Source organism: Anser brachyrhynchus (genome assembly GCF_964034855.1).
Source record: "Anser brachyrhynchus genome assembly, chromosome: 3".
In the NCBI taxonomy this organism is placed as follows: Eukaryota; Metazoa; Chordata; class Aves; order Anseriformes; family Anatidae; genus Anser; species Anser brachyrhynchus.
In genome coordinates this window covers 23,422,252-23,709,517 of record NC_137696.1, presented here as the reverse complement: position 1 = coordinate 23,709,517, position 287,266 = coordinate 23,422,252, and the positions used below count along the sequence as shown (strand labels likewise).

General features: G+C 43.0%; 10 protein-coding genes and 2 long non-coding RNA genes across 39 annotated transcripts in view; 4 read left to right on the top strand and 8 right to left on the bottom strand.

The window, feature by feature from the left end:
* The window catches only part of LOC308192364, a 47,273-nt gene extending 44,335 nt beyond the window's left edge, over positions 1-2,938 (bottom strand). Inside the window, exon 1 of the long non-coding RNA XR_013948754.1 lies at positions 2,227-2,938. This is a non-coding gene — a long non-coding RNA (uncharacterized lncRNA). The remainder of the gene's footprint in view (positions 1-2,226) is intronic.
* A 3,912-nt stretch (positions 2,939-6,850) lies between these two features.
* LOC308192362 (uncharacterized protein) lies at positions 6,851-31,981 on the bottom strand. 12 transcript variants are annotated; one of them, XM_080585862.1, is made up of 6 exons: positions 30,598-30,734; positions 28,896-28,982; positions 22,869-23,118; positions 21,868-21,987; positions 11,996-12,126; positions 6,851-8,636 (listed from the first exon to the last, which is right to left on the bottom strand). In XM_080585862.1, the coding sequence occupies exons 3-6, from the start codon at positions 22,965-22,967 to the stop codon at positions 8,561-8,563; spliced, it is 426 nt and encodes a 141-aa protein (XP_080441988.1). In that variant the 5' UTR covers positions 22,968-23,118; positions 28,896-28,982; positions 30,598-30,734; the 3' UTR covers positions 6,851-8,560. The 12 variants fall into 12 exon arrangements, 1 of the variants encoding a protein (XP_080441988.1); XR_013948743.1 differs by lacking the exons at positions 6,851-8,636; positions 11,996-12,126; positions 22,869-23,118 and adding exons at positions 13,503-14,298; positions 27,841-28,005 and having other exon boundaries at positions 21,868-21,982; positions 30,598-31,981; XR_013948746.1 differs by lacking the exons at positions 6,851-8,636; positions 11,996-12,126; positions 22,869-23,118 and adding exons at positions 18,402-19,894; positions 27,841-28,005 and having other exon boundaries at positions 21,868-21,982; positions 30,598-31,981.
* Positions 31,982-52,658: 20,677 nt separating this feature from the next.
* On the bottom strand, positions 52,659-145,632 carry RPS6KC1 (ribosomal protein S6 kinase C1). Of its 9 annotated transcripts, XM_080585854.1 has the most exons (17): positions 144,204-144,310; positions 137,523-137,558; positions 136,537-136,650; positions 132,958-133,078; positions 126,208-126,323; positions 123,895-123,988; positions 119,225-119,284; positions 118,035-118,397; positions 103,091-103,209; positions 95,434-95,526; positions 83,947-83,994; positions 82,224-82,356; positions 72,513-74,090; positions 72,152-72,241; positions 60,854-60,936; positions 59,927-60,022; positions 52,659-56,799 (listed from the first exon to the last, which is right to left on the bottom strand). In XM_080585854.1, the coding sequence occupies exons 3-17, from the start codon at positions 136,573-136,575 to the stop codon at positions 56,689-56,691; spliced, it is 3,144 nt and encodes a 1,047-aa protein (XP_080441980.1). In that variant the 5' UTR covers positions 136,576-136,650; positions 137,523-137,558; positions 144,204-144,310; the 3' UTR covers positions 52,659-56,688. The 9 variants fall into 9 exon arrangements, with proteins under 9 accessions (XP_080441980.1, XP_080441977.1, XP_080441982.1 ...); XM_080585851.1 differs by lacking the exon at positions 136,537-136,650 and having other exon boundaries at positions 144,204-144,413; XM_080585856.1 differs by lacking the exon at positions 136,537-136,650 and having other exon boundaries at positions 119,165-119,284; positions 144,204-144,338.
* Positions 145,633-149,145: 3,513 nt separating this feature from the next.
* On the top strand, positions 149,146-164,876 carry ANGEL2 (angel homolog 2). 3 transcript variants are annotated; one of them, XM_080585858.1, is made up of 9 exons: positions 149,146-149,277; positions 150,811-151,244; positions 152,889-153,142; positions 154,923-154,992; positions 156,710-157,131; positions 158,107-158,233; positions 158,900-158,960; positions 161,343-161,506; positions 164,385-164,876. In XM_080585858.1, the coding sequence occupies exons 2-9, from the start codon at positions 150,818-150,820 to the stop codon at positions 164,537-164,539; spliced, it is 1,680 nt and encodes a 559-aa protein (XP_080441984.1). In that variant the 5' UTR covers positions 149,146-149,277; positions 150,811-150,817; the 3' UTR covers positions 164,540-164,876. The 3 variants fall into 3 exon arrangements, with proteins under 3 accessions (XP_080441984.1, XP_080441985.1, XP_080441986.1); XM_080585859.1 differs by having other exon boundaries at positions 149,251-149,395; XM_080585860.1 differs by lacking the exon at positions 149,146-149,277 and adding an exon at positions 149,302-149,922.
* A 1,117-nt stretch (positions 164,877-165,993) lies between these two features.
* VASH2 (vasohibin 2) lies at positions 165,994-195,304 on the bottom strand. The gene is made up of 7 exons (XM_080585861.1): positions 194,927-195,304; positions 192,189-192,277; positions 189,931-189,987; positions 181,448-181,522; positions 173,411-173,792; positions 172,086-172,204; positions 165,994-168,500 (listed from the first exon to the last, which is right to left on the bottom strand). Exons 1-7 carry the CDS (start codon positions 195,227-195,229, stop codon positions 168,431-168,433), a joined length of 1,095 nt encoding a protein of 364 aa, XP_080441987.1. The 5' UTR covers positions 195,230-195,304; the 3' UTR covers positions 165,994-168,430.
* Positions 195,305-201,545: 6,241 nt separating this feature from the next.
* FLVCR1 (FLVCR choline and heme transporter 1) lies at positions 201,546-214,541 on the bottom strand. Its single transcript, XM_080585606.1, has 10 exons — positions 213,796-214,541; positions 211,454-211,598; positions 210,755-210,895; positions 210,383-210,450; positions 210,039-210,142; positions 208,750-208,860; positions 208,150-208,255; positions 207,827-207,938; positions 207,099-207,166; positions 201,546-206,201 (listed from the first exon to the last, which is right to left on the bottom strand). The coding sequence occupies exons 1-10, from the start codon at positions 214,396-214,398 to the stop codon at positions 206,136-206,138; spliced, it is 1,524 nt and encodes a 507-aa protein (XP_080441732.1). The 5' UTR covers positions 214,399-214,541; the 3' UTR covers positions 201,546-206,135.
* Positions 214,542-214,567: 26 nt separating this feature from the next.
* LOC308192249 lies at positions 214,568-215,366 on the top strand. Its single transcript, XR_013948674.1, has 2 exons — positions 214,568-214,778; positions 214,988-215,366. It is a non-coding gene; the product is annotated as an uncharacterized lncRNA (long non-coding RNA).
* Positions 215,367-218,042: 2,676 nt separating this feature from the next.
* LOC308192248 (putative deoxyribonuclease tatdn3-A) lies at positions 218,043-221,893 on the bottom strand. The gene is made up of 2 exons (XM_080585607.1): positions 220,899-221,893; positions 218,043-219,473 (listed from the first exon to the last, which is right to left on the bottom strand). Exons 1-2 carry the CDS (start codon positions 221,016-221,018, stop codon positions 219,330-219,332), a joined length of 264 nt encoding a protein of 87 aa, XP_080441733.1. The 5' UTR covers positions 221,019-221,893; the 3' UTR covers positions 218,043-219,329.
* Positions 221,894-230,930: 9,037 nt separating this feature from the next.
* TATDN3 (TatD DNase domain containing 3) lies at positions 230,931-235,351 on the bottom strand. 6 transcript variants are annotated; one of them, XM_080585022.1, is made up of 10 exons: positions 235,246-235,342; positions 235,142-235,174; positions 234,982-235,055; positions 234,614-234,698; positions 233,892-233,954; positions 233,694-233,803; positions 233,234-233,289; positions 232,906-233,018; positions 231,612-231,692; positions 230,931-231,294 (listed from the first exon to the last, which is right to left on the bottom strand). In XM_080585022.1, the coding sequence occupies exons 1-10, from the start codon at positions 235,300-235,302 to the stop codon at positions 231,151-231,153; spliced, it is 816 nt and encodes a 271-aa protein (XP_080441148.1). In that variant the 5' UTR covers positions 235,303-235,342; the 3' UTR covers positions 230,931-231,150. The 6 variants fall into 6 exon arrangements, with proteins under 6 accessions (XP_080441148.1, XP_080441149.1, XP_080441150.1 ...); XM_080585023.1 differs by having other exon boundaries at positions 231,612-231,689; XM_080585024.1 differs by having other exon boundaries at positions 232,906-233,006.
* An 8-nt stretch (positions 235,352-235,359) lies between these two features.
* NSL1 (NSL1 component of MIS12 kinetochore complex) lies at positions 235,360-247,522 on the top strand (the record flags this gene model as incomplete). The annotated part of the gene is made up of 6 exons (XM_080585028.1): positions 235,360-235,509; positions 235,805-235,886; positions 238,487-238,617; positions 242,311-242,365; positions 245,355-245,422; positions 246,012-247,522. 6 exons carry the CDS (start codon positions 235,360-235,362, stop codon positions 246,288-246,290), a joined length of 765 nt encoding a protein of 254 aa, XP_080441154.1. The 3' UTR covers positions 246,291-247,522.
* Positions 247,523-250,053: 2,531 nt separating this feature from the next.
* On the top strand, positions 250,054-253,780 carry BATF3 (basic leucine zipper ATF-like transcription factor 3). Of its 2 annotated transcripts, none has more exons than XM_080585030.1 (3): positions 250,054-250,506; positions 251,115-251,219; positions 253,132-253,780. In XM_080585030.1, exons 1-3 carry the CDS (start codon positions 250,471-250,473, stop codon positions 253,315-253,317), a joined length of 327 nt encoding a protein of 108 aa, XP_080441156.1. In that variant the 5' UTR covers positions 250,054-250,470; the 3' UTR covers positions 253,318-253,780. The 2 variants fall into 2 exon arrangements, with proteins under 2 accessions (XP_080441156.1, XP_080441155.1); XM_080585029.1 differs by lacking the exon at positions 250,054-250,506 and adding an exon at positions 250,734-250,929.
* Positions 253,781-280,826: 27,046 nt separating this feature from the next.
* ATF3 (activating transcription factor 3) overlaps positions 280,827-287,266 on the bottom strand; it is a 9,361-nt gene continuing 2,921 nt past the window's right edge. Inside the window, exons 2-4 of the mRNA XM_080587214.1 lie at positions 285,391-285,634; positions 284,739-284,846; positions 280,827-283,760 (exon numbers count right to left, since the gene is read on the bottom strand). Of these exons, the coding sequence (XP_080443340.1) occupies positions 283,563-283,760; positions 284,739-284,846; positions 285,391-285,630 (546 nt within the window). The 5' untranslated portion in view covers positions 285,631-285,634 and the 3' untranslated portion in view covers positions 280,827-283,562. The remainder of the gene's footprint in view (positions 283,761-284,738; positions 284,847-285,390; positions 285,635-287,266) is intronic.

The window sequence follows — 287,266 nt, the reverse complement described above, 5'->3', positions numbered from 1 at the left end:
AATTGCTCTTAGCTACAGTGACTGAGCCCAGAACATACCTAGCATCTGTCAAAAATGCCACCGGGTTTGTACAGCTACAGACAGCACCTTGCTGCGAGAAGAGTCCAAGGCGTGCTGACTTGAGGAAGCTGTGTCCTGCAGTCCTGTTCCATGCACTTCATGCTTCAGCCCACACCCCTAAAAGCCTCTGTAGCTGCACTCCCATCACCCCTCTTTCACTCTGTTTCCTCACTTACCCCAAGCCCCACATATCAGAGACCCCTTTGCAGCTCTCTCCAAGAAGGCTGACTGTAAGGTACCCATACGTCTTGCTCATGCAAAAACAGGGCATTTCAAAAATATTCGTACAGAAGCAATCTGGGACTATTCACAATATAGGTTTGAAGTACAGGCATAGGTATTGTCACATTTTTAAAACAGATTTATCTGGAAAATCATTGTAAGTACCTGAAGGTTTTGGTTGGCAGTAGCATTTGGGAGGTGTACATTAGCATTGTGGGAGCGTTCAGCCAAATCACAGAGACTGCAGATACATCACAGGAGAGAACAGGCTTGAATCTCAGCTGCAGGAAGAGAGCAACTAGGGATGGATGAGAGAATGCTTCCTACTGCAAGCAGCAGTGGAGTTCCCAAATGTATAGGGAGGAGCTGCCTAAAGTATTTCCACCATAAGACTTCAAGTCTAGTATTTTTGGCACCCTCCAGGGGCAGGATCCCCACTAAACTTTTTTCTTTTTTAAATAAATAATTTAAAAAAAAGATAGTTTGGCAAAGAACATAAGGAAGATTTAGCGTTTATATGTCAAAATCGTATTTCATGTCAGAGCAGGTCTGCTATCATTAGAGAAAAGGAACTCATTTTACAGAGGACAGTTCACAAGCCATGACAGTGTGTGTGGTAGAGAAAAAAAACACAAAAACAACAAAAAAGAGGCCTATTTTCAAGTTCAAAACATCATACAAAAGCAAGGTCATGTTTCCAGCAGTTTTGTTGGCATTGGGTTACATCCAGTCCCGACAATGGCATACAAGGCTTATCAGACATTAGAACGATACCTCACTTGATCTTGCGTGATAGAAAAGGCAAACCACATAAAGCAGGTGCTAGACAGCAGTGCAGCTTCCTCGCAGTTATCTGGTTCACAAACAGCAAACTCTTTAGCCCTATTATTGTTTCTCTCATTCGCCACATTCTAGCTCCAAAAGCCACTCTAGCTCTCTAAATTGTTAGCAGCTTTTATAGCCAAAGATAAGTATCCATCACTTTTAATTTTCATCGTTGCATCTGTTTTGTCATTTAGCTGCAGCAGGTTGTATTACAATGAGACAATTAATGAGGAAACGGATACAAACATTTTTATTTCAAATAGCAGCTCACGGACAAGATCTGGAGAACAGAACCAAGCCATATGATTAAGGAAAAAAAAAACTCCACACATATATACACACACACAAACCTAAAATGGGCACTGTGCCACTATCTGTGAACACCCTGGAAATACAGATATCTGTAGCAAGGAAGAAAGAGGTACGTTTTTCACATTTGCCTGGTTGTTGGTGGGTTTTTTTGTTTGTTTGTTTTCACAATTAATTTGGCCCTTTTTATTTCACATAAATGTCCAGCTCAAGTGTGGCACATCAACAAATAGGGCCATTTATCTTTCAGGGAAAAGCCAAACGCTGCATTTCCATTCAGAAAAGGCAGCATATATAAAATGTACTGCTAATAACAAAGGCTTTTAGAATGAAAAATAGTAATTTCTATTGCTCTCTCTAGGAGATTTGCTCTAAACACGGCTCATCTGTAATTATATTAGAACAGAAGTATTTTTTAGTATTATCATTACCTACAAACCTAAAAGCCCCCCAGAATATTTTACAGTTTCTGCTGGATGGGAGAGACCATGAGCACTACCCGCAGAAAGCAGAAGAGCCTTTCAGATGGCACCCCCCTCCCTGGCCCCTGCTTCAAAACAATACTTCAATTTGGAAGAATTACTTTAACTTCATTAATATTAGTATTATATTCACTTAGTTGTAAAGATTTTTCTAGGAAAACAAGAATATTCATAGAAATAGTCACATGTCACAACCATTCATCTAACAAACAAAACACAAAAAAAAAAAAAACCACAGATGAAGACTGTAATATTAGACTGAGATAAATAATCTAGCTGGAGACCTATTGGATTCTACACTTTCATGTCAATGAAACATTTGGCCTACCGATGTATTTTTGCCTACTCTGCCAGGCAGGGCTCAGGCTCTGCAGGAGAATACAGCCGTGGATCTCTGCAGGAAGAGAAGACCTTTTTTTTCCAAGTAAAATGTTCCCTAACTCTGCAAGGGAGGTTGGCAGTAGATCTCAAACTCTGGCCTGTCTTTTTAATACCCCTACAATAGCTCAGTTGGATTGAGACCAGCTGTTGGTGCATTACCATTTGTAAATGCTTAAAGCAACTACTCCTTGTTTTCTTGGCAACATGTACTGTGGAAGAAAAAAAAAAAAAAGAGAAAAAAAAAAGCACTTTCATTCAGACATTAAGAATTGCTGGATGCCAGCTTTGGCTTACACAAGCTATTGTTTGCACAGCTCTCTTCAACAAGTTTTCACCAAAAAAAAAAAAATCTTGTAGGGATAAATTGTGCCCCTAAAATTCTGCTTTGCACCATCCATTCAGCCTTCATTGGAAACAAGATTCCTTTTTTAACCCAACCATTTCAGGCCACAGGTCCTTCTGAGTTTCAATTTCTGCAACACCCCCACAAAATCACCCAGATTGTCTTAGGAATTATAATTATAACATCCTTACTCACTGTTTTAAAATAACAGTGATTTTTTGCCTGCTAATATAAGCATAAGAAAGAGATCTGAGCTGTCATTACCCATGTTCTAAAATCAGAGTTTCAGTATTGAAAGCTTAGGGGGAAAAAAAAAGAAAGAGCCCCGATTTGGTTGCCACGGCAAAAAGAGCCCAGTCATAGTAGAGAACATACACCAACATTTTAATTATTACTATTCGGATGAAAACAGCTCCAGTGACCTTTCGTTGCCTCATCCTTTCCAACCACCCCTACTAGAGCTTGGTGTACTGGAAGTGTCTAAGCACGAATGCTAGCATCTCGGTGGTTGCAGCTGCTAGTACAATAGGATTAATTTGCCATCTACCAACTCTAATGCCCTTCTGTTTCATCTTCTTTCCCCACCAGGGGCAGTGGTGACAGCATCTGTTCCACTGTTATTTTAGTGGCGCCTTTCGTGCTGTTATAGTTAAGGGTCTGTCAGCATTTCCATTACACACACGCACGCACGCATGCACGCATTTCTTGAGGGAAGGGGCAGCTCAAATCACTCTCTGGAAAAAAAAAAAAAAGAATATAAGAATATAAGAATACTTCAGGGGCAGAAAATGATATGAGAGTGTTAGAAGCAAGCATTTATATATTTTATTTTGTTATTTGAGAGAATAAATGAAGATACAAGAGGTTCCGAGTAAGCTGTTTTGCATTTATTAATGGAAAATAATGGTGAAAAATTTATATGGATTGTTGCATGGATTGACCTTACAGAAAGCAACCATGCTGAAAAGAAAACAGGAAGAAAAAAAAAAAAGAGGTAATTACTCCCTACCAAACACCCCCTTTAGTCAGTTTTTAGGTGACTAATATAGATGATAGGATATTACTTTAAAACTAATATAGATGATAGGATATTACTTTAAAACCATTCCAGACGAGATTCAATTAATGGGCCACTGATCGTGGCCGATCAACTCTAAATGCATCACAGGTGCCCCAGATCTCTAAGTTGGGAGGGATAACGGGGAGAGGAACATTGTTTTCTGCAGGCAGCCAAATACACCCAGAGGTCAGTAATGTCTCTGCTAGCTGAAGGGGTCTGGGAGCCCACCGGCGGGCACTCCCAGCCCTGCTGGCAGGTGGGGGATATGAGGAGCGATGCTCATTGCAGCCTGCGGGACGGGCTCGTTCCCCTCTCGCTTTGCAGCCTCTGTTGTCCGTGAGCGTGTCTGACTCATGAGCATCACTTTCTACCCAGTAGAGCGGATAGAAATAAGGCAAGTGCTGGGGCAATTAGAGAACAGGTTGGCTTATCTCAGCAATGAAAATCCTCTGGAAGAGCAACAGGTAGCGGGTTAACCAGCACAGGGCAGCTTGGCAGCCCCCACAGGTGTTTTGTCCCATCAAGCTATGCCAGCCTTTCCACGTGAAGTTGCTGTGTGCGTGCAGGTTTCCACCTGGTGCAAGAGAACTTTGAACCAGCGCAATTCACCTAAAATCTCAAAACAAAACCCCTCTCCCTTGGTTTTCTTCAATACCGCAGAAAGGTATGGCTTCTACCACAAGTGGAGGGAATTCCAGCTTTCCAGAAATCTCTCCTTATAGAAGGAAATTCATTGGCACTTGAGAGGGCCGGCACAGGCCTCTCTTAGCACCATGGTTCTCACCATAGGACTGACATAATCTGTACTGCCAGATGTGAGCTTTCTATGGGTAAATTCAAATTTGCCTCCAGTCTGACCAGCACACTGCCATTCACAATGCTTTCCGTAAATCTTATCCTCTTAAGCACTCTGAAATAATAGTGAGGCACTTGTCTTCTTGAAAAATGCACAAAGTAAACAAAGTAATTGGGGTTTTTAAACTCATAACACGATAGGAAAAAAAAAAATAGTTAAGCAATAAATTTGGAGACAAGGCTCCAAAGCCATACAAGTTTCTTTAGCCACGTTGATGGTAAGCACAGTCCACGCACTGTGGTGGGAAACATTAATAACATGCTGTTTCTTTTTCAAGTTACATTATCAAATACCTAGGTGTCCTTTGTCACATCACTTAACTGCTCTGCATTTCAGTATCCTCATCTGTGAAATGGAATAGGTAATTAAACACTCATGAATGCTTTGGGACTCTTTGGTGGAAAGAATTATTATGGTGTCTTATTACTGTGAGACAACATGCAATTGTCTCAGGTCTCTGTAACAGCTGAGCCTAAACGGTAAAGGAAAAAAAATCCAAAAGCTCAACTGAGATCTTCTGCCCTATGATCCGCAAGATGCAGCTACTACTTCAGTCTGTTTTCCATGCTGGGGAAACCTGAGGCTGATCACACTACAAAAATATTACCATGTTACAGTACTTTCAAAATTAGGTTGGGTCAGAAATGAGGAAGAGAAAGAAGAAATGAAGAAACATACCTCCCAGAAATATGACATTAATGAACTGTCAAAATTCTTTAAAAGATGACTGAAAAGAGGAAACAGAAAAAAAAATACAGCCTTCTCCTCGCAAAAAAAAAAAAAAGAAAGAAAAAAAAAAGCCTAAAACCAGCAGAAATCCACTCCCGTGGTGCAGACAATTTCCCCAAAGCCCATGGCAATGAAAAACATTTTATATTGCCCCAAAACATGCCAGCAGAGAGATCTGGGTGGCTACTGCCCACCTCGCAGCACTGCAAAAGCGAGTGCCCAATGGGTATCATTCTCCATTATCTCTCAAACCTTTGCCACCAGTGTACAGATAGAAGCGGTGGAAAAATGAAAAGTGTGTATATTGTAAGCGTTGGTTAAACAACCCCACAGTAATTCTTATTTGCTGGAGGTTTTAGAGAGCAGATGTAGGATTGGCAGGGGCTGGGAGCTGGCTATATTGTTCTAGCACATTTAGAGCCAACACGGAAAGAACACGGAAAGCTGCATTTTGGGGTGTGTGTGTGTGTGTGCATGCAGCGTGTGTGTACGTGCGTGTGTGTGTGTTTGCCTTTTGCCATCGACTCATCTAAGGTTTCTTGGATTCACACTGACACATACACACACAAAAAAACAACACTGGGTTGGTTCTCTTCCAAAAGAAATATGACTTATATCAGCTGCTGCATGAGAGTCTCTCAATTGCCACTACTAAGCTGCCTATTTTGCAGTAGCAAGTGGCCATGTGCTGTAACACACTGATTGCCTGCTTTGGTGGTATCGGTTGCTAGAATAAGGGCAAACAAATGGGGAACCAAATATAAAAAGCAGCCAGCAGCACTGAAGAAGCATTACAGCTGCCAGGCAATAACTTAGATAGTTACAGCTGCCATCACCTAGTTCACGCAAGCTTTTTAATATCTTTTGGCAGCGCTTGGTGTCACAGCACAAAAGGAAAGTTGGCACTTCCTAGCATACTTTGTTTGACATAACTGTAGGCAGAACCCAGCTGATACCTTCATCAATGTGTATGTGTTTGCTCTTAAGGTACGTTTTAGCAGATCAAACATTGTTTTTCTCTTTCTGTTGCACACACCACTGCTAAATCATAGGTTGGGAACCACACCAGATAAATGGGAAAGAGCTCAGTAAGCTGGAGCACACGGCCAGTCCCAGCAGCACCTCAGATAAGGAACACAAAAAAAAAATCCTTAAAAAAAAAAAGAAAAATATAGTACGGCAGGAGGGGCTGGGGAGGGAGGTTTAAAAAAATAAACATACTGCTTTGCCAAAATGTTCTCCTGCCTCGCCAGTAGCAGCAGCAGCCTCAGAGCCAGGCCAGATTCTCTCCTCCATTTACCGTACTTATAAAAAACCCACAAGCACAAACACATAGACCATCACATACACATAATTAAAGCATCGACATCCCTTACTGTGATTTACAATCCACACCACCAGAAGTACACAGGCGCTCCCAGGATTTCATCAATGTCTCATCTGGTGCTCTTGGCAAACCCAACCTCTTCCTTAGACACAGCGCATGCTGCACCTCATTCTCTCAGAAATGGGGATGCAGAGCTCTTCCCCTTATGTGAACCAGGGAAGACGAGCACTAAATGTGTCAGCGCCGTGTGATTTGCTGCTGTGGGGCCTCATTTTGCAGGAGATTAATAAAAGACTAGCCTGCAGCATTGACTCTTGAGACTGCCTTCTATCATCATGAGCCTTCTATGCAGCCCACAGATTTGGGTTGTAATATTGTACAAGGAACTGGACAGCCCCTGCATAATGATACCATTTCGCAGCACTTACAAGCACATATACAGAGAGAGAAGACTCTGCCCCCAGGAGCTTCCACTGGCTTCAAACAAAGCAAGCCAGTAAACCTCGACTTGAGATCATCCTGGGGTTCTAATAATGTATTGAGATAGTTTGTTTGTAATTCATCCCATAAAACAAATGCATCCGTCTCTTAGGCTTCTGGCACTTTCACAGGCATTAAAAAGCTTCAATATTGAGATGAACAGCTTTACAGGGTTTTTCAGGTGTATCACCACCAGGAAGGTCAGCGACTGAAGTGGCAGGAGGAAAAAAGGAGACAGCAAACATCACGATCTTCATTTTAAAACTGGGAAACTGAGGCACATGAAAGTGATGAGATCGCTCCAAGGCAGATCCGGGGCCAAGAAGTGAATGCAGATCTTCCTGGGTTCACGTTCAGTGCCTCAAACCAGAAGCCAAATTGCACCACTGAGCCCTGGGGTGAAGCAGGGCTCCCTGCAGGGAGCAGAAATGGATTCCTGGCCTGGGTGCCTAGGGCAGTGTGGGAGCTCGAGCTGAATGTGGGCAGCAGAATCCAACCCCAGGAGCACCACAGGGAGGTGCTTGCATGTCTCCCTCACACACGGTGCCTATAATTGACGTTCTTGAGGTAGGTCAGATATTGACAAATAAATGTAGAGTCATGTCAAGGTTCACATCAATCAGTCTGAATGATTTATTTGAAGCTGATCTAGGAGCAAACCGTTCTTAATGGCAGCACTCGGTACAAGGGGACTTAGTGTGGCCACAAATGGGTAAATTCCACGTGTTGGGCCTAGGTAGAAAAGGTGCCCCATGGGAAGGACAAGAAGATTTTGCTTTGGGACCCCAGGCAACACTTCTGCAGTAGCAGAAGAGGAAAGCTGATCCACAAAATGGCCATGTGTCTCCCCAGGATGGTTCAAGCTATGAATACATTTTGGAAGCTCCTAATATGCTGTATAAAGAAACAATCATTCATGTACACAACGCAAAAGGACAGCCCCAGATTTACAGCCACCCACCAAGGTAGAACAGGTGGCTGTAATGCAGTAAAAATGTATTGCAAGGAACTTGTCATGAATTTTAAAAACAAAGACGCCTACAGACATAATAAAATTGATGTGACATTCAGTTAAAGCTAAAGCTTTCACCTATCTTAAAATGACAATGCAGGGGAATTCAAGGAAAGGGACTGTTCCCATCATCACTCATACAAGGGTGTTTCACTCGGTCTGGGCGAGCAATCTCATGGATCTCAACAGGCCAACACAAAATGGCATGCCTTACACCTGCCACACAGGTAGGAAACCAGGACCAAAGACATCCAACAAAGTCAACCCCAGACAATCGCTGTCAAAAAGAAATGTTTCAAAGTCCTGGTAAAGAAATCCAAGTCCTTTCCTTCTTCTGCCACAGGATATGACGCCGTCTTTTCCTTGAGTATTTTAAACATTTCAGGGGAGCTGATTCCATCAAGAATTCCATCCAAGAATTGCTTCCTCTTTCCTTCATTACATTTTTAGTGGCAGCATACAAATTCGCAAATACTATAAATTCAAGTCACTTTTCAATAGTATGGGAGCAATAAAATAAACTGTCAGACTCCTCTGATAGTTCCAAAAGCTAAAGACAGAGAAGAAGGAAAATCTACAATTAAGCTTTGCAGGCAAGATAGATCCATCTCTATTAAAATGCAGATTAACAAGCTAGCCAGCCCGACAGCATTTTACCGTACCTTTTAACTGGAAATAATTAAATAAATAAGCAAGCTCAGGTGCAGTGGGACACTGAACAGAAAGAAACAGTGATAAAGAATGAAACAAGGATAAATCGTCAATTATGATAAACTGGTTTCCTTGGTAACTATATTTATAACTGTAATGACGTTGCTATTCTTTTAGTGATGAACAGAAAGGTTCGCTACAAAGTTATATAATTCGGGCATACAACCAGCATCTGTTCCATTGGTAAAGCTGAATCCATGTCCTAATGGAAGATGGCAAACCTCAAAAGATTTGTAAATGCTTTTGAACTGCATCTAAATGTTTGTAAACTTCCTCCGAAGGCGAGGTGCACTCACAGTGCTGAATTTGTACCCCCACATCTGTGCTTGGCTGTATGTAAGTACCTCACAATCTTTGTGCCTGGGATGATGCTCCAGCTCGGAGAGACGGTGGGTGTAGGCATGGAGGAGAGAAGGAGAAAAAAAGAAAAAAAAAAAAAGAGAAAACTTTGGGGGTGATATCTGAGTTGTTGAGCACATAAACACATGCTCTTTACCAAATGTACATTCACAGTTGCCATAAGTGTACATTGCATTCTCTCTGCTTCCAAAAATGATTTTGTCGGTAAGCAGCCCCTTGTTTTTGACAATGTGTTTGAATTTCCGTGATTGACATCTGAAAATCAGGTTTACCGATACCCGTCTCTGCCATTTTAACTGTTTGGGGGAGTGCATTGAAACCCAGGTATAAATTGTACTCCATCCTACAAAGGATCTCCCCGGGGACTCCCTTTAAAGAAGCAGCACTTAACTGAAAGGCAGGCACACCCCATCACCATGGGTCTCTGATCCTCAGAGCAGACCATGGGCTGGAGCCGCATCAGGCTTCCTCCCAGATTTTCCCCCAGTGAATGCCAAGATTTGGGGATGAGAGGGGGATTAAGCCCTCTGGGTTTCATCCAGACCTGCCATCAGGATGCAGCTGGATGGCACACGTGGGTCCCACAGTAAGACACGTTTGTTAGTGGCAGGATTGGGCCCCATCACTGACTATCCCCACAGGAGCTCAGGAGGGTGACAGAGCTGCTTCAGCATCACCTCTCCACACCCCTGTGCTCTGACATCCCCTGAGAGCAGGAGCTTATCACATACCCAGTTGTTCCCAGTCTGCCCATTTCTGCAATACCCTTAATCAGGTTCTTGGGCAAGCGGTGTTGTTACTGCCCCCCATTCACAAGGAACAGGGAAATGGAAACAGCAAAGCAAACCAAATCCTCTGGCAAAACAAAGTCAATGTTCAGTTTGCATTTGAAGCAAAGAATCCTCCTGATGAACTACACTATGGGCCGGGGGCTGCCTGTGTGTCTGATTGTGTGAAATACCAGCTTTCCCTGCCTGACTAGGCAGGCTTTTCAGTTACATGCTCAGTACTGATTAATGGGAGTACTACAGCTAGAGCACTATAATGTTCACAGATTTTACCCTCTGCTGTGTCTTTAGGCCATTGCCCCAAAGGCTTTCATGTTCCTAAAGCTGTCATTTAAAACATTTGTGAATCAGGATGTGTGGACAATGGAAGAAGCTGGTAGAGCCAGGGAGTGCAGATGTGAAATAATTTAATCAACAGCAATTTTTCCATTTACTTCAATGGGCTTTGGATCACCCGCCTCATGAGTGGAACATGTATTGAGGAGGAAGCAACCCGAGCCAGATGAAGAGCCAAGATACCAAAGTAACAGAGTTCCACCAAACAAGAGGATCCACAGCAGCTGCAGCTTGAGATGTATGATCCAAACGCGGACCTAGACTCAGCTAGCATATTGGGAAAAGGTTGTAAGAGAAAACTGAAAATAATCAAGGATTTAGATATTCAGAATACCCAGAGGACAGGGTCACATGAGTTACTACAAAGAAAATTTTTGTAGGAGGAAATGTTACATAAAGAAATAGTACTCAAAGAGCTTTGCAGAATATTCCCAAGGACAAAACGAAGGCACAAAAAAAAAAAAAAAAAGGTGAAAATCTCAGAACACAGAATTTATGACAAAAAAAAAGCCTGAAAGCTTTTTATTCCCTATATGGCATAAGTATCAGGCTATGATGCTCACTGTAATAGTTATATCACACTGTGGTGCTGAGATCATTGTGTGTAAGATGACAATGCTTGCCCTAATTGATGCCATTAAGTAATAAACTAATAATTGTACCTCAGATCATTGGCACTTCAGAAATGACCATTTCCAAGCACAAGCAGTGGTGCGTCCCTGGCACATAGCTTGGCACTGAAATGGTTAACACCATATATCGTATGTCAGTAATGAAAACTAGCACTCAAGCAACGAAATTCAAAGCTCAGGCTGACACACCATCGTTAACGCAGCCCTTTGTGCTCAGCTACCACGGGAGTCTTGGAGCAGCACATGGTGTTGTACCCCACACAATATGTGCTACTACAATACCGCATTCACAACACAATGAATTGAGGTCAAGTGAGTGACCTTAAAAAGAGCTTTCTTTTAATTCTTTAAAGAAACACCCCATGATATGTTGGAGCCCATTAAACAAAGCTGCAAGAAGATACAGTAAACTTTAATTAGCAGTGAAGGCAATAACCTCACTTTATACTTCATAATTTCTCCCACCATGTTTTATTACATGGAACAGTCATTTTAGTACCTTTGTACCTAAGGCAGCATCCGTGTGGTGTGGAAAGGGATGTGTTGTTGGATATTTATTGTAATGGGGCTTCATGTGGTTGGAGGTCAAAGTGTAGGACTTTCATTTGTACATCACTGCTCTACTATCTGCTCATGTCTCTGGGTAACCTGATGTTCAAACCTTTTGTAAGGCAATTGCTGAGGAGGTTGTTCTTATTGTTACAAGAACTTGGAGAAAGGATGCTGGGCCCTGGCTTCGGCGCAAGCCTACTGCGTGACATAGGGTAGTCCGCCAAAATTTTTCTCGCAGTAATCCCAGATGCTTCCATTTCTAGGGGACTCAAGCGCTGCTCCTACGGGCTGGTCTCAGAAAGCCTGAGAATCAGCAGCTCCTACTGGCTTCTCAGGAGCACCCAGAACCAACTTTGGAAAATCACAGATTTTCCTCCCCACGAATTACCAGCAATTTTGAAATATTGGCCTCTTACCTCTCTGCCTCTCAAAACATCCCATATTAAGTTGGGACCTACCTCTTAGAGCAGCTTGCAGGCTGCAAGGGACACCGTTAACTTTTCTTTGTCCTTTTCACGCTAGATATTTACCCAATAATGGGGCAGAATATCTGAACTCCTTGGACAGACAAGGACACCATCTGCATTTTACTGGTGGAAGACTCCAGTGCAAAGAGGTTCTGGACCAGATCCACAGCAGGGCTTGGACAGCTATACCCAGCCTGTGTGGAAAAGATATAATCCTCAGAACACCCAGGAGTCTTTTGGCACATCAGTCAGATGCATTACATATTCCCCAGTTTGTACAATTTTGCTTCCACGCATGCTTGGAAAATGCTGTCTTTAAAAGGCTCAATCACTCAGTGGTGATCAAGTATTTACACCCCAGCATGCATCCACACCTCCATCTATCTCAGAAGAACAGCCTGGTCTTGCAGGTACTTTTGGAATGCACCTACTGAAAGAGGCTCCATACAAAAACACCGTTGCTCTCTGTTTCCCATGAACCATGGCTAGAGGAGGAAGGCATGCCTAGCAGTAATGGCAGCACTTCATTCCCATCACATGCTTCACGGTCTTTGCCACAAAACCTCCCTTTCCCAAATGAGCACAGCTAACCACTGTGCTACAGAGTTGGACTATTCTTACATCCTTTTTCTGTCCCCGTTAATCTTGAACGTTATGACGAGAATTGCTTCAGGAAGAAGCATGAAGAATGTCCTCTTCCATCACCCTGACCAAGACTAGCTGATAGCTTGATGTGCAATCCTGTCAGAAAAGAGATGCAGGAATTAAGGTAGAAGAAAAGGAAAGTGAACTCGGATATCTTGGATGAACGTGCTAACCAGTAAAGTACCAGATAAAAGCACTGCTGCCTTCTTCTCAGTTGGTTCTTGAGAGAGAAGGCAGACACCAAGCTTCAGGAGAGATTTTGAGGCTGAAAATCCCAAGAAGAGAGAGGCAGCAAATAATGCTGACTAAAGAGTCTATGCCTGCAGGGAAACACCATGCAATGGTCTTCCACCAGTCAGCTTCCAAAGTCCACATGGATTTCATAACAAATCTATGTACCTAATTCCATGCTGCTAGTTTCACTGTGGGCATGAGGCCACTGATGGTAGGTGCTGTGACACCTGGTTTTGCAGCAGTCCACATTGTCATATCTCTACAGTGGGACCAAAAGAACGTGCTGAAACTAGTACAGAAAATGTGCTCGAGGGATGAGGGATCTGAACCCAGACTTCCCAGCACCATGGCTGAGACATAACTACTGGATCAATCTTTCCTTCCTTGAGCTTATTCCTATTTCCTGAACAAGTGGTTGAAAATAACAATTTTGCTCATGAGAGTGGGAAGTAACTAACTTGTTCTTCTCTAAATAAGTGTTTTCTTTCTGCATTTGATGGACTAGTTCCTGGTCCACTTAACACTCTCACTACATAACTATCTTTTTCAGGTGCTTTTCACACAAAAAGGAAAAGAAAACTACTTAAAGGCAAGAGGAGTTGGCAACCATAATATCCAAAGACACTGGAAGGCCTCTGAGGCAGGTCTAGGAACTGAACTTTTTTTAAATTCACATACTTATACTGACCAGATTTCAGGCTGATCATGCCACTTGACATTCATTTGTATTTTTAAATACATAAAGACTCCATTGAATCACAAAATGTTAGTATTACTTCTACTTCTTCAAAACATACACATTTGATGTATCCTGAAGTAAAAGTGTTCCCCATTCCCTTATGTCTGTCTGAACACTGCAACATATGCAGTATCAATGTCAAATAACATATCAACATTTCCACAGCTTTACCCATGCAGTTTAACACCTTATTCCAGGTGAGACTATTTGCTGAGAGGGTCAAAGAACCTCCACGCTGCACAGATACTCACCACACCTCATGTGAGTTTACTGATGTCTTGACCCTTGTGGAAGTGAAGAACTAGTCCTCTCCAGGTTAACATCAAACGTGTACAACACCTCTTGTGGATCTGAGCCTACAGTCACAGCCCCTTACGAGGTTAGCAGAACACAATCCTTATGAAATAACAACAGGAGGTGGATATACCTGTGCATTCCATACCATCCAATATCAACTTTATCAATAGCTGTGTCTAAACTGTCTGAAGGCCAGACTTTTCAGAATTCAAGTACAGACACGTGGTTCTGCACAGGAACACATTGGGAGCATCAGCCCACCGGTAGGCGTGCACACCCAGCTTGCAAAATATCCAGAGACATGATGCAGGTGGTTGGGAGCGGGACACAGAGGTTGCTGGACCTTTAGACCTTCTACAGGCTGTTTGCTCTTAGCAGAGCTAACATATCACTGAATCCACTCACAGGTCCACCCTGGTACAGAAGCTTGGTAACTTGCAGCCTTGGGTATCTGCTCGGGCCAAAAATAACATGTTTAGGACAGTACTGCAATGTATAAGAAAAGCAGAAAGAAGTTTTAAAAAATGTGCTGTCATCACTCCAGCTGGTGTTACTTAGCAGAAATACAATAACATACCACAAACTGTAATACATTCCCACCAGTCCTGCACTGAAAAGCAGAATGCCTCCCAGAGCACTATGCTTAATTAAAAGAAAGGCACAGTCAGCATTATAAGGGGGAGAGACCTTGAGGTCAGAGATGAAAATAAGAAACGTAACCTGTAGATGCTAATTGTTTCTATGTCTCACTTTGGTTTCAAACACTTCATTTTTAGAATTCCTCCAATTCTGCTGCAAGTCATGTAATTTAGACGGCTGCAAGTCATCCAAAGATTATAAACAGTAAGGGAGGAGAAAATATGGAAATGCGTTTGACGTTTCTTTGCCTTTTTTTTTTTTTTAATTCCTCCTGACAAAATATAATAGAAACCCTCAGAAACAAGATTGGTGAAATATTACTACTATTTTTATTTCAGTTCAGACCCAGCCCGGGCTGCAGTGTTGTTTGACTCCACCTGACAGAAACATTGCAAGCAGCGCTTCAAACAAAACTGGAAGATTTATATAATTTCTCTCCACCCAGTCCTTCAAGAGGAGGCATCCTCACCTTCCTTTCCTTAGAAAAAGTACAAGTCCTGAGCTTCTGGAAGGCTACACACCACAACGAGCACATCAACAGCATGTGGACCTACATTTAAAGCTAGTGCAGAACACAGGTGCTACCTGCTCTTAGCAGCATGCCCTCAGCGAACGCCGGGCAGGATGCTCTGCTCCAGCAAAGGCTGCTGAATTGCCTGGAGAAGTAGCTCTCGTTAGAGCACACCGCGGCAGTCTCACTTCATAGTGACAAATGCACAAAGAGTTGTCACCAGGTTTATATCAGAGAAAAGGGTACGATATAGACAACCCAACACAGACAGAACAGGAATGTTAACACGGAAGCAAACGAGAAAATTCAAGAGAATTGACAAAAGATGCATTAGTACTCCTTATTTTGAAGGTCTGGCAAGTAGGGGAGTAATGATTAATGGTAGTTTTACTTAACTGTTTTATTTTTCTCATTTTATGAAAGGCACCACAATTACTCACTAGATACCAAGCAGGGATCATACTTCAAAGCCTGTGTTGTGTGCCTCAATCTTTGTTGGAACCCCAACAGGCCAAGTACCCGCTCAGTACCATTATCTCACTGTCTGAAAAGTATCTGTACAACTATGCAAGAATTCCAAAAATACCAAACAAACTCCACTAGAAAAGGAGACCATCAATAATCCCCTTTCACACAACACCTTTATTCCTAGAAGTTATTAAAATATACTCATTTCGATTCACCCCTGATTCAATGCTGCCAAATTTAGTTGTGGCAAATTTACATCAGGTGTGATTTTTGTCCCCAGTACGTCATTCAAGAAAATGTCAATGCATCGAGGCTTACACACACCAAGAAAAGAAACAACCAATCAGCTTCAGAAGTTCCAGGGATGCCTTAATCTCTGTGTTTTCCCTGTGTTTTTATAGTATATTGTTGCGTATGAGTTACAAATGCGTGAAAACATTAAAGTTGAGCCAACTACAAAATAAGCTAATATCTTGTGTTTTCTGAAAAATGCAAGCCTAATTAGAGTTTAGGTAATTAAAGCTTTCACAGTTATAAAAAATACAATACATTCATTTATGCAAATCTGCCACTGAGTGTGATTTCAGTAAAATACCATGTAATGCGCGTAACGTCAGAATTTTGCTTACAATTGAAATGTCTGCAAAGCAAGTTCTCTTCCTAAATTTCAGGCACATGCACTGTAATTCTCTTGCATTATGGATTTAAAACTCAGATTGCTTTGTCTTCATTTAAAAATGATTAGCAGTTTACATCGGATTTATATGCTGGCATAGCCTTTGTATCACTGAACAACTACAAGCTGATTTACAAAAGCCCGGCTACACTATGTGTATAGCTATGTAACTACAAAGTAATATGTGATGGCAGGCATAACCAGCACACATAATTTATAATTATGTGATTAGCAATATAAGCCACTATTATTAATTAACGTTTAATGCTGACATTGTGCTTGGGGCTGTATAAACTACAAGTGCAAGGCAATTTCTGCCTTGGAGTGGCAAGGGGCTAAAATGACAGGCACCGTCTCCCAGTCCCACGGCTCCTGGGGAGCCGGGAGGAGAAAGCGCCCAGCGGGAGTCCTGCAGCCGGCCAGGCACAGGCTGCTGCAGCTGCCCACCCCTCCGAGATAGGGAAAAGCTAAGGACCCTTTCCTTTATCAGAGACAACAAAGCAGGCCCAAGTCTTACCAAATAAAGGGTCTTCAGCCTCTGTAGCCCTGGGGCAAAGCACAAGCAAATCCACTTAATACAAAGCGAGGTAGACCCATGACTTTCTCCTCAGCTCGCTGCATCTTTGGAGGCTTCACAGATGACTTTTGCTCCACTCTGTCACCCTGCAGAGTCGAGAACTGCTTTCCAGCATCTTTAGGGAGCCCTGACACAAAGCCTGACTGATCCTCCCAAGTCTTTAGAATACAAGGTCCCCCAACACCTTATCAGCAAGCTCTTGTGAAACAGCACCCAAGGCATGTCTGGGCAGAAAAACAGGAGTGAGAAAGGTGATTCAGAAGCATTCCCCTGAAAGTGAGGGGCCAAAACCAAAGAGTTAAATAATCAGGATACACAGAACCACAAGAGCAGACGCTAAGTGTTTGAGGGAGAGGAGACTTTCCAGATAGTGTGCATGTTTGAGTTTGATCATTTCTTTCTAATGCAACTTGAGAGGCTAACAGAAGCTGCATATAAAAGAGCTAGTGCTGGTTCACAGCACTCACAGGGTTGCTCTCTCAGTAGCCACATTTCCTTGAATATGCAGAAGGACTAGAGGTATGAAACTTCTTGCCCTGAAACCAGTATATCTCCAGGATTCCCTAACCAGGGAATAATTTATCCACTATCCACTTCCATATAAAGGGGAGCAGGGAGAATTTTTAACACCTGCCCTACGAATTAGCCAGGGGAAGTCTGCAGTAACTAAAATCGGTCTTAAAACTTTTTTTTTTTTTTTTGATAATTAGGCTTTGAAAAACACCTCTAACAGATACTGTCATTAGTTTTGAAAATCCTCTCCTTCTTTCATGCTCAGCAGTGTGAATGGGAAAAAATCCAACCTGGAAGTGTCCTTCATTATTATTTACATAGAGCCTTACCTGCTCTTTTGTTGATAAATCGAAAAGCTGTATTTGCAGCAAAATAATGATAATATACAGCTGCATGGACAGATTACGAAAAGCAAAGCAACCAGACAATTATTTACTGTGCTACTATAAGACAGGTACAAACTTTCTTTACATCAACAAGTTTTAAAACTGTCACACAGCTTTTAATTGCCATTAATAAGGTAGAGATAAAACCCTCTGGGTCCTAATCCCATCATCATGGTGTTGCAAGTTAATGATATGTTAGCCAGTGCTGTATATCACTAGCTTACAGAAGGGTCAGAAGGAACATTTCATCCTAGGCCATCAAGGCTGTATTCCATGGGTAACCTCTAACCTGCTGGGGCTGTCAATCAACAAGCTGTACGCATGAATACCATGCTTCTGGTCAGTCATCACCCATTATTAACAGTTCTTTTGGTTGTTACAACTAGACCGAGTTGTCAGATCTTTTCAGGATAGTGAAGGGTGATTTGCTATTGATCTTGGCTCTGAGAATTAGCGATCTACTGCATGGCTTTGGCTAGCTGGTGGCACTGCGAGTGGCAGAAGATTGTTTGGCTTGCTGTGAAGGACCTCAGAAGATTACAAGAATACAGGAACTGTAAGAAACCTACAAAATATTAAAGGGGCTATCAAGGAAACACAGCTTCAGATGGATTTAGCTGAGAGATGAACTGGGATCACAAAAGTCAGGTCGTAGAAAGTAGCTGGGCCCCAGTAATGAGCAGGACCTCTGAGAAGTATTGTCATACGGATAATAGAGATCTGCATCCAACCTACCACAAGATTCATTGGCACTTTGATCGGATCTATGTCTCCCGTATAGACAAGGGCAAACAAAGAATCCAAAGCAAAGGCCATTTTCCCCTGCTTGCTATTGAAGTCTTTTTATAGAAAAATACTCTGGAGGCCAGGAGCTCTATTGAATAGTTTTACATAGGAAATACGACTAGAAGAGTCCTCCCAGGTCATCCCCTGCTATGTCTGACACATCATATCTCATTGATATCACAACATCACAATCTCATTGATAAATTTCTCAAGTTTCTTCTTGAAACCAGGTAGTTTTCTTGCCCCCGTGACTCCTATTGGAAAGCTGCTTCCAAATTTCAGGTTATTAGAAATCTTTATCTAATTTCCAAAGAACATTTGTTCAGAATTGGTTCCTATCAACTGTTCCTATGGCATTCAGTATACTTCTGCTTTAATCAGTTCTCTCTCACCATTTACCCTGATGATATATTTACAGGGATCAATATACCCCTATTCAGTTTTAGTTTTGCTAAACTAAATACACAGTCCTTTATTTCCTGTTCCCTATCTCAATTCAGTAACACTTTTTCTGGATGCTGCCTCTTTCAGGATTTCACAGCATTGCAGACGGGGTGATGCTGGCAGGGACCTCTGGAGGCTGACGCAGGGACACCCAGAGCAGGCTGCCTAGGGCCGTGTCCAGTTGGATGTTGAACATCTCCAAGAAGGAGGCTACACAGCCTCTGGGCAGCCTGTGCCAGTGCTTCCATCACCGCACAGCACACAGAAGGGCTGCCTGGTGCTGAGGGCACCTCCTGTGCTCCGCTTTGTGCCCCTGGCCTCTTGTCCTGGCACTGGGCACCACTGAAAAGAACCTGCCTGCATCCTCTTTGCACCCTTCCTTCAGGTAGATATACATATATTTTGTTAAGATCCCCCCAAAGCCTTCTTTTCTCTAGGCTGAACAGTCCTACCTATCTCAGCCTGCCCACATAGGAGAGGTGCTCCAGTCCCTGACTCCTTTGTTGGACTCTCCAGTAGCACCACATCTCTCTTGTGCTGGGAGGCACACAACTGGATGCAATGCTCCAGCTGTGGTCTCACCAGTGCTGAGCAGAGAATAAGGATCACCTCCCTCGGCCTGCTAGCAATGCTTTGCTTAATGCAGTCTGGATACTATCAGCATTTTTTTATATTTTTTTTTTTGGCAGCAAGGGCACATTGCTGGCTTGCGTTCAACTCCGTGTCCACCAAGACCTCCAGGTCCTTTTCTGTCAAGCTACTTTCCAGCTGGGTGGCTCTCAGCATGTACTGGTGCCTGGGGTTGTTCCTCCCCAGGTGCAGCGCTCTGCACTTCTCCTTGTTGAACTTCATGAGGATCTCCCCAGTGCCTTGTACAAAAGTAGTCAGGAATCCCACATGTTTCCTGGATATGCTTCCCCTGATGCAACATCCAGGGGAACATCTCAGAGAATATTTCCCTTCCCTGCTGTTGCAGAGCTCCAGCAGTTGTCAGTCATTGTGAGATTCAGCAAAACACTTCTCTTTCACTTCCAGCTGATAAACCTCCTGCTCAGAGCAAAAAAAAACATCTGCATGACCTTGTGCTTTATTAGTACTTAATTTTATCCGTTTTCCACTTCTCCTGCTGTCAGGGTCAGTCCTCCTCTGAATTGCCAAGGCCTCTCAGCTTTCTGTCACTTACAAACTTTTTATTTGCACACTTCTGCTGTGGCCACAAATAAAAATGTTAAGATAGGTCATAAGACTGATCATTAATAAACTCTGCTAGTTACTGTTCTTGTACCTTGACAGTTCTTTCAACTCAGTTCTCAGAAATCCTCCTTTAACCTTTTCTTTACATTTCTTTTTAAAAATCATGCTCTCCCGACCAAATTATTTTCTTCCATGTAGCACTGCATTAAGTGTCTTACAGAAGTGTTGACAAATTAGAGCTACCACATTTCTCTTGGTCACAAACTCAGAGAAAGATATCATAAGAATCTGACATAATTTATCCTTGGTAACCTATATACTACAATATTTGCTAATTAATCGTTCTTCCAACAGATCTATGCAAAGTTCAGTGTCTGTGTGTTATAATGACAACAAAGGTCACCTCCACCCAGTCTCACTCCACTACAAATGAAAAGTTTAGAAAGTTACTGGAATTACTACAGTACAAAACACAAACAAGAAGATTTGAGACCTCATCTGCCTGGCGACATGAGTCACAGTGTAAACCCATAAGAGTAGGATTATTTATAACTATGTAAAGGATTAGCCACCTCAAAATTATGCCATTACCTATCCAGAATAAAAATAATTTGAAAGGTCCCACCAGCCTCTAACTGGTTTACAGTTTATGGCAGGCAGCTTCATTGGTCCCTGTTGTTGGGCTGAGAAAATATGGAACAGTTGTACAGAGCTACTTGCTCTGGAGTCTGCAAAGAGAATATAGCAAACTTTGATATGTTGTCCTATATTATCCTTGGCTTTGCCCCAGAATTATATTTTAGCATAGGTATCTTCATGGAAACGGAATTTTTGGAAGGAGATAGAATTGCCTTCATTGTTTCCTTAGCAAGCTTGCAGAACTCCCAGGTGCCAGCCCAGCTCTAATTACGACCTTGTTCTACAGAATAGTGACTTCAATATTACAGACATGCACAGAGCACATGCTGCTGTGGGCCCTTTCAGACAGCTACTTGTGATGTCTAATGGAAACATAATAATATGGACAAATTGCTGAAAATAACGTTCCTTTCTGAACTCCACTGCCTCACCAGGTCAATTTAATTACTCAGAGAAGATTAACAAAGTGAGAAAAGAGTAACATTGCTAGACCCCAAACCATGTGCCAGGTCCCTCTTGCAGAAGAAAGGATGATTTTGTGACTAAAACACAGCTGAGAGACTTATAGCGGGACTCTTGATGTTCTTTATGACATTGGACAAGTCACTTACCACTTCATGACTCGGCTTCCCCGCCTATAAAGTCTCCATCAAGAGAGTTCACAAAAACTATCATTTTGAGACCTATTAGAGACATACTGAGCTCTGTTAGAGCTTTTGAGGCACTTTTAGATCCTTAGTTGCTAGAAACTATCAATTCAATAAGCATATTTGAATTCAACAATTCTTTATTTCATCTGAGTCAGTAGGGCTGCTTCTCATACAAAGCTTTTAGTTTAGAAGTTGTTCTTATGGGTTTAGAGAGCCTGAATTTCAATCTTGTGGTAGCAGAAGGTAAGGATAGCAATGTGCATGGCACATGAAATATTGCCATATCCACTCGTCATTGGAAGCTGGTTGGTTTAGAAGATGAAGGTGAAAGCAGATACCCCAACCCCTGACAGAAGTAAATCGAAAGAAGTATTTGATAAGGATCAGGCATTTGTTCATAGGTCTAACATGATGAAATGCAGAGCCCAATTTTTACAAGAGCCAGTCACCTAACCCTCAGTACTGAGTCGCTCAAAGCTGCCTAAACAGTCTAAATCATCATCTTTACAGTTATACCATTTACTAAGCTTGTCAGACCTGGGCTTGCATGAGATCCAAGGGCAGCCACCAAAAATGCCATATGTAGCTTGCAGACACCTGCAGTATTCTTGACTGTCTTCCTGCTAGGTGTGCATAACTCCAGTTGTCTGGCCTTCTCTAGAGAAAGAGAACAAGAGGAAAGTTCATTGTCTCCCCGACAATTTGCAAGAATATCTGAATTAAAAATGGAAGTTTTGTCATTTGCATGGCAAAGAGAGCAGGGAAAGAGAGGAAGTATTGTTAGGTATTGGTAATGTAAAAACATAAGTATGCTGTTATTTATGTAATTAGTTATTGCTTTCATTATGGGTGCAGTCTTAATGGTTATAGTATTTATGTATAATTACCTTAATATTCACTGAAATTTCCAAGTAGCTCCCTAATTAACTGTCTCAAATATATAATTACATTGCATCTTTACGCAAGACTTGCCTAATTAATGTAGTTACACCACTTCTTTGTGAATGTGCATTATTAAATGCTCTTCGCATCATTCTTCTGACTTCTTGTAATTCACGCTTTACAAAAATTAAGACCCTGAATTAGAAACCTTCATGAGCAACCAGCTCCAAAAGCAAGCGCCAGATGATCTTTTCTTAACAAAAAAACAAATCTTACTAAGCCTCATTACCACTCCCTTTAACAAAAGCTTTCCATCTGGATCTGAAAGAAATCCCAGGTACCATTGTCTTTTAAGAGGGCATAGAAAACAAGTTATAGATGCGAAGAAGATTTTACTGCCATCAAGGGTCCAAACTCCCGGACTCCCTAACTCATCTGCTGACAAGCCCATCTGGCAAGGGAACCAGGTGACTGCATGATAGCACCCCAACCACTTGGCAATATCAGGTGGCATTTTCAAAATACAAAAGTAACATGAGGCTTAAGAAGACTGTCGGCAGTGAGACTATCCTCCAAAACCACATCAGCTGTGGTTTTAAATCAAGAGACACCCTTTCTGCCAATCCCCTCACTGACTTCTACACTTGCCACACTACCTGCTGCTCTGTAGTGTCCCACATGCCACAAGTTAGCAGCGTGTCACAACTTGGAGGTCTCGCTCTAGCCCGCAGCTCCTGGTCCATGGGGTTATCCATTAGCTCTGTGGGGAAAGGGCCTTATGCTACCATTGGTCAGCAGCACATGTGAAGTTGCAGGTACAGGTCTGTTACGGCTCTGAAGAATTGAATTGCATTTATAGACTGAATTCGTCTGATCCCCAGCATCCTGGAGTGCTCAGGTAGGAACCTGAGAAGAAAGGGAATAGGAAGAAATTCTGGGATCCTGCCTTGTGCAAAGACTTTTTCAGGGGTCCTTTATGCCAGTCTTCATCTGCCAAGAAGGGCATTATAAAGCTGCTGAAGGAACAGAAAGCTTAGGCCAGAGGCAGTTTCTCAGAACAGGAGGAGGTACACTGAAAAGTAGCAGAGCTAAAGAAACCTCATCAGAGCTCTTACTTAACAGAACAAATCTGAATTCACCAAAAGGCAAGGACAGGATTTCTCAGACTGTAGGCAGGCCGGATGCCAACGAGGAATTTGATTCTGCCATTTTGATAGGGCAGACGTCCCCACTACTGGACTCGGCAAATGCTGTGCCCGTACAGGCATGAGAAGCCTAACGGCGCACTCCAGCAGCACGCAACTCACTGCCCACATCTTCTTGATTTGCTCAAAGGTAGCATGTTTTTCACACCCCAGATTTTTTTGAAACAGTTGGGTATGCACCACAGACGTTTTCCAGAGATTAATCCACTGGTTAAATGGTTGCACCAAGAATTAGGATCTGGAGAAAATCTTGCCAAGTGTACGTGTAGACTCCAGAACGGTTTTAGCTGGTGACACCCATCCATGCGGCAAGTGAAGTAGGGGAAGAAACATTTCAAGGACATTCACTTAGCACACATTCACATGGAAAACTAAGGTGAAGATTCCTGACGGAACTGTAATGAAGACAGTCACTGTCTGTTCCAAACGGCCTGCTTTTTCACATTACTTATCCATTTCCAGTGTGAAATTTTGCTTGACACTTTAAACCTTTGGAGCCTGGGACCCAGGTTTATTTGTATTTACTATTGCAAAGTTTTCATCAACCAGCTGTCACAGATAAGCAATACAGACACGCAGAACTAAGGAGATCATCTCATTTCAGCTCCCATAGGAATCACTATATACTAGCACAAGGGTATATTGCATATAAACTATACCATATAAGAAAAGAACCTACCCCTGATAACTCTGCGTGGATACAGACAGAATTGCTTTGGTAGGCAAAGTAATTTGGCTTTGCTGAGCTTTACAATGCAAGCTGGCATCTTTAAGTGTAGAACTGTGCAGTTTGGCACCTAAATAAATAGCCTAACTTTCAGATGTGCCAAACATCAGAAAACCAGAACAAGGGCTACTGGGTACATCTTCAAATATCCTGCCCCACATCCATATTTTTGGGCCGTTTAATAACTGGATCGTGTTTTTCCACAGAAGGCCATAGCCCTAACCTGCCTATATCAAACAAATCTGTGCTCTAACAGGTTCAAGCACTGAACAAATATCAAATTCTTCATTGCTAGAAAATCACTGCTATTTTAAAAGAACCTCTTGCTTTTTTGAAATAAAAGATACCAACTCATATACTGGACGGATCCACTAATTAAGCACTTTGTACTGCAGTATTTCAGATAGATTTTTAACCTATCAGATGAACATGTTTCAACCAATGTGTGACATGTGCATGGAAAATACAGTATCATTCCAGCATGGGTTTTTTCCACTTCCATTTTTTTTCAAGTTTGTAGTACGCAAAGAGTTACTGAAATAGCCAGCCATACAACATCTGGGAGACAAAAAACACTCACAGGAAAATACAGCAGAAGGGGAAGATTCATGAAAACAGGAAACATTAAGAGGAGAGTGAAAATATGTCAAAACAAAGGAGGTAATAGACCATCAGGACGAATGAGTTCACCAATCGGCAGAAGTTCCTCAAGAGCCTTTGGAGACCAGCAAGGTGACGTATGCCCCTCCTGCCACAAAGGGACAGCAACCCTTTTATCCTCCATTTTGCACACACATGAAGTATGGTGGTCTGCCCACAGACGGGCTTGTTCCACACAGAAACATTAGCTCCATTTTCCAAGTCCCCTGCCTTACTCTGATAGGAATCATCAGCATTTAAAGAACACTGCTCATAGCAAATACAGATGCTTACAGCCACAGGTGCCAAGGGTGGGTGCTTAGACCTACTTAAAGCATCACTTGCAAATACGCACACTGCAGAGGACTTTTTGCTCCAGCTGTGACCATAGCCTTTTCACTAACACTTCCACAAAAAGCCTTTTACTTGCCTAAAGCTTTGCCAGTGCTCCTGTACTTCCAGGCATACTAGAGGATTCCTTTGCATCACTCACCTTCCCTCATATTTCTGCTCAAGAACAGTTTAGTCACCCAGGAATATCAGTAATAGTCTGAGATAGCTTCACAACAGAATAAAAACCGGCAAATACCTGAAGTGAGCAGCCCTCAGACGGAGCGCTGTTCACCCAGGCTGCTCAGGCAATGTTTCAGTGACATACCCAAGTGTAGAAATCAGGACATGGTGCAACATGAGGAGCTGTGAAAGCAAAGGCCATTCTGCAAGAGATTACACAGACTTCAAAGCCTGTCAAAGCAAAGGTCCTCCCTGCCTTTCTGAGGGGACCCTGAGATAGAGGGAGCCTTTGTAAAGACACCATCAGCTCTTGAGCCTCTATAACTTTAGAGAGAAAAGCAGCCAGGTATCGCCTGCACAAAGAGAAGTTCCTTGTGTGGATTTTCTCAGTCTTCTTATCACGAAACAATCTCGGAGGATTTTGACTGAGGAGATGAGGTATCACAATGCTTTGTAACAGACCATGCCCTGGCCTGTGACAAATGAAGGATCTGAGGACAATAAAAAAAAAAAAAAAATAACAGACTTCAGTGCAGCCTCACCCATTGGCTTTCCTTATCACTTGCACCAGACACGTGGGATCTCCCCATTTCACGGTGAATATTTTCCTCTGACACAAAGGCCCTTTAGATACACAACTGCTGACTTTCAAAGGACAGGTAAGCACTTAAATGCACTTGTGCCTTCAAAATCTCCCCCTAGTGACACAGCAGTAAAATTAAGTCTCCAAGACTTGCAATAAAATGCATTCACTGGTGCCCTATGAAACACCCTGAATAAAAATCAGGCTTTTGGGAACAAAAAGAGCACACGGGGCTGGGGCGCAATGCGCTTTTCCTACCACCTGGAGAGAGGAGTGGGGAAACCTCAGGGCCAAGGCCAAAGGGGGGCTTGTGCCCCACAGAGGGTCTGAGGGGAAGGCTGAGGAGGAAGAGGCAGCCACAGGAGGCTGTGCATGGAGGTTGTAGCCAAAATTTTCCATCAGGTTCAATCCCAAAAGTAAAGTTGCCTTCTGAAGGATACACTGTCTCCACAAATCCATATCAACACATGGCCTCTGGAAAAACTCTGCTGGAGGCAAGTGAAACTGAATCCTTGGGATGGCTGCCCCAAAGAGGAGAACGTGCATGGTTGTTAGATGCCGGCCTTGTCAAGAGGCGGGTAGCAGCACGTCTCCTCATCTCACGTGTCTCTGAAAGATGGGGTGGTCGGGGCGTTGCAGCTCTGATGGTGGAAAACAAGAGCTTGAGCTCTCCCTCTGGGGTTGTGAATGTGCTGCCATACCCATGAGTGTTTCGTTGTACTTTGAAAAAAACGTTAACACCTTTTACAAATTCCAATTTAGGCCTCAGAGGTGCCCGAAAAGTCTGCGTTGTACACTCTAGACCTAAACACCATCACAAAGTAAAGCAGCATAGCTGTGCATCTGTCAGGCTACAGAAGACATTGGCCCAGAACAGAAACAAATACAGACCCTAAAAGTTCATTGCAATCCAGCACCACATCGCATTACATACAGACCTGCCCACCGCTGAACCCAGACCCCACCATCACCAGGCAAGCAAGGAATAGCCCGTCTCTCCCAGCTGAAAGACCTAGAGCAGCTGCCCAGGCTCTCCTATAAATGCGCGCACAGCAACACGCACATCAGACCCAGCGATCAGAAAATACGAGTGACTGCTCCGACCCCGGCGAGTGCACAGTACTGTGGAGCAGCACTGTGCTCAGTGGGACACCCGCAAAGTGAATCCCTATCTCCACATCTCATTTTTAATAAGTTGATTTTAACCGTTACCTGAAAGGCAGCTCTTCCACAAAGTGTTGATCATTCACAACAACGAAATTGGGAAAGATAGAGGGGTTTGGGGAAACAAACAAACAAAAAAAAAGCCACTTAATTACATACAGTGCTGCATGACTTCACAGAGCAAAGCTTTTCTTTAAGATCTTAAGACCACCCACAAGCATAACACATGGCCTGGAACCTGAAGAGAATATCTGAACAGGGGTCTCAGCATAAGGATGGGAGGCGGGCAGTTTTGCTTGGGCATATGCAAATGTTTGTTTCTACAGGATCAAATAAAAATTAACTATTTGTTGTGTCTGGTTATCAGTTGTCTGAGCTGGGGGCTGCTTGGTAAAGCAGGGAGAAATAAACCTTTAAAACCTGTGACACGGGAGCATTATTTGTCTGTGTGAGGCTTTAGTCACGGTTCCTGGTGTTTTATGTATAGATGTTGTGCAAGAATAGGACAACAAGGGCTTTGTTCAACTTGATCATCTCATCAAACAGGGCTAAAAGAATAAAAGTTGGGATGCAAGACTAAATGGATATGATCTGAATGCATATTTGTGTTACATCTAATACAACCAGCATCATAGATGAACAAGATCAAATAAATGGTAAAACCTGACAAAGAGAAGAATAGATGGTGTGTGGAGCCATCTGTTTTGGAGGACACCCAAATCTGTCTGAATCAGGAAGGCCAAACTACCAGCTATTCTAAGATCCTCCATTCCAAGAGTGGCCTAATACGCAACTACACAATCAGCTTCTCTCACCATCACTTTGGCTGCAACTTTTTTGTGCAATTAAGTAATTTATTCCTTTCTTCATCCTCCTGATTCTAATGAATCCAAGCCACAAACAAGCCCCAGTTGCTCCTATTCAAGGAGTCTGATTGCATCTGGCAGTAATTGCTGAAAATCCTGAAGAGGAAACAGGGAAGGAAAGCATATTGTTTGTGGGGGTAATAGGTGAAGACCTGCCTCTCTTGACCTATAATACATTAGTGTCAGTGAACATTTGGCAGCCTTCAGATGATTAGCAATGAAGATGAATCAAGCAAAAAAAGAGGTAGAAATCTGCCTCATCTGAATCGCCAGAACTGCATAAATTTGCATGTTGATTAGCTGTTCTTTTGTCTGTGTTCCTAATTATTATGACACATTATGTCTTCATCATGCAAGATTCTGATCTGTCTTGTTCAAAATGCATGTAGAAAAAAGTGCTGTTTATTGATTCAACATGTAACTTTAATTTTTATGTTTGCTTTAATTAAATACATATTTGATTGCCTTTGACTGGTGTCTCAGATTTTTTTAACTCTTATTTACTTCATCCTGTTGACAAACAAACAGGTAACCTTTCTTTATTCTCAGATCACTTGCTGATTAAAATCCTCCCTACCCCCATCCTCTTCTTCACACACAACAACCTTTGCTTCCTCGTTAGAGCAAAGATTACCAAAAAAACAAGTCCTTCGGTAACAGATGAGTGGTGAAGCATGATATCTACAGGACTGAGCAGGATTGCAAGGACCTTAACGATGTTAACGGTAGCAAAGAAGTGCGTGTACTACAGGGTCAAGGTAATTTTCTTACACCATAAATTCATTAGCAATAAGACCAGTAAAGTGCCTGGAAATACAGACTTCTGATTCGCAGGATTAGTTACAACAGGCTAGATCCTACCCAGGAATTCTTCCATTGACTTTCACAGCAGCAGGATTAAACTGCAGAGTTCCTGGCCCCCGAGGCAGTGAAGTCCCCACTGTCCCACTAACTCATACGTGATTCCGACAGTCAGAGCACTTTACCTGCTTCTAGTAACTGGACAACTTGAAGTTGACTTTTCTTCCTACAAGGCTTGCTTGAGTGGCTACAGGCAGCCAAAAGAATCAAAACTAAATAAAAGAAAAAATAGGATGTAATTATTCATCACTGTGACCTAAAAGAAGTTTCCAGAAGTTTATTTGTAAAGAAAAATAAATAAAATTACATTTCATTGAAACATTTCATTCACTCCATAACAATATACTTTAATTTATATTTTATCTCTAGCATTTTTTTTATTTTAAATAAAATTGAAGTCATTTTGAAAATTAAACAATTCCTTAAAATGGAAAATCAATGCATTTCACTGTAGAGCATCTTGGAATGTTTAGAAATGTTGAAATGAAACATGAGGCTTTTTTGGCATTTTTCTACCTTTTTCCACAAATTGAACAATTCACTAAAAGCAGCACAAATTCATGATTCATTTTGTTTGACAGAAAACTGCATATTTAAACCAAGAACTCAGTTTCAGATTAAACATTTGACCCTCTCCTCTGCCTACTAATATTAGTTTACCTCCATTACATGGGGGCTTATTATGAAATCTGACCTGTTTGTAGTGGGGCAAACAATATTTCCCTGGAATTTTTGTTTCAGTAAAATAAACATAATCACTGCTGTAATTGGGAAAACTAAGCAGCTCACTGAACTTTGCAAATAATTTCTCAGATTGTGGGTCAAATATTAGTGTCTCAACTTTGACTGACTTCCTTTAAATATAAAAATTATGTGTTTGTGTGTGTTATTTTTTTTTCTAAAATCCACCCCTTCAAGGAAAGCAGTGAATAGCCTATTAAATTTTCTCAAACGGCAAAAGGAATATGCTAGTCAGTGTACAGAGATTAAGCAAAACTGTATTGAGAAAGATGCCTGAGGATGAAAAAAAAAAAAACACTGTATATTCAAGCAATTGATTTAGCTGTTATTTTTTACTGTTGTACCCCTGCCAAACCAAACGAGATTTGAAACAACAACGCCTGCCATTTTTCACTGTTAATGGCACATGATTGGCTGCAAGTGTAATCAGTTGCTTGGTACCCAATAATCATCTTGAAACACAGGTAAATGCAAATCCGTATTTGTAAGAATATAAACATGTAGCTACAGAATAACTACTGGAACATAACCACTTAAAGGCTTTGACACCAACCCACAAGGCAGGGAGGAAAAAGTTGTCGCATATTGAGGTTATTCATGGTCATTTTCCTTAAGTGCCAAGTGTGTCTGTCCCAGCCTAGTGGTACATGGTAACCTCCACCCTGCACCTCCATTGTAGTATCAACAGCCAGAAATAACCAAGGAGCCAAAAGGAAGCGCACGCGTGGACAATAAATAATAACAGGGAGATAAATGGAGGCAGCTAACAGACTCCCTCTTTTCTGAAATTCCCTTCCCAAAGCAGTTAGCACACGCTGGCCCATAGAGGCACAGGGTGGCTCTGGGCTCCCCAAGCCTCCACAGCACCAAGCACAGCTGGAGACAGCCAAGCGAGCTGCCAGCTGGGGCCAAGTGTGACAGAGAAGTAGGTCTCAATTGGTGTTGGTGATGTGGTGCTAGCCACCACGGCTCGCCTCTGCCCTGGCAGCACTGGCTGAGGACAGGACAGCCACGCAGTTAGTTACCAGCATCACCCTGGGGCCAGGACCACTGCCATGCGCTGCCACCACCAGCATCAGTACGTACATGCACTGCAAGCATCAGAGCAGACACCTGGTTTACATTCAGTGCAGAAGAGATCTGGCTGATGAACAGATGCAACGCCCTCTTCATGCTCCACAGCACCTCAGGAAGCATGGAAAAAGAACAAGAACAGCAAGGTTTGCCAGGGGTCCTCCATCTCTCCCTTCCCAGGAGCAGAGGACAGGGGAGGCTAGCAGCAAGGAGCTTGGTGAGCAGAACAGCATGTTTCCCCAGTACAGTCTCATTTCCTCCAGCAAAGGTGCCTACCCTTTCTGATGATTGCCATCCCCTCCCATAGTCCTTTCCTACAACTTAACCAAGAGGAGGGACCCAGCCCTTCCTCACACCTGGAAGTCAACCCAGCTGCACTACGTTATCCAAAGACCAAGTTCTATCTTCTGTAAAGGCTTCCCATTCCCTTCTCCTTATCCCACGAAAAAAGCAAGGGCTGTCTTTTACATCTGGCCAAACTTATCTTCATGTTGATTGCTCCAGAGTCCAACCCAGAAGGCTGAAGTCTTGCAAGAAGGGATCTGGGGACACCAACTGAGATTTACCAACACATTGGGAATTGACCGTCACCCAGCCTTGAGGAAATCCACACTAAAGACATGAGTTCTTCCCAACTAATACCCAACAGGCTTTCCAGCTCCCAAGAAAGCTCCTACAGCTCCTAGCCAAAGGGCAGCTTGGGCTAAATCTGCTAGAAGTGAATCTTCTAGATCCAGCACGGTCTGGACTCAAGCCAAGATGTGGAAGTGGAGCTATTCGAGTGGCATTGATGGATGAGGCCCTCCTGTCAGCAGGGAGAGGGCATCCATCCATCCTCATCCTCCTTGACTTCAGCACTAACCGTGAGATATTGCTGTCTTGTCTGACGGGTGGCAGAAGTCCAGGGTAATGTACTAAAATTATTTTGAGTCCTTCCTGCTGAGACACACCCCGTAACTACTGAAAAAGCATTATCTTCAGCACTACACTCCTCTCTCCTGTGGTCTTCTCATCTGCATTCTTTACAGCTCTTCCCTGTGTCTGCACAGAGCTGCTAGGTGACTTGACATGGATTGAATTGCCAGAAGCAGGCAGGTGAAATATGGCTGTATCTGTGTCTCGGTGTATATAAACACACTGCTACCACCAACATGGCAGTGGAAGAAAAGCAGCTAGTTAAATCCAAGCAAGACAGAGGTAAGACAGATGGGAGACAGGACAGCATTTTTAAGAGCTTGTCACTTGAGTGCAGTATGCCTGGCATGAGGTCGCATTTCCACAATTGGGGTGTTTGTTTCATAATTTAGGAGTGCTCTTGGATTTGCTACTGATGCTAAGTTTTCCTACAGAAACCTCTGCAAGCAACACTTCTATTCTCTTCCATTGGCTAGGAGACTCTTTCCCATCCTGGCAGGTGATGACCTTGTCTCGGTTATTCATGGCCATGTCACTTCTCAGCTGGACTATAGTCATTTGAAATATGCAAGCATGCAGCATTCATGCTTAGAAAACTTCATTTACTGCTGCAATGCATCTCTTCAGTGACAAAGGCATATCAAACCTGGCATTGGGCCTGGCACCAGCTTCCCATGGAATTCCTAATTGAGTTCATGGTCTTCATTCTTCTCATCCTCGTCACATCTAACAAGCTGTGTAAAGCTGCAGCGAAGGGGCCGTTTGACAGATTCGCTCCACTAGTCCTATGATGTCTCTGCAGAAAGAATCGAACACATCTGTCCAAAGCCTTCAGCCTGTGGATTGAACATCTTCAGGGAACGCAAACCTTCACCAAATTTCCCCTCTATCTTAAGGCATATTTCTCTGACTTGCATAAATAATAACACCAGAAACACAAAAACAAGGTGCTCCATTGCATCTACTTCTCCCTTGGGAGGAAGGTGAGAGAGGGAATCCCATCTGAAAGCCCTAACAAATTGTACAGGCTCCCTTCTTGTACAACTTTTCCACAATGCTTGTTCCCCTTGACAGATCCTCACTCCGCAGGTAGCACCAGTCTCACCAGCAGAGCCAAAACCTTGCCAGCATGGTATGATTGACTTGGCGTGGCCCTGGCACAAGTTGCTCCCTCCTGGGGCAAGGTGGCTGCCCACGGGGAGCTGACATGCAGGGCATACACTAGGGGCAGGGGTCCACACTGTCATGCCTGGGAGTTAACTTGAATCTGTCCGGACAGAAACCAAATGTGTTGCACCCAATTACTAAAGTGAGCTCATTGTATCTATTTTTATTGTATATGTTGCTCCTTTTCGAATAAGGAATTTGCAGGAATTCTATACCTTGCCAGCTCCTCAGCATGAATATTATTATAATTGTTTAAACTGTGAGTTTATACATTTTTCTCAGCATAGTAAACACAGTTTTAGAGGATGTTTGCAGGTCATATGGCCTTTAAAACCACATATTCTCTGGATTATGAACCTTAATCCAAATAAGACTTTTTTTTAATTGATTTTTTCAAGTGCTGCAGTATTTTTAAAGAAGCATTGTTCTAAATCTCATCTTCTGAGTCCTGCAATCACATCTCTGAGTCCTGCAATTTGAAAAGATCACAGCCAACGATGGTAAGATGGGAGGTCATGATACCAGGAAGAACATGGAAATTATTTACTATATAAAGACTATGAAATGTAATGAAGATCTGCATAAAGGATGAAAACACTTTACCCAAGAGCAGTGTTTGCTGAAATTCATACTGATTAAACTATTGTGGCAAGAGTCACTTGCTAGAGGCTTTCTTTCCCATAGCTAACTTAGAAGTCACTGATAATGGAGCTATTACTAAATATGTCTGTATCTATGGACTTGAGTGCTGTATTTCATCTTTATGTTGTTATTGTTTTGCTATAATTATTGTTTATCCTCAGGAAAGACTGAAGATTAGTTTATGCTCAGATTTCTGCTAATATAAAGATCAGTTAGAGGTATTTCTTTTCCCAGTATATTCAGACTAGTACAACTCCTTAATGTACATCAGAATACAAGTATTTACACTGTACGGCTCTATTTGCCTTGATTCTGTATTTGCAATAAGAAATTACTAAAATAAAGCATCATTATATCAGCAGAATTGCACCCATGCAGTGGGGATTTTGTTAATTTAACCAACCCTGCGTGGTCTAAGACAGATTAAGTAAAGCTTGCTTAAACTGACTAGAGGTACCTGTTTGTGACCTTCCTTGGGGAGAGGGATCACCAAAGCCACCACCATCTCCAGTGGTACAGGTCAATGCTGTGAACACTGAAGCAGCAACAGATACTCTTCAAACAGACCAAGCAAAAGAAGCTGGCGGAGAAGCTGGGAGGCACAACAGGTTTGGTCCAACCATGTATATTTTTCAACCCTAACAGCCTTACTAATGTTTAGTTGAGGGTTTTGATTTGGTTGGTTGGTTGGTTGGTTGGTTTTTTTTGAGCTCAGGTTAGTTGAAGCATTTTCAACTATTTTTATTAGTGTGACTCGCTGAAATTTCAAAATCGAATGAGGGGAGAAAACCTTTCTGCACAAAGGTGATGAGGCTGATGTTGAAACTTAAAAGCAGCAGTTGGCCATAAAATTTGCAAGACATGATCTACCCACTCACAAGAAAAAAACAGTGGGTTTTGGGGAACTGGCATTTCCTGACCTTACCATATTCCTGCATAAGGACCTCGCCCAGCTTTATCCTCTGCCAGCCTGCCGTAAACACTCCACCTCACACTTGCCTCATTTTTCAAAGCCTGGAAAAGATCTGAGAACACGTGGCTGCTTCATTCTCACTATAATCAATACTATTTTGTCCATGAGGCAAGGACAGCCCCCCAGAAGCACCTTGAACAGCCCGTGCCATGCCACCCCTGGCCCTGAGGTAAATGGTGGGGCCCTCACCTCCACCAGCGCCATGGCACAGCCTGGGGCTACCACCACACCATGGCTGTGTCCCCCGGCTTGTGGGTGCAAGCTGGCAGGTTCACCCATGCCCTCACTCCTTTTCTCAAGTTTTGTGAGGAAAAGGAAAAGTGCATACATGAAATTACCTCAGGAGCTGATGAACATAAATAGCATGGGGAGCTGTGTGGAAGTCGGCCGTTGTGGCTTAAAATGTGGCCTCTGGCGGGGGCCGTTAAATTGCTCTGGGGGACAGATCACAGACAGCAGTATATACTGACATGTGCCTGTCAAATTCCTTGAAAATGGAGGATTTGGGGGCGCTTCAGCTTCCCTCCCATGCTGGACACGGTATCCCTGACAGGAGGGTTACCTCAGCGGCTGCTGGGTGGGCAGGAGAAGTGCAGCGACAGCACTGCTGCTGCCATCGGCGGCTGGGCTGCCTCTGAGAGCAACGCCGCTTTTCGGCACAGATTATTGTTCCTCATATTCCTTTGTTTGCCGTTGTAATCTCCGTAGTCATTCTCGTTGATAAACAAACAAGTGAAAAGATGCAATGAGGTGTAAGAATAGATTTGCACAGGGCAGACAACTGAACATTTAATTTATTTACCTCTCCTAACAGATACCTGGGGTGACATTTATTAATAAACGGCATTATCAGGTGTCTGATATGTAGCTCACAGAAATTAATTACCCAGCCCATGGTAAAACCATAACAAGCCTGCAGTGCTGTAACATTTGTGCTAATTGAAAATGAGATAAGTGCTGTGGGTGCAATTTGCATTCAATGCAGTGTATTAATTATCTTCAGTTCTCTTCATGATAAATATACCTGACTGAACCACTCTGCTAATTTACTGGGTAATAGAGTCATAAGTGGATTCCCTTAGGTGACCAACTACCGGCACTGGGCTCTCCGCAACATCAAGGCCTTCATCTTTTCCAAGTGCTTACACTGGTTAGCAAGCACTATATGATTTTCTTGCAGACTGAGTTGAAAGTACACAGCAGCAAACTCTTTTTTGTGACCTCTCTGCTGCTAAATACAAAATTAGAAAACACCCCCCCACACACACCAGACTTTGTACTTCATAAAGCAAAACAGGACACATTTCATTTCCATTAACGACACGCCGCGAAGTTTGATGGCAGCTCCACGAGGAAAAGCCTTTCCCTCCATGCTCCTCATCCCCCCCCATCCGCTTCACAGCTATGTTGTCGTGGGATTTAATTACATTTCTGTGTGAAATATAAATTAATTGACTCTTGTAATACCCATAATGATCAGGAAAATTCAGATTTAAAGATACTGTGCAGTTCCAGTAGATTAAGGCACTAATTGTTCCGCTCTCACCGACTACGATTTATATGGGGATCAGATTACAAAACCAATATGTGCTCGAATTAAGGCTCTGTGGTACCGTACAATTAGGACTAACGTTTTTTGTAAATGGGCCCAATAACGCAAAAAGCACTTTGCTAATCCCAGTCTTTCTAATTCAGAGGTCATGCATTGTCTAAGGCAACCACTCGTACTGTAGGCAGCCACCGTCCTTTATTCACCCTCCTCCTCCGTGGCTTGGGTTTCTGAATTTGCCGCTAACCTTGGATGCGCTGTTACTAATTTCAGGGTAGGTGATGGCAACGCAAGGAGATCAGGGCCAGCGCTTTGCTGCGCTGCCCCTGGAGCAGCCCGGGCACGTTGTGACTGAGAGGTGATATCTGCCTCCGCCAGCTCCCCTTTGGTTTGCAGGCTGCGGATGGGGTCAGCTTTTGGGCTCGGCTGTCAAGTAAGCAGACATCCGGGGCAGCAGACGGATGGAGGTGACAGTCATGCTCGCAGTGAAGGGGACAGGAGGTGCTGAGCAAAAAACTCAGCCCTAGGAACAGTCATGGCCTGACTGCCTGCAGGCAGCTCTGCAGGCAGGAAAATGGGACGGCAGCAGAGCTCTGCTCCCCTTCATCACGCTACCCCACAGCTCCCCAGCTACTGAAGAGTGAGAAATACCAGTTCAATGCCAGAAGGATGAACTGGCTTTCTCAAAAGAGCATTTAAGTGCAAAAGAGCTGGAGAGAAGGTGCACTTCTGCCAGAGACCTGTTCACAAGTTCCCTTTTAAAACAGCAAAGGCTCTGCAAGCTCTTACCATGTCTGTTTCTAAACACATCAACTGCAAATAAAGGTTGGTTTCCCGAAATATTTTGCGTGGCTGCCCAAATACTCTTTTGCATCTGAAGTTTGCATGGCTCATTAAAAAAATAAAAAAATAAAAATAAAAATCAGTTTAATACAAAAGGAGAACTGTAACATTTTAGAGTGATTTTTAATGTGCTGATATGATCTGTGCTGGAGATCTGATCAGTGACATCTACAAAGGCATCAATTATATTTCCCCAGCAATTTTCTTGCTCTCTGGTGAGGAATTCTTTGGAAAGATAAAACCAAAGAAATCTTATGTCTTAGAAAACTATAGGGGGAAGGGGGCAGCTTAGCAGCATCTTCTGGTTCGGATGATAGCCAAAATCAGAACTCTTGTTTTCCTATTCCATGGGTGGAGGGAATGAAACCCTGGCTGTGCAGCAGCATTCCAGTTCTCCCAACCCGAAGCTCTCCTGAAAAATAGTTACTTCCCTACATGGACAGCGGGACATCCCTGATGTAGAGGGATATGGAGGTGTTCTGGGGTGGCTCCTCAGCCCATAGCAAGGGCAGGGTTATCCCACCCAAACCAGAGCCAAGTGTCCCCATTTACATCGGGAAACAGGCAAGCCTGGGACTTTATGCATTGCAGCCAACTTTACATTACTCTCCACCCCGTATATCCCCCGGCCCAGGTTGTGCTCCTCTCAGCTGTAATCCCCTGTGTAGGCTATAAATCCTTTTCCCAAAGAGGGAAAGAGACCAGTGTGGCAGGGGATACATGGAGCACATCCATGGTGCCTGAGGACCCCCAGTGCGGAGGACCAAGCCGCATCCCTAGGGAAAGGTGCTTCAGCCTCCACCTCTTGCCACCACACAGCCCACCAGCTGGGCAGCTGCCACGGGGTGCTGCAGGCATGTCAGCCTCCCCATTTCATGGGCAAGCAGGACAAAACACAACACAGACATGCGGCTTCCCTGGGGTGCCCAGCAGGCTGCAGCAAGGCAAAGCCTTGCTCTCCTGCACCCTGTTTTTCGCATCAATGTGCTAGGCCCCACTGCTTCTGCACACACATGGTGGCCAAAACACTCCCCTGCTCTTGCAGGAAAACCAGCGCTGCATAGACTGGGACGTGAGGTGCAAAGGAAAGAGGTGGGGTGAAAAACATGAACAAAAAAGTCTTAACTTTTTACATGAAGCACACATTTGCTAAATAGAATCCTAATGGCATTATTGTAGCTAAAAACGGAGACTTGAAAATGCTGTATACATTATTACACTCATTATCTACCAACTGCAAGAATGCTGTGCTAAAACTAACTCAAAACACCTCAGGTAAGGTAATTGCTACTAATGGATTTGAAGTGTGCAAAATTGAGCGTTATTACACAGACATCGCATTCTCGACTTGGTGAAGCTGTTGGATATTGTAGTTACCAGCTCACTCATCTCTCGATCAGGGAGAGATTTGAGGAAAAGGGCAAGCTCTCTTTCATTCCGCATTGGAAGAAAAATTCAACAACATGGTATTACAACAGCCTGTTTGCACCTCTGTGGCTAAGATGGGGTCAGTGCTTGCTTTATAAACCACTGCCTCAGAAAAACACCTACAAAAGTTTGCTACAGAAATAAATCTCTCAGGGAAAATCTGAGAGTAAACTTTGCATTTTGTTTATACTTGCAGGCCTGAAGGAAATAATGGGACAGGAGACTGCAAAATTAGATTTAAATAAGTAGCTGTGGGTCCACATGACATATTCTGATGCAAATTGAAGGCTGGATCTTCAAGATATCTGAAGCCACTATAAAGCTCTGCTGTCTAAAAGCATAAAACCATCCTTTTAAACCCCTTCCTATATAAGAGGATGTCTGCAGGTCAAAGACCATGAACCTGAACTTTGCCAAAGCCCAGGTGTGTTTGAAACGTTTGATTCACCTGTTTGTAAATCCCACAAACAAGTAGTATCTTTGCTTTCAGGGATAGTAGAATTTATTTTTTTAAATGAATTACTCTGGATGAAGATCCAAGATTCCAAACACCAATTTAATTCTTTGTAGCTCCATCACTAGCCTCCAGATTAACCTCAAAACAACTGATTCCCAGGATTGTTTCCCTCTTTCGTGAATGTTAAAAATACACTATACCAAAGCAAATGTTTTTTTAATCTTTGAGTTAGAATAAGTTTGTTTCTTATTTTAGTTATAACACCAAAGCTATGAATTGGCATTTGGATAAAATTATGTAAAGTATTGTCATTTCAGTTAACATGTAGAAAGAGTATTTGGCCAGTACCTAATAAGTTTCAGTTCTTTCTGATTATCGTGGAGGAAAGAAATTTAAAAGGCCATGTATGAACGGGATTAAAGCAGTCTCTATCCCACTAAAGAAAGCACAAAGAAATTTGAACTCACAGCTGCAGCTGACAGCAATGGGAGCTGTGCTTTGAACAGATAACAAGCTAAAGTCCTCTGAAAAATCAGAGCGTGCATCTCAGATTGGGAACTTAAAATTAGTGAATACTTTTGTACTTAATCTCTTTCTGCCTCAGTTCTTCATCATGAAATGGGGATAATACCACCACCCAATGCCTCACTGCAGTGCAGTGAAAATAAGTTCATTAATGTTTATGAAACATTCAGTTACCATAGCAATGAGTTCTATAGAAAAGCCCATGTGGAAATTAATATTTCTGTCTTCAGAGCAGGGTTTGAATAGAACACATTTAATAAGGCCCAGGGCCACACAATGAGGAGAAAAGAAAACAGTAAATAACTTGCCATTGAAAAATAAAAACAATAATCAAATCAAAATAGCTTGTTAAACAAAATCAATTTTTATAGAAAAATTTCATTTTGGTAAAAGTTATTTGGTAAAAAATCCAACATTTTTTTGCTGCTGACTTTCTCTTCTCTAATTTTCCACTTTTCCTAGCATGGGGATGAGGATTTTTTAAGGAGAGTTTGTTATGGAAAAAAAAAAAGGAAAAAAAATAGTGACATTTTTAGCTGTGTGCAAAATGTTTTGATTTGCTAATACATTTTCTGACAAAAAGTGTACAACATCCCCTTTGCCAAACTCCAGAGCGTCAAGATTACTGATACATTGTGATACTGATGCATACTGATACTGTTCCACATTTGTCCATAGGCAACCACTAAAACCAAATACAGATATTTTAAGGGAATTAATATCAGGAAGGTACTGAGGGAGGGCAAAGTCTTTAAGATATAGATCATGAAAAATCCTTTAGTCCATGCTCTCTGGAAGCAACAAATACAAGACAGATCCTCAAAATGGACACCACGTGTGTTGTTTTATGACATTTGCACTTTCAGAATTGATGTTTTGAAAACAGCAAAGTAAGCTTCTATGTATATTGAAAGCTGAAATTTTCAAACTGAAAAATAACCATTGCATAGCAAAAAAATTAATACATCCAAAAATTATCGAAGCGCCAAGATATGATTTGGGTGTCCAATTAGAAAGAAGACACTTAACAAATAAAAATATTTTACATATCAAGCAACAAAATAAAACAATGTGATAGACAAATTTAGCAGAGCAAGAAGTTGTTTACGGAAATCTTCAAGGTGTTTTCATAAACTGCATCTTTAAATCCCAGTGCTTGAATTCCACAGTCAGAAACTGACTGGAAACCTTTTGAAGTCTGGAAAAAAAGAAGCTCCCAAAGATTTCCAGGTCAGCTTCCTAAACAGTTCTGACCTGTTCCATCCAGCAGCTCTACTCATCATCCACTCATGAGTCAGTTTGCAGAGGGAGGGTGGTAGGGGTTTCAAATTTTGAACTGCTAAACCTGGTGTTTGGGCTGCTTTCCTATCAGCTGCTAGCTGGGGCTGTGATAGCACCGTGGCAGTCAACATGACTTATCTCTGAAGTCGAGTCACCGACATCTTGGTAACAAGCAAACCACAGGCAAAACCAAATGAGATGTTTTTCAGTCAAAAATGTGGCCTTTCCTTTAGGAGAGAACTTCTGCCAAAAAGCAAGAACTGAAAAGCAAAATCTGAATTCCGCATCAGAATACACCCACCTTTTGCTGAAAGTCATTCTTCAGGTCTTCCTCCCGCTTCTTTGCTTTAGTCCTTGCTCTTCTACACATTTCCACCATGGAGTATCTTATAGAAAAATAGCAGTAGCAACTTTTGTACAAGCTTTATTTTCATTTGGCAACCATGCAGCTTTCTGAAAAAAAAAAATTAAATTCTGAGATGGTACAGAATGACAGAGCTCAGGTGGGGGAGAAAAAAACTGCTGCTTTATATCCATATACATATATATGTGCATATATCTGTATTTCTTGTGTTCATTTATTGAATCAGGACTCCTTACCTGCTTTTTGTTTGTGATGGGTAATATTGTCCTGTTAATGTAGCAGATGTTTGCATAGAATCTCTCAATAGTTTTTATGGAATATATGTATATATCTCTACAGATATATCTCTATATACAGATATATCTCTATATACAGATATATCTCTAACGTTATATAGACATATATATATTGATATATAATACATATATATATGTGTATTATATGATATATGTCTAATGTCCTTACAACAGGTAGCAGAGGAACATGTTCGCTCCCATGGAACAGAAACCCCAAGGTGTGTGGCCACTATTGCCATTGACCCCGGGAGGTGGTTACCTCTACCCCCTCCGTTAGCACAGGCTGGTTCTCCTAAGCCTCTCCCAGCCTCTGCCACAGCAGACACAAGCCTCCGTGGAGCTTAGTCTGGGAGCCAGCACTCCGGGCAAAAGATAATATTTCTAGTTAAGCATGGTGTTAAATGGGCTTGTGCAAGCCACAGCCAAAAATCCTGTTAAAACTAAGACACTAACAGGATTTTAAAAACAGTAATTCAAGTAGATCTGCTGAAAGCAGTTCAACTAAACAAAGGTAAAACAGGCATAATCTTTACATTTCAAAGCAGAGACTGAAACTAATTGGACTTTGCAGGAAACTCTACCTTCAAGAAAATTATTTCACAGCTTTTTATTATACAGATGTGATTCTCAGACAGGCCTGGTACTGAAAAGGGATGAAGGACAGCTACTCGATCCAGTGAATACTCGTTTTATTTCAGAATTCCTATTTTTCCATATGGCACCACAAACTGAAGAAATGGTAGCACTGCTAGCGCTGTGTGCTTGTTGGGATGTGCTGAGAGAGGAAGGGCAGCCGTGCCTCGAGCCGTCAGCATCCCAGTGCAGGGAACTACTGCAAGGACCAAGCCAGCCCACGGCTATAAACTGACCCTTTTGCAACAGCAAATAGTGCTGGCCTTTTTCACAAACTTCCAGGAAACTTCATCAGGTCTTCAGAAGCTTTTATGTTTTCATTTAAGAAAAGCTCTTCTAAACGAGGGAAGCCTAATTACGAGACCTGCAGTCTGCTACACAGAGCTCTTGTACCCAGAAATGATGTGAGGGCCAATTGCCAGGACTGAACATTTAACGCATCAACAGGTGTTACATGTTATGCATCAATGAGGTGTACATCACTGAAACATAAAGACCCAGCAAGCCGGCAGCACAACTATCAACCAGAACAACACAGCCATAAAATCCTAATTAGCCTCATACACTTGTTATGGACATTTTTATTTATTGACATGGTCAAATTAACAGGCAGCAGCATTTTATTTTAATGATAGCCTTGAAATCAGCCCAGGAAGAAAGTTAGCATTAATGTTCAGATACTGCATGCCATCCACATTTAACCAGATGAAGAGAGATTTTAAGATACTTAAATATTGTCACCCTGATGGACTTACCTTGAGCTGGTGAGAGAAACCAGGCTCTTAATGGCTGCATTTCTTGTTTATCCTCCTCCTGAGCTGCAGAAAAGAACTACCCAGCAGCCGAGGCACAGCAAGCTTCATAGCTCCCAGTCCGTGCAGCCACAGGCCTGATCCCTGCCTGATGGACGGAGCAAATTCGGGCAAGATGGGAGTGAGAGTATGAGGAATGAATAGTCTTGATCGAACACAGCCAGCCAGGGAGCTATGTGAAAAGTTGGTGGACAAGACTGGTTGTCCCCAAAGGAATACTGCGCTGAGTCACATACCTCCAAGAAGCAGCTGCTTCGCTGAACGCTAAGCTGCGGCTATAAAGATTGATGTCCGTCGGCACAGAGTGGCAGGTCCCTGTAAAGCAGACAAGGTGCAGTAGGCACTAAGTACCAGCATTAGCTCTGTCACACAGCAGTTTACAAAGCAGGAGGGAATATCTCAGCTTATTACTGTTGCAGTGGAGAATTCAGATGGTCAGCCTGATCGTGTGAAGAGAAAGGAACTGAACTGCATTAGGGTTATCGACTGGGTTGGAGAAAGTGCACAGCGTAAAGGAGAATTAAGATTATTTTACAGGGTACTTCTAAACAAGTTTCCATTTCACTGGATAGTAGAAGTTGTTTAGGGCTCAGCACTTCTGGAAATTGAATAGTTTCATGCAGTTCAAATGTACACAGTACAGGTGCCTTCCCAAGCCAGCTTCCCCCTTTTCGAACTTCTGATTTACCCACCTTATGTAAGAACATACCAGAAATTGCAGAGGAAACCCAGGAAATGATCTGTGTGCAACAGCTGAACCAAGCAAACTGCGTGTTTTGCATGAATCCCTGTATTGTGCTATGCTTGTTTGAAAATTCTGTTGTATACGAAGGATCAGTGCTTCAGAAAGTACCAACATCCCACACCCAAACATGATTTGGGAGTCTAATTTCATAGCCCAAAATGCTGATATACTTAAAAAACACAGCCTGCATTCATAACTCGCTTCAGCGCACTACCAGGTTTATGCTGAGTCCTGGTCTGTGGCTGAGATGTGGGCTGAAAACTGGAGAAAGGGGAAAACATTTTTAGCTGTTCCTTGGTTCATTTAACTTGGCACTTCCACACGTGCATGTGGACAAACCCATCTGAATTATTTTTTTTTAAAGAACCAGAAAATCCATTTCCACAGAGACATTTTGTTGCTTCGGGGAAGAGCAAGCCTGCGAGCTTACCTGAGAAAAAGTTTCACGCTGCAATTTTATTAAAGGTGATGATGACAGCACGCAGAGAAGGTGCAGGAGAAGGAACCCTGCTTCTGCTCGGGTGCAAGGGCAGCCACAAGGCTCCAGCTGCCAGCGTGGGACAGGAGCTCCCAGGGGGGCTGCATTATTGTCCCCACTCCTCCTGGACCCAGCCAAGTCAGGGCACATTTTATGGCTTTTCTTCAAGTGATGGCAACATCAGGGGGAGGTCCAAAAATGGGGGGAAAAAAAGGAAAAAGAAAAAAAAAAAAAAGAAAAAAAAAAGAAAAAAAAAAGCAGTTTCCAGTATTTGTCATTATTATAGGTTATATATACAGAAAGAAAGTTAATTAAGCTTTAAAAAATCCATCACACATCAATGGCTGCATTTTAATGAATACAAAAAGTTGAGGTGTTTACTGCCAATTAAAGTGGTTTTTAAATAAGCATTAATTAACACAGAAATTCAGAAGAAAGTTATACCTTGTCAAAGAAAGGCCAGAGCAGGCTATGCCCACTTCTGCTCCCATTCATACTCAGATAGTAATTACCACCAACCCTATATTTTCCATAATAATGAGGAGAGGCTGTCATGGCTGTCAAACAAAAACAAAACAAAAAAAAAAGTAGTGCTCAAAAATACCCTCAAACTGAAGTAAACTTTTTTTTTTTTTTTTTGAGACGAAGCAGCAGGAGCCGGCAGTCTGGACCAGGGCAGCAAGCAGGGCACCCGGCCCACCACCACAGGAGATGCCCAAGGCAGAGCCATCGCCTCCCTGGGGGCAGCCTCCACTTCCCAAGCCCAAACTGGAGTTTTGGGCTCCGTCCTGCTGAGAAGAGACCAAAGGAAGGCCAAAGGGCAAGAAGTTTCGTCCCTAAAGCCTCATGTCACCAAGGAGCTGGTTCTATGTGCTTTAAGGCCTTCCGAACTCTCGGCAGGAGCTGTGGTTCTGCTTCAACTAGTCTCTCAGCAAGAAGCAAGGGAAACAAATTCTTCCATTTTAGCCAAGTAGATATTTCAATGTTTTATGAAAACCTTCCCTACCCCAAAGCGCGTCTTAGGCACCAGTGCCAAGTAAGGTTTTTAAGCTGCTTTACTGAAAATGGTTTCTCTTCTCAGCTCCTCAGCTGGGGCAATGCTAGAGCTTCACTGCCTTTCCAGCTGACAGGAGATACAGGTCCAATTTCCAGCACTGTAATATATTTTTGGACAAATCTTCAATGTAGTGTTTTTAAAGTTAATTAAAAAAAAAAAAAAGTAGAAAGATATAGATATGCACAGCTCCTATTCCCTGTGTTCCTCTCCTTTGGCAGGTCGCTCATACGCCCTAACGTCGTTCAGATGTGTAGCCTTGCTATAAAGTGCATTGCTTGCTTCTATCAGGCGGTATCTGGGTGTCTTTTTCCTATACTATGTCCTCAGGCAGTATCTGCAGTAAAATAAAAGGAGTACATTAAAGCCCATGGAAGTTTTGTTTAACTTAGCTGAACTAGGCCTTCAGATCTTCCACTAATCTTTCTAACATATCTGATGGGGCTGGAGAGGAATATTTTATTGCTAGGAATAGTTGGGCGATTACTTCAGAGAAAGGACGGACGTAACACAAAAGAGTTTCCAAGTACCGACAGGAAGGAGTGTTGCTCATGCTAAATTCCACATTAGGCACTACAATAATAATAAAAAAAACCACCGGCCCTTGTGATGTCTGAACTCCCCGACACTGATGTATGGAGAGGGGAACAGAGGAGGAAAACGACAGACAGAGCAAAGCAAATATGCCGAGATGCTTATGAGCTGAATACAGAAGCCAAGTGCCACAAGTTGACCCTTTGTGTTTGCACTGAAATTTGACCACTCCAAGCAAAATTCCTTTAGTGGTTTTATACCTGTTTTGATTTTTGTTGATAATGGATACTTCACACAGCGTTGTGACATTTAATGCTGTTTAATCAAGACTTCAGAGAACGAGTTACAAATTTAATTACTAAAAAATCCATTGTTACACATTATGTTTTCCTTAGGTGTATTTGCTCCAGCCCTGATTAAGGGCCGTAACAAATAAGCGTTGTGCAAACAGGCACGCAGTAGGAGTACATCTTGCTTCATATGAAAGGGGAAAACGCTCGCTCCCTGATGACGGTCCCCTGCTGGAGAACCTCACAGGCCTCCCAGTGAGGAGGGAGTGGTGGTGGGCCTGGTGGCCTCCCCGGGGTGTCCTTGGCATGCAGGTGCCATGGGGTATGTGGCATCTGGTATGTGGCTGTGGTCGCCCACTGCTCAGGGCAGATCTTCTGCACGGCGCCCCCCGAGACTCCCACCACACAGACACCTGAACACCAGCACTTTGGGGTTTTTCATCCCTCGTTGTTCCTCACTGGGGAACAAGATGAACAAGTGAGAAAGCCATGGTGGGTATAAATCACGTACACCTCACCTAGCACGGTGAGCACGGCAGCGGGCTGGGAAGCACATGCTACATACCAAGTGACTAAACAAGAGACTGAAATGCCCAATCCCAGCATGAGCAACACCACCAAATGCTGTGGCTTCAGCCCCGTTTCTTCAGGCCCTCTGGCATGCGTCTGTTTGAACAGTATCTCTGAGGCTGGGGATGCTCCTTCTTTCAGGTTTGTACGTGGCTCGTACAAGACCACAGCACAACAACAAAACACAGCTCTCTGAACACAGAGCAGGCTCCTTTCTCTGCTCCACCAGCCCTGAGGCCTGGTGCCCCTCTTCAGGAGTTACACTTCATTCACTCTTGGTTGGGATAGGGACCTTTCTTTTTTACACCAGAAGAAGGGTTAGCCTAGTCTGCAGCCCAAAGTCCTGTTTAAAAGAACAGTGGTGACACCAGATACATTAGAAACAGCAGGGCTGGAAGGTGGAAACCAGAAGAAACCTGACCTGCTCCCAGCCCCCTTCTGGAAGCTGTGCTGCCTCTGCTCTGGAGGAGGGCTCCAAATGCGGCCCACTGCGTCAGATCTCTGCCGTTACCTTTCTTCAGTCCCCCCCGAAAGGCTAACTTGTCTGTTGGTCCTTGTGGCAGTCATCCACTCAGAAATTGTTTAATTGGCCGAGTTAATTAAGCTATTTTATTAATTGTACGTAAAGATGGGCTGCTACTCCCATTATAGGGATGAACGATAAAGGACAGAAGTTTCCACCTAAAAAGGCCACTAGCTGAAGGCTGCCTTGTGCCCCAAGCCAAGAGAATTTGTGTTACTTGCAAAGTTCCTCATTATGCTGAAGTGATTTTTAAAAGTATTTCTTATATGTCTGGAAATATTTTCATTAGACTTACAAACTTGTGCAGCTCTTGGGCCTCAACATACAAGATATGGGGTTGTACTAAAAAGAAAGGTACAAGCTTTTAAAACATTTGAATCGAATGAAAGCCACAATTTCTACAGCCAACCATCCTTTTGGTGGCCAGAAGGCAAGTCAGAACCAAATCCCCTTGGAAAAAAAGAGTGAAAAATAACTGAGTCATATCAATTAAGTTAAAAAGCAACATTAAATGAATTACTTAGTTAATAAATGGGAAAAAAAAATCACACGAAGCATACACATAGTGAGAGAGGATGAGGCCATTCATTTGGAAGTACCACAGAAGCAGTCTGGTCTCCAAAAGCTTCAGATGAGTCTGCCTGTCTGTCCTGGGCAATAGACAAAGCTGGAGCACACTCATAGGGGTACATATTTTATACTGTCTGCTGTCCCTACAGCAGGTACACAGGATTTTTCACAAGTGTGCACCACACAAGTCTCTCTCTAAATACTGACTTGACATTTCAGTTTTAAGTTTTTGTCTGACTAAACAACAGGCTCGCATTTCAGTGGGGTGTTCTCTTTTGATCAGCCCTCAACAATGAACCTTTTGATTAAAAAATTATCCACACACCAGAAGCATTTTGAAAGGGCCACAAAGCTACTACAGCGTAAAGAGGGTCTGCAGAAAGTCCTCCAAAGGCATCTCCATTTCGTTTCCAATTAACACTGTGAAAGGAGCCCTGATTTGCGCCACTCTCTCCCTGTTTAAGTGACAAAGATCACTTCAAAAATTCCAAAACGGAAGAAAATCTTTAATTTTAGGTACTATTTTTCCAGAGATGAGGCCAACAATGTGACAAGATAGTATGCTGGTATGAAGGCGGATATTGTTGTGGAAGGGGAGGGAGGTCAAAAAGCCACATCGAGCTATGGACAGGAGGCGATCAGTAGCACGGGTTCCACATCCCTGTGCCAGAAAGGCCATCCCAAAACACACATCCTCACGTGCCTCCGTGCACGTGCTGTGGGACAAGGTGTGGGACCGCTAAAGGGGACCGTGCCAGCACTGGTGGCCTATCTCCACATTGTAAAGCAGGTTTCCAGGTCTTTTATTTCAAAAACAATAAATGATACCTTTTCTAGGGAAAAAGGAAGAAAGAAAGGAAGAAGGGAAGAAGGAAAGAGGAAAGAAAGAGAAAAGGGGAGAGAGAGAGAGAAAGGAAGAAAGAGAGGGAGAAAGAGAGAGAGAGAAGAGAAGAGAAGAGAAGAGGAAAGAGAAGAGAGAAGAGAAGAGAAGAGAAGAGAAGAGAAGAGAAGAGAAGAGAAGAGAAGAGAAGAGAAGAGAGAAGAGAAGAGAAGAGAAGAGAAGAGAAGAGAAGAGAGAGAGAGAAGAGAAGAGAAGAGAAGAGAAAGAGAAGAGAGAGAAGAGAAGAGAAGAGAAGAGAAGAGAAGAGAAGAGAAGAGAAGAGAAGAGAAGAGAAGAAGAGAAAGAGAAGAGAAGAGAAGAGAAGAGAAGAGAGAGAGAGAAGAGAAGAGAAGAGAAGAGAAGAGAAGAGAAGAGAAGAGAAGAGAAGAGAAGAGGAAGAGAGAGAAGAGAGAGAGAAAGAAAGAAAAAAGAAAAAAGAAAAAAGAAAGAAAGAAAGAAAGAAAGAAAGAAAGAAAGAAAGAAAGAAAGAAAGAAAGAAAGAAAGAAAGAAAAAGAAAGAAAGAAAGAAAGAAAGAAAGAAAGAAAGAAAGAAAGAACCATAATAAAAGATAGGGTACTATATTTCTAAGAGGCTCTGAATAAAAAGGGCATCCTGAACATCCCACGTGAAGCAGCTCTGAGCATTTGCAGCCTTTGTATGCACCGTATTCTGAAGCAGCAGCTTACTTGTTTGAAAGCCCCAGCCGTAACAGCGCACAAATGATTAAACAAGCAGGTTTAACTATCTTGCACTGACGAGGCATTTGTCAACACAGTCTCGGCATTTACGCCTGTCTGTGGCAAATACTGCGTGGTGTCAGGAGCCGAGTAGCTGCCTGCCAGTGAAGCCGTTCCCCTCATGAGAACACCACAGCACAGGCTCAGCACCACCCTCGGAGGGCTCTGTAAGCTGCCTCCTCCCTCCCCATCCCTCCGGAGTCCTTCACCAGCAAGTTCTGAATTAAAAGTAGAAAATAAAGAAAGCGTTTCCGAATCTTTTCTATCCATCTTCATATTAAAAGAGACTTAACCCTAGGCAAGTCTGTCTAGGTGTGTGAGCCGGAGCTAAAACAAAGTTGGGGAAAAGCAGCTTTGATTCACGGCTCGCAAGCGGCTACCAACGATCCCTTTAATAGAGCTTGCCACATTAATGCAGCCCGAGCCACGTGTGACACCCATTAGGACTGGGGAGAGCTCCCACGCATGTGTTTCAAGGAAGCAGCAGATTCCCCACTCCCAGAAGCTGTCTTCATCGCAAAAGTCTAATATATCAGAAGACAGGGGAAAGCTCGGCTTTTAGAATGCATTTTTTATTATTCAGCCTTCAGTGGAAATGTCACCTTTCTAAAGCAAGCTGTTATCACGCGTTTCCCATGCCAAACACATGGCCTCCAAGGAGAGGGTTTTATCTCTACATTTCTAGTGATTTGTATTTCTCTTTCAAGGAGCTCCATGCCTTAAGGCACGTGGAATGCTCTCAGCACAAGGAGGTAAGGTTACACGAGACGCCACCAAACAAGACAAAAAAACGGGGTCGGGAGACGGCGCCGCTTCCGACGGCGGCTGCGGTGCCCGATAATCCCCGTCCCTTCACGGGTGTCACCCTTACCCATCTTCCTCGGTGGGGCCCGTGTGCCCAGAGAAGCAGCACCGTGGCTGGCACGGCACGGCACGGCACGGCACGGCACGGCACGGTACAGCACAGCACAGCTGCCCCGCGCCTGCCAAGCGGCCAGATGCTGCCACGCGTTGGCATCTGGGGCCTGGAAAAGCAGCCGCCGTCTGCGTTTGGCGGCGGATCCCGACCCCGGTGACTGAAGGAGACAAAAGGAGGAGAGCGGGAGGGGGAGAGGGGGGCCTCTCCTGACAGTCTCACTGGTGGTGATTTAGACAAAAACCTATTGTTTAGGGGCTCACCAAAGCAATACATTTTGGGGAATGGGGGGAAACCAAACCTGCATATTCCCAACGCTGTCGGAGCCCAGGGTGCAAGAACAAGGAGTTATGTATGAAAAGAAGTAAGGAGGAAACCAGACGCCTGCTTTTCTCTGCCCTCAGCTCTCCGGTCAGACCAACGAGGAAGGCGCAGCGCTGCTTATCGCAGGCTTCTCGGCCTCAAGGCATGGGGCACACGCTGCCTGACCCCACACCTCCAGCACCCCACAGAGCACCCCCCTCTCTTATGGGGCGGGCGACTTGTCGAGGCTCCCACAGCAACCCGGGGCCCCACCAGGGCTGAGGGAGAAGAGCTCCAGAGCTCAGCCTGGCTTGGGGCAGCTGTGAGGTGGCCACATCAGCCACAACCTCGGACCTTCATATAAAGCACTAGCTTATTTCTTTAGCACTGAGTCCGAAACAAGGTGTGTATGCCTGAAGTAAGAAAGAAAATATGCTCTTTATACCTGTTTTCATGGAATTGGCCTCTCTGTAATTCAAGGGTAAACTCCTGACCACCGCAAAGTCTCCCAGCCATGTGAAGGGGGCCGGGATTTCACACTGTGCAACACATTACCCTGTACGGCCGATCCTCTCAGGACTCTCCTCGGTGCCACAGAGCACCTGTGAGGAGCCAGAGCCACCCAGGCCACGCTCACAGAGCTCACCTCTCACTTCACTCGGCTTGCAGGACACCATGAGGAAACAGGGCCTGGGCTTGGAGGACTTCCCTGAGGTCTGAGTTCCCCTCAGGACTGAGGCTGGAAAGGAAGGAGGCAGAGCAGCAGGGAGGGAGGTTAAAAAAAGTCCGGAGAAAGGATATATGCCACTTGGCTCATGGTCCACAACGCTGAAGTAGCTCTTCTCCATGCCTGGTTCGTAAAGGAAGATTATGAGCTGGCAAATGCCAGAGCACAGTGCTCAGGCAGGACCGTGCATGGAGCACCGCCAGCCAGCAGCGAGCCCTAAATCACCGTGCAGCACCATCCCCTCTCATGGAGGTTTCTTCTCCGCTGTCCCACCACCACGCCGGGCACCATAAAACTCATTACTCACACGCTGCTGCAGTAAGCAATTTCCTAACCCTTTTACAACCACGGCATTTTCATACTGTGGGAGCAATCCTCTCTTTGGTTTCATCGTTACGTGGGGATAACAGCTGCATCTGATAATCCACTTCCAGGTCCCGGCATTTTGGGATGGCATTTCAGAAGCAGAGGCACAGGAAGGGTGAGAAAACCTGCGGCCAGGGCTGAGGGATGCAACACAGGACACGGACTGAGGGAGCTGGGCAAATCTAGAAAATACCTCAGGGAGAAATGGCTCAGCTGAGGGACGGGGGTGTGAGAAACTGGTAGAATAGGGCGCAGAGGAGTTCAGCGGTGGAGGAGATAAAACCGAGCAGGTGATAGAAGAAAACCAGAGTTTCTTTGCTTGGGATATTTCTTCGCTGGTGGGGCACGGCAGCAAACAGGCAGGACCCAGCTCCACACCAGTGAGGCCCCCGGGCACCTCGCCTGCTGCCTCCAGCCCCCGCTTCAGCCACGCTCCCTGCGGCACAGGAGGAGCTGTCGGCATCGCAGCCAGCAGATCCGCTCTCCTTTTGTCCGGCCACACTGCACCTATTTTGATTCACAGCTCTGTCCTTCATCACCACCCGGCTCCTGTGGTGAGATCATGCCGTGGCAAAACGGCTCTGTCTCCCGGGCACAGAGCAAGGCTAGCAAGGCTTTGCTGAGGACTGCTGACCCCTGCAACATCTGCTCCTTCCCTAGCTGGCCCATCTTTATCCCGCTCCACCGCTTGCCAGTTGGCTTGTCTAGTTTATTGCCCCCAGAAGGACTTTTCCCAGACTTGCCAAACTTAGGATCTTGGCAGCGAAGCATCAAGGCGACCGCCTACAGCCTTCCCAAGAGGATGCTAGCTCCCTGCTGCCCAGCGGTGCGCACATCCCTGGCCCTCCTGCCCATCCTGGTGCCACCGTAGCCCTCCGGCGGCAGCTCTAATCCCTCCTGCTGGGTCCCCGGGCCAAGAAGACGGGGACAGGGCTGCCTTTGGAGAAGGAGAGCCTCTGGTCGGCCAAGAGGCAGCGAGGTCCTGTTGAGGCAGTGCATTAAGCTGTCACCTGCTGCCGGGAGACTGGAGCATCCTCTCTGCTTAGCCTGGATTAGCCCCCCTCTGCTCTGCATGCAGCAGTATAGGGTTTGTCACCGCATCCACCGCTTCCCCCCAAGAATTTTGGGGTTCCTTGGGGATACCTCATAGTTTGGGTTAGGGCTGCCACAGGAGATGGCTCCGCACCACCAGCAGCAGCCGCACAGCACCTTTTAGCAAGCCCCATTCCCCCCTCCCGGGAGCTGGCTGTGCTGCCCCTTGCCAAACCTCTCCTCTGCAGCCGGGCCCCACAAGGCCCCTGTGTGTATCTGACAGACGTTACAGGCCTCGGGGAGCTCGGTGGTGGCTGAGGGCAGCGCTGGGGCCGCTCACCGACACCCGCTGGGGCCTGGCCCGGAGGCCTCCTCACACACAGCAACGGCCTAGGAGCAGCTGCATTCAGCCCCCCACAACAAAGCGCGCGCAGAAAGCACAGACACGAAGAAATCAACAAGTGCGCTTTTTCATTTTTATTGCTTAAATCACTGCCATAAATCTCGCCAGAGAGGAAGTTTCTGTTTCTCTGGCTTCCTACTTCGTGTCCTTGAGAAAACAAATGACAGCGCGCTCAAAAAAAGCCCGCAGAGGTTTACTTCGCACTTCCCCGTGTGTTGTTATGCTGAGCGCTTCATTTAGAGAAGGCTGACCTCCCCAGCCTTCTTCATCCCAGTGCCCTTCGCTGTGGGGACGCACCAACGAGCAGGTTTAGAAACGGAGAAGAGCGCCGAGGAGATGTTCCAGAGCAGATAACCCTGCCAACTCAGCATCCCGAGGGGTGCAGGGAGTCAGCATGACAATAACTGCTGTCTGGGAGGTGATTTTCACAGGAGATATAGGAGCTGGGCAACAAGCACGGAAGCTGTGAATACAGCCATTAAAAGCAAACAAAGTTATGCCCCTTGTATTTCATGAGAGGCAATTCCTTCCTGAGGTTGCCTCACAGCAACTCTACTCAATACAAATGAGGTCAGAGAAGATCGGGAGGAGCTCAAAGAATGTTGAAGAAGCTCAAAGGTGGAAAGAAGGTAAAGAGGGTCAGAGAGAGGGTCGTGAGCACTCAGAGGATGTCAGAAGAGGCCAGAGACTCTTCTCAAAGAAGAGAAAACAAGGGAAGAACAGAGTTGAGCAGAGCAGAGAGAGAGGATTTTTTTTTTAAGAAAATGGGAGCAGAGGAGAAGAGGTCAAAGAAAAAATGGTTGTGGGTGTCAAAGGTCAGTGAAGAGAAGGTCACACAACACAGGGAAAAAGAGCAGAGCAGAGAGGAGACGACCAGTGAAGGACAAAGAGGAGAAGAGAAGGTTAGAATGAAGAAATCCATGAAGACAAAAGAAGAGAAGGTCAGAGAAGAGCCAAGAAAAGCAGAGAAGGTCAAGGAGGGTCAGAGAAGATCACAGCAGGCCAGAGATTGTTGAAGAGCATGGACAAGGTTTCAAAATGAAGACAGGAGTGGAGGGGAGAGGAAAAGGTCGGAGAAATGATGGTCATGGGAGGTCAAAGAAGGTCAGCAAATAGGAGGCTGGAGATAGAGAGGACAAGATCAGAAAAAAAGAAGTGGTCAGAGAAGAAGAAAGAAGAGAAGGTCAGAGAGCCTTCATATATTTTTTTCTCTGCATTTTAGAGGACAACAAAAACATTAAGAGTGGTTCAACAGTGTGCAATGAATTATCACTTTGAGACGTCCCAAGTGTGTTACCTTCTTTACCTAAACACTCAGAGGAGATTAGGAAAATCTATAAGCTTATTTGGCTGCGTTTTACATAGACTCAATAACTCCTGTGAACAAAATGGCAGGTTTGTTTTGCTATCAGCCATTAGGTGTCACGGAAGGTGCAATGGACATTGCACTACTTAACGGTCAGCAAAACAGAAAAGTGCACCACAGGGCTTCATAGGAGGCACCAGAAAGAAGATAATCCTGAATATTTTCCAAGTCAAAAAGCATTGTACAAAGGAAGAAGTACAGAGGAAATAGAGGAATATGTGTAAATGTCAATATAACATATAATGCAGGTTAAAGAAAAAACAAAGAAAAAAGGTGAGAAACAAGATTTTCTTATGTGCAGTTAACACCAGAATGCTTTCTTTAGCAAATCCATTATTTGAGGCAATGGTAGGGTTATGAAAAAACAGTGGTATAGCAAAGGTGTATTTATGGCAAGATGTCTTGCCAAATGTCCTGTTTCTTCTGATCTCTGTGATCTAAGATTTCCTCTCTACTTAGTGTTGCACTTGAAAAAGAAATATTTCTGTGTCATTAACTAAATCAAAGCAGTTAGAGTCACTGGTCATTTGGTTTCTGCTGGTATATAGCGTTCTCCTGCTGCTGCTTGTCCTTCTGTCCTAGATTGTACTGCCTTTACTCAAAACCAACATGCTGGCTCAACCTGAACAAGAAAACGTTTTGAGGTAACACGAAAAATTTTATTTTTACAGTTACTGCCAGGCAAATGCAGTGGGACAGATGAACACAAGCGACAACACTATCAGGTGATGCTAGCAGCTAGAGAGCCCCAGGGATGGAGTCAGGTGGCAGAGGGAAGGGAGGTGTCCCTTGAGCAACGAGCCCTCTCCAGAGTCACAGCCGGGGCAGTGCTGGAAGGAAGCTCTGTATCAGCTTGGTGTCCGCAGTAGAGATTTCCTACCCGCTCGGCGCAGGAAGTTGTTCCTGTGGCTCACCTGAGGGAGTTCCTGTTATGAAGCCAGAGGGTGGTAGGTTGAAACACAGTTTCTGAGAGTGAGGTAATCTTGGACAGCACTCCGTAGGCAGTGATACTAGTGACCTGGTTACAACCTGCGGTGTTGTTACAGCCCCTCTGCTGGCCTGGTGATCACAAGAAAGGGAAGAAACAAAAAAAAAAACAAAGAGGGGAGTGGAATAATTTTAAAAGGAAAAAAAAAAAGTTTCCAGATTTCCTTTGTTTAAGTGAAGCATTTTCCTTTTCCACTTTATTTGAATACACCGACCTGGTGTCTAACAGATGGAGACTGTGCAGATGCACTTTGGGGAGTGCCCATAAAATACACTGCTAAAATACAAATGGAAGAATACTTTTTTTTTTTTTCTTTTTGGAATTCTAAGTTCAATAATCATTGCTGTCACCTCATTTTCCCAAAGGAGTTTGGCCTTTGTTCTCCGGATAAAGCTGGAAAGAAGAAGTTAGAGAGAGCGCGCAAAAAAAAAAAAAAAGACAGCAAAGAGAGCATTTAGGAAAGAGCACAGATTCATAATCCATACAAGCATCACAGTGCACAGTGTTTGTACATCAGGAACCCGCACAAGCGTGGCTGCTTAGCAGCAACAGCAGCGTACAGCAAAATATTCTGCGTGTCTTGTCTTCTTTTCCCATTCTCCAGACCTTCCTAACAAACAAACAGGTCAGCTCATTGGCTCGCTCCCAAGTCTTACCCACTAGGGTTTGCTAAGAGATGTCACTTAGTCATTTGGCATGAGCAAATCCCAGGCTTCTTCCTGTTCAAGCAGTAGAGTGGGTGAAGGCTCTCTTTGATTTATTAAGACTATTAACAAACAAACAGAAGAGTTCGGAAGCTTCCTCAAGCAGAAGAGCATGAGCAGAAAGGCTTTTTCCTGAAGAAACAGTTAAAAATAGGACACTTAGAGGAAGTGAAGTTCATTAAGTGATGAGTGGTGGCTGCAATGACGAGAGAAGATTTTCTCCTTTTTTAATCCATATATTTATTTAGCATTATGTTTTCTTGCTCCTTATTAGATTGCAAAAGCAGCAGTTATCTGACTGAGGAAAAGATCTCCCTTTCTGTAGTGACTTTAACATGTAGCTCGTCAAATATAACGGAGTCAAGAGTTTTAAACAGACATTGCCAGCCAACAAAGTACAACATTTGACAGGATTATTTGCCTTTTATATGCTCTTTCCACGGTTTGAAGTGATATGCCATTTTCAAGACACATTCCACAGTATTATGCAACAGCTTTCTTAATTTTTAATGGATATATTATTTTTAAAGTGTCAGGTTTTGCATAAAGCATTTTAGTATTTTATTCAGCATATACCATTAATAAAATTATTTGTTCCTTCCTCCCCCTGCCCCGCCACAGCTGCACTTAGCATAGCGAAATGGTCTACTGACAGTATAAAAGATGTTTTCAACTGGCACACTCTATAGACACTTCCGTCACCAGACAAAGCACCAGGAGGGCATTCCTGTTTCTACTTAGTTGACAAGCTGGCAGTGCTAAACATGCTACCCAGCAGTTTCATCACAAATCACCCTTTGGTGAAAAGATTTACACACACATAGCAGCCAGTTGCCATAAAAATAAGCTAGCACCCTGTACAATCAGTGATTCCTGTTAAAAAGTGTTCGCTTTTGGCATGATTGGTCCGGCATCCTTTAGTCATAATGTCCAAATGAGCTGGGACATCCGAAGGAAGCAAGTCAGGGTACTTCTGTGCCAGAGAAACCTGTCCACTTGACCTGAGTTTGTTCAGAGGGCGCACGCATCTCTCATCTCACCAGGTCTGCCCATTCTATGAGGGCAAAAAATGGATGAGATTTGATGTCTTCAACACCAGCAACGCCAGCACCAAGACGCTCCGCAGGATTAAACTGCAAAAGCTTGATATAAAAAGAAATATATATATATGTTTCAGTGAGTAAGAACAAAAACAACTGCTTAAAAGTTCCATAAAGGTCTAAGGTAAGGGACATCCTACCGTTTTCCTGCTCTGAGAGTTACTTTTAAGAGTGTGAAGCATACTTGAAATTCCTAAAATCCAGTAAATGGAAGACTCTCCTTTCCTTGAGTCTCAGTGACACAGTCTTCAGAGACTACTGATCACAGCAGGCAATACCCTGAAGCACTGCACATTGGGACTTCGTTTTAAGCACAACCTCGTTTTTAAAAAGAGAACAGCAGCCAGAGACTACATCTGTAGAACTCTGGACACTGCATTTGCTTCATGTTAACTTTTGCTCACACCACTGCATTCAGGCTACATCAGGGACATTGGTCTGTAACTTTCCATTTCATAAGTTGTGAGTTGGTCCTAAAATACCAGGATATTACAGCCCGTTCTCTATTTCCTAAAAAAGTTTTTAAAGAGTTCTACAAATGGATTAAAACTGAGAAATGAAAACTCCAGTGGGGGGAAAAAAAAGTGTAATAGCTTCATGGAAATTTCCTAAGATTCAGCACCTCTCTTGCTTTTTATTTGTACATCACATGCTGAATTCATGTGAAAAGGAAATCACAATATTTACATCTGTTTAAAGATACCAATCCATATAAAAGGGAATGCAGAGGTAATACTCCAAAGAGACTAATAAAGACACACAAAAATATTTTGCAGTTTTAGAGAATTGTTTATACTCTATTCAATTACACCCAGTACAAAGGCAGGGTTTCTTTCTTGCTCTTTCTGCAACAGCTAATGGGATAACTTCTCCCAGTTGTCACTTGGAACAACGTGTATTCATATCTCGATGCACTCAACATCTAAGTGAGTCTACATCCATAAACATATGAATTTACACATTCTAAGATAGCTCTGCTATTTGCAATCATAATGCCACATAATAAAGGTAGCTCAGTGACAGGGAATAGTGCTGCTCTGAGATCTTCCACAAGGCAGCAGAAACAGATGCAGCCAGTGTCCCTCTGCCTTTGCTATAAAAAGCACCAGCAGGGGGAAAGTAAGCGCAGACACTTTCTGCAGTCTGTCTTTTCAGGAGAACTTTAATCTTAGAAAGCAGATGCATCACAAACTGCAAGAGATACCTATTTAAAAGTCACACTGCATATTTTCTTGGTAGTAAAGCCTGGATGTGCCTGAAAAAAAAAAATAAATCTTGGGTGCAAAATGCCAAACCAACATAAAAAATAACAACCCTACTTTTCAGAAGAGCGCCAGAAATACAAAGATCTCTGTTTTCTTAGAAAAATGGCTAAATGAAGGAGGTGTTAACAATGAAGTCACCTGCACTGGAAGCCACAGCAGGAGATGTCTGACAGTTTTCTGTGTAGCTGAACACTGAACCCAGAGTTATTCTGTGATGCTTTGACCTGTTTACCCTTGGCAGTGGGGGGAAGGAAAGTCGCAATGACAAATTGCTATCCATGCCAAGAGAGCTTTCTTCCTTTTCCTGACAAGGCTTCCTCAACAATGAATGGCAGCTTCCTTGGATAGTCACACAACAAAAATGTGATTTACTAGCTCATATAGCTGAACCTCCACCTGACAAGTCACCAGCCTGTACTAGAAGGCTTAACTGAACGGGCACTGGGGTGCCTGTTCTCTGAACAGATACGGCCTTGTAATACATCTACAAGTAGCAGAGATATATTTGCCACTTAGGTTGCAAGTGGCAAAAGAGACGCTCTTTGGCATATTTGAAAACAGGCAATATGTTAGTCCACAACAAAGAACAATCCTGCAGTGGCAGGGAAAAGTGGACTGAATGACTTAGTTTGTCTTCACTTCTGCTCTTCTAGATGGGAAGAATTCCCTTCATCAAGTGTAGATTTGCTTTTCCTTATCCATTTAAGTCATGTAGCACCTGTGAGTGAGGGCAACAATTTGCTACCATCTAAAAATATAAATGCAGATTATACAAAAATGGGATTTTTCTGTAGTCACTTCCCTCCCTGCCCTTGCCAGAAACATACAGATGCATGTGAAAGTGCTTTCACTGCATGCCACCTAGTCAAAATTGGAGGTCCAAACTTCTGCTTGCACTTCCATTAATCGCTTCACAGTAATGGCAAAGAAATCAATCTGTCACTGGGTCTTTTGACTTGCTGCATTTCCAAAACGTCCTTCCTTAATTTTCTTGAAAAACTACTTTTTCCATTCTGCTCTGTTCAGGCCTATATCTAAAGTGATGTCGTTACTGATGTATTCACTAGCCGGATACTCTTCATTCAAAGCTGAACTCCATAGTTCATACACATTACTTATTCTGCTCAAGTGGAGTAGGTCAGATCCAGGCTTCACTTCCACAGTTAGGTCAAAATTAACTAGCGGAAGAGAGAGAGTGTTCTCATATTCAAGACCTTGTACCTACAAGTTTATTTTCTCAGCCATTACTACCTAACAGTAAACTAAAAGTAGCACTCAATACTATTCCCATTAGTTTGAAATTACACAGTAAATCACTCTGGAAGGTTGTCTGTATTTTGAAAAGTATCCCACTTGGCCTTTTGTCAAACCTACCAGATATCTTCTTATAAAATTCATACTATTCACATTTGGAAGTACTTTTCTCAAAAAATATCACCCAGAAGGTTTCCTGGAGAACAGCAACAGATTTTCAACCACAACAAGGTCATCATTTCTAATTAGCGTGTTACAGGTTTCATGGTACTTAGAGCTATCTTGCTGAATTGGCTTCAATATTTTTTAGTTTAATTTAGTTCATCACAAATGTTTCCATTAACAGTTAGGACAGGATTCCAAAAATGGTCAAGTATCACTGACAGGTGTTTCCAAAGCACTCAGCACTGACCAAACACGTTCTTCAGAGAAATGGCAAAGCACTCTGGTTTTCTACAGAGACAGAAGTCAAAGTTTCCAGAAGCAACAAGACAGCGGGACAAAAATCATCAGTGCTGACAAAAGACTCATCCACATTCCTTTCAGCAGCCTTCTGTTCTTACATTTACTTCACCAGAACAGCTCAAGTATGCAAGTATTTGTCCAGATTGCATGTGTACCCATTGAAAATGAATTTCCCCCTCAATTACCTGCTGAATCAGTGATCTGGCCTCCTTTGATACATGGTCTGGTATACTCAAAGAAGTGTGTGTGTTTATTCCTGACGGATGGCACTCAACCAGAGTCTGGGGAAAAAAAGAAAAAAATGTCAGATACATTTATTGATTCAGAAAATGTAGTACTGGATTATCTTCTAGTATACGTGTAAATTAACACAAGTAGCCAAAAGTTCAGTGCTTCCTAGTCTGAAGTATTGATTCTGGAAGGAGTGTCTATAGGTACTACATCCCCCTGGAGACATGCTTATAGAACATTTACACCACAGTGCTCTTGCTCCACTGCTCAAACTTAAAAAGTTTTGGGGTTTGGTGAACCTCACTTTTCCTCATGTGGAACTGCACGAGGAATCAATCACTGGCTTGATTTGGCCAATCTTGGAGTACTGAAAATGGCATTCCCAAGGGGTGGTGACATCTTCCAGCTTCCATACTAGATCATGTTGCATCATCACATCAGCCTGATATCTCATAATGAAAGCAATTCACCAAGAGAGTCTGCTCAAGCTTGACTTCGTGTGTCACTGTGACACATGGCTTCTATACCGTACCAAAGAATACCTCTGAAACTAACAGGAAAGGGAAAAAAGTTAGGGAAAAAAAAATAGTGTTCAGAAGGAATGTTAAGACAATTTTGATTTTCCTGTGGTTCAGAGGGCAGCATGGCTTTTGGTTATTCTTTACAGCCCTGAGCTCAATACAGCTTTATTGAGTTACTGTGCTGAAGCTTGAGCACGTTTACTATCTCTGGTCCCGTGAAGACCTAGCAGAACTAGGCGACTCACATCTGCAAAGCACATCTAGGTTCAACAAGCAAGGAAATCACAATTGGGCACACCACTTGTGAGAAACTACTGGTCATCACATCAGTTTTATAAAGTAACTTGACCCCAGCCCTACCTTCCCAGTGAGGAGTTCAAAAAGAATGGCACCCAGGCTCCACCAGTCACAGGCTTCTGTCTCTTCTAGGATAGCTCCAACCTCTAAACACGAGACATTTCAATTAATATTAAAAAGGTCAGTTACACCTTCAAAATTAACATATATTTACAAGGTGACTGTTTAATGCTGACAGAACATATACTAAATACCACAGAGCTTTCATTACGCCTGCAATTTAGTTAGCCCTTTAGCCACCTACAGATTGCATTGTTCAAACACAGCAGCACTATACGTTTCATGCATAATTTGCTTTTTCCTTGCACACACAGGCATTTTCAAGACTTGTAGGAACTATAGTGAGGATTCTGCTACACTGGACTAAAACAGGACAGTGACAGATGGCAAAGCAAAACATATTCAGAGAATTTACCCTGGTAAGAAGAGCTGGACTGGCAAGTTTGACCTGAGGCATCCACAAAAGCAGCACAAGAGACGTTATAATAGCCCAGTGCATGCTTTAATTTTGTCTTGGAGAGCAGGATTCATCTCAAGGATAACCGGCACTCTTTGCTGAGATCATCATGGTAGGCTTTTCACAATAGCCTCTCATCCCTTGGGAACCAGTTGGAGATGCTAAATCTGCTTCATAAAGCCTAGTTACAGCTAGCAACTGTGCTGCTCCAGCTCAGCCTAAACTCACTTTAGCTACCTAGGAGCAAAAATTTGTTTTCCTTAGCACCCAGCAAGAATCCAGTGCCATCTTACTGCTGTCAATGCACAAGAGACAGCGGAGAGGTGAGGACTTGTAAAAGCCATTGCCATCCGCATTCGTGTGTTCAACAGCACGATGCATGCAGCAAACTTGGCCTTCACTGACTCAGGCTTTAAACTACAAAAATTATTGAATACAAACACATTGCACAGTCTGCTCTAAATCAGGCAGAAAAACAGATTGCAATGAAGATGAAGTCTTCATTTTGACTGTCAAAAATGCAGAAGCTGCACTAAAATAGCTTTGGTGGCAAAAGACACACCAGATTCCCAGCAGAGGACAACAATTAGCATATAGTCACATAGCTGTTGCTGTGAAAAGCATTGTGGCACGTTAGAAAAATCTTGCTCATCATTTTATGGAGCCTAGCGTGCGCATGGCCAAGGAGAAGCACAGATGAGTCAGACTCTAGTGTCAGGGAAAGGAACACACCAGCTCCAGACCTTCCCCAGAGAGCACAGGGGCTTGCAGAGGGCTGCCCCCTCGGGGAAGACGCTCAGCACCTTAAAGGACTAGGCAGGGTTTGATGCTGCAAGAGCATAGGAGGATGGCTCTGACATTGTTTCTTTAGGTAAAATATTCGTATCACATTCAGTGTATGTGATATACATAGAAAAATTATTTTTCCTTTTTTTTTTTTTCTCTTCAGTTAATGGCATTTGAATGCCCAATAGATTAACTGTAAGGGTGGCACACGTTAGAATTCATTCCACTCCTTATAGACTACTATTTCTATCAGTACAGAGAAACTTTTACAAATATCTAACAGCACCAACATGAGGAACTGTACTGGTATAATTACTTGCATTTTTAAATCGTTTTAAGATCACAGGGACCTAGATCATCTCAAGGTAAATTGAGACAACTTGTGTAAAAATCAAAATCTAGTCTTACAATTTAATTTTGTTTTATTTTAGAAAGAGAGACCTTCTTGATAAACATCCTCTAAAAAAACTCAGGCCTTTCCACATGAAACAGCTGGCAAAAAGTTTCCACAGCATCTCTCAGTAAAACCTATTGAACAGAAATGTCTTTCCAGTCTGACTGCAACATATAGTGCTAGGAAATCACAATGATATACATTCAGACACAGGATAATATGAAAAAAATAAAATCTAAAGACAAAAACTTTAGGCATCTTTAGAGGGTAGCTTTCCTTCCTGGGTGTCTTTAATCCTAGACTAAGACTTAGTAATGTAAGAGCACTTGCAGTATACAACAAGCCAAAACAAACGTCACTGCAGAACTCTTACAAGGAGAGCACTGAACTCTTCCACCACTGTTGTCCATGAGTGAAACAACACAGATGGGATAAAACGAGAAGAGTCAAGCCGTGCAGAGTCCTCTCCGTATGGAAAGGCTCTGACTGGGTTCTCATGCACAGAGCAGAAATCGTCTGATAAGTCACCTAAACCAACACAGAGGAGAAAATGGAGAATTCAGCTGAGGGGAAGATCTAAACATCCTTTTTTACAAAAATGAAATATAAGCTCCACTTTTCTTCCCATTGTCCACTGCCCGCTGTCCTGCTGCTTTCCCTAGGTCCCGCAGTTTCCTTAACTTTGGACTAATACTAATGCTTTCCTTAAAACATAAAAATAAAAAAAATCCATGTGTATACTACAGATAAACATGTGTTGTTTACATTCCCTTACTTCGAACAGGTCACATTACTTCTGATGCAGTACGCCGATCGTAATAAGTTCAGGATATCACATCAATATTACTGCATTTTATCTTGACTACACATCATGGGAAAATTTAGAAACTATAGATTATGAAGTGCTTTCAAGTGATACAGAGTAGCTAGCTAATGTAATATACCACGCAGGGCATATGCTTTTTTTAAAGCTTTAATATTGCCATAAATCTGAACTACAATATCTGCCTTCACTAAGAAAACATTTTCATCTCAATCCATCAGCAAAGTAATTTAGACAATAAATGGTAGCGACCCATAAGCCTAAGTGAATAACATGGGGATATTTGTGCCAGTTCTTTACTTCATGAACCTTGAAATCAAGGACCTTATCCACATTTGTACAAACATAAACACGTGCGCACACGTGCATAGTGTTGAGGTTTCCAGGACTGGCAATATAAAATTTGCAGAAAAAAATATTCATATTTACAAATACAAAAAAAAGAATCCTTTGAAATTGGAGAAAGAAAAAGTAGGGTGAAAAAAAATCAGTAGCTGTTCCAACTTTATTGTAACTTCATTACAAGGAAAAGCTTCTTTCTTTTCCTTTCCCAGTGCATGCCCACACGATAGCTAGCACCAACTGGCGCATGTGAATCACAAAACTAAATTCCAGCACAGAAACACTATCAACAGCAGCAGTTGGGGTAACTGAAGGGAAGGAGATTTGTAAAATGCTATCAGATTCAGAGAGAGACAGATGGCACAGGTAAACAGCTTCTCTTCCCAGCACTGTCCTTCTGAGCAGCTGGTCTCAACCGAAAGGCCATTTCTTTATGGTTTCCATACTTATCTCAATATTTGCATTATACACAGCAACACCTTACTTCCTGATACAGGATCTGTAGCTGACAACGTGCTGTATTTTTAAACAGAAGTGCCAGTCCTAAAGAAGAAAAGCAGAACTTCACCTCTTTTGAGCACACATCCTTGATGATGTTATTAATACCAAGACTGATTTACTCATTCTTCCTACAGGACCTTAAGCTGAAATACACCCTTTCATACTAAAGGACTTCAAAGGCTTTTCCTACCACACCTCACGCATTTTCTCCCAGGTATGGTTTCTTCCAGGGCTCCTGATGACCCCATACTAGTTAAAATAAAAGAAGCCAGGCTTAAAGCTAGTCAGGTGGACTTGGAAATTCACTGTGCCACTGAGACCAGGTCACTTGCAAATGATCAGAAAGAAAAAGTCAATCAAACTTTGTAGGATAAATTGTAGCATCCAAAAAATACATCTGAATTAGGAAAAATACATCTGAATTAGGAAAAACAGCTGAATGCAGCTCACAAGAAAAAAGGGTCAGTGTGGAAGTACTGCTTCTGAACACGTGAGAATCAGGGTGGGCTTTGCATTGAGATGGCTTTCCTAGAATTCAGAAGGGAGCATTTGACTCTTAGTGGATTGATAAGAATTTCAAAACCGGAGGCATCCCTCTCCCTCACTCTGCCTTTCTAGCAGAAACAGCAGAGCTTCAAGCATCGTCTCTGCACTGATCTGAAAACAAGGACACCCATCTGAACTGCCATCAGGTGTCTGAAACCATTAAGGAGGAAATGGACTTGTCTAACATCCTGAAAGCATCAGACACGTTTTCCCCTTCTGCTGCCATTAAGATAAACAGCATTGCACAAAAAAACATTAGAGTCCCTTCAGAAATTCTATTTACCTTACACTCATTTAATTTTAAAAGCTTACTATTTTATCTTATTTTAATATCTATAAATGTAAAGAAGCATTTGCAGAGAACCAAGTAAAATGAGTCCAAGCTAATTTACTCTATGCAGATTCAGTCAGCCAAGATATGAGGTACAGTCACTACATAATACATCACACAAGCAATCCACTCATAATGCTTTGCCTAAAATGCTTTAGCAATTTATAAAACACAGTATTGAACCATCTACAGTTAAGTATAAAAAGTTTATCATGGTCTTTAAACAATAAAGTAGTGAGGCAAGTCCAATGAACATCTGCTAAGATCAAATGAAGTATGAAAATAGGAAGTTTCATCTTAAAGGTACTCAATAACATACGAGCTTCTCTGTTCCTCTTTGGAAGAAATTTCCTCATGTCACTAACAGAAAAAAAAAATCAGAGGCAACTATATTTTTTCTTCCTTTTAGCAACGCAAGATGGAATTAAAACTTCCTCTAAAATAATCAGGTGACGATAGAGACAAAGAAACCTTTTACTGCTCTGTTATCAAAAGAAAGCAAACACCATTTAACCCTTCAGCTATCTCTGTTGATTTTCAAAAGGCATCTCCTATACTATCTACAAGTTTCAGCTGCATTATTTAAAAGAAAAATGGAAAAAGAAAAGAAACCACGAACAGGTGAATTAGTTTCTTGCAGAGTTATTAACTGCCTTTTACACCAGCCAGACTGAATTACCAGATTCTTCTACAGCTTCACTACATCTCGCTGCTTACTCTAGTTAGAGAGTCTGCAAAAACCACAAGATCAGGTACTTCGCCTAAAACACACAGTGTACTCACAACATGCCCGAGTGCCCAGGCACACCATATTATTTTCAGAAAATACCTGCTACTCCCTCCAAACCTCTGCTTTTAATTACCTACTCCAGGCTTATGCCATCCTGCTATTTCGGGAGCAGTCAGCTGTTAGTGTTTTCTGCGGGACACTCAGGTGCCTTTGGAGAGCTGTACACCTCCAAACGGTTGTACAGTTGTTACTCCCAGCTTCACAATAATCACTACTTTTTCCGCAGCTTCAGACCTTTTCTCGTTATTCACACCAGCCGTGTAGTTTCATGTTAATGTTCAGTCCCCTTTCTTATTGCCAGTGCTTTTAAAATCAAGCTAGCCTGTCCTTCTACACTTTTGCCCATTCAAAAGCCCTGTTTTTCCTTTCTTTTTTAGGATCGTCCTGAAACATTAATGTCACACAAAAAGCTATGACAGTCAGAAACAAAATTGAGGAAGTCCAGTCTTACACTATAGCCATGAGACCAACCCACCCCTCGACACCTCTCAGGGTCAATGGCACTTTAATCCGCCACCGTTATTTTGCTTCTTAAACAATCTACTCCAAATTAAATGACTATAATACAAAATAGCAGAATTTAATGAGTGCCTGCAAATTTCTACTGAAAAACACACGCACATAATATGCAGGTTTTCCAGCATCAAATATCTATTTGATAAATAGAGGCAGACCATTTTTGTCTTGTGCAGAAAATAAAAATTATAGCACACAGGCTAATAATAGCATCCAGCAATTTTTATTTTAATGCCATATGCTTTAGGTTATCAGCTGTGCTTCACATCTGTATTTTCAATTGTCTACAAGTACAAGTTACATCTTCATTTGGGAGCATGAAAATCAGGCTGCACACTGAAACATTTTGGTCTGTTTTGGGGCAAAATCGTTTACCTAGAAAGCCTTCTTTTTAGTTACATTTTGCATTGTGTACAATTAGTATCAGGTTAGATAAAACCAAATATATATTTATATGCAGGCTTCTGTGAAGGCTAGTTTTTGTCAGTAAGGCTTGATTATAGCGCACAGCTTCTGAAAGCATGAGAGTAATACGATGCATTACTGATGGCCAGTTTCCTACTTTTATTTCCTACAAAGCTAAGCTTCCCGATCTCAACAAGCAAGTCTCCAGTTTTTAGTAAATGCAGCGTGGAGAAAACTCACGGTGTGGACAAGAAAGAAAAAAAGACTCCGACGAGAGCACAGTTCTGAAATCTCATCCTCTGATAACTCCACAGGGATACGACAGAACTTATCCCCGGTGCTGGAAAGAGAGCTTAGAGAGTGTAAATAAAAACACTTCATTCACACACCGTATTTACATGTTACCTTAGACCAGCAAGCCACTTCTACGACATCCTGCTTTACAGGTTAGCTGGAAAAAGTACCTAAAAGATTTCTCTTTACACGTAAATCCTCGACTTAATCTGTTTTAGCTGGAAACAGACCCGACTAGCCTGTGGCTTTAGACAATCTTGTCGTTCTCATAAGTATTAAGCACACTATGGAGGGGCTTTCTAAAAAGAAAAGTTACCCATTTTATTTTAAAACTCACACTATCAAGAATGGAAAATAATTGTTACTCTGCTTAAAAGGTAACAACATTTTGTATTTAGGATCACAAAGATTGCAAAACCGATACTTAAATAACAGAAGGTGATCATTTGCATTTCAAAATTCATCTATCTTGCTTTTCCCTCAATTAGACCAAAACATGTTGATTCACAGGTTTGTGTGTGCGTTTGTTTCTTTTTTAAACTTATTTATAGTGCAGAATAATGGCCCCCCTGCTAGGCTGGCATTTGCTCAAGTTTCTGTCCGTGTAAATTGAATCTGTTACTGGAATTTTCCCCCCTTCAGAATACCAAGGCACATTAACCAAGAGATAAAGAGATACACTGCTGATACTATCAGCCACCGGGCAGGTGGATAACGTGAGGGATTTTTTTTGTTAGTTTTTGCGGGGTTTTTTGGACAAATATGTGATAAGAGTTCTCAGGGGGCACCGAGAGCAAAGGGCTATTTAAACAGAAGTGAATCATTCTCGTCTGATCTGCTAATAACTTTGTATTCAGACATCAGCTGCTTAGCACACCTTAAAACACCCAGAAAACAAAATTACTGTAGAGAAAAGTGAAAACCAAAGAAAGCACAACAAAACATGTGAGCCTCACATTAGTCACCTTAACTGTATTAACACGGCAGAAAATCTCGGTGACAAGTGCTTAATTTCTTCTTTAAAAGCAAATAGGTTATTCTTGGCCAAAACCCCCACAGTTTTACTTCAAGTGGTGTTGAGTTTATAGGGGATGATTTATAATCCGCCATTTCCCTGGTGGTTTAGAGAAACAACATTTGACTTATCATAGGTGAACAGCAAAGATTTAGTTTGGCCATTAATCAAAGTATAGCACGGGCTCTACTTTCAAGCATCTGCAGCTTTGTTGTTCCAGTAGTTGCTTCAGCATCAACTTGTTTTTTAAGTAGAAATATGCGGGAGTAAAAAGACTTAGCCCGTTTTACCAAGATTCAACGGCACTACAACACTCTACAACTCCGAGCTTGTAAGTACAACCCTTGTATGCAAATCCTTGCAAATAAACCTCGTCTTCAGCCTCCAGCCCTTCTGCAAAGTGAGGCAAATTAGAGGCAGCAAGAGCCACAGCAACATCCATTAATGGTACAATGCCACCTGCCGTCACCAGTGCACAAGTGCAGCTTCTTGCCGAAGATTTATTCCTGCTTTTAATTTACGCACGATATAAAACGACAATTGCTATTTCAAACAGAATGAAGTATACTGTCAGCAGGAAACGGCACGCAGCTATTTAAACTATTCCGTCCCCCATCTTTCTGACACTTCTCCATTTATAATGGTTGGATTTATTCTGTTACTTTATACATATATTGCATAATCCCTTTTATATGCATGCAGTCAACAACTCTCCGTTTTTCATAGGATAACAGGAGCTGAGCAAGCCCTCGCTATCCACCGCGGAAAGGATCTGATCGCTGCTTCTGTACCGACACCACCTTCCTTTGCTTTAATACACAGTTACACGCTTGGGTATGAAAACCTCAAACACAAACTCCTAGGGTCCTGTAAGCAAACCCCAGCACACAGCTGGGCTTCTACCCTCCCCTGAGTCTGAAGAGCTTCAACATCAATACGTTACTACCCCTAGCCCCTCCAGAAATTAGATTCTGATATATGAATTGTAGAATTTAGATCCCATATTTTCCTCCAACCAATAAAGCGACTTAAAATTCAAATACACCCTCAGACACTTCACCACTAAGCACATTATATAACTTGTCATGTAAAAGAGTAACACCTAAAACCTTACCAATTAAAAAGATAAAATGGTTTCAAGTACAATTTTATATCTTTCACATAACTCTGCAATACAATTTCCTACCTATTTTAAATTGAACATATCCTTCAATCTATTTAACTTTCACATTCATTCTCTCCTTTTTCTACCCATGAAATTTGCTCCTCAAAAACCAATGCAGACCTGTTCTCAGACTGTAACACCAGACCCTAACAGACAGTGCTTTGGCAAAGACATCTTCCCTTTCTTGCATACTTTTAACGAGAGCATTAAAATAACGAAAAATTGAAAGTATGTTACATATAAACTTACCATATCCAAAACCTACTCTGTCCTGAGCTCAGATGAAAACACACACCAAGCTAAACACACGCAGACAAAATTTGCCAAGCCAAGTTTCACTGCATCTTCCAGTTAGAAGTGAAAAGGAGAGGTCAAGTACCAAGACGTATGGCAACACAGCCCACAACACCGGACACGCCAGGAACATTCAAAACAAGGTAAAGACTCACTTTGAGTCACTTTATTTAGTCGCTGTGTTGTATTATGATGAAATAAATAAATAAATCATAAGACCTGATTAAATTTCATGAAGATCACTAGTTCATCTCTACAAAATTGCAGCCTTTTCTTCAGCAGGAAAAAAAGCAAGCTGTGAGAAACATTTCTGATCAATTCCAAAGAGCAATTGAAAAAGAATTAAAAAAAAAAAAAAAACACAAACTCGCCAATTTACCTTAGCATCCTGAATTGAAACACAACTACCATTTCAAAATGGTTAACCAGGAAGCTGCTTGAGGAGCAATTGTCATGATAAAGGAGAGAAAGAGACGGCTCCGGGGACACCACACACTTCTCAAAGGGAAAAACGATCATCCAGGTAAGGCCTGTTTTCCTGTAATGTTGGAGTGTTCCTGAAGAAAGCCCACTAATGGGATTATTTTTATTAATACTGATCAAATGTTTCAGGGCAAGACTTTGCAGCAGCAGTAACCCTAAGAAAGTTACTTTGGCCTCAGCTATACGCATAAGTTAAGGTATGCGTAGTAAACCTTTACACAGAACAAAAATGGCTCCAAAATATATTTTGCACTGCTAAGTTATTGCAAGTACTACTCTACTATGCAAAAATTATCATGAAATAGCTACACTAAAATCTGAGTACACTCTGAACAAATAATGCTAAGATCAAGAAATACGAAAGGTAAGACTCATAGAGCAGTATCAGTTCAGCTGTCTTGCGTCTACCTAATATTTGCACTTGCAAATCACCCTGCAGCTCACCAGTTACAGACACGCAAAGCGAACTCCAGTTTGGGGTAGGGCAGAGAGGAGAGGGCAACTTAACCAAGGAAAACCCAGATGGATACCACACCTGCGCTGTGAGGTGGAAATAATGATGGTGCAGAAAACTTTATTCTTGCATATGGGGAGTTCTAAATATTATTTCAACTGCTCCCTAAACACTTAATTACTGCAGGAGTTGGCTGGTTGGGGCTTAGGGGGCAAAAAAAAGAAAAAAGCTTCTCTTTGGATCCTCATTAAAACACAGAAAAATTAAGCTTTGACTTTCACAGCTCATTAATGGTGACAGGGTGGGAAAAGGCTGCGCTTCCATCCTTACTACTGCTCAACTGGGGAGAGCTCTGAACGAGGCTGGGGTAGGGAGGCAGGAAAATGCCTCCTTCTATCACAACAGAGCACACGTTGGCAACCAGGGCACGCTTCTATTCCACAACCACAAGAAGTGCTGTGAGGCTCAAAAAGCAGGGATTCCCCAGTTTTCCTGTTCTTGAATTAAAGTGGGGTGACAGTAGAACAAAGGTGCTGGTTTTGCTTTGATAATAAAGCATTTGTTTTCTGTTTCTCTGTAATACCTGCCATTTCCCTTTTAACTCGCACCTGGATAGCAAAGATTTTATTTACTATTAATCTCAAGAGGCTGGAATTCGATTTTTTGTTGATTTTGTTGAGATCCTGCCACCTGTATTCACAGAAAGCAGTTCCTTACTGTATTTCAGTCGGGGGGAACCAAGTCACAGAATAAACACCTGATGCCAAACTAAGTTCAGAAGTTTTGTCTTTTATTGTTGATAACTCTTATCTTCAGCTATTTTTTTTCAAGCATATTCGCAGACTTTGAGCTTGAGAACTACCTGCATGCCAACTTGCAAAGCCGAACCAGACCGTGCACTCAGCAGAAAGAGTACATTGGCATTTCAAATTTAGAATCAAAAAGACAATCTAAAAATCCGAATAGCCTCCCTGTAGTTATTTCAACTCTAAAAGTAGTTTCTTTAACCCAGCTATGAAACTTTTAAAATACAAAGTTACAAGTAAAATATCCGATTTTTGGCTGTCACAACCATTAGATGACTATAATAGCGGAAAATAAATTGGAAAGAGGAAAAAAGGGAGGTCTCAGTTTCAAGTGCCATCCTCACTATAAAAACCCAAGAGATATTGATTTTATCACCCTCATGATTGATGAAAGCAGTTCTAAGAAAAGAGCTCTCTAAACTATTTCAAAGCCCTCTGCAGCTCATCAAAAATGTCAGAGGCATCTCTGAGCCTATTAGGGTTGTATATTTCAAACTGCTATGTGTTTTTCTCCCATACTCTTTGCATGAATAAACTTTTGTATTTTTAAAGTTCATAGTGTTGCCTTTTCAGTCCGCCCTTTTCCTTATTTGCTCTTTTCAGTTATCAGGATGTACTCACACATAACAAACAACTGAAAGAAAACAGAACATTCCTTAAATGTGCTTAAACAAGTCATTCAATGCAATTACACTTTACGGAAATGCTCTAGCAAACAACAACACAGTTAGCAATAAAGCAGTTACAAACCCTCTTGGCTTTTTAAGACATTCGGTAAAAAGAAAAGAAATTCTAGCAGATATTGCATGATCTTGAGCTCTGTGTTATAGAGGCTCCGTGAGAAAACGAAAGCTGCTTATCTACTTTCCAAGTGAAACATTGTAGGTGATTGCTCTAACCTGGGGCACAGTACATTCTCTCTATGGCATCGTTGTCACAGGAATCTTCAACCTCCCTCCACCTGCTAAAATACGTTAGCTGAATGTGTCCTAAAAACAAAACGACAGGAGAAATCAAAACATTTTTCCCTTCCATTTTCTGCAGAAGTGAACTGTAATTACTCCTTTTGTAGCTAAAAACAGTATCATTAAGAATAATGGCATCATTAAGTACTAGAAGCTATTACTGGGGGTGAATTTGCTGCACTGATAATGAAGCTCTAGACAGGAAATGAAGATACTAATTACAAGATAAAACGCCTACTCAGTTAATTGGAAGCAACAGCGAATAAAAAGAAATGCATTTGCAAAAGTTCCTGACCTCTATCATTCAATAAGATGTTGTTTGGGTTCAAATCGCGGCACACAATTCCTTCTCTATGTAAAGCATCAAGGGCTACAACCATTTCAGCTGCCCATCTTTGAATGCAGTCCTCTGGGATGTAAAACCTGGAGGTTATCGCTAATCTTTCGTCGAGGTCCTGAAAAATTTGATGTATTTCCTTCTCCCCTGCTACTGCTATTTCGTCTTCCCCCTTTGGTGCTGTCTTTTCGCTTTCACCTGCTGGTAACAAAGCCAGGTTTGCTTCCTCTTTCCCAAAGTCTTCAGTTTGATCAGAAAACAGCAACACTGCTTCATTTCTTATCGTATCTCCATCCGAGCTAACATCTTGAGCACCTGAGAGCAGGTTGGAAACAAACAAACTTTCTTCTTTGCTTGCCACTTTTAAGGAGCAGGCTCCAGGCCCTTGCAATAGAGACCCATCTTCTGAACTACCTACCTCTTGGTCAGAAGTACAGAGGGTCCCAAGAGCTCCCTGCATGACACCGCTTTGTCCATTCACTTCCCCGTGGGAAGGATCACCCAGTTCTGGTGCCACATGATCTGGCTCTTGATCAAATGCTTTGCATTGCTCTGCGGAATTATTTAATTGTAAGACATCAGGCGTTTCTAATAATTTTACTTCCAAGATGTCCATATCGTTTTTTGTAAACTTTGCTGGCCTTGACACTGCCGCCTCCTCTGTTTCATCAGACATGCCAGGTAAGTTTATTAGAAGATCAGGCCTTCCTTCATCAACACTACTTACATCATCAGAAGCAGCATCCTTAAAGGAGATAACTGGCACAGAGTCGTTTGAACCCCTGCTTATGGTGTCATGAGCTTTCACAGCCATTTTGCTCTCCAGGGCATCCAAGCTTCTGTCATGACCTGAGACAGAAAACAATGGCTTCAAAGGTTCTGATTTCAGGTTATACAATTTTTCTCCAAAATCAAGCCCCAGAAGTTCACTAGCGCTATCTTTGCTGTCTATTCTGAAGAGTTCCATGGGGCTGTTCTTCGATTTAGTTAGCGAGTCCAATATCCTAGTAGGACTGGGTATTTCTGATTCAGCATCATCAATGAAAAGCTTTAGTTCCTGAGATGGAATCTGAGAGCTGAAGCTATCACCGCCAACAACAGTGCGTTTCTGCGAGGAACTTCTCTCTTTGGTATTCAGACCTTCATTCTCCAGTTTAACCACAGGTTCCTCATTTAAAGAGCCAGAATCAATTTTTTCTTGCCCATATTCATTGCATAACGTTAAATAACTAGTAGTGCACTCTTCTTCTGAGCTGGATGCTGAGTCCATCCACTTGGAACTCTCCTGGCCATCTTCCTGGTTGCTGCTGTCGTCCTGAGAGCTCGGCGTCAGGCTGCTCTTCAGCGGGATCACCTTCAGCATGTGCTCCCCGTAGCTTTCTCTGGAATCAGTGCTGCTACTGATTTCTTTAGGACTAGGCGTTGGCCGCTCCAGGTGAATTTTAGTTGAACTGCATGTTTGGGGTTCAGGGATTTCAAAGCTCTCTTCAGGGCTTCTGTTTAAGAACTTACTGACATAAGACCACAGTTTTCCTCCTGCAAGAAAAGAGAAGGGGGAAATCTCTTAATATCACTCAAAACATAATCAGTTTCATTATGATACAGGAAAATAACCCACACTGACAGAATATACCACCCCCTTAAGCCCATAGAGCAAGTTCAATCTGCTACCTCAGTAGAAAATAATTACAGGGACCACGACTTGCTTCTCAAGCAGATTTGTATTAATACATAAATATTTAAATAGCTGCATCTGAGATTAAGCTTTTTTTTTAAAAAACAAAAAAAAGAAAAACCTTCAGTAAAATCTCATTTCAGAGTCTGTCTCAAGTTGCATGGTGGTGACTACTCTCCATCTGCTGTCTCAAAAGAAAGCAACAACTAGGAAAGATCAAATGGTTTAGTGCCCATAACCAGCTCTGCCTGTGCTGAATCTCAGTTCCCAGCTCATGAGCAATGTTAGGGAAGACAGACTAAAAACTACAGATCAGCGAGTTTGGTAAGGGGAAGAAAATCACCACATATTAGTAGGATATTCTACGGAACTGTTTCTCTTTGAAAAGAGAAAAAAATTATTATTTTTATTATTTTTTAGTTAAATACGGATGATTTTCTCCCTTTAACTTCAGGCCTCAAGAAAGGTCTTTATGCATTACGCAATGATTTATGAATATTTTAAGTTACAGTGGCAAACCAGTTCCTTCATATCAAAAATTCTAAAAAAATGACAGTTCCAAAAGTAATCATTAAATATTTAAAAATACAGAATAGGACTCTGTTTCCAATACCACACATTTTTAAGAAAGATTACAATACATACACTGCTAAAAATACAGAATAGGACTCTGTTTCCAATAACACACATTTTTAAGAAAGATTACAATACATACACTGCACAAAACAAATCAAGAAGTTACTGTATCTCTTGCACGTGCCAAAGAATTTGACTTTAAGAAGCTAGAAAGCCACCTTCAATAACTTAAGGAAAAATGCAAAGTCAAGACATTTTAATTTAAAAGATTGTAGAGAAACGCTGGGAAGTACAGCTCAAACAAAACCTTTGTAGAAGAAAAGAATAAGTATCCAGCCCACTGGGCATCTTTTTTTCTTCCTTTTTTTTTCCTTTTTTTTTTTTTTTTTTTTTAACTTCTTTGGGTAAAACAGAGTTTTATATTATAGTTTTTTCCAAAATAGAGTCTTTAGTAGTTATTTTTAAGCACTCTCCTTATCGGGCAAAATTCCTTCAAAAAGTACAACAAAAGAAGAAAGTATTTTTCATTGCCTAGAAACAGGTTTTATATATTTCCAGTTATTTCAAAAAATAAGTTATCAAAGGCAGAAAAACCTTGATACTTTAAAAATGAATTTGAATAATACAATGTGGAGTTTTCTTGCTCTCCATCCCCCTGGCTAAGACAAGACTTGTTTTTGAAATGAAAAAAAAATCTCACTGAAAGTAGGCATATTAAAAATATCAAGAGGGAACTCTAACAGCTTGAGTCCGGTGGTAAAGATGACAGTTTAAGATCTATTGGTTCACCCGCTTTCTGCCTGCAAGCTACAAACGGACCTCGTGGGTCAAGATGACCCTTGCCACCTTCCAGAAGAAGGCAAGAAAGGATGCCAGGAAGATGAACAGGAACAAACTGAAGCGGTGCTCCCAGAGAAGTGATCGGGGCTGCTGTACTGCACACACACTTCAGCTACTTACCTGAAGACACCTACAAACACAAAAAACAGGAGCAAGGCACGGCTCAGGGGAAGCTCCCTGCAGAGCCCTTGGCTGCTGCCAGTGCCGCGAGCAGGCAGCCTCCTGGGGCACCGACGCACTCCCAGCTTGCTCGGCCACCCTGCATCGGTGAGAGCCAAGGGCCCTGGTCCTGACGAGCAGGACCTTGCTGCTGTGAGAGGGAGGGCATCCGTGCAGACTCGTACTCCCACCACTTGCCTTCAATACGAGATGTTACACGGCTGGTCAGCAGGGCAGGGGCAGGGCGCTGCCGTGCCTTCTGAACCCTGCAGCCTCTGAGTTACTGTTCTTAAATTTGTTTGGTAGAAATATAAGTTGTTCATCCCATAGTCAGCAATTCTTTTTCTAAGCTTATGTTTTCATCTGTATCCACGCTTTTGCTAAGGAACGGCAGGAAACAAAATACCACAAAGGAGAAAAAAGAGAAAGACACAGAAAACACACGTTTTTATATACGTGTGAAAGACGTTCTCTTTTCCACACTTCCATCCATCATAAAAGAAGCAACACAACAGTTTAATTTTACCCCAAGATTCTGATGGACTAGTATGTTTATGACAATTACTTTTCTTTAAAACTTCAATTAAATTATTTTGAGAAAACAATGCTTGCAAAATGACTTTGCCCAGTTTATTAATTAGGCAAGGAATAACTCAGGGTCTTTTCACACTGAACAATAAAATCTCATTTGACAACCACCCCCCTGCTGCATTTAATATGGCACGTTACATCTCCCCATCCCACCTGCATTATACTTACTAGTACAAGCAAATAGTAAACATTTCCACCTTCGTATTACTAGTATTTATTATCACAGCACCGCTTCACAAATTTCTTCTGAAAACACAAATCTCAGCTTTCAAAGGGTGCTCCCAGAACATGACCCACGAAGATCCACGTTACATTTCTGCAGCACCGTTCAGTGCCTGGCACAACAGCATCTCAACTTCCAAGCATGGCTTTAAATGCTAATATTACCATGGTATTTCTTCCTCAGTAGTAAGGAAATTATTTTTAATGGAGGCCTGGGTTGGGCTTAGACCCAAGGATCCAGAAAGCTCAGTACCTTGTTTCTGTGGTCTACCATCACATTTTTTTCTGTGTCACTACTGGATACCCAGGTAGGATTCTGCATGTCACATCTGAAGGGCTCTCACCAACCTAAATGTTTCCCACCCTTTATTAAGGTAGGATGGGTCTGGACTGTCTGACGGTATGAAAAGTGTAAGAATTCTCCTCAGCACAACTTTGTTTTTCACCTGTAGACAGGTCAAGCTGCTCTTGGGACAGCTCTGGTTTTCTGCTTCCTTCACCTGACTTCATGCAAGATTTCATGCAGTCTCCTCCAGATCTTGGCCTCTACTCAAAGTCTTAGTGTAGCTTAAGAAAGGAATAGACTCAAGAAGGACTAAGGAAGGAAAACAGACACATGGAGATCAGTCCTTCAAAACCCTGCAGAAAACTCAATGGAAAAGTCAAGAGGTTCAGACTGTGTTTTTAAAAATGTTCGATTTCAAATGCTTTCAGCAAACCTAGGATTTACACAAGACAAAAAATATCTCTTTATCCCTACAGGATTCAGAAATTCACAACTGTCTACCTGTGAAAACAGAACTGCAACAATGACTCATTTTCCTATTAGTAAGCCTGTTATTATCTTACCTTTTTAAGAAAGAAGTTGCTCATTAATAGTCACTTGGACTGAGAAATCACAGTGAAAATAACTACTTGCTGCAACTCTAATTTGGAGTTAAATGCAAGTAAATACAAAAAAAATTGATTATGTCTAAATATGTTTACACACACATTTCAAGACTGGCCTCCTGGTCAAGTGGAGCTACATAAATAAATGCTATTCAATAATTGTGTTTTATAGTGAAAAACAACAATTTTATTCCTTTTTGAAAATGTCCAATTCAGGGTCAAACAAGAGTGATATTTGTATCTGGGTATATAATTATGCCTTTATGAATGACATACTAATAATCTTTCCCCCTCTCCCCATGTGTTGTGTAAGATCAAGAAAACCCATTAGCAAGCCATGCTAATATAGTATCAGGAATCTATAAAAACTAAAATTACAGAAATCAATCTAAACAAGTAAGCTTCGGTCACTGTCAAATAGTCTAACATACTAAACAACCATAAAAGCTATGATTTTAAGCTAAAGTTTATTAGTATTTAGTACAATTTCAGAAGCACAGTATTAACATAATTAATTATTTAAAAAATTTTTCTTTAACCACAGATTGGCTCTGCAACCAGTCTAGCTTATTCCTTCTGGTTTTATTATCACAAAAAAAAAAAAGGCAAAAAATCAAAGCTCCACATTCTTCTTCAGTTATTTAATGTAAAATTACTTACTAGAAGTGCCTTACTTCATCATATTTCCAATACTCTGGACGTTATACCTGTCCTTCAAGAGGCAGAATCTAAAATATTAGTGTTCCAAAAAGAAAAATCAAGAGGACATTTCAAAATAAAGTGGCCAAGTTAGGAAGCTGGATAGGAGGATAGGAATTTTGTAAGGTTGGTTTTTTTTTTAATATTCTTTCAAACACCTCTATGTTTTTGTTGCTAATAATAGGACTTAGAAGGAGGCACATCAAAGAGAAGGAGATACAGAGACTATACTGTACACATCATAAGATAAAAGGAAACCTAACAGATCAGCAAATTCAGTCTCCTAACCATGCTTTTGTTCTAGCTCACATGAAAAAAAAGTCATAACCTGTTGGATGTTTTCTCGCTCAGTACTCAGTCACTTACCATTTCAGCTCCACATCCTAAAGACTGGCTAAATGGCCATATTCCAAAACAAATCATTGGCTTTTGCTAGCTTGGCCCATGAGGTTGCTCTGAAGGACTATATATTCCAATTCCCGCAGAAGTGGAATGCAGCTAAAAATGTGGTAATCACTGTATTAAGGAAAGCCCAAACTAAGTCAAAGTGAACAACCTGGGATTCCAGATCATTGTGATAGGATAAAGAAGGAAAAACAGATTACCAAAAGACATCTGCTTGAATTATTCTCCAAAACCTGGCCAAACTCTCTACATCACTGCATAAAAATTTGTTTATGGCCAGGAGTACCAATCATAAGTTATGCGCTTCATGTGAATTAATATTCCTGCTGGAAAAAGAACAGCCTTATGGTTTTCTTAGAATCACTGTCCTTCTTTTCAATAAAGACAGCTACTGCTAAACTTCATCATATTAATATACAATGACAACATATAATTATGTTTGCACAGTTTCTAGGCCAAAAGGGAACCAGACATGCAGGAATTATCATGATACAATAATAATATTTCACAGCATCCCAATGGCAGCCACAGAGGGGTTGCAGCATATATAGGAACTGGAAGCTCACCTGAATCTAATCTCTAACATGACAATAGCTACAAACACCAGTTTTATCTATAGGGCTGCTTCCACTGCTGCTGGTGAATCTCTGCTATGAAGTTTGATAGTTTAGGCAAAGCTCCCACTTCACAACGTACTTCAAGCAAAAGCTTTTATTTCAAAGCAGCCTCCTGAAAAAGCCCCTTGCCAAGGACCAGATCACCTTTCCTACCTTTTCTGATCTCCCTCTCTCTTGTCTTTATAGCGAGTACTACCTTCTTTCCTAACAACAAATCTGCAGCTTTGCAAGCCAGAACACTACCACGTTGTTTTCTTTCAATTCCTGCGTGCTGCAAGCCTCTTCAGCATGAAGTTTCTTGAGTGCTCTCCAGATTGATAGGAACTTCAGCTTATTTATGCTTAAAGAGATTTGACAGCTTCTAACAGCCACTTAAACTTTGATGTCCCATGGAAGCCCCCCAGCCTATTTTTGAAGCATCTGTTTCTAAAATTTCTGGAGTTGTTAGTGCCAAGAAGAAGCGAGGCCTTATTAACATCAGATTGGCTCTCTACCACACTAGAATTTGGCAAGTGCTTTGCAACAAAGCTACAAGATAACTTTATGGACTTTCATGCTTCTAAGACACCCTCAAAGCCTCCAACTGCAGCCAGGACAGAAGCCTGTTAGAGGACCCTAGACCTCGCTCACCGATCTGAGCATGTAACTGCAATATGACTTACTGGAAAAAAAAAAAGTTTTCATTTTGAGCAAAAGTTTGGAGTCAAACTTTCAGAATTCCACGCAAAACCCAATGGTTTAGGCTGAAATTAATAATGCGGTTAAGATTTACTATAAACAGGAAATAGGCTCCTTAGTAAATACATAATATCTGTAACAAAACATTAAAAGGCCCTCTGAAAACGAGGGGAAACTCTTTGCAGTTTATAACTTACACCCATAAATGTCCAAGTCAAGAGAACCCATGCATCACGTACCATCAGCAACAGCCCTCACACACATCGAAATCCCTTCTGGTCCCTACAGCTCCTCCCCAGCATCCTCCCTGTTTCTTCCCACATTCGCTACCCTCAGCTCCCCTTTCAGCAAGTACTCATTTCCCATACGTGCCCCCTCCCCCAGCTCCACCTCAAAATAACCCACCTCCCTCCCACGTCTCCTGCTTGCATGCGTTTGTCCCACAGCTGGGAGAAATGCAACACGAGCTGTGGCTGCCTCCAAGGGTGTGTTTGCTGACTGGCCAGCCAACATGAGAATGCTTCACAGACACCACCTCTGCTGCTGGCAGATCAAACAAACGTCACTGGGTTTTGCACAAGGCTCTAAGTTACACAAACCTGATTTACCAGGCTCTTGGTAAATTTAAGATCCTTCTCGACAGAACTCAAAACGTCTGTTACAGCCAGGGTTGGTAGGAGCAGGAGATTTAAGCCAAGCACTTCTCACTGGATTTGTGACTATGTCAAAGATGACTAGAAGAGAGTCATTCCTTCTTAAAGAAAACACCCCATCCATGCCAAATGTTAAGCTGAGGTTTCTGTTCTTAAATGGAAGGGCTCTGACCAGGCAATGTCTCCATTTTTATCACTGTCGTCACAATAAAACTATCACTTTCAGGAGACTACCTTTGTTAACCAGTCAAATTAAATTAAGCCTTTCTTAAAATTTCTGTTCTCTCCATCTGACCACTAAATCACCACATTTCACTACTACTATACCCAGTTTTCCATCTGTCTTGAGAAGGGACATTCTTCCCAAAGAGAAGAGGAAAACTCCAGGTCTTCAGACATTGCAGAAACATCAGGAACAGTATTTTCTAATTTTTATTGTATCTGGTCTCCAATTCTTTGATTATGCTAGCCTGATTATAGCTGATCTGTTGGTATCAGACAAGGGTCTGTTTTTTGTTTAACTATTACTTCTCAAAACAAACCATACCAGTGTAAGTGGAGATTGCATTTCAGGTGATAGCTTCTAAATTTTTTGCCTGAATTATACACACCTCAAGAAAAGTAGCACTGTACAGAGCTGCACCGTAACCCTTCGAGATCACCATCAGACAGTACTGTAATGTGAGGCCTTTCTTCATGCCTCACTGCCCATGGCAAAACCATGTCACACATAGCAGAAAAAAATCATTCGTGTTGTATAGGTAAAGTTAACTGGCCTCATGTGACATAAATTGTTCATGAAAAAGGCAAAATCTAAGTTATTAGGAATAAAAGAAATAATATTCAATGTAATAAAATTATCTTCTCTATCAGTTAGCTTAGTTCCTTCCAATAATCCATTCCGACTGAATTATTAACATTTCCTAAAAAGAGAACTATTAGCAAACCCCAAATTTATATTCTGCACTCACTCTAAATAAATATGGGTAATTACATTTGGGGAATATTTAAATCCAGGTGTTAGAGGAAAAAATCAAGACATAATTATTTTTTGCCACCTGTTCCCTGTTTTTAACATTTAACAGGAATTTCATAAATAGTTTGAAGGCACAACTCTGTGGTTCTGCTTTGAACTCCTACGTGATGCCACTAGCTATTTTCTTAAAAACCCAGATCAGAATAACTACGTGATATTAACCAATAGGCAAATGCTCCTTTTTTTTTTTTTTAAGCAGAGCTATTAAACTCTTGTGGGAATACTTGTCATTTTAACTATAAGATACTAAACGCTTTACTAGCCAAAGTTCACAAAAGACTTAGCCAAAGACTTTGTTTCTCAGAGATGACTGTAAACACTACAGATATTTGTTGCAGTCAAAGCACTCACTCTCCTGTAGAAAATAAACAGTTGGAAGCTTTCATTATCACTACAATTTAAGTAACCCATCAAGATTTGAGGCTATTTGAAACAGGAATCAAATCCACCACAAAATGAGGGGAAAAAGGAGGAGGGAGGGTGTGGGGTGTCTTACATGACATCTCTTAGGCATAGTAAAAATATTTTAATTAGAGATATAAAAGATTAATTTGACACTGAAATGTACCATTGATTAAAAGCCTAAACCTTTGACTCTTCAGCAATATACTTAAACAAGAGACAAACCTTCTGCATGCTGTAACACGAGAAAGACAGACTCCTCGGAGATGATGTACTTGTGCAGACACACCATGTTGGGCACACAGCGGGGGATGATGGTCGTTCTGCTCCTGCTGTACTCACTACTTTTCCTTAGACCCTGACAGAGAACAAAAAGGTCAGTTGTACCCTCAGTTGCCTTTGGAGCCTGCTGTGCTCTGTGTTTATCAACCAAACTAATCTATCCGAGTTACTCTGGGCTTCAGAGAAACCACTCATCTGCTGCTCTATGCCCCTCGGTCCCCCGAGGCTGTGCTGATGGCATCTGGCGCATTTCCAGAGAACAGAAGATGGCACAAAGCTGCCATTAAAATCAATTACATGGGTCAATGTTTTTATTAGAATCTCTCTCAAACTAAGTCATCAGGATGACACTCAGTTATTTCCCTGTGACCTTTTTTAAAAAATTTATTTTTGTGTGTGACCAAAAGACACTATTAAAAAATTCAATTCAAGTTCTAAAGACAAAAGAATGCCCTAGACTTACAGGTAATCCTCACATTTCCATTGTACTTTAGTAAAGACAGCAACAACAACCACAACAAAAAGGAAAGGAAGGGATTAGTCTCCTTGAGAGGTAATGATTTTTGGGAGGTAGCACAGAGATGAAGTTGCCAGAAGTGAAAAAATTGATGTGGGAGGGAGAAAGGGAGGCGAGAAAGAAAGGAAAAAAAAATTATGTCAATAGTGTGACCTATTACAATATTGATAAACATAAGCAGTTAAATGGGAAATTCAATGTTACCCTATCTGCCAGCAGATAAAGTGAGGTTCCAAGATACAATATTCACAAATAATCCTCTCTGAGGAACAAACAGGTTTTCTGTACCCTACATATACTTAAGACAAATCATTTCAGAGGCCAAATGCACAAAGTTAAGGCAGGGTTGTAAGCCAGACCTGAAGCAAAGTTACAAAATATTAACAAATAATTATAGCTCTGTGTCTGGGACATCGTTTTCTTAGCCCTTCCTCCTATCAGCAGAGTCATTCATTTCAATAGCCCCAATAACAAGACTCAGACTAAACTAATTCTCAGCATCACAGATGCTCCAAGCATGTTGGGATCTTGATCTGAGCATTTTCTGAAACAAGAAAGAGTAATGTGAAAAAAATTATTACAAACAATTAACGATTCATTAGTTTAATAGTTTAATAGCATTACAGTCATTTTTCAGAGCCTATTGATGTAAACCATAGAAAAGCAATTTTGGATAAGAACAGTCATCCATTTCATCTGGAATCTCCTTCGGTCGATGTCATATTCTTCAACTAAGGGAAGCCCAGACATGATGAAGATGTGGATGTACTGGGCCTATGAAGAATTTTTATTTTAACTTCTTTAATCAGCGGCATGTATATGCTCTGAGTCGGCAGGGTTTTAGAGATCTTTTAAGGACCACATTGAAACTGTGATTCTTCAAAGCCTGCTGAGGTATTACCCTCAATTACCAGCAGCAACTCAAGTGAGTAAACCAGCACATATGAGCACTAGAGAAGTTACACAAAGAACGGAATGGAAAGCAACTGAATACTGAGAAAAAGAATTCCAGTGCCCTTAAGAGGGATCTATGTATTAACATAGTAATATACTACAGAGATAACTCCGCACATCAGATGCGGTGATCTTTGTGTGGTGGTATAAATTAGGAGGCCAGACTGTTAAGAGAAGTAATAAGACTTTACTCACCTTCAGTATAAAAGTCTCCTGTGTTCTCGTGTCCATTACAAGCAAAACCTAAGGAAAAAGCATTCAGAGAAATATTTAAGATTCATGAGTAAGATAACAATATGAGATTCTTAAACTTAATGTTGAATAGTCTTGCAAAGGATGTGATGTAAGTTGTGATTTAAAAAAAAGTTAAAGCCCTGCAGCATACATTTGTTAACCAGTCTTTTTCTTTTAAAGGAAAGTTGAGGATATAGATCTCTAGAGAACTACCAGATTGTCACCTGATTCCCAATCAGCTAACTTAAAGAATGAATCCTAAACTGATAAAAGTACTTTATAACCAGAATCCGAATTACAGAAATGCAACAGCAGCAACAAAATAAAACACAAAAAGTAACCTTCACATAGCATTAGTTTCCTATGTTCCTTCATTTAAATCCCAATTTATTTACTTTTTTTCCAACTCACTGTACCTACCTTCCATATTTTTCCCCCATTAGGCTTTCTATCCACCAAAGGTTTTTCTTTCTACCAGGTTACCAAATGGTTTTTGGTTTTCTTTGCCTTTTTTAATTTTTTATTTTTTTTGTGAGAGAGGGAGGAGCTACATACCTTCTTTCCAGGAAGCTAACCTAAAAGCTGGCCAGGCACACACCCAAGCCACAAGAAAATGTTTTACCAACTATATACAGCCACTGCTGTCTCATTCCTCAACTGCCCTTTTTGTTTTGCAACATTCATAAGCCACAACAGAAACAGTTGCAAAGAAGTTCCTTTCCTGTCTGTAAACCAGTATTAAGGTAACAGCAAAAACAAGTCTTCATTTAGGGAGAAAAGAGTGGACAGGTTCGCTGCAGAAAGGAAAACACCTACAGCTGCAGAGAACATCTCTGCCAAGAGCGTATTACCTCTGCTGAAAGCACTTTAAGCACAGCACAGTGACGACAGGAGCACTAAGCTATGTCTTGCCTCTTAGCAAGCTCTGTTTGTTTATGTGCTGAAAACAAAACAAACAAAAATTATATAAGTATATATATTTGGGAAACTACATCTTCAGGGAGCTGGAACTCTCTGCATCTCTGTTTTCAAATGACTGTGCTTAGGATTGTTTGTAAACTCCAAGAACACAGATGTACTTGAAAAGCACCAGCTGCAAGCCAGCCACAAAAACAAGCTCAAGCACAAGACCAATCCTCCTCGAGGAACAAGAACAAGATAGGCACCCACTGTTTATTTACAATAGACATCGTAAGCTCTGAGTACAAATAGTCAGATTCAGTTATAACAAAATATTTAGGCTGCAAAATTAAACACCTAAAGGATTGAAAATGCAGCACTGGGGTTACTACACTTGGAGGTCCATAGACAAGACGCAGCAACTCCGCTGAAGAGGTACAAGTCGGCTCACAGCCAAAAAGACATCTTGCAGGGGAGTGATGCGTCAGGGCAACACGGTGCTGGGTTCGTCAGCTGCAGGACAGCACAGCACTCACTCTCCCTGATCTCCACTACGTGGGGCAATGAGGGAGCTGTGCCCACTGTCTCTTGAAGGCTGATGCCTACCAAGTTCACCTGCTGACCTTCTCTACACCAAGGGGAACCACCAGAAGAGCTGGCACACGCCGTGCCCACGGCAAGGTGAGGTAAAGATGTGCATAAGCCAAGGAGGGGAGGTTGCGGGCAGCACCGTGCAGGCTTTCCCAAAGCAGTGGCTGCAGCAGGGCAAGCGCCGCTCTTTGGGATGGCCACATTCAAAATGCTGTCCTTGTTCTCTCCCCATTGGACTCCTGAGCACCTCAAGCAAGAGGAAGCGAGTTGGAGTTTTTTCTCATCGTTGCTTTTGCCAGGTTTCACCAAAAGAAATAAAGCAAGAGCTATTTCTCCATCTTAAAGACTTCCTCTTCTACTAGGGTTGCACCCAGTATTAAAAGCCATCCTCTACCTTCTAGTGAAAAAATATCATCAGAAGTTGCAATTGCTGACAGTTTTTGAGAAAGGAATGACAAGAAGTTTCCATGTCAATGGCGTAAGCCCCTAGGCCACTGAGTTTCTCCAAACAATTCTTCAGGTCTCTTACTTGGGTCTTCCAGAAACAGTAGAAACCAGCTGAATAAACGATAACCACAAAACTGTTTTTTGTTATCCTTGCTTAACCAAAAAGGCAAGACAATAAAAAGATATACAAACAATAAAGAAAACCAGAAGAGAAAAATAAAAGCCACTTTGCAAGAGGTGCCAAAAGACAGATAAAAACGGTTCAAAACAATTACGTGTTTACAGTCACTTTCTTCTTATCCCAAGTTTGTTTGTAACTAGACACTGTTCACATTGAGGCAATAAATACAAGAACATATGTGATATTTTTTTAAATGTGCCCTTTGACTGTCAATATCTCCCAAACAGGTGTTGGCTAAATGATTATAAATTGGCCTCTGGATACACCTCTTCAACTGAGCCGTACCAGGACTGGCGATAATATAATTAGACCTAAAAACATCAGGCTGGTGAATGCTTTCCATCTGTTTGGCAATAATGTTTAGTTAACAATAGTCTTTAAAAGAAGCACCTTCAACTTCAGTTCTTAAAGTTATTTATAGGGCCATTCTTAACACACCAGCACTCTTGCTAACAAGAACTTTAGCCACTTGGAAATTATTAGCCATACGGCTCTATAGAAAAAGGAATGACAGCATTTAACATCTGTATCTCTCCAGATTTACAAGCATCAACCTCGTTTAAAGTCATTTCTTAATGAACAGTTCTGTGGTCTGTATTAATATTATAGTTGCATGCACAAAGATCATAAGGAGCCAAACATTTTTTTAATACCAACAGTAGGCCAATCAGTAATGAAGCTGTCAGCATAAAGGACAGAATAATAGCTTCTTTAACCCTCAAACAGGATTTGTTCATTTGTAGAGTAGAAGACACCAATTTAAAAACTGCTCATGGGTTTGCTCACCTTTATAAAGACAAAAATCTAATTTGGTACTAATTTGATACAATTGTCTTTCCAATAAAAGGCTCCTAAAGCCATCTTTTATTTCATGATAAAACAACTGCTATAACTAAAACTGTCATGCAATAATTACCTTTGATAGCATACCTTATTGCACAAATACAATTAATGTATTCCTCCCTTTCATTTTTCACACTTGCTTATCAGCACTGTATTAGCATATGGTGTAACAGAACAGATTACCGAGCCCAAGCCCTATACGATGACATATAGAACGACTACCACTAACGGGAATAAAGCAGATAACGGGTCCCTTTAGGGCTGCCTTCATCTGTTGTTGCATTACTGCATCAAAATGAAAGTAGCAGCTACCGTTTTATAACAGCTGTAATAACAAATAATATTTGGGTGCCTTTGAGGTTAACTACCTAGGTGGACTAACCAGTCCTACCAACCAGCTTCCCCATCGAGCATCTTAACTTTCCCCCAGTGATGAAAAGCCACAGCTCCAGTTCATTCAATGGAAAATTATTTCTTTGCTGATTCAATACCTACTTTTCCACAAGACTGTTTCCTTCACAGGGGATTTCAAGCAGGCCAGGAAGAACCACAAAAGGAACTTTTCGCTGCTATTTGACCCTGGCAGACTGTGGACTTTGCAAGGGCCCACTAAAACCAAAATCTATTTGTCGGAGAGGCAGCCAGCATGCACATTACAAAAAGGTGGTCTAACAAGACTCACGCATATAATTAAAGGAATACACAACTGAATAAATCCCTGATCAGAACACTGACATTTCAGGAAGGGGTAAGACCAGGAAAGAAACTAAGAGACTTTCACAAATATATTTGCTTGACTTTTTGTCACACAAACAGAGCAAAGAAAGGTGAGCAGCTCTTGGACACGTTACCCAGGTTGTGCAGAAGTGCACAACAGTAACTCTGCTAGTGACCCAAATGCCAATTCATTCTCCTCACCTCATATTTTCCAGCCAGGTTCTGAACAGCCAGGCTACCCGAACAAGTCATTTCTGTCTATGCACCTTCACACCTCTCTCTCACTGCAAAAGGGAGTACTTGCAAGTTTTTCAATTCTTTTCCTAAGGTTCCTTTTTAAAATGCAAAGTGACAAACCTCTACCAGAACGACACACCGGGACAAAACAGAATGCCACATAACGTTCCCCGCTGCGTAAGTCTATCCCTCCCCAGAGCAAATCAGACAGAGATGCTTGTATTAGAGCGGGCTGCTCCTGGCTTGCAATAAGCTGACGGAGGCTGTTTTGCTGGTGACAACTACTGTGTAACTTGTAATATTTAACACCTCAAAACAATAAGCTGTCAACTGCAACATTCAGCATCCTCTCTCAGAGGGGAGGTAGAAAAATGCACAGCAGGGCATTCCTGGGCACTGAGCAACTAGGCAGTGACACAAAAGGAGACGAAACAAAATCCTATTTGTAGTACTAATGTACAAACACGGTAACGGTCTACGTATCACACTGGCTTTTGCAGCACCACTGTTGTTTATTCATTTTTCCCTATTGTTGTGTGTTGATGACAAGATCAAAGTCACCAAAAATACTGACAGGCAGTTAACGCTTGTCACAAATATATAGTGCAAATAAGTGTCTTCACCACTTATCCCTATTTCGTACAAGCAGTCAAGCTCTCAGGCACAACCTAAAATACAGGTGAACACAACAATGTTGCATGGCAGCATCTCAGTCAACTGGCAGATAGCAACATTCCTATGTGATGCCAAATGCAATTTTCTACTTGGGGTTTGGGGTTTTTTGTTTTTTGTTTGTTTGCTTGTTTTGTTTTTGTTTTGTTTTTATTTGGGGGGGTGTTTTTTAAAGTCAAGGGTTAATTCTGATGCTGACAGCAGCTACTTAAAAAAATTAGCTTCTTAGATTTGATTTACAGTGTATCCAACAGCTTAGTGGAAAATAAATTAAATTCAATTCAATACAGTAGGTACAATTAATTGGAGAAAAATAAAATAAAACCTGCCTGATAAATAATGACAGACTAGCTTTAAGAAAACAGTTCATTTTAGGATCCTTTAAATGCACAGAAATTAGCAAATGTTTCAGTATGCTAATTTTTTTTAATTAAAAGATATTTCTGCAGTAAAAGCTCTTTCATATGCACTACTGATTCTTCATCAAACGTTAAGTTTCCAACTTAACACCAGTATAGCCGGTGGCAGCCTGAAGGTTTACCATCTGCTGCCACCCAAAGTCACGGTGGCCACCTTCAGAACATATGCATCAAAGCCCTGAGATAAGAGACTGAAGGAATACTGCAGAAGTCAGCATAAGGGGAATCACAAACCCAGAGGCAGGCAACAGGCAAGTCACCACGAAAAAAGAGCGTGGTGAACCATCAGTCACCCTACCGAGCACCCAACCAAGGTCGCAGGGGACACTACCACAAGAACTAAGGACGGCTCTAAATGTGCCGCTCTCCTGCAGGTGGCTTTCATATAAATGCAGTGCTCTAACACACTGCAGTCATTTGCTTTCCCAGTCCCCCTTTCTTTTCTGTTTTTTCCCCTTCTGCCCCAGCCAGTATCTAATATTGATGTTTTTACAGGCTCCACACTTCCAGGACACGGCACAGAACATGGCTGTGCTGCTCTATTTATTTGAGCAACATTTAACACTGATCAAAATAAACACCTCAAAACATAATCGCTTACAATAATGTGGCTTTAGGTTCACTAACAGGTTGAAAAATAGCTCATGCCTGATCAAATAAAATAGAACTTATTGCAGTAAGTTACTATCCCTTACTACAGTACCAGATACCTGAAGGGTTTGAAGATACACCACAGCTGAGAAATTATTTTGAAAGAATAGCTCTATTTTGTTATTGAATTGCTATTCTCTGCTGAAGACTCATCATGTAATGTCAGTAGGTCATCTATTGATTCTGGTCCTTACTTCTTAAACAAATTCAATCTCATCATAGGGTAGATTCTCTAGCAAAAGTCCTAAAACTCAAAGAGGGATCAGATGACCACCCACCATATTGTCCTTGCATCAGTTGGAAGGAAAATCCCTATTGCAGGTAATGATAGGCAACCAGGAATGAGACAAGTCGGTGACCTGATCCTAGAACGAGTACTTAGGACTTCACAAAAACCTTAGCTGGGGCAGGCATACAGCTGACTGCCATGCTCAGGGTGCAGTTGTGGTGATGAGACAGAAGCAGGCGTGCAATTCCCCCTGCTCTCTTCAGCTGAGTCGCTGGCTGTCAAGGTTACCAGGATTAAAAGATCTACTTAACACAGATTTATTCTCGTCAGTTTTCAGATTACACCACTCGGACTCTAGCTCGTCTCCCTCTGTCGTTATAAAAAGAGATTACATTTGGCTAATATGTATGAAAAATGTGATTATTGCTTATCCTTGTACCTGTGCAATATGAATTATCTTCAGTTTGCAATTATTCCTCCTTTCAAACCATTATTCTAAGGAACTTACGGTTTGTATATTCTACGACTTGCAACAATAGTGTACTTAAAAGACAAATGGTGCAGCTTTAAATAATGCAAATACTCTGGAAGCAGCATACATTCAAATTCAAGTTTTTAAATACTTTCAGTTGGTTGTAACCGAAAGGAAAGCTCACTATCTTATGGCAAACTAAAACCTGGTCAAGAAATGACAAACAGTGAAATATTAAGCTAGAGAACATATCTGGCACATTACAGCAGAGAATACAGTTTACAATATGAAATGCCCCTCAGCATCAGAGTAATGCCTGGCACCTATTATGAACCAAGCAAACTTGGTAATATTTAGGAAGACAAAGTTATTTAATTTTAGAAGAAAATATCTCTATAAATGATTTGTTTCTGGAAACAAAACAGAAGATACATATAGTTCAGACTGCAATTATTTATTTATTTGTTCATTCATTCAGTTTTAGAGTTGAGCGAGCCTGTTTACTTGGGGTTTGAGCCTTGCTGTAGCTTAGGAGTAATCCTCCAGCAATAGGAAAAGGGCGGTGAGAAATCAAGAAATCATTTTTGATGACAATTCTGTAGTTGATTTGGTTTTGTAGGATTTAGCAAATTACTTAGGAAATTAAAGGGTTAACACAACCTAAAACAAGCCCCTGAAAATGTCTTTATTTGTATTAATAGTTACTATTATTACTAGTTTCAAATTTTTAACCATTTTTGCCACTGCTATTTTCCATTATGTGGTGTTTGGATGAAGAAAACTTGTTAGTCAGTTGAATTCATTATAACGTTTTTCAGCCAGTTTCTCTTTTTCTAAGCATAATAATGAAACAAGAATGAATATCTGTACTTGATTGTGCTGTTTATTACAGCTCCTTCCCCCCCCCACCTCTTATGTACGCACAGCCTCTCATTCAAATCCCTAAGACGATCTAAAGAAGCTTGGCAATGTGCACTTGAGAGCCAGGTGAGAGAAACCATCTGCTATGGTCAACTCCATTTCACAACTGCAACATTCTTTAAACTCACCACAAAATAAAATGCTGAATATTTATGTTTTTAAACACTAAAAGGACACAGCTACCGCAATCTAAAATATTAATGCACAGCACACACTGCCATAAAAAGAGTCCATTTCTCCTACTCTCTGATTAAACTCTATTACAACTAACCATAAACTGTTTGATTCAACCATGGGTCTGCAGATCATGCATGTGAACTCCACAGATTTTTTTATACTTTTGTTTTTCGCATGTTCACTGGTCAAGTAGACACGCAGTAACCACACTTTCTAAATAATTAATAACACTGATTTGGTTGTTCTGCATATTTCTAAGGTCAGTTCATCTTAGTGTATTAACATCAGTTATGACTTCTCAGGATAGCATGACAGCCACAAGAAAAAAGAAAAAAAAAAAACTATACTGAAGACTACCAGAAATGCTTCCAGTTCTTCAGAAAAAAAAAAAGTTATTTACTTATAGAATCCCCCTCAGAAACTCCCAAAATAATGTCAGCCAAGGCCCCGATGAGAGTATTTTATCTTTACCAGGTTTCGGCTTGTATAATGAAGCTTAACAAACAGTGTATTGAACAACAAGCTCAAATGTGCAGACATCTGTGGAAGACTGATCACAGCCACATCGGTGCCAATACAGACAATGTGGCTTGATGGGGGTCCAGGGGAGGAGACAGAAAAGACATAAAAGACAGTCATTGGTTACAGAGGCATAGTTATTACTTAATGTACTCAGCTTTCAAGATGAATCTTTAAATTGAATGAATCTAAATAACAGAAGGTTCTAAAGAATAAGAAATTGGGCTTGAAACAGCATTGTTAAGGTATCCAGCAGCACCATAACAAAGTAGTTTCTTCGGGGGCCAGTTGTAGCTTCAAAGGAAAGACTTGCCTAGGGCAGAAACTCAGCACAGAATCTGCAACCTGGCTTTTTAATTAGACAAACTTTGAAAGCAAAAATCTTTGGTATTCCAAAAAAAGGAAGCTTTCTACTTTAAGGCACATGAACTGATAAAATAATTGATCATTCTTGGTTGCTGGTAACAATAGCTAAAATATTTAGATATCAGCCTGTTTTCAGCGTGATACCTCTGCTAATATTAACAACAGCTATGCTTGCCAATCAGCAACGGAGCTTAAAGCCCACAACTTTGCAGGACAAAAGCCACATTCGGAACTAATTAAGCCTCTAACTTTAAGAAACCTATCCACAGGTAGACCCTTCCCACAATAAACACATAAAATACCTGCAAACACCATCTAGTTAACCGTTGACACCATGAAGTGAGCAAACACAGCAGCATTTAAGAAACCTGGTTTCCTCAAGCACCGGTGTACGGCCTCTTGGTTCTATTAAAGCAGTCGAATTTGTACCACAGCCTTTGTACAAGAGCAGAAGCAAAGGGTGAGAGGCAAAGCACTGATATGGGAGCTCTACTATGAATTTTCACAACACTTTTCAGAGTTTAATAATGCTAAGATCTCTAATCCTCTCAGCTTCAGCAGGAAAAGGGTCAACCCAGGAAAAAAAATATTCAGGTGACAAGGAAGGTAGAAAGACAGATTGAGAGATAAAGATGGTCCATCAGCAATAAACCAGACTAAAATTAAATGTCTAATAATTTTGCCTAGTCTAAAAGAGTTTGGAAAATCCAACCTTTCAGGTAGCAACAAGCATTTTATCTGTGAACAGGAAGCCAATTCAAAATACTTCAAGTGGCTTCAAAAGAAGAACAAAGACTGACATTACTCTGAGGCAAGGCACTGAACCTTTCAGCATTTGATGGAGTGAAGGTTAACAGCTGGTTTTCTCGAGTCAGCACTGCCACAGGCAGACACCAGCCTGGGCCTCAAGCGGCAGTGAGAGAACGACTGCGAACCAGCCGCCACCACTCACAATTCCCTGTGTTTAGGCCAGTCTTGCACAGGACTAGGCAAGACAGCAGTAAAATGTTAGTGGCTCCTTACTACCCACACACTCACTTTCTGCTGAAACCAACAAAGACGCCTCAGGGTTAGGACAGGAGAAGACTATTTTCAAGCAAAACTCTGCTTGATGCTGAGTCAGTTATACACTTGGGCCCAAAAGCAGGAAGCGTGGCATCTTCAGCTCTGGCTCTGAAAATCAGAATCCATTTTCAAGAATAAACACTCTAGGCCACACACTTGGGCCCAGCAGGGATACCTGCATCAGAAACTTACCCACCAGTTCAGATTTCTCCACGACGTGAGCTTTACAGAGTATATACAAGCAGAGATGGAGGCAAAAAAGAGTGACGGTGAGGAATAAAGCGAGATGGTGTTTTAAACCAAAGGCAGGGACATCATCTCTGTCACATGGATACGTGTGCACCTGTGCTTCATGTTCACAGACACCAAACATTTGTACTTACAGCACCTTTTCATTTGCGTCACTGCTTGATGCATACTTAGAAACAAGTAAGATAAAAGACAAGACTAAGTGTGTAATAAGGATAATTTGGAAGCAGGTATGCAGAGTACAAAGACACCTGAAGGAATACTGCTGCTTTTTCCACACAGCAATTACACATTAACTCGGACCCCTATAATACTGTTTACGCACAAGCATACCAGCTGTATACACAGGCCTGTTCTCTCAGACCACTCCTCGCACACATCTCCAACACAAAGATCTTGTATTTCTGTCATCGCCAAAACCCCAATTCTTCCCAGCACCGCCTCAAAGATCTGGGTACATTCAGCTCACACTTGAGACACTTAATAGAACAGTGCTGAGAGGGATGTAGGAGATCTGATAATGCCAGGGACTCCAAAACCTTGACTCTAATCAAGAGTCTTCTCCAGTTGCTGCTCCTTGTATCTATATCAGAATGAAGGTACTGAAAAGGTCTTTCTCAGTTCATTTCCAACACTTTCTGCAGCCTCGCCTTGTCAGACTAATTCACAAAGTCCATGCCTACCATGGCCAATTAGTTGGTGGCTACTAATCAAACAGATCGGAGTTCTTTTCAAACCTGTCTCTTTGACACATTTATAGAGCAAAACAGGCTAAAGTCTGTACTCAAAACAGAGGAAAGAAGATACAACGAATATGAAGTCAAGGCTGAGAAATCCTTGTGTGCTACGAAAACAACCATAATGCCTACTGCATATAGCTCTCTGAAGAGAAGTTATCAACTTATCCACATAATTACAACAAAACAGGCAAAGAAAAACAAAAAACAGTCCCAATAGCTAGGTTCAGTCTAATGAGGAGAAATACAGACCTTAAGAGGTCATCTAATTTTTCTGATGCAAGTTACAAAATTGACCAAGCATCAGTACACCATGCACAAACCAGAGACTACATGAGGAACTATCAAAAGGCACAAGGGAATTGGCACAGGAAGAAGAAACTGAGCCTTTACAGTCTACATTAGCCACTGCCACACTGCTGAATAATGCATCACCTCAGAAGAATTTGGTAAGGTGATAACTAATCAGCATTATCAAAACAATGCAGCAATTCTTCTGGTCTCTTAATTAGGCTTGCAAAAAATCTGTATGGTTCTTTACTGTTTACAGAGGGCTATTACCCTGGGATCTTGGGAGATTATTTGCATGAGTCAAAAAGAATCATGGCTTCATTGCTGAATCTGTGTCTTGGCTAGGGATTTCAATTCCACATTCTCAGAGAAGGAGAACAAACAGTTGTCATCGTTCCAGCCCCATTTCAAGTGATAGTTCAAAAGTGAGAATTCTTACCTTTCCGTATTTCAAATATCCACCAGTTTTTTCAACTGAAAACACATCAACTCATCCTTACCCCAGCATTATAACCATGACTTCATCCTATCGAATGCCACCAAACATGTACCTTATCCTTTAGCTCAAATATATTTTGCATGACCTTACATGAATTGCTTAGATAAAAGCCTTTTTTCTTCTACTTTTGTTATTTTAAAGTGCAGATGCATTTGAGTCATTTTCCCCTTTTGTTTCATATCCTTAAGATCCACAGCTTCAAAGACAAAATGTCAGCATGCAGTCGATTTATGACTGAACTCTTGAAGAGACACTGAAGAATTACCTTGTCAATCACCCCAAGGACTCTGAAGGCCTTCAGTTCCTCGGCAGGGCTCCTTAGGTTCCAAGAGGGCCTTGAACTTAGTGATCCTGGAGGCTAATGGAAGATATCAAAGATTATACATCAATCAGGGTGGTACTTGAAGGAAGACTGCCTGCTGAAGCAAATGCCAGGCCGAAGGAAACTAAATTTATCATAAATCAGAGAGAGTGAAGATGAAAGGAGAAGTTTTCTGTTTGTCCTTACTGGGGAAAAAACAACTTGCAAGTAAATAAAACTGAGATAACATTGAAAACGAAATTTTTAAAAAGAAAAAATAATGAGTTTTTATACTTCCTATGCTTAATGGAACCTGGCAATCGATTGCTGAATTCTTACCCCATCCCAATAATCAATCAAAGCCTCATAGGTATTCTGGATACAAAATAATTCAGAGATCACTGAAGAGGAGAAAGCAAATTAGAGGCTTTTTAAGTTTGAAGAACATAAAATACAGAATTATAAACAGGATTCTCTTGTTCTCTGGTGAGCTTTATAAAATCCTCTTAATAGCAAGGTGCACAACAGAAATGATTCCTAAAACTGCCTTAGAAAAAGGTAGCTAGCTACATACTATTTAGTCTACAAATTAACACGATAGCAAGAGAATTGGCAGGTGCTAACTGTTGAAGTAGTTAATATGCATAAATTTCTGTCCATGCTATGTTTTCTAATTTCTCAGGGCAGATTCAGTTTGCATGTCAGAGAGAACAGTGGTTCAGCTGGATGTCTTCTGGGACAACAATCAACTTTCTAAGCATCACATTTACCTCTGGCATGTTAACAAACATTTTCAGAAGTTCCTAGGTGCAAACTGAGAGAATTCATTAGATCCTCCTCCAAAAATTCATCACGCAGCTTCTACCAGAACGACAGACCAGAATCCCTTCCTCACAAATAAGATAACTTCATCTGCAACACTGTTGATCACCAAACTCTTTTTAAGCATAACCTGGCCTCCTCAAGTCCCCTTCTTATGAACAAAGGTAAAGGAAGAGGAAGTGGAAACTTTTTTTTTTCCTAAAAATCAAATGCTGCTTATCTCATTTTCTTTTTTTTTTATCTCATTTGTCAGCAGCCTGAGACCTCATTAACAAAGATACCATAAAGGGAAACTGCTGGTAAGCAACTACATTGTGGATAAAATGGGAGTTTAATCATAGGGGAAAAGAAAAAAAAAAAAAAAAGAAATTTCCCCAAAATGATCCGAAACTTGCAGAAAAACTGAAGATCCTAAAGCCAGGTAATTCCATTCCCTCCAATTACGTTTTCCCTCCAATATCTTCACTGCACTATCTTCAGAGTCCAGAGCACCTCCCTAAAGTTCTCCGTAAAACCAGACCCCTTCAAGTTGTCAGTCAGCTATCTTCTCTCCTTCCAAATTCTTTCCCTAAATCAGCTCTTATTTTAGCACTGCCTGTGAAATTCAACGGAAAGGGTGAAAAACACATGTTCAAAAAGTATGGAGAAAAGTGCGTTTTTCTTTTTGTTCACCTGCTGGGCTCTATGTTTAAAAGAGTTTAGTATTAATCTTAATCTATCTGACCAGGTCTTATAAATTTATTTTTTTTTGTCATGTAGACACTGCTGAATAAGAGTACCAACATCAGTTAAGAGAAAACAGCCCAGTTTCTACAAATCACTAAAGCTTTTAGTATGAAGAGGAAAATAACTCTACGTGAAGTGTTTTCTCCAGACTTAATTTAGGTCCCACATACCAGTGAGCTGCTAGACAATGGGGTGGGGGGGTGTTCTTTTGTTGGACTGTATTTTAAGTATGCAATTTTTCTGCATTAGCGAAATATTTGCTTTGAAACAAAGAATTGTGCTAACTCAGAGTTTATTCATGACAAGATTTCAAAAGCATTCTAAGGAACATGTTTAATGAAAGAGAATATTCTCAAATCCTCTAGACTACTATAAAAGACTTTCCCTTCTATCTGCATGCTCTTACTTTTTTTAACAGTCCTCAATAATCATGCTTCTGAAGTTTTCTCTTAAGCATAACGTTTTAACCATGAATTAAGTTCACACATCTTTACAGAAGTTAATCCTTGTCTAATTATGCTATAGAATCAGACTTCCACATCCATCATGTCTGTAGACCCTGAATTAAAACACTACATATTTTGGGTCTTTGTCTAAAATATCACCGATGATGGTCAGTAAATACTGCATCCACGTGCTTTTCTTCCTATATGCACTCTAGAGTTGCTTCTCACCTTGAAATGATTAACAATCACATCCATGTCTCCACAGTTCCCAGTAGCTTCTCCATGAAGTAGATAGGGATAAGAAAAATAACTAAAGGACAGCTTATTTGTCAAAACCAGAGGAATAAAGAAAGCATACAGGAAGGAGGCTAACAAAAGTCAAAGGCTTAATTTGCCTTTAGAAATAAGGCACTTATGTTCTAAAGAAAGTGTCAGACTACCACCTATACCTGCAGAAGGACAGGAAGCCCACCTTCAGCAACCTGCCCAAATTCTCAGCATACGGCTCAGGTATTCCAGGATCCTCTCTCCTGCTGCAAAGCCCTGTGTGTTTTGAACCTATTTCCAGACTACGCTCTGAGCTGCACAGTAGAAGCTTTTGATGCTGGCCATTGCAAAGGCACAGCAATTTGTGGCCATCACTTGCCTCCAAAAGGCTCTGTTTTTGGAAGCTACGCAATGAAGCATGGCAATAGCTCTTGCCTCAACTTTGGCCTCACTGCGGGCAGATACAAGAGCAGGGGGAGAAAGGAGTGCACCGCCAGCCAGGCAAACAAGAAGAGCCTCTCACATCAACCTCAGAGAAGGCAAGAGCACTATCCCTAGCCTAGTGCCAGAAACACCATTTGATGGGATTTGATTCTACTGCTGATTCCTCCACCTTTGACAGCAGTCAGCACAGAATTTCAGGATAAAAAAAGAGCACTTTCATGAACACCCGTATAAAGCCCAGCTCTGAGCTGCGCATCAGAATGAGATCTCCTCTCACCCACAGAGGTCAGCGTCTGATGACTTCGGTAACTATCCCCTGTGGCATGGCCAGGGCCCTGACTTCAGCAAGGAGGTTCTTTGTTTTGAAGTAGATACTGCTGGCCTGAGGTGCGAGGCTCCACGTGATGAGTGTGTAAGAGCTTCCAGCTCTCCTGGGCTGGCAAAACATCCCGACTCCACCAGGTGAAAAACAGGTTGCATTTCTGCATGCATCTGAACAGAGACTGGATTATGGCGTGCTTCAGAAGGTCCCCAGTGACCACGGATCTGGGACTGTACCTTCCATGAAGCTGAGACACAGCTGGGGTCATACACATCTGGAATCAGCAGCTGATAGAAACGCAGCATGATCCTCGAGACTGAATTTCTATTTTACATTAAACTTGCATCTCGCAGAACTACAGCAGTGTATTTTCTTTACACTTTATGCAATTTTCATGCACATTTAATGAGAATTTTAGGAAGTAAAATATCTTATGAAAACTGTGAAGGATGAAGACTGCTTTTCCTGTTTAGGCATCAGGCTTGCATGTTACTCTCTTAGCTAAACCACTTTGAAAAATGAAAATATTTGACATTTTAAAAAACAACTTTGGTAACAGTGCAAAAAGAGACAATTCCAAATACAAAAAGTTGGGCATAAGTAGAACTAGAAATAGCTTCAAAGAGTGAGGAAGATACGCATTATAAAAACACCAATAAGGTTAAAACAGACCCATAGGCTATGCATAGCCGTGCTGGGCCTTGCAGCTGACAGCTACACTAGGCTGAAGCTTTCTGGTCAGCCAACCCAATGTGACCCAAAGGCTGTTGCAGCAAGCTCTCTGTCACTTGGGCTTGGAGGTGGCTCCCCCCAGAGCTGCTAATCATCAGGAAGCAGAGGAGAAAAATACAGCTTGAGAATCTGCAAAATGGCCTGCTGTAGCCATCATGCAACATTCTTGAGTATTTGTCGTCAAGAAGGCCCTTGAGGCCGCTGTGCTGTGCCAGAGGAGGAAGAGCCTTTGCATCAGCTTGTTTTTCTGTAAGGTCCGCATGCCTGTTTACAATCTCCAGAAACTGCCTCCACATCTCCCACTCCTACAGGTCACAGCAAGGCTTTTTCTCAATGTTTACAAAACCTTGTCAAGTGAGTTCCCAGTTCATGGTCAGGCACGGTTGCGTCAGTTTCCTGTACTGCTTCTCAGCCTTAAGAAATCTTCCATCCATCCTTATGCCCTCTGCCCATAACCTTTTTTTAACAGTGCCAAGAGTTCTACAAACACGTCCTCTTACGTTTCTCTCTTCACCACTCAGACTTGACAGCAGCAGGGTGGTTGCTAAGGATGCTATCCTTGAGGGCTACACTGTTGGCTTTTTGCTGAGGCAAGAAAAGTAGCAAACTATTATTGTTCTTTGTTTGGTTTCCATGGCATCAAAGTTAATTTTTTCTTTGCAGTTCTGAAATGCTGGGCCTTTGCCTCTAGTGAAATCTCATCTTCAAAGAGGCAAGAGCCTGGTATTTCAGGCCACGGCAGAATACCTTGCTTCCTTCTGCATGAGGCCTGGACAGAAGCGCCTTTTGCTTCACTGCGCCACTTGGTGTTCACATGGTAAATAGTAAATAGGTGGCGTGGGGTATGTTTTTCGTACATAGTCTTTTGAGACTGCTTCATATGGTAAAGCGCATGACTAGCAGACAGCTTTTGGGAGTTATGAGAGGCTGAGAGGTGCAGGACAATAAATAAACTACACTTCTGAGCTTACCTCTTTCCTTGCTGGACATTTCTCTGGTCTGGCTGATGAAAGAAGTAAAACGTCATGTCTAAGAAGGCAAGGTGAGCCCAGGTGATGCCAATCACTGTGATTGTTCCTTGTAAGGGCACAATAGGAAACACAAAGCTTTCTACACCAGCCATGGGTGACAAAGTGGTTCTGCGTTGTAACATCAGGTCATAGAATCATAGAACAGCTTGGGTTGGAAAGGACCTTAAGGATCATCTAGTTCCAAATCATGAATATGAATAGTCATGAATAAGAACACTGGCTTAAAGGTTCACTCTTGTTTACTAGCCAGACCTCTTCCTCCAAAGTGCAGACAGTTTCAGCACCCTCACATCCCATGAAGTTAGCAGCGCAGAACCGTGCTTCCCATAACAAAATCACACTCTGCCCATCATAACACAGGCACAAGCACTGCCAGGATACAGTATTTGTCCATCGTTTTCTTACGAACCACTTTCAGTGGTACAGTTCAAACCGGTCATACTTCTAATAAAGGCTTCGTATATGTACTAATGCAGTTGTTCTTCTCAAAGACTTCAGTATCGCTCCAACAAGGACGAAGTGATGAGAGACCTCTTTTCAGATCCAAGTGGGCAAAGAAGGCTTTGTACATCTGCACAGGTACCCTGCCCAAGCACCAGCATTTGAACAAGAGGTTGTGCCCGTCAACATGACTTAGAACAGCAAGAGGTGCTACCAGTAACAGAGCAGCCTTGCCCCAGCATGACCAAAGGCATGCAAATGGCAGTTAGAAAAACACCAAGCTGGCGTGAAGGTGCAAGGAGCACATGCACTAGTCTTCTACACTATAGACTTAATTTTTTAGGAGATGTACAGCAAATATCTGCTTTTTTCTACTAGCGAGTATCTTCCAAGAATCACACTGCACGTAGATGCAGGTCATATCAGTGCACTCATCACTGTCTGCAAGGGATGGAATAATTCACATAAAAACCAAAACAAACTATCTTGGGGGGTATAAAGGATAAGCAGCAAATAAGGTGCAAGAATTCCAGTTTGATCTGTAAACACCTTGCAGGAAGAGTCACATTCCTCACTTTCCTTAAGACACTTTCCTTTCCTGAAAGCCAAAGCATAAAACATGCCAGTTCTCAGTGGCTCCTATGATGACCCTTACAGTAACTTTGGGAGATAAGTCCTTCTTCCAATTAATTTTCAGCTATAAACTCAGAGACAAGCTGTCCTCCACCACCAGAATTCAAGTTTCTGTGTTATGAAGAGCAGCAAATAAATGGAACTAAAATACATCTACAGCCACAGGGAAAACAAAGCCACGTGACAGAAGCATGGTTTTTACTGTAAAAAGGAGAGTAAGACGGTTGTTACATTTTGCATGTGCAAAGTCAGATTTGCCCTAACTTGTCAATTTGGAGTTTCAACATGGAAGAAAAAGCCTCATCACTTTTTTTTTCTTTTGTCTTATCCCAATTAATTCTGCTTTCCTTTGGATCTGCAAAGAAGGCATTTAGCTTATTCAGTACAGCATAAGAAAAGAAATACCTCTCAAGCCCACACACAGAAATGCAACCTATTTCTTCCTCCTTTCCAACTGCAATTAGTTTTTAAACTTATGAAAAGGTAAAAAATAGGTTGTGCTTTGGATTTTTTTTTTCCTTGTTCTACAGTTTCCAAACATACTGAGGTTTTCATACAGTATAGATTCTTCCCCACTTTCAGGAGTGTTTGACCCAAAGAAAGACTACCTAGTAGGAGTTCATATCAGTCCAAAATACTAAATTGTTCAAAGTACAATTCACAGCAGCAGCAAGACTCCAAATCTCACAAAATATATCTCATTTGGAACATCCTCAAAAAAAAACGTACTTGTGGGCTCTCAATACAGAGAAAGCTACCCTTCAAAATCAGTGATTTTGCTTTTTTAACTTATTTATCAGGCAGTTGGATTTTATAAGGCTTCACACTTGAGTAGCTGTTGTCTCCTTAAAGCCTTTTTGGATCTGCACAGCCTAAGGAGCAATGATTTTCTGGGCCTTTTGTCCCTAATTGATACAAATATAGAGAGATGGGAAGTTGGTAACTTTTATATTTACTACAATAAGGCAGTCAACTAACAATGGCACACAGTTTAGCATGACTGCAGTAAAGATCTAAAGTAAGAAAGATAAGTCCTGATGGAACTGGTTGGGGAAGGGCAAAGTAGAAATTTATTGAGGGTGTCTTGAAACAAGCTTTGTTTATCTTTAGTATGAGTACAGATAAGGGCGTTTCTGCTTAAGACGGTAGGAATTACTCCTGAAACTCCACACAAATAAAGAAGCTACTAATCACTGAAGCACAACCAGGAGACATTTGAGGGAATCAGGAAGAACCTTTGCCCAATTAAGTATTTATTTCTCATCCCTGCCCTCACAACCTCCATGAACTTAAACTCAGTTCTGATACACCCTTATGTGTTAGGCTAAAGAAACCTACAGCCTTTCTGCTCCCTCCAGGAGTGAGCAATATTACCACGAGAAAGTAAAAATAAATGTTATATTCTAGAAATGGTTTAGGGTTGATGGTTTGTTTGTTGTTTTTTTTTTAAACCTTCAAATTCTTTAGCATAGTTAAAATATTCACATCATCAACTATGGAGTAGAAGGAAAGTGTGCTAAAAGAAACAGGTCTGGATTAAGTCAAGAACTCTCTATAATGCTGTGAAATGAAACCAACAAGAACCAGAAAATAATGGCAACTTAACAGAAGCGTAACATCAAAATACTCCTCAGGCCTCCTGAAACAGAGATATTCCGAATAGTTTTTGAACCTCCAGCTTGAATATGCTTTGCTAAAAGACAGAACAATTTAATTATATCAAATTCTGGTTCCGAAAACAAGAAATTAAAGCCTACCATAGAAACAGATGCATCTTCAGAGGATTTATGGTAGAGACTGGAAATTTTTTCAGCACGCATAAGGTATTCTGCTGTCTTCCTTTTCACTGCTTCGCGACGAGTTGGACTTGATTCACCTCAATGGAAAAAAAAAAAGAAAGTTATTTTTTCTAAAGAGAGAGGTACTAAGTAATCAAAGCACATGACTGCTTTGATTCTACCTTTTTGATTTACTTTGGGTTATTCATAATCAAAACTACGAATATGCATCTCACAGAACACAAGTAATATGATCTGAGAGTTCTACAAAAATAACAATTTAAACCTTGTAAAAGACTAAGTTAAATTTAAAAAATTACCTCATTTTCATGTGATCTAGTAATATGTTCCTATTGTAACGTAAGAGTGAACTGAAACAAACCACTGATCTCCATGTTGTACCCCAAAAAAACTCAATTACAGAAAACATGATAAGGAGTTTACGAAGGAACAACAAAGAAACTTGTTGGGCTGGGGGTTTTTGTCCAATGTTTCTAATATGGGATTCGTTAAGTATAAAGGGAGGACAGAAATGCTATAATAGCCAGAAGGCAACATGAGAGACATCAAGAACTCTTGCTCACAACTTTCTGATGCTAGCTGCTCCTTTGCTGTTGGCTTGGGGTGACACAGGAAGAAAGGAAGAACGACTTACACCAACTACTTCACTTCCCAGATAGCTGAACATCCATTGGGTTGTCTAAACTACTCAAACTTTTGCAAGAGGGGAAAATCCCGTGGTACTGCACAAAATCTATGTTCACTCTAAATCTTACAGTTCACGTTCAAGCATTCTCATCACAAGCAGTATAGTGTTATAAGAGACTCAGTTTTTGATGGAAAAAAAAAAAAAGTCAATTGCCAAGCAAAAAGGAAAGGACTGAGGCTGTCTAAGACCTACAGAAACACGGCCTTGGCTCTGACAGGCTTCTGAACCCCAAGGTGCAAATCAGCACCTTTCACCAACTGACCCTCAAACGGGGCAAGGAACTGCAAGGATATCTGACTAACAGCTACTCAACATAAAAGACAAGGCAAGAAACAGGAGAGGTAATAAATGAAACATGCAAACACACAAACCCTAACAGCAGATAACAGAGACCGTAACAAAGACCAGAACTCACAAGACACCGATCAATGGGCCATTGCAGAACCACCGAGTGTAACCTTGAAGAAGTTCAACCACAAACTTGGTGACTGATAAGAAAGGAACTGGATTATTGTGGGCTATTAAGAACTAGTCTTATAAAAAAAAGAGTGAACTTATTATGGGATGTCTGAGAGGGACTGAAGAAGAACTTACTGTTTAAAGACTTGTACACAGAACTTAACGTAGGACGTTTTATGGGGGGGATTTTGGGAATGTGTAAGACTCGTTGTGAGATGTTACGGGTCAGGACTGAAGGCGAGGGACAAGGTAGGGGTGGAAGGGACAAGCATGACAAAGCAGAGATGGGAATTACATTGGCTGCCTGTGTAAGCAGGCTGCTGGTTAGCAAGCTCGTTTGGCTGAGGCCTTGTACCTGACCATCACTGTCTGCCCTACCTTCTTACTAAACTCTCTTTCTCCCCATTTTCTGCATGTGTGCTTGTTACTCTCTGCACATCCATTGTACAACCAATCTTCAGGCTAGACTAGCAGGCAAGCTGGAAAAAATGTCTGAGATGGACCATGGGCCTAGGACCAGCTACCAGCAAGACCCACCCAGTGGGTCTTTTCCTGAACAGCAATAGCTGAAAAGAAAGCCGTCTGGTCACGTCGTCTGTGGTTATGCAGGTGTCTGCAATGGCAACGTCCTCTGCCTGTGCCCATCTGTTTGTGGTCAGCCACATCCTTACGGAGGATGCATGTGCATGCACGAGCCTCTCGGAAACTGGCATGCAGCCTCACTGCTGGTAGGACCCAAAGAAGAGGTGAGCTGCTGCCACTGATCTCCAGCAGGCCATGGCAGGAGGAATCTCTGATCCTTCATAATACAGAATTTCTTCCAAACATCTAATATAAACCTACCTTATTTTTTAGTTTAAAACCATTATCCCTTGCCCTATCACTCCACTCCCTGACAAAGACCCTCCCCAGCTTTCCTGTAGGCCTCCTTTAGGCACTGGAAGGCCACTACAAGTTCTCCCTGAAGCCTGCTCTTCTCTAGACTAAATAATCCCAACTCGCTCAGCTTGTCTTCATAGGAGAGGTGCTCCAGCCCCCGATCATCTTCATGGCCCTCCTCTGGACAAGGTCAATCTCTTTCTTACACTGCAGAGATGAACATGGTACTCCGAGTGGAATCATTGCTCTTGCTTTAAACAATCCTTAGAATCAGAGTGTGAACAAGGCAGAGGCTCTTTTCCACACTGCTCTTGCTTTATCAGTCATTTTGACCCTGTTAAAATAAAGACTCCCCCTCGTTTTCTTGCCATGATCACCGACTACCTAAACGCACAGAACTGCCACACGGATTATCAATAACAGAGTAGAAGGGACTTCTGATCTACTCCGAGTTCTGCTGAAAGCGATCTTATTAAAAGTAAATCTTATTATCCATCTCTCAGCAGGACAGAAAAGTGATTGTTACCTCCTTGGATAGAGATACAGAGCCTTTCTCCATAAATACTTGAGACTACACTTGGTTTGGGAGAAAGCTGGACAGTCACAAATTCAGTGCACTTTCAGCTTACAAGGTTACAGACATGCACCAATTTCTGAGACATTTCTCTCATTGTAAAGAGAGAGCAGACTATTTTTTATTTTTTTTAATTGGGTCCAGCACCTCTTACATCAGCCTCCACAGTTGGTAGGACACATCTGATGAAATTCCCCTAGATCAGACTACCAGTATTATTCCTATTGAGAAAAAAAAAATAAAACTCAATTGTTAGAACTTGGGTTTGGCTTTAGCAAGAGGGAAATAGATGCACAGAGCTTTGTTTGTTTGTTTTTTAAATAACGTGTGTTGCAATTTCTTGAAATATGACTAACACTCTTGCTTTCATCGTTACATTTAATCTTACGGCACCATAAAACTTTCTTGCGATCACTGGTAATCGCCCACGTTCTCTAAGACACACAGTGTGGTAGTTGCTCAGGGAAAAATCATCTGCACGGCAACATTAAGCTCTTCAGCCAGCATTTTCTTCAAGCAGACTGGTAGAAAACTGCTTGGCTAATGTCTAAGGCTATCATAAAAGTCAAGCTTACTGCTTAATTGTTAGTTATGTGTATTTAGTTTGGATGTTTATTGCCTTTTTTCAATGCTTCAGTAATTTTACAGTAATTAACGCAAACAAGATAGGATGTCCCCTTAGAGCTGTCTTTGTTCTCCCTACTTTCACAAGACATTAATTTCAGTTTTCCTTCTAGTTTTCCTTCCTGAATAATTTGTTAAAAAACATTTACAAACTGTTCGGTCATTAAAATCTTCAGCCATAAAAGAGGGTGCGGATTTGCAAAACAACAATTACTCAACAAGTTCTTGTATCTCATTCAGGAATAAGATCATTACCAGTTCCACCTCTGCATACTGTATCAAGGTGGATGTTTGAGTGGAAGTAGGTGAACTGGATTTACAGAATTAGGATTTTTATTTAATATTAGTTTAACCAATAAAACGTTTAAAAAAAAAGATAGATTCCAGTACAGTTTCCCATTTAAACAGCTAATACCACACAAAAATCTGTAAAGAAATACAGGATATAAATCTAAAATATATATATATATAATGAATATGTTACTTTAGAAGTCTTAAACACAAGGTGATTAATAATAATAAAAATCTCATTAAACTAAAAATAATCTTTAGCATTTATGCCAAATTTCAAGCCATATAACTCTTTGCTTAAAATCAAATCATTGCTGGAACAAATCCTTATGTTTGGTAGATGTTAAAGCTGTGGTGCAGACTATGCCTATTTTTTTCATAAATGCAATATTGCATTTCGTTATGAGATAGTATTTTTAAAGTTACACAGAATGCGTATTCTTAAAAGGATGAGCAAATTTATTTCTAGTGAAGACCTTTTGATTTCAACGTTGCGTGAGCAGATTGAGTTCCTATATTCATTCTGCGGTTAGCCCACAATAACCTAAAGAGGTACCTCTCTTTAATTACAATTTATAACTTGAAAGGCATTTTTCTTTAAATGGCAGCAAACAGGAAATGTTTAAACTGTGTCAAAGCCTTTGATGAATCTTTACAACTGCTCATAAAAGATCATCCTGCTTAAAATAATATTGATTTTTCATTTATTTTCCTAGATACTAGAAGATTTATGTTTCATCTGATCAGGATCAAAGCTTTTACCCCCTCCTGATCACTGGGATTAAATCAGCAATGTCATTTTACATGTTTAAAAACTACGCTGCTAAAGCACGATATGAAAGTGCAGCAACGCTGATCATAGAGACCTTAGAATAAAAACCCCTCAAGATTCCTCATCGCTCCCCCTCTCTCTCCCGCTGCATTTGCTACGGAGCAGCTGTGCCTCACACAGATTCACATGAATGAAAATATTAAGGCGAGAAACCACCCACTTAGTTTATTTTCCATATGACTTTCCTGTAATTATTTTGTAAACTGTTCACACAACAATATATAAAAACATCTGCAAAAACAGGTAATTAATGTGTCAAGCCAAACTAATGCATTTTTTATGGTGTCCATGCTTCGTCAACTGTAATTATAACTCTTTTTAAGCAAATGATGATGTGTTTGTTGCAATGTGCAAGTGGTTATTTTAGATGCTCTGTTTACTATTACTGCAAACAGAATATAAAAACTCTACAGCTACTTTGTCGCACATATAAGCCTTCATCTACACAAGCACAAGCAGCCTGCTCCCTCATTTTCCAAAGGCTTTGCCTATTTCAAAGAAATAAAAATATCTTAAAATGAAAATTGGCTTTGGAAAGGCTGACCAGGCCACCCGCTGACCAAACTAACAGTAGCCAGGACATTAGGACAGCAGCCAATGATTTAAAATTTGTTCTTTAATTTTTATTTCTAAGGACAGCTCAGCTACAATATATTTACGAAAACAGGCGCTCCTAACAACATTCAAATGATCTTGAGGGTTTGATAGAGGAAAACCACAGATATCAGAATAATTGTGCCACTGAGTTCAGCTGCGACTTGCAGGCTTATTTTCCCCGTAGCCCGTTGATTTGAATGCAAAATACAGAGAAGCACCATTTCCACAGAATATGTGCAGAGCAGCAGCTGGGAAACCAGCAACGTTGCAGGCAGTTTTCTTGCCCGTACCTCATGGCTCCTCAGAAGAATATATACCTTTGAAAGACTGGTTAATGTTGAAGTGTTGGTTAAGCGTTCAGCTCAGCTCACTGTTTACTCAGGTATCAGATCTTCTGTGATTCTGTCATATAGGTAAGTGACTTATGTTCAGGTGTTAATAGCAAAAAGCTACGGAAAGGGGTTTATAACCTATAAACTCAAAGTTTAAAAAAAAAATCTGGGATATAAGGAACACAGAGAAACCTGTCCTTTTCCCCCAAATAATCTAGGGTACTAACACAGCACATGGCAGATGCACAGAAGTGCTCTCAGGCTTGCTCTGGTCATTAACTAGTCTTCTCCACAGATCCAGGATGGAAGTCATGGGGAAGATGCTTATCTTACCGGATGGTAGCAAAAACAGCGCTACACATTATTTGCCATTAATGTATACAATATCACACATTCAGTAAGTCACAGTACATAATACCCACCCAGGAATTCTAGATATTCTTGCCTTCATGTCTGACCTCCTCCATATCATCCTCCACCAAGCATTACAAATTTTCTCAGAAAGAGACGATCCATCAGAAAAACATCAGCGCATTCCCAATCTAACTAGCTGCTAGACCAGGATCTGCATATTTCCACAGAAGAGGAACAACTAAAAAGTTAGCATTACCTGTCCCAATCTTCTGTTACCTCCATATTCCAAATCTTCCTGCTTTTTTTCTCAGACTTACTAAAAATATACGCGGGCTGCCTTTGTTTAAGAAGGTATCAGAAGCGATTTGCTCCAGGAAGGAATGTCCTCTTGCAGAACAGGCTACAAGGAACTTGTGGGAGACTGCCTGTTGTGCTAACCCCAAACTCCACGTACTTAACAATTTTAACAGTAAAACTTTCTCTAAATAGTGAAATCTTCAATGAAACATTTATAATTGCCAAATCTAATAGCTATAATACCATTTTTTATTTTTAAAAGTTTCTTTATCTTCTTCACAGTCTTCCTGCACATATCACCCAGCTGGATCGCTGAATTTTTCAAAGAATTGCTCTCTATAAAAATGCAAGGGAGTAAGCCTTAAAAGATTTATTTCTTCTCACAATGAAAAGAGGTTTAGCAGCACCTTCCTTATTAGTGGGTAGCCCAGCTGTTATTTTTGCCTAATTGGTTCAAGAGGACCTCTGTTCTTCTTAGGGCAAACACTTCTTACATCATGTGAAGCAGACTCCTTTGTCCATATTAGCCAAACAAAAGCTCAGGCACACTGTAAGTGACAATGCGACTCATAATCCAGCACAGATTTGTGACCACTTTGGACACAGTTTAAAACCCCGAAATTTATTTCAGGAACAGGAACAGCTGCTGACTTGGGAACAAGTCTCCAAACTTTCAGAGGAGACAAGGTAACCTTTAATTTTCAAGCAATTACTTAAGAGAAACGTGGCTGGTGCTGGGGTAGATGGACCCTTCAGCATCAAGAAAAGATGCTATAGATTTTAGCTGCAGGTGGCAATTTGGAATGATGAAATAAGCCCACTGGCTCATAATTTCTAATATGCTATATATGATATTCGTGGTGAGTTACTCTGGGGTGGTGGCCAAATTCTGCTGCTGAAAAAAAGACTGCAAAAATTAAAAATAATAAGACCAAGACTAAACCCATTATGGTAAAACAGATTGAAGTGATTTTTCCTCATTTTTCCAAACATTTTGATAGAGATGGTTAGGATGCATCTTATTTATCAGAACTATTCTTCCTTCCTTTCTGAAGATTCAGGACAGTACTGTACTCTAGAAACCAAGAAGAAAAGCAACCTGAAAATAAAACCTCACAATGCTAAAGCACATCTGCTTGACAACGTGTGAACACCAAGATTCCTTCTTCCAATTTTCTGGCATGCTCGTAACTATTATGTCTGTATTTTGTATGACTCCTTTAATGCACGTTGCTCGAGACACTTAGAGATCTTCACTCCCCGTGAAGTTACCAATTCTATTCCCTGTAGCAGACCTAAGGCTACGCACCAGTGATGGAAATGTCTGGGTAAATACCTTTCTGGAAGGAAAATGTTGGCATATGTGCAAACATTAAGATTACATAGAATAACGGTGCAGATGAAATCTGCTTGAGTGACCAGTAACTAAGAGTTGGTAACACTCATCATAAAAGAGTAACTTTGCAGAAATGCTGATCAACAAACATCTGTTTATCCAGAAAATCTCCTGTTAAACACACAAGACTGTAGCTTTTCACATGCATGTGTGACTAACTGGAAAAAAATAAAACAAATTTCCCATCCGTCCGCTAAAACTTTCAGACTTCAAATGTAATGCATTTCACCGAAGTAAGACTTCACAATGTGAAAAATACCCTTGAACACTTTTCTGTAAAAGTGCATAAGAATAAGGAAAAAAACACCCAAAACTGTGACTGGTGCAAGACAGAAAGGCAAGCAACGGCATCCTAGCACAAAGGGGGAAACAAAATGGTGACAGCAGCAGCCGGTCCTCCCACACAACGAGCACAGAAATAGGAGAGCACTCTGACGGTCAGAGCAGTGAAAGAAATTACACAGGCCAGCACTGCAGAAGAGAGGAAAAGATTTTCAAACTTCTCTATACTCTTCCTTCTTAAATAAAAGAACTGGTCCAACTTTGCATTAGCAATCACAAACACTCCCTGCTTCAGAGCAGAGGAAGCCTAGGCACGCAGACACCTACCCCTTCAAGTGAGAAGTTACTGCAGTTTGAAGAATAAAGTATTGCAGAAAGAAGCCAGATGAAAAAAACAACTATAAGACTCATCAATCCTGACAGTCTAATAGTACTCATATATATGTATTAAAAGTAATTTGTGTGTGCTTTTATATAGTACTATGGGAAATAGTATCTATCCATGGGAGATCACTGACAGCCTGAATCTCTAAAACATAAGAGCCAGCAGCGAGCCCTGTAGAGATCAAACTTATACTAGTCCTTCTACACAGCTCTGAAGCTAGATGGGCTATTTTAAGATACTGGAAGGGAAAAGAGGACAGGAGGAAAAGAAGATATGAAAAGACGGAAACTGAATATACAAGAATTCTTTGGAAAAAAAAAATAGAACCTGATTATCATACAGCATCATGCCCTCAAATGTACCTATGTGATTTTTCTATTCCAGTTAGTAATTTGCCTTAATTCACCTACACGGCCAGAGACATTTAATTCTGCGGTCAGAAACTTCAGTTTTCCCACCTGGACAGAAGCAGTACTGTAACCTAGATCAGTCTGTTTTGTCTACACTGTGTGCTGGAGGAAGCGTGGCAACCCTACCAGGTCTTCTGATGGGAGGTAAAAAACCCCACACAGCATGAGTCAAAAAAAGATTAATGCACATAGCTGCAGCTAAGTGCTGGCTAACAACAGCCGAGATAAAAGGCTGCGTAGGCAGGAAGAGATGTCTGTCAAAGAGGCTGGGCACAAGCAGCAACCTGGCAAGGAGCTGCTATGAGGACAGACTCAGAAATCTTGGAAAGGTCAGCTCAACATCAAGCCAACGCTGCTAGCTGTCCCCCCAAAAGAGGGAAGAAAGAACAGATTTTTATATTCCACCTTGCCACAGATTTATTCGCTCTTTAACAATGCAATGCTAAGCAACTGCATTTGAAGTCATCTCTTTATCATGCCCTACACGTCGGCTTACGGTTCGTGCCACGATTCCCCCCCACACATACTGTAAGGTTCTAAGCCCTGCAGAAGTCACCAAACCCCAGATCTTTTTCAGCTTTATGTGCTGAGAAGTCTTGCAGTTTATATGGACCTTAAAGTATTCCTTTACATAGCTGAACCTGGCTGTAATAATACATTACTGGACTTTACCATACTTCACCAGCAGATGCCATATTTTACTGCTTAGCCACGATGAGGTGTCTAACCCCGGTATTTTTGCATATGGAATGATTTCACTCAGGATGATTCACCCAATGTCTACTCCACGGTTACAGATCCTATAGCACTAATCTGCTCTGAAGCTCTGTACAGTCAGCAACAGGCTTAGAAGCCAGCACGTCAGTTATGAACAGTTCATGGCCCACATTTGCAAGGATTTCAGCATCACTGGAAGCACAGTGTGACAACTTTTTTTTTTTTAAAGCAAACCACAATATTTTCAATATTCCTTCTTAATCTAGCTGCTTGTCAGGTGACAAGTCCTACTACAAACAACTGACCTTCCAAAACAGAAGCTGTGATGCCAAGCATACGCATGATGCATATGAAACCAAATGGTCCTATAGCACCCTCACAGCCCAAAAGCAGAAAACAGATATGGTTTCCAGCTCTGCTGGAAGGATCTGCAGGAGGAAGTCTTTGTCCTGATTGGTTCAGCAAAAGCATAAAGTTATAACAAGGAATAAGGTGACAGTGATGATAGACCATACGAGCACAGAGGTCTAAGATCAGCTGGGGGAGAATTCCAATTGTGTAATGCTGACACGAATCCAAGGTGCAGGGCCCGGCACAACTCTAAGCGTTTCTCTGCAGACTTCAGCTCACACCCCAATTTATCCTGATGTGTCATTACCTCCAGGCCTCTTTGTCTCGTGGAACCAAACTGTTCTTGATCTCTCCAACAGGGTCTTGAACCCTCAAGCACCAAGATCCTGATTTTAATTTGCCTGATGCCCAACCAACACACCCTGACACCTCTTAGAAAACAGGTCTACTGTTTCCTCGAAGATGTTGCTCTGATCTAGCACAGCCACCACGTAGCTCAAAAACTGCATAGGGATCGTTACTCTCAAAGGACTTAACAAGGGAAAGGAATATCACAGAGTGAGTGTTCTAACAGAAGTTGGCTCCCTAAGTACCATTCAACAAACAAGCAGAGGTGCTTTCAGCCTGGAAGCCAGAAGCACGCTCGTGGAACAGCCATGGCTCTTCTTCCCCTTTTCATAAAGCAGTGTCTCTTTGGCATTCTCTCAAGCACGCTCCTGTTTGCATCCCTGGCTCCATCACAGGCTCAAATGATAGCCCATCATAATCCCAGTAATTAGATACAAGTTGGTTTGTTTTCAGTATATCCAGAAATATCATCTGGTTGTCCAAAGTATTCCCACTATTTCATTGTATATGTATTTCTGGGTTAAAAGTCAAAGTCATTGTATCAAGGTTTCAGTAATTTGTGTAATTTTTGTTTCAGCTCTGTTTACTAGATAAACATTAAAATAGCACAGAGCCGTGTGAAATGAACATTCGCAGGCTGCTTTCAAAGACACCACCAGCTTATCTAGAAGCTAGAGACACCCAACACAAAACACAAATACCTGGAAAACACGCTCGTGGCTGCAAAGCTGATTTTAGAGGCACCACATACTTCATGCAACAAGGTCCACATTGCCTAGCTGAACCAGCCCCCAAAAATAAATAATTATTCACTGTGCCCAGCCACAACTGTTACACATGTGAATACAAACACCCCAAATTTGTGAGAGCAAAGGGATCATCTGCCTTCAGAGGTTAATACCTAATACAGAGCCTTGTATGTAACAGACTGGGAATTAACACATTCGTTTTCTGATCTGCACGGAACAGATTCTGTACTTTTCTACACAAATGAGACAGACCACATTGCCAAAGTGCTCCTGTCCATAGTCTGAAGTGTTCGTGCTTCATCATGAGCTTGAAGTGGCTGAAACGAAGCAGCAATATGCAATAGCATTAAATATGTTTTTATCACATGGCTCAGACTGCCGAGTTCCTTAATGGATACAACTTGAGAGTGGTTAGAGAAAGAAGAGCAGTTTACACAAGCAGGACTCTCTCCTTTACTACAAAAATCCCTTTCCATAATTTCAGCCTCCTAATCAATTTTTTCTTAACATAGACTGTTCTACATTAAAGTCAGGGAAAGCACTAACTTTGCATAAAACACAGCTGATTTCCAGCGCAGAAGGAGGTGGCTCGCTATTGATTAGTGCATTTTTTCCATCACCAGGCCCAAAGCAATGCATTGACCTCATAGTGCTCTGACATGCTAACCAAACAAAGGAACAGCTAGAATTGTGAACTAAAGTTTCTATCAATTACTATATTTATCTTCTAGGACAGTTAAAAAGAATGAAGATTCTTTTTAGAATGGAAGAGTTCCTGAAGGTTTCAGCTTCTGGAGAATTGCTTAACCAACTTACACAACCTTCACAGGCCTGCTTTTCAAAAGCACCAAAATCCTGCACAATGCAACAACCGGAAAACACAGAAGGGGCGTCAGAATTTACAGGAGAAAGGAAACTTGCTTTCCTTCTTCCCATTGGTAAACATGTTTAGCATTGAATGCATATACAGAGCAGAACCAGGCCCAAGGCATTTGTAGAGCAGATGTCCAGAGTCCAATTCACACAACAGACTCTCAGAGCGCAGACTGCCTTCATTCCCCAAGTGACGTGCATCCAGCTTTTTGGCAGGACTATAAATAGGACATTAAAAGATTTAGTACTAAACCTCCGCAAGAGACTAGCAGAAGACAATATAAATGCAACTTGCACAGCAAAACAGCATCGTAGTGCTGTGAGAATACGTGCACAGCTGCAAACGAAGTCAAGATGAACATTTCTTTGGTGTAAGCCTGGGCAACACCTTGCCTCGTCCAGCATTTAGCGCGCCAACTCAGAGAGCAGAAGTCGTCAGGTTCGTAACACTCAAGTGTGCCCCAGCTGCCCGTATGGAAGCCAGCTACTCCAAACTAAACAACACAAGTCTATTAACTTGCAGCAATAAATTACTCATACACGGTTTTGATAAGGCAGCCTTTAAGAAGTAAGTAGATCTTCTTGTACCAAGCCCAAAGGAGCGGCTAGCAACAGAGAGATCCTTATCTTTCGGATATGCCTAGCCGACCTATGGAGGCATTACGCTTCCAAGGTAATTCTCAGAGAAGTTTCAGACAGAGGATGAACAATGTGTTGTGTTTTTTTTCCCTCCCTGGTACATCGGTTACATTTTCAAATTCCAATTTTTAAGTGTCAATTTCTATTTTCTTGGTGCCACCACGTGGCAAAAATATGTATTGCCATTTTACATGCAAAAGCCACTTCCAGCCCATTCTAAAGAAAGGCTACACTTGCAACAGCTCTACGCTGAAAGGTAAAGCCATTTCAGAGTGGTGTCTAAGCATATATGAATGCTGTGTTTCACTTTCAGAAATGACAAAGGCTAAGTTAGAAAAAAAAAAAGGCTGAAAATATTCAATGACAGAAAACCACCGGCAGTTGGAAACAACTGCACCGTCCTTATCTTTGAAACAGGCATGTTATTAACCATGTGAAATACATAACCAGAGGTGTTTAAATAGCTGAAATGACTAGGGTAAGGTGTGTTTTTATTGTTCACTGTATGTTGCATTCACATATCCATGTTAAACATACCACCCACAAATTAAGAAGTGTGATACAGATAATTACTCCTGGGGTTTTTGGTTGGTTGGTTTTTGTTGTGTTTGTTTTTTAAACTGTCTTCATATATGCTTAAAAGACACGTGTTTTTAGGAACACCATTTGAATCAGTCCTGTCATTATAAAGAAGACATGAGGGTTTCCCTGTCAGTTTGCAGGAGCTCCAAAGAGAACAGGACACAGGATGAGTTGGATCTACTCAAACTTGGGGTAAGCACCCAGCAGAGGATGACCACTCGTTTCCTTTCCACTTCAACAGCCGTGCAGGGTAACACAGAGAAAGGAGAAAGATGAGAATACTACTAGGAACCAGCCTGTGCACGTTTCTGTTCCCAAGGGATAAGATGCACACTGAAATGCAATTCACTCCCGTTACTCTCTCCCCTGTGCTGTACTTTTTTCCTAGCCTGGAAAAGGCCTGGATACAAGCGGGCAAAACAAAAGAAAGAACAGTCCTCTGAGGTAGCTGGGTGAGTTACTAGGCCAAAGCAGAGAAGCAAAAGTCCTTGCAGGAAACATTAGCAAATATAAGTCAAAAGCTCAGCCCACTATTTTGATAATTTTACTGTATTTTATTACACTCAGCTGAGCAAGTTACCTACAGTGCATGCAAGTATAGACTTTCACAACTTAAATGTCAACACTGCTATAAGGATTATCATGGATTCAAAGCCAACACATTTAACTGCTGCCACGACTCCAGCACATGGGCACAGTTACCACAGCCCAACCTACGTGCGATAACCTGGCTTGTATTCATGCCCTAACAGTTTGCAACAGTTTAATAAAGCTTTCTGAAGCTGCAGCTCAAACCAATGGTTGGAAACTGCATCATGGCAGCCGTGCTTCACAGCTGGAAGACAGAAGTGGTTATGACAAAGCAGAATATTCCTCAGAAGATCATAACTGAATGGCACATGGGTCTATAGAAAAAGGGTATTAGTAAAGGAAGAGTAGCTAGGCTCTCCAACGAAGGACTGCCAGCACATTCGACATCAAAAATGGAAACCATTTTGATAACACAGACAAGGAAAAATCGGATGCTATTGAAAAGCCACAACAAGCAGCAAAGCAGCAACCCGACTGACATCACTGGGACATGAGATAGAGGCAGATTTACTTTTGTCAAAAAGGAAAAAAACACTTTAAGCAAAGGCTATGCACAAATCCTGGCCCACACCCTCTAGCCTTCATCAGTAACCTATCCAATATTTTCTGCCTGCCCTCATTAAAGCAGATCAGCCAGTAACTTCCATTCCTAGAGCCATTTGCAGGATCTGGACCACTGCTGTGCATCATACTGAGATGCAGCAGAGGCTTCTACTTGCATGTGTTTTGGTACATTGGCATTTAAGTTCAGCTCTGAAGCAGCAGAATGTTTATGTGCTGTATGCTGTTGAACAAAGCCACCATTCTAATCTTACTCATTTAATCTGGGTGGGACAGAAGCACAATACACAGACCCTGAATTCACTCCAGGAAAGAACAATTCTTCTCCTGTGCTTTATAGTTTTAAGCTGTTGATGGACAAAATGCAAATATGTGAGGTTATCACTCTAGATTCTCAAAAACTATAGATGGGAAGGGAAAAAAATGTTTTCTGACTGACAAGGTACAAGAAGAGGCCATCGAAATTTACTAGGAGTTGCAACTGGTCGGTTAGCAACAGTTTTTGCAGTCATATTGACACACCAGAGTCTTTTGAAAAAACTCCTGCTCTCCTCCAGCAGGGTAGGCATGCAAGTTTTTATGCATCTTTTACCTAGAAAAAGGAGAACAGTTAAGTGGAAGGAGCAAGAGGCCGTACGCCAAGAATAGTTCTAATCCTGTTGTGACTGGAAAGTTAACCTGAGTCAGCCTCTCCCCATGCGTAAAATGGGGATAATTAATCCTCACTTAACCATGTAAATTAAATAATGTTTCAACAGTGCTGCAAGTGCCACGTATTAATTAATGCCTAGGTAATAAAAAGGAAAGAGACAAAAGTGGAGCACTTTGTTACTTACCTGCAAGTCGGAGGTTGTGCTGTAATTTTAGAAGAGGAGATATGTGGCACTTGGAAGATGAGACCCTAAATTAGCATCTAGTCTTAAAGAGAAAGACTTCTCTCTCTCGTATGCACAGCAGCATGAAAGCCATGCACGCATCGTTCTGCATTTCATATCACCTCTTTGCAACACAGCAAGCAGATGTCACCAAGGAAATTCCATAATCAAATGCCCATAACCAAAGGTAAGGCAACATAATGGGAAGATCCATACCTTGTACACCTTCCAGAAGCAGATCAACACCCTTCCTGTAAAAGCTGAAGGCAGATTCATAATCTTCTTCCTCCTCCTTCTTCAAGGCCAGCTTTATCAACTCGCCTGCTTTCTCCAAGTAATCTTGTTTGCCAGATTTGGGTTTTAAGCTTCCAGTAAACAGACTATGGCTTTCCTTCTCTCCTTCGGGTTTGGTCCACTCCTGCTCGGATGCCACCGTGCTTTGTACTGGGGGCTCAGAAGAAAGGCAAAAGCCAACAGCTCTACTGGGAGAACTTTGGTTGGATGCCATTCCATCATCTAACTCGGCAAGAGAGTCTACATCAACTGTCAGAGAGATCAGGTCACTGTCACTGGAGAAGCCTGAAAGCATGATCAGAAAGACATTCATTACTCTACGCTTCTTATAGACCACAGGAACCTTCAAAATTCTTTATCTCATCCAAAGATACTAGCTGTTTTTTCACTTAGCCAGATTCCTAAGACTTTGAGCACAGAAATTCTCTATATGTACAGCTGTGTTAAAAATGGCTTTTGAATACCCAGAGAAGCCCATCTTTTAAAGTTATCTACAAACTCTGCAGAGCAACTCTTCTTCATTTTAATACTGGGAATGAAGAGACAAACATCTAACACCCAACGTAAACCTTCAAAGCCTGCTCACTGCTGGGCTCCAGGAAATTACAAAACTAAACCTCCCTGTGTGAGTGCTATTAGAAAAGTCAATCAGCGGGAGCCAGATTACTGTTGCAAGATATCCCAACATACTCTTTTAAATCAGTAAGATGAAGCATCCCAAAATTATTCAATTAGGAGCTTGAATTCACACAGAGTTACTGTCAGCTTATGCATCATGCAGCACTCTAATTCATGGCTACCGTGTATACTATTCTTTCATTGCTAATGTGGTAAAACAAATTAGCTTGCACCTCTTTCACTGAAATTTAAGCTAGCACATTTTATTTTACATCTGCCATAAGCTAAGAGCATATATACTTTCTGCAAGCTGACCTTCAGTAATTTCAACCTACAGAAACTTAGCAGGGTTATTTGGGAACAAATTGCAAGTATATTTTACATGTACATCATCTCTCTGTACGAATCATCACCCACAAAGTGTTCATTCATACCTATGACTTTTCAATAATTCGAATTCCACAAATGTAATGGAAACAACTTCCAGATCTCACCTCCACATTCCGATTGGCTTGTAAGTGTCACATCATCGAGCCCACTTAAATCCTTCCGAACTGAAAAGGACAAGAACGACAGAAATGTTTGATATCCTTTTGCTCAACGGATTAGATGTCCACTTGCCATCAAAATGAAAGGATATGACCCTACTACAGGTAAAAGTACATAATATAAAATTGCTCTTGGACTGGCTATCAGGGATATCCATTTGGTAACACTATTAAAACTGACAGCAGTATCAGACTTGCCATTCCTGGTTGCCTCTGAGGTTAAAAACAGAACACAGGTGTTTGCTTAGGATGGCTAATTCAAACCTCAGCACTCCAACTCACCTAATTTCAACAGCAGTAGCACTTTAATCCCTACCTCTCGCTGTTATGATGATTTAGAGCTAACAAGACATAACAGAAGAGCCTTCAAAGCTGGGACCTACACCTACTCACCAAGAAAAAAAAAAAAGGCCAGGTTTCAGTCTCAAAAAATGTCATTTCAGAATAGTACTCTGCATGAGACATATGGAGTGAGCCATGAATTTGGCAGTGCCACCTGGATATCAAGTAGCAGTTTGTTTTATCACCTTGGCACATGTACACACTGAAGCAATAAAACAGGCAACAAGGTCAAGGCATTTAGCTGTTTGTACACACAGTGAAAGTAAATTCTGAGCTAAAACCTAGTGTCTTGTTTTCTTCTCTATTATCAATAGAGTCAAAAGTTTAAGCACACTGTGAGGTAAAGTATTCTGGCATCTTCAAGGAGCATGTGTAGCAGCAAGGAGCTGACTCAAAGGCACCTCGCTCAAACTTTTAATTTAATTTTGCAACTCTACAGTTAGAGGAAGGGGTTACAATTTATGGAAAAGTAGAAAAAAAGCATACATTTTGTCAAGCACTGTAGAAACGTTTTTCTAAAGCTAAGCGTTTTAACTTGAGTGAGAGGGAAAAAGGCAGGAAGAAGAACATGTTAACAGTCACTCACTTCGTCTGAAAATCAAGGCACAATGACACTCAGTGATCAAGACTACTTGAGAGTAGTGGAGATGGTGCACGCAAGACAATGCTCCTGATCTTTTCAGGAGAGGAACATAAAGCAAAGTGTCCATGTAGAGAAGAAAACTGCCAATGTAGTCCCAAAAGCTGTAATAAAGAAGGTAGCCTCACAACAGAATGGTCAGAGGAAGACAAGATTAATTAGGGTATGAATAACTAGGTGTTCACCTGCCCAATTTAGGGACAGCAATGTCAAATTTGGATGCTGAGGACACTGAATTTACGAAATAACATTTAAGAGGAGTCAAATGTTTTTCTTCAGCAAAGACAAATCACTAGCTAGGGAATACATAGGTGCAAGCAGAGCTGACTGATGGACAAAGGCTTCAGATGGAGCAAATGAACAGGAAAGTTGGGCATTTGTGGGAAGGCTGTGCTGGCCACCCGGACTATATGAGTTAGAACACATCTACACAGCAGATTTCAGGCAGACCCAAGTTCCCCTCCCTACAGCCCAAACAGAATCACATTTGTTCTGCTCCTACAGCCAACTTGACCAGAAGCTGTATGAATACAGCTAGCATGGCACAGAGCCTGAGCTAATAAACTTTGCTTAGGGGCAGGGTTTAAAGCCCAGGTCTGGCACCACACAAGGCACAGTCATAGGGCTTCCAATCAGCCTGAGGAGTAGGAAGAGTCTGAACCATATCTGCTTATTTCTGAAAAGAAAACATGAACATGGTAAAACAAAAGGAAAAGGAAAAAAGAAAAAGATGAGCTTCCCAGGGGATTTCTCTAAAGAACGTGGTAACTAGTGTAGAAAAATTTTGGAGAAGTTGGATGTATGAACATTATCCCAAGTATACAGAAAGGAAGACAACAACTGTTTGTCAGGAAGATTACATGAGTATTACAATGATAAAATTCAGCATAAACTCCTGTACTTGTCTCTGCCTTGTGCAATTTTATGGGTAGATTGGGAGTAAATGCAGTTTCCCAAAACTGGTGGAAAGCCTGGGTGATCTGGCCTCTTGAGGAGCACACATTCCTGTAAAAGCAGTAACTACAAAACTGTTTTAGAACAAAGATATTTATTGCTTATTTTGGTACAAAAATATTTCTTCTACCATCAATTTGCTGCTTCTACCATTAATGTGCAGGCCTTCTGCAGAGTGAACTTTGCCTGGAAAGAACAGGTAAAAGTGAGAAAACACAACAGACCCTTATGAGCAAACACCAACCTTCTGCTAAGCAAACACCGGCCCCTCCTCAATACAACAGCCTGGAGGAACAGTGCCCACATGGAGGCCCTCGTAGGCCCACAAAAACTAACGGAGAACTAGTCACAGTTAATGATAACCAGACTTGGAAAAATTAGATGCAGGCAGAATGCCTTGAGGAGGGCAGAGGACTCAGAGACGAGTATTGCCACTGCCATCTAGAGGCCTTAATGACAGCTGTTACTTTCTCTCCCTAGCTCCCCTTGCCAAAATTTAGTTTAAAAAGTAAGAAAATATGAATTGCAAGGCATACGAGTTTTTAGAAAACTCCACAAAGTCACATTCTGCACCTGGATACCCTGTGCTCATAGCTGTTGCGAGTATCCCCTAAAGCACTCCAGCCACTTCAGAGGATGTCTGTCAAAGAATTTTTCTACTTTATAAAAATATTGAAAAGAAGAAAAAAGTGTTCCCATTTAAAGGAAGTGTTTTTCTTCTGCTACAAATGAGACTCTTCTGAATAAAGAATAGAAACATTCACGTTAAACATTTTCAGAGCGGTTTTTCTTTTATAAGACACAGCATAAAATGGGTGCATTGTCAGAACTGGACTGCTATATTTCACAGAAATAGTGCCCCTGTAAAACTAGTTACCTGTATGTATGATAACTACCTCCTGTAATTAAAGAGCTCTATACTTTTCCCTCACAGAACAAAGTATTGCAGGTGCATTAGTTCATTAACTAAGAGAAGACGCTACAAAATAAAATGCAAAACTCCCTGCGCACATAGAACGTATCACATAACTAAGCGCATAGTTATTGGCATCAAGAGATTCCAGTGGCAAGTCACACAACCTGGAGTCTTCTAGCAATAAAAAAACAAACCACTATTAGGAAAAACAAGTAGCTCTTGTTATTCAAGCAGAGTTTTACCAAAGCAAGCTCTGTGCCAGAAAGACAGAACTGTAGTAGTTAAGAAAGAAAACCCTTCCAAATAATCTTTAGAAGTGTTTGTATAATATTGCATATTTATACATTGGTGTAGAACAGTTCCAAAGAAAAATCCATTAGGTTGTGAAAGAATTTCTTAGAATTCACAAGGACCCCGAAGATAATTCAGGCATACAGAAATATCTGAAAGTTTGCATGGTTCTTGCAGGTGATTATATGCAGAGACACTCAGGCTAGCTCAGACTCCACAGCCAGGCAAGAAGCCCTAACATGCTGTTTATTTGGGCTGAGTGACCTGACCCTATCTTACAGCTACACTTTTTAGCAAGAGTGAAGTGCCACTAAAATTATATCTGGTATCCAAGCCAGCATGTGTATCTCTACGACGTGCTAAGTAAATGCAATCTCAAGAAAAGGGACAAATCCTCCACTGGCTTAACACAACCAGAAAACAGTAACAAGCTAGAGGAAGGATTTCCAGTTCTCAAATGAACATAGCCCACGCTGGTTCTAATACACAATGTCTCGGACTTCAAGAACAGGGTGTTCTTTACAGCAAAAGAGAAAAAAAAGTGTGGCAACTTTTGTATGAGACTTAAACAACTTGCTTACCACCCCAAGCCCTGCAGTAGGTTTTAGCATTCTCCATTAACATATGTCAATCCAGAAGATATACTGAAATTTTTAAAATACAGTACTACATCTCTTCTGGATTCTTTTAAGCAGTGAAAGCCTAGTGATATCCAGAGCATGAATGGCTGAATGAAAACCCTCTCTAATGAATACAGTAGTTAGTAAATCTTAGACCTAATTTTCATGCTCTGGGCAAATTCAGACTGTCATCTTTGCACTTATTGATCAGTCTCATAACGACTTTAAAATTCCCTGCAAATTTTTACAGCTAGAGACTTGAGGCATGATTAGTCATGAATGCTACCAGACTGTTTATTCAACCTTTTGGAAGCAGGCAGGATCACACACATTTAAACAAAAGGATTCCTGGAATCACAGAAAGGCTTGGGTTGCAAGGGACCTTAAAGATCACCTAGTTCCAAATTCCTGCCATGGACATGGATGCCTCCTACTAGATCAGGTTGCCCAAAGCCTCATCCAACCTGGCCTTGAACCCTTCCAGGGATGGGGCATCCACAGCTTCTCTGAGCAACCTGTTCCAGTGCCTCACCACCCTCTAAGTGAAGAATTTCTTCCAAATATCTAATCTAAATCTCTGGTCTTTAAGTTCTTTTTGAGCAACAGAGCAAGAGAACTTCCAAAATGGACTAGACAAATTCCCAGAAATTTTCCTGTTAGAAGCAAACTTCCAGCAGAGCAGACAGAACTCTGCTGAGCCCAGCTTCTCTTTTTTTAATCCCAGTTCTGGCATTTCTGTCACAACAGGCAAACAGAAATTAGACATCAATGCTCCTACAGATACGCATCTGTCATTTACACGCTGCTTTAAAACAGATCATGGTATAAGGTTACACAACCAAAGAAAGCAAACCTTCAGAGCTGCAGTCAGACAGGTTGTCAGTCAGAGAGTCAGATGCAGGCTCAACAGGACCGATCAGTTCAGACCCATCATGAACCTCTCCACCCTGAAAAGAAAGAAGGAAAAAAATTATTGAGCTACTCTGCTCTATGGAACGTCTCACTATATGGCAGTGATACTCAAAACTAACTTTCCTAATCGGTATATGCTCCATTACTTTATAGTTAATGCATTTAATTAAACTATACATACCTGCACAATTAGCCTGGGGTTTAATCCCAGTGCTACTCTACCCTAATTGACAACTACACAAAGAGCTGGCATAATTTCTCACAGATTTCAAGGGGTGAAACTAAGCCTGACCAAATCCTCCCAGCCAAACCCCATACATTTTAAGCCATAAAATTCACAATGCACTCCCTGTAAAGAACCAAAGCAAAACAAGGGCTTTTGTTCAGGCCATGTTTGCTTGCCACTGACTATTTAGATATCAAAACAGCCTACTGCAGCTTCTGCGGTGAGTAACAAGAGTCCTGAACCATACAGTCTGCAGCATGTCTGCCTGCAAAGCCCAGAGCTTTCATGGAGTGAACAGTGATGCTCCTGCTCTCTTGTGACTCAGTCTGTGCTCTTCCACGGTGTTCCCTAAGCCAACAGGTCCTTCGTGCAGGATCGTTGGTGGATTAGATCAATGGCCCACCCACCATGGTGAGTTCAGTTATAGTCAAGAGAGGACAAATGAGGACGATAAGGCCAGGGCTGGCATATAAGGGTGATATTAGTCCCTCTCAAACCTGAAAAGCTTTAGAGGTAAATAAAGTAGGAATAACTAATTTCAGAAGAAAACATCTGAATGTTCATTGCTGTTGTCATTGTTTTTTTAATTTCTGTTTCACTTCTCATTAACATGCCTTCCATGCAATTTCATTAGAAACTGCACCATTTCCAAGGCAGAGTTATAAACAGGCATTTCTAATCAGTCTTGAACTAGCCCAGCACATTCCCATGTTAGCTAGCCCATAGATACACACGGTATTTCCTTCAGCTGTCTCAGCTGTCTCTAAGACCTCATTGTCCAAGTCTACCTCTCCATGGCTATTGACACAGAAATCTGAAACAGAACAAAACCACTCCTGAGCACAGCTGAAGGACACTGGCTGAGTTGGTGACTGATCAAAACCTAAGGCATTCTTACAGGAAAATGACATCAGCTAGCACGTGATCTTAAGTTATTACACTTGCATAATTCCCCTTGTAGATATATTTGCTCCTGTAAAAATGAATGCCTTTCTAGGTTTGTTCATTGCCTTACAAAGCCAGAAAAGGTCCAGTGGAAGGCCAAAACTAATACTTTTATTAAGCAAAGGATGGCAAGTGAGCTCTGAACAAAGTACCCAAAAAGCACATAACAGAAATATTTCCGAAGAACCAAAAAAGCGCATGTGCAAACAAACTGAAGAGTAAAATATTCTACTTCGGTCTCCTATTCATTGTTGCTGCCAAAGCTTAATGAAAATTATCTTAAGCATTTTAAAGGGTTTTGCAATAACTGTATCATGAAAACAAGTGAGAATTTGTATGCTTTTCTGTAATTTTGCTTTCACATTTACCATTTAAATACACTAAACACATCAATACACTCGCATCCCAGTCTCAAACAGATGAGCACTTCCTTAATTTGAGGGAGTTATTATGGTGCTTACAAGTAAATTTATGCTTATGTGTTTGCAGAATGTCAGAGCACGCTAGCGACATACTGAAAATAAAGAGGTTTGAAAGAACTATTGAAAACAAACTCCTTCAGATGTAATGAAAAGGAAGTCTGGATCAGCTCATTGTCCTAAACTGTATTCTGGTGAACGGTTCTCACATCTCTGTATAAGCAGCATGTTTGACAAGTCATATACCAAATTTGTTATCATGGACCTCAGTCCATAACAGGGCAAGAAAAGAGTCTACTCAGTCTTCCTTTCATTAGTTTGAAACTATAAGCAACTGCATAAAATACAGAAATAGTAACAATATTTTTTATTACTTCCCAAGAACATCTATATTTAACATCACTGGTTTTGCTCATCATTCAATACGCAAAAATTCCAAATCCCGTCACCCAAAGTTCCCACAAAACTTCCCAACTCATAGGTGTGATATGCCTCTTTTTTTTTTTAAGCTAGATTTCTCGAGTGAATGGAAAACTCCCAGTCACTTCACAAAGCGCATCAGATCAGCTTGTGGTAACTCTGAAGCTTATAAAGTAAAGCAGAATCAGCATTGTACTTTATTCACATCAATAAGAAGCAAACACTCCTACAAATACTAACAAACCTTAAAAAACTCTTCAAGCTGTTTGCTGTTATAGAGAGCAGGGATATTAGCAGAAAACTGCAGCAAATCTTCAGCACATTGCCTTCTTTCTTCAATCACGGTTTCATCAAATCGCCCTGAAACAGACATGTGGATTGACAGTTTTAGAAGTAATTAGCAATAATAAGCACCAACTACGTATAAATAAATTAAAGAGACAAAAGCAACCTTCTGGAGACAATTCCCTGAGTCTATGAAAGTCATTCCAATGCTTCAGGAGAACATAGCAAATCTTCAAACTTCCTGTTCTCTATCGTCCCTAGAGTACCGTCTTCTGCAATCCACTCAGATGATGAAAGCTGGCAGCTACGACAAGAATCTTTCACCCTCTCATCGTAAGAATATGTGAGGCAACACTCTTGATTAGCCAAGAGACACTAACGGATGTCCAGTGTTATCTAACGAGCAATGATACGTGCACAATTTGACAATACGCCAGTCAGTGTCAGCCTTGATTACGGCCCAAATCCTGTAAGACGCTGAGCATTCTTCACGGATTCTCAAGAACAATGCACGACATGAGCAGAAAGTAGAAGTTGCTAAAAGTTGCTAAAAGCCCCCAAACAGATAATCAATCCCAAGGTGCCATTTACGGAGACAAGTCGCAGGGGAGACAGTGAAGCCACCAGGCACTGAAACTTCCCTCTGAAGTAGCTCCACGCAGACAGGGTCTCATCTCCCCCTGGATTCGGGAGGTAATCAGGGCTGGGAGGCAGCTCATTCACTGCAATGTATGGTCCTTTCCTTTTCCTTACCCAGCACCCAAGACATGCCAATTAGAAAATACATGTGTATTTAAAAAACAATCCCGCAGCTCACCTCAGAGAATTGCTTCTCAGGAGAAAGAACCCTTGCATTACTACCTTAAAACCACATTCTTCACAATTGCACACAACTTCTTTTAGCTTTTCATATCAACATCACTTTGTTGTTGAAACAGTTACGAGTTTACAAAAGGAAAAGGACAGAGGTTAACCGTAATAATTGGAGGAGAATAGAACAGATAGTTGAAACAGCTATAAAGAGGGGAAAAAAAAGGACTGGGAAGACAAGTTTAAGAAACTGTATTGCTGTAACAGCATGACCAGAAAAATAAGAATCACCTGTAACAGCACCGTGGCATTCACCTTTGAAGAGGACAAAAAGATACAATGAATACAGAAGCAAAAGTCATTTATACTCAGATCAAGCAAAAAAAAAAATAGTCCCAGAAGAAAGTATCAAAGCAGAAATTCTTCAAGTAAATAGCTCCTACCCATTTGGTAACAGAAAAAAAAAAAAAAAAAGAAAACTAGAAAGACACATACATACTCAGAAGATCACAAACAAAGCTTTTTAAGGTTATTTTTCCATGAAATTAAAGGCAAGACATTGCTGGGCTAATTTTCAGCTGGATCAGCTCCATGGTTTGTTCACCCTGGCCATTCAGCTGTACAAACCTTAGCAGACATACAAAAGAGTGGGCAACAAGCAAGCAGAAAGAAGGCAAAGGCAATGCTCCCACACTCAGTGGCAATACTGAAATGTGGCTATATTAAACTGCTCGTTTTGCTTCATGTATCTTCACAGCAACACTGCAGGCGCATTTTGGCCTTTGCTTCATTGCAGGCAGAACAAGACAGCATGAAGAAACAACTTTCCTCAATAAAGCACAACACAGATCAGTTAAATTCATCTACAAAATAACACCGGCACTGATGTAATGCAACAGAAAATCGATTACAAAGAAACAAGCAGCTAACAATGTCAGAAACTTACAAAATGAATGACTTGCACAGGTTGTATACAAGACATTGTTCCTGGCTTCCCAGGGACCTCTCCTCTCTCCCTTCTACTCCTTCATTGAAACCAATAACAAATTTTTCTTCTTCCTCATCTTCTGTTTCACATACTTTGCACAAATATAATTATGTTTGCAGCCACCTTCCCTCTCAAATGTAGCTGATGCTAGCCACATGAGCAAGACATTTGACTTTCTGACACTAAGCTGAGCTAACACAAATAAGAAAAAAAATGAATGTTTGGACAGAGCCATTGAAATATTATTCACTGTCACATTTTCCATCTCATCAGCATCATGATCCACTAAGAGGACCACCAGTTACAGAACTACAGAACTTCACAGGAAGGGACAATGTTACTCAGCGCTGGTTTGTTCACAGATCGTCATCTCTGTGGCAGTTTCATTCCCAGCCACCCCTGCCTAACTCCTTCCCATCTCCTTTTCTCCTACTCCCAAGCAATCTTCTGTTGCTCAACACTTGGATTAATCTCCCCCTTCTTGTCCAGATTTTCAAAGGTACTTAGAAACCCATCTGACAAGTCAAACATTTCAACCATGAAGTCTTCCTACATCTAAATCAATGTTACTTCCACTATTCTTTTTAGGCAAGTGAAAACTTCATTAGAGGGATCATGTCTTTACAGAGTTTTAGGAGATCTCAAGCACAACCTCAGCATACCACAAACGCTAAACACAATTAGGCTATTGCTCCAGCAATGATCCATCTAGAATTTCTTATTCACACAGAAACCAAATGCAAATTCCCAGAAAGGGAATCCACCATTGTTTCTGGAGCAGATTTGAAAAACAAAACACCTAGCAAGGTTTGTGTTCGTGTTTCAGTTTCTAAAAAGACTTCCAACTCCACACGACACCTCATTCTTAAATACGCTCCTTCATTTGGTATTTTCAAGCCCAAAAGGTCATTACCTGAGTTTACTATAACCTGAACGATCTTTCTGACTCACTGCTAACAAACATTATCAGTATTTGTGTGTTTTTTTTCTTCTTTTTGTCAAATAAATTCAGAAAGGGGAGGAGTATTTTGTTTATTTATTTTAATATCCAAGCACATCTGTGCAGTTGTTATACAAGAAACACTAAGTACAGACTTACCAGTATTTTGGTAAAATGCCATGTACACCCAACATATGGACATACTTAAAGTTGCCAACAAAAAAAGTAGTTTGAAAATACTGAAGAAATTCTTTTGATGCATATTGGGGAATGAGAGTAATCCCTTCTCACAAATAGTTATCATAATAGCGTAACAATTCAGAGAAGTTTTAGCAGCCAGATCTGTTTGAGATTCCCATGCTCAAGGTCATTATGTCTCCTCCATAAGATGGGTGGAAAAGGTTCAAGAGAAGCACAGGAAAAGTAGAATTATTTGGTTTTCCCCACCCATAACAAGTTTCCTGCTTTGATGTAGGCAGCTCTATTATAACAGCACAAGAATACATGCATTTGCATGTTATAATCTTCAAAAGCTGTAGTGTAAAACATGCAAGGCAACTCAGTTCTGCAGACGTGGCACATCCTTGGTTGTACCAAATATAGCAGCACAGCATATTCGTTTTCAAAATATTTCTCAGTTCTCCACACCACGTCCTGAAACTCTGAATGCTGCACTGGAGATTCTGCTCAGGTTTAACACTTCTAGTACAAGTTCAACTGTCAGAACTAATAGTGCTCGCTTGTATACTGTCCACAGAATGATATTTATACATTATTTAAAACATATGTACTTTAAAAAAAAATAGAATTATGTTGACAGCAACTACTAGCAATGCTAATAAGTACCTAGTTTCAAAACAGGGACAAATTGAACATCACCACAGAAACACTGCAGAAATGCTTCGTTAAAGCACCCTGAAAAATAAAGATCTTAACAGAGGTAGACCTTGCAGCCCACCATTAACTGAGCAAAACTGAAAACGAGTCTGTCAAAAACCCAGAATCTACTAAGTTTCCATTTTTCTCTAGTACAAGAAGTATTAGAACTGAAGATAAATGCTTTACATGAAAATAAAACAGCACCTATTGTGTGTAGAAGTGAGATGTACGGATCAACAGGAACATTTTATTCTTTAAATAAAGATTACTTATATAAACTCTTCTTAAATTAAATTTAAAATAACTCTTCTTAAATTGAAGAAGAGTCAGGCATTTCTGTTCCTTTCCACTATGTACAAATCATTTATTTATTTATTTATTTACGTTACTTTCTTTTTCCGGTATTCTTCATTCAGATGTAGTGAGGTGTTTAGTATGTTATTAATTTCAATGAGCCTTTTGTCAGTAACTACATTGAATATTTCTGTAGATTTCCTTCTCTTACAACATAGGTTGTGGTCACTTCTGTTCATCCCATCCAAAAGAAGAACATCTTTTAAAGGGGATTTCACTCAATTTTTCCCTGGCTTACAGAGGTAGTACACTAACAGCTAGCAAGTTTGCATTTCTGACAATTTAAAATTAAGACATTAGAAGTATGTACTCTCTTGAACCCCAATTTTTTTATTTTTGCCCCTCTCTCTCCCTTATGACCAGCTACCTTATCTCCTACTCGAAATTAAGTTATGCCTTGCAAATAAATATCAGCTTGTAAATAACTTGTCCAATGAGCACTCTCCTTTATAAAGCAGATAAAATCATCTCAAGATGAAATAATACGGTCTCTAACCATTAGTGCACGAGTTCTGACATAGCACTGAAACTTACTCCACTTCCAACTTCATAAATGAGCAAAAGTAGAACTTCACGGTAGCCGGGTACAACGTAACTGATGTGGAAGACAATTTAATGTAAGAATTTGTGGTTCTCTGCGCAGAGCTGTGTAAAAGTCTACACCAGAGTTCAGCGTCCTTGCCTTCTCACACAACAAGAGGTTAAGGCTGAGCACCCCCCAGAGCTGACAGGGCAAATTGGACCTAGGTTATAAGCTAACTTCATGTTGACTATGTCAGTATATTCTTTAAAAGATCTCAATGCCATGCCTACATGCAGCAGTCATCAAGAATATAGTACCACTAAGTAGCAAAAACTAGAAGTCTGGCAGAATTTGAAATCCTGAAACCATGGGGAATATTGTGCTTTCCAGGCTGAGGTTTTGCTTCAAGGGGATTTTCACACTGCTTCTCTAGCACTTGAGGCAAAGGAGGGCTGCCAGGAAACACCATTACAATGCCATAACGCAGGACAGTGCCACAGTGCTGTCACACAAAATGGTGGGACAAAACAACCTCAGTTTGGGAACTTTGCAAACTGACAGGCTCGACTATCTCAAAGTAATAGAGACTTGTGGGCTTTTTGTTGTTTATTTGCTTTTTTGACGTTTACTGAAAAAGCGTAAAAAAATAAAAATAAAAAACATGCAATACAAAAAGAACTGAAAATGAAGAAAAATATGGAAAAAAGCACTAAGGACAAAAAAGCATGTGTTAAATGCATGCAAAAAAATGTTAATATCGAAAAAAACATGCAGAAACACACTAGATGCACACCAAAACATGCGACATCTGGAAAACTGGACAAAAACATGGACTATATTCATGCCAAAAATGCCAAATGCATGCTGGATGCTAAAACACAGTAACTCGTGAAATGGAAAAAACGTGCAAAAGCATGTGCTAGATACACACCTAAAAACACTGCCCTTCGAAAATGTGGAAACATGCCACACATGCATGCTGACTGCTTAAAAACCTGCTAAAGTGCCAAAAAACACACATCAGAGAAAAAAAAAAGAGCGCACCCAACTGAAAAATGCTATACATGCAAGAATACACAGAAAGACATGCTAGATAGATGCCAAAAATTTTAAATTGTACACAGGGAGAAAATGTGCAAAAAAAGTATACTAGATGCATGCGAAAAAAAACTTGAAAAACAAACACTCACAGATTAAATGCTGGGGAGGGTACATGAAAAACACCAAGAAAAGTACAAAATGCACACTGGATGAACAAAAAATGTTAAAAACCACACAACTCATTACACATAAAAAAAAAAAGCTTAAAAATCAGTGAAAGGCACATGCTTAAAACAAAAAATGACCTACGGAAGGACACTGGAAACAAACAAAAACACACATAGACTTTTTGAGAAGATGTCGATTTCATGTTTGTAGGAAATGTTCTCAATGTATTTCAGAGCTCTGCATAGCTCAAGATGTTACTTATCCAGTAATACTAACATAAGGCCCAAAATGCAAACAATGTTACGTAAGTGATATTAAATTTTAATTTTCTTTCAAGCATTAACACTCAGGAGGTTTTTTAATATAGAGTCACACCACTTTGCTGGAAGTCCACCATTATCTATTCATGACGACAAACTTCAGGATCAAATGAGAGGGTTTTTTGGCTAATTATTTTTCACCATATACTTCTCACGCAGAGTCACAATCATCTTATGTGTTGGTTTTGGTGAAATAACTAATGGCTATATGTAAAACTGATCTCAAAAGTGTAGCTAGATACAACTGATAATTACAATCAAATTCCTAAAATAAAAAACGTGTTCTTCAACAACTACTTGGCATCTTACTATAACTCATCGATAAGTAGACAGCTTATATATGAAAATCTTTGTTCACTGTTCAAGCATTGTTCACAAAGCTAATACAGACAACATATTCCTGAAAACAGGGAATGTATGTTTTACAGATACAGAACATATACATCAATAAATGTTTGAGCTTACATCTCTAACATGGAAGCAGCAAGAACGTCCTGTTAAACGATTAATGAAAACATCAAGCTGTGACACCATCATACCTACTGGTAAGACATTCACAACAAGGCAAAAAGTTGAGCACTAAAAGCACATCGAAAATATTTCTCCATGCAGCCGCAAAACAGGATGTACTTATGGATATTGAGTTATCAACGAATTTCAGCAATTCAGGAGGAAACCATGCTTACCAAACACTATGGCTTTGGCAAAAGGTGGAAAGAGTTCTGTGTGCCTGCATAGGTTTTTATGAATTTGCCAGAGATCTTTGTGCAGTTTCTTAAAGTCACTGTATCTCTTCCAAACGACTATCTGAAGCAGAGAAAGAGGAGGGGAGTATTAGTGAGGGTCATCACAACCATGTTCACGTATGTTCATTGTTCACATCACAAATATGTTTTTAAGCAAATCAGACTGCTACCTTCATAGCTTATATGTTCAACAAAAATATACAATCTAAACTGCCAAGTGTAACAATCATTAAAAAAAATTACATTGGTTCATTATCTGTCCCCAACCCTCGTTTTGTCTAACAAGACTACAGTGTACAGACAAAATATTAAGTAAAAGCTGAATGAAGGAAATACAGAGGGCAAAAGCAGCATTGTTTCATCCACAATGCAATCCAGAGCTACACAGGGAACCAGTAAGAGAGGGGGAAAAGAGCCGAATAGGAGCATTTCACTATCCAACACTCAACAGCATGCTGTGCTTGGCGCAGCTGCAGGTACAGGGGAGAGACACAACAGCAAAAAAGAGGAAAGCAAAATCAGTACAGGTAAAGGATTCTTATGGAGTCTTACGGACAGAGGAATTCTTACAGGCAGAGCATGAAGCACCTAGAACTGCAAATTAGCTCATAATTTATGTGCCTATGTAAACTGCTGATCATGTGCAAATGCAAGCCCCCATGTAAAATTGTTTATTAATAATAATTCTCATCAAAAATTGAATATGTTCCCTTTTGTAATCTAGACAAAATCTCTGACTTCAGAAACGCAAGGAGAGCATTCATTACACCAGATTTTGCTGATTTATCCTTTTCAGAAAGAAGTAGTCATCTCCCAGGCAGGTTCCTCCCAGTCAGGTATCTACCTTATCCTTCTTCCATCCCATTCTCTGTATCCTTCCATTAAGGAAGGAGAACCCAGCAGGAAAATCAGGCCAGGAAAAGAACTGAGCAACAAAACTTACACTTGATTGCTAACAGGTTTGCTATCAGGATGAGAAAAAAAAAAAAGAAAATACAAAGGCATTTTATATTGTGGCTTCACTGTTGGTTAGACCCACTGAGTCATCATAACACTCAACACTAATGTGCAGTGATTAGTGCAGAAAGGGAAAAAAAAGGATTTTAATGAATTCAAAAGTTGATTCCATCAGTCAAATGTCTCAACTACGTTAATACAACTAAATACCATTTAAAATATTCCAAATATTTCACTGAATGATTTAACCAGTTGCGTTCTCACGAGCAATCATAATTGTAGAACTACTTTTTTCAAGGAAATCAGACTTAGAGATAAGCAAAAGGTTTCATTTTAGATTACTATTTTTTTGGTTGGTTGGTTTTGATAGCACTTTGGTCAGAAGCCTTCCAATTGTCAGTGGATGCAAGTCCTATCTACAGAAGGATGCAAGTATAAGGTAACAGGACTGTCAGAGAGTATATTGAAAGCTTTAATATGGCAACACTCCATCCAACTTATCAACTCTGCTATGCAGAAAGTAGCAGTCCTGACTCAGCCCCACCTACCGTGCACACGCATCCAGGACTAGTTACAACTAGTATTTGATGGAGTTCCACAGGCATGGTAGGAAAAACCAGAATCTCTCAAAAAGGCCAACTAGTGATTTCAGTTTCAGAAACAATAATTTTCCAATACTGTACTTCCATCAATGCCAATATCCAGAAAATGATGATTAGTACTTCTTAAAGTGTGCATATAAAACATAAAATTGCATTAGACAGCAAAGTCTCAAAACATCAAGTTACTGTATTGTCAGTACTCAGAGACAATGTGAAAAGCTGCCAAAAAATAAAAGCATGAGATTCTGTTCCACTAAAAAGTATTATTTGTCTGCTGCTGCAAGCGACCTCTCAGTAGCCAAGAGGAGAAAACATACCCACAAACAGCTTACAAAGCAAAGGAATGAAGGTCATCCTGAAACCTTTCACAAGCTCATGGAGATCATGCCTTTGCATGCATGCAGCTGAGCAAAGATAGCAAAGCTCCCACTCTAACATACTCATTAGAAGTCAGATTTGTAGGAAGGACAGATTATATTTCCAGGCCCAACAAAGCACAGCAAGTACATCATAAAACATATGCTGGAATTGCAGTGCAATAAGGTGCTTGTCATAACTAGAGCCAGCAGACCTCTCTTAACTCATCCAATTCCTGTGTTCCACAATGAACAACCCTTTCTCCTCTGTGAATGAGTATAGGGGAGGGAGGGGGAAAAAAAGAAAAAAAACATGATTGCCCTGGCTACAATTGCCTCGCATGCCATGTTGCCACCATCAACGCTCAGAAGCAAAGAAATTGAAATGAAGGCCACTAGCCTTTTGGTATCTATTAACTCCTCCACAAACAACTTCACGTTAACTTCATCCTTTTGAGAAGAAAGCCCTTACAAGGTTATCTTCCTTCCTGTCCCAGCAAGAACAGTTGGGGGTGTCTTGAATTGTAATTGGCTGTAGCGGGAGAGATCGTGTATTAAAGGATTGTACTCTGAAGCGCAGTTAACAGACGTGACAGAAAACTGGCGAGTAGAACTGAGGTTACAGTACACAGCCTTACGTATAGTTGCACATCTGCAACGCGGGTAGTAGCATCACAGCAGTGCCATTAAATTGGCCTCTGCACGAGCAGGCAGGCACAGCCACGTGGTTCTGTACAGCTAGGGGAAGGGGTTGCACAAGACAGATCGTAAAGCCAGAGGGTTGGTGTGCGTACAAAATTTTGTCTGTTGAATTTCTAATTGAGCAGTTTTGGAAAACTGAGGTCAATTTATTTTCTTGGGAGCAGATTAGGAGCATACTCTTTTTCTCTCAAAGACTGCCCACAATTCTTTTGCTGTCATAGGAAGCAAGTGTAACAGAAAAGCTCCCAATGTATGTTGTTTCCTTATTATAATTCATCCTTACAGCAACTACTGCCTAGGGTATTGCTGTTCAGATGATTGCTTATAACAGAATCACAACACCACAGCTACCATGCTATCACATGCAAAATAATTAATTTGAATGCAGTGAAGTGTGGAAAAAGGACACTCATCAGCAAGTTCATGGCACATTTACGTTTCCTTGCTGACTAGAGTATGTGGAATCCTGCAAGGCATCCTACATCTACAAACTAAAGCAAGGACTAAAGGATACCGTTCTGCTATTTTTTCACAACTAATTAACATATATTCATGCAATACACTAGCTGAAAGACACAATATATTTTTCCTGAGGAACGGCTCATCAACAGCTGCTATAAAGTGTTTTTCCCACAAATGAAGATTAAGGTAATGGCAGAGTGTGTTCATGGGTGGGCTCAATCCAGGAGTCTCCCTGGAAAAGGTGAACATCAAGCTACAAGCTACAATAATGCAGGTCTAAAACTAGGTCCATGATTATGTCCGATTCGGATAAACTACTTTAATCTTCTATAGATTAAAAAAAAAAGTGGCAAAAGCATGAATGTTCATGCTTGTCTGATCCTCAAGATTTCAAAGAAGGATGCAACAAAGGGGTATTAGGTGTAGTAGGCAATTCTCACCTCTGCCAAGCCACTAATCAGTAACTCATGTTTGACCATACAGAGATGCAATGAATTCACTTATGGGCTCTTCTTTCATCAACTATCCAGGTTCTCCTCAACTGTGGTACGAGACTGCACCAGAAATTCAACATATGCATATGTTACTCAATGTCTGAAAAGCCAAAAGGTTGTGCTTTTGAAGGAAGATAACGCATGTACATAGCATAATATAGTATGAACAATGTCAAGTCATTAGTCCAGAAGAAATCAAGTGGAAAAAAATAGATTTTTAATCTGAAAACAACCAAGAAAGAAAAGCATGATGCATTTTTTGTCTCAATAAAATGGTTCCTAACAGTCTTTTGAGGCTTTAAAGAGGCACAAGAATACAGCAGACCCTTATTCAGAGCCTTTTTGGAAGAGGCAAAGAGCAAGCAATTCAAAAGTTTTATAAAAGTACATCATGGGAAAATAGTTAAGGAGCCTCAGAGAGGCAGGATTAATATACGACTTGCAGTCTAACCTCTCTCAACTACTCCTATGCTCCTCCACTTTCCCTGCTCACTAATAGACAGTAATGATGTAGGCTTTTCCGTGAAGTATTGGTTAAAGAGGAGAATAACACCTACAGCTGAGACCTAAGACTTGGATTGCGGACTGATCTCTAATTATACTGGTAGGAGTTAAGTAGCCATCAATTTGCCAATTCCAGCCCTGAGAAAAGAGCTTGCGAAGTTTTCAAAGCCATTTTGTCATCAAAAGACACTTTACTCCCTAACACTTTGTTTCAAGTCTGGATTCATCACCAAGGGCAGAATTGCAACATGTTACACTCACTACTGTTTTCGACTATGAAAGCAAAAGACAGATGGAAACATACAAAAAAAAAAAGTATGCTCAATTAGGATGACAAAATACACAGAAATTGCTAAATTGCATCAAAGATACTTCAAAAGGCATAATGCAATACACAAACAGACATTTGCACAAGTTTAAACTGTTACCTCCTGGACATCCTCTGGATTTTTTCTTGAAACAATCTGAAAGGCAAAACAAAAACCGTTCAGTGCTTGGATTTACTATTCCAAACTGATTCACACAATGATTTGTTGCTGAGGCAAAAAATCTGGAAGAAGGCAAACAGTTGCATATTCCTCCTTGCATGCAGAAGTGTTTTCATTTAGTTTCAGAGAAGTTTAATATCCAAATACAACAGGGTAAGGAGTTTCAGCAGCACAGACAGTTGCTGTTACCAGAAATACAGATGCACGTGCTAGGCAAAATGGCACAGAAGGCATCCCACAGAACAAAGCCACACAGCACACACCCCCATCATCTTCCCAGTCTTTTCCTGTTAATTCATATTGGGGTCACATTACTCCCAATAAGCAGAATTAATCAAGGCTGTTCCTGGCTTAATACACATTATGCACAGCCTCGTCGTGAGGTGTAAGGCTTTGAATTTATTAAGACAGGATTTTCACTTTACTTACAGCCATCAATGTGCGCACGCGACGGACTCTGTCCTTGCGTGTTTGTTTCTACTTAAACACTCTCTGCCTAATTAATTATAAATGACTTTGTCTGGAGGAAAATTGCAGCGAAAACAAGGCTTGGCTACACACCGTAAAAAAAAAAAAAATGTATTTTGTCTGGATTTTTTTTTCTTTAAATAAATATCGATCGCAAAAGCCTTTGTAATCCAAGTTCTGTATTGGGTTTATAAACAGCAATAAGAGCATATCCGCACAATCAATCACAACCAGGCATCTTTAATTCATAACTGCAATTATCTTGTGTAAGTCAGTACATCCTTCACTATCATTCTACCAAAGCTGTTTAACAAAATAATTAGGCTACTGTTAGCTAAATAGGGCACTCTCAGTCCAAACTAAGACTATCCACACACTCGCACCCCACAAAATGATTAGTATTTTGAAGGGGTGACACAGATAGGCAAGTGCAAGGAGTTTGCACGACTCACACCCCACAGGCTAAAATCCCAACCCACTGGACTGCAAGCATCACTCAAGCTCTTGGTCCAAGAGGGAAGTCAATGAACGTACACCTACTCCTTGCTAAGTGACAACAACATACTGTTCACTCCCCTCCTTCCATTTTTCAAGAATCCTAGCTGAAGCCTCCCAGATTGCATAAGACCACCTTACTACACAGACCATTGTAAGCTTTCACACATTTCAGAGGAAACAAGACAGAAAAGAGAAGGTCCCAAAAGACCTAAGGCTTTTTCCTTCACAATTCTAATTTTTTCCCCCACATTGCACAGTAAGACCTCTTCTTATAACACGGCTTACAATGTCAAAACCTCCCTCAACTTTTCCTCACTGAGGAAATCTGTGAGTAACCTCACATTTGGCAACTTTACCGAATGTTAACCTTGGGGCTGTTGCTCCCTCACTCACTACCAGACAGTTCACGTGTACACTTTGTGAAATATTTTGACCCTTCTTTTCCAATAGCTGGTGTATTCGATGTAACAAACCTGTAGAGCTGGAGAAAGAAGATAGCACAGGCATGGCTACACATCACAAAAGAACACCAAAGGGCACACACCAACTGTTTTGTTTTGCAGTTCACCTTTAGTTAAAGCCTTACAACAGTTCTGGCAGCTAGGTAAGTTACCAGATGGGCAGAAGGAGACCCAGAGAGATGAGTAATTACCCAGCCAGTTAGTAAGAATCTGGAATAAAACCCAGAGGCCCTGTTTCACACTTGTTCTAATGTTACATTGCCTTCTATATCTACCAGCCATGCCAACTTTAAGTCAGTATGTAATAATTTATGTGTTGTCCTACTTTGTTCTTCATATCCTTTTCTGAAGGTCAACCCCAGAAGAGGTCTTCCCCTTCAATCCAACCTATAACCAACCTAAAGACTTGGCAAACATCTTACTATGCCCCAGATTTTCAGTGTATTTTTTCAGTCCTCCCAAAAGGATCAATGCAATCAGCTCCTGCAAATCTCTACTGCAAGCAACTTTCATCTATTTAAAAAATATCATTAGGATACCTACCAATGAGCTGAGCAATGCATAACTACTGCATTATGATGTGAAAACACAGATCCTACAAGGATCTCATACCCCACCACTGAGCAAAGTATTTCAGATTATCCTATTCCTGCAGATAGCCAAATGTAACTCATTAGAATTTTAATTATCATTAATAATTGTAATCCTCCAAATTATCTGAACTTCTATTAGTAGTCTACATTCTCAGATATCATTCAAACAATACTCTTGGCATCAGGACTTGCTGATTTCTCTTTCTGTTTTTTAGCCTTTGGGAATGGGTATAAAAAGGCCAATTTTCATTTAATCTTGTCTGCACTCCAAGTATTTCACTGCTTACAAGTAAATAAAATACATATTCTCTGTAAATACTCATGCACAGTCAGTTTCTGCAGAATACATGCCTTGCAAAAACCACAGAACATATTGACTTTTTTTTTATTTTATTAAAGTAGACTCCTAAACAAAAAGCTTTTAGAAAAATCTGCAATAAGGATAGACCTTAGCACTCAGAAGGGACTGCACGGGTAGCCGTGACCAGTATCCCCTGCTCCTAACGCAGGATAACATGGTTAGCATAACCAGTGCCATTTTGTAAAGTAAATGGCCATTATCTGTAGGGAAGCCAGTCATGTATCAGTCCCCCTTTCCTGCTCCTCACCAGCCTTGAAGGTCCTGCGTGATTAGAACAAACATCAAGGAACCTTAACCTACGCTGGTCATAAAACCCTGTGAAATAATAAAGCTCACAATTATAATTACAACTTAGTAGCATCCTCCTTCTGCCAAGGATCCCTAAGGAACCTCTCTGTCCCCGTAGCATTGGTGACTGTGCCCGTCACTTAGGATACACTAAACAAGTGGTTTTCTCTTTCATAATTAACCCATCCTAACATTGAAACAGAAAGCTCCTTTAACTTAATGCAGTTTCACAAAGTATCCAATTGCATGCCCCTGAAAGGACCAGAAATCTCCACTAACACATGCTGAGTACCCTAGGCCTCCGTCCGAAGGGTATTCAGTGCAAGGGGAAGATCCACCTCACTTTTTTTCCTGGCGATCCCCCAAAGTCGCTGCGCATCAGTTCAGCCAACGCAGCTGTAGTGCTGTGATACCGACCGTGGAGCCAGATCGCGGCAGGAACAGGAGGGAGGAACAGGAGGGGAGGAAAGGGGAGGGCAGCAGATATGTTCATTGAATTATTTGTGAATCATTCCGTTCGGTTTCTAACACTCCAAATCCTCACTTCGAGTACTACATAACGGATTACCAGATAGAGCCCTACTGAGACAAAAGCTATTTATACTTCTACATTTGTGAACCCAACGCATGCTCTGCCGCATAAAAGAGAGATTTTTGCACTTTGAGGACTTCCGACATCCAGACACACTGAAGAACTAATGATTTCTGGTTAACTTGGTTTAATTTGGACCGCTCACAAACCCATCAGCCCCTTGCTCTGTAGGACACCCCTCACAGTCAGCACACTCCCCAGTTCTGAACTGCGCGGCCTGGTACGGTACACGCGGCCACATGTTGCGTGCCACAACTTGCTCCTGAACAGATCTACAGATACAAAAATATCACAGAGCATCTTAACTGTCTTCGGCCAATAAGAACAAGGTCATTAGAGTAAAATAAGCAGAAGTCTCGGCTCATTCCTATTACTCCCTATTGCACTGACAGAAACCAACATTAAAAAAGAAACAAAACACACACTCAGCCCAACGCGACCTGCTGCAGAAGCACCTGAAGGCACTGTTTCTCTTGTCTTTACCTCAGGAAAACCTTTTTAATATTGGAATTAAAGCAGTTCAGTTGGAAGGGACCTTCAAAGACCATCAAGTCCAAGTACCTGGCCACCTCAGGGCTGCCCAAAAGTTGAAGCATGTTACTGAGGGCATTACCCCACTGCCTCTTGAACACTGACAGACGTGGGGCATCAACCACCTCTCTAGAAAGCCTGTCCCAGCGTCTGACCACCCTGAGGGTAAATAAATGTTTCCTCATGCCCAGTCTGACCCGCCCCAGCCCAGCTCCGTGCCGTTCCTGTGCATCCTGCCATCAGTTCCCAGGAGCTGAGCCCAGCACCTCCCTGCCAGACACAGCCCCAGCCACTACAACCCTCGGAGCTCTACCAACAAGCCAGTTCATCGCCCAGCCAAGTCTGAACACGTTTCTCTCTGTCAGTTCGACTGGCAGCTCTGTGGTTTCCTGGGCCTTCTCTCATGCCCGGTTTGCAGACGGGTGTAGTGCTGGCTGCTGCCAGTCAGCAGGGACCTCCCCAGGCTGCCCCGACCTTTGGTAAATTGTGGAGGGGGCTCCAGCTGTAACATTCACCAACTCCTGCGGTTCTCTGGGGGTGAATCCTGTCAGCCCCAAGGATTTATGAACATTCATACAACTGGCCCCTTACAATTTCTGTGACCACAAATGGAAAGTCATCGCAACCCAAGCCATGGATTGCCAATGCTGAGGGCCAGGCAATCCAAGATCTATTATTAATATTAAAAACTGAGGCAAAAAAGGCATTAAATGCCTCCACCTTTTCCTCACTCCTATTTGCTAGGTGACCATCTTTGCCAAGTATCAGTCCAATGTTTTCCTTTGGCCTCCTCTTGCTGTTGACATACACAAAAAGGCCTTCTTTGTTGTCTGACACTACAGCGGCCACTACCAGCTTTTCTTGCTTTCTGCCTACAGATGTGAACTGCAGCTCTGTACTCTCCCTGTGAAGCCAGACCTTGCTTCCAGAGATTATCTATTTTCTTTTTCTGTCCTAGTTTCCTGTTCAGCCAAGCCGATCTTCTGTCCCACTCACTCGGCCTGTGGCACAATGGGATTGTAGAAGGTGGTTCTTGAAAAGCAAGGAGCTCTCATGGACCCCTAAACCCTCTAAAGCTGATTCCCTGGGAACACTGCTAGCTCCCTGAATACCTTAAAGTTTGCTCTCTTAAAATCCAGGGTGGCAAATCTGCTGACCTTTTTTTCTTATTACACCAAAAATTTTGAACTCAACGATTTCACGATCAGCATGGTCAAAAGAGCTCCCTAACGTCACCTCTCCCACAAGGCCTTCCCTATTCTCAAAAAACATATCTAAGAGGGCACCTTTCCTAGTTGGCTTGCTCAGTACTTGTGACAGGACATTGCTGTCAACATGCTTTAGGAATTCCCCAGACTTGCATGTCACGGCAGTACGATATCCCCAATTTGTGTCTAGGAAGTTGAAATCTCCCATAAGGACAAGGTAACCGATCCCGAGATTTCCCCTAATTGCCTATAGAACAGCTCATCCATGCTATCATCCGGAGTGGGCAGTTGATAGCAGACACCCATGACATCTGCTTTGCTATCCATCCCCTTAATCCTCATCGAGAGGCTCTCTACTGCATCATCCCTAACCGCAAGGGCTGAACAGTCTGATCTCTCCCTTTTAGATTAAAATCTCCCAGGGCAAAACAACCTTTTCCTGGCTCTTAACAAAAACTACATCTCATTTGACTAAAAAGAATATTTGAAACGTGCCATATTTGTGTTTGGGGGGCTTGTAAACGTTCAGGAATAAAAAAAAAAAAGTAAAAACAAATTGCTTTTTGATTTCAAAGTGAAAAATTGAGTTAAGGGAAGGGATACATATGAATACGCAGATCTCGTAGGCAGAACATCTGCAGCTGCAGTAACTTTGGGATCACAGGTCATTCAAATAAAGCCTTTCTGATGCTCTCAGTATATCCCACCAAATCTGCGACCTGAACTCCTACTTCTCTTGCAGCTATCTCAGAGTATTCACTTACTCCCCCTCCCTTTCTGGCTTAAGTAGGGAAATGGAGGAGAAAAGAAGGCAAGAAGCTTCCCCAAAGGAACAGAAAGAGCCTTTGGCAGAACGAGCACCAAGCCAGCTCTCCCAAAATCCGGTTATTTGCTTCAGCTTTCCTTCTTCTCCCACAAGGCCTCTCTCATTCCCCCGGTCCCTCTTCTACCCAAACGGGGCCGAAGACCAGAGACCAGGCACCCGCAGCCCTGCAGACGGGGCTGTCCCAATATCCCTCAGGTCAAACAGCTGTGCCCAGTGTGGGCGCGCTGGGTGCACATCCGCTGCTCGCTGATTTCTCCTCGGGAGCTGACTGCGAGGCAGAGCCATTCGGCTGCCACCTCTCCAAGGAGATCTTGGGGAGAAGAAGGAAAAAAAAATAAAAAAATAAATAAAGAAAGAAGGAAAGAGTCGCTTCTTTTTAAGCTATCCATGCACGCCCTGCAATTAACAGGAAAGGAAATGAACTCCAAGGCGTGTTTGGGGGGACGACAAGCCATGTGAGGCCGCTGGCAGAGGCTGATGAAGCCCAGCTAAGCGAAGCCTCCCATGTCGCTCCCTCCTGCCTCCCCCCGAGGGGGATTTTCCACCACACCTTGCCCAGCCCGAGGCCCGCAGGGACCTGCCAGCAGCCCTGCCAAGCGCTCCAATCCGCACGCAACCGCAGATTTATTAATTAAAAAAAAAAAAAGAAGAAGAAGAAGAAGAAGGAACGCCCAAGGAAGAGGCAGCACGGGAAGGAGGGGAAGCAGGACCCCGGGGCCGGAGGAGGACGAGGGGAAGGGCAGCGGCGGCCGGCACGGAGCGGAGGGGACCGGGGCCGGGCCGGGGCTGACTCACCCGCGCCGTGACCTTGTAGACGGTGTGCCCGCGGGGGTGCCGCCGCGGCTCGGTCACCGTGTAGAAGCGGGCCAGGTCCCCGCCGCGCTCCCGCGGGCTCAGCATGCTGCCCGCAGGGCCGGGCCGGGCCGGGCCGGGCAGAGCCGGGCCCCGACAGCGACGGAAGCGGCGCCCAGGAACGCCCCGACACGCCCCGGCCCGGCCGGGCCCGCCCCGCCGCCGCCGCGGGGAGCTCCGCCCGGCCCCGGCCCCGCGGCGTCGCCAGGGGGATGCCGGGGGCTGCGTGCGGTGGCCGACCCCAAGGGCCGGCCCCGCGGGGGTGCCTCTGGGTAGGGCTGCGGCGGATTCGCAGCATGGGGAGCCCGGGATGGGGTGTGCCGCTTCCGCGGGTGGCTTTGGGGGTTCACATGTGCTGCCCCGAAGCTGGTGAAGGGCCTGGGACACAAGTCCTGTGAGGAGCGGCTGAGGGAGCTGGGGGTGTTTGGTCTGGAGAAGAGGAGGCTCCGGGGAGACCTCATTGCTCTCTGCAGCTGCCTGAAAGGAAGGTGTGGGGAGCTGGGGGTCGGCCTCTTCTCACAGGTAACCAGTGATAGGAGTAGAGGGAGTGGCCTCAAGTTGCGCCAGGGGAGGTTCAGGTTGGAAATGAGGAGACATTTCTTCTCAGAAAGAGCAGTCAGGCGTTGGAACGGGTTGCCCAGGGAGGTGGTGGAGTCACCGTCCCTGGGGGTGTTCAAGGAGAGGTTGGACGTGGTGCTTAGGGACATGGTTTAGGGGGTGATGCTGGTGGTAGGGGGATGGTTGGACTAGATGATCTTGGAGGGCTTTTCCAACCTTTATGAGTCTGTGATTCTAAATCACGTTGCTTTATGTTTCCTCTCTTCTCCAGATTTCTAAACAGTACTTGGACTTCTCTTTGTAGCAGGGCTCTTGTGCACATAGAGGTCTCATATAACTCTTCAGGGAGAGAGGCATATTGCCGCAATCCAAAAGAGCAATTCGTGCTGTGAGATGTTCTCCTTCCATGGATTGAACCTTCAGCTACTTGGCTGCAGTGGCATCTGTACCAGTGTAGATCTATACAAATATAGATCGCAACTGAGGTTATTTGAACTGTTAAGATTTGTTTTTATCACAGTATTTTCATTCATTTAATAGTCTGCTATTAAAAAAATCAGCTACTCATTAACAGGTTATTAATAGCGCTATTAACAGGTTATTAATATCTCTGATCTCATGCAGGCCTTTGACATAAAGAGAAGTATTTAATGGATTTCTTTGTAAAATATTAGAGACTCTTGTCATGAAACTAATAGTAAGCAGGTGTTTCCTTTGAAAGGATTAATATGAAGGTGTTTCCTTCATATTAATCCTGAGTTCCAGATCAGATTCACCTCTGCAGATCTGGAAGCACCATTCTGGAAGCTCACCTTTGAGTGAGCAGTTTCAGCATTTCACTGTTTGGAAGTACTTACATAGTTTCACCTCATCCTTATTACTAGCAATTAGCATCAGCATGTTATCAGCGCTCTTCTCATCCTAATCCAAAACATAGCACCCTACCAGCTACTATAAGCTACTTAACTCTGTCCTAACTGGAACCAGGACACAAGAGTACTCTTACTCTTAATTTGGACATTGCCCTGACTTCATTCTTATTACAATGGGAATTCCAACCTGAGTACCAGAGGCAAGTAGGTCCTGCAAACGCACAGAGTCAGAGAAACAGGCACGAGTGGACCAGCAGTTCCTCTCCTTGGACTGGTCTGACAGAAAAAACAGATCATTTGACAGTGGTTTCCCACGTGAAACCCCGAAAAGCCTAGCAAATTCAGGTCCGTCTCCAAATAGAAGTGTTCTAGTATCCACATACAGCTTCATCTTAGAAAAGTGCAACCCCAGAGGAAGGTCATTTTTTCTGTGGGAGAATACAATGACTGTTCCTAACAACTCATAGGGCAGAAACAAAACAAATGTGAGTTTTACAACATCCTGTCTCTTGATTTTCTTTGGATTACTTTGGCATTCCCAGCTATCAAGTTACTAGAAAGATTCTTTATTGTTTTTATCTCTGAGAATTGCTTGGTTTTGTCTACTTTGCACAGGGAACATTTTCTTAAGGAATGGGGAAGAGAGGAAACATAAATTCTTACAGTGAAACACAGTCCTTTCAGTGAAATTGAAGTTTCATTGAAAGAGACATTCCAAAAAGAGATTCTCTGTTTGGAGTAATTTTAACGTACAAGTAATGGAAATACTCTGAGTTTTCTTTAAATCTGAAATGAAGGGATTAGAATGATGTCAGAGGATACTTTATGACTCTCATCTTCTCTAATTTTAGCTGTAGGAAACTTGTGGCTACTCAGATCACATTTGTGGTGGCACCACATCCAAAAACCAAAGCTGGTTGAAAATAGGCTTGCACAAGGAAACGTGGAAACAATTTCCAACATGATATACTATGCATGTATTTGGTACATGCAGTTCATACAACCTTCCAGTGCAATACTTAATACTACATGATTAGACAACCAATTCCAGTATAAACTTGCTTATGAAGCAGCACTTGCTTATAATATCTCATAAGATGTGGTAGCTTTGAAGTTTTAATGCTACATGCAGAAATCAGTGGAATAGAAGTCATCATTGATTAATCCCTAATGAATGATACAATAGACCTCATTTAAATTTTAATAGCTAACTCAAAATTCAAAAGTTAGCAATTTGGTGGGAGGAGATATGGAGAAGAACCACTAGGAGTTGAGAAGACAAGCGTATGTTGCAGCTGTTTAACTCCATGTCTGAAACAAGCTTTACATATTTTGTACAGTTTCCATCTCCTTTATCTACCAGAGAATATACATATATTAGAACTGGAAAACCTCAGGAGAAGGACAGTAAATATGATCAGATCTACAGAATAGCCTCTTCATTTGGAACAATGCAGTAGTTTGGAAATTTCTGGCATGGAAGAAGAAATAACATGAGGGGATATTATAGTGGTCCATGAAATCATGTTTGGCTTGGAGAAGATGGATGGGAATGGACTGTTCAGTGTCTCTTTAAAGGCCAGTGAAGCTAGTAGTAATGAGGTTAAAAAATAACAAAAAATCATTTGTCACATAATGAGGGCTAGAATTGCAGAACTTGTCAAAGGGTGTTGTCGATGCAAAAAGTTTCCAAGTTCAAGTACTTGGGGGAGAGAGTCACTGAGAGATACTTAAATGACAAACACATCAGTCTTAGGAAATCTGCTAAGCTCAAAACAACCAGATGCAGGAGTATTCAGCTGAAATTTGCCCGGTCTCTGCACATCTTTAGGCATCTGCTGCTATCCACTTTTAGAAAGCAGGAAACTGAGCTCTGCGGACCACTGAGCTGAACCACCAAGGCTGTTCTCATGTTCAGCATAATCAATCAAAACATCCCTCAGTGAGTCAGTAGCCTCCATTCACTAGGGCGTTTCAAAAGCTCAAATGACTCATGAAAAACTTGGCTTCTAGTTACAAATCAGAGAACTTGGAGATACCTGTTTTGAAGAATAACTCTTAACATAGGATGGCTGACCTAGATATACAAAATAATAAGTAGAGAAGAGTAAACAATCTGTAATTAAGTGTTACTGGTTTATTAAGACTTAACCTAGGGCAAAGCAAAAAATAATTGCAAAATTCAGAAGAGAAACAATTTGTATCACATGAATAGGTTAATCTTTTAGTTATCTTCTATTTTGTGTTTTCACAGTTAATTTTATGCTTACCAACATATCTTTGTCTTTTTAAAGTCTTGTCTTCAAAAAAAAAAGTTTCACCCTTTCCCCTTTTCTAGCCTCGCTACTGAGATTATTATTATGCAAAAACTTTCAAAGCGACAGAGTAACCTGGGTGCCTTATACAGCATTGGTTGTCAAAATAAAGAGAATAACTACATTCTACAGGAAGATTCCCACTGCTTCTAAAAATAAGAGCAGTTTTTGCTGCTGAAGCTATGGGTTACTGCCTTCTGTCTTATAAATATATCCAAGAAGGAAGAATACTTCAAAAATACAGAAAAGAACAAATTACAGAAATAATGTATGTATGGAAAATAACAGTTGAGAGTTCTTTTACTGCTGACAAATTCCAGAGCTAGTAGCTTCACTCCCTTACTACCTTGTGAAGAAACTAACAGAAAATCTTTACCTTGTGCCATTAAGTAAGCTGTGTTCAAGAATAAAAACCCAAAGTGAATCAGACACATTGCCTAACGTAATACTCGTAACATAATCACATTATTCCAGTTTAAGTGTTCCCTACCAGTCCTGGGAAAAGCTTAAAATTATTGCTTACTTAAAGTCACTTGTATGAAAAAAAATTAAAAGGAATGCAGAGAAACAGTATTTTGCTGGATTACAGTTCCTGCACAGCATCTGCCTTATGCAGCACTATCATATTTCATATGCTTTGTGCTATATTTTCTTACAGTAAACAGAGCCAGCATGTGCTCTGTCCTCAGAAGACCTCCAGAATGCGTTTAACTCTGTGTTCGTGCAACGCTGGCAGAAGCAGACCCGGTGGTTTATGCGGCTGGTAGCTACGTGTGCATCTGCAGCGCTGCCAGGGCAGGCAGGCTTCCACTTCTTTCGTGAGATTGGGACCCTCTACCAGCACAAAGCAACACTCACGTGTGGAGCATTTTAACCCAGGAATGTTAAAATACAGTCTTGGGTGAGTGGCTTTTATTTTTCTGCAAACAGCGAGCGGCACCTTGAAACAACCTGCAGCTCTTCCTCAAGATGCTTGAGGCCCTGGGGAACGTGTGCTAAAGACAGCATCCCACAGAGAAGACAGTGTATGGAAAAAGCAGCATAAAAAGAGCGTTACATCTGCTTTTAAAAAATAAAAAAAGGCCGAAAGTGAGAAGCGAGGCAGCCAACAACCCATCCCTCGGGGAACAACATGGCGCCCCCCACCCCGGCCCGGGCCCAAGATGGCGGCCCGGCTTCAGCGCCCCGGAGCCAAGATGGCCGCCCTCTGACTACAAGTCCCAGGGGCGAGCGGGGCGCGGGGCGCGGCCTGGCCGCCGCCCGCCGTGCCGGGTAAGGGCAGGCAGGGAGCACGGCGGTGCCGGGCGGAGCTGGCTCCGTCCTGGGCTGACCCCTTCGGGGGGCACCGGGGCTGCGCGGAGCCGCCAGCGGGGCCCCGGCCCGCTGGGAGGTAAAGGGCTGCGGGCGGGGGTTGGGGTCGCGGGGCGCTGCGGGCCTTCGCCGGGCCCAGGAGCCGCCTGGGCGCTGTGGTGCGCGGGGAGCCGGCCTCCCTCCTTCCCTGCCTCCCGGCAGCCGCCCCGGGGCTGGCGCCGGTGAAGCTGCCCGTTCGTGAGCAGCCCTAAAACCTCGGAGGCCCGGCGGTGGCGGCCCTTTGCTGTAAACAGCCGGCGGCATGCAGGGCAGCGGCCGGAGGGAGTAAGCGACGGCGTTTTGCTCCGCCGGTCGCAGCTCGCTGCGAAAGTCGTCGTCTGCGGCCGTGCTTTGACAAAGGCTTCCCTTAGAATGAAGTCTTTCAGAAATCTTTGTGAAGCAAGAGTTCCGGGAGTTATCCTCAAAGGAGGGACGGCTCTTGCTCTAGGGCCGCATTGTAACGCTGCGGTGCTTTGGGGCGGCATTTCACTTGTGTGACAAAGGAGCTACTTCTAGTGCATCGCGGTGAAAACTATTTCAGAACAAGCTGGTTTTGCTGAGTTGTATGTAAGTTTATTTGTTAGGCTGAATGACAGGCAGAGGGTTCTGACTTCAGGCACGTCGAGCTTTGATGTCTTCAGCGCATAACATCAAAATATGTGTTGTTGCTCAAACAATGAGGAAGCTGAGACAGACTGATGTCACTTAGCTTCCTACGTCTTTGTTGACACTAAGACTTTTCTTCCGGAGTGGGTGGGGAGCAAACATTTTATCTTCGTGGTGTTAATCGTTAGCTGCAACTTTCTCACCTAGAAAGCAAACATTAAGCATTCACATAGTAAAAGTTACTGTATACACTGGTGCCAGAAAGGGGGAGAGCGTTAGTACCCTCTGTTTCCCTGTCTTGTTGGCTTTGTGGGTGGAGCCAAGTTTGTAACTCTTTCAGGAAGTCAGAAACTTGCTCAAAGCAGTTCTCTGATTCTTTTCAGATAACCTAATAATAAAGTTAAAACAGCATGCAGAAATGATCGTTTGTAAAGATCATTCTGCTGAGCACTTGAAAGATGTGATATTGAATTTAACAAGGCAGGGAACAAATTGTGGATAGTTATTAAGATGGAGAGTTTGAAAATTTAAATTACATTTGTTATGCTGAAGGGGAAAAAGAAGACAAGATCAGTTTGTAAACTTCCCCTTTAGAAACTTCAACTTTTACCTAAATGATTTACACGTTTGCCAGTTACATGTGTAATGCTACATAAAAGTTCGTAACATATAATTGGTATCTAAAAATAAGATTCTTATCCTGTGTGAGTTAGAACTCATAGGAAAATGAGTTAACTTGTAGAGAAAGATTACCTGTCATATATCATGATCAGGGTGACTTGCATCTACAGTCTTCTACATGCAGATTTAGTTGCATTTAAGTAATAAACCTTATGCTTTCTCTGGTAGACACTCCATGCTGCCCCGTCACATGCAGAGGCTGGGCAGAGACTGGATTGCCCACTTGAATAGTTCTCAGGTATTCACTTCGAACGGCCCAGTTTCCACCTGCATGAGATGGGCCGGACATTATCCTCGGGCCTCGTTTCCTCTTCCTGTTCCAGTTGACTTTTCAGCAAACTGGAGGTTCCCTCCATTTTTTGGACCTTGGAGGCAATTTCAGAACTCCAATTGGCAGCTTGATAACTTTGCACGAAGTTCTTGTTTTCATCTACCGAACCCCAGTATGAAATCTGAGGGAGAAGAGCCACTGACAAAGAAGAGAAGACTTAGTGGTCAGCATGATACTCCAACTCCTGAGGAAGAAGCAAACTTCGCTAATCAGAAGGAAGCATCGTGTCTTTCTGTAGCACAGAATGAAAAAAGTGATAGCAGCAAGAAAGGTAAAAAAAAAAAAAAAAAATCTTTGCCTGTTTTGTTTGCTTGTTTATATTACTAAGAACTTAACTTGTTAGATGCAGTATTTCCTGCAACTTTTGAGTTACTATTTTTCTTGGCACCTCTCCCAAGAAAACATCTGTCTTAATGTTACAGTTCTGTAATGCTGTCAGTAAATTGCTTTATTCTGTGATGTCAAACAGCCTGTCAGAAAGAAAGGTATACTGTACTTGGTGGCAGAACAAACAGCAAATGCGAAGCACAAATACACCTACCCAACTCGATAATCCACTTTCATGGAACTCGGAAGTGTCTGTGTTAACTTATTACACATGACATCAAATGTTTCACTAAGTGTTTAGGGTATTAACAGTTTTGGCAACTGTGAAACAAATGGAGGGGCACAGTCAAGATTGCAGCCCTCTTAAATAAATTACTTCCATAGGAAAGTAAAAGAAGTTGTATTGTGCCTGAAAAGGACAACAGATGCCATCAGGATCCTAAAGGGCTTTTTGGACACAAATATCCATAAATGTGAAGAATTCCTTCCTGAAGAATTAGAAAAGTCATCCATTATCAGGAGCTGAAGGAAGGGAGGCTGCTCCATGTCATTACTGCTGAGTCCTGCCTTAAACACCCTCCCCCAGCAAGCATGTCTTGACTTACCTTTTTATCTGAGAGAGCGGTGGGCATTGTGGCTGATCCTAGTTATCTTTCATTCACACATTGTAAGGTGATGGTAATTAAAGGCACTCACTGAGGAGCAGCGTGGCTTCTCTCCCACTATAAAAACACTATTTTGCTGTACTTGCAAATAGTGGATAAAGTCCTGAATAATGTGAGCACAGTGCTGAAATTTACTACCCAGGCAGGGCAGATACTAACAGCTCTTGCTGCAGTCTTCTGTTTGTCGATAACTGGGCCTTGGTACACTCTTGGATGAGCTGGAATGTAGCTGGAAGGCATCTTTGATCGCAGTCTTTTTAAATGGAGAAATACATACCTGAAAAACAATTGGACACTTAATGATGGGCAGATATTCTTATAAACTTTCATACACAAATAATAGATACTAAACTAGGTATGGCAGAAAGGCGAAGTAAGCCTTTTCAGAAGTCTTTGTTAATTCTGAGGCTTATAATTTCTTAAAATTTCTTAACCTCACTGAGGAAAATCAACTTTGGTACCTGTTTTGGTACAAAATAGATGAAGAAGCATGTATGCTGTTCTAAGGGTGTGCCCCAGGAAGCCATACCCTGTGTCCACTGGGGAGGCAGTAGCATAAGCCTGCGTCAGAGACTGGCTTTGGCTTACTGGTTTGACAGCCTCCAACAAGCAAGATGGTGTGGTAGGACGGCAGTGATCTCCTTAGAACATGCCAGTTTCCTAGTTTCAAAGTCATTTGAAATTGAGAGCATGTAATAGTTTTCTGGTGTGTTTTTTACTGATGCTTATATAAAGTTTATTTTAAATGGAGGGTCTGAATCACTGCTAATCAAATGAGAGTCAATTCAAAAAAAAAATCAATTTGGAGAATTGCTTAAGCAATTTCACAGGCAAATAGTTGTCAGTAGAATGATTTCCAATAGCAGTAAGAAGTCATATGGTGTATTACATAACTTGTTTTCTGCTGCATGTGTTTTTAACAGGAACCATCAAAAGGCACTGGGAATATTTCTGTCAGCACAGTAAAACAATGAAGGTCTTTGAAAATAAAGAAACTGACCAAAGCAATAGAGAATGTGAAGCAAAATTTGATTTTACAGTCATGTCCTACAATATCCTCTCACAGAATTTGTTAGAAGATAACTCCCACCTGTACAAACACTGCAGGCAACGCTTGTTAATCTGGACGTACAGATTTCCCAACATTCTGCAAGAAATCAAACAGCTGGATGCGGATGTGAGTACAAAACGAGCGTGTGAATGTTAGTAAGAACTGATGAAATGGGGCAGCAAACTTCTGTTGTATTTTCTTTTAGTAGGTGGGCTGTCTAGTGAATCGAACTGAGCTTTTAGTTATCTCATGCTTAACAGCGGTTCTGCTTTATGCTTACACAATTAGTGTATTCCGTGTGATCCAAACTTGCAGCAAAGGCAAACTCTAGAGTATACATTACTCATGATTGCTTTTTTTCCCCTATCTTACACGTAGAATGGCCTTTTTGACATGACTTTGATGTTCTGTTCATACAGTGTAATTTTTTTTAAAAAAAACCAAAACTTTCACATACATCTTTTTCATTCAGTGTCTGAGCACACTTGAATTGTGTGTTGTAAATAAGGCACTGAACATACAAGCAACTACGCTTCCATAGGCCAAAGGTCCACTTGGTCTTGTTGTGTCTTCAACACATGTAATGACAGCTGTCGAGTAGAATAGGGCACCTTTTCTCTATGATAGTCTCAGCTTCTGAACCTCGAATTGAAGTCTGTGTCTTCAACTGTACCTGAAGTTATTTAGTGCAAAGGACACAAACAGTTGGTCATTACTGGCAAATACTTAATCTCGGATACCAGGCTTTTGTGGAAGGAATTAGTGTGTGCACACAGCAGGGCGAAATGAAGGCAATCGCCAGGACTGGTATTTTCTGTCTTTCAGGTGTGTGACTTTGACTTCAGATTTGTTTAGATAGTGGTAACATCAAGTGTCCATCTTCAGTAAATCAAAAGTCCATTTCTAAAACCTGGCTGCTCATCCTTTAGAGCCGTTTGTTAGACCGGGTAATAGAGAACTTGGTGTTGGGTGGGAATCCTTGGTTTGGCAGGCAGGCAGACTCAAATGTTGTGTTTATTTTTCTGATTGTATGAGGTCTTGAGTGACGAAACTGCTGTTTTCTTGAGATTACTGCTGGAGGTTGTGAGAAAGATGCAGCTGTTAATAGTACCTATTTCGAGTGAGACTCTGATCCAGAAGTATTCTTTGTGGTTGTTATTTTCTCTATTCACCTGGTATTCTGCACCATTTGACTTGTGAACAGGCTTACTGCTCTTCACTGCTGAGATGTACCTCTGAACTTCTGCTTACAGCAGGGTTTGAAAAAATACCTTGTCTTGTAGGGCTTTACATGTTCTTGGTTGGCTGGTCATGGGTGTTTTTGTTTGTTTTAAGCACACTCAGTGCTTATTGTTAATCAGGAAGTCAAGTCAAACTTTGCTTCAGTCATTGTTCAGGCCAATGAAAGTTGGTTAAAGAGTTCAACCTGTTCGTGTCAGAAAACAGTGCTGAGCAAATCGAAGTAATTGTGTTAGAGAAGCCACCAAAAAGCTGCTTTGTTGTACCACTTGGAAAATGCAGTCGTGTGAGTGTGTAGGCAGGAAGCTGGAGATGAAAGTCCTCTTCAGGAGGGGCTCTGGTGGGGGTCTGCCTGGTGCTAGCAGCGGTAACAGACTTCTCCAGGAGGAAGGGTTGGAGCGAAAGCCAGCCCCTCTGGCAAAGAGTGGTCCAGGGTAGGCGCTAAGGCCTGCGGAGCCACACAGCGCAAGACTGGGATGGAGGTGACGCCTTGTATTGCCTGCACTGAGTCACAGCAGGCAGCTGCTCACAGCCCCTAGAAGGGTCTGAAATATTTTTTATTGTATCTGACGTATTTTTTTTGTTTAAGCCTATAAAGACTGTCAACAGAGAGATGAATTAATGTTTTGACCTACTGACATCTTTTAATTGTAAACTTTTGCCCTAGGTACTTTGTTTACAAGAAGTCCAAGAAGACCACTATAGAAAAGAGATCAAGTCAAGTTTGGAATCCCTGGGTATGACGGAATTCTTATGACCAGTACACTTTGGTTTTTTTTCCTTCTGATACTGCCCTCCACCTCCCCAAATCTCTTAGATGATAGAAACATGTCTCCAGCCTTTATATGCAAAAATGTTATATACCTCCTTTTATGTTTTCATCAAGAGCTCTCTTGAAACCACCATAGTGTTTTCTATCGGTATTCCTGTTGGATAGCTTTTCCCAAGTATTTGTTTTTTCCAGCTTGCAACCTTGCAGTATCAGCAGTAAATTTTTTCCGTGGTCAGTTTATGTTCGTTAGTTTTTATACTAGTACTGTCGGTCAGCCTAACTAGCAGTGTCTTGTCACTCTGTCATAGGAATCGGTGGCAAGGGACATGCTGATAGGGGTGTCATTCTGTGGTGGTTTAAACTCATTGAAGTTTTATTTGCACCCAGTCCCAGGGCCCCAGTCCCTTCCTGGCACTGATACTTGTCTGATGCCAGGAGGAGCATGGACTGATTGTTTTTTTATTTATTTTTTCTTTATTTCTTGGTAGTGTAGCTCCCAGAACCAAGTGCATGTAAAGAAGGCAGAGAAATGGCAGCACTGACTTACATCAGCTTGGAATGTGGAATAGCAATGCAAGGCCAGGCTCCTGTGGGCAAGGGAGCTTTTGGTCAACTCCGCTTTATGGGGCTGTACTTCATGAATTTATATGTGCTGGGCAGAGAAGTGTTTAAAAAAAAAAAGTATTGTGGCAAGATGTTTAGTTCTCTCTTACACAGATAAGGTCTCATTAAAATCTGAGTTTCAGCTCTGCACGGAATAAAGAACTTGGTAAATTGCTGTTTGCAGGTGGACTCACGTGAACTCCAGTTCTGTCATTGATAGGTGTCTCGGTTTTCCTGTTGCAAGCTTGCCTCTTGCTGCTAACTGGATAATTGCATAATTGTGTAAATATGTTTAAGCATTTGATGGTCTATGAATCACTTTAGACAGTGATTTATGACTTACAGTGATTATTGCTTTTGGTTGGAAGACCTCACTGCTAGTATTTTTAAACCGTTACAGTAACATTCAGAAAAAAAACTTCAATACGCAAGTCTACTTTTATGGGACTTGGGGTTTAGATTTTTTTTGTTTGTGTTTTTTGTTTGTTTCTTGTTTTGTTTTGTTTTTCCACGTGAGGAGAGAAGAACATGCTTGGTATTTTAAACTATTTTGATGCTTATACATTGCAAAAGGCATTAGACCAAATTTCCTGTAGTTGTTTCTTTAAACTGAAGTTAGGACAAAGCTTTGTGTACACTTCCCTTCCTGAATCATATTTTGAAGCCTTTCTTAAGAAGTTGCTTCTTAGCATACAGAGAAGGAATAAAATGAATGCTAAGGATACCTCTTCATATATGAATTGTTAGTGACATTAAATAATTTCTCATTTAAAGAATACAAGATAAATACCTTTATATAAACTTTTTTACATTTTTAGCTGAACTTTATTTTGGGCAGTTAATGTTGAAGTGTTTCCTGTCTTGGGGAAACTGCTTCCCTTGGTAAAGCAACTGAGAATTTTACCTCAGAAGTCCATGACGAACGTTGAAGAAACACAGTGGACATCCCTTATCTTTGGTAGAAATAGACTGGGTCTTCACTGCTGTGGGAGAAAAGTAGCATGAAGTCTTTCTAATTTTTTTTAACTTACCTGTATTTATACAATGGCATTTTATGTTTTTAATTGCATTTCTTGCAGGGTATCACTGTGAGTATAAAATGAGGACCGGGAGAAAACCTGATGGCTGTGCTATTTGCTTCAAAACTTCCAAGTTTAGCCTGATCTCATCAAATCCCGTGGAATTTTTTCGCCGTGATATTCCACTCTTGGACAGGGACAATGTGGGACTGGTGTTGCTTTTGCAGCCTAAATTTCAGTGTAAAACTAATGCTGCCATCTGTATAGCCAATACACATCTGTTGTATAATCCGCGGAGAGGGGACATCAAACTGACCCAGCTTGCAATGCTCTTGGCAGAGATTGCTAGTGTGGCCCCTCAGAAGGACGGTACCTTCTGTCCAATTATCATCTGTGGTGATTTCAATTCTGTTCCTGGTTCTCCACTGTACAGATTTATAAAGGAAGGAAAGTTAAATTATGAAGGACTTGCTATAGGGAAGGTAAGCTGTGCTCTTCGTTTTTCATTTTAAAAAAAAAAAAAAGGTTAATGCTGATTAAAGAGAAATATTTAAGTGGCACTAGAATATGATAGCTGGATTTGTGATTATTAACATTGCAGTATCAATCTTGGTGCCCTTTACAAAGCCTTTAAAGCAAAAGTTACTGTGAAGTTAAGCCTGGGTCTATTAGCTGTGCCTTACAGAATGCTGTCTGTTTCATTTCAGCATGCGAGAAGAATTTGCCAAGCAAATTAATTGCTCTCAAAAGGCAGTTATCCACAAGATGATCGTATCACTGTTTCTAAGTGTTCTGGTCTTTAAATAGGATAAAATAAGTACTTAATCAAATACGTACTGTGTTCTCTCTGGAAAGATGACTTCTGTTTTGGATGAACCGTGAATTACAGTGGTTAGAATAACTGTAAAATTAAAACTATGATTAGATGCTGAACATAAACTGTGTCAGGTTATATGGTTTTCTTTGTAAATTCTTGTACGTAGCTGTTGGATATGTCAAAAGCTATTTAGTAGAAAGTAACTGGAGTATGTACAGTGAGAAAATAGGAAGACAGGAGTTTTTGTTTGTTGCTAGTGGGTTGTTTTTTCTAGCCCCTCATTGACTTTACTTGCTCCGAGAAGAATAAGCATCATGAAGATGAAGTAAGTGTCTGCTAGGGAGATGTTTATACTCAGTCCTGTTACATTGCTAGAAGTGCTCTTGGTAGTTTCTCAGCTTTGTGTCACAAGAACTGTCTTGGAAATTTAGATATCTGCAAAAAGTTTGATAAGAGTTAACAAAAGAAGTGTACATAAGGAGAGTTTGGTATTTTTATAGAGACTTGACAAACCATTATAAAAGATTTATTCTAGGAGGCTGAATTTTGTGTAAAACCTTAAAATTTACAGAATTTTTCCATTCATTTCAATGTTTTTTAATCAGATTTCTATATGAAAAAAGCTTGTTGTCTTTCTTAGGTTTCTGGACAAGAACAGTTTCCAAGGGGACAAAGAATCTTATCTATTCCAATTTGGCCAAAAAAATTAGGTATTTCACAGAACTGTGTATATGAGATAAAACAGCAACAAAAAGAAGAAAATGCAGGTCAGTTTTTGGGTTGATGAATTTTGTGGTCCTTTGAAAACATCCTGCAGGTGGCACTGAAAAACAGAAGATCATTTCTAGTAGAGGGGAAAAATGAGCCTGGAGAGCTTGCAAAAATTTCGTTGGTGGGCTTGTTAAGAGTGTGAAGCTATTTGTTCACATAAGTATTTGCAGATTTGAATCTTTTAGAAGACACGGAAATACTATTCAGGAGCTGATCCATAATAATTAAACTGCTGTGTTTGTGTCAGGACAGGCAGTTGTGCTGTGACTAGGCAAAGAGAGAGGAACGCAGCAGCACGTGTGTAGCGTCAGCCTACGTTCTGCACCAGCGCTGATGTATTACAGTGAGAGAACTTCATGGAACAAAGGGGAAAAGCAAGGGGTTCCTTGCTGAGTGTTATCACATCTCTCATCCACCTTTTTTCAGTGACAAACAAAATAATTTGAAATGAACGGAAAGTACGTTGAAAGATTCTTTGAAGGGAATCTTAGTAATGGAACAGAATAATTTAATCCAGCTTTGTGAATTTTATCTTGCTTGCTGCAAGAAATAAGTATACTTAGAGATATAACAGGTGGCTGTATTATTCTGTAGCTTTTCAATACTGGTCTCACCTACATCCTATTTTTTAAATGTAAATTGAATGTATTTTTGTTTTGCAGGAGAAAAAATGGAAGAAACAAAATTGAAAAATACCAAGGAGATTGTAAGAGCATCTGAAAAGTACGTGTTGTGGGGGGGAAGAAATGGAAACCATGGACTGGTTCTTAGTTTTTGGGGTGAGGGGTGTCGTTTGGGTTTTGTTTTTAGGCCAAACTTGTATCTGATTCCAGACATGGATACAAGATGCTCACCCAACTCGTGCTGCCCATCTGGCAAAATAATCAGTGTGTGTCCTGACAGGAACTTGCAAGTATTATTTCAGAAGGCAGAGAAGAGGTATCAGTGCTGGTTAGAGGGTATTTTCTGTCTGCTTCTTAAAAGAACGCATCTGATATTTTTGTCAGTTCTTAGCATAAGCAGGACATCTCAGCTTGCTCTGTAATCACATCGTAGGAAAGCGGTGAACTGCAGTCCAGATGCATAAATCATGTAGTCATGGTTGGTTTTGTTTGTTTGTTTTTAGAGGAGTGTTGTCTTGCTGCTTGCGTTGGTGCATTTCTCTCTCTCCTGTTCTTGAGATGCTGGTTTACAGATGCTAATTAAATCCTGTAATACAGTGTGACATTTGGATAAAACAGGGAACCGGAAAGGTCAGGAGTTCTGTGGGAGAACTGAAGTTTTTGGAGTCCGAAAAACTTGTAGTGTGGTTTTTTGTTTGTTTGTTTTGGGGGAGAGAGTATGGAAGAGGGATCTTTAATGTAATTATTGGTTTGGTAGTATGATTCCTATTCAGATAAAATAATTGCCAGTTAAACTGAAGGAAGAAGCCATCACTAGACTGTTTTGAAGAAATATATGGCTGCTTTTTGAAAGGAAGAATATATTTGCATTTACCAAACTGGTATAAGTATTTAAAATAAAGCACAGAAGGAGGAAGCTACCGTAATTGTGTATGTGTGATGTCAGGCTCCAAGTTAGCCATTTCTTCTGATCAGAAATGAGATCTTGGTACCACTGCTGGTAGTCACCTTAAAACCCCTGGTAATAGAAAAGGTAAGTAATGGCATTTCTGGGAACAGAAGGTAATCCAGGAAACCCTCTGCTACAGTGTAAATCTATAGCATGCCACATGTTGAAGACTGCTTGCAGGTTTTTTTGCTTCATCTTAAAAAGAACATGAAATAACAAGGCTGATCAAAGTTAGGGAATAGCTTTGATCTGAAGAGTGATTAAATGGACTTGGGTGCTCTTGGCTTAGAAAGAAGACAGCTGGGAAGGGATAAGGGTAAGCAGTGAGTATACAGATCATGACAAATTTCCAGGCAGTAGCTATAAAACAGGTAGAGGGTCTTCCTCTCTCAGCACAACTAAAATTAACTGCTAAGCATTATAGAAGTTTCTAAGAAATAGTAAGGAAAGCTCACAGAAGAAAAGTGTGTTGTATGTGGTTTGCCTGGTGTGGATGCAATGATTGTTGGCTAGGTTGTGAGCTGCAGGATTGTTGAAAATTGGGATGTTCTCCAGGGACCTGTATTCCTGTACGCATCACCGGTCATTACCCCAGCCTGTGTTTGCTGCTGGCTGGTGTCAGGCAGTGAGGGCGGGCTGTGATGACTCAGTAACGCTGTGCTTCTGCTAACTGTGGATGAAAATGTTCCTCCAAATACAGGAAGCAGAAACCCATGGAAGCTGCAATGGATACCCTATAGTAGCAGAATCAATGGGAGAGAGGAGCTTATTCCCCATCAATTTCCAGAGCAGAAATTACTACCCCTCTGTATTGTACTCACTGTCACCCAGGCAGGTGACACTGATTTAAAAAAAAAAACAAAAAAAAACAAAAAAAAACACCTTGGTTTCAACCAGAGCATATTGCAGATTAGGCTTAAAATGCAGCCCATGCAGGGCAAGGCAGGTACAGCTGAGGGAATGGTGATTTGCTAAAAGATGCAGTTGTGTCTTTTGTTTTCAGGATTGAAAAAACAGGTGAGATGAGGTGGGATGAACTGGAGTAGTCTGACAGGTGATGGGGAGACACAAAATGGGAGCCTGAGTAGAAGATCAGCATAGCCTAATGTAAAAATACCTGATAGCTTTGTTTAGGAAAAAAAAAATTAATTTCTCTGTATGCTGAAGGGCCCAGTTAGATGAGTTGAGTTAGTCCCTTTTATGTAAGCTATTCTCGTAGATATTTCTACCCATGTTTCAGGGAGAGATAGCACAATGAGCTCACGTGAAATCTTAAAAAAGTGTGGATGGAGTTAATCCAGTTTTGATAGGCTTTTAGGTGTCTGCCATTTATTTGGAAAAGCTGCTTTCATTTTCCCTTCAGAGGTTTGGGCCCCTAATGCAGAAGGTGGTGGGATTGATTGCTTAAGGTTGTATAACCTACATATCCAGATGATGATTTTGTTTGAACTAGAAACTGTTTGGTGTTTCTTCGTTGCTTGTTCTTTCTAGGAAATGCAAGAAAATGAAATGTTTCTCTTTGACTCTGTTTAGGTTGTCTTCAAAATTGCAGCACCATTTTAAGTTGTCTTCAGTGTATTCTCACTACTTCCCTGAAACTGGGATGCCAGAAGTAACAACTTGTCACTCCCGAAGTGCAGTCACAGTGGATTATATTTTCTATTCTGCAGCAAATGACGATGACGCTACCCAGCCAGGTAAAGAAACCAACTTTTTTTTTTTTTTAAGAAATGCTAAAAGGGAACTTCCAGATCCTGTCCTAAGGGAAACACAGTGACAATCTGTATCAAGTATCTCACAGGTTTGTGGTGTTGTTTTGAAGCAAAAAACTTCTACCTTTTAGAAATTACCTGAGAAATGTGTCTGGCCTTGTAAACTTACCACAGCTAGACGTAGAGTCCCAGACAGGGCAAACTCTTTCAACTTGCTAAACGTTCCTGTAGTTGCCATCTTAGCTTAGAGACCAAGAGCCGAGGCTACAGAAAAGCAGCAACGTAGGTAGCACCTAGGAAATACTGGTGTCAGTAACCCATGCGGGATCTCAGTGGCAAAATAGCAATTTATGATGTGCATTAAAGTTTATTAATGAACGATTTCTTAGAAAATCACTTTTAAGATAGATTTGATGTAATGTCTGTCCAGCAAATGACCTCATGTGCCTTTCCTCTGAGAGCAGACACTGGCACATGCCCAGTTGTCCCTCTCCCGTTGCAGTTGCAGCTGAAACTCACCAGATGGTGCAAGAAAGACACGGTGCCTCTGCGGGTGTGTTTGTTCATGGGTAGTAACAGTACCGTCCTTGATTGCTTTTGTGTTCTTACCATGGATATTCCTGAGCAGCCTTTCCATGTGAGGCTTTCCATGTTACAAAAAAGAAAATAGACTTTCCACGTTTTACTTAGCTGTGTGTTTTATGCCATTATCAAAGAACATTGCACAGTGCAGCACTATCAGATAAATAAATGGCTTTGCAGAACTCAGAGCAAAGAAAGCTGGGTTCCGCTCCTGCTCCCAGTGTAGGTTGCAACTGATGTTTATAAATTAATGTTCATTTCAGTATCTGAAATGAAAATACCACCTTCATCTCTCTCACCTTGAGTCTAGGCTGTTAAAATTCATTGAGTCAATACACAAAAGTCTCATTTGTCTTATGCACACAAATGCTGTGTTAGTGTATAGTAACAAATACAAAAGCTTTAAAACACAGAAATAGAAGTTCTGAAAAGCTGGATGACAAGTGTCTAAATTCAGTCTGGATTGTGTGACTTGAGTGCTGCGTGGTTTCAGTGCAGCATCTTGCAAAACGGAATCCTAATTCACATGCCCACACGTTTTGTTGCAGTACCAGTGGCCCAGCAGAGCTATAGCACTTCTTTCTTCCTGCATGGCTTTTCAAATAGATCTTTCACCCTATGTCAGAGCATAGAATAGGAGCAAACTTGAGTTCTCAGAGTAATGTAAACTAGTGTAGTTCTTATTCATTAGTTTTCAATTTGGATTTTCAGTTTTCTGATGACTCTCATTGGATGTCCATCATGGAAAGTGGTCCAAAGCCAGAAGAAGTGACTTAGATGTGGTCTGAGGCTGGCTGATTGCTTTTTTCCCCACTAAAGGTGTTGGGGTTTTCTTGGAAGAGTTTTGATGCTTTGGTTTGTGTTATGCTTAGCCAAGAATTTTGGACTTGCTGTGAAAGCAGGGTTCAGTACCTACCTGGCTCCTTCGGGATTTGATTTTGCTGGTTGCAGAGTGCCCTGAGCTGAAATTAATCGCTGCACGCAGACCAAGCTGTCTGTAGCAACAAACTGCTGCTTTATAGACATTCGGGTCCTGTGCCAAGTGATAAACTTGGCTCAAGAGCTGGGCAGACGTGCTCTGGAGCTGTTGAGGCATCTTTGCAGCGAAAAGGCTTTTCTTCAAAGCAGTAGTAAACAGCTGCTGGGCTGTTAAAGGCCTGGAAAGCTGGCAGTTGGCTAAGCAGTGAAGATGTTGAACTATCTGAGGAGTTTAACAGTTGCTGGATAATCCTTTCAATACCCCTACTGTTAAGACAGTACCTAAAAAGGTTCAGTCAGGAGGATCTAAATTTGCTGATCCATTTCACACAGACTTTTTTTTTTTTGGTCAAAGTTGGAGCTGCTGTTTGTGCTGTACCTGAAAAGCAGTCAGCCCTTCAGTATTCTCTCCGCACTCTGAAAGCAATAGCTAGGGCTGCTGAATAGTCTTCTCCCTCAAAGAGACAGCTTAAGAAGCCTGAGTTTGTTGACACATCACTGCAGGATCTTATTCTTAATGGAATTCCTTTACTTGACTCAAAAAAAAAAAAGCTTATTAATTCTTGCTGCTGATAGATTTCGGTTTTTTTGATGACACATTTTAAGTATATTGTAATAGTAATGTGTAATAATCAGGCTGTCAGTCATCTTCCCCTCTTCCATGACAATGTGGTGCTTTTGGTATTTGGGGGGGAATTTTGGGGGGTGTTTGGGTTTGTTTGTTGGTTTTTTTTTGCCATTATTGAAAGTGGCAGGAAACACCAGAGAGATCCATTTCTTACCATGAGCAGTTAGGAAGGGAGATACCAGAAGGTTTTCATCCTCAGCAGTGAAAATATCTGCTGCCTGCTGGAGAATTGTATGCTTGAGGATAGAGAAATAAAATGTTATGTGAAATGGTGACTCTCAAAAGATCCTTCGTTTTGCAAATGTCAGCTCTGTTTAACCATGCTGTTATGCGGGAGTCTAAGACTGGATTGTATGAGGCTTTTTCAGGGAAGTTACAATGGACAAATCTATTCCTTTCCCTTTCTACCTCCATTCCTCCTTCCGCAAAATGGAGGAGCAGTATCTTTTGGAGTACTTTGAGCTCTACTGGTTATAAGTCCTATTGTGAGGGTACAGTAATAAACAGTAATAAAATAAAAGAATTTCCAAAACACCTTATTGGTGATTTTGCATGGAATGGTAACCACTTCAGATTATTTTTGTTGTGTTTTCTTCTTTCTGAATATGTATGAATGTGACTTTTATTTTAACGTTTAGTCCACGCTGATGAATGTTTTGTTTTTTTTAATATTAGGAGCAGTGGATTCTTTTCATGGAGGTCTGAAGCTTCTTGGTAGGCTGGCACTTCTAACAGAGAAAGATCTCTGGACTGTTAATGGTCTGCCCAATGAAAATAACTCTTCTGACCATCTGCCATTGCTAGCAGAGTTCAGGCTTATTGAGCGGTAATAACCAAAGGAATTTTCATGTAGCTAAAGTTACCTTCACCTTCTCCCTTCATGTGATTTTTATTTTTAATGGTTAATTCAAGCACTGCTGGTCCGGTTTAAACAGGTTTGCATGTGTGCTGATTTGTTAGTGTTGTGTAAAGTAGACTTTTTAAAGAGACTTTTTTTTAAACATTTAAATGACTTTATGAAGTCTTTGAGGCAAAAAAAAAAGTTTACAGTAGCTTCCTATTTGATAATGGAAAACATCTGTGCCAGTCTTAAAATGGCATTATTTTTCACAGAGATAGTGTAAATGGTTTTTATTGTAAATATTAGTAAAATTGATTATTCTCTGACAACTGTGTCATTCTTCAAGCAAAGGGAAGTGAGTTTGTGTGTATGCCCCATGTTGTAATGAGTTAAAAGTAATGTTTTATTACAGAGTTGCTCTGCAGATGCTTTCATCTGAATAATTCTGCAAAGGAATTTCCTTTATTACTTACAGTCAGTGCAGAGGCTGCAGGGTTGGACCTGGATAGTTTTGCATAAGGCAAATATTTATGCTCTTAAAAGTTACTTCTTAAACTTCTAAAAGGTCTAGAGACAACCTGCATTCACTAGAATCTTTTTTAAAGTATAAAAAATAAAACCAAGTTTAATAAGCATGCAATCTTACAGAAAATTCAAAAAAAGTCTTCTCCTTCCTTGGATTTCCAGTATATTTAACTGGTTAAAGGTGTTTTTTTTCCATTTACTTTAAAATACCAAGTTGTATATTTAACAGGAAAGATGGGTAATAGAGAAGTTCTAAGTTTCTAAGTTAAGTTCTAAGGAACACTTCCTTAGGCCAGTCCAAATATGTAGTTATTCATAGTGGTTTGAATCTCCAATTTTACACTAATTTAAAAGCAAGTGTTTTGGACTTGCTGATCAGTGGCTTTCCTGTTTGGTTTCTGTTCAAATACTGTCACTGTTACATTTTAAAATGGCCAAATTCAAGGCAGTAAATATGACAGCCTTCTGAAAACATACCCCACTCCCTGGCAATCCCCTGACACCATTAAGACAGTAAGATTTTTTCTATTTCATTAGGGTATGTTGTTACTAAAGGACTATAGTAATTTCCCTTCCAACAGGGGAAACAATCACCTTAATTCTCTTCCCCCATTTTGATGACATTAACAGGGAAAGGGCCACGGCAGTACTGAAAGAATACACAGCAATAGAGTTTCAGGGTTTAGAGACTAGGGTTAGGGTAGGCTTAAGGGTTTAATGCATAAGTTTCTTTATAGAACAGTAAGTGATGGATGTAGGTATTTAGCTTACAAAAAAATCCGTTTTGGTTCCTTTTTGTCACATTAATTCTAGACTGTAGCCTAATAAAATGACTTAGAATTTTTTCTGGAATATTGCAACCTGGCCACATACATGTAATAGCCAGTGTTAGACAAGACAAAAAATAACCCTAAATCGTTAAAAAGACTACCATGATATTTTTATTGAAGTCTTACACTGTGCCTAAGCATACAAGTAATGAAAAAGAGAGCAGCATGCATGTTTTCTACATTATTTGATGACTTTGCAGGGAATTAAAGTCACTAGAACCACAATTAAGACAAATGCCATCATAAGCAAGTTTCAAGAGAATATTTCAGCTGAACTTCAAAGCAAGACCCACCCCATAAGCAATTTGTCACACAGCTCTATAGCATAAAAGAGTTTCAGTGTAAGTTAGAGGTTAAGAGAAAATAAATCAAATTGCTCTGGACACTGGTAAAAGCTATATACCAACCACTGTCACTCAAGCTTAAATAAACAATGGTTTTATAGAAAAAAACTTGCAACATATTAGATAACCTCATGCTATAGAATACAGCTGATCACCATGTAAGCTCTTCCACAGTATTTTACCCATGAAAAATCTAAGGGACACAAGAAAAAAATTGTCACAAGACACTGAGCAGCACAAAGTGTAAAACAAACTCTGCAGCTGATGTCAAATCACACAAGGATTTCTACCCAAAGACTATTTCCCTCTTCAACTTCACTCCCGACCCAAAAAAAAGCCTGTTGTGAACACAGGAGTGAAAAAGGCTGGGGTGAGAGGTATGAGAAAGGCCTCCCTGTAATCGATAAAGTCATCGTGTACAAAGAAGTATAATACATTTGAAAAAGCCTTTCTAGGCCTCCTGAAGCCTGATTACTGAAAAGCCTTTTATGGTTTGTAGAAGGTTGCTGGGTCTCTGCGTTATCTTCCTGCCCTAGGTAGCTGAGATTCACTGACTTCTCTGAGCAATGAGGTTTGTGTACATGCACTCATCTCCTTCTGTATTCATTCAGTTCTTGGCTGAGACAAGAAGGGTTCTTGGAGCTTAAATCCTTCAATTTGATTAAGCGTTATTGTCGTCGTGTTGATGCCCTGTCTTCTCCGCGATTCCAAAGAAAGTAAGCGCCCAGGAGAGGAGGTACACAAGTCCCATGGCAGTATAATCTAGGAGCACAGCACAAAGGGCAGAGGCTGGACTTTTGGAAGTATCCAGTTTCTGTTTAGGCACCTAATGAAATATTTTCAGGAACACAGCCCTCAAATGCTTCCAGAGAACTTCACTAACGTGAAAGGCAGACTCCAAGGAAAGCCTTACCCCACCGCTTGAAAACGCTGCCATCCATCACAGGTCCTCGGCCCAATCTTCGAATGGAAGGACAGAGTAGGGAGGAAGCAGATGAGCTCGATTCTCGGTTATTTCAGACATACAGTTGATTTTATTGCTGAATTTGTTCCAATACAAGCTTCTTTATTCAGGTCTGACTAAGCAGTTGTTAACTACAGCGCATATACAAAAAACTCCCTACAGCAGCACAGTGGAAGCTTCACTTCTGCCTGTGATGTCTGATCTTAATATAAGATGTCAAGGCATCACTATCTGAGACTGCTCAGCCTTTCAAAGACAAGGTTCAAAATTGCACACAAATGTTGAAAGGAAAGCAAAGACTCGGGTTAGCAATTCTGACATTTTCTCTGTTATTCCAAGAACATATACAAGAAACAAACTAGTACATGAACACTTGTCTCTCCAAAACAGCAATCTCTAGTTTTTGTGCTTCAGCAGTGTAGTCTGGAAAGACTAAAAGCTTGTGACAAAGTATAAAAAATTATTAAAGTTTAGAAATGCATTATTCAATTACTGTCATTTAAAAAAACACTTTTTTTTTCCTGAAGATGTCAGTGTTTAAGAATACACTTGCATATTACTATCACCTAACATCTTTCAGCAACATGCACAAAACAATAATACAGGTGGCAGAGCACATCCAGTGCTGTTTCAGTACTACCAGAAATGCTGGGAAACGGTACAAATTCATTACAAAACAATAATACTGACAGTTTTGCATATCTATTAAGTTTAGTGAGGTAATGTTGACAATTTAAAAACTCATGCCACTTCTGCACTGCTTGTTTTTATTGCTGAATTAAATATTAATACTGTGATTTTTTTAAACACTGCACCCCAGCACATCTTAAGACTGTGTTTGATTCTGTAGTCGTTCCAAAGCTACTACCCAGCACATTGTCCAAATTCAATTAATTCTTGTACAGCAAAACTCTACTTGTAGAAACTCGCTTACCACTGGAATTACCTCCCACAGGATAGAGTGAAAAGGACCTCACATCCTGGCAAACAGCTTGAGGTTCTCTTCACTGATGCCTTTTCCATGAGTCAAACGGAAATAAATACTGCCACCAAAATAAAAATAAAAATCCCCCCGTTCTATTTCCTAGGTAACACTTTTATTTTAAACGTCCACGAGTTAATAAATAGTCCCATTCCTTTTTCCTTCCAATGGAGTGCAGGTAAAGTGCAGCGGGAAGCACCAAGGAAGCCCTCTCTCTGTCCAGCCTATGGCTTTGTTAGATGCGGAGCTGGTAGCCCACCTCGTTGAGCGTAGCCAGGTCTCCCTTCTTGTCCACCACCGCAGGCCTGCGGGCAAAGGAGAGAAGAGGGCACTGCTTAACAACAGTCCTGACACTGCCATGACACTGACACTGAGAGCACGTGTAGAACCAGGGACAGTTTACTTCAAAAATTTCCCCACAGAGGACTCTGCAGCATGTCCAAGTCCTCACAGAAATCACAGCTAAAGCCTGAGCAGTAAAATGTCATCGCTCCAGTGTTTTCCTCCAGCTCCTCAGACACCTGGTGTCCAGCCCTTAACACTTTGTTTGCTCACTGTGCAGGAAACGTGAGCTGTGAGATTGCAGACGCGCTGCCGATGCTCATTACCCCTGCGCAGCCTGCCTGTCCCTGCCAAAGTCCCTCTGGGCAGCCAGCACAGCCCTGGAGAGGCAGCCAGGCCGGGGACACCCCGGCCCCTCTTGTGGCATGTTGCTGGGTGCTTGCAGCAGCTACTGGATACAGAGCAAGTGGGATTTGACTATCCAGCAAACAAGCACAGGCTGCACCTCTCGGAGCATGCGTGGGCATCTGAGACCAGTGAGAGATGCGCTGTATGAAGCTTCCAGCTTGTCCTTCCTTCCTCAATTTTAGGAAAGGATCCTCTTCCCCTCCCATGCCTCTCTCCCTCCTTCCCTGCCTTTAATTAAAGCAAGCCTGGATGGCTCTGCCTCCTCTGATTACCCCGGAGAGATGGGCAGTCACTGGACTAGCAGAGTTTTCCTTTCAACAGCTGAACTAGGGCAGTGTCGCTACGACACTCAGAGCGCACATGTTAAGCCTCACTATCAGATGAAAAGGAAATAGATCTGGCAAACACATTTAGGAGCAGAGATTGCTACAGGCCGCCATGTGACACTATTTCCCAAGTCCCTCCACCTCCAAACACGTTATTGAGGATGAAACGGAGCTTTGCCTGCTCCAGCAGCGGCTTGCAGTTTGCTGCACCCTCCTCCTTCGGGACGTAAGAGGGTGGCCACAACAAAGCCTCAGACTTACCGGATTCCCACCGCCCTATATCCTCTGTAACCACCCTTAGCAGGATCACATCCCAACAGCTGCGGGTTAAGAGCACGTTGCCATGGTTTAATTAGTGAGCTGTAATTTGACTACACATCAGTCTCCTACACAGGCACGCGCTGCTCGTTGTGTTGCCACCCCTGTCCTGCGACGTACCCTGTGTCCCCTGTAGCCGTGTACCCGGGCTGAAACGCGGCCGGGGGCTCACCAGCAGTCCCCCCCCAGCCCTGACGTAACGTGAATGGTAAGGAACCGGGGCGGTGAGTTAAGGGGTTGAGCCTGTACATCCCACCCCTGTCCCTGAGCACCGCCTCAGCCTCTGCTCTTCGGAAACAACCAGGCAGAGCCATCCCAGCTCGCACGCTTTTCACCGGGAGATTTTTCCCAGCAGGCCCATCTGATTTCGTTGTTGACAAAAAGCAGGCTGTAATAACAGCTTGCCATCAGCAGGTGAAGCCTCTCAAACGAATGCGTTATTCAGCCCCTGCCAGCTCACGCTAGAGCAAAAACACTTCTCCCCCCCCCCGCAAGCTTTAAAAAGCTGTAATTACAGCATGCAAATAAGAGATTCACAAAGAAACCAAATGCAGCATCGATAAGCACAGTCGTTTTTCAGCTCAGGAGTCAGCCTAAAGCCTGATAAGCCTTACCCAAAGTCTTTCCCCTTCTGTGTGTGACACAAAGGCCTCTCGCTGCAGCCAAGTTCTCAAGGATGCATCGATACACAGAAGAAAATGCCAGTTTCCCCTCTCCTGTTTCCCCTCAGCTGAGATTCATCGCTGTGCATACAGGTATCTGCCACTCAGCTCATCCCTGAATGCCATTCCCCTGCGTGGGACTCGCCACCCGGAGAAGGAACTCGTTTGTTCTGCCAAGGAGTTCGCTGCTCTGCCTGCGAGCTGGCCTCTGATGGCTTTGTCTCTGCCCAGACCTGCAGACACGGCCCCGAGCACTTTTGCAGGATGTACTGGGAGCAACAAACCAACCACATGACAAAGACACCAAAATCCTGCTCTGAGATAAGCTCAGCTCCGGAGGAGAGCGCGGTCTCAGCGGGACACAAACAGAGGTCCAGAGCCAACCGAGAGCTGCACCTGTCCTGTGCCAGGAGCTCTGCTGGGTGTGGAAATGAGCGGGAATGATTTGCAGAGGCAGGGCTAGTGTAAAAATATGACTGGGTATTATTTTATTGCTAACAAAATAGCATTTTGTTGAAAATTGTATATAAGCTACTGCAAATTTTAGTTTTAATGGGGGGGCTCTTTCCCTCATTTCCCTAATGGAGGAGGAGGGGGGAGGTGTCTCATGACCAAGACCAAACTTCAGTAAAACTCCGCACATCTGCCTTTGGGTCCTGTTTCCCCCTCGAGTCACAGAGCGTTCTACAGAAGCCCTGCGAGAACCCCAGAGGTGAACCCATCCCTCCAAAAGCAGCAAGGAGGTGAAGAAGGAGCAGGTCTTGCCACAACTATAATTATCCGGGCACTATACAAGGAGTTTGTGTTGTGTTGATGACGCCCAAAGTACAGCATCGTGGACCGAGTATGAACTCACGAGTAAAAATAAAAGCCTGCTGTTAAATCGTCTGCTGCTAAAGTATCTTCAAGTTATCTTTAGAAAGCTAGCCTAATGTCTTTGTTAGCCACTCGAAAATAAATAAATAAGTGCTGAGACAGTAGTCTGCGAGCCTATTTAAAAAGCAACGACGGTGAATGTGTGCCTGATCTGGGTTACGTATAGGCTGTCACAGCTGTCAGCTTCCTGGCACGAAGCAGCGCGGCTCAAACCCGACTCTTCCGCATGTAAGGTATGGACGGCAGGCTGCATCGCTGGCGGCTGTACAAGGCCCGGGCTCTGGAGGCTCACTTGTATCCATGTAGAGGCATTGCACGCGGTTAGCCCATCCTTCACCACCCAGTTAAAAGCTAAAGCTGCGACGCATGAAGGAAGTGGTCTGGTTTTTAAACTGATTATAATCAAAGGAGTACAATGGAAGCAGTATTTCTGCTTTGGCAAGAAAAGGCTTGTTTGTTCCAGTCCCTGTCCGTCAGTCCTCGGTGACCACCTCTCCATCAGCAGCACAGCCCGTTAACAATGCTCATCGCGGGGAATCCAGCTTGGCAGAGGGACAGTGACAGCAGGGCGCCCACCACCACCACCAGATGTCCTGTCTCTAATGCCTACGTCTGAATGTATGCGATCAAACTACTTGCCTCCGTGTAAAGCTCTCTAGCACCCCAAACTAGGTTTGCTTCTCCCAAGAGTGCACTGTATAAAAACTAGGAAAAAAAAAGTGAAACCCACGCTTCTACTGTCACAGCCATCCAACACCCTGTAGACCTGAACCGAAGGTCAGCAGGGCCTCCAAGGAGGCACTGCACAGCGGGGCCGTCAGGCAGCAGTAAGCACAGGAACACCGGGACACCGGCACTCCTGGCTTCTAGAGCCTCCCAGGCAACCAAGACACCTGGTACAGCTTTCCTACGTGTGTCAGTGAGCGTGCCTCAAGCTTTGTACTGCAAAATAACACACCATCGCCTTCAGCCTGTGACCCACCAGCGACGGCAGCAGCAACAGCGCAGCAATACTCACGATTTGTCTCTCCTGCACGGTCGTCTCTGAGGGCTGGTGGCTTGCCTGCGGCGAGGGGACAACGACTTACCCCGTGACCTCTCTTTCGCTGGAGAATGGGCACTTGAGGGTTTCAGAATCTGCGAGAGATGGGGGAGGGAAGGAAGATGCGTTCAATGAAGGCAACGATTCACTAAAGAAAAAAAAAATAAAATAAAAGGGCCTCTGACAGTAGGATGGATGGCACACAAAGAGCCCTCAGTCCCCTGGGGTTTATTCAGACCCTGCCCCAGGTTAAGAGGAGCTCAAAGCAGTTATCACGTGATAGCTGCGCGAGGGCCCCTTGCAAGAATTAGTTGGTGTCATCAACTCAGTTCCCAGCTAAGTATTAAAAAATAAAAAAAGACATCCACAGCTTTCTTCAGAGCTGGCAGCCGCAAGGGTTATGAGAAGCTTGCTTTGTGCCCGAGCTGAAGGAGGCTCCCACAGCCCCATCGCCTTCCCCACCTTCCCTCTCTGCGAGCAGAGGCGCTCGTCTCCCAGGCTGCCGGTTGTGCATGACCCAGTGTTGCAGCTTAGCACTCAGAGCCGGGCCCTCTACCAAAAGCGCTAAATTCAGCCTGTGACACGTGGCTACACCATCACCATCGAGGGCAGCACGGCCGCTCACGCTTAGCGTGTTGGCACGAAGGGATCCCAGAGGCAGGGATGCTCGGCAGGCCACCTCCAGGAGCTCTTGGGGTCGGACACGTACAAGAAGTGGAGGCTGGGGGTCACCACACGCCTCTCACCCTGCTGAGCTCCTTGCCGGGGCAGGAGAGGTGGCAGCAGGACACAGGGGCTGTTGCCACCAGCAGCACTCGAAGCCAGGGTGAGCGGGGTGGCTGCCTCGACCCGCACCAAAAAGGCACACGGCTGCCACGCACGAGCCATCCCTCAGCAGGGCAGGGGATGGGAACCCAGAATAACTCGGAGGCCGTGCCGCATACCTCTCGGCGAGAGCCAGCCCCATACTTAGCAGCACACCTGCTCGGCTCCTGCTGCCAGCAGAAGGCTGGAAAGGCACCAAATCCCCGCTCGCCGTGGCTGCGGCCAGCTCCTTCTCCGTGCCAGAGGCACGGTCAGGGACACCCCTCATCCCAAAGGGCAGCCAAACCCCACAGCCCCATCTCCCCGCCTTTCCCTCTGGGCTCTTCAGTCCAACCAGCCGGCGGGGAAGCTCCGTCCCACCGGGGGTTTGCTCCCCTCTTGCCTTTCGAGCCCCCCGGGGAGCACGACCAACCTCTGCGGGACTTGACAAAGCGCAGCCGCCTCCGGGACGCAGTGGCCCAGAGGCGAGGACCTACCTTCATTCTCATATCCCTGGCAAACTTCTCCAGCTCCTTCCTGACTTCTGTGCGCATCATTTTGGAGACGTTAAGGACCAGCTGTTTCCACTCGATGGGCTGAAAGCTGTGCGGCTCGTGCGGGACGTACAATCCGATCTTTACTTTTTTGACCGAATGCAAGTACTTTTTATAGGAGTCTTCAAATTCAAAGATGAGGTCGCTCAGAGTTCGGTACGTCAGAGGTTTGTCCATCAGATCTGATCGTCTGCTCATGCCCAGCGAGCCGTACCGGCCATTGAAGTAAATCCCAAGCACCACGTGATGAAAATAGTTCCCTGAGAAGTGGGTTTTAAAGCTGATGGGGAATCGCTCCACGGAGGGCTGCCCGTTCGTCAGGTATCTGGCGTGCGCCGAGTCAAGGCACCAACGGGGTTGAGAAGCGAGCACACGCAGTTACAACTGGGAGAGACCCCCAGCAGCGGTAACTGCAGGGACCCCCGCCTGCTTGTGAGCACAGATTTATACTCACTGCGCCCCAGAAATAATTGATACTGCCCAAAGCCCGTTTTAGCACTTGGAGAATAGGACGCAATTGTTCAGGCAGGAAAGGACCTGACTCAACCATGCTTGGGGGGAAGAAAAAACAGAGCAACAATAACAATGTTCAGTTCAGCATGCTGGATCAGAGACCATCCTCCCGGATCCTTGGGAACTCCTTTATTTGACACCAATACCATACTCCTTTGTTCCGAAAAGGGAACATCCCTCCCTTTTATGTTGGAGCTGGTATGACTCAGGCTGTTTATTTATCCTCATTTTCACACATCTCTGCAGCCTTTAAGCAGTACAAAGAGCTCAGAATCCTCTCCGGGGTTGCAGTTCTGGCTTTCAGTCTACAGGCCGGCCCTCATTCCGGCAACTCCATGTACAAGACTGGCTTTTGCACTCGTGACATATTGCTGAGATGAAGGAAAGGAAAGCTCCCAGCTTGATAATTATTTTCTCGATATAAGCACAGATAAATGGCCAGGAACAAACATTTCTGAAAAGCAAGATTTGTCCCTGGATTGCCGGCTGGCCATTTCAAACGCACCACGTGAAGTGGCCAGGGGCCAAGCCCTGTAACAGCAACGTGTGACCTCAGACGGGAGCTACGCGCTAGTCCAGGTGGTTTCCTCGGGATGCTGGCGAGGGGAAGAGGAGCGAGATTCCCTCACGCACGTGGCCGTGCGTCAGCGCCTACGCTGCGTGTGGCTCCCTGCTGCTAATCCCAAACAGCTGATACCCGCCCTGGCTCCGAGCGCTGACGCCCACCCCAAGGCCTCCCAGTCCCCAGGGACAGCAGGTGCCTTTCCCTCCCGCAGCTGAGACCCCACCAACCCACACTGGGTTTAATGACGAAATCCAGCCGCAGGGTAGTGATCGCTGAGATGGCATCGGGACAGCTTAAAGGGTGGAGGACTAGCATCGTTCCCCCCTGGAGCTGCCTGGTATGGAGATCTCCAGCACCCCCACCTCCCTTGTGCCCCAAAAGCTCTGTAACAGGAGTGAAACAAGAGCCACTGCACAGCTGAGACGTCCCTGGATGTTTCTGCCAGAACATCCACCCTTCTGCGACCGGCCTTCCTCCCTGCCTGCATACCACGCCTGCCTGGCGGCTGCTGGGAAACTGGAGAACACAAAGACTCGTTACCAACACCACCAAACACAGCTCAGGCTCGGTCCTGCTTCTGCCCAGCCTGACACTCCACCTCAACGCCAGCACAACACCCCGGGATGCTGACCCCTAGCACACACTCAGCATTTCAGCTCTACCCTCTACAGGAGTGCAGGAAAAGCATCAGAGGCAGATGAGAGCCACCGGGTGCATTTTGTCCACGGGACGTTTCACCTTCCCAACAGCTGCTGCATTGCACAAACATTTTTGCCCTCAAGATGACTGTAGGAACCCACTAGTAAGAGGTTCATGAGCTGCACTGAATCTGAAGTTAAACGCAAGGAGATACCTCGAGTATCCAAAGGGAAAAAAAAAAAAAGGAATTAAAAAAAACATATAGGTAAAATCTTCCAGAATAGCCATGGTAAAGCTTTTTGACTGTATTTAATTGTGCCAGAAATCACCAGCTTTAGCAGCTTAGAGAAAACATATCAGAAGACATAGGAGAGAGCAGTGTTGACGGACTAATACCCGGTGCCCTTCAGTATCTGCATGTCAGTGAACATGGACGAGCGTGCAAAGCAGAGCACGGCTCCCTGCAGCACACACCTCCTTGCCAGCCAAGGCCATGTGCACCCACCTTCACCCATCGAGCATCAAACACGAGCACCTCCCACGAGCACAGCAGTGACAGGCAGCAGCTCTGGACTTAACTACACCAACAGGGAAAAAAAAAAAACAGCCCTCGTGTCTTCGGTGGTCTTGCTGGATCTTTGCAGGACTACCTTCACCAAACGAAGCATGCTGTCAGGGGAACTGAAAATTTTAAGTACACCATGAGGTCAGGATCAGGCCCAGCACTACCCTAACAACTGCAAAAGTCATCCCACAGTCACCTCGCCTGAAGGGTCACCTCGCTCCAGGCCTTACAAGGAGTGTCCTGGGTGCATCAAAGTCGCGTTACAGTAATTTTTGTCCTACAGACAGATTCCTACAGAAGCCCATTGTATTTATCAATCTGTGTAACTGAAAAAGCAGTATCTTTTATTAACACCTATGAAGCTTTCAAACATCGCCACTATTTTTCCCCTTCATTATGAAAGGGTTTTCTCTCTGCTCCCCGAGCGCCTTTCTATTAAGCCCACACAAAGCTTTCGTGGCCACCTGCCACACATACACACTTCCGCCACGAGGTCTTGGAGGAGTTGCAATTTAATCTCATTAAATACTAGGTAGGAGTAAAAGACTCTTTTGAGGCTGGAAATTACCCACCATCAAACAACCCAGCAACAACTGCTGTGGAAATTAACCTTTAGGTACAGGTTGCTTCTGCTGAGCGACTGCTTAATGAGAGTCCCCACCCGAGATGAAATACACAGCACACGGGCTGGAAAGGCACATCAGATCTTCCCCTCCATCCGTCTATCATTGTTATTTCTTTCCCTTTCTGCTCTGCCCAAGTAGAGCTGTATTGTGGCAAACAAAAGGCAATGACACGCCGACGCCACAGCTGTAATCACATTTCTGAGCTGGGACTGCAACTGCGGGACTGAGTCGGGGAGTAAATTACGTGCCACAGTGCCGACACGGCGCACAGCAGGAGAGGGCAGTGGCAGCTGTGACAAAACCTCGGTGCCCTCCAGGTCCCAGGCCCTGGTGTGAATCCCAGGGCCCGGCCCGCAGGGCCGCGCAGCCCAAAAGCAGCGCTGAGGGACGCTGATCCCATCGGAGATCACCAGGAGGGACGTTCTCACAGGGATGAGCTCTGCTCTCACACCCCAAGAGGCTGACTTGGGGTTTGGCTCAAAGCAGCGAGGGCAGAGTTCGGCCTGAAGCACGCAACGTGCTTTGGGGTGAGGCCGCTGGCATTACCCAGCATGGCTCTGGTAACAAGCAGGATCTTTCCTCATGCCGGCTCGGGGCTTTGAACATCTCTGGAGACAGGCCCTAGCAGCTGACAGCACTGACACGCTGGCAGCTGCCTTCTGTGGGCAGCTGAGCTCGGGTTGCTCACTACCAGCGGCCTCCCGCTGCTGTGAGGAACTGCAGCCAGCGCAACAGGCGGCAGGGGGACACGTGGCAAGGGCACCAGCCCTTCAGGAGGAGCGAGTGTCACAGCACCACGAGACACCAACGTCAGAGGTGCTCAGACCCCAAAAGCAGGCCAGGGCTGCTTGGGCGCCAGGGCAGGGCAGCCGGGCCGCTGGCCATACACGGTACTCTGTGGCACTTGGGGGACACAGCACTGAATTCCCTGCTCTGCACCATGCCCTGCTGCATGAGCAGGGACCCAGACTGGCAGAGACACCCAGGGGACACAGGCATAGGGAACACCCATGAGAGCTTCTCCTCTGAGCTCTGAATGAGGGGAAAAAAAACAGTAAGTCAGTGCAGAGAGGTGTTGCAGAGCCCCCAGCACCTTGAAACAAATTGATATATCCTCCATTTTCAGAGAGAAGAGCCAGCATCGATGGGTTAATCAGACCTGCCAGCCAGCACAGATGCCCTAGGGGAGTCTAAGCGCCCAGCTCTCCCAGTAGCCAGGCTCCCAAGTGCTTCTTGTCCGGCTGCAGGAGCACCCAGCGTCGTGCCTGACGCTCACTGGGGATGCAGGTAGCTGTCGCCGCTACAATTTCCACTCTGCATTGCAAACCAGAGGTGAAAACAGAACATCTGATGAATCTGATACTGACCAGATGAATCCGCATCGTGCCGCTTATTGCTAATCAATGCTTTAAATCCTCCCTATTTAACTTGGGCAAGATGATGTTGCAGTGCTTTGTGTCTTACAGAGCCCACCCAGTAGGACCTTTTCACTCAACTTTGGTTAAAATGAGCACAGAAAACCTCAGGGTTTCTGGTCCCTGCCTCTCGTGGCCATCCCTGGGACTAGGGAAGGGTGAGAGGACCCCAGGCCCTTGCAGGCTGCCCCATAAGGTGCTCCACACACCCTTCAGGGGACAAGAGGAGAAAGGAGGCAGCTGTATTTAGGCTAGCAACACCAAAGCTGCTAGCTCAGAGTGAGGAGGTTGAACAGGAAGAAAGCAAACATCACACTTCACACATCAGATACAGCTTCAGCAAGCAGAGAGGAGCTGTTTTTGACAACAGCTAAGCAACTGCTAGCAATGTCAGAGGGCATCCAACTGCCAGAGGCAAGCACTTGAGGAAGCTTCACACCACATCCTGGAGCCAGACAGTATTTCCCCCAGACTCAGCAGCACTGAGATCCCAGGTTTGGGACTGCTGATGGCAAGGCAGGGCACTACCAAGCCCACATCTGGATGCGATAGGCTCCATGCATCCCCACAGTGTCTGGGCTACCCCAGGCAGGCCCAGCTTCCAGAAAGGAACAGCCAGGCTCAAGCAGCCAGCTCAGCCTCCCAAACCAGGACTGCCATGCCAGTATCACTCTTTTGAAGTGCCAGTGCTCTAACGTTCAGCTGCAGCCTGAGATGACTAGCTCAAGGTTAGGCTACGAAGATTAAAGTGATCAATAGCTCTCTCTGAGCCCTTCCCAGCTACCAGAGGGGCAGCAGCTATTCAGCAGGACTCTCCTGGTCCATATTTCAGTTCGTGAGCAGGTCGAGTTATAGACAAGCTGGCAGAAGGCAAAGAGAGGATATCAATATTCCAGCCATCCTGCAGTGACTGCAGAAAAACTCTCCCCCTTCCCGAAGGGGCTCACACCTAGCCCAGGAATTTGCCTGCTGGGCAGGAAGAACAGGATGGGCCCAGGACTCCAGCAGCAATAAACATCACCCACTGATTAAATGTGCAGAAGACACAGTGCAGAAGCTATTAAATTATCTCTCCTCCTGAGACGCTTCTGCTCTCCCCTTCCTCATTTAACGATATTATTGGACGGGGGAGGTCTAATAAATACACTGCAAGGGTCTGATGGTTACCTCGCACGAACCAGGACAGGTGCACAGCAGTCAATGGGAGCAAGTTATATTCGTCTGCCACAGACAGCACTGCGAGATCCCCTGAGGATCCGCACTTCCCTCTCACCCCCCGATATTTTGCTCTCCACGTTTTAATAAAGAATACGGCACGGACAAAATTCCCCTGGCACCTTTTGGTCTACTACTCCCTTTCTTGAGCACAAGTAGTTTCGATCGGTGCTCGTAATGGATGCGGCGAACGCATCATTACTCAGCTGATTTACAGCTGAACTGAGAAATACCCTGGGGATGACAGCAGGAGGAATGCCTCCGGTTAGGCACTGATGAGCAGGCCATGGAAGCAGCAGGATACGGAGCCAGTTCAGCTATGCAGAGCAGAGCAGGAGATCCGTGCAGGCGGCTGCAATCAATGTAATACCGTAAGACCTGTATGAGGTTTTGGTAATCTCACAGCAGCCGCTCCCTCGGTGCGTGCAGACAGGGTCGCTCGGTATTTAACTCACTGCCAGACAAAAACGCTTCAAGATCCAGCACGAAGGCAATTATGCAAAACTTAATTCTGTAGCAAGAGGGATTACTGAAGTGTTTTATAAGAAGTCAGGCTGCAGAGGCCAACTGCATGAGCCAGCAAGCTGCTCAATTAAAGTGACATCTTGCTAAGCTGCTCTGTATGAGGCGGCCTTTGAATGAAGGCTCACACCGAGGGCCCACCCAACCAGGCTTTGCTCTTCCCAGTATCCAAGCAACACGGCAAAGCCTGTCAGCACACAAATTGCAAGCGGAACCTTATTTCTGGAGGCAGAGGTTACCACACATGCACAGGGATGCTCAGCTCAGGCACATGCAATGGCATTGATTTGACGCTCAGGAGAGGGAATGGAGGGCAGCATCTCACATCCAGAAACCGCCCAACCTTGGAAAGCAAGTCACAGCTGCTGGCCTCACCGTGTCCACATCTGGAGGCTGATGCTGAAGATCAAAATCTCACGGCTGAGAAAGGAAAGAGATCAATCAGCTGAACAACATGCTGTTACAGAGATAACCACCCCAGCAGGTAGCCCCTGTTCCTACACAGGAGGCTTCCAAGACAGCAAAGAAGTCACAGGAAAAGACAAGCCTGTCCCATGCTCTCCCCTTCCTAAGACTTCTCAGGAGGTAATCTCAATTAAAGGTTTTCCATAAACATTTTTGAAAGTACCGTATAGAAACAGAAATATTCATCCAAAGCTTAAAAAACATCAAAAGAAATTTCAGACACCACTAAATAGTATAATCCAGAACCTTCAACTATTTTGCCCCCAAAAAATCCTGAAATCAGGCTTGAGGCAGGCAGAAGAAAACCTTTCCTGAGAAAGCTTTTTTTCCCCAAATAAAAATAAAATGGTCAAGACTTATTAAACCAGTCAGAGTACTCAGGTTATCAAGGTCATCTGTACATCACTAATACACTCAAGCCCCACATGCAGCATATGCCCACATCCCCTCCCCACCCCAGAGCCGCCCCTCCACCTGGGGCACAGCCTCTCCCAGGCTCACAGATTGCCAGCAGAGGAGCTGCTCCCTGCCCAAGCCACCAGCAGCTGCTGGGGCATGAGGAGGCGGCAAATTTCGGGGGGAAGCTCTCAGAAAGCTCCTCTCAAGCCTCACCACTGCCCCCTCACATCAGCCAACACAGGGCACTACCCACAGGCTCTGCTGGTTTGTGCTGCCACGAGAGGGGGCAGCAGCAGCAAGCAAAATGAAGCAGACACGTTCGAGGAGCTGTTCTGCTTGTGAGTTTATTTTGGGTTGGGTTTCCTTTGTTTTAAATCAAACTTGATCAGCTGCTGAGAGACATATCCAGTAAACAACTATTCCTGTAGTCCTGCCTTATCCACCTCTGGTGTTTTGGGATGATGCAAGTTACTTTATTTACCAGTAAGAGCACAAAAGGATTAAGAAGCAAGCCCGTCTCTAAATGGAAAACTTTATTTTCTGGATTTGAGTATGAAATAAGCATTTAAGCTTTACCTTAATGTAATGGTTAACTGTACTATGCACATTTCTGCACCAAGTACAACTGCAGAGAAAAAAAATCACAACACGACTTTGCTATGTAAACATTAGACAAATGTGGCACAGAACCTACGTTTGTCAGGTGTTAACAAGCTCCAACAACCAGCAAAAAAAAAAAAGACTAAAGAAGAAAGCAAGGCCTGCACAGACAGCTACTTATCTGGGCACTTTGGGTCAGCTCCTGACATTATGCAGATTACCCAGGCAGAAGGCAAAGTGGGAATAACGCCAGCTGACCCTTCTGAACCGTGCACACAGCCTCCAAGCTCCTACCGACACACCTAGACACTTCAGCAACTTGTTGGTCAGTCCCATGGAAATTCTCTGAGCTGCTTGCACTCACCTGTGGCTGTGAGCATCTCTAACATCGTCCAGGAATGGCGATATATTCAACAGTGCGGCAGTGGAAAAAGCCACAGACACGTAAAAGGATACATCCCCAGGATAACTGCTTCAAGGCATTTGATGGGTAGGGACTCCCTGGTCATTTCTCTTGCTGTCTCCATTAACCTGGTACAGAAACAAGAGGGTTTTAGTCTTTTCAGTTGGAACAAAGGATTCTCTTGTACTCAGAGAGCTAGACACCTCCATTTTTCATTTCAGCAAGTGCTGGTGAACTTGATTCTCCTCTTCAGCGATTGCCAGAGCCCTCTTAATTTCTGTGGGATGACTGAAAAAAATAAACGGGTGTTTGGCATCCCAGTGCCTTCCATGCCTCTGCAGATGAGTTGGAGAAATGCAGTTCTCGCTGCCTCTCCCAGCAATGCCCTGAGCATTGCTCTGGACTGCAACACAAAGCCCTGCTGAGCTGCAAGATGGCAATCATGTAAGCTCCCACAGCATGACCAAATTTAGCTGATTTTCAAAATATGCAGCTCTCTTCTAGAAAAAAAAAAAAGGAAATAGGAATTGTGATATCCCTTGAAAGCTACAAACACCCACTTGAGCTAATGCCTATAGGCGCAGGCAGGAATTTAATGTATTTTTATCCAAGTCTGCTCTGCAGAAAGCTCTGTCAACACAGGCATTTCACACCACTGCAAGCTGAGTTATCATCTTGCTGCTCCTCTCCATCTCCCGTGGACTGTAAGAAACGCAGGATTTCCTACAGGAATGCAGCAAACTATGCATTCCCAGGATCTTGGCAAGTCCACAAAATTTAGTGGAATCCGGACTCTGTCTCTGGAGTAGCCTCATCTAACAGGGACAATGCTGTGACGAGAAGCAAGCAATCTGACCTCAGCTGAGTAAGCCACTGGGTCAGACTGATACTGCACCATCGACCTACAAGGTACACTACCCTCTTCTGCCAGCAGATCCCCAAATCCTGAAGAGTTTTAAAAAAAATACAGGAAGGAGACAAAAAGAGGTAAACTAGTCAGCAAAAAAAAAAGCCCAAACAAAGGACGACTTCTATTTTGAAGCCTCCTCTAACCCTATTCTTTCCTTGAGGAGAGCTTTTTACAGAGATCCCTGCTCTTGAGGAAACACGACATTAAAAGATAGAAATATTTGTACTAGAGAAGATGACTAATGGCTCAAGATGCGTATTTTCATCTATTTTCCCCCTTCCCAACGCACACATCTCATGCATTCTAAACCCCGCACTCAGCGCAAGTGGCAGCGCAGCTCCCACTGTTATTACTGCCTGTCACAGTGATTCCGCACCCAATTCATCCGAGCTGGAAATTATCTTTTCATTTGTAAACAGCTGCTCTTTACACTCTGCCTGCCATACAGAAGACGAATTAGAGTCAGCCTGCCTCCTACACGCTTGCCATCAGCGAGAGAAGCCCCGCCACGGCAGCAAGCAGCAGCCCCGGTGAAGGCACGCCAAGGGGCCCCTCAGAGCTGGCCGGGCAGAAGCTGCTGCAGAGCCTCCTCCCCGCCAGCACACGAAGTGTGTGCAGCATAGGATGCATCCACGAACAAGATGATCCACTCAATTTCCAAGCCTCTTTCCCTGCGTACACTGGGCTTGGAGTAACCACCACATCACTGCAAGCAGCATCAGGTCTCCCAGCGCCCGCCTGCACGAGCTCGCTGCTGCCATAAAGTCAACGTGTCAGCGTGGATATATCAGCAGTGACTTCACAGCCGGGGAGGGAGTCTTCAAAGTAATCGGCCTAAGCGAACAGCTAAATTAGTACCAACTCGTCTGTCGCAGCGACACTCGCGGTATTTAAATACTAAGTTGTATTTAACATGTGCTCTATCTGCAAGCGACACACACGCTGGGTTTGAAGTACAGCTTTTTGAGATGCTACGTGGTTATTAAGACAGATTTAAATTGAACGGGAGAGGCATTTCGCTTGCTTAAAAGAAAAAGTCATACTGATGTACAGCAGCCGCTCCCTCTGAGGCCAGCAGCAGCTCTCCCTTTACTTTACATCGCATCACAGGGTAATTGAGCTTGGAAGGGACCGCAGGAGGCCCTCCTGTCCAGCATCCAACCATGAGGAAGCAGGAATCACAGCCGTCCCTGGCAGGAGGGACTGGAAGGGAAGGCCAGGGCCAGGCATAGGCTGGGTGGCCTGGGGGTCACCCTCCTCAGCCCCCTGCAGCTGCCCAGATCTGGCCACAGCACCCCGCAGCTCTCCTAACTCAGGGGCTCAACCAGCCTCCCTCCGCCAGGCAGCTCCTGGGGACCATGCCCTGGAGCAAGAGGTGCTCAGCACTGATGCGAGCTGATGGAGCACAGAAACAGAGCTGGCTGGGGGCTAAACCGAGCCCTGAGGACTTGTGCATCCAGCCACCCCACCCTTGCACACCCCCACAAGCCCTGCACGTACTCCGGAGTCCTGGGGAACACCCAGCAAACAGTTTTCTTTTTCCTTCGTGTTTGCAACACAGGCCACGGAGGTTATCTGGATGACCCATTTCAATAACCACTGAGAGTCTTTCTGCTGCTCTTAACAAGCTCGAGTCGAACCACAGCCTCGGAAACTGCATTTGCATTGGGACCAGGGACTTCAGAGCATCCCTAAGCCACCAAGGTACCTTAAGCCAAACCTAAATCACTCCTCACTGATAATTTTCCAGCCTACTTTTAACTGGGTTCTCAAAGGCTTGCAAAGCTACCAGTAAATCTATCCTATACTTAACCTCACATCTAAGAAGGTCCCTTCATGTTCAAACTAAATATTTATTTTCACAATTTAAATCAGAAGCTATTTCAGCTATCTACAGTGGGCAGGAGACCATTTATTATCTCTTTTGTATTTGTATATGCAAAAGGCTGTAATCTGCCCTCTCTTCTGCAAACATAAGAAAAAACAGGGTTTGGTTTTGTTTTAAATAAACCCCTCTCCCCCTCAAGCTTTCCCATAGGTCATGTTTTCAAGACCTGGGGCAATGTTTGTTGCTTTTTTCCTTTTAGATTCTCTTCAACTGACTCACACACAACCCTTCACCTGAGCCCACCACACCAATACACGCTGTCTACCTTCTGAATCCAGCTTTCCATGCATTTTTGCAACCAAACCAGTATGCTGTTAACTCCCAGTCCATCCCTCTTGCTCTCCAAGATCACTCTGAAGTGTAATTCCACCTTGCAAAGCCTCGTCCTGCTTGGGGCACAAAGCACACGAGCAAACAGTTAGCCTTATCTGCACCATTAATGAAAAAACATTGAACTGGGATAGATACTGCAAACCTCAACCGAGAAGCTCTCCTAGACCAAGAACAAGATGTTGGTTAGTAACACTTTCCGAGCCCAGCTTTTCACGAGGTTGAGTCCTTATGTCACAAGAGTTTCATTTAGACTGGATGTCTCTGCCTTATCTGGAGGCTGCCAAAGGCCAGACTGAAGCAAAGAGTTATCCCTTCCACCACTTCTCCCTTCTGCACAACAGCTCCGACACTCTCATGGAGGGGAACTATCAGAAATAAACCACGTCAAATTAAATTCACGTTGTTACTTACCATCGTATTATGTTCCAGACACTTGACTGCTCGAGCATTTCTCAGTTGCAGATAAATTGAATGTTCCTAGACCTATTTCCCACCCACACCCCTTTTTCTCCCTCCTCCAAAGAGGCTGCTACCTTTGCCATCCAGCTTCCAACGTGAGCACCCATCCTGCCCACGTTCTCCATCTGAAGCATAAATGGTTTGGAGGCTGCTTGTCAGTTAAGTCACCTGGAACTAACTCCATTGCATCCAGCTCACTTGAAAAATGACTCGTTACAAGCGCTCTTTGACTTCTCTTTGCCTGATTTCACTCCTGAATTGTTATCACGTTCAGGTATCAATTGTGACCAGAAAGGCTACATAAACTTGTTAATGAAGGAAAGGGGAAAAAAAAATAAAAAACCAGCGTCAAGCTCTTTGATTGCCTTTCTGAGCAGGGTTTCTTTGTGGGATTTTTATTTAAGTCCTTCCAGTCACCTGAATAGGTTCCACGTTACTTCCCAATCCCACATGATGGGTAGCTGGGAACTAACCTGATGCCGCCCTCCCCACAGACTGCAGCGAGCCCTGGGGCAGCCCATCTCCCAAGGGAGACTGCTGAATTAAAACTAAGCACCGTGCAGCTTCCCTCCTTCACCTAAAGTCTGCCAGACCTCTACTCCAGATCACGGTTAACACTTCTGCTTCTGATAAACGCAGCTAACGCGAACAGGCTGCACACTAGGTCAAGAAGACCCACAGATGAGCTGGTTTTGCCTCTTTAGGAGGCTTTCCATTTAGGATGGCAGTGACTGCAGCCATCCCATGTGAACCATGAATTCCTTTTGCTCCCTGTCCATCTCATACACAGGTTAGAAAAAGCTTCAGACCTCTTAGCATGCCTAGTACCAAGGGCTCCCACCAGCCGGCACCCACCACCTTGGAGCTGCTTCACAGAGATGAACATGCCTCAGAGAGGTAAACCATTACCTTCACCAAAAAGGTTCCTACAGACCTGAATAAATCTCAAGTTAAAATCCTCCGGCGTGTTTTCCACCGAGGCCTCCTTCCCCAAGCCTCAGCACTTGCACGAGGCCCATAAAAGCTCCCTCTCCCTAGTTTTTCAAAGGCTCCGACAGCTTTATTCTTCCCAAATGAAGCAAAAAGAGATGTGAAAGGCACCAACAGGAGTGAAAGGAGATAAAACAACGGTGCAGCTACCATTCTCACGGATCTTCCCAGCACCAGCTTGTTTGAGTGGCAAAAGGACTTCCACCGCACACTGAACAGCCTGTCTGTGACAATCTCTCTCCACGTGAGAACGAAGCAGGCGTTCACACACCTCCTGCAGCCTATCGGTTGGAAGTGGCACCAGACCATTTTTCTTTACAGCTCCATCAGGGTTCCTTAATAGCACGGTGTGTTGGAACAGCGTTGTTTTTTCCCCCCCTCTCTGTTATTTGGTCGCATAGCTCCCACGTGACTGCAGCTATCGCGCTCCTCTCCCCGTTGATTACCCATTTCTACCTGCCATCACCAAACAGCTCCATCTCCACGGAGCAGCTTCTGGGCTGCAATTCCTCAAAGCCCCCAGCACCCACCCAAAGATCCCCCGGCCATTAGATGGAGGGAGCAGCACACCGCCACACCTGCCTGCGCCCTCCCGGTTACCTCCTGCAGAACAAAGATACCCGCTCCTCGCCGCGGCTGACAGCTGTGTCCTCGAACAGAAGCTTGCAGAGGGTTTATGGCTTGTTGTAAAGCCAACAGTAAAAGTCTGCCGGCATTGGATTAACAGCTACAGACATTACTAAACCGCTGGAAATACTTTTTTTCTTCTAAAGCTCTGATATGATCTATGCTCGGGAAATGTAAAGGATGACTATTTCAGTTAGACGTGCCAGTTTTTAACCAGAATTGTTGTAACAACACAAGTGGTAAGATAGGTTTTGCCAGCATAACCCTGTATGGAAAAGGGAAAACCAGCCCTATCGGTGTCTGAAACACTCCTGTCACACCTGCACCTCTCTCACCTATCAGTAGGACAGACCTCCACACGGTGCCCTTTGCCTGCCCCGTATGAAAGCACACATCACAAAGCCTATGCCAAGGACAGTGTCCTGGGTCAGGAGACCTGCATGCTCTACTAGCAAAGCACTCCTGCACCTGCAAACCTGCCTTTTGTGCAGGTACAGCAAACCCAGGCAAGCCAAGCTCTGGTTTCAGACGCAGATTGCCAATCCAACAGGACCACCACACGCAGTTTTCAGGGTCACATCTCTACCACCTTGACCTACAAAGCCATACCAGCAGAATCCTAACATTTTCCGAAGTGTTATCGGTAGTCTAGACAGGGTGTCTGGCAGTCTAGATGCAAGCTGATAGCTAACCAACTTTTTCATGAGAAATTTTCAATACTGAGTTATATCAAGTTTGTGCCACTTAATGCTATGAGTTCCTTAACGTTATGAGTTCCTATAAGCAGTTTATGCTCTCCTTCCTAAGCCCAGCCACACATCTTTATTTTCATGTACGATGCCAATGCTGACAGTAAATCTCCATAATATCTAGTCCTCCCTCCACAACAGAAATACTCATTAATATGCTTTAGGAAACTTTCGCATGCATTCATAAATATTAATCATTTCCACCTAGTATTCAACTTCTTTGTGTCCAGCTTTCAGGAAGACAGGCTGCCAAAGACCTTGTAACCCTTTCACTAGCCTGAGCCTTCATAATATGAAATAAACACGCTTTGCACCCATAAATCACAGCTCTGGGAACAGCCTCAACTCCTAGGAGTCGGTGGAAGCCAACAGCACGCAGCATCTTGCCAGATCAACTTGCAAACACAAGCTTTGCTTTGCCAGCGGGCTCCTGCACTAGCTCACCAACAAGCAAGGGATCCTACACGCCAGGGTCGATGCACAGCGAGAGCAACAAGCAAGAGGGGAGCTGGGCACCGGGTTTGGAGGGACACCAGCATTCCCAGTGCGGCTCTCCCCTCGTCTGAGGCAAGGAACAACACTCCTGCCTCCCGCCCCACGCATCTCCTACCCCTCAGCAGCAAGCAAGGCCGTTCACACCACGGCAGCCTCCTCAAAGCACCACTTGTTGCCTCAGCACAAGGGGCCCGTTGTTACTGCGCTGGAAGTGTCGAAGCATCTTCCAGACGAGCTCCTATGGCTTACAGCACATCCACCAGGCGCCAGCTGAGGACAAAGGAAGCAGCCCAGAGACATAGCTCAGAGCTCCTGCGAAACAGAACAAGCCTCCCAGGAGGAAAAAAAAAAAAAATAAAAATCTTGCAGGTGTGGATGATTTTTGAACACAGATGAAAACTGGCCTGGCAGCAGGTGAACAAATTGCCTAGGACAACCGCAAGAGGAAATGCCTGCAGCTGGTGTGATGAACCACGCAGCCCAGCTCAGACCCCAGGTGAAGTAAGGAAGACTTTCAGGGACACCTTGACATTACAGGGAGATCAGCGCATTACTCCCCTGCTCAAAGCTGGAGAAACTCAGCGAGGACTGCAGTGTGAGACGATTTGGAGCAGCCAGGCATGCTCCTAACAGCTCCATGACTCCTGGCACCTTCCAGTCCATCAGGTCAAGGAGCAAACCAGCACAGGGTTAGGACCTAACGCTGTGCAAGTCCAACATACACCAAGTAGGGGCAAATGTGGGCAGCAAACAGCCAGCAGCCAGCCCTAGGAGCCGGACCATTTCCAGGGATATTTGCTGTAACTCTGCAGAAGCCCCATCACCACTAACTAGGTCGCTCAGAAGTCATTACAGCAAGACAACAAGGAGAGAAGCCAAATACAAGCGCCCAAGCCACAAACAATAAAGGCAGGTAAGCACAGGAAATGAAACCACTTAGAAGGGGACCCAAAGCCATGATTACATCCCCAGCTGGGAGCATCACTGGTTCACTTTCAGGAAAAAGCACTGTCCTCATAAACCAGACTTTCATCAAGCCCAACACAGAAAACATAGACCTTTCAAGCAGTGAGCTCATTCTCATCCTCCACTTCCTTGTGGAAAAGTAATGAGACAAATTTAAACACAGATGACCAATTGGTTTAAGCTTCTACAAAGCCCTCAATTTATTCAAAGCACAGGGTTTCCTCTAGACTAGTTCCACCAGTACAGTAAAATTGCATAGAGAAAGGAAGTCGTAAAAATTGCTGTCAGCAAGATGAAAACCTCAAGTCTAGAGCTGTGATGGGAACTGGAATTTACAGCAAGGGACCATTAGATTAGTGACAGACAGCTCGGGAGAGCTAGACAGGCCAGCCCACAGAAGTCAGTACATTCTGCTTATCTAAATTCTGCCTTAAAAAAAAAAGCACAATGTTGTCAATATCACTTCCCACCCTGATCTGCCAATTTACTGAGCCTTCATAAAGAGCTGTCATAATTATGGTTCTTACATGTAAGGGATCCCAACTCCCTGTTGTCACGCTCCCTGTGCACATGTTCATATTTGTATTGCACAATTCAGTGTCACCCAGAGCATGAGTCAGCCAGATGGAAGGAATGGTACGAGGAACAGCAAAAGGAGAAGCAAGATCACGACTTAAATCTATTCCTTGTGATCCTCCAGGGGAAACGACTGAGACCAAGGCAATGTCAAGATTTCTGCACTATTTTGCAGTCGATCTCTTCTTACCATCAGTAAAGGGCATTTTAGTGCAACCAGAATATCAGGACTTGCATTGTTCTCATAAAAACGGTACAGTACTCCCAAAACAACACCGACATGTGAGAACTGAGTTTTTCAAATTCTGTACACTCAAGCTTTGCAGCTCCCACCTGGCTGCTGAGCAAGTTCAGCCCTTCCACTTGCTGGCTCTCGATGGGCCCGTTCACCACCTGGCAGCACGATGGGACCTTCCTGGCCCAGGCAGCGACGTGCAAAGCCTGGGCTGTGCCAGGCAGCCTGCCGCGACACCACAATGCCAGCCGACTGCCCTCTGTGTTTACAGGGGAGTAGGACAGGAGACCACTTCCAGAGACACTTACCCACTTAGAGGTCTGCTTTTCCTAATCTCGAAGAACTGAGTTCCTGTGTGATTGTATCTGTATTTAGTCTGTTAAAGGAAAGCAACTTAAACAGTCAAACAATGAAATAACAGTGCTCAAAAGGTGAAGATCAGTTCTGATTTCCTGTTGACACAAAAAGCAAGCAGTAAAAGCCATCAGTGCTCATTAGAGATGAAGCCTTGGCATGGAATATAAAACAATGACTTTTTTCACTCATCTTTCTATAGAACATTTCAACCAGCATTAGGTGGAGAATCAAGCAAAAAGGTCATTTGTCTAATACGACACATCTGGCATTGGCGTGTTATGAATTCTCTTTTCCTCTAGCTCCCACTCACTACTGGGTTACATCAGAGCTTGACAAAATTCTCCCCTTCAGGAGAGAGAAGGCATTTGTAGTCTACTCGAACCAATCAACACCACTCATGGTTTCAAAGAGCTGGCTTCCTTCATAAGTTTTTAACTCACTCAGCCGCACAGCTCACACGGGACCTGCAAAGAAGCAGCACGGCAGATACATCCATTTACATCTAGGAAATATAAAGCAATCCCTAAAATATACCGTGCACTTCAAATGGAAGTGTCCAGCTAAGTGCAAACCAGGAACATATGTTACCGCTACGAGCACAGAAGTTCATCATAAAGGATGCCAGAAAACAGCCACCCATCAGCTAAGGCTCAGCACCGCTCGGCTAGAAATGCAAGCTGATCTGCAGCAGCAGCGCTAAGAGCAGCCTCTTCTCTGCTCTTTGAGCACAGCTGTTCAAGCAGCAATACAATAAATCAGAAACTGGTCTGTCCAATACAAACAACACCCCCTTAAAAAAATTTAAAAAATCAAAATCGCACCAGCCACTTATTTTTGCTGTTTTTCCAGCTGAATCAGTTCCCCAGCACGGCCACAAGAACACTCATGCCAGCAAAATCGTGGTGCTGATACCAGGGCAGAAAGGGGCGACTCCGTGGAGACAAAGGGTGCCTGGCAAGGGGTAAGTAGCACAGCTGCTGGCTGCGTGACCACAGCCTAAATAAATCTCCAGCTTGCATCAGGATGTTCAGAACTGGCCTCGGTTGGAGCTCAGCGTTCCCCAGAAATAAAGCTTTCCTCCCCTCCTGCCTTCAAAACCCCATTCAGGAGGCCCTTTCCCAGGGCGCTCTGAACAAAGCACACAGCCTCTTTTAGCCCACAAAGGGAGCCAAGACCCCATTCCCCAGCACCCTTTGAAGCTCTTTTGAACACAGACCCAAACCAAACGCCTAAGGCTCATTTCTGCTCCACAGCAGAGCACAGGATTTCAAAACCGCTGGAAAAAAACAACTATTTGTTGAGCTCCGCATGACATGTCCTCCCCTCTGGCACAGCCCTGCTCCTCCCCACCAAAAACACACCCGAAATCCCTCACCCTGCAAAACAGCAGGGCTGCAGAGCGGTGCCTGGCCCTACAGCAGCCGCTCTCCACAGCGCAGCTGGCCCCAGCCTCCTCCCCGCTGTGGATCCAGCCCCTGACGGGGCTTTGATCCCCGCCGCTGCCTGCCCCGCTATTTTCGGATGCTCCTCCAGCTGCCACCCATACCCTCGCCTAATCCTTACCAGGACTTCACATTCATTCCTCAGCTCCGCCACTTCCCCCGCGCGCACATTTCCACTGACACGCACTCCTTCAGGACCTCCCTCCCACTGCTCCTGCTTTCCTGTGGCTCATTCCTGCATCAGAAAAGGACCAAAAGCAGGGTGCGTGGGGAGGATTCCTTCGGTCAGCTCCTGTGTGACGGGCAAGGCTGCCCACCTCTGGGCTCCAGAGAGCTGACGGTCCTGAGCAAGAAGGCAGGCCTCAGGGAGCCCTTCGGGGCCATCAGGGCCGAGGGAGAAAGGGTTTGCAACAACCCCACCTCCCCCATCCTCCTTTATGAGGAGATGCCATATTATTTCTCCAGGCATCATGATCTGATCCTAACATCCTCATAAAGCAACTACAAAACGAGCATTTCTGTTCTCACCGGTGTCACTACAGCAAAATTCTTCAGTATCATTTAAAGTTAATTGCACAACCCAGAGGACTGCTGTGACAAGCGCAGGGCTGCAGGTACTACCAGAAATCTTTAGCTGTGCCAAGACGAGTCCTTTTACCCCAAATGATCCCAAGCCCTTGGGAGCAGCGAGTGCTTCAGTAAACCCCATTAATTCACGAGCCCCAAGCCAGCCTTCTCCCCAGAGGCGGCGCGCTCGAGAAGGATACTGCAGCATCTTCATGTAGGTCTGTATAGCCTGGAGCCATTCTGGGATAGACATGGAGAGCTTGTAGTTTGGCACCGGCGGCACCGAGGGCTGGACAAACAAAAAAAAAAAAAAATAAAGAGGTTAGACAGCTACCGCTCCCCACGGAGCAGATAAGTGATTTGCTCTGACAGAGGCACACGCTTCATGCGATACAGCACGGCGGCACAGATGGCTCCAGCCCAAAGTGAACTCAGGCGTCGGACAAAATCATCCCACTTGTGACAGCAAATGCCTGTGCACTGGGGCGAGCCTCGTCCCTGCTGCAGCGAGGGGACCAGGGCAGGCCCCCGCCACAGCTGCCACTGATGTCCCTCCAACACCACCCTAGGGGGACAGGCAGACTAGGGCAGGAGGCAAATGCTTTGCATTTTTTCCACCCCCCTCTAGCTTAGGGCACTTCAGAGGAGCAGAGGCCCAGGGCTGCCTTTGTCATCATCCCTCACCCAAGGATTCGTTTCAAGTCTAATCTTTGTTTTCCTCTACCAGGAGATACAGATAAGAGGAGACAAGGATCCCAGGCTGTGTAACTTTCCATCTGCTGCTTATCAACAGCCTGCTTGCTGGGCAGGGGTCGCGTGGTACCTTGGAGACCACCTGGGACCCAGATATTTAATGATATTACGACACTTAAAGATATAAACTGGCACCATAATGGGATTTTTCAAACAATCCCCTAAGACATCTGCTTGTGCCTAAGCACCGTAAGAAGCCTGGCCCTCAATCCAGATTTAAGCCCCATAGCTACGTGGCTCCTCAGCCTGTAGCCACGCAAGAAAGGGACAGCTCTTTGTCATAATCCCCCTTATTTTAAGGGGGAGCCTGCAAAAAAAGGGGTCAGCACGTGCTAAAACAGGCGGTGGGGCGTGAGGGGGAAAGCCCCGCTAAAAGTTAATACAATTCTCACAAACGCAATCGAGGGAACAGTTTGCTTAAATATTAATGCCAGCCCAAATTCAGAAAGCAGTGCCCACGGCAGGCACAATACAACACACGGAAAGAAGCACACAGCCCGCGTGGAGCCACAACACCACCGCAGCCACGCTGCTCTGGGAATGGGGCAGGTCAGCCCTGAAGGTTATAAAGCAAAAAATCACGGCTCTAAAGGCACTCCAAGCCAAGGATTACAGACAAAAAAAGTGAGGCTGAACAGCCTGGAGCTGTCTCCGTTACACACTTTCCCATCCAGGCTCCCACCTCCATTAAGAGCAAGGGATTTTGTGCGTGTTTTGAGGGAGCGAGCATCTGTCCCCCCAAGGGGACCACAAGCCAGCATTCAGCTAGTTACTACAGTCAAATAGTAAACAGGCCTCAGTAAGGGAAAAAAATAGAGATTCTTACACTGCTGGCATACAAAAATGTATTTTAAATGGAAGGCAGACAGATGGTCCGGTCTGCAGCATGCTGTTATCACCCTCAGCACCACGAGAGAGACACGGCAGCATGCGCAGACGGGCCTGCAGTCGCAGCAAGCGTAAGTTACGGGTAAGACTCATTAACGTTCCTTAATCCCAATTTCCACGCGTAAGCTCTTCATTAGAGGCAATTTCTCAGTTTCACAAGCTCCTTCCAGCCCCAATGCCTTTGGTTTGGGTGAATTATTCGCCCATCACTCTTGGCACTAAGACAGAGCTGTACTACACGCACCAGACACAGCTCAACTTTCATGAGCATTAGTTAAACAAAGCGAATTAAGGCTTCCAGATGTAGTAACTCCTGGGCTTCTTCCCCGTCCCATGGCCATGGGGAGCCATCCGCTGCAGCCATACGTCCCACCAGGCCAGGCAAAACCCTGCCGGGGCCGTCACGCTGCAGGAGGATTTGTTGCCTTGCATTGCCCAGCAAGTCCTCAGGAGCTCCGAGGTGCTGCACTAAGAGCAGCTCCCTGCCGCAAACTAACAGCAAGGGGCTGGTGGCACGCTGCCTGCTGTTCAAGGCTGCTCAACACCTCCTAACACACGGGTATTTAGGGTGCAGCCGCAGCACAGACCGCAGGAAGACTGACCCCAGGCAGCCAGCAGCAGGGCAGAAACCCGCACGGTGAAGCTATGCACAAGAGATGCAGGGCGATGCTGGTACAGCTCCGACACGAGGGGGTACACATCCCAGCACGGCAGCCAGCGGGGGCTTGCAGCAGGACGACCGACCCGCCGACACAGCACCGCAGAGCGTGCGTTAACCCAGCAAGCGAGATTCAGAGACTGATGAAAGGCCCTGACCCTGCGCCGGTATTTCTAAGCCGTGACGCCTCCGGAGACAGCAGAGCTACCGCAGGGCGAGAGGCCGATGTCAACGCTGCAGCGGGGCTGGAGAGCACCCCACGGCTGGGCACGCTCCAGTTTCGGCAGGCGTGAAACTCCTCTCCTCCAACCCCGCCGCGCCTCGCTAGCGAGCGGAAAGATGTGTCTGCTCCGCTCCCGGTGCTGCGCTACCCGGCAGGGCGAAGCCGGCAGGGCAGAGCCCCCCGAGCCGCCAGGGGTTTAATTCACCGCGGTCTGCAGGGTCTGGACCGCAAGGAACCCCCCGGGGATTAAGGACGGAGCAGCAGCAGCGCAGTCACGGAGCAGCGGGTTCCCGGCCATCCTCCCGCAGCCGCCTCTCGCTCCGGTTCGAGCCGGGCCCCCACCTCTCCCCCGACGCCCCGAGGCCCGCTAATGAGCGCTAATTAGCACCGGGGGGGGGGGGGGGGGGTGCCCTTACCCGGGCCAGCCTGGCGGCGCTGCGGATGGCCGCGGCCACGGCGCTGCCGTCGGGGTGCACCCGCTCCACGTGTCCCCACATGCGCTCCCACGTCTGCCCGTCCAGCGGGAAGCCGCTGCGGTTGACGAGGAACAGCACGCCGCCGTCCCGCGGCGGGTCCTCCTCCTCCGAGCCGCCGCTGCCGCTGCCGCCGCCGCCCTCCGCCCGCGGCTGTGCGCTCCGGGAACGGCCCCCGCCCGCCGCCGCCGCCGCAGCCGGGGCCGCCCGGCGTCGCCCTCCTCCTCCGCCCGCCGTGCCCGTCATGGAGCCGCCGCCGCCATGCCCCGCAGCGGCCCTGCCGGCGGCCGCCCCCCGGCCCGCTGCCGCCGCCGCCGCCCGGCCCGGCCCCGGCGCGGCCGCCCCATGCCGCCGCCGGTACCGCGCTGCCCGCCGCCGCCCGACCGCCCCCGGGCCGCCGCCATTGGCGGCCGCAACAAAGAGGGGCGGGGCCTCCGGGCGGCGAGCACGGCGATTGGCCGAGGCGCAGCCCCGCGGCCGCCGCCGAGATGGCGCCCCCTGGCGGGGAGCGAGGAGCGGGGCCGGGGGTGCACGGCCGGACCCGGGTCGCCCCTCGGCAGCTGCCTCGTGAAATGGCGGCCGGGCTGCGGTGGCACCGCAGGGTACCCGGTGGTCCTTTCTGGACCGGGGGTGGGCTGAGGCTGCGGGGTCCCGCCCTGCGGTGCCGTCGTGGGCTTTGCGAAGGCACCCAGGAGCCCCATCAGGAGGCTCAGCCTCATGGAATCACAGGATCATTAGGGATGGGAAAGGCCTCCAGATCATCTGGTCCAACCATCCCCCTACCACCAGTGTCACCCCCTAAACCATGTCCGTAAGCACCACGTCCAACCTTTCTTTGAACACCCCCAGGGACGGTGACTCCACCACCTCCCTGGGCAACCCCTTCCAACGCCTGACTGCCCTTTCTGAGAAGAAATGTCTCCTCATTTCCAACCTGAACCTCCCCTGGTGCAATTTGAGGCCATTCCCTCTAGTCCTATCGCTGGTTATTTCTAGTCCTATTGCTGGTTAGGGGAGCAAGAGCAGGCCAGGGAAGTGGGCAAGTTCACTGGGGCAGAGCCAGGGAGAGCTTGAAAATCGCTCAGGATGGATCCTCAAGTAACAGGGCCGGCACCCCACGCATGCTGGACCCGGGAGCATGGACAGCACCATGTTGTACCCAGGGGTGCCAATGCAGGAGGTGGTGGCCACAGATGTCCCAGAGTCCTGATCACTGCCAGCACAGGCAGCTATAGCTTTGCTCAGCGCTGCTCCACTTCCCGCAGCAGCCAGAGGACTCGGGCAGCTATTTCCTACACCCACCCACCTTGTAATCGCCCCAAAAGCTTGAAGACCAGAGGGACTTCACATGCTTTGCATCCTGAGGCCTTGTGCATCCGCTGCGGCAGGGCACACTGTGAGCCAGAGGGCAGGACTCTCTCCATGGTCAGACACAGCAGGGTTGGGATGCCCACAGCCCTGTCACTTGCTGGCATGGCCATAGCAGATGCTTGCACCACCCAGGCCCCTTTCTATCAGGACCAAAGGGGAAAAATATTAGCAGCTCCCTCTATATGCTCACACTGATGAGGGACAAGCTGTCCTCCCAGAGACCAGCCCAGGCTGGTCAGGCAAGGCAGAACTTTGCTGAGGTCCCAGAGCTAATGTCAACTTCAAAATGACAGCCTAAGGGGACAGATTTGGATCCCCCAAGACCCAGCACCTATGGAAATACATGTGGAAACCTTCCCAATGAGCTGGCAACACCTGTTACCCCTCGCTCTGCCACCCATGAGAACACAGAGCCCAGATCGGTGCTGTAACCCGCTGTTGTCACTGGTCTTCTCCCAGGGCATGGCCATGGCTTGTGCTCATGCTGCTGGCCTGTCTGCACAGCCAGGCTCATTTTTTTTTGGAAAACCACAGTGTGCCTTGCTGCGGTACCCCGGAGCGGAGCGGCCTTTCGGTTTTGAAGTGCCAACCCTTTGGATGGAAGTACCTTTGTAAGGCCGGCGCTGAGTAGCACGGAGTTAACCTGTGGTCTTGTTCCTAATGCAGAGCATGTTGCTGCCACAGCTGTTTTCTGGGCCAAAGGAACTAATTTGATCATAAAGTCATGCAAGAGGGTTTTAACCTTCATTAGTTCCAATTGTGGACTCATTTACACGCAGTATTCAGAAGGCCCTGCAGCGCAATTACACAACCAACTGAGGGAAAATTAATGCCTCTTAATTGCACCGTGGCAGCAAGGTGATATTAGCACTGGCGCTGTTTCCAGGAAGCCTTCTCCTCCACAAGCATCCCCTCAGCATCGCCGCAGGGAACCGCACCCGTGCACGGGAGCAAACCCAGCAAACCTGCCCGCACAGCGACGGCCTGAAAAGGGAAATAAAAGTCGTTTGTTTGGGCTTTTTTTTCCTAAACTGGAAGTTAGGCTGGCGTTGGATTTGGTTAGTAATGAAATGCAAGGTTAAACGGTGATAAGGCTGTAACCATGGCAATATGTTAATGGCTGTTGAAGCAAGTTTGCACAAGTGGTTTGTGTAACCGCTAAGAACGATAACTTTATGTATAAATCAATGTGACCATAAAAACTGGGAAAATAAACATGTAAAGTAGACTTTAAAAAGAAAACAGAAAGCTATGAAAGGAAGGCTCGAGGGTGTGCTGCTTTGGAGCTTTCCCCAAGGTAACCCTTTCTGAAAACTTTACACGCTGTTTTGCACTGGTCTAGCAGAAAAGCAGCCTTCAAACACTTTGGTTTTAGCAGTGAAGAACATCAGCAGTGCCTTTGGTTTCCTGGGCAAATCCAGGACCTCCTGCGCTAATTCTACCATGACAAAACATTACAGTGTTTATTTTATGTGGGTTTGTTTGACTGAGCTCCACTTGACCTCAGTCTAATCCAACAGGCAAGATTTCCAGCATAAGAAACCAAAAGTGGCAGAAAAAGCCTGTAAATCAGGCCTAGCATGCTGTCCACCCCAAATTTCTCCTTCTATCCCCTGCTGCAGGTCAGCCTGTGCTGCTTGGCCTGAGCCCCAGCCGGCAGCGAAGCAGGGGCCTACCCCTTCCTGGCGTGCCCCTGTTAGAGACACCTCGCTCTGACTCACAACTGGTAGCACCTGATGCAGCTGAGATCGCTGTTTCTGAGTGGTATAACACCAGCATCCCTGCCCGCCTTGCTCCTTCAGTCTTGTTCCAAGGCTTTAGTCCCAAATATTGCTGTAGTGCGGGGAAATGTTTGCATTAGCACAGCTTGCTGTGAAGGTCTTACTTGCCAGCATATTGTATATCTCCACAGCAAGATCTGCTTGTAAAAACAAGGAAATATTAACGTAACCTTCCATAAATCTACGCAAACCGACTTTTTTGGACTGCTTACTTCCTCCATAACCTTCAGCCAGAGGGTGAACCACCCAGCACCATCACCCTGCTCGGGGGAACTGCGTAATAGAAGTACAGGTAGCAAAGAAAGGCAACTGCTAAAAAAAATAAATAAAAAGGATCTGCTACTCCAAAACAAGATCTCTCTTCAGTTATTGGCAGCACCCCAGCCCTTGTCACAAGGGAGCTGTGGGTGGGTGAACAGAGGTGAGTCAGGACTGACCTCTACTGCCAGGTGAGCTGCCTGCACACAGAGAGGAGCAGGCTGCCCTGCAAACATCATTTGCTTGAGATAAGAAGCACAAAACCGAATCGTTGTTGCTGTTTAAAAATCAATTAATCAATGTAGCTCTGTTACAGGGCACCCTTTTCCCTCTAGGAATGGCATGATGCTGCTTAGGAAACACTCCGAGCAATGTTGTCCTTACATCTTGAAATTCCTCCGATGTGCTGTCTTTCAAGGCAGTATTTGAAAGTGGACTGGAAAAGTGATCAGGTTTGGTAATAAAATGTATGAAACACAAGCCCTTGGATTTAGGTGCCTTGTGAAATCTGCAAAGAGAGAAACGTGTGATTCATTATTCCCATTCCATGGTACAAAAAAGTAACACCGCGATACTGATGTTTTCTTCAAACAGCTTTTGACCTGGAGCATTACTTAAGCATCATTGGAAGCCAGAGATCCACAGATTAAAATTCTCCCTTTCTAGAAATCAATGACTGAACAGTAGCCAAAACACTGCAGAAACACCTGCAGATAAGAGAAAAGTTCAAATACTGTGGTCCATTAGAAAACTTAAAGCTCTCTGATGAAACATAATCATCTGGAGCAAAACGATTTTTTTTTTTCTGTGATCCACATTATTTGCCATCGTGTGAATCATATTCATTTTCAGAGGTAACTAGGAAACTCGAGAAGCCTGCAGAGCCATTTCTGACTTTGGGATCATAAATAGGAGTGTCACGAGTGTGATCATGCAAGCTGTGGACATCAAGGAGGTTTCATAATGCTCTGCGTTCTCTCCATGCACACAGACATGGCAGGCCGAGCGAGATGCCCACAGCTTGTGGCTGAGCAGATGAAGCGGGTCAGAGGAAAATCACCCCCAGCACAGCTCTTTGTTCCCCAAAAGCTGAAGGACTTCCTTGTCTCCCCTGACGGCTGCCTGGTTTGGGAGGCTTTGTCAAGCTCTGAGCCTCTGAGAGCTCCTCAACCCTTTTGAAGCTTGTGACGAGATGAGAAATTACGGGCTTTGGGGGCTTTAAGCGTTAGCCTCCAAGTGAATGCTAGGCTTTTAGCAATAGGCCGCTGAGTGAATTTCAGATACACAAATACAAGTCCCACGGAGCTGGTCGTTCTCCCCCCAGTAGGATGAAGTTTCTTCCTTCAGCACAGGATGCAGCTTTCTTCCAGTGCCTGGAGGGCTGTTCAGAATTAGCTGATGAATTATTCTGAGGAAATGAAGCTACATTCCAAGGAATTAATGGAGAACACCAGCATGTACAGGCACAGAAAGGGCACTTAGATTTTAATGTCTTTTTCCCTTGGCACCAGCTGGACAATTTAGTTTGTAAAAGAGTAAGGAACTTTGCACTTGTCCGCAATCCCTATGCTACCCTTATCCAAACTAATGATCAGCACATCAGCAACTTCAGGATTCCCCTCTTCTGAAAAATAAAATAAAATAAAATAAAATAAAATAAAATAAAATAAAATAAAATAAAATAAAATAAAATAAAATAAAATAAAATAGGAAAGTTCCTGGTTCAGCCTAGTGCAGAACTTCTGAAGTCTTGAATCTGTGGGATTTTTCCCAGCAACTTCCACAGGGCTCTGAGAACCAGGTTTAGCTCCTGATGTCCCTAAGTCATGCTGCTCTCCAAGAATCAGGGTTTAGTAGCTCCCTGCATAACCTCTGAAAGCAGAGCAGATGCAAGAAATCAGCATCCTAGAGTACTGACAATACCTGATATTCCACAGGCAGCCTCACAAATCAGTAACTATGTCTGAACGTTGCCAGTATTTTACCCTTTTTTTTACTGAGATATAACTGCTGAAGTACTTTATACAAAGGCCAGGATATTATTGTTTTGACTTCTGAAAGATGTTGTTTAAGCAAAGATGTGAATATTGATTCAGAAGAGGGTCAGATGAGGTGAACTCATTGTCAAAGGCAGCAGGGAGGAAATCCAACAAGCTTCCAAGAAACCTTTTCAGCATAGGAAATGAAGCATTCAGCACCTGCGCATTTTGTCTGTGCACAAATTGCATCACTTTCTGGAAGGGATAACACTTGTTAGTTTGGGATACATAGGGCCTCCCCCCAGCTATAGAAATAATAATTAAAAAAACATAGATTTTCCCTCAAGAATGGGTTTGATTCATCGTCAGGATGACTTCATATCTCCCACTTACCTGATGAGCTTCCTGGTGTTTTATCCCAAGAAAGACTGAGTGTCTGCCCAACAACAATCTTTCAGGCAATGATAATTTGATAAGTTCCTCTCTAGCTGGGGAAATGTTTAAAATGCAGTGCTAAGTGGGGATATAGCCTACAGCTTTCACAGAGATACTGCAAGAGCAGTGCGACCTTATAGTCCTGACCAAATGTGACTAGATGCTAGCACTGTTTTACCACAAAAGGCTGGTGCATCCTCTGCTCTGCACCACCCGCAGCCTCCTCTAGGAAGAATCTCTTATATAACAATCACTCAGAGCTTTGCGGAGAAGAGAGGTAAAAAAATATAAAATAAAATATAATTATTTTCTTACAGTGACTCTACTTTCTTTGAAGCTGGTTCCTCAAACTTGCTTGGCTCACAGATCATGTCCTGGGAATCAATACTAAACATCTGAGGACAAAATAATTAAAATATTCCATCTACTGACAAAAGTTCTCTGTAAGCCAGAAGCCATGTTTATGATATTTATGTACCCTATATACATGCAGTCTGCATAAGTATGCATGCATGTTTATTAATGGCACACTATATAATTCACATGTAAAGTTTCCTAAATTAAATGACAGCTTTTGCATGGAAAACAACCAGTTTTAGACCATCAGGTGCATCAGTAGCTGTCAAAAATGGTAATTCTGGCTCCAACAGAGTTGCATGCTACACGCTTTATTAGTAACATATAATGGTTATATAGTGAATGATTCCACCCACGTAAATACATATGTACAATACTGCATTCAGAGAATATTCAAAGGGATTTTTTTATTATCTTTTGAAACATAGAACTGGACAGTAACAACAACAGAAAAAAAATACAGCAAAAATCTTTGCTATCTTCATGAGGAGAACAAAGACACGAGCAGTAAATAACATGGGTCTTACAAAGAAAGGCATATTTTTGCTTACTTCATTCCTTTTCATGCATTAACTTCATCTCCCTCTCTTCACAGACTTCAGGCTGCATGGTGGTGGGGGAAATCACGTGAGACACAACAAGTTAGCTCGTGATCTATGAATCACTGGTAGTCTCTGACACTTCAGAAGGTGGCACATAAAAGTACAGCAAGACAGCAACCAAAAAGGTCACACATTCCCATTCACACAGGAAAAGTCATGAGTTCAGGAAATAGAAAATGAGAGTAGTAAATACTCGTAGCTTAACCCAATTCCACTTGGTCATAGATGCACAAGATAGCCCAAAGATCTTTCAAAAAGCGTTTTTCATTGTGGAACATAGGCTGGTAGCTGTAATTACACTCTCCAGTGACAGCTTCTGAGACAAGACTGTCCTGAAGAAACAAGGTGGCCAAGCAGATGAAGTTAGGAAAGCCCTGTTAACCTGACATGATTCGTATGTATTCTTCCCACCTCTCTCATTCTTCTTTCTTAAACATGGGCATTTAGCAACAGGAAGAGATGTTATTAAGGACAAGCATTCACCTACAAAATAAAATATTCGTGCACCTGTAACCCAGCTCAGGCGATAACCATCAGTGGCGACCGTGATGAACCGTGACAGTGACAAACCAGGCCCAAGGTGGAGGGACAGACCCAAGGACTAACAGGCATGTACCAACCAAATATGGCTGGCATGCAAATATGACTAGTAGTCATCACCTCATCCCATAAAGAGGGGACAGCCCAGAGCCCATGGAGCCCTCCTGTACTGCAGCAGGCTGCGTGCCAGGAGCTTCCCCCCGAGCAGGGACACCCCTCAAGGTGACTCCTCCAGGTCAAGAGATTCCTCACCTGTGACAGGTACTCAGTAAGTGACTAATAGCTAGCTTGTTGAAACTTTGCAAGTAACTTGCTAAGCAGGCTGAAACTTTGTAACCTTACCTAGGTGACATAAAGAATTGATTGTGCGCATAATCCTTTAGGTATAAACTCTTAAATCTAGAATCAGGATAGGAGCCGGCCACATCTAGACTCCTTGGAGTTTGGATGGCAAAAGAGACTCCACTCTGAGCCTCGTGACTCAACGTGAGGCTCTCCCTGATGCTTTTAGTCTGACCTCGTCCTCAGTGCAGTAATAATCATCACGACCTTGCCACCACAAATCTTGTTAACGTCATGTTTTACCATTTGAGCTTTGTTAAATCATTATCTTATTCACAACTAAGCCCTGCCAAAGTGCTACTTTGATCAATAAATATGCTGCCACTTGTCTCTTATGAGCGAAGTGCATAATTCCTCTTGCAGCGATTCCAACGGCTGATCTCTGAATCTCGTAGCTGAAGGTACGTTCACTGGTGGGCCTCCGGTAATTCAGGAGCGGATCTCTTGTTTATGCTCAAAATTACATGGAGTCTCTTACATCCTCCAGAGTTCCCTTGAAGCACCCACAAGAAAAGAATACTTAAAAGCAAAAGTTAATACATGGGATTGGGAGGTCTCTCCTCACTTGGTTTCCAGTTCCATCCTCTTGACACACATAAGTCCATTCATTAACTGATTACTTCTTTAATCTTTCGCTTCAGCTAGGGCAGGGTTGAGCCAGAATCCCAAGGCTCATAGAGTCAGAAACCCCATTTCCTGCCCGACATTGGATTTAGTGGATATTATTTAAAAACAAGAAATAAAAGCACAAAAACTAAAGCCCCGACAACCACAAACCTGCTTCTGCCACGAGCTAGAGCCTCAGTTTCTTGATAAACAGATGACAAGATTATTGCGTAAAATATTGATTTATTTGTTTTTCATTTTGCTCCTGAGCCTTTTATTTATATACTTAATCCTTGCCCAGAAATAACTTTCAGATAAATATACGCTCACAAGTTTCCAACTTTCAAGTTCCTTTTGAGGAGTATTAAATCCAGGATGTAATTAAGCCTTCATTATTAGAAGTATTTTCTTTTTAGGGACCCAGCAGGCTTTCCAGCATGCCAAAATGCTTGTTTGGACATTTTCAGGGGGTAGCCAAGTAATTTGGCAGAAGATAAAAAACACGAGGAGGCAGTAGGGCTGGAATATTTTTCAACTAAATCAACTAAACAGAACTAAAGAAACTGGAAGCTACTGGAAACTCGTGAGGAAAGGAATTTTAAAAATAAATTTAAAAAAATAAGAGCTCAATCCTGGAATTTGAACACTGTGTACCAGACACAGAAAGCATTCTGGAGACTGCTAAAGACTTTCTACTGGGCAGTTGAAAGCACTTCCCCAAACCTGCAGAGAGAAGGTTTCGCTAAAGTTTTGCAACAGCAGAAGTACATAGAAACCACAGGCAATGAACACAGGCGATATTTACTGAATCTGTATCTTGCGGAATAGTTTTATGTATATCATAGTATAATCACTTCTCCAAAGGCAAAAGCCACCCACGGATATCAAAAGGCAGGGACTTTCACTTTGCTCTCTCAGTCTGAATGTGCGTATATCCCTGTCTGGGGCAGCTTGTATCAGAGCAAGTCATTTAACATAAAGAACTGACATTAAAAAAAAATATCTCTGCCTCCCCTCCTATGATTTTGCCTGCCATTTGAATATCTACTTTTCCCCTATTCAGCTACCTCACCAGAGGACTCTTCTCGCCTGCCCAGAAGCAGCAAGGCGTGCCTATCTTCTCTCTAGCACTGGACCCCACAAAGAGGCATGGACCCTTTTTCGAAAGACAAGTGTTCCAAACATACCTGTCTTTTTCTGATGCATACACTGCCATTCAGTCTTCTCATGTCTGAAGCATTTATCATACAAAATGCCAAATTAAGAACAAAGTTTAGAGGCCAAGTTTAGAAAGATGCATTTACAGGTTCCTTTTAATATAAAGATTCTCTAAATCTATTAAAAAAAAAAAAACAACATTTAATTATACTCATCACATTGAAAATCGATCTTGGGAGTTAAACAGTTCCCCATACCTAACTATTAATCCATGGAAAACTTCAGGCAGGATTCCACCTTCTGGATGGCACTACATCTGTGGGAACTCAGCGGCTACATCATTGATGGTGCTGAAACTGCAGGCTCAACTTAAAGGCTGCCAAAGCCTAAATGCTGCTAACTCTGGTTTGACTTTCAGTAACAGCAGAGCCTTGGCATTACCGTAGTGCTAGCAATTCCGTAGTTGGGTTTATAGAGCACAAGGGAAAGGACAATATTTTCAGAAGCACTGCAGTGAGAAATCCACATCCCAAATTCAGGTAAGTGTAATAACACAAAGCGAATGGCAAAGAAGTCTGTTCCTTTCGTATCTAAGATGCATGACTTAAACAGCAAATATCTCAGACAGAGAAAAACATCATTATTTTCCTTTCAGCCATCCTTACAGCTTTTAACAGTAAATCATGTCTCATTTTTTATGAACACACAAAGTTATACAATAAGCATAAAAAAAATCGCAGGAGATAAATGATACAATTCATAACACAAAGAAAGAAATGGGAAAAAAAACATACAACACATTTTCTGATACTCCACAAATATTCAGGAAGTTTAACATGCAAAATGGAATTTCTTCAGCAGCACTAGTTCAACTCAAGATGAGGCAAGTATCTTCTTTACAGAGTAAAGGCACCACCTCTTTGTAAACACATATTCCTCTCACTTTAACTGAGAAAGCACTCGAAATGCTCAGGAAGAAACCCATGCAGTAGTATTCCGTTGCCTATAAATACTTCGCAGTAGAGATATCTATGGTCTTTCTCCTTTTTATCGTATTAAATAAGAAATATGTTGTGGGTTTGGTTTTTTTGTTTGTTTGTTTTTCCCTCACCTGCCTTCTGGTATCCATCAAGAAATTTCAAGGCAAAAGAAACTCAAAACTCACATTTGCAGTCATCTTTTGTTTTCAGTTTTGTGCTATAGACAGTTTCCCAGAAGGGACTATTGGCTTACTTCAGAGACATTTAAAAAAAATAAAAATTAAAAAAATAAAAAAGAATATGAATACACTCAGTCATGCAGCTATACGTACTCTGACTTTCCAAATGCACTAGGAAGGACTGAAGAAGAAATTAACTTTCCTCCCTCTCCCCCTTGAAATCAAAATTACTTCTGATCATGACCATACTTTAGGATTCCACATCTTTTCAGTGTGCATCATGGATGTACATTTCTTCCTAGAGTGGAGAGCATTCAGACAGTTCTTTACCAGTGAAACTGCAAAACTTGAAAACCGTTAAAATAAATATTCCATACAAAGTTGGGTTGCTTGCATCTTGGTTGAAATGAACTGACCACTTTCAGTTTCCACCACACAATCATCACTGAATTCATCACCAAATACATTTTACTATCCATATAAGTCCATATAAGTGATTACACTATTTAATATTGTTCGGTATTCAACCAAACTTGTGTGTTTCTAAGTCATCTTCTTTCAGATTTATAAATCTGATTGGATTTTTAAAGCAGTACAATTTTCATGTTCTACAGGACTGTCAACTGGTACCTGGGGGAAGAAAAAATAAAATCAGGAATTAAGCTGTTATCCAGCAGAAGCTATTTTCAGTCTCAGTACTCTTGGGTCATTATTATGTTAACCAACAGTAGTGTATGTAGTTAATTAGCTGAATCACACATTTATAGAAATCCCTGTTTTCCCTTCTCTTTACAATTTTTAAAAGAAGCAAACAAAAAATAGAATTGAGTTTTAAAATAACTAAAATATATGTTTATTGGCTATAGATATTTATCACATGGAGATTAACTTCCCGGGTTGCTTGTTTTTTTTGTGTTTTTTTTTGTTTTGTTTTGTTTTGTTTTCATTACACTTAAATACATGAGAATCTTCATGACTATGGTTTGGAAGAAGTGTATTATTTTACCTTTATTTACACAGGCAGACATTGTACCTTTATTAACACAGGCAACTCTCAACTGTTTACAGTAATACTGGGATGAGGTCTCCATGCTTTTGTTTTATTGTGGTTAGTATTAATGAATTTGTGTGACACCCTAGCTGATTAACAAGGTAATAAGGGAAAATAGAACAGTCACGGACCACTGCCTACAATAAACATGAACTGACCCCCAAGCCTTCTGCAAAACTAGACTCAAGAAATAAAATCAAAGGATGAATACTAGCTACTTAAAATTCAGGGAAGTCTGAGAGCAGAAAGTTTCTTTTTTGTTTGTTTGTTCATGGGAGCTAGGTTGTTCATGGGAGCTATGAGAGAAACATATCTGAGAGCAGGCTCCCACATGGCACTGTCACTCCAGAATAGCGTGGAAACAGTCACGTAGTAAGTTTTTGTCAATTACTCTTTTGCTGTTAATATTATTATGCCAATAGAAGTCAATCATTCAAGTACAGTAACATAACCAAGGTAAAAGAGTCACTACTTACAGGTTTAACGTCCATATTCATAATCCCTGAATTCACATTGTGCCTTCGCAAATCTGATTTTATTAAGGCTGGGGTCAGGGGGAAGAGAGAGAAGAGAGAAAGTTGATTTCCAGCTTTGTAGTGACACGCACTTCAAGAGAAAGGTTTGTACAGTGCAAGCACACAGCAGCTGCTTTCAGCGCATACTCAAAGTATCTGAATTCACTCTTTGGCAGTTTGAACTCAGTGACAATCTGAACTTGCTCCTCACAAATCACATGCAGAAAATGACAATAAAAGCTTTTAAACCATGAGTACTTAAAACAAAGGCTGATTTTTTTTTTTGCACTTCCAGCATACTTCTAGGTACTGCCATGTATAAATCACTGCTACAATTTAGTAATAAATCAGCAATTTCTTATATTTGAAAAACTGCAAACTGTCTCCATTTATGTGTTTATTATGTTCGCTATCCTACTCAGAAGACAAATATCTGCCTCAAATTCAGGACATGACTCAAGAAATGGGTGGTGGATTTTTCTAGTTATTAGCAACATCATCCTTAAAAGGTGTGTACAGAGCAAGTATTTAAAAAACAAAACAAAACCAAAAACCCTGCATTTATTAGCAACTTCTGTCCTCCATCCAGACAGGAAGTCAAATATTTAAATCTTAGGTGTCTGAGATCTCAAAAAAACACACATTTTTGCATTAAAGATAAATCATCACTTACATTTCCGATTAATTACCTGTTAAGATAATGCCCACGAACAGCCAAGCACAAAGAAAGAGGTTTCCTGCACGAGGACTGTAGTCTGTTGTAAGCTTCCCTTGAACAAGTGTAAAGACAATTCCAAATATCTACAAAGAAAAAGTCGCTTCATCAGCACCATGTAGAAAAGAGTCATCAGTTTACCTTGCAAAGCTTCAGACACCTTACAAAAACAAGTAAGAAAAGACAACTACAGCAGCACAATGGAGACTTTAGCAGCCAAATTTAAGAAAGACTTATTAGATTATAGCAGAGCAGCTTTCCTGAACATTACTTCACTTGAAGAAATAGTGATATAACCTGTGCTGAAGCATTAAGTAGACCTGACGAAGTGCCTTCAGACTCTGGGTACGTAATTTCCACAGCAAATTCAAACCCAAGTGGGAGATAGCCAGTCATGAAGAACCTGTTGAAGAAAACAAGAGGATGATGGGTTTGGCCTTCATCTATGACTATGGCTATGAAAATTAGATAAACACTTGGTACTCTGAATTAGTTGGTACTCTGAATTCTGCTTTCAATACCTATTATGATTCAACACTTGCTTTGCCTGCCTCATCCAACAATTTTAGCCATATATCCCTCTTTTCAGGACAAAAGATATTTAAGATGTTTATATTTGTGCCGTTCCCCATAACAACCTGCATTCCACTCCATATACACAAAACAACCTTCTCTGACCAGTCCACAAACAACTCTGTAATTGAAATCAATTACTTTCACGTGAAAGGCATACCTGAACATCAGAGCTTGATTAGCCTTAACATCCATGCTAGATTATAAAAAAAAGACCATCAACAGAGTGTGGCCAGACACTGGAACGGCTGTTAGAAGCTGCCATGGAAATACTGTTTCTGAACAGAACTGCAGTAAGTCTTCTAGACCCCTTTAATTACTCACCCAAGTACCCCTCCAGTCACAAACACTACTATGAGATGTCCAAGGTCCAGAGTGAACGTAAATACCACCAACCCAATGAAAGAGAGGATGTAAACGATCAGAGTGGTTTGCCTGCAACCCAACAACAACAACAAAATAACATTGTTAACATAAGGTCATTTGGCACGTTGCCGAAGTACGGAAAAGTAATATAACTGTTTCTTACTCTCTTGCTAACTGACATTCTACAGTAATTAAATTTGCTTCATGTGATTCTGTCTCAAACACATCATGCATTTCAGTGAGAATATAACCCTTCCCCAACTGCTTATTGCCTTAGTTATATGGCTGCTTCGCTCAAGGCTAAGAGAATTACTCACTCTTAAAGAATGAACGATCACACCAGAAACCATTACCTCAAGACCATTTTAGTTCTCCACTATGCTGTACCTCTTGGCCATTCTGCAGCACGGTCCATTATAAAAAGATCAAAACAGCAGCAGCCAAATTGAACACTATTAGTGATAAAAATCAGTCTAAGAGGCAAGTCAAACAAATCTCACTAAAATGTTTTATTTATTTTAAATCTGGTATAAGGGACGTCATCCAAAATATTAAAGCACATATCACTTATTTATAAGCCAAAAGACATGCAGAAACAAAGCCAATCTACAGCAGTAACATCCATTAGGCTTCTAGAGTTCTTGCACGTAATGTACTAAGAGTCACCAAGGGAGAACTTCTTCGTTGCAAGCAGTGCTCCAGGGCCCTGCCCACTCCTGGGGGGCATATCACACCGTGGGTGATGGACCCAGGAGTTCTTACCCCAGAACAGAGTTCTGCTGCATGGTTACCCCCTGAATTAAAGCAAATGTTGTGCTTCTTAACAGGCCCAGGAGTACTACAAGAACTGAGAATCCATCAACTATCAATTTTACAAAATAAGGCAGAGTAAGCCTTTGTGCTTTTCCTGGAGAAGGAGCCTCCTGGGCCACCTGACCACTGTATGTAGGACACACAACGATTTCCTTGCCAGCATTACAGTCCTTGCAGAGACAGGAGTAGGTTGGAACCCCCTTCACGTCTTTGCATTGTCCAGAGCACACCCTATCTCATTTCTTTTGGCCAAGAATCAGCAGGAGAGTCTCAAGCTTTTGCTGTAGCCTTAGAAACTTGTCTCTATCAAGGCTGCTGTAAGATCAGGGATGTGCTGCATTTTATCATTAGTTCACCTCCACCCTTGCAGTACTTTTCTAATGCGATTGCACCGTCTCCTACCCCTAGCCCCATACATGCCTACCCACACTTACTTGTATGTTTTAGTGTAATCCAGCCACAAACCACAAATAATCGAACCCACCATTCCTGCCACCACCAGTGTCAAGCCAATTCTCCCAGCGTTCACTTCTTCTCCCTTTCAACAAATATTTATATGGTGCTCATTAATAACTTGCTTCCACTCAGAGTCAAGTTCAGACCTCTTGGCGGTCATAAGTGCAAACAAACATTCCTATGACTCCCATAGCTGTATGATGCAAGAAACCGTACGGGGGGGATAAAGGAAACCAAATGTCTGAGCGCACATAGCACCTAAGTAATAAAAAACATCACCTCAGCAAATGTGAAGTTTAAAAAAAAAAAAAAAAAAGCTTACCTCATAATAAGTTACTATCATCTGGTTTAATAATGTGGAGACAGAATAAAATGCTCCAGTCATAATACCTGCAATAGTAAAAGAAGAGTGTTGGTCATTCCACGTTTAGTCATGAAGATCTGCTACCACCAACAGTTAATCTTCTGATATTCAAGACTTAAGTCAGAGGAAAAAACACCTTTTATCTACCAGTTGAGATCTCTCCTGCAGATCTATAACTGCTATTTTAAATACTGCTGGACTTTCCAGTGCAGGCTGCTGAATAGGTGAACATTTGACACGCACACACAGAAAACACGTCAATTAAAACTCAGTGTGCTTTCGGCACATCGGAACTGCTCTGCCAGACAACAGCCAGACATCACCACTTACCGTAGCTGATCAGCAAGAGTACAAATGGAATATTTTTGACTAAGTTAATAATCGACTGCTTGTAGGAATAATCCTCAGGAGGCATAGCTTGCAGAAGTGCTTGAGAATGACTAGGAGGATATTTAGGCTTTTCTTCAAACACTGGGGAAAAAGAATAAGATTTTGATCTGTCCTTACCAGAGTAATTCGTTATTTTTTTTAAGTGTGAACTGTTCCTATATCAATGAATTTCACAAGATTAATTTGTGTTCTTTAACACTCCCATAAAACATTATGTATATGTATTTTTTTATAGATTTTCCTCATGCAAGAAACAAGTCACAGCCACAACAGACGTGCCAATTATTTGTTCACATGCAATTGCTACCAATGTGTGGTCAGAGATAGACTGCATCTGCAACGTGTCTAGACCTTTGTATCTGAATTGTCAGAATAACAAAAAGAATTTGCGCTATATCACAGCGTCCTTGTGGCTGGTAGCCACAAAAAACAACCTGCATATCCTGAGAGAGGTTGCTCCACATGAAGCATGACACACAGTAAACAATTAATCTGCTGTGTCCAGGGTTAAGAGACAAGTGAATACAAGTAAACCTGAGAAAACCTCAGCTGCTCTGAGACAAGTTAGATGCTTGAAGTATGATGGTGTAAACACTCCCTACGGCCACAGCGCTTAAACTGTAAGGAAAGAACACTTACCAACTCCTGTTAAGAAGAACAAAAGTGTGGATACTATCGCTGTTCCATAGAACATGATGCTTATATTATGTGCCATTAGATCAATATCATTCGGTGTATTTGGAACCAAAACAGGTGGCACCAAAAAGCCAATTGCAGTGCCAAGCTGTAAAGCAAGAAAAGAAAGCAAACAATAAATTTCCTGCAAGCATAAAAATGAACAGAAGCAAAATCCTTACCAGGTGAAATTCAGAATTTGTATCATCATAAGCATTAATAAAATCTACAAAGGAAAAATGTTCCTTTAGCATAATACTTCAACGTCATTTACTGTTAATGATATTTCACAGACAGTTTTTCCAATAACTCAGGATTTTTTTTACCTTTTCATTTCTAAACTAAAATACAATGCTACACTTAGAATATAGCCCATTTAACAACTAAGCATTAAGGAAGGTTTTTCTGATTGTTTGTTTTCCTTCCAGAATAATATTTTACAACAAAATGGCATGCATGCACATAAATTTGTGTCGGTCATCCTGTAACTGAAGGAGTAGGGATGAGACAGAAGATTCCAGCTGCTTCTTTGGAAATGCTTTTCTCTTTTTCTTGATCAATATTCTGCATTTCGTATCACAGTCCTGCCACTACAGAAATAAAGACCAACATGACTTTCTGGTGGACTGATAGAGAAGAACAAGGGAAATGGTGTAACCTCATTAATAAATATAAAAAGAGATCTAAATCTGCAGTTATTGCTAAGGAAAGAAAGAAGAATTACAAAATAAAGTAGCACTGAGTTTGCATTTGGAGTCCATTCCAATGTAGCAATGATTTTATATTAAAGAGACACACAAAATAAGGACTTACATTTTGTGTACATGTATAAAGCATTTGAAAACATCAAGAAACAACAGTCTGAAATTACTCTCCAATTTGTCTCTGCTACTCCTCCAAAACTAAGTTGCATTTTTAAGTGCTGGAACAATTTTTTTAGACTAAAAAACTTGCATCCATTTCAGGTTAAAATAAAAAAGTGAAGGACTGTTAGAGCAGTAAATTCAACTCAGAAAGCACTCAGAGGTGTGCCTGTAAGCGTACAAAGCAGCCTTTGTGCATACACCCTGCAAGACTTTTCTTGCTTTTTTTAACTGACCATCAGATTTACCTAGTATCCATTGCTCATCTGAAGAATTCATTTCTTGTTATGATCACCCTTTAGTACACGAAACTAACAAGCAGGAAGTAAGTAAGCTATCACACTTTTTCTTAAGACATATGGGTGCCCCCGCATCTGTGTGACCCAATATAGCACACACAATGTTCCAATAGAGTCCAGTGACACCATTTTCCACCTTTTACATATAGAAAACTGCAGTACAGAGATTACAGTCAGAAGGATCAAGAATCATAGAGTCGTTCAGGTTGGAAGAGAGCTCTAAGATCATCTAGTCCAGCCTTTAAGAGTCCAGCCTTTTAGAGTGGCAATGAGTCTGGTGTGTACAACCTGAGAAGCTGAATACTTTTTGAAAACCTGATACTGGTAACAACCCTTGACAAGTAAACAGCTGCATTCCCAGTGATTTGTTTTGGCTGCAAACAATCAGCACCTCAAGAGATAATGGATGTGATTCTGAACAACCCCTGTGCTCCTTCCCGATCCCTTCCTTTGCCACTTGAACCCCCACATCTCAGCATCAGAGTAAAGCACCAGTTTCAGACTCCCAGTTTCACCATTATCTGGGGGAGCCTCAGCTAACATAACTCCTTGCAGCTGCCAGGAATTGCAGAGATGGAGCTGCCAACAAAACCTTTAAGCTGATTCTGGTAAGGAAGATTTCCTGGACTGCTAAAACAATGTTACAGGTCTTCAGTCCAAAATGGACAGTTGACTTGTTGACTGGCAGGCTTCAGCACAAGATTAATTGCTTTGGAAAAGCATTAGGAAAAAGTGTAAACAGGTATGTGATATCAAGCAACCCTAAGTGATACCAAGCAACCCTAACTGCAAGTATTACCACTAATACTACCACCGTAATAATCCAAAGTGCACAAACATAAATCATTGGACTCAGGAGGTGGAAAACATGACCTCTGTTACCTGAACAAACCCTTCCCAAGACCTCAGCCCGCACCGGTGACCTTGGTGGGGATTCTCCCATCCTCTCACCACAGGACAGGAGAGCCAGAGGACGAGGCTAGGAGAGGAGGACCCGCACCTCACCTCCACATGTGCCTGGTCCAGGGCTGTCAAACCAGCAGGACCAGGAGATGCGAGGAAGTCTGAATTGGTTATAACACCACCACAACCACCACCATCACCGCCACCACCGCCTCGTGGGCTGGAAGCCGTCGCCCCTCACCTGGTTGCCCAGCACGGCCACGGCACAGGCGGTGGAGACCTCGGAGGGGCCGAACCAGACGGAGGCGACGCGCGAGGGCAGCCCGAGGATGAAGACCTGGGCGACGGCGCAGACGGCCTGGGCCACCATGGTGATGGCGTAGCGGCCGGGCGCCAGGCTGGCACACTTGAGCCAGGCGCCCAGCCCGTTGAGCCCCGCGCCCAGCAGCGCGGTGAGGCGCAGCCCGCGGGCGTCCAGCAGCCATGTGGCGGGCAGGATGAGCGGCACGTAGGCCACCATGTAGACCATGGAGAGCCAGTCTATCTGCGTGAAGGACACGCCGTAGAAGTGGGCGAAGACGTTGCTGAGGATGCTGTACTGGATCCACTGGAAGGCGTTCACCAGCGAGTAGCAGCTGAAGACGGCCAGCACCGCCAGCCGCCGCCGCGACAGCCGCGTCTCCACCCGGCCGCCCGCCGCCCTGCATCCTTCGGGGCCGCCGTTCTCCGCCTCCTTGCCGGGGAGGAAGCCGTTGTGCTGCGGCGGGGCGCCCAGCATCTCCCCCTTCTCCCCCGCCGCCGCCGCCGCCTCCTCCTCCTCCTCCTCCTCGCCGCCCTCCGCCATCTCTGCCCGCTCCCCGCTCAGCTTGCCCGGCCCGGCCCGCTCCCGCGGCCCCGCAAGGTCACCGGGCTCCGTCGGGCGGTGAAGCCGCCCCGGCCGCCCGGGCGAGGGGAAACGAAAGCGGCCAGGCCCCAGTAGGTGGCGGCGGCGAGGGGAGGAGCGGGAGGCGGCGCCGGGCGCCTGAGAGGAGCCGGGCGGGGCGAGGTGCCGCCGGGCCGGGGGAGCAGCCGCAGCCCCGCAGAAAAGCTCCTCGCTGCGCCCCCCCCGCTGAGGGCCTCAGTGCATCCAGGCCTGGGAAGGTGGCGGAGAAGCATACGGAGGCAGAAGTGATGTAAATAATCCCCGCCGCATCACTGAGCGAGCAGCAGCGTAATCTCATTCCTGTAAGCGCTTTCTCGGTTTAGACATCCCACGCAGATGTATAAACCTGCGTCTGGCAACCTCCAGCTCTGCTCCCGGATACCCTCCGGCTCCAAATGCCACAGATTGCACTAGAAATTGCACCCTGCCTGTGCCACAGGCGCCCACACCGTACCGCTGCCAGGAAAAACAGCTAGTGTTCCCCTCAGGTAACACGTTTGTCTCTTCGCAGCTGCAGTGCAAAGAAACGTGCCGATGGGTCAAGGTGCAGACGGCAACAGTGGAGGCCCAGCTCGCAGCATGGGGTGCCCAGGACTGGTGCTTTGCTTGGGAACATGCGTCCACCCCAGTCCTTCATCACCTCAAGAGCCTCAGGCAAAAACTTTCCTCGTTTCCACTCGCCCGCTGAAATTTGTTTTGACACGCACCCAGAAAACTGATTCACGCATGCAGCGTGTTTAGGCAGTCAGTTCTTACCTCAGTGAGCCATCTTGCCTTAAGCCCTGCTTGGTATGGGTTTGTGTAGGAGCGGTATCTGGCAGCCCCATCGTGATTTATAATTCTGCTGCTGTAGACAATGTACCACAATAAAAAATGGATTGTTCTCCAAAGAGCATTATGAAAATATAGAAATGTTTAAGTTTGCTAACAACATTAGAAGTATTTTACTGGCTTACGTGGGAAATCATTTGGCATGTACTCAGCAAATAACATACTGCAAATTGTTCATCGATTTGTTAGAGCCTAATCAGATTTGTGTATGAGTGGTAGATGTGCTCAGCCACCAGTCTTAAGTTTCCTCACTAATTATGAATTGGTATTTTAGTTAACATCAGGTGATCTACCTAAGCCACAGTTCCTGATCTTATTTACAGCATGAATAGAGCTAGGAACCCATGCTTCAAAATGTTAATTTGGCTACATTTGCTTTCCCTGAGCACTTAGCTGAGCAACAGTAGTGATGACTACGGGCACTGTGGGTTTTTAGAGACTACTTGAGGTGAATATTTATTTTATTTTTTTTTATTTTTTTATTTTTTGCAATGCAGTTACCTATATCAGATTCAGGTTCTCCTTGCCTCTTTCATTCACTCCAAGGAAAAGCCTGATCTGTTTGTACTTTTCTTGCACCAGATCAGGTGCTGGGTAAATTTTTCTTAACTCTTCTGCCCAACTTCAGAATTTAAGTGTTACTTGCTGTACCAACATAGCCTTGTTGAAAACTTGAGGACTTTGAGAGGAAGAAGTGTAGTGGGAACTGAAACAGTTGTTATCAAAGTACCAGAACAGCCTGCTTTCACTTTAGTGTGTCAGTGTTACATAGTGGTAGAAATAATCTGAAAACTTGCTTGAGACCCCATCTATAAAAGTACTTCCAACAGCACCTGTTCATGATCACTGAAGCCCAGCCATCTACGCTGCTCAACCATCAGAGCAATCCCTGGCACAGGGTTGGCCTGGGACAGCCACTGTTCCTCAAGCAAAGTTCGGTATTTAGTATGGGCTGGGAGCCGCCCTGTCCTCCCAGGTCGTTCAGATCCAGCCACCCTTTGGGGAGGAACGCTATTTCACCCTGCTACCCTACCACTACACCATTTCATACTATGGGTGTACTCAGGCTCTTAGGTAGCCTCGGGGCTGGGGAAAGGACCATGACTCTTTAGTCAGGTATGTAAACATAGCATTAGAGTCCTAAACTGCTCTTGTTCTTTTCAAAGAAGGTGTAAACAACGATCTACATTGGATTTCATTTAACTTTTTTTTTTTTTCCATTGAATTTTGGGTGACCTTGAAGTCCATCCAAAGATAAAATTTACTCCCCAAAGACACAGGAAAATAGGCTTTGTTCTTCTGTCATTCTTTCTTTTCCTGTTGTTACACCATTGGCTCTGTGCAACAGGCAGAGTTACTGCCAGGTGACATTCTCAGAGCAAGGTTCAACTTCAGCCTGTTCTACAGTTACAGACATGTCTGAGGCTTCACTTCCACAGCACCCAGACAGCATCATCTTTGCATGACAGTCCAACACAAAAATCTTCGTTTGCTTTCTATACGGGAATCCTGCACAGAAGAAATAACTAGACACCTTTCTTAAAATTATGTCTGAAGCAGTGAAAAAAGCACTGAACATGAGGAAGCAGTGCAAATGGTTGGTATAAGGGAGAAGAGGCGCGGCCCGGCTTACTTCTCAGAGAAGATGTTTCCTTCAAAACAGCAGAGTTCATCAGGGAGCTCTAGAGAAGAAGACTCTAAGCCTGGCAGTAGAATGAGCACCTGGATGAAAGCTAGCTCCCATAAGTAAAGTGAACTTTTTCCAGAAAGAAGTTTATTTAGAACAGATCAACATGAAGTCACATTTGTCACTATCACAGCTGCACCGACCTTGGTGAAGTAAAACCAGGTTGATTTTGGTGAGGTAAGATCTATACAATTTCATCTTTGGGGACATTTATCTCCAGAAGTACCTTGCTAAATAAGAAAGGAAAAGACAAAACAAGTTGACACCATCAGGACAAAGCTTTGATACTCGTCTCCTAACTTTTTACACTGCTGTATTTCATAGGCTTCACAACCGTTACTTCAGACTTACTTCCAGTTGTAAGTGAGAAGCAGGGCCAAGGACATTGTTGCACAAGAGCGAAAGTTATCCTGTGAGAAATAGTCCTTGCAGGAGTTTGCTTAAAATGTGCATCCTCGAATTTCTACATTTCATGGACAGTTGATTAAGCTAAAAACAGAAAACTGATGTCAAGGTTTACAAGACAATTTTAGTTTAGAACTGTTGCTATCCTTTTTCAGTCTAGCCTCTAACCCCAAATTTGTTACTGTTCCCTCTGTAACATATGTTCCGTTGAAAGGATGATTTATTTTCATAACTAATTCCAAACTTCATCTTGCAGATAATGCCATCGTTGGGAGAAACATCACTCAGAAGGTGCCTTTTGTTTCAGATAGGACATTTCACAAAACAAAGGGAACTCAACTATAGTGTGCTGCTTTCAATGTGTAATTAGCTTCCCAGCACTCCTAGCTAGATTATTGCAGTGATATCAATTCCTAGTTACGTTCTTATTCCAACCCTCAAAACAGTATCTAAGTTCTGCCCCTAAAAATTCAGAAGTCAAACTATCTTTGTAAAACTTGACACAAAGAGTAGGATCTTGAAATGAACAAAGGAGCTGGTTCTCTAGGACTGTGACTGTAGAAAGGTGCCAAAATACCAACACTTCTTATAAAATAAAATTAGAATTTTTGTGTATGTGAAGCACACAGTTAAAATTTCAGGATTTTCTTTTCTTTTCTTTCTTTCTTTCTTTCTTTCTTTCTTTCTTTCTTTCTTTCTTTCTTTCTTTCTTTCTTTCTTTCTTTCTTTCTTTCTTTCTTTCTTTTTCTTTCTTTCTTTCTTTTTTTAATGTTTCAAACTGTGTACTTCAGTCTTTACAGTCAAAAATTTAAATGTTATTTTATAAAGCACTTAACTCCCTGTTACAGTTTTCCATGCAAACGTTGATCTCAGTGCAGAGAAAAACTCCATGAAAGAAATACACTGGGTACTTCTCTTTCAGATGAGTCCTTCAAACAACAACAAAAACAGAACAAAATAAAACAAAACAAAACAAAACTACAGCAGCTTAAGAAAGTGATTCCAGAACAAAAGATCTGAAGTTCCAACTGAGCTAGAAATGAACTATTTTAGCAAGATATTAAACAAACCTCAATAAGCTGGACTTGAAATAAAGTGGTCAAAGAGCTACATGTTTAAATTTCTTAATTAATAGCTGTTAGAGAATACAGGGAAGATGTAAACATCCTCTTCCTTCTATGCAGTCCTCATTCCAGCAACACTTGCCCACTCTCCCCATGAGCTAAACCATAATGTCTCTCAGTGAATGCGCATCTGCAATACAAAGCACTTAACTGAAGTTTGTTCATAACTCCAGGTGTTTGTCTCTCTTTTGGAACATGACTGCCCATAGTAGGGATGTCTGTCAATGACCTTTATTCATTTTTTTTTATGTACCAACAAGTATATAAAGCATGCTCTTACTCAAGGATCAGAGAATAGTTCTAAATAACAGTTTAAAACATGGGTAATGCTAAGTGAGCAGGCTACTCTTCTGTAAATAATGTTAGAAATTAGCACTTCTGGATGTCTCAATCCGTATAAAAGACGCAGAAATGTACATTTGGCGCTTCTGTTGTGCTGCCATCTGGTTTTCCTTTTGTAGACAGCTGTCAATTTGATATATGTAATGGAATTTTACTCCTGATTTTCCTAGCAAAGCAAGTGAAAAAAAAAAAAAGTTACATACACAAAGTAATTTTTGTGTACAAAAAAATAAACATGTGAACAAACAGAGTAGGTAAAATTTATTGGAATTTTATTTGCTGAAATTAATAGCATCTTCATATATTACAAAAAGTGTAACCTCCATCTGAATCCTTTATACACAGAGAAACAAAAAAAAAAAAAAAAAAAAAAAAAAACCCTGTACATGTCCACATAAAAATAATAAAGTTCATGAAATGCAGAAGGGTTGTCTTTGATGAACATTCTGATTTTTGACAAAGACTCATTCCTTTGAACATTGGTAAACTTTTGGGAAAAGCTTCAAGGCATTTTTCGTTGTTACTTCACAGACTCTTCCCACTGATACCCCGTTCTCTGCAGCAGTGTACTGGCAGATAATCCTGATCTTCTCTGGTTCATTTCTTCCCTTTTTGATTTTGATTTTGATCAACAAAGCTCTTCTGTGAGAGAGATCAAATAGCATCAACACGTCTTATCAAAGGACTGTGGGACAGCAGTGATTAGAAAAGCCATGATAACATTTGTTAAGAAAAAAATGCCAAGTGTCAGACCACTTGGGTAGGATGTTGAATCAATCGGCTGGTGAAACCACCATGTAAAGCAATAAGGATAAAACATCGTCTTCCCTTCTAGGAGGTCTCTGATAGTTTGACAGTTAGAGCAGTTTAATTTGCTATATTTGTGAAAAAAACACCGTAACAGGACCTAAATTTTCCAGCTCTCTTTCACTACCTGCTTCATTGCAACTCACCTGCCTGGTCCATGTGCACACATCCTTCATATATTGGATGGAATGGACATGTGGATTTGGATCTATTAAGAGCCTAGTACAGAAATGTGCTTGCATTTTAAAGAGAGGTTGCCCACCCAAGCTTGAGAAACATTGCTAGTTTTACCATTGAGGAAATCCAAACGTTTAGTAACAGCTTGAAGTTCCCAATTTCTCTCTCTGAAAAAGTTATCAGCAGGAAGAAAGGTCCAAACCTATTTGATAGGGAAGATGCTGGCTGACCTCCGCTTAACTAAAAATCAGCGGGAATATTTTTTTGTTTAGACTGAATAACAATAAAAGGTGCCTGCCCAAGCCCCTGGCTGTGATAGCACATTATACCTTATACATTCTAGCAGGGTTAATCACTTCAACAGGAACTCGGCCAGACAGACACCAAAAGGGACTTTTTTTCTGCTCCTTTATTAGGAAAGCACTGCAAACATTCTCCAAAGACCCCTTCAGACAGTTCTCTTTTGCAGCACACCTCGCACGGTTTAAACTGTTTCAGATCAGCTGCAAACCCAGCACCTCTCAGAGAGAACTCCCTCCCTTTTGGTATTGGGGGAGATAAGCCTAGTGCCCTTATCAGCCATGCCACCGCTGCCGCAGCCACCAGTCAGCGGGCAGCTCCTCCGGCAGGACCGCTCCAGAGCACCTAGCGCATTGTGTGGGTTACAACATCCACTTCAGCCAGACGCGATCCCCTCCGCACGGTACCAGGAGGATGCCCAGCACCTCCAGCAGTCACTCAGCACACAGCAGTGTCCCCGAGGGTGTCGATGAACGCATTCATCGCTGTGTTTTAGCGGAGCAGCTGTCACATAATAGCAGCAGCCCAAAAGCTAACATGTTGACTTACATATTACTTCTTTATATTTTCAACTCCTCGTGGCTCTTCTTTTATTAAATAACAAGACCAGGCCAGAAAAAAAAAAAAAAAGAAAATACCTAAATGTTGCATGGCAATAAGGCTCTTAAAGTGCATAAACTTTAGAACTTAGGAAAATCATTTTAAAGGAGCATTAATGTAGGGATCAATCTCCACGTTTTTGACTACACATCTTTGTTTGGACCAAGGCAAGGGGAATCGGTCTCCAAGCAAATGTTCTCCAGTGGAATCTGTTTAATTAACTTCTCTCTCTGGTGCAGCCAGGATAATAAAACAAGGCAGAATAGCATGTGACAAGGTCGCTCTCACTACAGCAATCAATACAGCAACATGCAAAATAAGAACCAGCTTTGCTAGAGTGGTATTCAGACTGTTTAAGCCTCTGGAGATAATCCTATATTTCTGATGAACTGAAAATACAGGCTGAACAGAGTATTTATGTCCCTTAAGACCTCAGACAGTACACATGGCTTTTATAAACCTTAGGAGGGGGATGAAGAGGAAATAACTTAGGCCCCAAGAATAGCCGTTTTGGTTGCCTATTTCTCTCCACAGGCTGTACAACAAAGTTGGGCTCTCATGTTAGCTTGGTTCTTCCCAAGGTAAATGTCTGGGTGCTGGAAGCAGCAATGTTTCGGTGGGTGAAGTGGCCAAGGTGAAGCTCCCACTGCTCCCTGACAAGGGGCTGGGTTGGGAGAGGCTGCGTTTCTGAAGGACCAAAGTTATTTACATGTTTGGGAAAATTTCTTTCATTTATAAATACCGAACCATTTCACTGTGAATTTGGTACTGATCTTCCACCAGTTAAGAAGCGTCGAAATGTTTGTTTTTGCCTGGGAAGGTATGGAAAAAGTTCAGCCTCTTATTTCAAAACATTTACAAACAGCTTGTGGGAGGCTCAGCTCCACGCTGCTACATGAGGTGTCTGCCCCATGTTTTTTCCACCACCCAAAAACATCCCAGCGTCTCATTTTCACTGTAAAGGAAAACAAGCCTGGGGGAGCACTGACATTTTCCATGGCGTGGAAGTCACCCCTGGTCACCCACAGCCAGTCCCCTCCCCACCAGCATTGCTTTTGCTTCTGCATTGGTTCAGATAGCTGGAGGGGAAGGCGAAAGGCCAAGCCTCATGCAATCCAATTATAGCCCTGCTGAAACGGCTTCCAGGAACTCTGCAAGGACTAACCTGATCATGCCTTGTGATGGCCGGAGGAAAAGAAAGATACCAGCCAGCTGGTACCCGTGCAGGGTGACAGACACCCTCCCGGCACAGCTGCGGAGCGGTACGTACTGAACACCCGCGGCACATGTGGGCAAGCTCGAGACGCTGCGACCAGGCGGCAGGGTTGAGCAACCCAAACGCTGCCTATCAGGTTTCCTTGTAGCAGGACATGATGCCAAGATCCCAGTCAGTAGTACAACCGTCAAAAAATGCAAAACTTGAATTTGTTAACCCTGTCCTCCATATGGCGCAACGGCTGCCAAGTCTGCCGAAAGCGCTCCAGAGATTGCCTCTATCCGCTGCTGCACCAACAAGTACCACGGAATTAACCTCTCGTCAGTCACCAGGGGACTGGGGATGGACACATTTTTCAATTAGCACCTGCCTGGCCCATGCTGGGACTCGCAAATACAGGAAAAATCTTTGCCGTAATTGTTCAGCTTTCTCTCTTCCAGGTCCACAGCCCCTTTCCTCTGCCCTGCTGTCTTCTGCAGTGCTTATATTTTAAAATATGCATAAATCTAATTGTTTTTAAATGAGTGGAAAGGATGTATACTTTTTCCCCATTAAGAAAGTAAAATTTGGAATATACAGATCTGCTTACAGTAGTCCACAAGAAGTTTTTAAAAAAATATATCATGAAATCAAGCTTTTTAAACCAATTCAAAAAGAAAACATAGTGGATAATGCTGAGGCAGTAGCTATTTTGCTTCACCACCTCCTGCCATTCCCCCAGAAGTGACAGTGCTTTCCCTGGTCTCTGTTTCTCTAACTTTCCACATGGAGGGGAGCTTCACACACTGTGATTACGTTTGGTACCAGATCAACACTAAGTAGCCCCCCTGTGCTTTCCACCCAAGGACAGGTCACTCAGGAAGACAGCCACATATGAGTGAGGATAAGGCTTCGCACTCTCTTGCTGCATGCAGACATTGTAGCTGTGGGAAAGCAAGATGGACCTTTTTTTTTTCATTCTAGTTTTCGTTCTAGTCCCGTCAGTTTTGGTGGTGGTGCACATCCACTGAACGCAAACAGAGGTGTTGGCATGGACCTGTTACCACTGAGGGCACTGTTTGGTCTGCGTCCTGGTATTAATGGAAGCACAAGTCGAAGGACATCACCTGGTTTTCAAGCACAGGCTAACTCTACAGGGCAGGCACACAATTTCCTAAACCAAACATAGGAAGGTCTCCCTTTCTACAGCTCCAGGTCCCTATTTTTAACGCTGTCAGCAGCATAAGACACGTCAGAGGTAAGCTACCTTTACCTTACACGTGTAAAGGTAGTTTCAAGTCCCCGTTTACATCAGTTCACTCCTGGTGTTGTTCTGATTAGGCAGTTATAGCTGGATCGCTTTTTTTTTCCAGTCTCACCTTTGTATTATGCCAGGTACAAAGGGTATACATGTAATTGCTGGCAGTCAGCTATCTGAGGACAACTGTGTCCTGAAACACCCTCTCCTAATCACTCAGGCTGGCGTTATGGCCAAATTACACGGCCAGCGCACAGTGAAGCAGCAGTGCTCCAGAAAATCTCATCTCTGATTTCCTCCAAATATCTATTTTCTACTGATCACTGCTGGCCACATTATTTCCTTCGTGCTCCTATTTGCATCCATCTGAAGTTTAAGAGAATCTTTTGCAAGTGTTGGACTAGATTTAATTTGGTTTTATTCTGTCAGTGCTCTGGGTACCTACATACGTACAGCTGTGACCCTTCCCCATGTGTATAGACTGCACACATGCTTATTGACAGTAATACAGTTTGTGAATGAAAAAAGGGAAATTTGGTGCTCCCGAGGTCCATATTTACGTCATGAAACTAAAATTAATTTTTTGTTAACAATGTTTTTTCTAAATACTGAGGCATTGGTCAGAGAAGAAATGCTATCTATAATGGAACAAGGGCTTTAAAACAGGCTCAGATCTTTCTTACAGCAATCTGACTCTGGTGGTTTCTCAGGTCTACAGGAAAATAACGTAGTTAAGCTATGGATGTTAATGCACCAAGAGGTCTGCATAGAAAGAAGATCAGTTCCTTTCTCCCATCCTCCCTCCTCCATTGTAAGTCATGTCTACATCAAGGGCTAAAACCTAAACTTGAGTCAAGATGGATTTTTTAAGAATATCTAGATGGGAGGCACACATCTGTGCTGCAGCTGTGCACAGGCAAATCACTAGCAAAGTTCCCTGGGGTGAAAGCAGCCCTCTATCTTTTCTCTCCCTTTGTTTCAATGGGAACTTTCTGATGTGTCATGTAGCTTGGGATAAAAAATGAAGCCTTACAACTATCACGTGTCTAAATCCCGAGCAGTCTTATCAGGGAAGCATAACCCAGTTATCACTGAAAGGACTGTGCAGGTACTAGCAGAAAAAGGTGAAGAAGAACTGTAAAATGAGGTCTCCTTGGGGGGGAAGGCTGGGAAGTCACCCACACTCTCAGCACCACACAGCTGGAAAGGAATACTTTTCAAGCTCTCATCTGGCGAAGACACCACCCTCCCAGATGTAAGAGCTTGCAAGTATTGTTTTCCGATCTCAAGCCATCGAACATTTGGATAAACTCAAACTTCAGAACAATCCCTGGCATTCCTTAAAGGGTGCCTGTGGGGCTGTGGTGGAAGGAAACAGGTGGCCAGCCGAGTTAAAGCCTGGTGGCTGAAGGAGACGTGGGTGAGAGGCTTCTGACTGACACCCGCTTGTTCTGCTGCAGCCAGCTGCAGGGCGAGGGCTCCGCCGTTCCTCACGTTGCAGAGGCGTAGACGCGAGGCACGGAGTGAAGTCCAGCCCAGCCCACACACGGAACCGGTTAAGACTCTGCAAAATGTGATGATCTGCAAATTTTGCGGATTTAATGTCTACGTTAGCTTAATTTTTCTTAAGAGAGCAGCAGAAGCTTTTAGCAATGGAGAAACAGAGCAGAAAACAGCACCCTCTAAAAGGCAACTTGTCTGGAAACACAACAACATATGAATAATAAAAACAAAGAAAATATGGTGTCAGATACGAAAACATTCCTAGTAAGGATCTGAAGCACCTTCTCTAGCTTCCCTACAGAGGTTTCATTGCTGAAAGCCAGCATTTCAGACATCTCCTAATAGCACTCCCTGACCCTGCCTTGCAGGATTGTGCAGTTTTCATTTTACTCTTGCACAGATTTTAGCCAGGAAAATAAAGTTTTGAAATTTAAGTCCAACTCATTTCACATCTATCAGATGAATGTACATAGGAATGTAAGCAGCCAGAGATTACGATGAGTTACATGCACTTTAACACAGTTTGCATACAGTCAAATCAAACTCTGATTACACGGAAGTCAAAGCACATTACCTCTCCAGTAGCCACCAGCTTATCTCTGTGTTTCTGGAAGAGCGGGAGGACAGATTCCACATCCTGCAATAAACCAGCTACAGCTCTCATGCTTTGTAAAGACTGTTGAATGGCGAGATGGATTACGGCAAACAAAACCACACACATCCATATTGTTGTGCATCTTGAAATGCTAGTCATGAAAACAGTCCGGGGCAGGGGGGATTGGTCTACTGCATTCTTAGCAGTTTCTGAATGATCTAATTACTCATCACTCAGAAGAAAATGAAAAAAATAGATTTGAAGACTGTTGGAGGGATGTTAACCCAGGTAACTCTGTTGATGAGCAGAGGAAGTAAGACCCCATTCTTCTACATGTCCCACTAATTTGGCTGACCTAGGCCTCACCTTCCAAGAGGGCATCCTCAGGACTCTGAGAGGAAGCTCCAAGTGTCCTGGTACCTTGACAGCCTCCACGTGTAGCTCAAGAAACAACCTTCAGCTTGGCTAACAAGGTGTTGGTAGTGACAGGGGTTATTGTACATCCAGGTTTCCCCAGACAGATCCTCTTTTCCCACCCCAAAATTCTGCTCTTGAAAAAAAAAAAAAAAAAGTCATTTTTTCCTGTGAATTCCTGGTATTTAGGAGCCTCTTTGGATAAACGCTCACGCACACACACACAGACTGGCAGTGCACCCGCTGCACTCTCTGGGAGTGCAGAGGGGATGATTTTGGGGTGCTGACATCTGCACGTGTACATTACACCACGTTAGCCCACTGCACGTGCACGGAGCACGGCCTCCGCTCAGCACCGAGCTCCCGTGTGGAACAGAGCTGAGCTCCCACCCTGAGTTTCCCAGGCAGCGATAATGACCCCGAAATAGAAGGGAAGTCACCCATTGATGCTTTGATTGGAGCTCCCCACATGGTGCTCCATTTAACTTCTTCCCACAGCGCTCCATTTGTTCGCTTCCTCCCCCTTTGTTGTGTGGCCAGAAATGCTCCAAGCACAAAAGTGCTCGCTCCGTGTATTTACAGCAACAAGCCGGCGGCGGTCAGGACTTCAAAGCTGCCCTCTCCAGGCAGTGCACTTCACAAGGACAGACCTTCCTGCGAGATAATCCCGGGCCTTTCCATTTTGTGGGGATGCCAGCGGCCATGTGCTGAGCAGACCAAGGCGGCCCCAGCCAGCAGGCCCAGTCCCACCCAAGAAACACGGCATCTGCCACACACACACACACACACTCCCATGGAAATCAGTCAGCATCATCCTGCTGTCTCCTGGTCCGTATCCACGCCTCACCAGTTTTGTCAACACTCAACAAAATTCGGCAGAGGGGCAGAGCTCTTGGAGAGAAAACTCCTTACAAGGTTTGTGAGAGCTGGTGGCCACGCAGATGGCACAGACCCTCTCCATTTCACTTTTGGGATCACAAGAGGAGGCTCAGCCCCAGCTGCTGCAGGGTCACGCCAGCAGCTACCCAGGCGCCTGCCCAGCTCTGGACTACTCTCAGCAAGTGCTGCCTCCTGCCCAAATGGCAGCCCAACTAGCATGGGGAGGTGACATGGAAGAGAGCTGGGGGATGACAGGAACATGGACTGCAGGGCTGCGATGGAAGCACCACAGGACATGCATAAGAGGCTGGGGTTGCCATGGGGAGGAGGCCCTAAATCCCTCAGAAAAAAAAAAAAAAACTGAAGACTTTATTGGTTGTGCTGCTTGCAAGATATCTTCTATTAACCCGGGGACAGCACTTATCTGTGCTGAGGCTGGACATTGACAAGGAGCCAAGCGTCTGCTTTCACTGTTCAGTGACAGAGCACGCAGCCCTGACACAGCCAAAATAGCGGACCCAAGACCTGAACATTCCTATTAAAGGAGTTGAAACCAGCGTCCATAGCCTGTAACAGAAATGCAGAATACACATGGGAAGGAGCTAGGTACCTCACCTGAACAGCAGTGCTGCGCTGCCCATTTACTCTGCTCTCAGTTGGATGAGGCCCCAAACTCACCGTGACAGACTTGGGATGCCTTTGTGAGGCAGGGGGAGGCAGGGACATGCCAGCAGCCATTCCCCAGCAGCAGATATGACCTAGACACTCAAATGCCAGCAGCCGTGGGGACCACAGAGCAGTGAGAGGACACCCGTCATGGTGCCATGAGCTGTGGCTCTGAGAGAGACAGGGCTGCGTGTCCCAGGGCCTCGTTGTTCTCTTTCAGGTGAGCTGAATCACCATTTTCATCAAGCCTGGCCGCCACTCTCCTGTGTTTTCAGGAAGCACCCGTCTGGCAGCATCTCATGCAAGTCCTGGGTACAGGGAGAGCACAGCACCAAGCATTGGGGGCGGTGGGTGTTGATTCCTGCCCTGGCCACAGATTCATCAGGGCCATGAGCCCCATGATTCACGGCATCTCAAGGTGGGCACAAAAGATGGCCATACCCTGACAGGAGTACTTTGTGCCCACTACACAGTGGTGCCAAGCACCCAGGGCAGGGAGGGAGATCGTCCCCGTGCCCAAGCTCATTCACACTGGAAATAAAACTGGCCCCATCACAGGACATGAAGGGATGGATAACCACCTGCTGGAGAGGAAAATGCTGAGACAACTAGGTGCTACAGCAGTTTGTATCCTTTCTTTGATCTCAGTTGTATCTTTGTACTCCATATAGAAAGCAAAGAGAAGAACAACAAACCTTCCTGCTAAGCCAATAACTTTCTCAATTCATTTTCCTGCTCTGTAACGGAAACAAAGGGTCGAACCCCAGCCTGCATTAATGAAAAAACAAACAAAAGCAGAGGCCCATTAGTGATGAAAGTTGCATTTCCAGCCCATTATTTATTTGTTTCTGCTTCTAAAGAGCCTATCTATGCATTGCATAGGAGCCAGTTGGAAGCTCCTCCAGCAAAAGCCTTTGGTCAATTTGTTTAAACTCTTATCACAATAAGCAGCAGGATTAAACAGCGTATCACCCACTTGGCCTCACCACCATCCCCTCACTTGTTCCCATGTTGAAATCTTGAAAAATTATTCATCTTCACATATTGCCCCAGCATTCGGCAGACGCAGGCCCTGTTAGTCCATGACAAAAAGCAAGTTTCAGAAGGGCCCTGTGGGAATGCTGCACCTGCAGCCCTCCAAAAATGATTTGAGTAAGCACAGAGAGCCCTTAGACAGAGTCCCAGCTGTGGGCCCTGAAGTCAGAGCTGACTTCCAGGATCTCGGATTTCAAGCGACTGATGCTGAACCTTTAGCTCTGTCCTATGGGGCTCTAACCTACCCCATCCTCGCTAGTCACTTAGACTTCAAGCAAAACGACCTCAGTCTTGTTCCACATGAGTCCTACGAAGAGCTTGGCATGGGTGGTGAAAGTGCAGGGGCACCAGACAGAAAAGGAATTGCAATTCCAACATCCTTCCAGCCTCTGCTACTGACCCAAGGTGCTCATTGAACGAGGAGAAGGTGCAGACTACCTCTGAGGGGTCTTGTAGCAATTGGCAGCATATGCTGATCCCTTGACTTTTCTCTGTGGACAGACAAAGTCATCTGAAAGGTGTCTAGATCAGCAAGCTCAGCCCGTGGAAAGTACCTTGACATTAGCACTGCCCTGCGCACACCCCCATTAGGTACGCCTCGTGTTGAGCCATGCGTTCACTTCAAGGCTTTGCACACGTGGGAGTCCCTCCCTCACGCTTGCAGCACATCTGTGTGCTGTATTTTAAGCCTGGAAAGCACCTAGTGACGTGTGGGATTTTTCTTCTGGCAGCTGTACCCACCAGAGCTGCATCAATAACTGGGCATTGAGTAGCAAGTTAGGCACCCTGAAGGCACTAATTTTGTCAAAGAAATCACAAACCTTTCTCTATCACATCGTACAAACTGCAAGACAAACAGACCCCAACAGTCATGCAATCAGACCTGCTGCTGGGAGCATCCAAGGGGAAGGTGAAGCCTAGAGGTAGAACTCAGGTCTGACCACTTTCGCTGTGGGCCTTCTGTGTCACTGGACAACTTATTTAACATTTCTGTGCCCTACTTTTCCCAGAGACAAAACTGAGGACACCCAGACACTGCCTTGCTCCTGTGGTGCTGCAAGACAGAGATCACGGGGGCTGTTACTAGCCCAGGGAGCTAATGGCATGACTGAAAAGGAAAGCCTTAGCTTCACTACCTCTGTGTTCTCCCCCTCGTTTCCCCTCAGGTTTCCTGAAAGCTAAACTTGGCATCCAGCTGAACTTGAACTGGGTCTGTCCACCAGTATGGCCCTTGCAACCCCAGTGCTCCATGCTACAAGGAGGGGACACGGCTCATCCAGACAATCCTGGTGGCTGCAATGGGGTTCAGAATACATCTGCACGTTAGGGCTACCATGTGTCTGAAGAGGGAGTTCAACTCCTTAAATGCGTTCACTTGGGAGCCACGGGTAAAAAGCAGGACAACACAAAGTGAGTACTGCTTACATTACAAGCTTCTGCTCCCATTTTTAATCTTACCCAAGAGGTGATACCTTCTCCATCTCAAAACAGAAAACCAAACCAAACAAAACCAAACAAAACCTTCTTACTGACCTGTAAGACAGGAATATTTAGCCTTAAATTAATTGCTGTCAGCAACCTAATTTGCCAGTCAAGCCAACGTTATCTTTTCTCCCTGTCCAATCAACAGAAAGGTAGACACCATATGAATTAAAATTAGGGCATTACAAATCATTTTACAAAGGAGCAACCAGTCAGATGCTTTAAGCAAGAAGACAGCAGGCGTCTAACCTGAAAAATCACACCCACCTCAAATATACAAGAGGTGTGGATGGGCTTGTAAGATGCATGATTTTGTACCAGAGGTGGTCGTGGACTAAGCTAATCATTCCCTGTTTTCTTCACTGAGCTTGCAACCCTCCCCTCTTTCCCAACTCCATACATAGAGAAAAGCCTCCACTTCTCTATCTGACTCTCAGAACGTCATTTTTAACTCCCCTACTTCATTGCTGCTATATAGTCAACAAAATTTTGCTCGGTATTTCAGCAAGCCCACACCTACTCAGGCGCCCTGAGGCAAACACAATATTCAATTTTTAGGACACTGACAAGTGTAGGAGAATCCACAGTAGACAAGTCCCTCCAAGATCTCAGAAAATGAGACAAATCTGGAGAATTTGGGTTTGTCTCCCTTTCACTCCCTCATCTCCCGACACTGAGCAGAAAGAAGTCCCTGAAATAGGTCCAAACTCAGCACGATTCAAGTAAATACATAAATAAACAAAAGCAAGCCCTTCTCAAAATAGCTAAGATCTGAGCAGCTATTAAGTTACTGTATGCAAGTGAAAAGGAGGGAGTAGAAAGGCAGTAATTATTTTCTTTTGACTGTATTTAGAAAGGAATTGCAGTTGCTGTTTCTGCTTCACTCACAGAGCCCGGTCCACGCGACACACACAGAACTTCCAGCCAGCTGGGGCTTTCTAACAGCTCAGACTGGGACGTGCAGTCTGCAGGTCCTAGCAGAGCTTATATCACATGTGTGGGCCCACAACCGAGTCACTTCCAGTCGTTGGAATTAAGAAATGAGAGGGACATTAAGCACATTAGCCATCTCCTAGGCTAGGATCAAGGACTCGGAAATTAAACACACAAATTCTGTGGTGCTCTTCTTAACAAAGCATTCACTCTGAAACATGAAAGATCCAAGATATTTTTATCGCGTTTAAGAGGTAACAACGGTGTGTACAAAAGAAGGTCTTTCAGAAACTTGAGCTTGTTGTAACTTGTATCTATGTAACACTGTGCTCACTCCTTGAACTTTCCAACAAACTCCATTAAGGACAAGATGTATGTTGGTTTCATTTATCATGCCATAACTAATAGTTGCTGCAACATTGTTTATTTCAGTTTCTAAGTTTATACACGAACAAAGTTCCGCAGTTTGGGGAATACTTTCAGTGCATTCTGTGTTGTCACTTCTATAACTTCTTCAACTGGAATTCCTTTAATTTTGGCAATGTATTCTGCAGCAATGTAAATGTTTTTTGGTTCATTTCTCACCTGAAAAACAAAAAAAGACAAAAAAAAAATCAAATTACAGACCTCTCCAGGCGACAAGTGCTTCAGGTTCAATACTTCCTGACACACTTTTAGTCACACTGCAGTACTGCATACATCTACTCTTGCATTATTTTCCCCTTTGACCATTCCTGTAATTTCTTTTCCTTTCCCAGCCTTGGGAATGCTACCTCTCTAGCTAATTCTCTGAATTCCATCCCTTGTCTATGTCTACTCTACTTCACTCGCCTGTGCTAGTAAGTAATCTCCATAAGACATGGTTTTGGACATGCAAACGTAGAAGGCCACCCATCATTTACCTGTTTTTCAGGCCCCAGAGCTGGAGAGTCAGTTTCCAAGCATATATTTTCCAGAGGTAACAGTTTCACAAGCTTCTGCTTCTTGAAGAAAATAAAGACAGCTATTAAATGCTTTATGAACTTAGACCCATGGAAAAAAATGTAAGATGGAAGGATAAGCTCTGCATTTAAAAGCAATGTCCAAAGACTCTGATGCCACTGTCTGTATGCTATCAACAATTTTAGAATGGCAGCAAGAATACCAGGAGCTGCTCAAGTCCCCTCAAACCAAGATTATCTTATTTTCTATGACTCTACATATCTGAAGCACTATTATCATTTTAACACTGAATCCATTGTTACTTTATTACATTATTATATTGCACAGAATGCCCTACAATTAGACTTGCCAGTGCATTTTTAATTCGCAAGTTTTCTGTATATATAATATTTGTGTATCCTTTTTCTCACCTCTTTTACCCCGCAGCCCCAGTTTCCTGTCCTTTCTGCAGATTCCTACCCTCATCCCCATCTATATCCACATCCATCCCTCACACCCCCTCCACTCGAATCATGCCTCTTCCTTTCTTACATTTCCAGAGCTTATCACAGAAGTTGATGATGGTGCAGGATGGAAACAGATGGCTACCCGAGAAGTTAGCAAAGTTTGCAGCAGTCCAGAGGAAAAGCTGAATGAGCAGTTTCACTAAGTCCAGGGCTGAACCTAGCCAACACTGTCTTTAAACAATTTATCTGATGCTTTGCAGGGCATGCCATTAACTAATAACTATTTTTAAAGGCCTGTAACTTAGTCAATTTTAAGTAGATTTCCTTTTGAACAGAAGTCTCATAGCACCAAGATAGAACCTATTTTTTTTCCACGTCATGTTCCTACTCTAAAACACTACAGTGTCAGAAGTTTCCAAATAAAAGTTCATCAGAACATATTAAAATGAAGGAAAACGTTTATTTTCTTAACCCTTGTTTCTGAGGAACAGCTGTACTGTTTGAGCCAAAATTTCCCCAAAAATGTCCAACTAAGGCAAAAGCCTCAAACAAAAATTTAGCCAAAGTAAAAAAGCAATTTTATAAGTAACTGAAAGCAGGAATTTCTAATCAAGGAACAAGTGACTGTAATCATACACAAGTACTGCTAGTCCCACTTCCAACTGTACAGACTTAAAAGAAAAGATCTCCAAGCATCCTTTAGAGCTGCATGGTAAAAATGCAGGCATGCTTACCACCATGAAAAGCTACCAGATATAACCTGCAATCCCCCAAGCACTGAGAAGGTGCAATCCCCTTTAAATGTTACCTGTTCACTCCTTATAATGGAAGGCGGAATGGAGAAGTAGTATCCGGCTTTCACCCCTTCCATTGCTACAGATGGCTTCCCATCAAATGCATGAAGCAACACTTTTGAAGCACCTCAGAGAAAAGAAACAAACCAACTCATTAGCAGTGTTTGCAGTAGGTCTGTGATATCACCTTCCAACTGGACCTCAGTCCCACCAAGAATGACTACAGAGTCTCTGCACTAGTCCTCCCAAGTTTCTTGTACACAAACTGATAACGAAGGCATAGCAAGATAGAAGAAATTATGTTAAAAAAAAAAATGAAGAAAAAAAGCATTAAAAGCATACCTTGTTCCTTTAAGAGATTAATGGTTGGCCTTCCAGCTGAGCGTGAGTGAACATTTCTGCACACCAAGGAGAGGCCTGGCATTAGGAAATTCAGCAAAATACATGTATATATCTATGTAGTTTTTTTCAACAAACATGAACCAACAGCAGGTTGGGAAGAAAATAATCTGTATTACACCTTTAATCTGGAAAAAATCTAGAGATATACATATAAATAATTTTAGCTACAGTGAAGATATATCAACAACATAGTAAGGACAGGATACAGAAGACCACTGTATTCTAGGGCAAACATAGGGAAAATTCTGTAACTACATCTTCAGCTGGAGACTGACAGGACACTAGTAACAGCTTAAGCTACACGAGTTCTACAGGTTCTTAGTAATGATAAATCCTGGGAAATATTTCCATAGGATATTGAGATACGGCAAGTTCTTCTACTACTATAAACAAAACTTACAAAGGCAAATCCAGTCTTCTTGCTAACTCAATCTGCTTAATCAAAACCTGTCTTTGTTCTTCCTTCTGTTCATCCATGCTGGCAAATCTGGGAGTGAAATCTAGTCCTACCTATGGTGCAAGAAGAGAAGTGAGAAAGTTTAACTTTTTTTTTTTACTGCTGAATCCAGAGACACTTAAATTACAGAATTCTGCTTACTTCTCCAATTGCCACCAATTTATCTTTGTAGAGTTCTATAAGTGGCAACGCATCATCCAGATCCTGCAAGAACAAATTAAAGAAACAAGCCTTATTGCCCTTATGAGATGGAGGCAGTATGAATTCAGTCATGTGATTAAAATGGATTTCCCTTTATTGCTTTTAAATTCTGTTTCCAAAACTTGCTATTACTAGGAGCTGACTAGTTTTAGGGCTCTCCAGGATTTTCCTGCTTTACTCAATGAGCCCTTACTTCAAGTCGATCTTTGCACAGGAGCAGAAGAGGTAACAAAACCAAGGCCCATAAAAAGTCTGGTAATGTTATATGGCTGCAGACAGCCCTCCAAGTTTTTCACGTTAAAAATTTTCAGGCACAAATTGGTATCCTCCCGCTCCCCACGACAACAAAGGGACATCTGCAAACGCGCATGCATTCTGTTCCCTGTAAACAAACCACCCATCTGGGATTTTTTGAACTGTTTCATTGCGGCATCTGTAACGCGGTCAGATGATTTCAGTGAACAGTCCTGCTGGATGCCTCACACGGCCAAATGGCAGTGTTGAGAGACCTGGGATTTGGTGTACTGCACCTTCCGTGTTACAGAAAAACAAAAATCACTGAGCAGATCTAATGTCAAATCAGGCAAACTGGAACACTATGCCGCACTGTCAGAGCAGCCCTAGGGCCACAACTGGGCTGATCCAACCTGCCGGTGTTTTACCTTCAGAGTAACACTGCGCTGCTCTTCTGGAGAAACTTCTTGAAGGGGGTGAACCCCTAGGCACGGCAGCACAAATCCTGGGAATCTGGGAACAGAACACACCGCAGCAGCGTGGCAGATCGCAGGGACATGAGCCAGCAAGCTCAGGGTGGACGGTGAGTTACGCGGAGACGGTGAGTTACGGAGGGACAGAAGGCCAGCCCGGCCAAGGCAGAGGGCAGGTGGTCCCTGCCCGCTGTCAGAGCGGCCACTCACGACGACTCGGGGACACCCGTGGGGGCTCTCGCTGGGGCGGTGGTGTCAGCCTGTGGAAAATAAGATGGGGGGGGGACGGGACACCCCCAGACCCTGTCCCCGGCATACCGCACCTCTCGGACAGCTCCATCACCCTCCGGAACTCCGCCGCCTGCTCCGCCACCACCACCAGCGCCGCCACGGCCGCCTGCCGCAGCCAGAAAGCGGCGCTGAAGAGCGCGGAGGGCGGCGGAGGGGACCGGGAGGGGGTTCGGGGGTGCCGCCTCGCCTCACCTCCTCTGCTGCCCGCACCACGGCCGCCACATCCTGCGGGAGACGGGCAGCGCCTCAGCACCCTTCACCCCTCCCTCCACTCCCCCGTCCCTCCCTCCCCTCACCGGGTGGAAGCAGGGCGCGGCGAGGTGGCAGTGGCAATCCACCGGCCCCGCCGCCATCTCTGCCTGCCGGGTTCCGCTTCCGGGCCGGCATTTTGGGCTGGGCGGAGGCGGGAAATGGCGGCCGGGGCGGCCGCCCGGCGGGACCCGCGGGTGCGCTGCTGCTCGCGGCGGGGCCTGGAGCGGGTGCTGGGGCTGTGCGCGCCCTTCCTGCGGGCGCTGGCAGCGGGGCAGCCGGGCGGCATCGCCGCGGACGACGTGCTGTGGGTGAGGCGGCGGCAGCGGGCGGGGGGCCCAGCCCGCCGGGGACGTGCGCGGTCGGGGAGGGCGGCAGGGAAGGGCCCGCGGGGGGTGGTGTCCCCACCCCTGGGGGCGTTTAAGAGACCTGGCGCTAAGGGACGTGGGTTAGCCGGCTAGGTTGACGGTTGGGTGATCTTAAGGGTCTTTGCCAGCCTAAATGACTCGATGAGTCCTGCCGGCCGAGGCAGGGCGGTCGGTCAGGAAGTGTCTTACCAGCTGCTGGGGTTGCACAGAGGTTTTCCAGCCCTTGAATCTCTTGCAGAACTTCGAGGCAGCAGTGCAAGAGAACGTCACCATTAACGGGCAGCCCTGGGGGGATACGTCAGCCAGCTCCGAGCCGTGTGGTACGTGCGTTTTCTTGTCAATTTTGCATGGATTTATTTATTTGTTTGTTCTAGGCGTTGTATTTTTAATTGGACAGTTTTTTCTGCAGATGGCTGTGGCGATAACAACACTCATGGCGCGGATGAGGTGGAGCTCAGGCTTGGCTTTGTCTGTATAAGGAGTTGCTGTCCACGCTGCTTTTGATGCAGCCCAGGATACAGCTGGCTTTCTGGGCTGCGAGCACGCATTGCCAGCTCATGTTGAGATTCTTATCCACCAACACCCCCAGGTCTTTCTCCTCAGGGCTCAGCTCTCAATCCATTCTCCGCCCAGCCTGTGTTTGTGCTTGGGATTGCCCCAGCCCAGGTGCAGGACCTTGCACTTGGCCTCGTTGAACTTCATGAGGTTCACATGGGTGCATCTTTCAAGCCTGTCCAGGTCCCTCTGGATGGCATCCCTTCCGTCCGGCGTGTCAACCGCACCACACAGCTTGATGTTGTTGGCAAACTTGATCCCACTGTCCTTGTTGCCAGCAAAGCTGTTAAATATCACTGGTCCCGGTACAGGCCCCTGAGGAACACCACTCGTCACCGGTCTCCACCTGGACATCAGGCCGTTGACCACAACTCCTTGAGTGCGACCATCCGGCCAAATCCTTATCTACTGAGAGGTCCATCTTTCAAATCCACATATCTGCAGTTTAGGGACATGAGGCAGTTGTGCAGGACAGTGTCAAATGCTTTACACAAGTCCAAGCGGATGATTTCAGTTGCTCTTCCCATATGTACCAGTGCTGTAACCCCGCCGTAGAAGGACAACAGATTTGTAAGGCATGATTTGCCTTTTTTTAGTAAAGATTGAAGAACTGGAGTGAGTTCATCAGAGGCTGCCCAGATGGCATGGGGACCGGATACATCAGAGTGAAATGTTTATCCATTATTTTCAGTGTGTGCGTTTATAAAATAATCCTAAACTCAGGTTTCACGAGTTACCAAGACCAGCTTTTACTTGCTACGTTGTCAAGACTGCACTGGTCTCATAATGCAAAATGCTGAACTGATTCACGCTCACTTCACTGATTCAAATTTGCTTAAAAATTCTTTACAGGGTTTTCTTAACAGGAAATCTTTGTCTGGATGGTTACTTTTTAAAGTAGGTCATCCTCTGCACAAATCCAACTTCATGCTAGCTGAGGTACTGTTTACCTTCCTGCAGTTGGCATAAAGCAGGTGTAAGGACAGTGTTGTGCTTTTTAATTTGACGTAAATATAAGCGTGTGCTCACCTCTGAGCCAGTTTGAATCACCGAGTGATCTGGCATTTTGTGTCTTTGGTATTCCTGTTGACCAGTGGCTCAGAAAAACTCACAAATTCTCAAACTTGTTTTTTGACTGAGTTTTACAATCACCTGATTCTGCACAGATTGACCAAGAGAGGGTGCTCAAAATCCATTTGTTACCAGTAGACTGAAAACATTGCATGGCTTGCAAGCTATGCTCAACGTTTTAGTGGTAACTGTGAATTTAAATTCTAAGGAGTTTGCAAAATTAAATTTAAAAATTATACAACAAAACTATTGTCAAGATTTCGAATCTCCACTGGTGGAGAAATATAAGTGTGCAAATGGAAGAATATAGAAATATGCGTTACCTTTCAGTTAGACAAAGTTAATTCTGTTTTTTTCCATAACTTTTATTTTTTATGGTTTGTAATGATGGCATGTGACATCAAGATTGAACAGGCATTTACTTGTCTAAATTTTGAAACCAGTTTTAAAACAGTGTCTTAAGCTTCAAAAATAGCTAAGTTTAATTGCAACCTTGGAGAAGCTGAGTACCTGTAGTGAAGTAGCAGAAGTCAAAATACTTCGGTCAACAACTGAAAACATGTTCTACATATTTAGCCTAATCTTACGATAGGAGAAGAAAGCTATGAAAGTTGGTTCCCACCAGATACACTCTCTTTGGTATCAGATGTTGAAAGTAGACCTATTTTTGTTTTTGCAAACTCCATATGACTAGTAACTACAGATGTTCTCAGGCTGCAGAGTATTTCTGGGAACAAGGTTTCATTAAGGTGACAGTTTGTTGTCAAAAACTTACAGATCGATTTTAAGATGAAGATGTATATCTGTGTTCTATATGCTAGAAGGTCAATTAGGCTTCAAATTACTGTTTAAATAGCTGATTTTTGTTTAATGCTTGTAAATTGTACAGATCAAGCCATTTTTCTTTTTGCGTCTTGCATTTGTTGGCTTTTTATTTTCCAGTTGAAAAACAAGTTACCTGTGAAGATCCTTGTCAGACTTTTGTCATAGGTTCAGAGTGCACAGAGAAATGTGGTTTGGATTTTTCCCCAGATTGTTCCCGGCCTCCCCTGTCCTCCCATCCTCACCCCAGCTACCTTACTTCAAAAGTAACTGGTCAGCAGGAAGTTGTGATCTGATTTCTGTATTGCGTTATACTGGGATCCAAAACAGACATTTATCTTATTTGATAATCACATTTCATTTCTTATTTCAGTTCTAAAGATGTCTTTGTCCTTACAACTTTGTCTCAAAGAAAAGCAACATTGTGAGTAGGAGCATTGTTACAATAACTTTGTGTGCTTGTCATTTTTAGGTTCCTACATCAAAATTCTTGAAGACCAGTTTGATGAACTTATAGTAGAGACATCAACAAAGCGTAAGCAGTGGCCTAAGAAGATACTGGTACATGCTATCCAAACCATGAAAGCAGAGCAAGAAATGTTGGTGAGTAACCTCAGATTTTCAGAAGACCTTTGCCTATGGTAGCTGCTGTACGTAACTTGAAATAAATCATGGAATCTTAGAACGGTTTGGGTTGGAAGGAACCTTACAGATCATCTAATTCTACCTCCCCTGCCATGGGCTGGGACACCTCCCACTAGACGAGGTTGCTCAAATGTTGACCTTTGTTTCTTTGCATTAATTAGCAGTAATTTATCTTCCGTAAAGCAAGGATTACTACAGATTGCTGTGACTATGAGGGAATTGGGCCTGTGGCACAATTCAGCAAGTTACTTAGGCAGATTGCTTCAACATGGTGATTTACAGCTTACAAGCCAGTATATATCTACTAATCTTATCAAATCTGGGTTTCTGAAATTGTCTGAAGGTCGTTTAACGTATTAAATTTATGATACATATGGCTAGCTATTATCACACACAGTATTTGACTTCTCAAAAGATGTCTGTTTTCCCTGGGCACTTCTGCTGAGCTGATAACTACATTGAGTACTTTCAGTAAAGAAGGAAAAAAAGTAATGTGGATAATTAATAGCTTCAGCAATTTCTGTTTTTTTTTTTTTGACACCGAGTGTCAAGTAATTACTGGTATTAAACAACCCATTTGTGTTCTTGGTTAAGTTTCTTTTCTGTAATTACGTTATACCTGCCTCCTGCTTACTTGCTGATTAATTAGGAGTCAATTTTCTTTCCATCCTTCACTTTGATATCCTAAAGAGCCGTGACATTTCCATCCCTTGAAGTACATTTTTAAAGTGTCTACCTCTAGGATAAGTTCTTAAACCATGTTGTTTTTGTGGCAGGTTAGTGGCTTTATGATGTGCTTCAAAAGTTATTTGAATCTAGGAGCAAATCAGAGGGGGGATATCTGGACTATGGCGCACTGTTTGAGCCATTTCTGTGTGTGCGCGTGTTTGTAAACAAATGAGATGATTTACTGCCTTCTGTTCAGAAGGTTCAAACAGGATAGAAGGTTAAAGTGTTTGCTACAGAAATCCAGAAATATTTTCCTTTCCCCCCGCCCAATTATGCGTGTGCTGTAGCATGAACTTTCTGTGGCGAAAGTGTTGCTGCTTTTTCGTAGGATTTCTGACTCGGTAAAGACTTGAGAATTGTGTTCTTCACATTGGGAGCACAGGAAAGCACGTAAATGAACTGCTGCCTTGCTAGGGTATAGTTAGCAAGGACAGCCTTGAAATGTAGAAAGCTGTAGTTCACAGGGGTTCTGTAGCACGCAGGGACAGGGAAAGCCAAAGCCCACCTGGAGATGAATTTAGCAATGACAGCAAGTGCTTCTGCAGGTGTGTCAAAAGAGGAGGACCAGGGGCAACACAGGCTCTTTCTGAATGGGGCTGACGACAGAGGACATGGAAACGGCCGAGAAACTTAATCCCTTCTTCGCCTTGGTCTTTCCTGGTAAGATTTGCCTTCAGCCCCTGAGAGCTGTGGGAGGCAGTGAAGCAAGGAAGACTCCAGGGGAAGGGCAGAGGAGCGTCAAGCCGAGAGCATTTACATCACCAGGGCACGCACCGTGGGTCTTCAGGCAGCGACTCAGGACCGGGTCATGCACTCGGTCCCACTCTCCGTGTCCTGCAGGGATGTGTCCACAAATGGTGTTGTTAAAAGGGGACTTTTGGTTATCTCTGAAATACCACGGCAAATGGGGGAGGTCCCTGAGCGCTGGAAGAAAGCAAACATCAGCCCTATCTTCAGGAAGGGGAAAAAGGAGGATCCAGGGAACTGCAGACCTACGAGCCAGGAACTGTCAGTCCCTGGGAAGGTGATGGACAGGTGGAAGTGGCCCGCATGGACTTACAAAGGGAACCATCCCTGACCAACCTCATGGACGCCTGCAGGGAGCTGGTGGATGTGGGGGCACCCAGCTGGAAAGCAGCTCTGCAGGACGGGTCTAGCTGCTGAGCTGACCGTGGGCCAGAAGCGCGCCCTTGTGGCAGAGGAGGCCGCCAGGCTCCCGGACTGCGTTGGGAAGAGCTGCCAGCGGGTCGAGGCCAGCCGGTCTTCTTCCTGCCCTCTGCTCAGCCCTGGTGGGACAGGCCGGGAGCGTCGGGTCGGTGCTGGGCTCCTCGGTCTGAGGAAGGCGTGGGGAAATTGCATCAAGTCCAGCAAGGAGTCGCTGGCGTGGTGGGATTGTTCAGCCTGGAAGAGAGAAAGTAGGCTTGGGTGGATCTTAGCACTGCTCAGGGTGCCTCTCAAATGCTGCGGGAGGGCAGAGAGGAAAGGAGACTGAGCCAGGCGGTCGCAGCGGTGCCCAGGAGGCACCGGGCATTTCCGTGTGTCATCCCTGGGGACCATCAGAGCCTGACTGGGTGCAGTCCTGAGCAACCTGCTCGAGTTAGCCCTGCTTTCAGCACGGGTTTGAACTGAACCGCCTCTAGAGGTCCTTTCCAGCCCCAACTGTTTGTGATTCTATGCTAAAGAAGAAAGGGATTTATTATTTTTAATAGTCATTTAAGAGCCTGCATTGCATTTCAGAGGACTAAAGTTGACAAAGATAAATAACTCTTCAGGTTAGCCAGGCATAGAGGATTTGCAGTAAACAAAAGTGCACGCATATATATTTGTCTTCAATCTGAAATATTTTCTAACACATCATGCCTTTGTGATCTCTTGTCAACATGTCAAGTATATCAAACCAAAAAAATCGACTAAAATAAAGTATGCTATTGTGCAACACCAAGATTTTAACGAGACCTTTTGATCTTTTTGCAAAAGGAAAACTGTGTTCTACCTCAGTCCTAAAGTAGATGAGTTACTTAGGATGCCTCTCAGACTACATTTCTTCTGCTGGTGATCATTTCAGATTTTACTGCAGCACAACTAGATGATTATTTTCGTTTTGTCTGCAAAACATAGAAAGTTTCTAGCGTGTCTCTGTAAATGAAGTGTTTTTTTCCTCCCAGCTATTTCTGCAAAGGTACTTGTGTTTTCTCTGCTTTTGGTGGTGGAGTTTTCCTGTTCCTTTTTAACCCTGGTATCTCTCCTGATGCATGTTTTCTGAGGCATAAAAAACAACTACAAAGATGAAGTACTTAACTAAAGTTTACGTGGAGAGAACCACTCATTTAGTGTGGCAATCTCCCCAAAGCAAGAGATGATCTTGCACATTTTCATTCAGTATATTCTGTCTTCTTTGAGGATAACTGCAAGCAGTGTTCTTCTGTTTGGAGCTGATACTGAAGGCTTGCTAGTAACATGTGTGAGCTGTGAAAGTGTTGTTCTGGTAAAACTGCCCAGAGGAATAAGTAACTTTCCTACTGCTGCCTTTTGTGGTTGAAGAAGGATGAGGGACAGCTCTTCAAGTGGAGAAAAAAACTTGCAGATGATATAAAAAACTTGCATTCCTATGTCTCTGCTTTGTCGCCTTCTTCCCAAGTAGGTTCTTAAGTCTAATTATGCCCTCAACATAATTAAATACCGAATATATTAATTAGTATTAGGGAACTTCATGTCACAGTTCCCTGGTGTTAAGTGAGAGAGCCTGGTTTGTGCAGACGAGTGTTCTTGTTCTTGCATAAGTAACTGCAGGGATACAATATAGCCATTCCACCACCATCTCTTTCGATTAACCATTCTCCGTTGTTCTAACTGCAGTGTATGCGTTAGATATCTATTAAAGCAAGACGATATTTCAGACTTTTTCTTTTTTTGATTTTGCAGAAGCTCTACCAGCCTGTGGTAACGCCGGAAGAGATCAGGTCACAGCCTTCTCAAGGTAATGGTTTCTCAGGGGAGGGCAACTGTACTGAGGGAACACTGCCTACCTTGCTGGCCAGCAGCAAATGTTTTAGAAGTTTTCTTTCTGTAAATGTATTTAAATTTATTGGCTTGTTTAAATTACTAACCAAAACAGCTAGAAGTTTGTCACAGCTGAATGTATTGCTGTATCTGTTTATTCTGAATGCTGTCTGCTGTTACACAGTGTGCTTAAAGGCAAAAGCTGGTCTCTGGGGGGGGGCACTGGGTAGAAACTGTCAAATACTCGCCCTCAGGAGGTTTTCTTACCTCTTTCCTCCTCCAGTGGCGGAGGCAAGATGCAGAACTAGGTGGACCGCTGACATTATACTTTGACCGTCCTTGTGTTGCCTTTATATAAATACTAGAAATGCTTCAGTCTCTCTTCCTAACCTGTCAGTTTCTGCAGGGAATTGAAAGCAGTTGTGTAGTACTCACTGATGAAGCATGTATTGAATTTTACCCTGCTTGTGTAAAACTGTAAACATCATAAGTTTGCTCCATGGTTTTGCAAGGCTATTCCTTGTTCCAAGGAGTTTGAATAAGGCGGTGTATTTTGCAATAGAAGAGTGGGATGTGCTTTGTTTGAAGCTGGCCTTAAGAGATGGAAAGTTCTACCTTGCCTGTTACTAAGTGCTGAAAAATGACACAATTTGCCACTGCTGTTTGAAGTGGGCATGGTGACAGAACCGTCACTATGGATTACTGCACGTGCTGCAGAGTTGGTGTAACGAGCAGAGGTGTTAACTGAAGTTTGAGAAGCAAACCTTAAGCTTCCAGTTCTCACCCTGCTGATCTGGCTTCACTCTAGGCATCGTTTCCTCTTTGTAAACAGGAGACATTGCTTCCAGAAATGCCAGGCTGTGCAGCAAAGCAGCTAACAGGAGCGGTAAAGAGCGTCACTTCACGTCTGCGTTTCTTTTGGTTTCTAGCGTCCAGGTCTATGCTTCTCTGATAGGAATTAACTACTTCTTATAAGCTACTAATAGCTTGCACCATGGTTTTCCTTTTTAGGTTAGGTAACAGCGAAGTCCTAGCCAAGACAGCAGAGAGTTTGTGCTGAATTTTAGTATTATGTAGTCTTGGGAAGTTTATGTATCCCAGTTTAGCAAGCACAGTGGCCAGAAACCAAAAATGTTTAGATTACTCAATACCTTTCATTTCCTTTTTTCATTTCCCTATGTTTTGGAAAGCCTTGAACACTGAGGAATATAATGCTGTCCATGTAAAGCTGAACTCCTGCAGGCAAACTTCATCTGCATGTCAATCTTTTTGTGTAACTGAAATTAGCCTCGTAATTACTTTTTTAATTTTACTTAACTCCTTCCTTACAACTTCATAGAGACTTCTAATCCCAATATTCTGCTGTAAGGATTCTTCATTGTGGACATGCCTTTCTTCTAGAGAATGTCCTGTGTTGTTATTACAGAGGCTGCTCTTCGACTATTTTTCCTTCCAAATTCTGAATGATGGTGCGTTTTAGCATCCGTGTCTGTGCAAGGATTGTTTCCTAAGCCCCGTGAGGTTAGCGCAGCGGGCACGTGGACAGACAGCTCAACAAAACAGCCTGCTGCTGCTTACTACATTTCAGCAGGAGGTCACTATCACTCTGCGCCAGAATTCAGTGGCTGACTTAAATTATCTTCAGTAGTACTGATTAGTTTGAAGTCAAAGCACAGTGATGTGTTTTGCTCTGAAACGGTTTAGGAGTGTGTGCACAATCTAACATGGTGTTTACTGCAGGAGCTGGTGAAACCCTACAGGAAAATAATAGTAGTGGGAGGTGAGACTACTTAGTTCCCAGAAGCACACTTATTTATCTGCTGATTTTAAGTTTTTGTTGATGGCATAGTGCCACAGATGGAATAACAGCAGAGGACATGCAAAACTCTTTTATAGTAACTTTAAGAGTTCAGCTCTTGAGTAGAAGAATTATTATTTCTTGTAAATCAATCAGCAAAAATGTATAATGTGTTGATGATCTTATCGTATTGCTACAGCAATCAAATAAATACCATTTTCCCATGTATTCTGCACCTGCTGTCTGCCTCAGTACTCCTGAAAGCTTCTTTTTATTTCGTTTCTCGTTAACCCAGCAGAATTAGTGCTGTTCACGTTGTTTACACTCGGTTCTTTTTTATTCATAGAATCACAGAATGGTTTGGGCTCGAAGGGACCTTAAAGACTGTCCAGTTCCTACCCCCTGCCGTGGGCAGGGACACCTCCCACTAAGCTGGGTTGCCCAAAGCCCCATCCAGCCTGGCCATATTCCTGTTGTTAACGCCTGGTAAATTAAGCCGGGATGAAAAAGTATCCTTTTTTGTAAAAGCTCAGTTGTTGCTACCAAGCTGAAGCTCTAAGATCTGTGATTCCTCCCCCACTCCCTCCCCCCTTTAAAATGGTTTTCCTTCGTGTCATTATCTACGCAGCTGTGTCTATCCTCCTTCTTTTGTGCATTTTTTCCAAATGTAATGTGAACTTTGTAATTACATAATGTAATTTGAACCTGCTTTGGCAGGGGGATTGGACCTGATGATCTCTTGAAGTCCCTTCCAACCCCTACAATTCTGTGATTTTGTGAACCTGAAAGGTTTAAAAACAGATATCTCTATATTTATATATCTATATATATATATATATGTAACCTCTTCCTTTATCTCAAATACTGCCTTTGTGGCTCATGTTTTGTATTAAGCTGTAGAATTTCTAGTGAAGAACCGTGTGGCTTGCAAGAGGTGAGACTTCTAGGCACTCCTGCATTTTCTATGATTAGGAGTAGTAACACTAAGATAAAGCACTTCAGCGGTCATCCCAGCACTCTGACAGAAGGGATGTGTTGTATGTTTAATTTTTGTACAGGGACTCTGCTGCTTTTCTGTCTGATTCTAAGAACTCAATAGCAAGTTTTGGGGGGAGGAAAGGGGAGTTATGTTTCAGAAGTGTATTTGAGCTTTATGTTTTTTCTGCAGATGCTTACATTACAGATCTGAAGCAGGTGACAGAAACGGTGTCTGAACAGATTGGCGAGGCAATGAAGGTGAGATCTGTGTGCTCCAAGGGGATATTTGTTTCTTTTCTTGTTCTGATAATGTTATAAAACAGGAGTTCTAACTCATGTTGGTTATAGCTTTGTACATAAAAGCCTGCTTGTATACTTTTGAAGCAAGCACATCTTCAGGTTTGGATTGCTGCTGTTATAGCTGTAAAGAACTCACCCTCAGCTGGGAGTAAGGAAGAATAACCTGTGGCTATAGGAAGCATTTTTTCTTTAACGGAGATTTTAGAACCTGCAACATCTGAAAAATACCTCCTGAAGACCTGTACAACTTCATGTTGCACGGGACATTTATTACGTTAGCAACAGCTTAGACATGAGCTGTGTTCCTGCGATATTGATTCAGCTCAGAGCTGGAATTAGGCAGCACTGAAACTTGGCGTTCTGTTCGTATGAGCTCTGAGTGCAGACCCTGGTGCTGTTAGGCTGGTAGCGCTGAGTTCCCAGCCTTCACCTGGACCGTCTCTGCGGACACTGCAGCTTTTGTGCCTGTCAGAATCTAATTAGCATCTCGCTCATTGTAGCCATTACTTTTCCCATGTAACTTGAGATACTCGATTTGTTCTTGCAGTCTCTCCCCGCGCTAATAGAAAGAGCAGAAGGTTTTTCCCAAGCGCTAACTTGGCAACCAACCCTGGAACTCTGCAAGCTGCGGCAAGAAGTCTTTGCTGGTTGTAACGCAAAGGAGGAAGATAACGTCCAAAGCTTCGTATCACCGGGAGAGGTCACGCCAACAGACACTGACACCAGTAAAAATCCCTACACTTTGTTCAAAAGGAAAAGAGCTGCAGATTCACCACAGAGAAAATACTACCCGCTTCGACGGAGGAAAATTACCCTCAGCGCATGAATTTCTCATTTTGTATTTTCAGATTGGATACTCAGTTGCACTCTGGTTCGGTGTATTCAGTCTTTTATTTTTAAACCTTATTCTACCCTCTAATTCAGTGCTATATGTGGGAGCTTCCTTAATTATTTAGATTTTGATCCATATACGTATTTTTCTTCTTACTGTTACAATGGTGGTATATGAAAGCCTATGCGTGCCAGTAACATCTGGTATCCTACAAATGTATTTACTGATTAACTCTCATTTTTTTACCCTTTTATTACAGAAGTTAGCTTGAAGTCCTTGTGCTTTTCAGAGCTGTGCAAATGCTTTGTGTCTGTGTGCAGTCGTTTTGTAAACCACTAAGTGCTCATACACAGCAGGCACATCTCTGAAGAGGCTGGAGAACATCTGGTTCTGCTAATGAACCTTCATTTATATTGAGTTTGGTGGCGATTTAATAAATAATTTAAGAAGAGTTTCAAACTGGAGCATACTAAAACCACCAATTTTGGTATGATGCTTTAGTTTTCTGAAAATCCACAGCAAATCTAGAATCAGTCCCTCCTATTTCACCTTTCCTGAATTTAGGTCAGCAAGGCTTATGTATCATCACATTGGTTTAAATATGGGGCTTTAATAATCGTATGTATTTGCTTGCAGTGTGCTCTTCAGAGCAAGGATTTGACCATCTGCATCTTTCCATCTGATATTTCAGTTCATGTAATCCATATAAGCAGTCTGGGGGTTTCCTTGACAATACTTCTACACATTACAGGATCTTGACTTGGGTCACGTATGCAATTGTGGCATTTGACTAAACTTTAAAAATCAGTATAGGCTAACAGTAAATGGTATTAGGTTGAGCTAGCTTACTTTTTTTAAACACATTAGTACCTAGGTAGTATTAAATTGAGCATTATGCCTTAACCATCGATAACTTTTTCTGGCTTATGAGTGCATGTGTTTACAGTAAATACGTGTGTCTAGCATGTAATGTATTTCCTCTCACGGTAAATAGAGGGTTTTTAAGAAGCTTTGTTAGTGTAGTGTGGGAAGACAGATCCAACTTGAGGTCTAAGAGACTGAAAATTTTAAAGAAAACGTGTAAGAGATTTTTAGCACCGTTTATTTTGTAAAGGTGAGCATCTGTGCTAAAACTTTGTATATTTAATCATATGTAAATATATTTCCCATTGCTTTTGTATATACAAACTTGTTTTTATAAAAAGTAAAAGAAATCAATTAAGAAAGATCAAAGTTTTGGATAATGTTGTTCTAATCCTGGAATACATGGTGACTGAACAGTTAGTGTATTAGTACTTCAGAAGACATCTGTGTTAAATTTTGGCTCGAGTAACTGAAGTAGCTCCATTTACTGCCTTTGAACTTGCAACTGCTATTAATCTCAGGGCTACAAAGCTTCTAATATAAGAGAGGACAGGATGTGAGAGGACTGGAACTGCAAAGCTGCGGAACGTGTGACTGGGACGGTTTTTCACACAGTGAATTGTAGCTTCTTTGGGTATGTGTGCTCCGGCCTGGGTTGAAAATCCCCACGTTGCACGAATGCATACATCTTCACTGAGCTCCACAGATGCTCTTTAATCTGAGTGTTCCTAGACTAAGCTGAGCACTGCAAGAATTTGCAAGTCTCCCGTGATAGTATTTCAATGTGTGTTGTTTCTTTTTTTAATAGAAAGATTCCCTGCTATCCTCACTTGAATAATGTTAGGCAATTAAAAAAAAAAAGAAAAGAAAAGCTAGGATTAGGCACCTCTCTGAAGACGTCCCATCTAAAATGACCAGTGTAAGACAAATGCCTTAAGAAATAAGGAGGGACAGCACCATGGATTAAGACCTAGTAAGTGAATGAAAGATGTGATTCTACAGCACGTGGTAGCGTTAAGAGATGGCAGGACAGTCGGTCTGCACGGGGTTTGAACAAGGTGGGAAGGGATGCCTGGTACCCTGAGCCACGGCAATTGGGCCTGGTTCCGTGGCCCTTGTCACCACGGCTGTGTGGAAAAAGAAAAAAAATGCATCTGGAAATGCTGCCCAAATAAATGGTGTAAAGAAGGATAAAGAAAATCAGTAAAGATTCCCAGTGCAGCATCTCAGCCATGAATTTACAAATCTGGTGGCAGCTTTTGGCCAAGCGGCAGCAGAAGGTGCTGGAGGACCTCTCTTGAAACGAAAGTCCTGTGATGAGCTAAACTCAACACTTGAGTGCTCAGCTCTTTTCCTAATTATTAAAAATTTCTGCAGCAAGGGATGTTTGCAACTATCAGTGTCTGGGATCTATTTTCCACTGGCAGAAATACATTTTTTTTTCCCATTCCCGTAGCCTTTCGTCCTTCAGTTAACTTTTCATAGAAATCAGCAGTGTTGTGCAAGGCAAGTGCTTAATCAGGTTTTCAGTGAAATGTCACAACATCCAACTTATTTTTAACTTGGGCTGAATTGGTATTGCATCAAGAAATGTCTGGTAGGTTTTCTTTATATAGCCCTTGAATCTTGTAAGGCATTCAACAGTGAAGGATGCTTGGGAATATTTGCAGGCTGAATTTCGTGGCTTTTTTGGGGTGAGCTGGACCATCTTGCTGCTCGTTAGCATGTGCTGCCAGCGGCGTGTTTATCACTGGTGAGGGCGAGCCCCCCCTACCCCGTGAAACCTGAGGGACTGGAGGAGCATCCCCGCACTCTGCGTGTCGTTTTCTAACAGAGGTGACGGCAAACATCACATGGAGAAACTCCCAGAAAGCTCGGCGCAGACGCCAAGATGTGTCTGAAAGCTGGGGCACTCGGTGCCATGACCCCCAGCTGCGCTCTGTGCCATGCTTCGGAAGCGCCGCGCTGTGTTCAACCGCAGCTCCAGCCCGAGTGTGTGTAGGCTGCTTCAACGCAGACAGAAGTCGCTGATAAGCTGCGAGGGTAAAACGTAAATTCAGCTGTCTAGGCTGCTTTCTGGGCTTGTTTTCTCTCCTGCATAGAAATGTTCTGCCTTTGCTGCTGTGTTACCTGGAATTACTGTGTAGGCATTTCTGCAGATGTACCAGAGATAGAGCTTTAATACTAAGCAGAAACTTGTTCCCACAAGCAGATTTTGACTTTTCATTTCCTTTGCCACTTTGAACACCAGCAGACCGTGCTCAGGCCCAAGGGAACCTTCCTGCGACTTGTCCCCTGCTTGTGGGGTCCTGGAAACCTCCTCAGGCTGCAGCTGCCAGGAGTTACCCAGCAGCTGGGTGCTGGTGTGACGGAGAAAGGGAGAAACCAGGGGGCCGGGAACATCCTGCAGGGTGCTCACGGACCCAGCACAGCCTGCGGGTGCCTGCTGGTTGAGGCATTTTGGTGAGGGAGCTGAAGGGGCCTGTCAGGGCTGTAGGTCCCAGGGGACACTGGAGTGGGGAAGGCTCGCTGCTGCTCGGCCCTCCAGGGCCTGGGGAGCTCTGGGAAAGCACCAGGTGGAGGTGGCCCAGAGGGCAGAGACAGAAAGCGCTCCGAGGTGGTGCAGCCGGGCTGGGGAGAAGCGCTTGGCCAGGCTTTTCAGCAGCACTGACTTTGGGCCAGCTCCTGGCCTCCAGCTGCGCGTTTCTCTCACCTTCAGCACGAACTCTTAGCCGGATCTTCCCAAAACGTCAGGCTTTATTCACTCCATTTGCAGCCTCTGCAACCTCAGCTTCATCTAAGCTGCGTGACTCAAACTTCTGGGGAAACCAGAAGAATGGGGAAGTGCCCCCTTCATTGAGATACCTGGGGCTTCGTGCGTGGTGCCGTGGGGCACCTTCCCTCGTGGGGAGGTGCGCGTGCCCCGTGCGCTGGCACGTGGGGTGCTGCGTGCACACACCTACAGCAGAGCCAGGGCGTTGGCAAGCGGCTGCCAGGGCAAAGAGGAATCCTTCCGAGCAGAGGGAGAAGCAGCGGCTTGGTTAGAAGCGCGTTAGGAAGGAGAGGAGCCGCGCTGCTCGGTGTGGCACAAGGCAGGGAGCTGCGTCCCGGAGAGCCGCGCCGTCCCCAGCCGCTGCCTCGCTTCGCCTTTACCAGAAGCGCGCGGCATTTCCTTATTATTTAAAGGAACAGGGCGAGGAACGAAAGCGAAAATCGTTTTATTCCAGCCCCGATGCCTCGTCCTCACGCCGATGAGCCTCGCCTTGCGCCGGGCTCCCTTCTCTGAAGCCCGCGGCGCCCGGAGGAGCCGATGGCGCACAAGTGCTGCGGGCAGGAGCGCGCGGGGGTGAGGCTGCGCGGCTGCTGCGCGGATTTTGCGCCTGGCCGTGCCGGCCGGGCTGCGGGGGGGGGAGCAATTTTTTTGGAGTGGGGGGGGGTTCTCCGGGGGAATTTCGGGCAGCTCCGTGCCGCGGGGCCGGGAGCTGGGGGGGTTCCCCCGGCGGCGGGGCGCAGCCCCCGGGCCCTCCACGTGTGCTCCATGCGGGCGGCGGCTCCGCCCCGGGGCCCGCAGGTGCCGGTGCCGGTGCCGGGCCGGGGCGGGCCGGGGGGGGCCGTGCCTGCAGCCCTCCCTGCCTCCTTCCAGCCCTCCCCGGGGCCGGGGCCGGGGCTGCCCAGCGGCGCCCCGGGGCGGGCGGCAGCCGGCGGCATGTCGGGCGGCGTCCCGGCGGCGGGCAGCGCTCTGCCGCGGAGCTCCGAGGGCGGCCAGCAGGTAGGGGCAGGGGCACGGGGATGCGGTGGGTGCCTGCCGAGGACCCCCGGGTGCCTGCCGGGGCCCGCTGGGTGCCCGCCGGGGCCGCGGTGGGTGCCTGCCGGAGCTCGTCGCGCCCGCCCGCGGGAGTCCCCCGCCGGTTCCCGGACGGCCGGCGAGGCGCTGCTGGCTCGGTGTCTTTCCAGAGTCACGAAGAAGACGACAGGAAGGTGAGGAGGAGAGAAAAGAACCGGGTGGCGGCGCAGAGAAGCCGGAAGAAGCAGACGCAGAAGGCAGACAAGCTGCACGAGGTGCCCGGGGGGCTCGGGGTGCCCGGGGGGCTGGGGGCGCCCTGCCCGGCGGGGAGGGGGGGGGACGCGGCCGTGCCCGCACCTGCTGGCCCCTGGCCACCTGCGAGCTGCTCCCCGGGGCTCCTGGTGTCCCCCGGCAAAGCTGCTCGCGTCTGGAGCCGGGGTAAGCCCAGCAGGAGCGCTGCGATGGAGCAGGGATGCCCCAGGGAGGAGGTGGTGGAGGAGGGGACCGCTGCCGGGTGGCAGCGCTGGCTTCACTCAGCTTAAAACTGTGGTGTGAGGCAGAAATACCCGCTCGAAAAGGCTTCTTAGGAACTCCAAAACCGGCGCGGGAGCTCGGTTCAGTTAGCTGCTATGCATGTGTGCTCTGATAAATAGCAGTGGGTGTTTCCAAAAAGCATGAAAGTGGCTCATTCTTCCAGAAACTCTCAACACTTCTCGATATCACACGTGCGGTTCTGGCCCCCAGCACAAACGCTGGAGGAGAGGAGCTGCCGCTCTCCGGGTCAGGATGCTGCCCGACGCAGCAGCGCTTTTGTTGTAGCGGGGCTCCCGGGGTAGGTGCTGGTCCCGCTGCTGGTGGCTGTGTCGGTCGTGCAGGCTGGAGGGAGCTGCCTACGGGCAGCAGAGGCCAGGAGGCACAGGGTGGGGAGTTCGGGGTTTGGTTTTTCCCAGATCTCCTCTGAGTCAGTGCCTGAGACAGCCAGGTGCTGGGTGCTTCTGGATGGGGCAAGCCCTGGCTTTTCTGGAGTCACTGCGCCATCGTGCAGCCGCTCTGGTGTTCCTGCAGGGCTCGGGGCTCTTCCTCACGCTGGGAATCTTCATTCCCAGGTTTTTCCAGGTGCGGGCAGATCTGGCTGAAGAGGCGTTCCTCCTCAGCAGGAGCAATTTGGTGTTCTCTGCCCTGCAAAAGGGATGGAGCGACTGGAGGGTAATGCTTGCTCCGTGGGGCTTGGGGCACAAGAGGAGAGCAGAGCCGGGGATGGTGGCCTCTGCTACAGGGATGTGTCAGGAGGGTCCCGCCTGTTTTACTCCGCATGTGAGTGGGTGCTGGAAGGGTGCCAGGGAGGGCAGGGGGGTCCAAGCTGCAGCAAAGAAGAGAAGCAGAGGCAGCCTCTGGCTGCCCAGAGGAGCACTGTGCAGGGCTCTCCCCTCTGCCTGGTAAACAGCCCCTTGAAGGCACGTGTGGGCTTTGAAGCCTGCTCTGAAGCTTTCCCAGGGAGGTGAGATTGAGTGGGCGAGAGTGTTGAGCCCCAGGCCAGCAGCGAGGTGCGGACACCTGCAGGTTTTCCGTGGGCTGTCTCTGAACCTCGGGCTCTCTTCTCTTCGGGATGAGAAGTTTTGGCAGCAGGGACACTTGAGACCCACAGCTAGCAAAAAAAAATGTGACATGCGAGTCTCACATCCGTCACAGGTGCGTGCTGCAGAGCATCTCAAAACTCCCCTGCAGTTAACAGCAGCGTATTCACTGCCAGAGGAGCCTTAGCTCAAAGGCATCCTGGTCAGGGACAAGCAAGGCAGTGGCCAGGGTTGCTGGTGACCAAGTGGGGGCTCAGGACTTCGATTTTCGTAGCTCTGATGGTGCGGAGCTGCCTGGCACAGCCTGGGGCTGGGAGAGGCCACCACAGGGGCACCACCACCTGCCTCTGTAGCTCTGGGCTGCGGGGGAGCCCCCCATCCAGGGGCACCTCCTGCAAAAGGAGTTGCATCATGCTCAAGACACAGGTCGTGAAGTACCTGCCCTGTTTAAGCACCCAGGTTTGCTCGAGGCTGTGCCTGTCCTTCCTTAGCATTTTGCACATTATAATAAGAAACCACACTTCTTTCCTACAGTTACTTGAATATACTCAAGGTGGGAGCACTGAAAAGAATGTTTTGACTATGAGTAGGCTTTTTTTTTTCCTCCTTCCAGGAATATGAGTCTCTTGAGCAAGAAAATACCTCCCTGAAGAGAGAAATCGGAAAGCTAACAGATGAAATGAAACACTTGAGTGAAGTGTTGAAGGATCACGAGAAGATCTGTCCACTATTGCACTGCACCATGAACTTTGTGACCGTACCACGGCCCGACGCGCTCAGCAGCTGCCTGCCCAGATGAGACGTCGCCTCCACCACCTCTAGATGTGATGTGTGAAAGTGCCAGTACGAGGGGAGATTTGAAGAACTGCATACTTAGGGCACAGGACTTCCCTTGAAGAGGGCTGGACTTGACCACACAGCTCTTCTCCACATTGAAGTGTTTTAGTCTCCTGAATCTCAGGAAAACATCAGTATGGAAAAAATGACAACTCGAACTGTGACTTTTTATATTTTTGTAGAATCTCCGAGCCATGGTTTTGCATTCAGAAATGTCACAGTGCGATGCAGCCCACCATCGTGCAACGGAATGTAGACAGGGAAAAGTACCGGCCTTGGGCTGAGATGCCTTTCTCCCACGCATCCACTGCTAGCAACCCTTTGTCAGTTGTCATCCTTGTGTATCAGATTCTGGCTGCTGGTTTGTGGTTTTCTTTCTTTTTTTCTCTAAACAGGTTTGGTTAATAAAAGCAATGTCCTATCTTTATGGTTTTCTCCACCTTCTTCGATATCCAATGTCCTTAGAACATCTCTCCTCTTTGTTTGCTGGTCAAATCCAAAGTCTAACGGTAATCTTCCTGTCAGTTGCTTTATTATTTGCTTATCACCACTTCATTAGTCCCTCTTTTGAAATGCGTGTAAACCATTGAGTTTTCCCAGTCTTTATTTCTTTACTATCCCCAATCATCAGCCTCTGCCAGCATTAATTCTCATAATTTTTTGTATCCTAAAATACAGCTCAGCTAGTCTCTAATAATGATAGTCTGCTCTGTGTCGAGGAAAAGCAAAACAGTCTGCTGGTTTTACACGTTTTTTTAAAAAGCAGATTTTAAAATTTACTGCTTTAGTGTGCACACTGAAAAGGTAGCATCTTTATCCTTCATTTCTCATGTCACTTCTGGTAAGTGATGTCCATGGATAAAATGAGTTAATTTGGCTAGGCATTTAATTCCATGTCCACATGGGATAACTGCATGCAATATGTCTTATTACTACTTTTAACTATTTTTTTCCCTTTCTTACAAAAAGGAAGAATTATGACCATGTTTGTGAGAAACAAACAAAAATTTTCTCCCCTTCTCTGAAGCTTCTTAGTAGTGTCAAGCTCTAGAAATGTGAATGCCCTAGCCTGGGATCCAGCAAAGAGTTTTTCACAGTGCTTACCAGTCAAAGAGCATCTCTGGATAATAAAAAGCTCTATCCCTTTGCAAGCTCTCCCACTTCAGCATTTGGTGATGTTTTTTTTTTTCAGCTCAACTCATGAGATTAATTTCTCCCCTCAGCTGGATTTATGTATTTATCAGCAGGATATGATCTGAAAAGTTTAAAAGATTATATATATTTAGCTTCACTAGTTTAATTATGAATTACAGTTTAATTATGAAGACAGTTGACTGCACAGTTTCCCTAATTCTATCTGCCTTCTAAAGGGCCCCCTCATGCCACTGTCTTAGGCTAGAAACTCAAGATCAACAGGAGGAGGGAGTCTTTGGTTTCCTGAGAAGTTTGCATTAGGTTGTCCCTAAGAGAATTTTCAGCACTTGCAGAAGCAATCTACAGCCCAAACATGTTGTTCAAAGTTTCTTATGGTCCTGTAAAATTTGATTCATCATACAAAGAAAAGCAGGTGCAGTCCCTGCCAAGGAAAACGAAAACTTCAGGACACGTTGCAGTATGCTTTTGGGTAATGTCCTTGACAGGATTCTTCGTGTCATCCTTAATAAAGGAAGCTATCTTGAGTATCTTCATCCACCCACCTACATTCCTTCCCCCCTGGATGCCACAGTGTAATTTGGGCTGAGTAGAGGTGTAATGGAGAAGGTGGAGCATAGTGGAAATGAACAACGTTTGCTCCGGGAAAGTTCATTATAGATTAGGGTGGTCAGAGTGCGAGAGGGTATCTTCTATCTCTTAGTCGTGTATGTGTGGCTGAGCTGAGGCTGGGGATGAAAAGGAGGTAGCTGAGGTCAGAGCTGATGCAAAAGCATGGTATCTCCTATGAAGCCCTGCAGACCCTCAAAAATGGGAGGAAAGATCTACTACCTTGTCCAAGACAGTCCATCCCAGCAGAATCCTCCTAAGGATTTTGTCCCGCAGGTGCTTTCCTCTAGAAGGGGAACAGTAGTCACCTGTGTCAAATCATCCTCCTTACACATGTATTCTTCTAAATATCTGCCTAGAAACTGGCTACACGTTATTATGTAGTAGTCCAAGTCCTTTTGTATGTTCCTCACCAGTAAGCAGCGATCTTGTTCTGCTCTGCAAACTTCAGCCTGCTGTTTCTGCATTGAAGTTTATTGGCTTATTAACTGCGTAACATCTGTGCAGAATGTAAAGGGGCTGAACTCACAGCAATGTCGTGTGCTTGCAACAGCAGCCTAAGTCCAAGGCTGTGCTGCTGTTCCTTGGAAGAGCTGGGAGCCCCACAGGGGCCCTCATGACCACAAGTTCCTTCCCACAGCCACAGGGTGTAGCTCCAGCCTGTGCATTGGGTCCCTCACTAACAGCGTGCTTTGAACCCTCGGGGCAGGGACTGCTTCTTCCTCCTGCATCTATTGCATCACTTTTTTTTTTTTTCCCAGCACTGTTACCAAAGGGCCTTATGCACCATTCTTCTGTTTAATAGTTCAACGAAGGCATCTATCACAAACTGTGTTTTGTATGAAAAAAGATCAAAGGCAGTTGAGAACCCTAAGCAAAAGAAGTGAGCAAAATGAGTGTCCTAAACTAAATAAACCCAACATACTGATACATTTGTAGAATTATTGTCATAGCTGAATCATGTTGTGAATGACACAATGACCTGTTAAAGCACTGGCTTATGTATCACTAATACAACAACATGCACTTGGGCTGATGACACTGTTTGCAGGAGCTCTTCATAAGGATATTGATTTACAGAAAGTTTCAAAACTGAAAGTGTGTTCTGGAGCCTGGGATAATTGTAATGTGAATAGGGAAGCAGAAAGGAGAACAGAAAGGAAAAGACCCATTTGTTAAGGAAGCAACAGAAAGTTCTTTTTCAGATTCAGACCTCTCCTTTTGCAGCAGGGTATTACACCATCACAAAAAATGTTTCATACCTATATATGGCTACTTATATTCACAATGAAGATTACAGTTAGCCTAGATTTGCTTAGTGTGCATTTCCTTTTGTGTTTTCTTTTAATCTATTGAAAAATCAAAATGCTCCGTTTGAATTTACCCAAAGACAAAAATATTAATTCAGGTAAGCAGACTGGGTCCAATTCAGCCGTTGTCTATTCATTTCTTTGAGTTGATGGTGGGTCAGATTTAAATTTATATTATTTTTAAAAGATAATTCTGGCCTCCAAAGATAAAAGATCAACAGAAAGACAAAGTCGAGCTACCCAAAACTGTTAGAATATAACAGAGATCAATAATTATACCTCAAGAGGGTTGATTAGAAAGTCCCGCTCCTGCCCACTGATGTTTTATATTTATGCCTGTGAATATTTACAAGTGTCTTCATGCAGTCATCCAGAGTCCTGCTAAAAGCACACCTTAAAAAAAAAAAAATCAAAAAGCCTATAGACTTCGACTTCGGGTCTTTCTGTTCTTTTGCCTGGTACTTTTTTTACTGTCGTCTGCTGATCCTCCTGTACTACTGCTAGTCTCACCTGCACTTATTGCTATTTCCCTTGTATTCTCCTGCTATTTTATTTCAGATGCTACATTTTTCTCCCCATTCTTCTTTTGTTTTCCATCTGTTCCTGTGTGGCTTGGTGACAACACTGCTCAATGTTATCAGTAATATAGGAACAAGTTTAATTTGTAGGAACATATAGAAATTGAACTTTGCTGGTACACCCCGTACACGATTAAAGCATATTCTGTGCATCTAGCTTTGTCAGTTGAATATTAAGGAATGTGTCTGAGCAGTCTTTTAAAGTGTACTTAAAAGTGACATAACCTTTACTCTAGCCTATAAAACCCATACTGTTTCCTGTCCATAGATGAATGCTTTGCTGCATGGCTTTTGGGGTTTCCGTCCGTGAATCAGTCTTGAATTTCTGCCTCAGTGAAAGTGATAGATAAAACAACCATTAAAAAAAAAAAATCCCTTTTCTCTTCTTCCCATCAGTGTGGTGATATAATTCCTGTTACAGGAAGGAAGCATGTACGATAAGCAGGAGAAACGGTGGGTTTATTTACTGTTAGAGACTAACGTTATTCTCTTGACAGGAGGGTAGGAGTTTTCTTTTCGTAAGCCCTGGTTTGCTCTCAAATGGTCACTGGAGAAACATTTTACACCTACGCACAGAATGTAGTGTGGGCACCTATCTACAAGGGAGTGAAAGAATTTGTATTAATTCTTTGCAGAAACATGCATTCTACACTGATTTCACTGGAAGCAGGAACAGTCCTACAGCTGCCTCAGAGGACATGTGGCACTATGCTTACTAACTTGGGTAATATTTAACTTGGAACAGTTACAGACTAACTTGAAGTGGGTAATTCTAATAAGGAAACTATAGTAACAATCATCCCTGAGGCTGCACGCTGCTTTTCTGGTACCCATTCAGGTTTTTTTTTAGTTTTTTTTTTTTCTAGATTGTTCCTATGGAAAAAATCCATAAGAATTGAGTAGGATTTTTTTCACCCACTGTAGAATTTTAAACCATGACATCAAAAGGGCTTGCCTAGTCTGGAAATAGCTGGCATAACTTTTGTAAATACTCTGTTCTCTATTAGTTATGTGTTTGGTCTGCTCTAAGGGAATCATTATAGTTCTCTTTAGAAGTGGATAAAGCTAAACCACAAAGGGCTCTGTTGGTATAGAATGAAAACGTTCATTTGGGGAGTTAGTACAGAATGACTACTGTGCTTCAGTTTCACAGCTTTTCTTATCCTGAATCAGCTTCTCCATGTAGCCATATAGAAAATGATACCCTTAATAGGTGTTTTTGTTTCAAACCTGCATTAGAAGAATTTTTTTATGGTATATGTTTAGTAAGTTCTACAGACTGCCAGTATAGCTTTTTGCACTCATCCAGGCACCGTCCAATGAAGTCTGTCACAGACCATTCCCCCCAAAACTCAGTTCTGGCTAGATGTCTCCAGTTCTTTCTCCTCTGGAAGAACTTTCTCCTTCAAGTGTCTCATTGTGAACATACTGTCACGTTTCCATCACTCTGAATTAATAAAATGTTAAATCTCTTGAGTTTTCTTATAAGGAAACTGTCTTGGCACAAGAAAACTATTAATGTTTGTCTTCCATTGTAAATAGTAAGAAAACTAATTTATTATCTGTCTGAGGTAAAACAACTGAGAGTAAGGAATTAGCAGTAAGACTGCTTAAACATTTGATGCAACGCAAGGTGCAATTACTCCAGCTGGAGATGATGTGAATTAGTACAAGAACTGAAAAATAACCAGAGGGTGAGCTGAAGGAAGATTTGAAAAGGCTCCGTTTTTTTGCAAAGGGACCTATCAAGCTAACAAATGGTTATAAGGGGAGATTCTCAAGGACTGAACTCCGACCACTTGTGTTTAGAATCTTTTGTATGGAGTTTGGATATGGAGGAACCATTAGTACAGAGGAAGATGGAAATATGCAAGAGGAACTGTGTGATCTTGGAGATGAGAATAGAAATGCAATGATCATTAATGATGCAAAGTTTACAGTCACAAACTTGAGCTAATAACAAGAATTTTTGTCACAAGGTGGAGACTCATTGATTGAAAATGACAATGAAATGAAAAAGCAAAGGCATATTAGTCAGTCACTGATGCTTGGGCACCAACACACTGAGGCAAAAAGGAAGTTAAATTGGAACTTAGATGTGTAGTAATGGGATTATTTCTTTATGTTCCTTTTTTTCTGTTCTTTATGTGCATATTTGTGTTCTTTAAGAGAGAACTATCCATATAACCATGCAAGAGCCTGATGAAGCAAAATTCCTCATCTGGAATTCTGCATACATTTCTGTTCAACCATGATAAAGAAAGGTGACCCAAAGCTAATGTATGTTCATAGAAGGGCTGCTATGAAGAATAAGGGAATAAGAATTTTTTTTTTGAGATCTTGTTTTATGTCGTTAGGCAAATAAAGTCTGAGAAGTAGTAGGATCACAGTCCATGTAATTACAGTGGAGTAAGGATCACGGCATGGAAAGTATTTTTGAAAAGAGAGAGCATTGGTAGAAGAATAAACAGGAGTAATTTGTATGTACTTTTGAGCTGTATATGTGAAGAAAGAGGTTTAGGAATAGCCTTCCAACAGAAATGATGTGTATGAGCAATTTTGTGGAAAGGTATGTACAAACACACCCTGTTATTTTTTAGGCTGAAGGTTTTTTATTTGATGTGAGACCAGTTCAGCATACTGGTGATCTAAAACATTTCCTCCTGTCCCATGTACTTATCTGCTTAAGTAAAGGTCTGCAACTGTTCTTAAAAAATAAAATAAATAAAATAAAATAAAATAAAATAAAATAAAATAAAATAAAATAAAATAAAATAAAATATAGAAAATAGTCCCCGAGGCCCCTGCATCTGACATCTTTACCTAGCAGCTCATTTTGACAGGAGAACTAATGCATGTGTAAGACTTTGTAAAACAAGTGTCTCTTGTCAAATTAAAGTATTGATTAAAGTAGGAAAAGAGCAGAAAAGAGAGGGAATTTTCTTCTTCTTGACGTCTATCTTTGAACCATGTCACATTCCCAGAAAAAAAAAAAAAAAAAAAAAGGAGAGAGAGAGAGAGAGAAAGCTGTTCACAGAGAAACAGAAACAAAATATAACAGGAGTTTTGGGAAATTTCCCGAACTGTTTAGTTGTTTACTTTAAAAGCTGAGTTATTCCAGCTTTGGGAATATGCATTTGACAGAGGAATGCAGGCAATTTTTGTTTCTCTTACATCCAGTTCATTGATTAAATATATAAACAGGATGTCTTTAAGAGCAGAAAGTTTTAAAACAGGATTTGATACTAAGCAAGAGAGCTGCTAGTTCCCTTTTAGCTCTTTGAGTTTCATCTTTGCTTATCAGAGCTGTTTTAGGGTACAGTAATTTCCAAGTGCACTATTGGGTTGCGAGGTAAATAATCTCTAGAGATGAATATTTTTGCTTTCTTTTTTACTGTAAATGACAATAGTACACAGGGCTAGAAATTTCCCTTGTAAATTCTGGTCATCCCATTTGTTTGCTAAGTTCCAGTATGGACTCGGGACCTATTCTGTCAGAGCACTGAGATGTTACGCACCCTTGCTCATGCCTTTCTAGGGGGAGGTGATCCATCAGCTGTGCTTAAGGGTTTGACTAATGGCCCAGGGCCATGGAATTTGAAAGAGCCTTTTTGTTCATACAGGTGAGGTGAAGAAATTAACGACAGCTACTTAAGTACTGTTTCTATAAGAACAAAAGTCCAGCTTTCCAGGTCAATAAAATGCTGAGAGAGCTTGCCTTGGTATGAGCCGTTGCCCTGCTGGTAGTTCCACACTCCTCCAGCCTGGAGTTTCAAATAACTCAGGGAGCCTCAAAGAGTCAGTGAGGTCAGCCCACGCAGAGCAGCTTGCAGCGGGAACAGGATCTAATTGCGGATACAATTCAAGCAGAAGAGTATAAACAAGGATATGGGTGGCTGAGAGTTGTAACGTGAGGTTGCATGATAGCTCAGGCTTTTTATTGGCTGTTCTATATGACACTCACATATGAACACATCTGTATTTTCACCAGTCTGCTAAGAAACTCTGTGATCAAAACATTTTCCCCATGAATTATTAGATTAACAAATTTTATATCAGTCTCATATTTTGTAAGATTCTACTTAATTCATATGAAAATTTCTGCAGTTTTCACTACTTGGTTTTGCATCACTACTTCTTTCCATACAGTTTCTTTACATTTCCAACTAGAAATTTTTAAAATTCAGGAAACAATACACAGCTGTAGATAATTACTTTTCTTTCAAGTTGTAACTTTTATAATGACTGAGAAAAATGAAATTATTTTACTTTTCAGCTATATACATTCAAAATAAAGTAGGTATGATGAGTTTACAATTTCACTTTTATCACAATATCTGACATCAGATGCATATGAAGAGACTTAGCTGTCTTATTTTCTTGGCTTGCTCTCACAAACTGGAAGAATATATTATTATAAATGATACCACAAGGATATTCAAAACTTGCATGATTTCTTGATAAAAATCCCATTGCACATTATTATCTGCATACTTGTTCTATACCTGAACAGCAGCGTTTCAAGAACAGTACTCAGCTACTGAATGCATATTAAAAATAAGCGTGAGAAAGCAATAATCTATCCCAAGTCATTATGCAGAATCTCTACTTCTGTGCTTCACAGAACCATAGAATCACAGAATCACAGAATGGTTTGGGTTGGAAGAGACCTTAAAGCCCACCCAGTTCCAGCCTCCTGCCATGGACAGGGACACCTCCCACCAGACCAGGCTGCCCAAAGCCCCATCCAGCCTGGCCTTGAACACCTCCAGGGATGGGGCATCCACAGCTTCTCTGGGCAACCTGTGCCAGTGCCTCACCACCCTCCGAGTGAAGAATTTCTTCCTAATATCTAATCTAAATCTACCTTCTTGTAGTTTAAAACTATTACCTCTTGTCCTATCACTGACAAAGATTCCCTCCCCATCTTTCCTTTAGGTACTGAAAAGCCACTACAAGGTCTTCCTGGAGCCTCCTCTTCTCTAGGCTGAACAACCCCAACTCCAACCCCAATTAGCATTCCAATTGCCCTAATAATAATATTAATAACATATTCTGCATTACTTTTTACATTTAAAAAATACTATTTAATGAGCAAATGCCCCTCATGCAGCTCTCCCATGCTTTGCGAGCTACATTGCTGTTGGTCATTCAGTTATCATGTAACATGTATCTCTTTCCAGCACCATCTGCCCATTTTATCTACTAACAATATAAGTCCTTCAGGGCAGAGGCATTTGTTGCAATGAGCTGCTAATTCAGGGAAATGTTCCAGTACTTTCCTGGTCTTTCCATGCACTGATACACTTGAAAACTTCTCTACTATTACTCATGCTTTGTCATGCAATATGACGGGTGTGGGAACATCAGCCTGTATCATGTGGCCTGAAATGGTTGGTTCTGTGTTTCGTGGGTTGAGGCTTCCTAGTAAATCAGTGATGCTTTTCAAAACTATTTATCTTTTTATCAGCCATATGCCCTACTCTCCGACAGCTAATCCCCTGCGCAATGCTTTTAGTTTTCCTTACCATCCCTTCACCATACATAGCATCTGCTCACGCTTGGCTCAGGTTGGGATATTTGAATTGCAGTAATTTGCTGTGATTTTCTTTTCTCTTTACTAACATTTTCTTAACTGCAACAGAATCATGTCAGCGTTATGCACATGTAAAGTGTGTATTTCCTCACTTTAGCTCTGCTCTTGCTTGGAGCCCATTCAGTACTGAGTTCAGCAAGAGGGTCATCAGCCACACGGCACCCAAAGGGCAGACCATGGTCCATGGTCCATCCTATGTACAGCGATTACTACATGTTTTAAAAACGCGCCCAGTCCTGCAGCACATTCAAGAAACTCAGCACATTCACATGGTGCTCTCTATAACCAGAATCTACCGCACTGTTAAAGGAGCATAGCCTGAAAGGTTATGCCTTAATGTAAGAAATGAAAAACATAATTTTCTGCTTCAGGGTTCATTTTTATTGTAGAGCAGCTAGATTCCTGCATTATATCTGTTCTCTCTAAAATGTTTTTATAGCATGTCGTGTTTGCCAGCACAACATTAAATGGTCCCCAGACACTGTTTTAGCTCACTTGTCATGTTTTCTCCACCATACCTCACTTTGTAATTACTGCCTCCCATTGCCAATAATTCATGCCCTCCAGAAGGCCCTGTTTGAGAGTGAGTAATAAAATACTGAGAGATTAATATTAGGTTGACGACAGATCATTTAATGCAACTCTTAGCAAAACTCTCCAGCGTCTAGGAAATCGACAGAACACCGCTGATGGCCTCTTTCTGATGTCATTCAATTAGCAACCAAGTGTTAGGCCTCTTAGGTTATTCTCCTGAGTTTAATGGAACACATTTCTTTTTAATCTTCAGTCCTCTTGGGGAACTGTATGAGGTGGGTTTAATTCATGTATATTTGGCATGGAAGTGGATCTTCCTAGATTACAAACCAAGATTTACACTAGTGTCTCAGCACTGTATTTAGTAAATTAAAATATTTTCATTTAATTGTGTGCTGATACTCCCAGTGAGATGCTAAGATCTTTGTGCACATGGATCCATATTTAGGTTCTGAAATTGCATGGTATAGACTAGATTTTCTAAAAGTCTTATGGGAAATTGTAAACAGTTGCATATGTTTCCAAGCACTTGGATAAACTACCTTACTGATTTCAAAACTGTAGTCCCAACAACTCAACTAAAACAATAAAATATCACACCCATTTTTTTCCCATATACCAAGCCCCTTTATGCCAACCTGACAATACAAAGGGGTTTTAAAACAGGTACGGATGATGCTTATCTAATTTACAAGCTGATTTTAGCAGGGATGTTCGTGTGGGTACATTCCAGCTGAGTAAGAGCATTGATTAATTGGCTGTGGTAAATTCATCAGCCACATTTAAGATGTTACTACACAGATGTCACTCTGCTCCTCTGCCATTGATTACTAGAAGTTACAGAAGGGGACACATACCCCAGCTTAGCCTACTTCAGTTTTCACGCAAATGCCTTGGTTCCTCTGAAATGGTTTAAGGTAAGACATTGCATGATGTTTACTTGTTTTATTGCCAATGGAGTCAAAGAGTAAGAAGTTCTGGTTTTAAACTTGGGAGAAATGCTGGTGTGGAACCTGCTCCCTTCCCTCTAAGTCAGTGGGATTTGCCACCACTGACTGCCTTTCTGCCAGGATTTCAACCCAGGTGTTCAGCTCCTACTACTCGGTGTGGGGAAGGGGAAGAGAAATGGCAGAGAATACACACACCCAGAGGAAAAAACAAGCTTTGGTTGTCCCTGAAATCAGATTATGCTAGAAATTTCATGCCATATTAGCATTGTGTATTTTCATGATGTGTAACATGTAAAAGCACTAATAGCAAACGTGCTTGTGAGAGTAGGTGTACATGCAGTTTTCTGGGTGGCAGCACCAACCAAAGCGAGCATCACCTGCCCATCCCCAGCTGCTCCTTCTCCCAAATTGCTGTCCTCCAAATCATGCCAGCATGATGTTTCTGGGCTGTATAACAAGCCTATTCAGTAAAACTGGTTGAAAAGTAATCTTGTGTGAAGAAAGAGCCTTTCTTGAGTACCAGTTGACTGATCCTGCTCACAGAATGGCTTGGTGAACAGCAGGAAGGGAACGACTGAAGAGGGGGAGCTTGCCAAGACAGAAAGACGGGAAAGAGTGTCTGGTGGCAGGGAAATGCATTGAATCATTATGCTTGCCACTGAACACTGTGTCATGAACCCCCTCCAGCTTCATTTGGTATCCAACATTTGTAGACATGAACAGGATAGATAACATGTCACTTGATATCTGCCCACATATCTCAGCTGGCTTGTTAACATGCTTTAGTAATAGCTGAACTCTTGGACATTAACAGGTAGTTGTGATGCTACCCCTTGCTTCCTGAATTGACCGCTTTCATGTAGATGAAGAAGACAAGCCAGTTACTCAGAACTACACTCTTAATGGTCATCATTTCTCTGGAACTTTGTTGAATCAGATGTAATAATCTGAAAAGATTCCTCTCTTTTCTTCACTTTCCTTTGGAATAAACAAAATAGAATGTTGGAAGAATTTGTGACAGATTTTGAAGTTTCTTTGTAATTATAATGATGACTTTTTGATCTTTTTATATGGAAATATTCTTTCTGGCAGTATCTTATTAGGGATTTTGTGAACTGTCAGGTGACATACCTGCCTATTTATTAAATAAATTCATGCCTTCAAGGGAAAGCATTATGTAAACCATAAATCATTTTCACCTCTATCTTGATACTTGCTAAAGCAGTATCGGTTGATACCCAGTAAGAGATTGATCTTTGCAATTGCTGTTTTTAGCATTTAAAAACCCTAAACTAGCTTTTGCAGTAGTGTGAACATGGTATTGCCCAGTGCTTTTGAATCCCATGAATCATGTAGGATTGGCAGTCCACCTGTGCATCAACTCAGTCTGAAGTAAAGCTTGCCATCACCAGTGAAATGGAATAAAGTCCTTTTGAACTGACTGCTTCTTGTAGCTTCCTCATATTGTTTTTAATTACAGAAGGAGTTGAATGATGTATAGTAGTGGAAAAATAGTGTCTTACATGGCATCTGATGTGCAGAACAGTGGTTCCCAACCAATGAAGCAGGACTCACAGGTGAGGCATGAGTCTGTGACATTCAGAAATCCACTCCACAGGACTCCTCTGAGAGCTGGAAAGCATTAACAATTTTCTCAGGTGAGATTCAGCTCCACAGAAAGTACAATACTAAAACCATTAAGATGTTTAAAAGAGAAATTGCACTTGATATAAAATGTGTTCTGCTTCCAGCTGAGAGAGAATGAATTGGGGTAACATTTTTCCAGAAGCGCTTACCAATGGTGTTAACGAGTTTATGTCCATGCTTTTTTAAATATTTTACACATTCCTTTGCTCAGAATTGCAAAGATAATGTGGCTTAAGCCATGGGAGCCATTACTGTCAATGCAGCCTTGGAGATGTTTGTTACCACTTTCTTGCCAGATGTTATCAGTTTACAGCAGAATCAGCAGAGCGGATTATTCCTTGATCAAACTATTCCTTAAGCTGCCTCCCAGTCTTTCTGCTGAATTGGCTGTAGACAGCTTATGTGATTTGTTATACAAACTCTCTCCTGGGTTGCTTATTTTTTAAATTACGTTAACTGTTTGCTGTGTGAGTGCACATACAAACCTGAGAGCATATATATGCGGCACAACAAAGTGCACAATAAATGCAGTCACTTGGTATTGGAAGCAAGGCAGATGAACTGGCAGGCCATGGGATAGCCATCCTTTCTGAAAAGCAGAGCTGATTGTTTTCCAGGACTATCCATCAGGAGCCATGCTGATAGGGAAACCACAGGATGGTGCAGCATTTTCTCCATTACATGACTTAGGCAAGACTGCTGTGCTGCAATCCTCTTGTGCCACACAAGTCAGCACTTTCTAGAATGGCCACCCAATGGGGGGGATTTGAGTCAGTGCTTCTGCCCGGGCTCTGTGGACGTACGTCAAAGGTGTTGGCTCAGGGATCTCCGATAGCTGTCTGCAACTCAGTGGTCCCATTCCTTTCAGTCAGTGTTCATGTATGCCAGCAGATGCCTGGCTATGATTTGAAATGCTTGGTGTCACACAAATAGCCACGGTATCTTACCGTGCAGCAGAAGATCCTCAATGCATATACATAGAATTTATTATTATTATTATTTCTGCCTACAGCTGCTGTCATCTGTGCATCCTGCTCTCATGCAGGCAGTTTTCTGGGCTATACCTGTCAGCCATCTGAAAATCCCAATGACCGTACTTCGTTAGTCATGAAATACGGTCTATAAATTGCCTTCAGGGACTCTCCATCCAGACAACCAACGGTTCAGAATTTTCATTTACAGGATCTCAGCTCACTGAAATAAGGGGAAGTCCCTGTTGCGTACCATAACACTGCATGAGCCCGGAGTGCCTGGAAGTTACACGACAAGCCACGCTGACTCGCATGTACGCGCTCTGCGTCCGCGCCGCAATCGGTCGAGTCACACCGGCTCTGCCCAGCCTGGGTTTGGGCACACACCTCAAGCCCGGGGAAAGCCTCACGCCTCACGGGCGTCGCAACGGCCGCTTCCAGTGGCCAACGGTCACTTCTAATGGCCACTTCCAATGGTCAACAGCCTCTTCCAACAGCCAACGGCCACCTCCAATGGCCACTTCCAACGGGCACTTCCAATGGTCAACGGCCACTTTCAACGGCCACTTCCAGTGGTCAACGGCCCCTTCCAACGGGCAACGGCCCCTTCCAACGGCCAAGTGCCTCCCGCCCCCTCAGGCCGCCGCCGCGGGGAGGCGCTGAGGCTGTCGCGGGGGCAGTGTCCGCGTCGCTTTGTCGCCCGTTTGTCGCCGTGTCGCTTGTCGCGGCCCCGGGGCCCGGAGCCACAGCGTCCCCTGGCGGGCCTCTGTCCCGGCGACCGCCAGAAAGTGAAAGGCTTTCAATGAAAGCCGGCAGTTTCGGGACCGGGGTGAAGAAGCCGCCGCCGAGACCGGCGCCTTTCTTTGGCCGGAGGCCTCAGCAGGGGGCTGCAAGTTTCTCTGGGCCAAAGAAAGCGACATTATTTATTTATTTATTTATGTATGTATGTATGTATGTATGTATTTATTTATTTATTTATTTATTTTATTGGGGGTTAAAAATGGAAAGCGCATAAACCTCTTTCCAGTCTGCTTCATTCGGTTGATGACTATTGGGAACGTGCTGATCTTTAATGATCTGAGCCTGACAGCGCTGTCCCGCCTGTGAAAGGCAGCCAAACCCACTACCGCCATTACAAGAGAAAAATCTTAATTCCGATAAAAATTCCTGCAGCCTTGGTGTGACTAGGCTGGGTGTCTGTTTTAATGCTGGCTTATCATTAACCAGCCAAGCTCGATGCAGTTTGCTTACACACGATCCTGTTTCAAATTAACTAAAGAGCAAGAATCACATCAAGATGAAGCAAGAAGGATTCATTCATAGCTTAATGCAAGAAATATGTAAAGATCTTGCACAAGCCATGCATAATAATTGCATCTTTTTGGCACCAATAACAAGTACTTGTCATTTGTTGACACAGTACTGAGTTAACGTAAGAAGCAAAATATGCAACACTTCAAAGAATTGTGCTTGCTGTTGGATGGCAGAGGAAACGGAAAGGCTAGCTGCACCTGGACATTGGGTGTTAATGCATGGTCTTATCGCTAGTCGGTGGGGGAAAAGGAATGAAGCTGCTGTGACTAAAGTGCATCAGAAAGCTTGTTTCACTTCTGCTTGGCATTGCCACTATCCACCCAGCAAATATCTGGTTACCAGCTTTGAGCTGCTCACAAGAGCTGGTCTGGGGACAGTTTGACTGAGAAACATGTACTGGAAACACCACATTTCATCGAAGGAGGTGGTGAATAGAAACCCTGCATTTGGGCTCTTATGTCTTACTATTTGTACTAGAAGAAGTGAAATACCCCACAACTTTACATGATTCAGTGTTGTGCTACTCACAGCATGCTCACAGTTCATGTTGAAGCACTGGAAGTGCTATGCACATATGTGACTTAAGAGGTCTCAGTATGAGCTGGACATTTCTACTTTTGAGCAATCAAATTACATACAAGAACCATTAGAGGTTCTACTCATTCTCCTCTACTCATTAGAGGAGTAGTAAAAGACTAGATTGCCCGAATCAAATTCTGCCTTTTGTTGTACCTGCTGGAATCAGCCTTAGGTTTCATTCATGCTGAAGTCTCTGTTATTAGGGGCAGGAAACTTCATTGTTCCTGTTGCCTATAAAAAGAACTGATTCCAGATTATGTACTTCCCCTCTAATTGTCCAAGGTCCTAATATTTCCTTTCATTATCTTCATCCACATGGACAGTGACTATTTTGTTCAGAGAAGTCAAGAAAGATGCAAGAAACCATCTTCTACCACAGTCTGAATATGCTGATCTGTGACTTATCAGAAGTGAGGGTAATTCAGGGAAATGCTCTCTCTGAATCATCTGCTGGGAATGTTAATTTTTGTGGGGTCCCCAGAATTATTATTCTCACTTTTTTTTTCCATTTTTCTATTATATTTTGTCTGCAGATGATGTTGCCGTTTATCTCTGTTCCTACTTAAAAAGCAGAAGAATATGTTTTCTTCTGCCTTAAATAGTCATATAGCTTTTTGGCACAATTTCCCATCTTCACCAGCTCAGGACTGTAGGATGTAAACCCCAGAGCCAAACTACAGTTTCTTGTACCATTCCATCCAATAAATATTGCTGGCATGTCCCTGTGATGGATGTTTGCAATCATTTGTTTTATTTTTACTCTAGTAAAATAGTATTCTATATTGTGGGGAGTTTTTTTTTCTCTGTTAAATAAATGCAGACTTTTGACAGCGCAGCCAAGAAGAATTCTCTTACCTCTTTATGAATTAATGTCTACCTCTGAGCTTTCTATGCAAAATTAATTCAGATTTCCTGAACTGATTGTTCACTTTCAATCTATAATTTTGGCTTGCTACATGTCTGTGTAACCATCTAAAAACTTGCATGCAGAAGAAAGTTGCTGATATATTTTATTAAGAAAATTACACTTACCTGTGGGAGATGAACTAAAATCCTGACTATCCAGATTAAAGTCTGGATTCATCCAAATCTGACTGAAAGGCTGAATGGCATAATTTTGCCTTGCTTTATTTCTTAGCAAAGTGATGAAAGATGAGGTAATAGGAAGTGTTTGTCCCAAAGCTTAGGAAACTGACCTCAAGCTCAGACTGCTGCTTGCTCATCACGAAGCCTTACATTATGAGAACTTTTTTTGCCGGTGTGTTGCCAAAGATAAGTCCACCCTGGAGCAAAGTACATCTCAAAGAATCTGTGGCCACGGAGATGTCTGTGCTGCATCAGGTACACCTTGCAGTGTCCGTGTCCGTAGACAAGGCCATGCTAGAATACCTTGAAGCAGCTTCCAAGTTGCATGTTATAGGAAGTCCTATAGCAGGAAGCACTCAAACCAACAGAGGATGAGCCTCGCAAGACAGAGTGCAGGTACACCAGTGACCCAACCAGAGATGGCTTTGGCATCCAATAACTCTATGCAACACGCCACCTCTCCTGTCCTGAGCGACCACCATAACAGACAGAAGCTTAGTCACAGAGTAAAAGAGCTCACTGGACATTTTATGAACATTTTATGGACTTTTCATAGGGGTGGTCCTTAGACTAAGGGAATGATATCTGTCTATTAATTGAAGGGTGGTGATTAATGAGGGGTCTGAGCATGATGTGAATGGTATGGAACAAGGTGTACATATTGTCATAGTTTTGGCTGGGACGTAGTTAATTTTCTTCATAGAGGCTCACACAATGCTGCGTTTTGGAATTTTGATGAAAACGGTGGTGACAACACACCAATATTTTTAGTTGTTGCAGAGAAGTTCTCAAACAGAGCCAAGGACCTTTCTGGCTTGGAGGTGCACCAGGAACTACAAAGACACACAGCCAGGACAGTTGGCCCAAAGTGACCAAAGGATGTCCCATACCACAAAGCATCACAATCAGCAACAGCTACGGTGAAGAAGGAAGAAGGGGAGGATGTTCGGCGTGATGGCATTTGCCTTCCCAAGAAACTGTTACATGTGCTGCTGTGCCCTGCTTTCTTGGAAGTGGCTAAACATCTGCCTGCCGATGGGAAGTAGTGAATGAATTCCTTGTTCTGCTTTGCTTGTGCACACAGCTTTTGCTTTACATAGTCAACCATCTTTGTTTCAACCCATGAGTTCTCACACTTTTACCTTTCCAATTCTCTCCCCATCCCACCTGGGGTGAGTGAGTGAGCAGCTGTGCTGCCTGCCAGGGCTAAACCTCAACACAAGCGGAAGCACAGTTACTCAGTGGTCAAAGTTTACAGAACATTAAAAGTGAAATTGTAAAAAATAACAACTTTTTTAGTGCAAAGAGTTTAAAACAGACTCATGCCTTTTCTTTTTTTTAATTAAGAGATTTTATGTTTTCTATTTAAAAGCAAAAGAGTTTTCTCTCTTAGTGATGAAATGGTCCATGTAATGAGAACTCATGGAATGCTGTAGATCTTCCAGTAAGTATCATGTGTTGGATTTCCCATCCATTTAAAACGTGATCAATACCCAAAAAGCAGTACAAAAACCTCCCTTGTCCCTACTTGTAAATTGGGAAGCAATTCACATCCTGCCTGGCTTTTCAGTATGGAATTCTAGCACTTCAAAGAACTGTCCATTATTTTGTATTTGTATGATGGTTGGTGGCACAAGAAAGCCACAAATTCATTTGCAGTTTCTAAGCACTGCTTATTACAATGCGTAATAGACAAGTTTAACACATATTTAAATCATGGTGTAAGTTTCTCATTGTATGTAAATTACTCCTTAAAAGAGGAGTATGTGATAAAATGCAGTAACTCGAGCTAATTCAGCACTCAGAAAGCATACAAAACAAGCGTAACAGAGATGCCTAAGAGGAAGAAGTGTGGGAAGATAACCCATATATTTAGGGAGAACTGTTAATCTTAAACTCTCTTGTTAGTTATTCATGTCATTGCAGGCTGGGCATTAGGCACTATTGGAGTGATTGCCATTAATGATGAAACTCAGCCTCTCTGCAGGAGCCATGGCGCACACACACAGTGCAGCAGCACCTGCAAGTGTGGCTGAGTTTGAAGGACCTGGTGATGTGCTGGGTTGGGCTGGGAGACTTGGGCGCTGCAGGAAAGGGAATCTGTGGAGATCTGTGCTGGTAGCTTCTGCTTTGACCAGGGAGGTGGCAGGGGAAGGGCCCAGAGTAGGGGGAGGGGGGCTAGGATGAGGCTAGAGCTGAAAAAAGTCAGAGAGGTGAAACTGTAATTTTCTAACCTCTCTTACCCTTTACTGTAATACTTCTGAGCTCTGTTTACCCAGAAAGACAGGATGAAAGGGAAATACTTTCTTTCTCTCTTGGCCTTCATCTTTTTCTGTCAGAACAGTTTCTGTGACACCCTCGGCATGGGAGAATACATATTTTTTCAGTTTAAAACTGTGTTTTACCTGCTGAGGTGGGTAGATGCATATAATTGAGAGGTCGGAGGGAAAACATAAACCTACTGTCACAATGCTTGTAACTGGTGCTGCTAATGCCTTCTGTGTTGTTGCTTTCTGCCACAAGGCAGATAACGCTATATTCATTTTACAAGCCAGCACATATTAAAAACGTGCAGGTCACGTTGCCCAGCACCCATCAGTGAACAGTTTATATTACCTGTAAGTTGATTCTCATCCTACACATTTTGAAGAATAACTGCTGAAGTCAATGATTCTCTTGGACAACAGGATTATAGCTTGTGCCACTGCTTAGTTGCTGTTAAATTTGACCCATAGTGTTTTTGGAGATGGATATGCCTACTCTGCTTCTGAATTTAGCTTGCTGTTCTCTTACTAAATAAAAGTCCTGGAGGGACAAAAAGAGACCTCCTTCTGAAATTTAATCCAGATCACATGCATGGTATGGCACAGAACAAGAACCACAGAGTCCTCTGCCAGACCTAGATCTTATAAAATCTAAACATACCAATAATCACAGAGGTTATTTTTAAATGTTTACCATGACTCTCAAAGGCACATACACATTTAACATCTGTATCTTTTTAAAGTGTTATTTATTCTAATATATCACATCTCTGGCAGTAATTTTGTGCTAATTGCTCAGAACATGCTGTCCCTTGGGGGATTATAAACTTAAGTATGACATTTACTGTGTTTTTTCAAATTTACACATACCGAATACTCAACTAACCTGACATCATTGGGAGCTCAAGATGGTTGGTGACTGTCCGTTTCAATCCACAGGCAGGGATTTATTGCCATGAGTCAGAGAAGTAGAATTACCTTTTCATGAGGTTGGAGTGATCTGTCTTTCCATATAAGATGCTACTATGGTAATGTTGGTTGAGTTACTAGGGTGACCTAAAAACATTAACAGGGTGTTTTACACTGAATTCATTTTAAAGGAAACTGGGCATTACCTTCTGTTCCCTTACTAATGCATATACTTACCCATATTTAGAATTGCTCTTTAGTTCTTGAATTTTAGTTACTTGAAATTAGACCCCCAAAAGGATTTAAGCACCATTAAAGTCACTATAATTCCAGCTCTGTTCTGCCTAACCCTACATTTCTGTTCAGCTGGGCATGCACAAACATCAGGATCCATCGTCTGTGGCTGCGCAGACCCATAGCTCCAGCAGTATGCTCTGAGAGGGACTTTGCCAGCCTGCCTGACTGTCAGGACCTGATGTGGCATTCATTCTGCGAGCACACATGCTGGGAGCTGTGTGTGTGTGTTTAGACAGATCGCTTAAGGAATTCACTCTCAAAGGTTTCTTCCATGATCACCATGCAGGTTGCATATGGCAGAGGCATATATGCATATGGCTGAAGACACTGAGAATTCTCTTTAAAATCACAGGGTTCTTTATCAGTGCTAGCAGGGTGGGGTTTTTTCTTTCTTTTTTTTTTTTTTTTAAGGATTCGTATCTGTCTTTCATTCACACGCACAGGAGTAGTATACTAATGCTTTCCTACTTAAGGAGCAGTCTGAAATGCCAGACATAACTGGATATCCTCTCCGCAGCCAGGACACTGATTATAGATATGTCTGTGAACGACAGAACTAGAGGCTTGGCAAGGAGAATAGGGTCCTATAGTGTGTTCAGTGTCTGTGAAAATGCAGAATAAAAGGGTCAGCTATGAAAGAATCTATTTTTTTCTATCTTTGCTTATGACAAGTCAGCTTTTAGAGGGAATCCTGTTTCCAGTATATCATGCATTACGGTTTCTGAACTAGCAGTGTTTTTTCTGTACTTTAGAAAATTATACCTAAACAGCTGTTTCAATAATCATGAATGCTGACAGGGCACTGTTCAAGCAATTTGGATTGCAAGGCAATTAAAAGCATCTTGAAGTACCTGGGGATAAAAAAAAAATAAATAAATTTTTTTTTTTAAAAAAAAAAGGAAAAAGAAATGCACCAAATGTCTTTAAATGATGGCACTGTATTTTTGGGAAGAGACAGAAAATGGCCCTCTGATGGGTTCCATGTCCTCCTTCTCTGGTACATGTATTGCCATGCATGGAAAGTATCATTACTCTGAAATTTAAATATGTGTCATATGTGCCGTAGTCATTCAGCTGGAGTTTCTATTTTCTTGTTTCGAGGGGAGAGAAAGATGAGAAACCAAAGAAGGGGTTGAATCAAATCTCTCCCCCTGCTTTGCCCCTTATCTTTTCTTTTACAATCATGCAAATCTTACATACATTTTTTTTCACTGCACAGGTCCTTATGCTACTCAAAGACGGCCTAGGTGTACTGGTGACAGCCAAATGTGGGATTGTACCTACTGTCTCCTGGGTCCCTTTGTCTCAGAAAACACTTGTCCCTTGAGCCAGTTCTTCCTCCAAGAGGCCTTTCTAAGGCCTGATACCCACCTTTGGTTCCCAGGCGCCTTGGAAATGGTGCCTGAGCTCTGAGAGCCCAGGAGTCAGTGACACAGGAGAAAGATAATGCTGTTTGTATCTCAGGATGGGAGGGTGACGGGCTGCACATGAAGGGCTCCTGCACAAAGGTGCCTGAGATTAAGAGCCAACACTACTCAGTAGTATTGTTTCTCTTTTTACAGATGATGCTAAAAGTAGTCCTCTTAACTTCTGCTAAGATTGCTTTTGCTGCTGTGGTCACAGGGTCCAGGAGGACCTCAGGAGCTAGAAATGTTTCTTCGGAAAGAAGATACGGTCCTTTGTTGAGTTTGTTATTACCTTTTGCTTTATTCTCATCCATGGCTTCTGCCACAGTGACCTATTCTGGCCTAAGCAAGTTTATTTTATCTCCTTTCAAATGTTTTTACAGAATTTTTGCCTGTGGTGAAGAGGATTCAAACATATCTTGCAAAAAAAGACATCAGCTCTCACATTGACTAAAAACATTACCAAAGCACTCACTTTTCCAAATGCATCTATAACACTTTTTTTTCTTTTTAGTGATTTATTTATTTATTTATTTATAGTGTAGTTATAAATTACATGATACCTTTGTGCTGCACAGACTTTCAGATTCGGTGTAGTCCTTTGCAAACTTTTTGGAACACTAAATGTGTGAATACCTGTTCACTTGGGTTTGTACCTGCAGTTTTCTTCTATAAATAGCTCCTGGGTGAGATTATCCGTGAACTTATGTGCTTGGCAACAGGAATCTTACGTCTATTTGGTGAGCATTTTGTGTAGATATTTTATTGAAAGCTTCTGTTCATGTTTCATACAGAACTGTGCAAACTATCACACATACAGAGAAGAAAAAATGTGATATGTTATCTTATTTGGAAATACTTGGTCACACAATTAGAAGATATTTCATCATTCATGTGTAAGATAGCAGAGTTGAACTTCTGCTTGCACTCTCAACAATGGTATTTCCTGCTTTTGAATACGTATTTGTGCAACTTAATATTTGCTTTAGCTTCCTGCAGAATAGTTTCTCTTCTCTTTAAGGAAACTATTGAGTTGTTGCTATAAACCAGCTTTGGAACATTCTGTACATTTGAGTAACAACTTCTAGAAAGATGGGAGGGGGAGGGTAAGTGCACAGAGGGGCAGGAGAGTCTAAAATGTTTCGAAGAAATTCATATAAAAGTAACAGGAGATAAACGTAAAACTCTTTTTTGCTGTTTTTACCTTGATGCAGAGAGACATGGTATTATTTGAAAGACAGGTAATTTTTAAAATTAATCTCTCTTTTCTCTTGCTATTAATTCTAAGGATTTTTTTTTCTTTGAACTTAGTATTGGTAACCCTTCAGAATTAGCACTCATAACTGGTTTCTCTAGTCACCCTTTCCTTGGTCCGTGGATGGTTCTGCTGTCAGCAAAGGAATGTGATAAGACCAAACCCAGACATTCAAAAATCCTGTTTAAAAGAGTCCCCCCTTTGCCAGCAAACAAACAAACCCCAAATTCCCAGAACATTTGTTCCTAAACACGAAATGCTAACAGTCTAATGCATTGAATACAATTTATTTTCTCTTGGTTTCTGAACAACTTAGTATACACAAGCAATATTTCTAAGGCTTTTCCTAAAGTCATGAGGAATGAGGTTCTCATCCAATAAAATGCTTCCCAGATCTGGGGCTTCAAGAATGCATGATAAAACCACAGGAATTTGCTACAAATGTGGAAGTTACGAGCCCTTTGTGATTCACTGTTGATGGCTGTGGTAGATTAAAACAAGTGAAGAAGTTCTCACCATGCCGGCTTCAGAGACTGATGCTTACCCAAGCAAGGGGAGAAAGGATCCCTATTTCAGCCAACAAAAGTTAGCTGCACTCCATTCAGCAGGGGGACTATTGCATACTCAGTTTTTCCCCAATTATTTTCTCTTATTTTGATCTCAACTCTTAACCAAGCAATTGTCAATGGATTGAGAATTTTGACTGCAGTATCTGTTTGGATAAAATCATTGAATGAATTGCACACGTGCTCTTCTTTTCTGAGGTGTCTTTGCCTTGGTTGGCCAGGATGGATGTCATAAAGTCACAGAATCACAGAATGGTTTGGGTTGGAAGAGACCCTAAAGATCATCCAGTTCCAACCTCCTGCCATGGACAGGGACACCTCCCACCAGACCAGGCTGCCCAAAGCCCCATCCAGCCTGGCCTTGAACACCTCCAGGGATGGGGCATCCACAGCTTCTCCGGGAAACCTGTCCCAGTGCCTTACCACCCTCTGAGTGAAGAATTTCTTCCTTATATCTAATCTAAACCTACCCTCTTTTAGTTTAAAGCCATTCCCCCTTGTCCTATCACTGCACTCTCTGACAAAGAGTCCCTCCCCATCTTTCCTTTAGGCCCCTTCAGGTACTAAAGGGCTGCTGTAAGGTCTCCTGGAGCCGCCTTTTCTCCAGGCCCAACAACCCCAACTCCCTCAGCCTGTCTTCATAGGAGAGGCGCTCCAACCCTCTGATCATCTTTGTGGTCCTCCTCAGGACTCATTCTAATGCTTCCATGTTTTTCTTGTGCCTGGGGCCCCAGAGCTGAACGCAGTGCTTCAGATGAGATCCCATGAGAACAGAGCAGAGGGGGAGAATCACCTCCCTCATTCTGCTGGCCACATTGCTTTAGATGTAGCCCAGAATACAGTTGGCTTTCTGGGCTGCTTGCACACATTGCCGGCTCATGTCAAGCTTCTCATCAACACCCCCCCCCCCCGCTCCTTCTCCTCAGAGATGCTCTCAATCCATTCTCTGCCTGGCCTGTATTTGTGCTTGGAATTGCTCCAGCCCAGACGCAGGACCTTGAACTTGGCCTTGTTGAGCTTCATGAGGTTTGCATGGGCGCATCTCTCAAGCCTGTCCAGGTCCCCCTGGATGGCATCCCTTCTTCGGTCACAAAAAGAGTGTGTATTTTGAGTATCCAGGAAAAACAACTGATCTATTCTAGTTCTATATGTGGGTAATTCACAAGTTAACGCCTATAGGGAAAATTGATCCTGGCATCGTTTATAAAATGTTGGGCTTGAGTTTATCCTTATTACTCAGGAGGGAGATTTCGTGGGTTATGATAGATCGTTCCATTGCACAAGCCCCGATGCCTGGCAGTCATCAAAAAAGCAAATCAAATTTCTGGAATTATTAGGAAAGGAACAGTGAACACCAAGTTCCCACTGTATTAACCCATGACATGACTACAGCTTGAATACTGTGTGCAGTTATGGTCTCCTTATCTTAAATCCTTGGAAAAGACACAGGCCTTTCCTAGAAAAAATGGGTAACAGGAATGACCATGGGAGTGAAATAGCTACTAAAAAAAAAGGTGACTAAATAGGCTGGAATTCTTCATTCTGAAAGAGAAATGATCACAAATCGCGTGGAGAGCATGGGTAAGCATTGACCCTTCCAGTTCAAGGATGAGCAGCTGTCAGGTGGAGCTGCAAGGAATCGGGTTGAAAGAAACAAAAGGAACAGTTTTCTCATCAGTGGTAACATCCCTATGGAACATGCCACCAAATGTACTGCAGATGTTGGTGTTGTAGATGAGAAACTGGGCAAATACTTGAGAGAAAGACCCTGACAAGAGTTACTATCTAAAGGAATCATGTCAAGCTTGTGTGACTGCTGAGCTGAAAACAGACTGTGGGAAAGCACCCAGGGGAAGTATACTTGCCCTGTTCTTGTTCTTCCCTGTTCTTGGTCACTGCCGTAGAAATAAAATGGGTCGGGAAGGACCTTTGTGCTGAACCTGTGACGCTGCTTGTAGAGAAGCCAGGCAGCTGCTCAGCAGGCAGCTCTGGGACATATGCTGACCTGAGGAGCTGAACGATACCCGAGCTGGTGTAAATGAGCTACCTCAGATGCCAGGAGCAGCCAGTCCTCTGGCTGCATGGAGGGCTCATCCTCCCGGTGCCATCAATTAGCCTGTGCTGAGTTTCTTGCTGTCATCGCTGGGTTGTGCCCAGTACAAAGCCAGCTCATATAAAAGTCTTGCTATACCACACTACTTGCTGTGTGGACATACCCACAATCTAAGTGGGTACAGCGGTGCACCAATTATTTTGGTGTGGTCTGCAAATATAAAGCTGCTAAATTCTCAGAAGTGGGGAAAAGGATTCCAGCTTCAACTCTCACTTTGTTTCCCTTTCCTATTTACTCATTTCACAGGTCTAATAATTTTTCTCAGTGTCACCTCTAGTATGCTTAGCTTGGAATCTGAAAATCATCAGCTGTTTTTCTTTTTGGTTCCCGCATCACTGTCAGCAGTAGTAAAGCCATGCAGCCTGAACTGATGCTGTATCAGGAATAGAATCTGGCATATTCTCTTTAAACTGCGATGGCTCCGAAGATCTAATAGAAGTGAAAATTAGTAAATAACTATTTTTATCACTAAAGTCAGCAGTTGTGACTCAGAGTGTCCACTAGGGAAATGAACTTTGAGCAATAAGATTTTTTTTAAATATTGTCACTCTTCATCTTAACTACACTTTAAAAAGAAATGATGTCCATTTCATAAACAAATCTGACATTGATGCCTTTATGAGCTAGTGAAGAATGTTACTAAGTATTTCTATGTAAATTAATATTCTTGAACATTTTCATCATGTGATTCTCAGGGTCTCCAGCTGGGGGCACTGGGCAAACATAGAAACATGGCAATGGCCAGACTGAATGAGACTAGTATCTAGTCCTGTGTGCTGTTCACCAGTTGAAGAAGAAAAAAATGGATGAGATACAATTGCCAGTCTGGATTTACATATATATATATATACATATATATATATATATATTTAAGATGACGTAGATTTAGTGCTTAAAACTCTTTTCTAACTGACAACTGTACAGTTTTATTTTCATTACCCATAAATCATCCAGTTTCTTTGGCAAAACTAATAATAACTGTGACTTTAATGCCACCCCCCCTTAAGCAATAACTTCAGATTCTTGATGGGACCAGGCAGAAAAGTTATTTTACATTTAAATTTGTTACCATTCCGATTTATTAAAAGAATGTCTAGAGTGAATCCCTGGCTTTGCCTACCTCCAATGTTACACTCAATTACATCAAGGGAAGAGAGAGAAAAAAGTAGATGTACCTTATTAGTGTATAGGGTAAAACTAAGTATGCTTTGAGGTCTGCATGGGCCTGTACACACACAGATTTAGTGTCTAAAACAAGCCCTAAGGAGAAGATACAAAGTATTATTTAGCTCACAGAATATTAATTATTCTGTTAGCAAGATGTCATAGAGACCAGTCGCTCGTGTAATAGGATGATTTCAAATGATATCATCTAAGGAAAATATTATAAAATACCAGTTCAGGAATTCATTACCCTAATTTTGTTGATAAGATTTTCTAAAACAAGTCAGGCAGATGATCTACAAATTTGCAAAATTGGAAGTGAATAAAGTATTCAAAACTAAAATTTGATAACAAGTATAAGAGAATGCATGAAAGGGTGAATATACATGTTGGCACTGCAGATCTGTTAATGGATATACCGATAAGAATAAGCATTCAACATTGCCAGGTTATAGTAGTCTAGATCTTCCTTCCAGCTGATATTTTTAACTAGATTTTGCAATAGCGCAGTGGATTTCCTGGTCCCTGTAGCTCCTGGCCTTCTATCTGACCTCTGTGTTACAAGTTATGACTGCTTGTAAAGGATTGAAGCCAAAAGTTTTCGTCCACATCACCGGCTGTCAAAACACAGGGACTTCTGTCTGGGTGTAGATACTTAGTTTTGGAAAGGCAGGATAGAACATTTTGTTCATCTTTCCTCATGCTTCCACACACACACACCCGCACACACAAACACACACACAGAAACAAGCCAAAGCCCTATCTGTGCAGTACTGCTTCACTATTTTCCATATAACCATAGAAAGCAATCAATAAAACAAAAGTATTAAACCCCTTAGGTAATCGGAAAGCTGAAATAACTATCAGCTGGTGGGTTGCAAGGTTTAGAATGATTCAGGAGTTCTAATTTCCAGTGCTTTAATCTAAACCCTAGGACGTAAATAAGAAATTAGCTGGAATTCATGATCAACCTTGTAATGACAAAGCTTTGTTTACACCTTGACAATCAGTGAACAGTACCAATTTCATTTGATAAGATGCTTATTGTTGAAAACCTAAAAGATGTGTCTGTTTTTTCTAAATATATATATATATATATAAATGTTTTTTTAAGCAGATGAAGTTGCTCCTGGACCTGGAAGCTTAGAATGAATTAAATGACACGAGTAAATATATATTAATTATTTTTTATTAAAGTATCAAAACAAACTTGAGAATAGAAAACAAACCACTTTTAATGCATTTTAAAGGTTCTCCTGAATAAAGTATACTTTTAGAAAACTCATGCAACATACTGCTCCTGTCTAGCTGTTTAAATACGCTTTCATGGGCATAGTCAAATTACCTTGAGTACCATCATTTCTACAGTAGCGTGCAGGAGCACGCATGCACACACACACATACACACAGTAGGAAGCAGCTGTGTCTACACATAAAGAAATAAAAATAGATTATCTTCTGACAATAGTAGTGGTACCATATTAACATTTGGCATGCTAAGTACATAACATCAAGCAACATAAGCATGACGCCTGCGTCAACAGTGATACAGTTAAAAGCAACCATACAAATTCCCTAAAGGAGAGACACAAATTCTGTCATCATATTCTAGTCTCTGTGATAACACTTTATAACAGTACAGGAGGCAAACTCTTGTCTGCTGGTATTTGATGCGCTGAAGGCAAAGCCGAGGTGTACGATACCACAATGACGCCTCAGTTTTGTACTCCCATACAGAAGTCAAATACCAATGAAAATCGTTTGGCGAGTTTACTGTTAACACACTTCATGTAAATCTATTGTCTGACAAACAACTGGCCCAACTCCCCATGAAACTTTCCCTCTGAGCCAGTGAAATCACAGCAGAGGCTCCAAACTCTGCCTACAGGACATTAAAAAAACTCTCATTGAAGTCAATGGCAGCTCCTTCCAACATACAGAAAGAAAATGGATTCTCAGGACAGAATCAGACTAGTGTGTTGTCTTTTTAATACATTCACTTTTCAGATACATGAAGTACATATCTTTTAAACACGATATAGGACATTACAATATATCCAGATCTTAGGAAAACGTACTAAGAAGTTCTGTTGCAGAATATAAAGATCATATAAGGATCAGGTATGATATCTGATACACTCAGCCTGGACTTGTAGAGTAAGAAACTTGTGGCTGAAGTATCTTTAAGTTTAGCCTTTAGAATAAAACCACAATTTCAACACTGCATAACTGGTGTAAAATATTATGTACTGTAAGCTCCATTATTATTGTCTGCTTCATTTAAATTGTGACATTGAGCAGCTAGACACCACTGAACAAGATACAGAATTTTGGGAGGTATAATCTCTGTACCCAATCATTCAAGATACTCAGGACCTCATCTGTGGAGATGATGAAGGATAAGTGTTTTAAGTAGTGGTGTCTCAAATACAACTAGTGAAGTTTAGGAATATATAATATTAAACACCAAGAGATAAAAGTAAAAAGACAGCACAACACTTGTGTTTTCAGTTTTATCTTGCTTGCAGTATTTATTTACTTTACTCATTATGATATTAGTGATAAATAAGGATAATATTTTCTTTTACAAAAAAAAAAGATATATTTCATAGGATTAAACAATCTGAGAATTTCACAGAAACATCAGACTTTAAACACTCGTAGCTCCAACTGTTTTGTCCAGCAGCTCTTCTACCAGTTCAAAAACATCTAAGGTTAGTATTTAATAAAAAATAAGAACAGTTACTCACTACATCAAAACTCTTGTCTGCTTTAGATTCTAAGTAATACTTTTGATTGACTGTAGTTGCCACCCCAATGTAAAATAAAAGTAGCTGCAATCATAATTTTTCCCTCTGAGTCATCTGGCAAAAGGAAGTAATCCTGACAAGGATGCAAAAAGCTTTGTCAAGGCCTTATGCCTGTAAGAACTATCTGTATAACCAGACCTACTAAAAGCCATGGAACCTCTTCTGTGAGTGAGGGTTAAGGCTTGTAGGATTAGATCCTAGACAAAAATATATATATATATATATTTTTAACTTTTCATGATTCATGAGCCTGCGATTCAGTCCTGCAGTTCTGTGCTTGGGCAAAACCCATATCAAAATCCCTTCATAATTAGTTTCCTCTTTCCAGTGGGTCCATTTCACCCAGTCACAAAATACTCTCCTGACATGCAAAGAAAAATTACAGTCCCCAAAGGATGGTAGGTGGGGTTCCAACTCATAAAATATGAACTTAGCTACATGGAATTTTGCAAGAAACATTTCTTTGTCACACCTACTAGACTTGTCAAATTCAGTCTCTGAGATGAGTCATAGAAAAAAGCCACACAAGTGTTGTGAAAAAAAATTACAAAGCTTAATTGGAACTAAAGGCTTTTTGTGTGTTTGTGTGTGTGTGTGTGTGTTAGGTTAGAATGCAATATTATATATCAGTGCACTCTGCCAGAAACCATCCTCCTGGAAACTGCAAAACTTTAAAAATACTTTCAGTCTGCTTTCCCTACCAGCCACAAGGAAAGTAGTGTCCGTCCAGCACAGCTGTCTGTACCATGTGCATCATCGGCAGTCATAGTGTCCTAGCACAAACGTCGTGAGTGCAGATACTGTATACTAGCAGAGAGCTAAATCTTCTGAAGCTGTTGTCTGTAGCTCCTAGGAACAGCAAGTATGACAGGTGCAAAACCTATATTTGAGGCAGAAGGCTCTTCAATTTGACTGAGACCATATCTTCCAAGGGGGAAGAATCACTGTCAAGCCAAAATGATTCTTTCCACTCAAGAAAGCAATCTGCCCTTCCTAAAGGCTCTTGACTAATAGAATCCTACACATTAAGTCAGATCCTCCGTGGATTCTGGTAGCTGTTAAAAACATACTACGTATTTCCATCTTTGCCATATCACTTAACCTTGTAATGTTCCTTCTTTGATCTGTTGAATAAAAAGATTCCTTTCATCTTCAGGTGTCCTTCCATTTTGCGCCCGAACTATACAAGTGGGTCTGTGAAGATTTAGCATGTATATCAAATGCTGCTTCTCATTCTTTAGCTCTTCAATCTGGGCTTTTAATTCCGCATTGATAGTTTCCAGCTTTTCTGATTCCTAGTCAAAAAGTACAGACACAACTATTAGACTGAGCATTTCACATAGTTAATTATCTAATAGTTGCAGGTTTTTTTTTTTATTGCTGGGAAAGTATATGACTAGCTGAGAAAGAAATGACATGCTCTTAGTGTCCTGTAGTGGTGAAACTATACGTCCCCCAGTTGATAATAGTTTAAAAAACAGATTGTCAGTTGCCTTCAGTGGCCTTTAGAGAAGTGTAATGAACATCGAAAAGCCAAATTCAGATTTACATTCACTTACAATGGCAGGCATCCAAAGTAATGTTTCTATCTTCTGTAAAATTATTCTGAACTTTTTGATTCAACACTTGACCCCAAATTATCAATGTCACTTACTAACTCCCTGGTACATCATGTCACGTAGCTGCAAACCTACGTTAAGCTTGCAAAGTAAGAACATAGATTTTTTTCTGAACCCCTGGATACAGAAGAGAAGACAGGCCCAATGCTGCTGCAATATAGTTTTATATCATGGCAGATCGGGTGAAGGCACTACTAGGGTCTTAGGATAGAGAACTCAGGGCTAAGCTACTGTGTCACTCTTTTCCCAAGGAAGTCAGAGATTACTTGGGGTGTTTCTAGGCTGTTGGTCTCCACAAGGGATATTATACGAAATGAGATTTTAATTCTTCTGGTGTTCAGTTTGCATGTTCAAATTATTATTATCCCCATACACAAGAAAATGGTCACTGAAACAGTAATCTCTTTTCACTTTTACCATGCTTTCACTTTGTCCCAGTTTTAACCAGGTTTGATTTCAATATATAGTATATTCAGTTTTTATAAGTAATTCTTTGAAGGTTTTACAGAGTTTTTGGTGACATCTTTCTGTATTTCCTACTAGGAGAGTACTCCTGTAATATGTTTCTATTCAGGATGACAGATTAAAAAAAAAAATCATCCTGTTATTGGCATGATGACAGATTATAAAAATAAAATAAAGCCAGGCACTTACTTTCTGCAAACATTCTGTTTTTTCCTTCTTTTTGTTTCGGCACTTTGCAGCAGCAATTTTGTTCCTTTCCCTTCTTCGCTTTTTCCTTTCATCCTCTTCAGGAGAAAACTATCCCATAAAGAAAGATACACGCAAAACATGAGCCTCAGGAGGCTCAGACCCAGGCGTAGCTATTTCCCTAACTTCATCTATTTCTTCACTTTGCAATAGGAATGTTTTTCTTTGAGACTGTTGTCTTAAATTAAAAATCTGGTGGCTAGGACACGGCACAGCCGTGTCGTCCTCAGTGTAGCCCACACAGGGCCCACCCGACTGTCCTCACTGAAAGGGAGCCGCAGTCGCCTTACTCCAAGTGCAGCCACACACAGACAGGGAAACCAGATTTAGCGCTTGCTAATCTGTAACATTGTCCTTAGCTCATAATTAAAAATAAAATATTAAGCTATAGGCTTCAACAGAAATGAGAAATACCGTAGGAATTTCCCATAAGCACAGAACAGAAAACCAAGCAACAGGCTTAAAAGGATCAAATAAACTAACATGTTTAGATGGTGGAGAGGGTTGTTTGTATTTGACATAATTACTCCTCTTCTGGTGAAATTTGCTTAGAGACCCAACCATTCACACTGAAATGCTGTATAAAGAGCCATACCTCTGTTTTCATGACTGATGTTTCAATTGGCCTTTCAGAAACAGTCACCGTATCCAATGTGGAAGACATTCTGTGGGACTGACGTTTATTTTGGATGGCAAATCTCAGTTCCTCTTTCACCAGTGGGGTTAAATTTGTGAAATCATCAAACCCCAGTGACCCTGCAGGGGACAAAGTGGGAACAATTGCCGAGGCGCTGACTTCTAATGCAGATACCTGGCCTGAGTGTTGGACCATCATTTTGCTGAAAGGTAAAAAGAGATAACAAGAACAGTCTTTCAACAACTTCAGAGAGGCAAACAATATCTCCTAGAGGTATATTTCATACTGTGAAATAGTACTGTATTTCTTGCATTGCTTCAGCCCACATTCCACATGAACCCCAGTCACTCACTAGAGTCAAGCAATTAGGAGTTTGGTCATTAGTACAACCTTCTGCTTTAGAGTAACTTCAAGAGGTATTTTAAAATAATAATCATAGCAATAACATTAACACATCACAAAATTTCTAGATCTTTCTGAAAATTAACGTGGAGAAAAATTGTGTACATGTAGATATAATGCCAAGTTCAAAATAGAGAATGTGTGGCAAATGAGAATAGAGTGAATAGGAACAAAAAGAGAATAAGGAACAAAAATCAGAAAGCAAATATTATTACTGTTTAAAGCACAGAAGGAGTATTTCCATCCTCACATCTATACCACCACAAAATTGCAGCTTGAAATGGACAGAGCATACGTTTCTCTCAGCTACATTTAGGTAAGGCTTACAGTTCTACCAGAAGCTGAAGTTTGCTTACCAAAACAGAATGAGCACAAAATGCTCATCATGCTTGGCTTTAGACAAATATATTAATACCTGGTTATAAACTCCTGAAGAACAGTTCACAATAAGAGCTGTCAGAAAGGTGGAAATCTATACGTGCTCTGGTGCTTCCAAGCACAAACTGAATTGGAGGGAAGGAGTCACAAAAAACGTGATCCCATTTGTTTCATTCCTTCACCCTTGTAAAATCTGAAACTGTCCTCATCTGCCCTCAACAAGAGGTTTTAAATTCTTCAATATTTATGGTCAGACCTCCTGCTGTTACAAAAGAGTGTAACTGCAGAGACTTCAGTGGAATTACACTAATGGACACCCATGGAGGAACTTCATTTCTTGTAGTTTTCCCAAGGAAACGAATGTATTTGACAGTGCTCTCTACTTTCCCCTTTTTAGTCATTGTCATTAATTTTTAGCCAATTTTGGAAGCGGGAGAGAGGCCCCCTATATGCTTTGTGAAAAATGGTGACCCCAGTGAGGGAGAAATAGGTAAAACTCAGCAGCCAGCCATCCAAACACCACGGGCAACCTAGCTAGCAGATGCACACAGCTTTGCACAACATGAACCATCTCTCACTTAGAAGAGGTGAGATAAGAGGTCTGGAAGAAAGCTGACCTTTTTTTTTTTGTGGGTGGCCCAAGGGCCAAAAGCTGCAAATCCATAGGAAAACAGATTGTATTACCTCCCTTATCCATAAAGCAACTTTTGTTAATTGGATTTTACTATATTGCTTTTTCTGCTTTCCTTGGTGTGTGGGTTTTAGGTTGTTTGTTTTTATATCTATAGGGTAATTACAGTGTGTGTTATCTCTTCTTGATTAGAACTGTAAGAATTATAACGAAGTCAATTGCAATTAACTTAATGCAGGTAAGCAAATAGTTGCCTCGGGGTAGGGCAATGTGGGTAAGTTAAATTTCCACATGGGCAACCCGAAATTGTACAGTTCCCCGTAAGCTACCTCTGTGACCCGGCAAGAAACGTTCGGGGTCACGTGCCTTGACAAGAAGATAGATTTCGCTCAGAGATATCTAAAAATACACTGCAAATCCACC

Excerpts from the sequence above, each read along its gene's own strand:
- RPS6KC1 (XM_080585849.1), bottom strand. The coding sequence starts at position 144,558 with ATGCTGCGAATCCGCCGCAGCCCTACCCAGAGGCACCCCCGCGGGGCC. Across the intron at positions 126,324-144,203 it reads TCTACAAGGTCACGGCGCGG|GGCGATTTGATGAAACCGTG; the intron begins GTGAGTCAGCCC and ends TGTCTGTTTCAG. Across the intron at positions 56,800-59,926 it reads CCAGATCACTGATTCAGCAG|CTTTTGCAGTTTAATCCTGC; the intron begins GTAATTGAGGGG and ends TTTTATATCAAG.
- ANGEL2 (XM_080585858.1), top strand. The coding sequence starts at position 150,818 with ATGCTGCCCCGTCACATGCAGAGGCTGGGCAGAGACTGGATTGCCCAC. Across the intron at positions 151,245-152,888 it reads AAGTGATAGCAGCAAGAAAG|GAACCATCAAAAGGCACTGG; the intron begins GTAAAAAAAAAA and ends TGTTTTTAACAG. Across the intron at positions 154,993-156,709 it reads GTCAAGTTTGGAATCCCTGG|GGTATCACTGTGAGTATAAA; the intron begins GTATGACGGAAT and ends CATTTCTTGCAG.
- LOC308192362 (XM_080585862.1), bottom strand. The coding sequence starts at position 22,967 with ATGGATAACCCCATGGACCAGGAGCTGCGGGCTAGAGCGAGACCTCCA. Across the intron at positions 12,127-21,867 it reads TGGATCTCATGCAAGCCCAG|GCTGGGTATAGCTGTCCAAG; the intron begins GTCTGACAAGCT and ends TTTTCCACACAG. Across the intron at positions 8,637-11,995 it reads ATATTCTGCCCCATTATTGG|CTTTTGGAACTATCAGAGGA; the intron begins GTAAATATCTAG and ends CTCTGTCTTTAG.
- BATF3 (XM_080585029.1), top strand. The coding sequence starts at position 250,867 with ATGTCGGGCGGCGTCCCGGCGGCGGGCAGCGCTCTGCCGCGGAGCTCC. Across the intron at positions 250,930-251,114 it reads GCTCCGAGGGCGGCCAGCAG|AGTCACGAAGAAGACGACAG; the intron begins GTAGGGGCAGGG and ends GTGTCTTTCCAG. Across the intron at positions 251,220-253,131 it reads AGGCAGACAAGCTGCACGAG|GAATATGAGTCTCTTGAGCA; the intron begins GTGCCCGGGGGG and ends TCCTCCTTCCAG.
- VASH2 (XM_080585861.1), bottom strand. The coding sequence starts at position 195,229 with ATGACGGGCACGGCGGGCGGAGGAGGAGGGCGACGCCGGGCGGCCCCG. Across the intron at positions 181,523-189,930 it reads AAAAGCAGACCTCTAAGTGG|GTTAATGGAGACAGCAAGAG; the intron begins GTAAGTGTCTCT and ends TTTCTGTACCAG. Across the intron at positions 172,205-173,410 it reads CCAGGGATATGAGAATGAAG|ATTCTGAAACCCTCAAGTGC; the intron begins GTAGGTCCTCGC and ends CATCTCTCGCAG.
- LOC308192248 (XM_080585607.1), bottom strand. The coding sequence starts at position 221,018 with ATGCTATTCTGCCTTGTTTTATTATCCTGGCTGCACCAGAGAGAGAAG. Across the intron at positions 219,474-220,898 it reads GCCTTGGTCCAAACAAAGAT|GGAAGAAATGAACCAGAGAA; the intron begins GTGTAGTCAAAA and ends AAAATCAAAAAG.
- FLVCR1 (XM_080585606.1), bottom strand. The coding sequence starts at position 214,398 with ATGGCGGAGGGCGGCGAGGAGGAGGAGGAGGAGGAGGCGGCGGCGGCG. Across the intron at positions 208,861-210,038 it reads GATTACACTAAAACATACAA|GCAAACCACTCTGATCGTTT; the intron begins GTAAGTGTGGGT and ends GTTGGGTTGCAG. Across the intron at positions 206,202-207,098 it reads TGAATATGGACGTTAAACCT|GTACCAGTTGACAGTCCTGT; the intron begins GTAAGTAGTGAC and ends TTCTTCCCCCAG.
- TATDN3 (XM_080585022.1), bottom strand. The coding sequence starts at position 235,302 with ATGGCGGCGGGGCCGGTGGATTGCCACTGCCACCTCGCCGCGCCCTGC. Across the intron at positions 235,056-235,141 it reads TGGTGCGGGCAGCAGAGGAG|GCGGCCGTGGCGGCGCTGGT; the intron begins GTGAGGCGAGGC and ends TGGCTGCGGCAG. Across the intron at positions 234,699-234,981 it reads GTGATGGAGCTGTCCGAGAG|ATTCCCAGGATTTGTGCTGC; the intron begins GTGCGGTATGCC and ends TTCTGTTCCCAG.